Below are 261,183 nucleotides of genomic sequence, written 5' to 3' on the forward strand. Positions count from 1 at the left end.
TTTGGGAGAAAGACTTAAAATGGATGGGGCGGTGAATGACTTTGTAAATGCAAATAGATGTTTTTTTAGTGGCTGATATGGTATATCATCAGCCTGACACCGGCTATGCCCCATCTGCCCCTGACATGGATATTGCCCTGTTAGATTCTGTTTCTTTCAATCAGGATGTTTAATAGCCAGGATGTTTATCTGACTAAAGTAATCGCATAGCTGTCCATTGATACAATTTACCAAAAAAAAAAAAAAAAAAAAAAAAATCAATAGAAGTATGAGATGAATGAACATCTAAAGAATCCATCTCCCAGCCTGTGTACCCAAGATAAACCTCTCACCATCAGACTGTCTGGCAGAGTTCAGCCAAACACTCAACAGCTGGTATAGTGCATAGTGTGGATTTTTACTGCAAAGACCCCAGGGCAAGAAATCTTTGCTTGAACAGTCAGGTGTATATGCATTCCACCTGAAAAAGATAAAACATGTCCAAGTGGTGGATGAAGCAATTAAGGTTCTGGGTTGTTGATTGAAGGATTAGGGTTCAAGTCCCAGCACGGCCAAGCTGCCACTGTTGGGCCCTTGAGCAAGGCCCTTAACCCTCTCTGCACCTCCAGTGGTGCTGTATAATAACTGACCCTGTGCTCTAACCTCAACTTCCAAAGTTGGGATATGTAAAGAAAGGATTTCACTTTGCTGTAATGGATATTTGACAGAATAAAGGCATGTATCAATACTGTGTTTATTCAAGTCTGGTCTTTCTTTCCTTATACAACAGGTATAGATTACTCTGTATCTTGACTTCCTACCTACAGCAATAACGACTTCTGGTTCTTTGACATTTTTTTTTATTAAAAAAAGAATTTCTTTGACAATTGTTTATAAAAAAAATTAAGAAATGCACTGTTTTTCAGAGAACTAAAATTTGATTTTAATGGATTTGAAAACTCGACTGCAAAACTCTGTGGTTTGCAAATGAATTGTGCTTGAAGAAAAAAAAAAAAAAAAAAGGACAGACAAGATAGGCTGTTCTACTTGCAGTGTTTGTTGCATTGTGTCTTTTTAATTATTAGCATTAAGGCCAAAACCAGATATTTGGGTCACTATTATTACACCGTCAAGATTAATAAACAAATCTTTGTATTTCACCCCGGTCCTTTTAATTCCACGTAGTAACCATGGTCTGCCGGAGTTGACCGACACATCAGACTCTGAACATAAAGTGCAGCAGCGTACAAGATTAAGCATTGTAAGAGGATTTGGGGAGGTACAAAACAAAATCAAGAAGAAAAAAAACATACATACATATAAGGTGTATCCATACCAAAATTGTTAATTATTAAAAAAAAATGGATTGTGCGGTGGTCTCATACATGTACCACAGGATCATTTGGAAAGTGTGCATGCACTCATGACTTAAATGCGACTCAGAATTCAAATAAGTTTTAAAAAAAAAAATCCCTCTAAAACAATCCCATTTACAGCATATTAAAAGGCACAAAAGGATAAAAGATACATCAGAAATACATCAGTAATACCACTGAAAGTGACCCAGTCAGGGCCTTTGGCTCACAGCAGAGTGCAACAGCAGGTCTCAAATAAATGTCCATGGACCTTTTCCTTGTTTCTGATTCTCGATGCGAGAGCAAGGCTGTGATCTGACAAACACCATTGCAGGAGTGAAAGAGTTGTGTGTGAATGTCCGAATGCACTCCCTGAGAATAAAAGTGCCGTGAAAATCTCCAGCCTGATCGTATGTTAGATGGAAACGTGTGATTGTCATCACCGAAACTCTGTAGGTAAGCTGTGGTACGAGCGCCTCGTCCGCCTCAGACACCGTGCCTTTCTCGAGTCAATGTTTGTAACAAACATGTGAGCGTATTATACAACACTGGATATGAGTCTGTGATATTCATCGCCGTTATATCAGCCGCTCATCATTAATGATTCAACGGACGTCACTGGTGTCAAAGTTCAGATACGGAACACATGTGCAAATATACTGGAGGTTCACTTCTATAGGATGAACCTGGGAATAAACAGATATACAATGGATTTTGAAAAGTCTACACACCCCTGTGAAAATGTCTGGAATTTGTGATGTAAAGAAACAAGTCAGAACTTTTTTCACCATCAGTATGAATGTACAAAATAAGCTGTCATCAGTGAGATGATTCTGTTTAAAAACATAAAGATTAGTGTAGGTGTTGATGGGAGAGGAGAGGGGTAAAAAAATGAGATGTACCTTGGAAGCACTGCAAAGCCCATCCTGAACAAATAAAGACAAATGTCTCACAACAGAGACATCACTAAGAACAGGATGTCCTGAGGACAAGACTAAAATAAACCAGAGAGGCTACCAAGAGACCTACAGCAACATTAAAGGAGCTGCAGGAATATCAGACATATGCTGATTACTCTCAACAATCTCTCCTTTTCTTCATGACTGGGCCATGGTGTAGGACAGTTAGAGGAAAAAACATCCAGGCTTAACTAGGTTACTCCAGTCCATGTGGCAAAGTGTGTTACGGTCTGATGAGACCAATTCCAAAAGGTATGTTTGTGGGGGAAAAAAAAAACAAACCCAAAAAAAACCACCCTACCCACAGTGAAGTATGGTGGTGGTGGTAGCATTATGCTTCACTGCTGCTTTTCTTCAACCAGAACTGGGACTATTATGAAGGTAGAAACAATCATAACAGTCGATTTTAGTCCAAACGTTTCAGGTGTTTGCTAGTAAGCTGAAAAGGAATTTCGCCTTTCTGCACCACAACGACCTGAAGCATCTAAATCAACAAAGGAACAGCTTAATCAAGAGAAGATCCAGATTAGTCAGAGCTCAGACATGAAGCTGTCTGTACAATTGAAAGGTTCTTAAATATTTGTGCAGAAAGTGTGGGAAAATATTTGCCAAGTTGCAATGTGCCGTGCTGATAGCCTCTTACACAAAAACCCTGAGTAGTGTAATAAAATCAGAAGGTGCTTCAATAGAGTATTGGTTAAGAGACAGCAATACTTATGCAACCACATTATAGTCCCCTAGTTTGTTTCCTAAAATGTTCCTGGATGGTTTCCCCTTTATTTTGTAATTCCACAGTGCGGGTGGAAAAAGTTCTGACATCATTTATCTTGGTTTCATCTTTTTTTTTTTTGGATGTAGAATTTTTACTTCAACTGTACTGGAGAATACAGATGTGCCTTCAGATGTTCGCCGTGTGAACATCAGGCCTCGTTTACACTTCATATTAACTTGCGATTTTATGATCACTGGAAAAACATACAGTACATCATGACCTAGATTTAGTGGGTTTGTGGCATCCTTTGGGTGTGAAGCCCCAGGTATGGATATTTACATGTATTCACACCAATACAGTGCTTTTTTTTTTTTTTTTTAACTTATCACCAGATCTGATTAAAGGTGCCAGTATTTTCAGTTCAGCTTTCAGAACGCTTTGTGTGGCATTTTAGGAAAACCCTACATTTTTTTAATCAAATTTATATATAAATATATATTTACTTACACACACACACACACACACACACACATATATATATACACGTATATACATGCATATATATGTATATACGTATATATATTAGTTCTGAAAGCTCTCTCCTTTGCATGTAATGCTGTTTTTTTTCTTAAATCAAAATTTTTAAGAATTAAATCAAACGCCATTGCAACACATATACGACAAACTGATTTGCTCTCATTTACATGAAAAATGTAAAATATAAATATTAAATATAATGGCTATCCTTATACCCACATTTGTCTACACACTACAGCAATTTTTCCAATCGTATCTACCTGATGTGATAAACAAGCATTGAACGAAGTGGCAACTGTTTACTGCAGAACTGCATCACAGGCATTTTAAAATGCTAAAAATGAAAATGCAGCGTGACGACAGATGGGGTGGCTCAATGTCAACAGCATAAACGATAAACAGCACTTATGCTTTTACTGATCAGAGACTACAAACCTCGCCCTCTTGTTTCGAGGTCATGGATTTTCCACATCCTGTGTCCTTTCCCCTTCAGTGAACTGTCTGTTTAACCTGATAACTAGTTTAGCTCAAAAAAAAAAAAAGCAGAAAACCAAACTTTTCATGTATCCCCTGCAAACATGCAACTAAACCATAAATATTGGCACCCCTGCTGGCTAAAGAAAAGCGAGTATAACGTCACCTCTAACTGCCTCCCAATTACACCTCGCACCTCCAACACTGAATACATATAAATACCAAGTGTAATAGCACAGGCAAGTTTGGATATGGATCTGCAGATACATGGTGCATGTTGTGAGGGGTAAACAAGGCATCAGGACTGATACAAATGGCATGGTGATAATCTCCCTGGCATTAAGTCTGCTCAGCATCCGAATTTGGCATAGATCCCTGGCTAATCTGCAGCGGCTGTTGTCTTCAGTGCGGGAACGAACGAATAAATGCACACACACACACACACACACACACACACACACACACACACACACACACACACACACACACACACACACACACACACACACACACACACACACACACACACACACACACACACACACTTACTTTTGATGAGGGTGCAAAATTCCAGTAGAGATGCAGTGCAACATGCTGGGTCAGGGTGTGTGTGTATGAACTGAATACCCATTGACATATCCATCACCCTCATTGCCCCTAAATAATCACTTGAAACATCCAGATAAAAGCATTCTATGTGGTAAAAAGAACAAACGACTCGCACATGAAGCGCCAATTCCGTCTACAGGAAAGTGTGTAAACTGGATGAACTCTCACATACGCTGTTGTGCTGTGAAAATCCTTGATGGAGAAGCCAACCATGTTGGAGGTAAAGGAAAACAACAGAGCATTCACTTGACCATCATCCATATCAGTGTGTAGTGCGCATGTGAGTGTGTGTGAGAGAAGCGCAGTCTTAGCACAGCCAGCGTCCCATGCCATTAGGGTGTTTATTCTTCTTACAGATGTAGTAAATGGGGAATGCGACCAGACCTGAGAAGAGAGACGATAAACAATAAAGGGATATTTCAAGAAGCAAGAACGAGACTTTATGTCTATCTTTGGTTTAGATATGGACAGATATCATGATTATGAACCACTTCGAATAAATGAAGATAAGTGACTGAAATTCTTACCTATAACCAGAGCCAAGGCTCCGATCACCACCACAAGCACAATGAGCACCGGTGCCACCAGCACTTTACCTGCTGCAGAATGAGCCACACACAAGTTTGTTAGTTTTCAAATATCAAAGAAAAAAATTTATATACAGCAAAAGTAATGGCACCCTGTAAAAAGTGTCAGCATTTGCATTTTTGTGTGTGTGTGTGTGTGTGTGTGTGTGTAGAGCTGACAAGCTGCATTCATCAGACTACATTACTGGCAGACTGACTGAGGTCTTTCATGATTAGTCATCATTTAGTCTTCTACAGCTCTCTGTGAACTTTACCTTTTATGGAGTTTTGTAGGTGACTAAATATAAACCAGCTTTGCTGAGAATGTGATTGAAGTTTTTCAAAAGACACGCGAGTCGAAATAAATTTCACTTTTGTTAATCAGCCTAAAACAATCACTTTTTATTTACAATGAAAAAAAAAAAAAAGATTATTCACAATTATATTTACACTTATGGCATTTGGCCATAAATTTGGCCCTTATCCAGACTATTGTACAGCATAAAGTCTGACTCAACATGACACGTATCCACACGTGGACAAAGCCATGTGATCATATTGAATCAAATGAATATTACTAAAAAAAAAAAAAGAGGAACAAATGTCCTTTCTTGCTACTTCACCGATATGTCCTTATGTAACCCAAAAACGTCTAGTCATTAACTTAATGTGTGTTTTCCGAGAGCTTGATTTGTTTTTCTTATGTTTAATGATTAATGGCCCTTGCTTGAAGCTCAAAATTTCTGACAGCTCATGAACGGTGACTTGCCGATGAAGTTTCTCATTATAGCACATTTTGTGCTTCATGCTAACATGCTAAGTATATTTATAGTGTCATTGCTTAATACTTTACCAACAGATCTAAGGTAAATGTTAAAATTTCTGATCTGTTGCATTAATATCATCATTTAACCTTCATTGATTACTCACAGACGTCAGTACACCCCACATGTCTTTGTAAATATTTATTATATCTATGACGACACTGAAGAAATGACACTTTGCTACATAGACCATACGCTGCACACTGCATCAATTTGGTCTGCATGGCTGTCATCCTAGAAGGAAGCCTCTTCTAAAGATTATACACAAGAAAGCACGCAAGCAGTTTGCTGAAGACAAGCAGACATGGACATGGATTACTGGAACCAAGTCCTGTGGTCTGATGAGACAAAGATAAACTTTTTTGGTTAAGATAATATCAAGCGTGTGTGGCGGCAAGCAGGTGAGGAGTACAAAGACAAGTGTGTGTTGCCTACAGTCAAGCATGGTGGTGAGAGTGTCATGGTGCTGCCGGCACTGGGGAGCTTCGGTTCTTTGAGGGAACCATGAATGCCAACATGTACTGTGATATACTGAAGCAGAGCATGATCCCCTCACTTCGGAGACTGGGCCTCAGGGTTTTTTTTCCAACATGACAACGACCCCAAACACACCTCCAAGGCGAACACTGCCTTGCTAAAGAAGCTGAGGTTAAAGGTGATGGACTGGCCAAGCATGTCTCCAGACCTAAACCCTACTGAGCATCTGTGGGGCATCCTCAAACGGATGGTGGAGGAGCTCCAGGTCTCTAACATCCACCAGCTCTGTGATGTCATCATGGAGGAGTGGAAGAGGACTCCAGTGGCAACCTGTGACGCTCGGATGAACTGCATGCCCAAGAGGGTTAAAGCAGTGCTAGAAAATAATGGTGGTCACACAAAATATTGACACTTTGGGCCCAATTTGGACATTTTCACTTAAGAGGTGTACTCACTTTTGTGGCCAGTGATTTAGACATTAATGGCTGTGTGTTGAGTTATTTTGAGGGAACAGCAAATTTACACTGTTATACAAGCTGTACACTCACTACTTTACATTGTAGGAAAGTGTTAATTCTTCAGTGTTGTCATGAAAAAAATATAATAAAATATTTACAAAAATGTGAGTGGTGTACTCACTTCTGTGAGATACTGTATCTGTATACAGGTATAATGCTATAAAAGTGAAGCGTCTCAGTCACACTGTCCGGCTGAACTGAATTGGAGCTGAATTGTACAGTCCTTCATGCTACAACAGGACAATGATCTGAAACACACATCTAAGCTTTGCCAGAACTATATGAAGAAAAAAGAACAAGAAGGAAAGCTGAAAATGATGACATGGCCCCCACAGTCACTGACCTTAACCCTATCGAGTTAGTATGAAACGAACTTGACAGAAAGGTTAAGGCCAGACAACCAGCCAGTGTTGATCATCTGTGGACAATTCTTCAACCGTTCTGGAGTGAACTTTCAGAATAATATTTAGAATTCCTACTTGATATAATGAATAGTATTTGTTCATCTGCAAAAGGTGGTCTAGGATCTATAGTTTTAGTTAGACAAAATATGTATTTTTGTTCTTTAATTTTTATTTTCTGTATATTATTGTTGATATAAACGCATATCCAGTGAATGTTATGGTATTATGTTGTTTCTTTAAAAATAGAACAAAAATTTAACGGTGTCTGCCATCGGTTAGCTAGTCATGCTAGCTAGTTTTTATATACTGCCCATGTTTCCCTATTGCCTAGCAACAATATTCTCACCCGACTCCTATAAACACTGTGGTGTATCATGATTTTTAGCTTGATCATTAATAAAAACATATGTATAGCTGTGAAATCAAGCGGATTTTTAGATTTTTACAAGAAAGGTGTTGTGTTTCATAACAGTGCTGATAAGTATGCAGCTAAACACGCTCACCGCACACCGATCCACGGATGAAGCGACGCAGATGCGGTTTCTCGGGCAGATAGCGGTACTTGCAGCCGAACACGCTCAGGTTGGAGGTGTGATCTCCGAAAAAGCGCAGCTGCCGATATTTCTCACCACAGCGGTAACAGAAGTTGGTGTTGCACTGCCTGCAAGTCATGTGATCGCACCCATCCACTCTCTGGATATGGACCTGCATGAAGATGCATAACAGGGTTAGGCTTATCAACTGCTTATACCAAGTAACACTAATGTCATCAAAAGGTGTAGCTAGGATCATTATTTAGTTTAGTTTAGAACAGCAGGAAAGGCTATCATTAGCTTTTAATGGGTTAAATTTGGCTTTCTTTTTCATCTGTTGTGTATCTGTTTGCACTCGTTATTACCTCTGTGAGGTAAAGAGTATTTTTACTATCACTATATTTCCTGCATTCAATGCTGAACATGGACACTGTTTGAAACAGAGATTAAAACTCTCAACAATGTTGCTAGACATAAACCACTATAATGTTTTCACTGAAATATCATTGTGCGCGTGTGTGTGTGTGTGTGTGTGTTCTCTATCAGTTGCTGCCTGAATCAAAGCTTGTGACATTGCTGATTCACATCCTTTCCTGTCTTTGTTTTGAAAGGATCTTTCCCGAACCTCAGACATTGAGAATGTCATGAACAATCCAAGAAAAAAAAACAAAAAAACAACAACTCAGCAGATGAGACAAAATCTAAACCATGAACAGGAGCAGAACAGCTGTGATTAATGAGAACAGACGCTTTCCAGTAAACCTGGCTCTAAAACTGGTTTGTCGCTGAGGGAAAACGTGTTGCTTCTTCAGTCCAGCTCAGTTGTGTTGCCAATTCAAAATACACTAAAGCTGTTTGATTCAATTCTACTTTATTTGTGTGGTAATTTTTAACTAGACAAGGTTATACATGTAGATTTAGATGCAGAGGAAAGGAAATCTTTCCTGAGACGGCGAGGAAGGTAAATTGAGAGGATCTCAAATGGGTAGAAACTGGATAGTCAGATTATAAAGAATTACACCTCTAGAATTGTCTACTGTAATGTCAAACTCTAAAGAATATGCAGTGTAAGAATCATGACCCTCATGATTACATCTGCAGTTTTTAGGTAAAAATCTACAGCACCCAGATGTACTGTATGCATTTATTTATTGAATTATTTATAAGCAGGAACTATAGAGTATTCACCTGGGATCATCGATCGATTTGTTCAAGTTTTTAAAGTATATAAAACCTTTTCCTGACCAGACATGGGGCATATTTGCTGTGGTGTAGCCAAGTATAATGCAGGTCTCTGCCTGTTCATGCTGATCATCACAAAGCTATAGGCACTAATTTTCCCCTCCTGGAATGATTTACTTCTGTAGCACTAAATCAATGGAAAGAATTTGAGAAAAGGGTATGTGACACTTTAAACTTTCTAGACATCAAAGTGGAAGTATAAATGGTTTATAAACCTAACTTAGCTACTTAGATATTAGCTATTTAAGCTAATACTGTCCTGCAATCTAATAGACCATAAACCATAGAAAGAAAATGAGCTAGCTGGCTAGTTAACTAGCTTATATTTGCCAAATAGTATTGTCTCCATCTGTCTCTTCACATAAACATTAGTTTATTAAACTGCAGTAAATATATCATAGGTAATATTTGCCAAGTTAGCCACCATGCTAATCTCAGTTAGCTTCTATAGCTAAACGTGTGTTTGTGTAATAAACACCTGTATGTTTGTGTAATAATTACCTCAAACATTATTTGGTTTAACGGTAACACAAAACCTTAATCAGAGGAATATACGTTTTTCATACTTCACTGAGTACTACTTCAATTACAAAAAGAGAATCTTGTTTTCTTTCGTTCATTCATAAAAGTCATTTGGCTATTCCCTAAAATTCTACTCAGTTAACAAATTGTGACTATACTCATGTTTCATGATGGCAGAACCCATGGACGTTCAGTATGTGGCTGATGCTAACATGCTAAGTGTAATTACAGTGCAATTTGAGCCATACACAACCTTTTCTTAGTTATTTATCAACACATCTGAGGTAAATGTTGATATTTCTGACAACTATATTGTGTTTTTATAATCATTTAAGCTTTACTGTATAAACAAATAGCTGAATAGTTGTAGTCTTGCTAGCTAGTGTCTTCTGTGACTTCAGTAATACATTTATGGCAACAAATCTGACCCAAACACCAGTCTATGTTATTTATGAAATAGAAAATAAAAATAAATCACATCATATGCTAGTAGCCTGATCATTATGGATTAAAATTCAAATACAAAAAAGCTCTGAAATTCATGTACATATTTCTAAGATTCTGCTTTTTCACTCATGTTGTTGCAGATTTGTAAATGTTTGTGTAAAACTGAATAAGAATGCCAAACAGCAGCATTTTCACTAGTGGTCTCAGACTGTTGAAGTTTCAATGCTGTATGATCACAGGATATGTAAAAATCACAGTGTGTTCATCACGACATCACAAGATCTTCATCACAAGGTGTTCACACAGTGGTAACACCATATGATGTAGAAGGTCAACAAGCCAATACTTGTTTTCGGTTTTTCTAACTAACCTTTCAATTAAAGCAGGAGATACTGTATATAAAAAGAGCTGCAATCTTTCCAGACGAATGCATGTGTAATCTGTACAATAACCCTAATTTACAGACATAGCCGATTAGGATGAGACTATAATCCCAGAGATGCTCTGGTAATAATGACATTACACCACCTCCTCATGTAACACTAATTCGATCTGAATAGTGTTTAATAAAAATGTTGCTGATTCTGTATAAGTTAGACCCAAGCAAAGCTTTTGTGCAGAGCTGCAACTTCCTGAAATGGAACATTTCCACTTATTGTTAGGACGGAGACAAAAAGACAGACAGAGAGAGCAAGATGGAAAGAAAAAGAGAGAAGGAGGAGGAAGTGAGAAAGAAAACAAACATCCTCATTTCACACTATTATTAGAAAAAACGATCTGACACAGAAGCAAACATGGTGTTACGCTTCTCTCCCTAACCGACACAAATCATAACCCATCTCCTCTAAATCCCTCAAGAAAAAAAGAGCTGAATTTTCCCAAAAGTTCCAAGTTGAATGCTCTCTGTATCTGTTATTCTGATCGAAAAACCTTTTGGTCTGGTTTGGGGGTCATTGTGTTACCAGAACAGCAACTGAACTGAATTGTGGAATGTTGGCCACTTCATTCACTCAACACTTAAAGATTTGCTCACAGATCTGACAAAGAGCCAGGCTACCAGGCATTGAGGTTGAATGAAAATGATCCATTATCTATGATTGCATACTTATGCTGTGTATTGATGGTGATATAGGAGACTTTAAATGATATAGTATGTTATTAAAGTCAGAGGTATGCCAACTCAATAGAAGTTAGATCAAGATAAATATTATACTATGTAAACTAGTGCTGTAATAAAGGTGTGTGTGTGTGTGTGTGTGTGTGTGTGTGTGTGTGTGTGTGTGTGAGAGAGTGTGTTGTACCTTGCAGCGTGGGCATTTCTGGGCGTTCCTCTGTCCGTGCTCGATAATGCTGGCCCAGTTATGCAGCAGCTTGTCTCCCTTCCTGTACTCGCGGCACTTCAAACCCTCATGCCAAGGTGCATGGCATCTAAAACACCACACCAACTCGCACTTACTGCACTGGATCTGTGGGCAAACACTGAATTAGAACACAAAATCCTGACAGCACAAATATGACCATAAAAACCACAATCAGAATCAAAATAATGGAAACTAAGCAGCACGTTGTTTAATAAAGCTTTGGTTTGTGAATAAAAACATATTTATGAACAAATTAAGGTATGTTAGTTCTTATATAAATATTAGCATGTACATTGACCCTTCCTAGGGCTGGGCGATATGGCCCTAAATAAAAATCCCCAATTTTTTCACAAAAAACTTAAATCGATTTCCCCCCCCTCCTACTGAAAAATTGTTCAAAAACAAGAAAAAAGAAATTGTTCAAAACAAGTTTTAACTTTATTTTGTTTTGATTTTCCCTTCTGGGAAAGGCAAAATGACAAGATAGCAGGCCCTGCCATTGTAAACAGTGAAAATATAACATAACGTAACATAACGTAAAATGTTACCCAACACAAAATTATGTGACCCTTTTTTCATTAAACACAAGTGTGTGGTCGTTGGGAAAATAAGCCGTTTGTAGGCAGACGCTTCGCAGAGTCCAGTCGTCGTTAATAAAATGCACCATTAAACTCATATAAAAGGCTGCATCGTTCGGCTGGACCATAAATCTGTTGTGGCAGAGTAAAACGACACCCCTTCCAGCTCCCTAGCGATCCTTTGGCACGTATGGTTATATCATCAGTTATATAGGCAAAGCAACTTCAGAAAAATATTTGCGGTTTGGTAGCATATACCTGGGGTCCAAAACTTTCAGCATGTGAATAAACTCCGGCTTTTCCACAGTATATATTGGCACCATATCTTTAGCAATATACATTGTGACTGCACCCGTGATCGCTTTCCAACGGACCCCAATTCTTATCATACTGGTTACAGTTTGTAAATGTTTCTAAGACGGTAGGTTGTTTTTTGGTGGGTGTGCATGTGCATGTGCTGCTGCGGTCTGAGCACAACATCTCTCCCACTCAACAGCATGCTTCTGTATAAGGTGCTGCAGTAAATTAGTTGTACTGCTACCTTTGCTAGCAACAGACGTTAAACACACTTTGCAGCGGGGTGTTGTGTGTTCTGCGTCTGACGAACCAATTCCATATGACAGATGACACTGTGCCTTTCTTGGGAACGAGTTCTTCCGTGCTCGCTGCCATGTTGTTTGTGTATCTCCATGGCAAACGCACGGGGGGAGGGATGAGCCCATTCGAAACCACGGGAGCTCAGAGGGGAACGTCAGCGGATGTTAAAGAGAAAACCGATTTTCATTCAAACAAGTTGACGTAAACTACATATTCGAGTAAATCGATAAAATCGATTTATCGCCCAGCCCTAACCCTTCCTATTATTAATCAGAAAAAGGGGGTATATGTTAAATGTTAATCACTACCATCCCACAACAGTAAAATAAAATGAACAAATAAAATAATTATATAAATAAATAAATAAATAAATAAATAATAAATAAAAGTCTAGCTTATATTAAAAATTAGCATTCCCTGATTAGACCCTCTGAAATTGTGATTATAGCTAGTGATTTTAGTGACTGTTGTAGATTTTATTTATTTGTTTGTTTGTTTATTTATTTATGCATTTACTTTTAAATATAGATTTCTAAAAAGTGCTGTAATGTAACTAGCTGTACAGTTCAATGAGAATCTCCACTCTACCTTGAACTTGGGCTCAACTTTGCTGTGCGTTGGCTCTCCGCGTCCCTTCAGCGAAGTGAACAAGCTACACTTTGGACAGGTCTTAGTTCCCGAGTCCAGTCTGCCAAGTTCCAGGAAGTACTTGTACTTCGCCACATTCTCAGAGGCCAGGTGGGCCAGCACCACGCTCTCGGCCAGGTACCCGCTGCACTCAGGGATCGGACACACTATCTCCGCAAGGCCTGAGACAACCTGAGGATGGAGACACGTACAGCATTAAACACATGGAGCTGTAAGGAACTTGTAAACATGAGTACAAAGAACTGGTTTGAAAAAAGTCTCATTAAAAACTAAATATATATATTCACACACACACACACACACACACACACACACACACACACACACACACACACACACACACACACACATTTTAATAATATCCCCCAATAATTCTAACACAAGTACAATAATAATAATAATAATAATAATAATAAATGGTTATTTAATTATTTATTCATTTATTTCTTTATACAATAATTAGATTAAAAGTTATGTTGATTTTATATATAATATATAAAATATATATATATATATTGCATCGTACTACAATGGTGTTATATTCAGCCAGAGGTTTGAGACATTTTAAATCAATATAAACAAAATAATTAATTTATGTTTGCAAATCTGATATAAAATGAATCCCAACATCGCTGGCTTTCTGTATGAGACGTTTTGACCTTTGTTGTGATAACCTTCCACTGAGTTTTAGATGCTTATGAAGCGCTTGGGGTGTCTCAGACACAAATAGGTTTGTTATCACCATTTACTTTGAAGATAGAAACCTTTTTTTGGAAATATTCGACAAAAATTTCACTCCTAGTAGGCTAGGTTAAAAACAGAAATACTTAAAAGTCCCGAGTGTTTACCATCACACGAGTCTTTAATCGTCACTATGCAGTGTAACATGACCAAGACATTCAATCCTGAACATGGACACAACAAACCAGGCACAAATTCCCAGAGTACCTCAGAATATTTGAAGTGATGACAGAAGCACAACACAGTAATACCTGAGTGTCTGCTGAATGACTAAATATAAAATGTACTGTAGTAGACAATACAGTGACCGATGGGACTCAAAGATCGGCGTTTCAGTTAGAAAGTGGTTCATGAGTACAGTTTATACAGATGTCTAGAAAAGCACCTGAGGGAATCTGCTCTGACTAAATTTAACAGCTGAATGAAGTTTAATGTGAAGGCGTGCGGCTCGGTGCACACTGACCTTTACAAGTCTGCAGCGAAAGCCTTAAGCATTCCATTTGGATATCTTACATACCAGAGGAACAGATTTTGGGTTCATGCCCAGGAATCAGACGCTTCCAGCAACTAGCTTGGATTTTCCATAAGCCTGTTCGACTTTACTTATACTGTACAACTCGGGGAAACAGCTCGTTCGAGTTCCCATACTACACTAAAACAAAAAAGGTTTCTTATAAAGAGCTGCACAAGACAACATACTGTCACAATTTCATTCAGTCTCTGGAATAAAGACAGCAAAGGACCATTTCCAAAAGGAAATTTACCACTAGAATGTCTGGACAGGGGTGGAGGGTGGAGTGTTAGTGGTGGTGGTGGGTCTGTTGACATGGGTCCTTGCTCATAGCATACATGATTAAATGTTCGAGCCTAAACCCAGCCTGTTGACTCACAAAACTGAAGTTTATGAATTCCCAGATTGGTTGTGTGTACTACTCTGGTACAGTCTACTCTAGTGATATCTGGTGTTCTAATGTTAGCCAAAATTGCTAAACATGACGACATCCATTCATCCTCTGTACCTACTTTTCCTGCACAAGGTGGCAAGAAACCTTGAGACTATCGTAGGCCCTGGTAAGGTACAATCTCTCACACACTGTATGTTCATACACTATGGACATATTGACCGGTCTACAGTGCATGTCTGGACTGGAGGAGGAAACTGGAGAACCCACAGAAAACCCTTGAAGCACAACAGAGCACACAGGAAGGAGCTGGGAATCAAACCATCAACCTTTTAGCTGTGAGGCAACTGCGCTCACCACTAAGCCATCATGCTCTATAAATCATTTGTGCTATTTCCAAAGCTATTGAGAAAATTACCTCAAAATCTGACCGATTAGAATTCAAGAACTGAACAACGCTATGGTAACATTTTTGATAAAAACATGAAACTTGGTTAATCATTAAACATTTGCTGATCATATATAATGTTCTCATTCTAACTAATGTTAATTCTGTCTGTGTGTTTAGTCTGTAAGCATTTCAGTCATTTTTTGTTTGTTTTTGTAACTTTAACATTTCAGGTCAACGTTTTCCAGAAGACAAAAAGCACAACATTTCCAAAACTTCTTTCCCAACCTGCTGCCAAAATATTGGAGGCAGATGATTGCCTACAATCTACTCACAGTGAAATTAAGAGGCCCAAATTGTTCTTGACAATTAACCTATGCACAGAGTAAAACCCATGAAGATATAGTTTGCCAAAGCTGGACTGAAATAACTTGAGTGTCCTGCACAGAGCCCTGACTCATTGTACTGTACATCTTTTTGGGATGAGCAGGAATACTGACTGAATCTATCCCAGGTCATTACTCCATGTATAAAATGTTGAAGTAGAGTTTTTATGGTAAAGAAGGAGCAAAATTGTGTTGTGTTGCACTGTACTGTACCATGCAGATGAATCGCAATCATGCCTTTGCCAAAAACTACATGTTCGCAGAAAATCCCAAACCCATTCTGTAAACGAGTGCTACAATAAAGAGCCGTGACACAAATGGTGTACTGACAATCTATTAAATACAGCAGTACTTGGTTTGGGATGTGGGCCAAGTACACGCACCTGTCAATACGTAATGATCTGCTTACATTTCCTCAGGATTAAGTGTTATTAGAAGAATAATCCTAAACACTGGGTGAAAGAGATATCCTTTTCACCTCTCGCTGGATCTGCCACCAGCTGACACAAGACGGGTAGTGTTAGCAGGGTAGCTAAGTAAAAAAAGCATACACCAAGGTGAGAAGATAGCAACGATAACCCAGTAACTTACCACAGAATTGAGCATGACAAAAAAGTGAAAATCCATCTAGTCCTAATTCTCTAATAGAACCAGACTTTTCATTCTCACAGCCCTGTTTACCCTCTTTGACTCTTAAGGTGCTTTTCACACTTGAAACAGTTGCCCCAGGGTCAATTTAACCTCAGGGTAAAAAAAATAAAAATAAATAATAAAAATAAATAAATAAATAAATAAATAAAATAAAATATATCCTGGGTTATCTAATTTGACGTTTCACACCACTCATATTTTACCCAGGATTAACAATTCATCCTAATCTGACGTTTCACACTGTACATTTACATAACTGTGACAATGATTGGATAAACACAGCATGCAGTGCGACTGCTTTATATAACGGCCATGTAAATTCTCAGTGGCTGAAAGTTATGTTAACAGAAATCGTACGATATTTATTGACATTTAAAAAAAAATCTGCAACATAGTTTATTAACAAATACACAAAACGTCTTTAGTGACTGTTTCAGTTTCAGCCAAAATTGCTAAAAATAACATCCATCCATCTATTCATCCATCCATCCATCCATCCATCCTCTGTACCTGCTTTTCCTGCCCAGGTTGGCACGGAACCTTCAAATTATCATAGGACATACCCCGGACCTTATGCCAACCCATCGTGAGGTACAATCTCTCACACACTCTATGTTTATACATTACAAACATACTGTCAGAGGAAACCCCTGAAGCACAACAATATTCATTCTGTCTGTGTGTTTGGCATTTCTGGTATCTTTTGCTCCACCCATGTCACCTTCTTCCAATCAGAGAGCTTCCAGAGTATAAATGTTGCCACACTTTCTCAAAGATGTGAGCCGGCACTTGAAAGAAAATATACAGTCTGCTGTAATCAGATCCGTTTAACAGAACGACGTCTTACGAAAGAACCTTTCCTGTGATTTCACTTTCCTCCTCATATGCTTTGGGTTATTAGCCCAGGTCCTGCTAATGTGCACGAGCAGAGCACTCTTATCCTAGGGCTCATAACTTAGTGTTCTCGCTCTTACATAGACATGCAGAAAGGAACCTGTGGAACCAGTTTGGAGAATATCAGAGACACCGGAGCTGACGTGGTGAGCTAGCAGTGAAACGCTAAAACCTAGCAATATTAACACGATCAGATAAAGCAAACGAAACCAGTTTAACGGTATTAAAGAAATAAGAAAAGTCTTTAATACTCATGGTTGAAGATAACCGTATTACGGTTAGGTGTAATGGAACGGTTCCGGTTCTAAAGGTTAACCAAACAAACAGTGACAAAACATGTTTCCATTCGGTACTTCTACACGCTTACAAAAACGCTAGCACTGTCAACACTCTCGGCATGGACGCTTCACAGCGGTTCTTTATTTATAGCAAAAAAAACAAAACCTAAGTACAAGTGCTTAGGGAATCATTTCCTTGAGCCTGAATCAATCCCTCTTCATCTCGTCAGTTCACGTGTTCGGCTCGTGGTTTGGAAGGAGCAGTCACGCTCGATTGGCAAGACTGTAAAGTCACCGTGTCCTTGTTTTTACATCCTCAGAGCAAGAGAAAAAAAACAAACAAACAAGGAAGTGATCAAGCACTTCAACTAGCCACTCAGGATTGATTAGGTTACGCCTTCTGTGGTAATCTTTTCCCCCTTTTTATTTATTTTAAAGCTTATTGTATGTGTGTGATACAAACGTATTTTTTTTTATCTAACTGCAGTTTTAGGGAAGTGTGTCATTCTGCTCAGACCACAGCAATTTGAAACAATCTAATTTGACTTAGCACTGAATGTCATATCAAGCTTATTAACGCTTTTCTAACCAGCTCCTAATTTTATCTCTCTGGAAAAGATTCACCTTAGAAAACTCCTGTGCTAAGAAACGTTATAAAGCACACGGACTGTTACACAGCACCGAGACTCAAACATCACCAGATCAATAATTCGACATTTGATCAACAGCAGCTCTGTAAACTAAACCAAATCTATTTGTTATAATAATAATAATAATAATAATAATAATAATAATAATAATTATTATTATTATTATTATTGTTCTTTCCCTCTTTATCTCTCTTACTCCATCTTTCTCTCTGTTTGTCTGACTCTCTCTTTCATTCTGTCTCTCTCTCTCTTTTACTCCCTGTCTGTCTGCCTCTCTCACTCTGTGTGTGTATCTGTCGCTCAACTTCTGTCGGTCTGTCTCACTCTCACTGTTTGTGTGTGTCTCTCTCTCTCATTCTGTCTGTCTCTCTCTCTCATTCTGTCTGTCTCTCTCTCTCATTCTGTCTGTCTCGCTCTCACTGTTTGTGTGTCTGTCTGTCTCTCTCTCATTCTGTCTGTCTCTCTCTTTCACTGCTTGTGTGTCTGTCTGTCTCTCATTCTGTCTGTCTCTCGCGTTCACTCCCTGTCTATCTGTCTCTCTCGGTCTCTCTCTCTTTCACTCCCTCTGTCTGTCTGTCTCAGTGTTTGAGTTGTTACTATAGAAACAATATCCTATTAGAACATTGTTCATGTTATAAAAGTTGATCCACACTCTCGGACCAATCAGATTTGGGAATTCAACCTAGCTGTAGTGTAACACGATCTAACACCTAAAAGCCTTCATTTCACATAAATACAACATTCAGTGCATGATATGATGGGATATGAATCATCAGGGAGGTGGTGTTATTTGGCATGTGATTACTTTTACCACCCAGAAGTGGACTGTTTTCCTATTACAGCCTTTCCTAAAGTTTTATTCCTCTTAAACTACAGCAATGTGCTGACATTTAAATTTGTTGAATTATTTTTCATCTTTTTAAAAATGTTTTGTTCATCTGTAAAACAAATGTACAGCAAAGTCCTGCTTTGTTTTCTAGCTCTTAAAGTTAAAAAAAACCCCAAAAAGGTCCCCAAGGAACCGAGAACATCAACAACATCTATTAACCTTAAAATAATTAGCTTCTTAAATTTCGCCATAGCAACTTTGATCTATTTTTTTACTACACGTCTTTAATCCGTATATTATTAGCCTTAGACGATGTGTTGTGTCTGCTATACAACTCCCTGGTTAAGCTGTTACTATAGAAACGCATTATGATGAGCGGCTTGTGGGCGGAGTCTAACTGTAGAATTCTTCCTGAATGAACAGGTCGACAATGCTGTACTTTATCATGCAGCACAACGCAATGCTCACAAATAATGACATCTTTCAGACACACGGTTTATGACGAACATTGTTTTAACAGGTCTGACTTGCTGAGCCTCACACATACAGTCACATGACACAAATCCTGACAAAAAAGTACACAACGCCAGAACTCAGAAATACACAGTGGTGGGCCTAATCGCAGTGTGATCATTTGATGGATGTTATCTTCAGCCATGTAACTTTAGGTTATTTCATGAAATAAAAATAATGCCACAAAAACAGTGCTCATGAATCCTGATTGGCCACGAAAAGACAGATGGATGGATGGACTGTTGAATGGACAAATGGATGAAAAGACAGATGGATGGATAGATAACCTGACAAACAAACTGAAAAGCACTCGGTTTTCAAAAGAAACAAACATAATAACCCCCACTAAAGATATTGCAAAATATATGGCAGAATGTGTAGCAGTGAATCAATTTACACAACCATCAACATGACACAGTCGCTACTGTCTGACCGTCATTTATATCCCCCATGTACCACCAAGTACCGAGCAAAACTCGCCCGGACAATTGGAACTACAAAAAAGAGTCAAGAAAACATCAGACGGAAAGATCGTCCTCATCAGATCAGCCTCTCTCTGACCCCTGAACGATTGTTCATACGAGTGCAAATGAGATTAGGGAAGAAAAGCAGCAACAGGCGAGCCGGTGTTACTCGATTACGCCAATGCCATCTCTGAAGCCTGCGGCCTGCACACAGCCCTTCCACTGAACTGCACGCTAATGTAATTAGTGCTTCCAGAGGCTGTGCTCTGTGATTAAGCAATCAATTTCAGTACAGCACGACTTCCGGCCTCCTCCCCTGTGCCTCCACGCACACAAACACTCAGGAAGGGACCTTTCATTGTTTCTCGTCAAGACAGAATTGCATTATAGCGGTCATCCGACAAGCAAATACGCAACACAAATATTTCTGGTCAGTTTATACGGCCTTTTTCTTTGGAGCCTTTTCATGTATGCTGTAATACTGTATGTTATCATTTCATGTTCACATTTCCCGCACTAGGCTTTGCTGATGATGACGAAGCAGGATGTTTATAACAGGAGCCTAAAGTAAAAATGACTGAGCTCAGGCAGCCATTAATATAGTAGAAGAATAGACCAAAAAAAGAAATTGTTTTTTTAGCTTTTAGGTTCATAAACCACCCACAAACGGATGGATCACGTCCGAGCTACACTGAAAACTTAGCATCAACAATACTTGAATACTGTTTCTATAGCAAAAGCTAATCCACTGGGACTTAACAAAGACTTTTATTCAACATGGAAGGAGCCTAGACTGGCAGTGCAACGTACCTGAATGATTTTGTGTCATTTTATATGTAGTTACTTAATTATAAGCCTTAGGCCCTGAAATTATATTGTATTGTATTTTCCTCTCAATTTTTTTTTTTTTTTGTAAAACTACAGATATAAAATCTGCACCAAATGGAAGGCAGCTGCGTTTAAAAGTTCCTTATTCTGGCCCTATCACGAGAGCGAGTTTCTTAGTAAAGGAACTTTAAAGGTTAAGGTTTGAGGTGGAGCGTTATACCTTTTCAAAACATAACGACAGATAAATTCAAGATTCTAGTGGAAACCGTTTTGAAATCGAAAGACAGGTCCGAAAACTCCCCAAATTCTTGAGTTACGAGAGCTAGACATTTAATACAGCGATCGATTCTGAAACAGCGGAGATCAGCAAACTGGTAAAAATTCTATATTGGTAAATAATAGTACACTGATTCTTTACACAAGTCACACAAACCATGGGTCTTTTTTGACAAAGATAATGCTATGTGGTAAGGAAATAGTACAAAACTTATGTTAGGTTTTGAGATGAAGTTACTGTTTGTAGCTTTTCTAAAAATCTAAACATAATAAATGGTAAGATATGAGGCAGGGTTGAAGTTTACTATTTCAAAACATAGACTAATGAAAGCTGAGGTTAAGTTTAGCGTTTACTCCTTTTTTTTTAACATCAAAATGGTATGAAAGTCCTTGATGCCCGATGACGCCTGAGATAGGCAAAGGCTGCCCGTGACCCGAGGTAGTTCGGATAAGTGGTAGAAAATGAGTGAGTGAGTGAGTGAGTGAGTGAGTGGTATGAAAGTGAAGTTCGGTCGAAAAGCAGGATTAGTTTATCTTTTTCGAAGACCAGAATGTTTCTGAAAGTTAATATCGAAGGGAAAAAAAATGGTGAACATACAGGTTTAGTGTTTATACCTATTAGAAATTAAAACTGAATGAAATTGTTGTAAATCGGTCAGCTTGATCAATCCCAGTGAGAGTTCTGTTTACACCCTACACAAACATAAGCTCTCTTGGTAAAACAAAAAAACAAACAAACTTGACTTTAAAAGGAAGTTTCTATATAAAATAAGGTAAAATGAAGAAATAATGGCATCCAAGCCAAGGTGGTACCTGAGAAGTGATGTATGTTTTCATACACTCTTCACACACTGGCTTTTTGCAACAGTGCAGGGAAGTGATGGATCTGACAACAAGACACACGCGACACTGTAAGGGGACGTTACCCACGTAGAGAACATTGTTCAACATTGGAGGTTCTACAAGGTCACTCAACGTGTACATCTCTGGAAAATGATCAAGTTCTGGATCTGGATCTGAATTTGAGGAGTCCGTATGAGGTAAAACATACACATCCGACTGAGACGGACTCCCATGTTCCGATGACAGTGTGGTTTCTGAAGGTTTCCTGTAGTTGTCATTGGCTATACAGTATACGGTGCAGTAGACGTGCTCTTTGGATCGGTGATGTTCATCTGCGCTTATGGAATCACGGTTTCCTCCAGAAACATGAAGTTCTGGATCTTCTAATTCCAAGGATGTTAAGAGATCTGGGACTTCTGATCTGGGATTTTCCTCTTCGTCGTGTAGAGAGTTGCTATATAGTCGTGTCCTTCGGTTCCTTCTCTGGTCCAAGTTCTCCAGCATGGAGTCGACTTTGTCCGACTCTCTCGGGGTTTCCACGTTACCGTCACCACCAGTTACAGATGTTTTACGTATTCCAAAATTTCTCTTCAGGATTTCTACCGGTGACGTTGTTCTACACGTGTCTTTATCCCTGCTTTCGTTTTTGTAGTACTGCGAGTCCAAGACATTGTCCACACTCGGCTCCTTGGTCTCTTCGTCTTTCTCTCCAAAATCAGAGCTTTGTGTCCCAACTTCAACAGCCACGTCCGAGACATTATCGACGCTTTCTCCAGTAAAACTAAGCATATTATTCGAGGCCACATTCACGCAGCCGACATCATCTCCCATTCCCGACACACAGACAAGTCCACATTTGTGAAATTGCCTTGTTTTAAACTCCTAAACAAGCGCGCAACTGCCATGAAGCTTCCACTTCCGGCTCAAGAAACAAAAACAAATCCCTGTTCGCTTCATCCTGGCTCCCGTTAGCCATTGTAAACGACGTTTTTCTTTTAAAATGAACCAAACACACCTTACTGTCCAACTGGGATTCAAAACGCACCATAATAAGTCATGGTAAAGAAAGGTAAAGAGAGACAGAGAGAGAGAGTATATCAGTTTGTCAAGCGTCACGCTCCCTTATTATAGTTCTAGGTGACATTTACCGTAAAGCCGGTATAACGAGCGCGATTATAAAAGCGGATCAAATATTACCTCAGAACAATAATAGTAATTCCAGGAAATGTCGTCGTTTCAAATATCGCAATATTCACATGTTTTGTTACGTGTGTACGTGCTTGTTATGCCCAGATGTTTTGGTCTGCGTGTGTGTGTGTGTGTGTGTGTGTGTGTGTGTGTGTGTGTGTGTGTGTGTGTGTGTATACAATTACGTTTGATAAACGTTTTTGAAAGGAACAAAATAAAACACGAACTTTACGGGCGCTTGTATAAAAAATACTATGGTACGTGTGTTATGGATGAGATGATTATCATTATTAATGTTATAACCTTGTTGTTGTTGTAAGAAAGATGGTGGTTGTTGTAGCAGAAGTAAAATAATAATAATATTATTAATACTACTACTACTACTTCTACTACTACTACTACTACTACTACTACTACTACTACTAATAATAATAATAATAACAATAATAATAACAGTAGAAGTAAAATAATAATAATAGAAGAAGAAGATGATGATGATGATGATGATGAAGAAAAATAACAACAACAACAACAACAGTGTTCACATCACACAGGACCTGTCTTGGTCCTGTCACATCAACACCCTGGTGAAGAAGGCCCGGCAGTGTCTGTACCATCTGAGACACTTAAGGGACTTCAAACTACCCTCTCAAGACTTTCTACACCTGCACCAGTGAGAGCGTCTTGACAGTTAGCATCACTTCCTGGTTTGGGAACAGCACCATGCAGGACAGGCGAGCCCCCCAGAGGGTGGTGTGATCAGCTGAACGTACCATCCACACTGAGCTCCCTGACCTGCAGGACATCTACAGCACACGGTGCCGGACCCAGGATCTGGATCTAGATCTGGATCTAGTACTGGACCTCTCCCCTTCACTGTATTCTGCACACCGTCAACTTTACACTTTAACTCTGGACTTGCACAACACAGTGCCACTTTATACACCTTATACACACCATACTGCACATGGACACTTTAAGGACAATAATTAAAACCACACACATTTATGTATATTTATGTATATGTATATACAATATTTTTCACTTATATTTTCATATTTTCATATTTTATATAGTTTTATTTTATATAGTTTACACTTTTTAATTTATCTACCTCCTTTTGGATATATTTTTGATCCCAAATTGCATTCCTTAATTTTTTATCCAAATTGCATGTTTGAATACCGGACAGATGCAAAAAGCATTTCACTGCATGTTGTACTCTGTATGTATGTATATGTGACAAATAACATTTGATTTGATTTGATATGAGTAGTTATTATAAGTAATTTAAGTACATAAATACATTTGTATAAATGCATGTAACATAAACAAGAAGATAGATAGATAGATAGATAGATAGATAGATAGATAGATAGATAGATAGATAGATAGATAGATAGATAGATAGATAGATAGATAGATAGATAGATAGAATCAGAATCAGAATCAGGTTTATTGGCCAAGAGTGAGGACACACACAAGGAATTTGGTTCCAGCTGTTTGTGACTCTGCTACAGACATAAATAACACTATACTATAGAAACTATACAAGACAATGCAGATGATGAGATACAATATAGACAGAATGAGTATTAAATATGAATATAGAATATGACCGATCAGTTATGTACATAAAGTGTGGGAAGTGCAAATAACAATATTGTGCAATATTATGCTTTTTGTACAATATACAGCAGCAGTAGTGTGTGTAATATATACAGATGATGTGATGACTGACAGTCCTGATAATGCAGTACTTACAGATATGAAGCAGTGAATATAATTATGGTCAGTTGTTGATCAGGGTGATTTTCTGGGGAAAGAAACTGTTCCTGTGTCTGGCAGTTTTAGTAAGCAAAGTTCTGCAGCGCCTGCCAGAAGGGAGGAGCTGAAAGAGGTTGTGTGCAGGGTGTGAAGGGTCAGTGGTGATTTTTCCTGCCCGATCGATAGATAGATAGATAGATAGATAGATAGATAGATAGATAGATAGATAGATAGATAGATAGATAGATAGATAGATAGATAGATAGATAGATAAGTGGATTAATATCCACTTATAGTGGATGACCCCTGATCATTACACCCACATGTGGCTATTGTCAAACCATGGGCATCATATTCAAGCCTGTAGTTGAAATGTCCCTGTGCTTTGTGCACAGGGACATTGCCCACCCAGTCACAAGAACAGCCCACACAGTCAAAGGAACAGCCCAGACTTTGCTCAGCTTTGCTTAATGAGGATCTCATCAAATCATTCATAAGAGTGGCATAGTTCTAGAGGAGATAACTTGACTTATGGTCTCATCATACCATACATTTATAAAGCTTGTGTGTGTAACCAATCTGCATTGTTCAGTACAAAAAAATACCTACCCAGAAGGAGGAATTTAAAAAAGCTTCAATACAATCCACACATGTGAATAATTCCATGAAACTAAATCATGTTTTTCCAAAATTTCACAGTATGTTATGTGTTGTTTTTTTGTCCTCACATGATTTGTTTATTTTCCAATTCTTTTTTCTAGGTTTGATTTATCATATGCTCGACATTTGGTTGGATTTTTCCAAATATTGCATGATCACATTATTTGTATGATGTCACATGCTTACTAAAAATGGATATTCAGTTCAGACCATAATTGTACCAGACCACATATAGAGAACTGAAATAATCACATATGAAAAGCATATGATTGTTTTACACATGATTTATCTGAAAGGAAACTCATCCCTGGTTCATTTTGTTTTGACCCATTTTTTTTTAAATGAGCTATTAAAGCCATAAGACCAAGACAAATTTCACAACATTCTCAGAAATCAAACTACCAAAGTGTTGGAACATCAACAGCCTTTGTAGCTTTTGTAGCTTTTTTCTTTATGACTTAAAAAACAAAAAGTCTTTTCAGACCACTGATGTATCTTTAAAGCTTCGGGCTTAACGCTTTTATTAATTGTTAAAGTTCATGCAATTCTTGCAAAATTCCTTAAAAGCTTTATGTATCCTTGAAGGTATCACCTGACTGACAAGGTAAGATTTTATCAGAGGCTCTAGTGGACATCAGCAGATAAGTTCCTGAGAAAATTAATTGATGATTTATTTTGCTCGGGTTGTGAAGTAAAATCCCAGGTCTGTGTGTATCATGACTATGAACGAGACACTTGTCCAGTTCCGTACATGTCTTATAATCATTCTCCATATTAACAAATGTAAACCTGAACTGTCTTAAGTGAAAGACAATCTATAAAAACACAGACACCAGTAAACTGAAAACTGCTAGAATACCAGTCAGCAGGTGCTCGTTAAATTGTGCTGGACGTCACTCACACACTGCTGCTGGAGCATGACAGCTGTCTCACATAAAGTTGGGACAAGCCAGTAACTAATTAATGCTGCTGCTTGCCATCAGTCACATTCGAAGTGTAGGAGTGGTAAACTGAGATTCCTGGAGAGTGAATATATCCAATGAGAAACCATGGAGCCGTCACAAGCTGTTTATCCGTAAAGAGTGTGTTTAAAGCTTTAGGTCTTTATGTCTCGTCATTATTTCTGACGTCTGAGCCGTTCCATAATGTCACACAGAAAAAATCTGCCATCGTTTCTAGACACAAAGGTGAATCATTACACTACACTATACATTATCTTACACACGCTGCAGTTTTGAGCCATACACCAATTCAAATATTACGTGGGACATAAACACAGCTGTGTGTAGCAGCAGGACTGGAAGGAAAGTTTAATATGAACCAGAAAAGGCATATGAGAATATATGAGTGAATACTGTATGTCTTAAGTATCTTTGTCGAGGACTTTGCTAGACCTTAGACAACCAATATTATTTTTTTACAATAAAAGACAGGATTAGAAGGGCTAGAAATTAATTATATCTCAGAATGAAGTTCGGTAGCCCTTGAGTTCCTTCTTCTTCTTCTTCAAAAAAGTTAACTATACTAAATATTTATCACATTTTCAAACCATTTCTATATGATTCCTAGAGGATTTTATCGGAGGAAAATATGCTATAGAAGCACTTCTACAGGATTTTTTAAAGTGATCCATTGGGGTTTCTTTTCAGGTCTATTTGAGAATTTAATTTCTTGTGATATTTTTGTAGAATGTTTCTGAATCGATGTAATCATATAAATATGTTTACAACGTTTTATTGTAATTACCAACACAGTATATGTGAGCTTTGAAATGTTGTGTTCTATGAATTATTAACCATTAATAAAGACCAATACAGATTAAGATGCTTAGAGGATGCTTTCTTATGTTAAAATATAGAATACTTTTAAATGTAGGAACTGCTATTACGTTTTCCTTTAAGATTTTATACCTCCCAACACTTTCCAGAAACAAAACATGATATCCAGTTAAAATTTTAAAAATCAATATGAGATCATTGATCATCTGGACAAACTGACAGTCCATAAAAACATTTTTCAATATTCAATTAAATTTTCAAATCAATTCAAGATTATTTGTATAGCAATTTTAACAACGGGCATTGTCTCAAAGCAGCTTTACAGAATATAAGAAACATAATACAAAAAGATTATTATACAAAGATTAATATTAATCAAAAGTTCAAGATTACTGTGTTATATCATCGTAAATACAGCATGAGCCAACAAATGAAAATGGCTAGATACCTTACAGACATTGCACTATATAAACCTATATAATGTTTTATAGTGGAGTTTAACCTTAAGCGATAAGGCCCAATTCTCTGGAAGTCAGTGAACTTGGTATTGTAACCTTCCATCAGTAGCATACGACTGTAGAAATGAATGAAATGATTCGCAGCATTGATTCAGCTTGATTATCAGACAGGTGTCCCAGCTGACTGGATCATTCATAAAACAATAGCTGGACTGAGTTCTTGTCCATACATTTTTGCTGGCAGATGTGCTTTAGACACTGCTGAATAACTTTGCTTCTTTAACCTTTTGCTATATTTAGCAGCCAGTGGAATAACAGTTGTAAATAATAACCAGCCCGGTGTCAAGAACATGAAGCTTATTCAATCTTCACTATAAATCTTAATGCAAAAAAGAAAGATTGAATATTTGTAGCAGACACTGGTAGATCGTTGATTAAGGCTGAGCTGTATCATGATTAACCCTACGATCTGAAGCCAGCTTTCTATCAAGCCTAGATATGTAAAATACAAAATTTCTCTGTTCTGTAATGTAACAAATAAAGGCGTTTGGTTCTTCTTATATTTAGTCAACCAACTGATAAGTAAAAATTCCAACCATTTATGAATACAACTTTAAGATCCTGTCAGAAATCCTCTCAGGTTACCTTATGTTTGTTAACTGGCTAGCATTAGTAGTCAGGTTTACAAGCATGTAGCAATACAACTAGATATTTGACTCAACAATCAACTCAAAGTTAAATCATTATTAACATTTTTTTCTCATTAAACAACATTTACCATGTAGCATCTTATTTGATATTTAGGGTTCTATTTATTACTCATAATAACTCTCTGGTGTTTATAACAGTTTATAATCACATCCTCCAGTGTCACCCAAATGTAGATGAGGTTCCCTTTTGAGTCTGGTTCCTCTTAAGGTTTCTTCCTCTTCCACCTAAGGGAGTTTTTCCTCACCACAGTCACCACAGTCACCTGAGTCAACTCAGGCTTGTTCATTAGGGATAAACACAAACAACAAACAACAGCGTGTGCTACAGTACATCTGTCTTTGTAATTTGGCTTTGGATATGAAATATTAAAGCGACAAAGTGTAAGCAGTGTGCAATTGACTCGAAAAAACAGAACTCGCAAGACTAAATATAAGAAGAACAAAACACCTTTATTTGTTACATTACAGAACAGAGAAATTCTGTATTTTACATATCTAGGCTTGATAGAAAGCTGGCTTCAGATCGTAGGGTTAATCATGATACAGCTCAGCCTTAATCAACGATCTACCAGTGTCTGCTACAAATATTCAGTCTTTCTTTTTTGCATTAAGATTTATAGTGAAGATTGAATAAGCTTCATGTTCTTGACACCGGGTTGGTTATTATTTACAACTGGGATTCCACTGGCTGCTAAATATAGCAAAAGGTTAATGAAGCAAAGTTATTAAGCAGTGTCTAAAGCACATCTGCCAGCAAAAATGTATGGACAAGAACTCAGTCCAGCTGTTGTTTTATGAATGATCCAGTCAGCTGGGACACCTGTCTGATAATCAAGCTGAATCAATGCTGCGAATCATTTCATTCATTTCTACAGTCGTATGCTACTGATGGAAGGTTACAATACCAAGTTCACTGACTTCTAGAGAATTGGGGCCTTATCGCTTAAGGTAAAACTCCACTATAAAACATTATATAGGTTTATATAGTGCAATGTTTGTAAGGTATTTAGCCATTTTCATTTTTTGGCTCATGCTGTATTTACGATGATATAACAGTCACAGTAGGAGGAAATTTCAATCACTTAATATCTGCCAACTATTAACAGACAGTAGAATGACATTGTGGGTTATGTACAAAACCACTGGCCACAGTGAACTTAGAGCAAATTGTACAGTAGTTCATCATAAATATTATGTTGATGATAAATAGTCATATTTAAGTCAAGTGGGTTTTTATTCTCATTTCTATATATACACATTCTATATGTACACATTGGGATGAAATCATTTCCTCATGAACATGGTGCAACACTTCCAGTAAGAGTATGCAAGAGTATGCAGGACAAAAAATGCACAGAATCATTCAATTCTGTGTTCAGGGAATTGTCCTGAAAATGTTTATCTCTATGCTTGAAGCAAAGATGCACCGATGTCTAAAAAACATCCCAGTTATTTGAGGAGCTAGATCAATGTACAAATCAGTGAATGAATTTATATATTATTGTTCGAGCAAAACATTTTATTTTTCTGCTTACTAAACTGAACAATTTGTTGGCTGAAAACGTTTACATGATCCATTTTTACCTTTATTCAGTATGACCCTCGAGTGAGCCATAAATCAGATCCAAACATAGACATGAGCACGTAACATGGAAGAGTTTTGCTTAAGGTGGCTCTCTGACAGTCCTGAGATTTGATCTCTAAAAATTCACGTCACAAGCACAGTACAAACAAAAGTAGTGCAGTAGCTATGATTCTTACAAATGCATAGCATAACATTTGAAGAGAGAACAAACCTGAGATTGTTTTTAACCCTTCTTATGCAATCACATGAGTGTCGGAATCTTCCAAGAACAATATGTTCAGAAAGCAATGGATCATGACGGTTTGTCAATAACTCATCAGTCTTGGGCGTATGAGCAAACAGGAGCTGCCTGATACCATCAGTGGCTTTATATGAATCGATGTCATTACAAATGCCTTACAGACATCCACGAGTTCCATGGAACCCAAACTTTATGATTGCTTATTCTTTAGGTTAATGGTGTTGAGGGCACAAATATGCAGTACAAAGTATAAACTGTTGGTGACTTTTCTATGTCTGCATGCAGTAGTTTTATTCTCTTTTACTGGAAACTTGAAGGAAGCTTGTATATAACAAGTTTGATGGCATAGTGGCAAAGACAAATCTATGAACCAACAGCCCACGAGAAGCTTCGGAATATGCCAATAGTATGTTAGAATGTTCTAGAACAGTCTCTTAAAGTCTATGCAAGTGATCCTATCTGGCTCCTACTGTATAGGACTGCAGCTGTAATCCTACAGACTGTCCTGTGCTTATCCCAGGAATCACAACCTGCTCACATTGAAGATCTTGTAACACACCTTAAATGGGAATGGGAATGGGAATGGGCTGAAATGGGAATTTTTTATGAGGGTCCCATATAGGTATGAAAATATGGGATATTCATAGGATCTATGTGAGCAAAATGATCTCAAAGTTAAAATACATCTTTATTTCTTTAAACTTCTGTGATATGTATAAATTTGGTTGATCACATTTAAACCAAAAAGGTCATAGATTATTACATTATTCAGGCTCTGATCAGTATAACTATGAAATGAACTGAAAATGCATTCTCTTTTATTGTGATGTTTTATTTTGTTTGAATTGTCACTATTATAATTGCTTAATAATTTGAAGTCTTTAGTCCTCTCTACACGAAGGCAACAATCCCAACAGCTTTTTAAAAAAAAAATTTCAGAAAAAGTGGGGAAATTTCTGAAAATGTAAAAATATTCACAAATTTTATATTTGACTGTTAAAAATTGCATGTTTTTAATCACATGTATAATTATTTACCTAACAACAGGATTGTCGTTTAATTCTGGTATTTTGGAAATTTAAATATTAATATATCTTTAATTTTTATATCTGTATACTGTATTTGAGACATTGTCCCTTGCTGAAAGTGCAGTAGAAATAAAATTTTCATTGACCTGAATCATTTAAACCTTAAATTTTGCACTATTAACTTCTGTAGTATAGTGTATACATCATATATATGACCTAAGCAGCAGTCAGACATTCAAATCATTTCATAATTTCATTTACTAACAAATAAAAAAAAAAACAACAGGTTTGTTCCACTGTGGTTTATTACAGTATATTTACAGTCATTCTTTTAAAGGAACAGAATTAGAAAAAAATACAAGGTCTATTAAAAAAATTGAACACAGCACTGAACCCAATCATTCCAGCCTAAATCTGCAGAAATGAAAAATTCCAATCCAGACCTCTGGAACCTCCAAATAGTCCATGGGTTTGGTTTTTTCCAGGTGGAAAAACATTGGCGCCAAAAGATTAAGAGTGTAGAAACTGGAATAAATGACTTTGGACTGTCTGGTGGTTGATGAGGTCTAAACTGAGATACTAAGAAAACCTCTAGAATGTCTTAATAGAAATCGACAGAGCTAAATTTGATTGCACTAATTCTGAAGAACCTTCTAAACACTATTACAAGGCCATTCTTTTGAAGTGTAGACTCATTAAACACAGAATGTTTGGTACAGTATATAAAGCTCATCAGAATGGTGTCATATCTACTGTATGTATATAAAATAAAAACCAAGAAGTAGCATCATCATTCACAATGGTCTCCCAGTCTCGCATTTAAACCGGTGACATCAAATTGTACATCTAGACAATCCTGTAAACCTCTCACCAGCTGGCAGAGTGAGAGACGGCGTGATCGCCGTTGTTAGGGTTGATCAAGCACCATGTCTGGAATAGAGATGCAGTATATTTACACAGGTCTTTGAGTAGAAAGAACTGGTGTTGCAGTCAAGCTGATTTGATAAACACGGAGTAATAAACTATTGAATCTTGCGAGTTCTGTTTTTGCGAGTCAATTGCACACCGCTTACCCTTTGTCGCTCTAATATTTCATATCCAAAGCCAAATTACAAAGACAGATGTAGTACACGCTGTGTTCTCTTTTTATGGCGTAAATTCACAATATCGTCTGGCGTATTCATATTCATCCTGTGCGTCTATAACCAAAGAGCAATGACTGTAGGGAATTATTAGCCAATAAAGACTGAAAAATGGCTCTGTTGCAATATCTTGATTAATCATCAAAGCTTCAGTGCAATTCATGAGGGAAGTGATGAAAAAAGGCTCATTTCGGCTTGTCAGCAGGAGGCAAAGTGTTATTAATTGGAGTGGAGCGTTATGCACTTCTCAGTAAAAGACTTTATCCGTATCACGTTGAAAAGTTTTCTCTGACCACGGAGACGTCTGCTTTATAAGTTTAACAAAAGGTGTGTGATTACACGCAGAAAACACACATTATTTATAGGGGATGTGGTTTCATTCGTGAGACCTAAATGATGATCCTTACGTTCATGTATCATTCCAGACTCAATAAAAGATATTGAAATATAATTAGGGAGTGAAAGTGCAGTTTTAAATGAGGAACTTGGTTTCTTTTGTTTTCCCGTACAAGCATGGTTCAGAGTATTTCCACAAAAGGCCATTCAGGTCGCTCGGGAGGTAAAAGACGCGAATGGCTGCATGTTATAAATGATTTGTCTGTCGTGTGTGTGGTGTGTTAATGGACTACAACTAATGTTGTTAGCTCTGTGACATCAAAGGAACAATTCTGCAGAGAAAGCACATCTGCTTTTAGGGCTCCTCATGGGTTCCTGCGATGGTGAATCTACACACACACACACACACACACACACACACACACACACACACACACACACACACACACACACACACACACACACACACATATAAGCACATTTGGCCACAGCACAAACTCTACCACACACTCTTCTCACATCACACTACTAAATGCAGCTTCCTCGTTTTTTTTCTCTTTTACTCCCCTCTCCAAACGTCTATATACAGTTTATCAGAACGGCCCTCCCATAAAACAATTGATTAGTCTACTAGAAAAAGATTGAACACTGCCACACATGTTAGAAATAAAACAAAGAATAATAATAATAATAAAAAAAATAGAATAGGTAGGAAGAAGGTTTAGTTTTCGCTTTGTTTTCTTCTTCACGAGACTGAACAGCGTCTTAGAAAGCACAATATTCGTATTCACAGAATCTTTTTTGTTCTAAAAGAAAGCTCTGCTAGTTCCTGCCGTCGATCCAAATTAAATATGCTATTCAACATGACACTTCATGCAACAAACACAGCTGACCTGCGAACCACATCCAACCGATGAAATTACTAGGTGAATTATTATTATTATTATTATTATTATTATTATTATTATTATTATTACTCTTATTTTTGACTGCTGTTGAAAGTCTCTGGGCAGTTTTGGGTTTGTTGGAACTGTTCTTGGCACTTTCAAGATGAAAACATCCATAATACAGATTAAAAACATGTTCAGAGTACAGTAATCAGACATCAGGACAACCTAGTAATGGTATTCCAACAACTGGAATAACCATATGTAAACACGTATGTATAATTCTCCTTAAGTTACTCTATTAACCACTCAAGCACTACATCAGATATCTAGAGCCAATTCGGACCTGTTATGAAACATTCGGTAAGTGAGTTTTTTTTCTAATGGAGTCTATAAGAACGCAGCACTCTTTCGTCTTCTGGTTCCATCCCTCGTGTTGATGTCCACAGAGATGAATGCAGCCTTTTCTTTTCTTTTTTCTTTTCTTTTTTTATCTCGAACCCCACTGTGTTGTGTTTCTGCAGTTTCTGCCACATGGTGGCGCTCTTGCTCTTGCTTAATCCAGCCAGACACGATGCTTCAATCTGAGAAAATCCAATGCCTTGGCTCTAGTGTTCTAGATTTGTTGACTGGTTAAAGTGCCACATCTTGCGTTCCTCCAATGGTTCTTAAGACACTATCATATTAAGACATTTACGTAAAAAGACGAAAGGTTGAGACAGAAGTTCATCATTTCATAAGGCAGTTTGTCCTTGTTACTTTGACCTGGAGAGAAAAAAAATAATAAAATAAAGAATGTTAACAAGCTGGAAAGGTAAAGCGCTCAAATACCAGAACATTCCTAGATGACAAATGTTCATGTAACATCTAACACCATAAAGGGTTCTTATTCTCTGATGGAAAGCGTACAGGTTTCAAGGTAAAACAAAAGCTAAAACCATTAATCATCCAAATAACCTTTGAGAAGTGGCAATATTACTTGTCAAATATGATACAATTTACATTATTTATTTATCTAGCAGAATTGTTGTACAAAATGCATTGTAAGTGAAGCATAATCCATTGAATTTATTTGTCATGTCACATTCCACAGTGGTTGTTAATGTCTAATTAAAATAGATACCATATTTAAAAAGAAGACCAGGGTTTTAAGAATTTGTATTTTTCCCCCCCCATTTTTACAGAGTGTATAAGGAGCAATATATTCATAGAAAAGTTACAAAAAAGAAAAAAAAAAGTTAGTTAGAAAAGAAAGTTAAATCGAACCAATTTCTGTTCCCTGAGATACCCCAAGTGCTTGTTCACAATCATCTAAGTGTATGATAAGTCAATTTCCATCCTGGTGGAAGAATGGAACGCCAGTGTACTGGTAAAAAAGGTAAAGGAGTTTGCTCCAGGGCCCAACATTAGCTCTTTAAGGCATTCCTGGGATATAAATTTAAGAGCCAAATTGTTCCTTAAAGTTCAGCCAAAATGTGGCTCACGATCCGTGTGGCAGCTTTAACTCTAGGCTGTTTTCTCTCCCACAGGTATCACAGGGAATTTGTATTTATTTATTTATTTATTTATTTATTTATTTATTTATTTATTTATTTATTTATTTATTTATTTATTTTTTACAGCCTCATTTACATTCAGGTTTGCTCATCTGCCTGCCCTTTTCCCTCCTGGCTAATTACTGGACATGTGACCTTTTCTATTTAGCCACTTTTACACTATAGAATACATACTGCCATGAATGTTCACTGCAGAGACAGTAGAGTCCTCCATATATATATATATCAAAGTATAAAGTGCTATGTACACAAAAAATTATTGTGCAAAAGAGTAGTTCAGTCAAATTTGACATTTGTACAGATGACAAACCCTGTGACAGGAAAATTTGATTCGGTCTGCCAAAATACAAAGGAGGGACTGAATCTGGGATTGAATATGCAGCACATCTGAAATAACCGATTGCACACATGCAGAGATAAGCATTCGCTGGAGTGAGCTTGTGCACCTTATCTGTAATCCTCTTTTTACATATCCTGAATAGATATAATCCTCATTAATCCCAATTTTAAGGCAGATGTTTCCCACAGACACGGATGGATGAATCCAGGAATTGCATGAGCTGTTCTAATTTATTTCATAACCAAAGACCTGTTTATTTTAGCCGTTTGCAGCAACTGGGAAAGCTGGAAGTGAAGCACATGCACACATGTTTTTGCTTCTTTAGTTGCATCAAATCCTAAAGCTGGGTTTACGACATGCAATTATAAAAGGACCATAAGATTATTGCTTCTCTCACCTCCTGATAATGCTAATATAATCTTGGCCACATTATGACAGACTCTGTGATAATGGCTGTCATAACGATAGACCTGCGAGGTAACAAAATGCCTCCATTCTGCTTACTGTACATCGTGATCCGGGCTTGTGAAGAAAACAGGTTTGTGAAATATTCTTTAACCTCCTACGACCTGGTGTCCACATACGTGGACGTCATATTGCATCTAAAATGCAAGCCAAACCAAAGCTTGGGTCTTAGGAGGTTAAGTGAGCTATTATATTTTCTGTCAGTTAGCATGTTTTGTTTACATTTTGCTTTTGACATCAACCCAACAGCAGAATTTAATAAACTTATCAGACATTTTTAATGAGTATAAACCAATAAATAATTTGATCGCAGCAAGTCTCTGGACTTTGTTGCCTTTCAGTATGAGATGCTTGTTGTTCCTTCTGTGGATAACCGTACACAGATTTTTAATTTTTGAAGATAATGGCTTCAAATTTTAAAAGCTTACGAACAAGCGCTTGGGGCATCTCAGAGAGTAGAAATGGCTTCGATATCACCATTTACTTTGAAGATAAAAAACTTTACTTTTAAAAATATTTCCCCAAGTAGGCAAATTAAAAATAGAACTATTTAGAAAAAACTACAGGTTCTTAAAGCGCGGAGTGTCAAGTTTCATATGAGGCTTTAAGAACCACTGTGAAGTTTGATGTGAGAAAAAAATGTAATGTTGAACATAGACATTCTTATCCTGTCAGTTTCAATGAAAACAATAACATAAAACTTGTACCCTAAGTTGGCTTCAGGCATACTGTATCACTCAATCCCATAAATAATTGTTTTGCATTACAATTGGTTCAATTGAAGTTACTGAATAACAACTGATCGATTGACATCTTCCTCTTTCTGACTGCACAAAAAAAAAAAAATGACCTATTTCAACTCACTGTTGCTTAACGGAAGGAAAAAGTGATCATGCAGGCAAACATAATCTCCTAAGGTTTAATCCTATCTTTCCTAATGGTGTTTTTTATATGAGCAGTGTAGCAGCACTCATGCTATAAAAGATTAACAAAGTCATCAGTGGTCTTGGTGGTTATGATGGCTTGAATTTATGATGTGCAATTTTAGCTGTAATCTGGCAGAACGATCATATATTTTAAACTCAGGGTATGGTAGCTACGTAAATCACATACCTCTCCTGGTTGTGAAAACTTCAAGCCCGAAGACTTTAGAGATGAAGTGATAGCACTTATGAAATCATGATAATTACATTTTACACTTACTGTATGTCTAAGGCATTTGGTAGATGCCTTTATCCAGAGCGACTTACATTTATCTCAGTTATACAGCTTGGTGGACCTGGGATCCGAGCTCACAACCTTCCAATCGGTAGTGCAACACCTTAGACACTAGGCTACCACATTCCCCATTAAATTGCTTCAAGGTATAACAATTAGGAGGAAGTTGTATACTAGTGTAAGCATTTCAGAAACAGGAAAGTCTTTAGTTGTTGTCTGAAGACAGCAAGAGACTGAGCTGTTCGGACATCTACCACCCAGGTGTGTGAACAGAGAAGTGTCTTGATGCCTTGTATTTTGAGAAATTGTGGGATCAATCTAGCGGTGCCGGAGGATCGAAGGGAACATGGTGCAGTACAGGGTGTGATAAATGATCTACTGATGCTACTGTATACATCTGTACTAACTAATACTAATACTGATACTAAAGAGAACTGAGATTTTTTATTTACAGAATGAAATATATAAAAAAAAAAAACATGAACAAAAATATTTTCTGGCTTATTAACATTGCCCACACGTAACTCTAACCCTTAGCATGCTTTTCCACTCATCAGCCTACACGCTGTGCCTGTGGGAAAACAGACGCAGAGAGTTCCACGTGCGCTCTTCACCTTGCTCTTGTTACCTCACGCACAGTTCATAATGAGAGGCGGTTCAACTGGGAGTATCTGTTCGACCCTCACAGTGCCGGAAGGTGAGTCATGGCAGCCCCGCCTTTCTCCACAGCCATATGTGCCATCCCACCTTCCACCGACTTCCTGGCATGGCTCAATGCCAAGCGGGTCAAACTCAGTTGAGGGAGAGTACTGTCCGAGAATGGTGGACTGCTGTCAGAGTCATTCACACAGCAAGCGTGTTGTGAACACCTGCTCTGTGTTTTCATACCAGAGGGACTGTGCCAGGTGCTGGGTTCTTTCAGAGAGGTGACTTTGGGTAAAATCATTCATAAGCTTAATGCATCAATCTGTAACTTTGTCTGAGGGAATCAACCAGATCTCTCCATATACAGAACGTCTATATTAGGATAGGAAACTACAGCAAAAAATGTCATACTAACTGGTGTCTTCACAATTTGCAATATTTAATATATTTACATTTACCTTCAAAAGTGTTAAACCGTAAAAAAAATAGGAATATGTTATATGAAGACGTTGCAGTAAATAATACATACATTTCCAAGGAATTTTTTCCATTCTCATTGTATATGTTTTCGGGGCACGGTGGCTTAGTGGTTAGCACATTCGCCTCATACCTCCAGGGTTGGGGGTTCGATTCCCGCCTCTGCCTTGTGTGTGTGTGGAGTTTGCATGTTCTCCCCGTGCCTCGGGGGTTTCCTCCAGGTACTCCGGTTTCCTTCCCCCGGTCCAAAGACATGCATGGTAGGTTGATTGGCATCTCTGGAAAATTGTCTGTAGTGTGTGAGTGAATGAGAGTGTGTGTGTGTCCTGCGATGGGTTGGCACTCCGTCCAGGTTGTATCCTGCCTTGATGCCCGATGACGCCTGAGATAGGCACAGGCTCCCCGTGACCCGAGAAGTTCGGATAAGCGATAGAAAATTAATGAAATGAATGCATATGTTTTCTTCAAAACACATTCTTCAAAACACATACATTTCCGATGAATTTCCAATCCCACGCTCGCCCATGCAGCCCGGGTTTGATTCCCGAGCAGGCCGCTAACCCAGTCACTAAAGAGTTAACTCTCAGTGCCGGTCCCAAACCAGGATAAAAATGGGAGGGTTGTGTCAGAAAGGGAATTCGTAAAAGTTGTGCCAAATCTTGTATGCAGACCACGTGATCTCCTGTGGTAATTCAAATTAAATTCACTTAGTAATTCAAATCTAATTCACATTTTTGAGGATAATTCTCAAGATCCTCACAGAAAATGGTGGTGCTCAGGATGTGAATATCTAACAGAAGTAAAAAACATAACAAAAGCACAACAATAAAAGACAACCATAGTCCGTTGTTTAAATTGCTTTACAAATAAAACGGAATGGAATTGAATCGAATAGTTAATGTACAAGGCCACTTTACATTCAGTCATCAGGGCTTTTATTATGATCCGTGACAGGACATTTGTGAGTAAAGCGAAGAGCACACATGGAGCTTGTCTGCCTCAGGCACGATGTGTTAGCTGAAGGAATGAAGAAGCATGCCGTGAGTAATAGACGTGATGCGATAATGCAGAGAAGGAACAGACCATTCCTATAACAAAAGTGACATTTCGACATCATTCATTATGTGTAACAAAATCAAACACAATCCCTCCCTGAGAAGTGACACTCAGTCCTGTATAGATCTGATTATTGACCATCATTGTAGATTGGAGGCTAAATCATTCTACTGTAATTTCAGTGTTCAGCCTAATTTACACAATGCAAAGCGGTTCGAAGATCATTATATCATATATAAATATAATATCAAATATAAAGCTTTTGGGTGGGTGCGGGGGCACGGTGGCTCAGTGGTTAGCACGTTTGCCTCACACCTCCAGGGTTGGGGGTTCGATTCCCACCTCCGCCTTGTGTGTGTGGAGTTTGCATGTTCTCCCTGTGCCTCGGGGGTTTCCTCCGGGTACTCCGGTTTCCTCCCCCGGTCCAAAGACATGCATGGTAGGTTGATTGGCATCTCTGGAAAATTGTCCGTAGTGTGTGAGTGTGTGAGTGAATGAAAGTGTGTGTGCCCTGCGATTGGGTTGGCACTCCGTCCAGGGTGTATCCTGCCTCGATGCCCGATGACGCCTGAAATAGGCACAGGCTCCCCGTGACCCGAGGTAGTTCGGATAAGCGGTAGAAGATGAATGAATGAATGAAAGCTTTGGTATTTTGCACACCAGCTTTATTTCCTCAGACTGTGTGTCTACAGTTTGGCTTAAACTGACACAATAGAATAACATGTATATAAATATATAAAGATTGAATGATTGTGGGGTTTAATGCAATAGGTTTCTATGTAATTCTGTGTAAACCAGAGGTGTAACAAGGGGCTTGGCATTTTGGGTTTCAAGCCCCTTTTGACCTTTATATTAATGTTTCTTTGTGAATGGTTAACATAATACACACTGTGCAGCTGATTATATACGTGTCTAATAATATGTTCTGCACAGCAATTGAGCGTTAATGAGGGTCTTTACAATGATTACAACAACCTTCAAGAAAGTTTAACAGAGCCAACATTATGATTCCGAACTACTCGGGATGTCAAACGGATTCGTCGGGTATTTATTTCATCTGATTTTATAGGGAACGTATCTCTTAGTTACAGGATTATCTTTTTTTTCCCTGAGGCCAAAAAAAATATTTTGCTCCTATTTTGTTGTGTCCAGGTTCATCATTGTATGTCTTTGTCATGTCCCACTACACAGTTAACAGGTTAATATGAAGCTTATTTGAAAGCAAACACTCAGAGGCTTAAGAATTTGTAGCTTTTTTTTGCGGCCCTCGTTGCCATGGCCAGTGTTCGATTTCCAGTGCCGGTCCTCAGCCCAGATAAAAATGGGAGGGTTGTATCAGGAAGGGCATCCGGCATAAAACCTGTGCCAAATGTAATATGTGGACCACGTGATCTGCTGTGAAGACCCTGAACAGGGAGCAGCCGAAGGAAGAAAAAAAACGATTGATGTCTAACAAAGTCGACAGGAATGGAACACCAGTGTACTGGTTAAAATGGCTGGAATAATGTTTCCGTTTATAAGCTATTAGCCTGCTATAGGTACAATATATAAAGTATTGGGATATCAAAGTGACAGCTGATGAAATACTAGAGCGTTAAAAGACTAGCACAGAAAGGAAGATCTGCCTTTGAGAGTTTATATGTTTTAAGGTATACTTTCCTTGGCGAATTGTCATGAATGAACTATTTCCTACCCAGATAAAAGTTACTAATATGGCAGGATCGATCGAATTAAACTTAAAACACCTAAAAATAATCGTAGCCTTCAAATAAAATCCCTGTTACACCACTGACAGCTCACTAAGTACAGAGACTTATCCTGAGTGTATATAAAACTATCCATGTTGTATCTGTGTCAATAAACCAAATCCCTTCAAATCTCCCAGGGCTAACCAAAAGCACCTCAGTGCATCCAGCCACATCCTCATAAACTTTTAAGCTGTCAACAGACACTGAGCAAACAATCCCAGCTCTCTTCATGTTGACTCAGACTATTATCAGAGCCGGGCTAAGAGTGATATTATTTCTTATTGATCATACAGTGAACTCCTGCAGGTTTCTCTTTATCACCTGTCCACTGTGTTGTCCAAAAGGAGTTGATATGGCTAATCTGGTGCACAATCTATGATTCATGGCATAACAGTGCAACTTTTTTCTACAAACATCAATTTCAAGTAAATATGGGAGCTGGAAACGGGTGAATATGGTACTGAATCTTCATGAACTTGAGCTCTCGATAGAAGGATTTTTACACCATGGGCAAAAGCAGAACCCAGGAAGCATTGTAGGCATTATTATTTCCGTACCGATGGATAATAAAAGTGAAGAGTAGCAACACAGGGACGTTTTAGGACTCGTAGCTGCTAATTTGCATTTCCATTACTTACATATACATTGGTTGCAGTTGCAAATGAGATGTCTTCTGTGGTCCTTGGTACCCGTAGGAGTCGAAGCCACCTATAAAGTCAACTAGAAAAATAGATACAAGAAAAAAAGAGAGCAGGTTATTAACTATAAACATGATTACACCAGAGTGCTGTTGAATTCTCCAAGCTGACTGTCCGAAGGTGTTGAGGAATTATCAGTTCTACCAGATGACACTTTGCTTAAATGTTTCGATAGCAACAGCTCATAAACTGGGACTTACGTTACCACAATATACTGTATAAGGATTTTTTAGCACTTAAAACAGATGCCGCTGGGTCATACACAACTCGGGATAACAGAATACTGGGTAGTTGACCAGGCATTTGTCGATTTTCAGTGTCTTGTATTTCATCCACTAATTTTTTTTAATGGCATGTAACTCGCTTCCGTACTTCCGCAATGTTCAGTATTTCAATGCATCGTGCTACCGAGCTACTTTTGTGAAGTGTTTGTGAAGGGTTTTCATGTAAACTTTCTGATTGGGTGTCTGTTGCTAAGCCTCGAGTCGTAACAAAGCTTCAGAGGTTTAGATCGGTGCCGTGTGAATCCCGCTACGAAATTACTAACGTGAAACATTTCTTAAACCAGGATGAAAAGTGGTGTTTAGAATGATAATAACCCAGGGTTAAGCTCAGTGTGAAAACCTTTAAGACAACTAGTAAAATAGATTAAAAATGTATTATTTAGCAAGTGTAAAATTGTTGAGATGGTGAGGCTAACTGTATTTATTTATACAGAACTATGGAAGGAGACTCTAGTAGCAATGATTTTTATCATAATTACTTAAAATAGAGAGGCTGGTGATGGAACTAGTGTTTATTGCTATCGAGTGATTTCAGGAACTAACCTGATTCACAGATGTTCCATTTTAATATAAAATGGGACTGTAAACCGATAAAAAAGTATGAGGTGTCATTATTTTATGTATAAACAATTGCCGGCAATTTGCGCTTGTCTAAGCGAATTAAAGAGCTTGGTGATGCATTTACAGGAAAATAATAAACTTCAGAGTGGTAAAAGTATCTCTGCATCACAGCGACCGGTCGTCGAATATGTTCGTATAAAAGCACACGGCATGGTGTTTTATTATTTATTTTATTTCATCTTTTATTACTCTGGCTCTGCGTGTGCCTGAGTGAGTCAATGAGTTACAGTGTGTGTTTGTGTCTGTGTGTATCCATGTGTGAAATAATCCTGGTCAGTGTCTGAAGCCTGTGCAGGCCTGTGAGGGTGTGATATCCGTGGCAGCTCCTGTCTCTGGAGTAGCAGACGGCCTAAAATAGCACAGACTGACAGCTAAAGCCATGGACTGCCATAGCAGCAGCAGCTGGCCAGCTGTTTCAAAGACACAGAGGTAGTAATGAGTGATAAAGATCCATTGTGGTTCTGGCAAAGGCAGCTTTTCAAATGAACACAGAAGATAAGACGGACAATTAGCTGAGCTGATCTCTTGAGCATCACTAACAGAAGAAGAGGAAGCACAGATTGAGGATTATTAGTGTTCTGATGGCTGCGTTTGAGAAGACACACAAACCCACAAAGCCCATGATCCACACCATAATGGTCTCATTATGAAATTAGACCTAATGGTCTTATTGGTGTTCGTAACAAGAGCTGCAAAGATCCAACCATAATGGTGCAGGTTTTTTTTTTTTTTTAACAGAAACAGTGCACTCTTAAACACAGGGCTTTTTCACAAGAGTTCTCTGCATGGTTCTTTTCCTTACACTCTAGGACCAAAAAAGGCTTTTTGGAGTGATGCCACAAAAAAAAAGTCTTTCTTAAGAGAACGCCTATTTTCATTGTTATAATCGAAAGAACCTTTTTACCGCTACAAAGACGCTTTTGTGCAGTGGAAATGTTCCATGGATGTTAAAGATTCTTCGGAGAACTATACACTCTGCCAGAAGAACCGTTTAAGAACAATTATTTTTAAGAGTGTAGTCTTCCTGTGGGGTCAATCGAGGAATTGTTTCTCAATTGTAATGGCACTGTTTTAATGTTTATTCAAAAGATATATTCAGAAATCAAGTTAAAAGTTTTCTATTGGGATCCAAAAACCATTTTTCTATCCAAAAGCATTTCAGGAACTCTTTAAGAATTGGTGAGGCCTGTATAGTGATCTGGGATCATTCCGTACTGTTCCTGCGCAAAATAGTTTTTGTTGTGGTAAATTAGTTTAGGTTCCTGTACTGAAATGCTAAAACTAAGAACCACTGCCATAATCATCATCATCATCATCATGAACATCAGCATAAGGGCTGGAAGGTAGCATCAGTTTTCATCCACAAACTCAAAATATTTCAATGACCACTGTGAAAAAAATTAGCCTTATTGATACCTAAATAGTATTCTACAGGTTCTTCTTCTGTCTTGAATCGGTTTCCTCAGGGTTATCCAGGGAACTGGGTGCACTAAAATGCCCAAAGGTGTAATATAAGCATGTGCACTGGACTAGATTTGCATCCCAGTCAGAGTGTAATCCCATTTCACATGTTTCTGAGACAAGCTTCGTTAAAACCCTTTCTGAAAATCTAATGAACGTACTGTTGATTAATCGATTGATTATTTGGTGGCAAATATAACCAACAGAATAGATTTAAAGCATTTGGCAGACACTCTTATCCAGAGCGACTTACATTTATCTTTTTTCCTTAAGTCCTTGCTCAAGGCCCCAACAGTGGCAGCTTGGTGGTGCTGGGATTTGAACTCATAACCTTCCAATCATATGGAAGTGGCGGCTCAAATGGTTAAGGCATCGGGTTGGTTATTGGAAAGTTGGGATTCAGGCCCCTACCCATACAAGTTTCCACTGTTTGGCCCTTAAGCAAGACCATTAACCAGTTCTGCTCTGGCGAGGGAGCTCTTACCCAAATTTCCTAACAAGCCGGGATATGTGAAAAATAATTTCACACTGCTGTAATGTAAATGTGACAAAAATAAATTCTTCATTAGTCTAACACCACTGAGCTACCACCAAAATAGGAGCCCCAATGCTAATCTTAACAATGCTACACCATAAAAACTCATCACACATGCACAAAGATGTGACTTTGGATACGCTCTATAAATAATACTTGTTAAGTAAAAACCCAAATTCAGAATTATATTACTTTATGGTTTGCTAATGTACGGATTTGGTAGCAACACGGCTCGACTCTTTAAAAGGTTTGCCGGTTCGCTGAACAGCAGTGATTGAAAAAAAAAAAAAAGAGCTAGAAGAGAGCACCTAACTACGTAAATTGGACAGGCAGCTCCACAACGGCTGCATTATCGCACCAATTGAAATTAGTGCTAATATATTTAATGAGCCTGAAGAAAAAGCAGAGCGAATTGAATAACATGACATAATGTTCGGTTCAATTGAAGTCGAAATGAGGTGTGAAAATAAGTGTAGAGGAAAGCCTCTTTTGTATGTTCTTATCGTATAGTGTATTACGTCTGGAAGGGTAAGTACTAATATGCTCTTACAACACCTTCTTTCATTTCCGACCCAGCTAAATGGCTAAATGCCTCCTGGCTAGCTGATCTATTGACTGGTTCTAAAGCGGAGGATCATGGGTTTGGAGGCAGAGTTTGGGAAAATAGATGGAAACTGAAGCACATGTCGCTTCCCCAATCCTTTATGAGCCTTGTTGGTTTGTCTCACCCTGTGCTGGATTTGTAAACTGTGCACAATGCTAATCATTAGTTCAATTCTAGCTCAATGATACCAGAAAGCTGATTGCGTATTCCCAACTGAAGCGTGCAACCTAATTCCTTTTGTTACACATGCAAGGACTGTGTGTGAAACAAGCCGAGAGCCGTCGCCTAATTATCTTTTGCCTCGGTTTCACAGGTTTTTTAATTTTTTTTTGGAGGCTGAATTATTTTAATTTATTTCATAATCTTTTCTTTAATTGGACCTCGGAACGTTATTCTTGGCGGTTGCCGGAATTACATGGTTAGCAAGGGTGCATTGTTATGCTGTATTAATTAGGCACCTAATAGCCAATACGGTTGCCTGATTAGCCACCGATATCTTTCACATTCGCAGGAGAATCTACTACAATAATGTTTCATAGGGAAAACTGAAGAGGTACAGACAGACCCGACAGTCCTTAGCAGAGGAAATCAAACCTCCCAATATGCCCTGGACATTTCTAATCACTCCACAGCACACACAGTGCTCGCTCTACTGGCAGTGATTGGGAGGAGAGATTTTCAATTATGGACATTTCCCCAGAATGTCTCTGCGTCGCTGATGAAGACATTCCAGCCGTTATTCAGCAGCGGGCTTAATGTGCGCTGATTGAATTACAGTCTATTTGTACAAGAGGGAAAGATTTTATTTACAGCTCAGGGTAAATAAACTTGTAGAATTTATATTAATAACACAGAAGTTCATAAGAGCAAATTATTTTCTTTTTGAACAATCTGTGTTTCCTCTGTGGTAAAGTTTTAATAAAGTGTTTTAAAGGTTTCATTTATATATATATATATATATATATATATATATATATATATATATATATATATATATATATATATATATATATCAGTAGATGAAAAAAGTTTTCTACAATTTTATTAGGATTTCTGACTACAATTAAAATCAAACACATTTGTTTTTTTTTTTGTTTTTTTTTTATGTTGACTGCTTTTGCTACGGTCAGATTTGCGCTCAAGTCTCCATCATGAAACATGTGATAACTTTAACAGAAAATATGCTAAAAAAGATGCTAAGTTATTAAAATGAAAAAGTTGCTCAAAAGCTCATGATCACACAATTATATTTGACTGTGTAGTGTTCAGTTATAGAACTCAGATGAGGATGGGGTCAGGTTTGAATCTGGTTCTTTTCAATGTTCCTCCTCAAATGAGAAATTTTTCCACCTCTGGCTTAATCATTAGTAATAAATCTAATTAAATGTAAAATTTGATCCGTTCAATCCTGAATTTTACTAAATGTTAAAATAAATAAACTAAATAAACTAAATAAACAAATAAACTAACTAACTAACTAAATAAATAAATAAATAAACAAACAAATAAAAATGCCTTGCTCTTTTGTCAGATACGTTATATGCAGAAAAATAAAAAAAAAGGAAGCCAAATTTAAGCCTGAGGTAAATTTGTGCTAATAATTCAAATAAATCATTTACATTTAGATACATGACGTGTTTGCAGTGTCTGTACAACCTGTATCCCATCGACACAGTGATGTATTCAAAATCTGAATATACACTGTCTATTTTTATCCTAGCACAACGGATATGACTGCAGGAGTGTTTCCAGAGCGTGAAGCGCAAGAGTAGCACTCTAAATACGGATGTGTTTAATTGCACTCTGGTTTAATGGTTCTGATGATGAAACAAAGCAACGGGGGGAAAATGCATGGACATGGCACAAAGAAGCTAGTCAGGATGCTAAATGGAGCCTATGCTTCTTTTTCTCTCTCTGTGTGTGTGTTGCTTGTTGATGTGTGAAAGACAAGACCAGACAAGACCCGGAGCTGGACTTGAGAATGATTGATCTAACACGCTTGCGTTGCTAGCTCCCTTTCCAGCATGACAAAAAAAAAAAGAGTTACAAAGCCATGTCTCAGAGCCATAAACATTAATTAGAAATCAGGGGAACACCAAACAAACCTCTGTCCTAATTATTGTGCTCGCTCGACTGAGTGAAATGGGACGGCGGCTAAAGAGAATAATTCATGTCTCTTAAAGGCACTGCGAGTGCAGCACAGCGTTGGAATATAACAAATGGGATTGTTTCCCATGCACACCCTTTAAAGCACGCGCCCATGAGCCGGGAGTATACAATCGATAAAAGCAATCTTTTAAACCGTCCAATGTCTAAATCCAAATGCACGCTGGGTCACTGAAACTAGGCTAAAGATCCTGCGCTAAGAGAAATAGCGGTGCTTGGGTGCACTCGTGCTCCTCGACGGAAAAATGGGACTATGCTTCTTTTATCTGTGATGCATGCTGGGAGAGACGTCGTCTGGCTACTACACAGGGGATTTACTTCAAAAGCAACTCAATACTGCATCTACTGAATCACATTATCCTAAAAAACCCACCAACAACAACAACAAAAAAAATAATAAACGGCAGGACAAAAGATATGCAAAAGCATATAACTCTGCTTCAAACTTATACTTACAGCTGTCTTCCTCTTCTGAAATGAGTTTCACCACGTAACAGGCGTAGATGAACCCAGCCAGCTGAAAACACACACACACACACACACACACACACACACACACACACACACACACACACACACAATCATCAGTTAGAACAGCACCTGCTTTCCAAAGAAAGCTACTGAATCTTATTAACCCTAAGGCAATAAGCTGCGATTTCAGCATTACGGATGTGACCCTTGACCTCGTGGAAAGCATCACACCGCCTGCACCAGCTTATACCTGATCATGTGACCTCTTACATAGTATAGAAATGATATCCACATGTGAAGCGGTTTATCAGGGTTGTGGATCAGACTTGGTTTTGGATCAGATAGACATTTTTTATTTATCAATTCATTTGCATTTCATTCATTCAATTTGTGTGAAAATGTTAATTATTGACGAATGCTGCTTAAATAACGTGTATGAGAGCAAGGCCTGAAAAAGCGAAATTATTTTGATTCATGATTAAAGTGAAAAAAAAAAAAAAAGAGACAAAGACAAAACAAATCATGGCAAAAACAAATCTGTGATTTTTACAGAAAAAAAGAACATTTCTTTAGATTACTGCTTTAGTTTACTGTGCTAATTAAAAAAACAACAACAAAAACAAAACGGTATAATTTCAAAGCAGACACATGTACCGAAATCTTCTACCGTAAACATGAACTGCATCACAGAAAACCATCAGAGAAGTAGTCTAAGATTTGATGTCGATTAAAGTTTACATTAGTTAGTCTATTCATGTATGACGCCTCCTGAAGCAGGAACCGAACCTGGATCTCTGCGGTAACGTCGATCTCCAGCATGTAGCTAAATGCAGGGTCTCAGTGCGTGCACTACTTTTATTGACATAAATGAAGACTAAAATAACCTAGATAAAAAAAAACAAAATAAAATAAAATAACTATTCATAAAAACCTGAATAAGATGGTGTCCGACGTTTTCGGCTCACATATAACTTTACATCAAAAGACAAAATACTCGTTTCATTTGAATCAGTGACAATGACAAGGGCAGACTTATATAAAGCAGTGCATCAAGGGAAAACAAGGGACAGGTGAGAAAGAGGGAAAACAATAGGAAAAGGGCGTGGCAGTGAACAATGAATAAACCACTTTCTAGCCCCCCGGTGGTCTAGCAAGGAACTGTCAGAGAAACTCCTGACAACACGCAGGAAGCACGAGTAGGATAAGTACGTTATCTAAATTTACACGATTTTCATGAATACCAAATTTCGACACAGATCTGTTCATATCCAACATGATAAATGAGGCTCATTGCTGTTAACCCCAATGCAACTGATCTGAAAGTATTGCACCACCCCTAGAAAATGACTAATTAATATTGAGCATACAGCTTTATTACAGTATATTCCACTCTCACATCACATACTGTACTGATGCTTACAAGATAAATGATTTTCGAAAGAAATTAAGATTTCTAATTCAAATGATGTTTCTGTTATGCAAAATTTTTATTCCTCAGATATGTATTTAGAAAATGTGTTATAATGTAATAAAGTAATATAATAATCTAAGAATTATGCATTCATTCAGACGTCTCAAATGAGCGCCGCATTAAACCGCTTAGAGAGGAATTCAAAAAAGCTCCAAGTGAATAACGTCACCCTGAATACTGACTTCTAAGTGGCTTTGTTGCTCTCCTGGCGGCTTTATTTATCCATGCTAAGGGGGAAGATTAATGCTGAACTGTTTTATTAAGATGGTATAACGCATCAAAGAAGTGTTTGTGTACAGCAAGGTATTTAGGGATCAGAGGAAGGTGTTGAAAAGCAGAGTTGGATAAAGAGATCAGAGGTGATGGAGAGAACAGAGCATGTTTTTTTCAGTGAGAAGAATATACAGTAGGTGGTGATGCAGCCAGAGCTTTGCATCAAAACATAGTAACTGCTGGTGACAGTCAGACAGAGTGAAAGAGAGAGAGAGAGAGAGAGAGAGAGAGAGAGAGAGAGAGAGACAAACAGGCAGAGAGACAGTGAGAGTGAAAGAGAGAGACAGAAAGACGGAATGAGAGAGACAGACATACACAGAGTGAAAAAGATAAAGACAGAAAGTGAATAAATGTGGAAAAAGACACAGACAGATAGACAGACAGAGTGAAAGAGAGACAAACAGACAGACAGAGTGAAAGAGACAGGCAGACAAACAGAATGGGGGAAATAGAGACAGACAGTGAAATAGAGAGGCAGACAGATAGAGTGAAAGAGAGAGACAGACAGTGAATGAAAGAGAGATTTGGGGTGTCTTATATCTGTATAATTTATGATCTATTGAATTTAGCAAGGGGGACACGGTGGCTTAGTGGTTAGCACGTTTGCCTCACACCTCCAGGGCTGGGGGTTCGGATGATGGGAAACCTGGCTTATAGTCTGTTACACCATACAGTCAATTCTTACTCTGTGAATCCTCCCAACAGCCTTTAACAACCACTGAAATACTGCAGAACTTTAAATCATCTGGACAAACACGGCATGTATCAATGAGCACTATTGGTAACAGTAAGCAGAGTATAAGGGGTAACACATGTAGCGATGCTGCTAATCTGAAGCTTCTGTGCAGTTTACATATTTACTTTCATCTGGGGAAATGGGACTGTGTCTCCAAACCTCCAACCCCTTATCGTCTGAGTGCTTCAATTAACTACACATATGGCCGACACTTTGGGACTCCATTTCCAACACGGCTGTTAGATAAATGCGGGGTGGCAGGAAATCGGAGCGAGCGCAGATTTAAGATTCCTGCAATACCTCAAGGTCTCGGCCTCATTTACACAAAATAATGTGCCGGCTTCTCTTTCTCTCTCTCTCTCTCTCTCTTATTCTCTCTCTCGTTTTTTCCCCTCTGTGCCACTCTGCCTGGCAGCACAGCACTAACAACACACGCGCAAGGAAAACAGACAGGTTGTTCACACAGGACTATAGACTGGGCACAGTATACACACACACACACACACACACACACACACACACACACACACACACACACACACACAAACACACACACACAAACACACACACACACACCAGTTAGAGCTAGATTATCATCTTCTCATTGTTTCGTATGAGTATGAACCCAATTTGTGGACCGGAAATGGACCCAAGCAGGTCATCATAAAGGTAACGCACACACACACACACACACACACACACACACACACACACACACACACACACACACACACACACACACCACACACACACACACACACAAAACGCAGAGCACACTTCCATATAGTTGTTCCCCCAGCTGCTCTATTCCCTAATGGAAAACTAAAATTAGATTTCATGGGTGTGAATAATGCATGTAGAGGAGATGCTAAATAATGGAGGTTAAGTCCAGGAGCAATGATTGATCTCAATGCGAGTATCTTAAGCTTGCATCACACGCTTAAACCTGTCCATTCTTTACTGTCTGCAGTCCAGATTACTGGCTTAAATCTTTAATATGTTTATCTTCAAAATGCCAACCTACTTTGGAAAAGAGGCAGCGTGTTAAAGCAGTGAATCCAGGTGAATCCCAGACCAGATCTCCAAGAGTGCAGCAGAAACTGATAAAACTGTACATGTAAGTGTGTGTGGGCGTGGGGCTCGTGTCAGGGTCGCGGTAATCAAAGTACAGAGTTAGTCGTACAGTGAAGGTGAAATAACACATGAGGTTTAACCTTGAAGCATCTGTATTATGTTACTGTAATGTTTCACTTTGTTAGGATTCTTAGGATCTCTAACGGTGTTTAAAGCTGTACCATTTTCTATAACTGTATATAAAGCTACACCTTTGTCTATAGCTGTATATATAGATGTACTTTAATCTATAGCTGTATATAAAACTATACCTTTGTCTAGAGCTGTATATATAGATGTATTTTATCTATAGATGTACTTTTATCTATAGCCGTATCATCTATAGCTGTATATAAAACTATACCTCTGTCTATAGCTGTATATATAGATGTACTTTAATCTATAGCTGTACCTTTATCTATAGCTGTATCATCTATAGCTGTATATAAAACTATACCTTTGTCTATAGCTGTATATATAGATGTACTTTTATCTATAACTGTATCATTATCTATAGCTTTATCTAAAGCTATGCATTTGTCTGTAGCTGTATATATAGATGTATTTTATCTATACTGTAGCTGTACTTTTATCTATAGCTGTATCATCTATAGCTGTATATAAAACCATACGTTTGTCTATAGCTGTATATAAAACCATACGTTTGTCTATAGCTGTATCATTATCTATTGCTGTATATAAAACCATACGTTTGTCTATAGCTGTATATAAAACTATACCTCTGTCTATAGCTGTATCATTATCTATAGCTGTATATAAAACCATACGTTTGTCTATAGCTGTATATATAGATGTACCTTAATCTTTAGTTGTATCCATAATCAGACCCAGCAAATGCAGCAAAACTTACACAGCATAAATACAACATAAAACAAAGATGTAACTATGACTTGGGAACCTGAAAACCAAAATAGCATCAGCCTGTAAAGCTCAAACAGCGATGAGTGGCAAAAACAAGACAGGCATATATAGGGCAGAACATCAAGGTGAGCAGGAAACTGGAGAAACATCAGGAAAGTAAAACAATAAGAAGGGCATAACAACACACATGGGGACAATAATGACAAACAAAGCAGGCTATGATGAAACACATGGAACTGTCCCAGTTGCTCCTGACACATACTGTACATACTGTACAGTATATAACTACTGTATATCTATAGCTGTATCTTTATCCGAACATCTATAATATGTACTGGGAAATAAATCTGCCTAATAAAAAGCATTCTGCCATCAATTAGAAGGCACCTTGGTTGATGTGTGTAGTGCAGCAGATGGTGGAATTAGCAATGGGCTTTGTCTGAAAAATGGCAGAAAGATTTATTTTAGTCTATTAGTTACCACTCAACTACAAAAAAAAAACCCTAATGATGAAATCTGCTTCTAGTGGAAGCCAGGGCTCATAATTTGTCCATCTTTGTATACATATACTGTATATTGTATATATAAGCAAATCTGATTTTGCTTAATTGTGGACCCAGAACATACAACAAAAAGGTGTACGTTATATATTGGGAATGTGAGAATCTTGGTACTCACCTGCATTAAGCATGAATACCCACTAAATAAAAGCTGTTAATACTAATATTTATCTTTAAGCAGTCAGGGAGCTCAGACATACAATACCGCCTGGTTTATCACTAAGGGTAAAGCTTCACTGAACATGGTTGAGACTTAAATGAGAATGAGCACGCATAAAATGCATCTAGTGAGAAAGTTATTTTGTTGAATGGAAGAATAGTGTAGATGTTGGAATGTGAAACAGGAAATAGATTTGATTGCGTTTGCTTTAAATAGAACAACGTTTAGAGATTCTATTTCAGGAAGTGAAGCACTACGGCTCTAATAAACAGACAGAATATAATCGAATGCATTTAAGGACTAAATTGCAAATACACTGTACTGTACATATCTGGGTCGTTCTCACAGATTGAACACTTGACATTCAAAACGCAAGCACGTACGTAAATGCTCAGGATTGTATAAAACCTGTTCTGTTGACAAAACTTCTTAAACAGCATCTGTTTAAGTCTCTTTTTGTGCCTTATCTGTATATCATAGCCTGTGTTGTCTGGCTTGCATCTTTTTTCTTGTTAACACATTTAACTACAATAACAGAATTAAAAGCACATTAGAAGTAACAGTGGCATGTTATAGTCTAGAAATGGCCTCGAAACAGTCACGAGCGCATTAAGCTCATTTTGCCGAACTAATTAAACGTATTTGATTGCATGCAGCGGTGATGCATCCTTCTAGTAAACTGATGGGCCACACATACATCTCCATGTTGTGTTTACTCGCTCATGATGAGCGCTGCAGAAAAGAATCTCCACTCTCAATTAATAAAATTGATGCACAGTGGAAATTGAAAAGCTAAGACTGCATAATAAATACAATTGAAGCCACCGTTTCTGAAAGGATTTTCCTTTTAATATCAGTGGCTATGAATACCAGACAAATACCAAAGTCGTGGCCACGGATTATGTAACTTGAGCCCACGACTTAATGCAGTGGGGGCGGCAGAATTAATATGCATCATCCAGTTATTTTTATTTATTTATTTATTTATTTATTTTTTCTGAGAGATTTTTGAAGCAGAGCAATCAGATTTTGATGTTTTGACAGTTTGTCAGATTTATTTTTGTCCTTAATTCACAGTGATGTACATGTCATATAATGTTGCAGAGCAAGTATTAATATAAATAACACACAAGTAAAGGCAAATAAATACAGTGGATTGAAAAAGTGTTGGCCCCCTTCCTGATTTTTTTTTTTTGCATGTTTGTCACACGCATGTTTGTTTCAGACCATCACACAAATTTAAATATTAGTCAAAGATTAAGGTTTTTTATTATTAAGGGAAAACAAAATCCAAACCTACATGGCCCTGTGTGAAAAAAGTGCTTGCCCCTAAACCTGGTTGTGTTGTAGCCTAGTGGTTAAGGTGTTGGGCTACAAATCGGAAGGTTGCGAGCTCACTCCCAGGTCCACTATGCTGGCACTGTTGGGCCCCTCAGCAAGGCCCTTAACCGTCAATTGCTCAGTTGTATTTAAAAAAAAAGAAAAGAAAAAAGAGAGATAATGTAAGTCGCTCTGGATAAGGGCATCTGCCAAATGCTGGAAATGTAAATGTAAACCTAATAACTGGTTGGGCCACCCCTTAGCAGCAAGAACTGCAATCAAGCATTTGCGATAAGTTACAATGAGTCTGTTACAGCGCTGTGGAGGAATTTTGGTTCACTTCTCTTTGCAGAATTGTTGTAATTCAGCCACATTGGAGGGTTTTCGAGCATGAATGGTCTTTTTAAGGATTCAGGTCAGGACTTTGACTAGGCCCCTATAAAGTCTTCATATTGTTTTTCTTCAGCCACTCAGAGGTGGACTTGCTGGTGTGTTTTGGATCATTGTCCTGCTGCAGAACCCAAGTTCTCTTCAGTTTGAGGTCACGAACAGAGCCACACATTGTCCTTCAGGATTTTTTGGTAGACAGCAGAATTCATGGTTCCATTAATCACAGCAAGTCTTCCAGGTCCTGAGGCAGCAAAACAGCCCCAGTCCATCACACTACCACCACCATATTTTACTGTTGGGATGATGTTCTTTTTCTGAAATGCGGTGTTACTTTTACACCAGATGTAATGGGACACACACCTTCCAAAAAGTTCCAGTTTTGTCTCGTCAGTCCACAGAGTATTTCCCCAAAAGTCTTTAGGATCATCAAAATGTTTTCATGTTGGCAAATCTGAGGGCTTTCTTTTTGCTCAGCAGCGGTTTTTGTCTTAGAACTCTGCCATTCAGCCCATTTTTGCCCAGTCTCTTTCTTATGGTGGAGGCATGAACACTTTAAAACAAAGTGTCATGTGGGTTTGGATTTTGTTTTCGTTTTATAATAAAAAACTTGATTAAAATGCATGTTGTGTTTACTTGTTTTATCTTTGACTAATATTTAAATTTGTTTGATGATCTGAAACATTAATGTGTCATAAATGTGCAAAAAAAATTAAAAGGGGCCAACACTTTTTCACACCACTGTATATAAAATAAAAATATAATAATAATAATAATAATAATAATAATAATAATAATAATAATAATAATAAAATATATTCTTCTTATTTTTTATTTTTATTTTATATACAGTGTTGTATATAACAATAAACATTTACAGTATTTTCCGCACTATAAGGCGCTCCTAAAAGCCTTACATTTTCTCAAAAATCGGCCAACATCAACATTCAACAATCAACATATGTTTCTTCCAAACGATTATGCGCTCCACACTCCAGTCCAGTAGGTGGCGGTAAATGCACCTTAAGTTGGTTTGCCATCCGCCAATAAAAATCAGATGCTTACGAGGCACAATTACAAACTACAGGCTATCAGTTACACAGTTGTAAATGGGAATAGAGCAGCTGAAAGTATTCAACATCAATGTAGCTATGTGTAATGAGTCTGTCTGTGTTTTCCTTTGTTTCTGTTTGCTGTCATTCCCTGCTGTTAATTGTTGGCCCCGCCCACCTTTTGGTTACCATAGATATTAATTGCACTCAATCTCTTCCCAAGGTGTTTTGTCCTAGTCTTTGACCCCCCCCCCCCCCCCCGCCTTGTGATTGGTTCTTGTTCACTATATCTACTCTGTTTGTCCACTTCCCTGGTGTTAGTCGTTATTGGTATGTAGTAGGTTGTCTGTTTATGTCTCTGTTCCCTGTTTTTGCCTGCTTATCTGTTGCCCGTTTCTTGTTTTGGCGTAATAAAAAGTTAAACTGCAATTGGATCCTCACTCGCCTGTGACTCATCATGACACTATGGTTCGGATGTGGAGGAAGCAAGAAAATGTACTGCACCAAGTTAAGAAAACACAGTAGATGAGGACTTTGATGGATTTGTAGGACAAGATGAATTAAAAAATAATGTGTGTTGTTAAACAGTAGAATAAAGTTCAATTAAACTCACTGTTTTACTGTTTTAGCATGCGCCTTATAATACGGTGCGCCTTACAGTATGTATGGGTTAAGTACAGAAATAGACCCTTAATTGAGACTGCGCCTTATAATACGGTGCCTTATGGTGCAGAAAATACTGTAAATAATGCAATTTTATAGATTTTTTTAATTAATAATTTGTTATATTTTACATTTTAAAAAAATACCTGGTTTTCAGTCATTTAAAATACTTTAGGGTTAAATTCAGGATTCTTCCATTCCCTTTTTGTATGTTTGCTCTTAAAATATCCTACAACTAATCTAGTATGCTGACTTTTTGACATTATTGTCACACGCTGACGTCACTGTAAAAACACAAGCTGCTTGACAGAAGTTAGATCTGAACACAAGTTGAAATGATGTCTAATGATGATACATTTGAAACATATCTATAAATCCCTGCAGATGATTTCCCATATGGCTGCACTTATCCTCCAACATAATCTCTTGTTTCAATGACTTTTTAGAAAACTAAAGAAAAAGGACAAACAAATGGCTTTCCCTAGGCTCTGAGCACGAATGGCTCACAGGTGGTGACCGACCACTTAAGGATTGGCTGTGTCCCATATCACTAATGGGAATGCCTCCTACCGGGATTTCAGACAAATATAGACAGTGAAGTCTGTACTATGTTGGAAAATATCTCCAGTTTGCTGAGCTTTTAAATGATCACCAGGAGATTTTATTTATTTTTATACCTATTTATTGAAACTCATTAAGTAAATAATAAAGCTTATACTTTTTTCTCCTGCTGTTTCTCTTTCTTTAAACATGTCTGACTGTCTGAGTCATCTTCTATGTCCTTGACTGTTTGGTCAGATCAGTCTGGGCTTCCTGGCGTTCATGCACTCCTCTGCTGTACTGATTTACATGCCACCTGCTGTAAAGTCCACACAGTTCACAAGCTCCAGAGTACAGGTGACTGTTCTTGTTATTAGACTACGTGACCCATGGTATTGATTATGAAAGTGACTGCCACTCTGTAAAAATTTAACATTTTAGCAAGACAACCTAAGTTTGCCTCAGGGGTTTCCTCCGGGTACTCCGGTTTCCTCCCCCGGTCCAAAGACATGCATGGTAGGTTCATTGGCATCTCTGGAAAATTGTCCATAGTTTGTGAGTGAATGAGAGTGTGTGTGTGCCCTGCGCTGGGTTGGCACTCCGTCCAGGGTGTATCCTGCCTTGATGCCCGATGACGCCTGAGATAGGCACAGGCTCCCCGTGACCCGAGAAGTTCGGATAAGCGGTAGAAAATGAATGAATGAATGAAAACTGGTGACAACTGACACACACATCAAAATAAGAGCTGCACTCAAACAAGCCCTAAGGTATCCGTGAGGTTTAAATATAAAGAAATAGCCCACATTTTGAACTTGCCACAGAGCATTGTTCTATGTATTATTGAAAAATGTAAGAAAAACAACACAAGTGACATCCACCAGTGAACGGATAAGAAGAGCATTAGCCAGAAAAGCAATTGCGAGGCCTGAACTCTAAAGAAGCTGGAAAGATCTATATCTCATATGGGAGAAGCTTTTCACTGGATAATCACTGCCCCGATATTCTCTAATACTGGGATTTATGGATGTGGTGAGTCATATGAAATCCTCTTTGGAGTTTTCCAAAAGGCAAAAAAAAAGTCAGATGGCCTTGGCCCCAAGTCCAATATACTGTAAGGCAGGAATTCAACACTGCTCAGAGAACCATTCTTAAAGTGAAGCATAGTGGTGGGAGCATGCTGTTGGGGAAGAGTTACCCTCGTGGTTGGGGTACTATCTTGAAAGAGGAAACCACAAAAAGCAAGTAACATCAAATGAGCACTGACTGACGAAAGACAGAGTTAACCAAATAAAGAAACTGAAGCCGGATCAGTTTAGACATTTCCACTGACTGTTTGAACGTTTCATCAGTGATACCTGCAGAGACGTTATTGCTAAATGACTCGAGCGCAGTTGTTGCAAAGAGCCCTTTTCCGGACTAATTGAAATTAACCTGTGCTTGTCTCGACCCTCCTAACGAAAACCAATTTTCTGCAGCGGAGCTCCCCGAGCCAGCTCTTCATCTGAATTAGAGGAAGTGCAGTAGAGCAAGCAAGGCCATTCAGGGCTCAGAGCAAAACCCATTCTTTTTTTTACCTGGTTCACTTTTTTAATCACAGTAACAGGCCATCTTTTACTATATTATCAGATCCTAAGGTCCTGTTGTCATGTAGTCAAAGAGGCACAACACTGCATTTGTAGATATTCCTGTGCATGTGGTGATGCAACGATTTGAAAATGGTGCAAACAGATTCACGTTTAGATCGGTTTTAATTTCATACACGGACCGGTCTCAGTTTTAAATAAGGTATTTCTGAATAACAAATGGTTTTATATCTGATGAAATATCACAGGATAAAAAGTTTCCACTTTTGAAACTTATTGCACATGTTCAAGCTGATTTGATTACTTTTTTTGATTATTTTCTTTTCTTATTTGATTACTTTTCAAATGTGTACCTTTAGTGCTATTTAAAGAAAACATTCGGTGCAAAATCCAGTTGTATCTAGTTTTTCCTTTTCACATCAAATTTAGTTTATTTACTTGTTTTTTTTCCCCTGATGTTTCCTTCTTTAATTTTGCACCGGGGCAAGACTGAAATGGAAGTTATTTGCCACCCAAAATGTTATGTTCTCATTTCTAACAACATTGATAAACATCTTTTTATTTATTTATTTATTTATTTATTTATTTATTTATTTATTTATTTATTTATTGTAAATAACTAATTTTGCAATTAGAAATCTAATTTCAGAAAAGACATTTATACATCATATTACTTCCTGGTTTAATTGGGGGTGATGCCTGGGGGCAGGATGATCCAAAATGGTGTCCACGATGCTACATCATTCAGCTACTTGAGACATGCTAGTTCACTTCTGCAAGTCTGGTACATATTTACAGAAGGGATTTTAGGTGAAATAGACTTCCATTACTTGTCAGCTACATTAACAATATCTTCATGACATCTGCTTCAAAAAAAGCGTAAAGAAATACAAAAAACAACAACAACATATGTCAGACGTTAGCATCTTAATTTATTTGAATTTCTTTAATTCAATTCTGCAAGTTAAAGGCTATGCAAGTGCTGATAGAATACATTGATATCTGACAAATTAAACTATTTAGCAAAAAGTAAATATAGTTTTTGAGAATGAAATTGTCAAAGGGATATCAGCAGTGTGAGGACAAAAGATGACGCAGTTTCATTTTTTTTTTAGATTTTTAGGATTTTTGTAAAAAGGCTCCTTTTCCTTAAATGTGACTCTTTCTAACTAGTGACTTCTTTCATGCGCTAGTTGCTGCCAGTGTAAACTTTTAGCATTGCTTTTCTGTGTTTTTTAAATAGGGAGGATTCGCACTTTGGTGTGGTGAAAGGTGTAAGAATTGGTGTGATCTACTGTATAATAAAAAATAATGAAGCCTATACTCCCATTTTTTTAGCTAGGAAAGAGAAAATGTTTGCAAAAGAAATTTTTCCAGTGATGTGTGATTGATTAGTGCTCAAACTTTCCAACACATCACCTTAAGCATGAATAGAAATTATATTCATACATAGAATTTTATCAATAACTGTTTTAATACAAACAACGATCTTTAGCACGGTCTGAAGCCCCGGTTGTGTTTCTAAAAGGACGCGATCTATAAATCAATGCTCTGTTGCGAGAGCACTTTGGCTGACAAACGGCAGAATTCCCACAGAGCAAAAAAGCGGGTAAAGGACCTCGCTTTCATCGCCACTACTTTGATTTCCAAACAGCACATCAAGCCCAATTTTCCACTTTCACATTCGAGCGGACACTTAGCCGTCAGGGGAAAATAGGCTTCTCTGTGTCACGGCCGTAACGACACTCACACACAAAGCGGAGGTCTTTGTTTGGCTCTCCTACAAACACACACCAATCTGCCCGGGCTCAGAGCTCCTTTATCTAACGCACTCGTTCAATTGAGGAGTCGCACTGAGATAAATCTGAAGACCGCCTTAAACTTTACACAGACAGAAAGTGGAAAAAATAGAACACTTCGCAGATCACAGATTTCGATTGGCTCTGCCCTCCCTTGTAGTAAAAATAAATAAATAAAAGAGAGATTCACGGGAAACGTAGTCAGTTCAGATCAATACAATAGGAATTTAGCATGAAAATGGACTTAAAACTAAACACCAACAGCAGAAACCACGTAACACTCGTCTCTCTCCTTTAATCTATACGAACTAAGCAGTTTGTATCATAAGTCTTGTTTGTAAGACAGATAACATTTGTCTGGATTTACTGTAGGGCCAAAAAAAAACAAAAAACTGATGTGATAAGGACTGACAGAAGTGCAATGACTGATCCAAGATATAAGAGCCCTGAATGATGCCAGGAGGCTTCCAGGAGAAGTCCATTGATGTCCATTGTTCTTAAACTAATTAAGTTTAATCAGTGCCTCATTTACTAAGACTGAACTCTGCTCAACCGTCATTCAGTTGCTAACACCTTTTTAACTAGGACTGAAATGTCCTCCTTTACTGATGACTGAGAGGTCCAGAAGACCTCAACATCTTAACTGGGACTGTAACACAAGCCACACCTCCATTACTGGTACTGTAATGGAGGTCACACATCCTTCAATTGGACTTCAAAAGATGCCACACCTAATTTCAAAAATTACTTGACATCTCCATCCAAAATATGAAAATTAATATAGATCAGGGGGGCACGGTATCTTAGTGGTTAGCACGTTTGACTCACACCTCCAGGGTTGGGGGTTCGATTCCCACCTCCGCCTTGTGTGTGCGGAGTTTGCATGTTCTCCCCGTGCCTCGGGGGTTTCCTCCGGGTACTCCGGTTTCCTCCCCCAGTCCAAAGACATGCATGGTAGGTTGATTGGCATCTCTGGAAAAATTGTCCGTAGTGTGTGAGTGTGTGAGTGTATGAGTGTGTGTGCCCTGCAATGGGTTGGCACTCCGTCCAGGGTGTATCCTGCCTCGATGCCCGATGACGCCTGAGATGGGCACAGGCTCCCCGTGACCCGAGAAGTTCGGATAAGCGGTAGACAATGAATTAATGAATGAATGAATATAGATCAGAAATTTCTAAAGCCCATGTACAGACATACACACACAAACACACACACACACACACACACACACACCCTTAACTGAGTACACAGCTTAGAAATTCTTACAATGGCCCATGTTGAGTGATATTGCTGTCTCCTGCTGAAGCACTTACAAGTTTGAGTTTAATTCAGCAGCAGCTAATCTGTATTGGCTTGTGTGGCGACGCTTTTCCTTCACTTGATAATAATTCATTATGCGGCCCTTAGCTCTCGCCTCTGGATTGATCGGCCACGGGAAAAGCCGAGTCATCCAGCTAATAGCATAATTGCTCTTTGTTTGCTGTAATGCATTCAGGCACTACATTGATCTGCCCCAAAAATACAGGTCAAATCACTACTTTGCATGTAGGACTGTGTTGAAGTGAATAAAAACAGTCACAGAAAATACTTATTTCTTATCGGCTGAGATTGGGATATCTGTAATGTAGATCTATCACTGATACAAAAACATGTAACTGTTACAGATTAAAATTGTAATATTAATACCACTAAAAGGAATAAGGTGCCAGAGTGGGTACTGTAGCATTGTCCCTAAAAGCTCCAATACTGATACTCTAACTCAGATCTCTAGTTTCCTTCTATTTCACAAAAACATGTCAGTAAGTGAATTGGCTATGATAACTTGCCCACGGGTGTGAATACATGCGGTGCATGTTGTCAGGAATCCCATATGATACCCGAAAAGAGGCTTCAGAGTGAGTCCTTGGAAATATATAAATATTTAAAAAGCAACATACACAGGGAAGACGCCATAAAATCAGTAGCTCAGAAAGTACTGTATACATGCTCTATGGTGAAAAGTTACAAATACAGGATTCCCAGCCTTCATGAACACAGCATGATCCCATTACAGTATATAAGCTATTTTTAGGCTCAATAATCATTATCGTTGAGAAGATATAAGACAGGTTAGCTCTATTTGATACACATCTCACTACGTTCTAATGATTAAATGGTTTCCTAACGTCCTGTTTCTCATTAGTTATTAAATATATATATATATATATATATATATATATATATATATATATATATATATATATATATATATATATATAAAGTGATGAACATAAAAATAGATCAGGCTGAAGCAGAAGTTGGGGTCAAAATTTGGTTGGAGCAGAACTTGGGTGATAATTGCTTCCATGACCTCCTCCAGACCTCGGCGCAGTGAAGGCCATTTCAGAACACGTCAGGGAGCTCTTCTCCCACAGCGCAGGTCAGCTTGAGAAATACAGCAACATACAAGCAGATTTGAAGGTGGCAGCTGTGGGAGATGAAGAGGACGACATGAGACGAGTGCTATAATACAGGAGAATAGCACGTTAAAGTGACTCTTGCTGCTGGTATAAGCAAAGTGTATTTACTCTCTGTGTCAGTGTGAATATCCTTTATCTAATGCCTTTCTGAACCAGGGCTAGCAGTGAGCAAAGCAATATTATGACACACACACACACACACACACACACACACACACACACACACACACACACACACACACACACACACACACACACACACACACACTCGTGCTGCTTGCAAATATTTTATACACTGTAAGGGCTCATTGTTTTGCAAAGCAGAGATCTGGATTAATATCCGGTTTATCATAATACACAGAGGAAAATTGAAGCCTCTCGTCCTATAACCATAACAGACTGGTGTTTGGTCTCAGTGTGACAGCAGGAGGCTTTAAAGATTCATCAACCCGAATCAATATTTACAGTGTGCCTGCACTAATTCACTACAGGGTGTTTGGCAATTGTGACTGAAAGGATCGGGACTCTGTGTATTGATGAATACTACATTTACATATCCTGCATCACTGGGACTACCAATTACAGAGGCCACTCCTCCTTCTTGGGATTGAGACACAGAGGCAATGCCTTCTTCATGGGATTGAGACACAGAGGCAATGCCTTCTTCATGGGATTGAGAGGCAGAGGCAATGCCTTCTTCAATGGATTGAGAGACAGAGGCAATGCCTTCTTCAATGGATTGAGAGACAGAGGCAATGCCTTCTTCAATGGATTGAGAGACAGAGGCAATGCCTTCTTCAATGGATTGAGAGACAGAGGCAATGACTTCTTCATGGGATTGAGACACAGACGCAATGCCTTCTTCAATGGATTGAGACACAGAGGCAACGCATTCTTCATTGAAATGAGACACAATGGCGTGAGGGACAAAGATCATGTCTTTTTCTCTGGGGTTGAGGCAACAGATGTCATGTCTACCTTGTTTACTGGAGTGCATTCCTGAGATAGAGAGGTTGAGCATTATTCACTGGGATTAAGGCACAGATGCCATTCGATCTTTATAGAATTAAGTCACAGAGGCCACGGCATCATCACTGGCACTGAGGCACAGAGACCACGCCTTCGGATTGAGGAACATAGGACATTTTATCTTAATAGGATTGAGGCACAGAAGACAGAGGTACAGAGGCCATGACTTTGCCAATAGTATTGAGGCACACAACGCCACGCCTTCTACATGGGAATGAGGCACAGAATCCATTCCATGTTCATAGGCTTGATGCACAGAGGACACATGGTCATGTGATTGAGGCTTATAGGCCACTCCTTCTTCACTAGCATTGCTCCACAGAAACCACTCCTTTGATATTACCAGTTTAAACACGAAGGCCACACCTCAAGTACCGAAATAGACATATTCCATCAAAATGGCTCCATTTTGTGCTTTAAATGTCTTTTTTTTTAACACAGAGATAGTCAACCAAAAACACAGAAGGTCACATGCAATGCAGTAGGGTTTGAGTCCAGACAGACTGTGTGTGTGTGTGTGTGTGTGTGTGTGTGTGTGTGTGTGTGTGTGTGTGTGTGTGTGCACACATACATGTGAGTATACGGAACGAAGCATGGTCTGCCATGCTACAATATTTACCCATTCATGCAGAAAATAAAGGATGAAAGATAGTACTGAATCTCTCTCTCTCTCTCTCTCTCTCTCACTTGTGTGGCATCTCTGTGTATCTTTTACCCGCCTCATGCTCTTTGTCTCTCGCTCAAACTGTCACCTCCTCTGTCTCGTTCTCCCTTTTTCTCTTTCTCCTCAAACCCCCTCTCTCCACCTCATTCACTCTCCTCTTTGTATGTATATCCATCTCACTCATCCATGCCCCCTCCATTTAGCTCACTGTATTATGCACTCTCTTTTTTCCTGAGCCCCGCTTAGAGCTGCCTCAGCAGTCCGGCAGCACTGATTACTCCAGCGGCTCGAGTGATTAAAGCCTGGAAAGAATAAGCCGCTCCCGTCTGATGGCGCTTGCGAAATAGAGACTGCTGTGCTCCCTGATCCCCTCCCCAGTCTGATAATATCAACCTTACTGCCAATCACTTTTTTCTCCTATCCTTTTTTTACTGCCCACTAGAAATCAGAGACATCTACCAACAGATGCATGATACCAAAAGAAACTAAACAGAATGATGTTTGTGGATGACAACTCTCCTGTTGGACTGAAATCCGCTGTGCATGACTCATCTTCGTGCTTGCTCCTGTGCAATTAGTGTAGGACTGTAATTGGCTCTGACCATGGCTCTACATGCTCAGCTGTAGGGAATGACTTGTAATGAGGCAAGTGGACTCTCTTTCCCGTTGTCAAAACAGAACCTTTTCCTTTTTCTCGTGTTTGGCACATGCTAGTCAGTGAGTGACGGCATGAGAAATTGTATCTCATACACACCACTGACATTTATTTATTTATTTATTTATTAGAGAATGATAAACAAAGCACAGGAGTGGTAGCATAGTTAAAATTAAATATCGATAGCAAATGAACACTTTTTGCCATGACAAACTATATTTTGGTCTAAAAAGCTGATAATTGTGCTCAGGAAACTCCTTCGCAATGAGAGTAAACGAGAAACTTGTAATAAGTAATTTACTGTAGTTAATAATTAATTTTCTTTACAAAATTGTTTCCCCGTTCAAAAATAATTACATTTAGAAGCTTTTCTAAATGGAGCAGAACATTTTAGTGGTCTAATTAGAAACTTTTAAAAGCACTTTCTAACCTATTCGGCTATTTGCTGTGAGTGAAGCTGAGAGTAGGATAGATGGTTTTGGATCATTTGCTATGTATTCTGTGTACTTTGGCCTTACAGTATATGTAATTTAAAGCAAAGTATAGTTTCACTCATGGGTGAGAAATCATGGTTAGGGATAATTATAAATAAAATATATCCAATTGGCAATACCCGAGTACAGACACCATTAAATCTAAATATATGCTTAAATAATTACAGAACTGGCTTCTCTTTAATGCCAATAGTGTGCTTTATTCCTGGGGTGGTGGTAGCGTAGTGGTTAAGTGGTTAATTGTCAAATACAAAAAAACACAAACAAGTTTGAGGTGTATATTTGTAGTAAGAAAGTGTCTGGAGAAAATGGGCCATGTGCAGAAGTGTACCAGGGGAATGTCTGGGGATGTAACCTCTTCGTGATCAGAACCGGCCATAGATGGAAAAAGGTACCGAAGCATTCGGGCCCTCACAACCAGACTGTGTAACAGTTTCTTCCCACAAGCCATCAGACTCCTTAATAACTGAACTGAACTGTACTGAGCACAACATACACACGCACATCATCTGTATGGAGTGCACAGACCTACACCACATACACACACTTCTAATATACAACTATCAACTTGTTTACATGCTGCTTACATTCATCAAACTGTTTACATGCTTACTGTTTACATGCTGTTTTTCACACTTTTTTTTACTTTTTTGCTCTTTGCGCACACTGTCTAACATTTCAGTCATTTTGCTCATACTGTACAATATTTCAGTTGTTGCTTTATTTTTGCACAATCTTATACATGATCTCAGGGACCTGCTGCTAAGAAACTGTGTTCATTCTAGTATTACTGCATGCAATATTGTCTGAACTTACAGTATTTACTGTACATACAGTATTGACACTGGCCGGTCGGCGCTTTTTTTTGTTTACTGTCTTTTGTGTACTGTCTTTTTTGTACTTTGTGTATTTTGTCTTGTAACCTTTTGTCCTGCACTGTCTTGTCTGTCTTGTCCTACACTGTTTGCACCAGGTTCCACAGTTGCACTTTATGTGGCTAAGACTACTTACTAAGTCCTTGGCTCTGTCTTTGTTTTATGTAACACCTTGATCCTGGAGAAACGTCGTGTCATTTCACTGTGTACTGCAACAGCTATATATGGTTGAAATGACAATAAAAGCTTCTTGACTTGACTTGAGATGGATAGATGGATGGATGAATGGGCAGATAGACAGAAAGTTACACAAGCAAAGGAAAAGTATGTCTATACTGCTGATATAATAAAGCTGTTTTTTCCCATTGGTCATCTGACAGGTCTGGAGGTGAGCGTGTTACATGCTATAGGGTTCTATGAAATAAAGTTCATATTTCAAGACAATGAGAGACATGAGACATGAGAATCACCAACATACAGTGAGCTTAATATAAGCTGTAGCTAAAAATGTGAGGTCCTAAAATAATTTGTATGTCTTATGTTATGTGATATAATTATAAAAATGCCGTGGTTTGTGGGATCGTGAGCTGTAAAATATTTTTATTTTTTTTGCTGTTTTAACTGAAAACATATTTTGCAGCATATTAACAAAGTTAGATGGATGAGCTGATGGATGGATGGATGGATGGATGCATGGAGAGTGTTATATGGCTGTGTTTTATAGTAATAAATTGTGTAATGGAGATACAACCATTAAAATTGTTTTAGTTAATAGATATTTGTAACATTTCTTCTTTTCGCTGAAAGACTCTCTCTCTCTCTCTCTCTCTCTCTCTCTCTCTCTCTCTCTCTCTCTCTCTCTCTCCTGCTCTTTTAATGTTCAGCCTTGCTGTGATTATTTCATACAAATTGGCTTAGTATTTGTCTTTTCCCTTCAACAGAGTAACCATTTTTCCTCAGAGATCTCTTTGTAGATGTCCATCTCTTCATTTTCTTATCGCTGCTGCACATAGCCCTGAAATAAATGACGACTGCCTGGATTGGGGAGGTGATGAAATAAATGTGGTCTCTGAACCAATTGCGAGATGTACGCTGGAAAAAGCATGAAAGGAGCACAGTGGAGGAAATGAAGCGAGGGGAGCGAGGCGCTGTTTACATGCTGCAGATGAGGCAAATCCGGTCACTCGATAAGCACTACACATCTGAGTAAAAACCAGCAAAGCGGGGCGATTAGTAAAGTAAATATGATACAAGATGCATTTTGGCATGGTGGGGGGGTAAAGAGAAAAGGCTCTTACTGAACACGACCCAGACTTTCATCTGCCGCCTAATGGACCCCGAACTAAGCTTTCCTCCAAACAATTACATCAGCACAATCAAGGCACACTACGACATACTGTAATTAAACAAGGCCTGATGGATTACGAGTGTCATTTAAAACGCACTCAGAAGCTCATCAGTAGAGCCGGACTATAATAGGCTCATTCATTAGGGTGCTCTCGGCCAACTGTGTCTCATGGCAGCCTATCGAGAGCATCTCACGCTGGAGAGGTTGTGTGTCTGTGTGTGTGTCTGTGTGTGTGTGTAATGCCTGGCAGAACTGAGGCATTAAGGTGGGCATGCTGGAAGCCAGCATACGAACACGAAAGATATGCTCTGACAGTATTTGTAACTAGGTGAGGTTTCAACTTAGCATACAGCATGCTAAGCAGCTGTGGCAGCTCACAGATGCCATACGCAACAAGGATAACCATGAAAAAAATGCCAGTGCTCATGTGGCTGAGAATATTTCTACTTTAATGACATACTGCATGATATAGCTATGCTTTTGGAATCAAGATTGGCGAAGTTTCTCTTAAGAGGTAGGTTTCCAAAACCCTGGTCTTGAAGTACTCAGTGTTTTACCTCTCAGTTACCCTGATTCAACTAACCAACTGATTAACAATCCTTTCTGAGTTTGAATCAAGTAAACACATTAAATGTGTGGTAAAACACATGCTGAACATGGGATACTCTGGTTAGCGGGTCGGGAACCTGATTAATATGGTATTAAATGATAAAAAGATTATTTGACTTGGCCTTTAAATGAAACTTCAATGGTTTTTAAGTTCTGCACATATTCTCTTATCCCTGTTAAATAAAATGTCTGCTCACAAAAGGTCTCTGACAGATCCTGGACAAAACGTTAAACTGGAGACAAAGGAAGTGATGCAAAGGTCCAACCTATCAGGACAAGCAAGGGTTCTTACTTGCTTGTCAGTTATAAAAGATTTCAATTTAACGCCAGCATTCAAGCTCTATAGTTTGGCTTTGGGGCGTTAAGTTAAGTTTAGGACTCTGTTTGTCCAGATGTGCATTTGAGCCACTTAAAACCAGCTAATATCTGGGCATTCTCTGATAGCCAGGATCTTAATGGATGCTTTTGTCTGAGTATGATGGACACAGCTCATTTGATGGTGCATCCGGGCATGCTAAGCTTTCCTCACCCCCCCGTAGAGATGTGACAGTGCATGTCTGCCAAAGCATTCTCCTTTCCTCTCAGTGTGAAGGAGAAATCTGCCCAAGGAGAGGTCTTGGTGTCTGAGGACTAGATCTGAGCTGGCAACTTGGCAAAACATAAACAATGCTTCTCTCATGGGCGCATCGATTGTACCCAAAATGTGCAGTATTACAGTCCATTTGGGCTTTGATTTCAACAGCCCAAATTCTACTCAAGGACAGTGGACTACCTTCTGCTTTCTGCAAAATTACATCAATATAATAGGTTCAGGATGTGGACACTGGTGCGTAGCAACACACTGGACCTCACAAGCTCATGGGGCAAGAGGTGAGAGAAAGAGAGAGCACATTAATCACTGAGCAGCAGCATTAACTTGTCATCTCACCATCTCCTGGGCGGATTTCTCTGGGCAATCTTACAATGCCCTACTCAGACAGCCTGAACATGAGCTTTGTATTCTTCTGAAATAAATTAACACATTTTCCTTGGCTAATGACTGTTGAAGCTGGCAGGAAGAACGCTGAGTGCACATGGGTTAATGCAGACAGGAATGGCTCGGGATTTCATCACTCTGCGCTTTTCAGAAAAAACCCCAGTGAATACCGAGGCATCTGCTCCTTTAACAGAATGCCACACATTTTCAGCCAGAATGATACAAATGGCATACAACATTTGGCATAAAAAAAATAAAAAATAAAAAATGACAATCCATCCGGATAGGCAGACCGGAATCTGAATCCCTTTCAAAAGTAAGACAGTATTGAAACCTGGCCTCTTGGGTATTAATCATGAAGGTGAGTGTTAAGTGGAAGAGATCATCATCTTCCTCTCACTGCATAAGTGGTACTACTGTAGTGACACAGTAGGCACAAACAACAAATAAGGGAGCCTGGTGTCAGCATAAGAATTACCTTGTTATTAGATTAATCAAAAAATCTTCATAAAAAGAGAAAAGAGAATGGCGGGCAAGCTTATTGCAAAAATCATCAGATCATCCTCAGATTCATATATCAGCTCAGTCTGTGAGCTCGCCATTATCGTGCGGCTCTATTTAATTACTTTCAGACCGATGCTTCCTTACGGCGTAATGATGCATGCAGTCTTACTAATGTCTGAGCAGCGTGGAAATGAATGGCTTAGGACTGAGCATCCATTTCTGGTCCGGAAGAAACCTCATTAAGCAAAAGGTGCTACTCAGGCTGGGAAAAAAAACAACAAAAAAAACATGGCCTCCACCTTGGCTGACTAGCAGCTAACTGAAGCACTGCAAACAGGAAAATGGCTAACTGTGATTCCCGCATGTCTTTTCTGTAAATTTCTTAATTATCCGTCTGTGTTTTAGCAGCAGGGGAGGAAAAGTTTAAGCTGCATTGCTTTGTTTCACGTAAAAAAAAAAAAAAAGGACGCGATACTTCCGTCTCTTTATCACCGCATCGAATTAACCTTGAAGGTCAGATTCATTAATAAAAATGAGATAAGAAATTACATCTTGGGCACTTTGCATGCTGTGACATGCCTGGTGCTTAGCAAAAAGAGATGACAAGCAAAAATGCAGATAAATTGAGGGCTTGGAGCAGAGATCAAGAAAGATAGATAAATTGCCTCAGCAGTTTACCAATCAAACAGTCAGTCATTCATTGTGTGGAAAAGATCACAAACGGATTCTTTGTTTCAGTGCCATTTCTGGTAAAAAAAACAAAACAAAGAAAATCCATGCCTGTGTGAGCTCGAGGGTGGAGAGTGACAGCACTGCCTGTGCATCCAGACAGCGATGAAGCTCTTACCGTTCCTTCCCATTTAATCAGGAAGTGACTGAAATAGGGAAGAGATGCATCACAAGGCATGGAGATTGGGACACCACATGTACCTCTGTCCAATTATAGGACTGCTCTTCAACTTTTGTCGTAGAACAAACTGCTTCCAGGCAAGCTCGTTTTAATGGGTTTAGGAAGACACTAGGAAAATTCTTTCGGAAATCTTCTTACATCCTCAGCCAGACAAGCTAAAGTGAAGACACATGCTGGATCAAGAGTGCTGAAAATTGGAGCACTCAAGGTGAAAGTGTCACCAGGGAGCAGACGCTGGATGGATAAATGTCCATTTTGTCTTGGCTGATTCGTTTGATCCGAGTCTAGACCTCTCTATACCACATGGATTTTGCGGCTTAAAAACCCACCTGATTCCACGTACCACGTAATTATTAACCTTTATGCAATCGAAGTCCCCAAATTCCCAGGATTTTTAATCACAACTATTATATTTATATTTTGCTAGATTTGTTAGCCTTTATTCAGAATTCCTCAAGAAGTCAACAGCAAATGTGTTTAAATGTGATATTGAAAGCAAAATCAAACTGAACATGTGATTAAAAACATATATGGACATATATGGAGATAAATGCAGATGACTCACTCACTCATTTTCTACCGCTTATCCGAACTTCATGTTTATCTCAGGCGTCATCGAGCATCGAGGCAGGATACACCCTGGATGGAGTGCCAACCCATCGCAGGGCACACACACACTCTCATTCACTCATACACTCACACACTACAGACAATTTTCCAGAGATGCCAATCAACCTACCATGCATGTCTTTGGACCGGGGGAGGAAACCCCCGAGGCGCATGGAGAACATGCAAACTCCACACACACAAGGCGGAGGCGGGAATCGAACCCCCAACCCTGGAGGTATGAGGCGAACGTGCTAACCACTAAGCCACCGTGCCCCCTAAATGCAGATGGATGTAAAGTAAAATCTGTTAAATTCAAAATGTCGGTCAGACGTCAGGAAAACAGAGCAAAATAAAGGGCAGGTACAGAAAGTAAATAATCAGGAAAAACTCCGGGTTGTTGACTGGACGATCGGGGTTCAAGCCGCAGCACTGCCAAGCTGACAATATTGGAAGAAAGTTTTATCACAAAATAAAGGCTTCTTCTTCTAACTTCCAGGTCACAAATTGGATAATTGGATAATTGGATACTTTGGTCACTTTTAAAAATTTTTTTTTATATTTGTTATTCTTATACCGGACAGTTGCATAAAGCATTTCACTGCATATCGTACCCTGTATGTACGTGTATGTGACAAATAAAATTTGTTTTGATTTGATGTATAGCCTTCTCAAGTATCATGGTCTTTCTACCTTTAAATAAGTTAATACCATTACTGACTGTAAATAATCGTTAGTATAATCAGTACATAGTACTAAACCTGACCAGACTAATCACTATCGTTAGTTTGGTGAATGTTTCAATTCCGCTACAATCGATCAGAACCAGTGGCCACTCAGGCCTTTCAGTATGAATGTGAGGTTAAAATAGCTTTCTGTAAGATTCACAAGCCATTCTGTGTACATGTTAGAGAGCTCTGTGCGTGAAAATCCCAAGGAATCAGCATTTTCGAAAAGTACTCAAAAAAGCCCATCTGGCACCACAGTCAAAGTCACAGAGATCAGACTTTATCTTCATGTTCTTCATGTTCATGTTTGATGTGAGCATTTTTTAATGCATTGAGCTGCTGCCATTTGATTGCCTGATTAGTGAACTGCATAAAGTGTACAGTACAGGTGTTCCTAATAAAGTGGACGGTCATTTTAGACACAAATACAGATCTTTTGTGCATGCATTTAAATACAGATACAAATAGTGGCACATTGCAGCCATAACATCCCGACATCTGAAAACATCTTGAATACTAAGATGCTCTGAGTTCGTTTTGAAAATTGAGATCTGGAGGCTTCCGAAGACGTGCATAAATAATGCAGTGTTTCTACATGAATGTGCTCTCATCATGAAATGGTTGTTTGTGATTAAATGAGATCAACACACACACACACACACACACACACACACACACACACACACACACACACACACACACACACACACACACACACACACACACACACACACACACAAAGAAAATGAGCTTCATCAAGATGTGTTGCAAGTGCATATTAAAATAATTTCCCAAACTGTAATCAGAAAATAATCCCAACACAAAAAACTTGCACCACAGACAGAGAGAAAAACCTTGACGACATTGTTCATGTCCTTGAAACACGATCAAACATCTTTTCTTTTAAAACCGTGAAAGAAATCATGAAATTATTTCCACACGGTCTACATTTTCACTGGTGATCTGCTGGACCAAAAGAGCAAGAATCAAATATTGTTTTTTTAACCTTAGCGTTATCTGTAAAGTGTAACTGTAATAGTGTTTGTGTATTTCACCTTGGACTGTTTGACTATGATTTCAGAATATTCCTTTGGACTGTTTGCTGAGTTTTTTCCTCTCTGTGCTTGTTCCAGTATTTTTGAACTGTGGGTTTGGTGTGGGGTTTGGTGTGGGTTCAATTTTGTGACCGAACACTTTGCGATTATTTGAATGTTGTGTACCTACAGTATGGTCATGAGCTTTGGGTCATGACCGAAAGGACAAGATCCCGGATACGGGCGGCTGAACTGATTTTCCTCCGAAGGGTGGCTGGGCGCTCCCTTAGAGATAGGGTGTGGAGCTCAGAGTAGAGCCGCTGCTCCTCCACATCGAGAGGAGTCAGCCGAGGTGGCTTGAGCATCCGGATGCCTCCTGGACGTCTCCCTGAGGAGGTTTTCTGGGCATGTCCAACCGGAAGGAGGCCCCAGGGAAGACCTAGGATACGCTGGAGGTACTATGTCTCTCGGCTGGACTGGGAACGCCTCTGTATTCCCCCGGAAGAGCTGGAGGAAGTGTCTGGGGAGAGGGAAGTCTGGGCGTCCCTGCTTAGACTGCTGCCCCCACGACCCGGCCCCAGATAAGCGGTAGAAAATGGATGGATGGATGGATGTTATGTGCAGGTATTGTGCAGAAAAATGTGTAATATCTATATGTGCTATGCCAAAAAAAAAAAGATGAAGTCTGGTAGCATTGAATAGTCATGTCTGGAAAAATTCCAGACTCATATGTTGATTGGTTCATCTCCTGATTTTACTTAGTGGCAAATATAAGACCGCTCCTTCTGGCATATGCTTTGAGTGATAACTCGCACTGCAGTATCGGGCTGTTAAAATGCAGAGCGTCTCAGTAAAATCCATGAAGCTTGTCAGGTCTGTATTTCAAAGCAAACTTAATTCAATCATTGTATTATCGATCCCGCACATGGGTGTACGAATGCTCACGCTGAGGAGACTAAACTTTATTGAAGGTACAATAACTCCAGCCATTACCGCCATGATGTTCTGCCTTATTACCAATTTGAAACGCACTCAGCACACCTTTGATCTGCAAGCAGGTGCTTAAGCATTTGATGCCCAAGGTCTATGTATGGAACAGAACCTCAAATGTGGACAGCTGGGGATTTTTTTCGCACCATCTGGCACATATTTAATGCTGTTAAAATCCATCTTTGAGCCTAGATATCTGGACTGTAGTAAACGTCAAGCAATCGTCTAGTGTTCTTAAGTATATTTAAAGAATTATTACAGAACAAATGTAATCACGTTCATCTTATTCAAGCCACTGCAAGTTATTTTGGCTCATATGTTGGAAAGTGAACGTCATTGAAAAGAAATGAAGTTACTTTAGAATTATTCTGTTAGTGGCTTGAAATTGAGTTAAGCAACCGGAGAAAAATATCCATACAGAAAATGGCAATAATGAGAGATTTATTTTTAATTTTATGAATGTCACAAAGGGCAGCGTATTACTTGTGTTTCTTTGCTACTTTTTTGCCATTTTATTTGTGTATTCTTTGCATTATTGGCTTCATTGTCTAGAGAGATTTATACCTGCATTGCAATTCCCTTAACATTACTTCCTTCGAATATGTGAACCCGAGTGTGACCGAATTCACGTCTAGTCTCAGTAAAGCTTCAGATCTTCATGGCATGGATTCTGAAATGTTTAGCTCCATGTTGACATGATTGCATTGCAGCTTGACATGACACTTGTGACATGGCACATTATCATGCTAGAATTAGTCATGTGGTTATCAACAGTCATCAGATAAGATAAGCTGTGGCATTCCAGCGATGCTTGAATGGTGCCTCAATAAGAACTATAAGAAAACACTATTGCCCACACTATTACACCATTACGCCACCAGTATGAACTCTTCCCGAACATGCTTCTGAACTCGAGGTGGGTTTGAAGATTTGTTCCAATCAGCTGCAGTAGAAAGAAAGATTCTTCAGATCAGGTGACGTTTTTTCAAATCTTCAGCTCTCAGTGAGCCTCAGATTGCTTTTCTTGGCTGACCGGACTTGAACCTGATGTGTTCTTCTGCGTTGTAGTTCACTCTCCTCGAGGTCTGACATGTTATACATTACGAGATGCTTTTCTGCTCACCACGTTTATTTGAGTAGTTATTTGAATTACCGTAGCCTTTCTGTCAGCTCGAACCAGTCTTGTTTCCATTCTTATTTCTACCTAAACAATACCTCAAGCTCTTGGTCTGTATCTGCATGAATCTACTGTATGCACGGGGTAAGTGGATTTACTAACCTACTGGATTGAAGACTAAAAAGTTTAGTCTGCCATTTTGTTTGAACTGTTTCTTAGAAGGTGTTTTTTAAGTGTCCACAAAAAGCATAACAAAATCTAATGAGAAAAATATACTTTAATTGATAGATAAAATGCTGCACTCAAGGTGTGACCTTCCTATTGGTGCACTACATTAGCAAAAAAAAAAAAAAAAAAAAAAAGTAATCAGAAAATTAAAATTCACAAGTGTTAGTTGTTTATACACCACAATGTTTAACACTATTTGTGTTAGCAGCTGGATAAACACTGTGTCACAATATCCTGACAAATGCTTAGCGTAGACGGTAGCATCTTTTCTCACATTCAGCACCGGAGGAGTGAACACGCAAGCTTCAGCATGATCATTTGCACAGTGCAAATACACAGATCTGTTTTATAAACACATTCCCTAATTACATGGCATACATTAAACCGTTCTGAAAGATCTCGGCACTGGCGTACGCACACATACACACACACACAGCCAACTGGGAGCCCCAGGTTAGTAATTACAAGGAAAGGCTGAGAGTTAAAGATGCACTGGGGATACTGCATCGTCTTTCACCTGAGAGTATAAGCCCACACACACACATACATACAATGCTGCAGGAGAACACAGGCTGTGAATACTCTACGAGGAAAGAGCGGCACTTCCTGCATTCCCAGGAGTGGAGCGCTGCAAAGCCACTAAAAGCTCCCAACAGGCTCCTAGTCAGAATGCTGCCATTGTTTTTCTCCGCCAATGTTTTCTGATATAAAATCTCTGCAGGACCATTAGCTGTCAGAGCGCAGACGGCTATAAATACAGCATGAACACAACTCTAGTTTGGTCGAGTTGAGGACGAGAGCGGCTATTTTCAGAACGTCTCGGCCCACTGTTAAAATTATCTAGGCTTTGACATAATGTCAGACTTGATTACAAACTGTCTGAATATTTAATGCAAGCCCTTGTTTCCCACTTACTACACAGACTGCTGCTTAGGCTGAAATGTAAAAATAGCTTTACTAAAGCCTTGATGGTGTTTTTACCAATAAAATCAGACTGATGATTTGCACTTGCACTGGAATAAACTACAAAGGTGAATACAAAGTGGAATAAACTACAAAGTGAAGCTTATGCACTATATGGGCAAAAGTTTGCAAGCACATGATACTCACACTCATGTAGTGTGTGCGCTTCTTGAATGAACTTTAAAGGGCATTAATGTTCAGTTGGTCCCCCATTTTTTCAGCATGTCTCATTTCACTAAAAGAGCATTAGACTGGTCAGACACTCATGTTGGACAAGAAGGCTTGGTACGCAATATGGATTTAAATTAATCAGTGGTGTTCAATGGGGTTGAGGTCAGGGCTCTGTGAAGGTTACTTGAGTTCATCTGTTTAAACCTTGCTACATAAGAGCTACAGTATATAGCTCACCTTGTGCAACAGTGCATTGGTGGTTTGGGCCTTAGTTCCAGTGAAGAGAAATATTAGACAATAGGCAAACCACATAAATGTGAACGTCAGGTGTCCACATACTTTCAGCTATATAGCATATGTTTTGCATAAAATTAATTAACTCTCCAACTCTCCATACCACAAGGTGGCAATCTAATCAGATTGTCTCTATTTTTTATTATTTTTTTTTGTTAATTTATTGTTAACATTTCTGGATCTTGAATAAAGTCAACAATCCATAATGTAAACATTATACAGTTTCAATAGATACACTATATTTCTTAAAATCAAGCAAACGATGCCATAAATAGTCCACTTCCTTGGGGGCCTTAATTCAGAATGCAAAACAAACGCGTTTATATTTCATTCTCTTCAAAGCATGCTCAGCTTATTCGAATATCCCATTAGTAGGCCAATTTGTGCAACGCTGACATCGAGATGCGACATCAAAACCTGTTTCCCGCTGTCCTGAGCTATCTGTTATACAACTATACAGTATATCATGATATATAATCCTCACCTCGATTCTAAGCAGATGCATGTGTATTTTATTTATATTGTACATGGGTGAATTGTGATGATTGAGTAGGCGTGAACGCTAAGGGGTCGAGGGAAACACTTACAGCCAGGATGATCTGCAGGGAACTGTGCGCCACCTCCACATACTGGTACTCCAGCACGCAGCCGGCTATGCTGATGTAGCGGTGGTCTTCAGGAGCCCAGGAGGGTGGGGGAGTCACGGGGGTCACCCTACACCCAGGACCGTTCTCCATCCACCAGGAGCGATGCATGGAAATATTAAAGGTCATGATCAAGTCTGTGTCCTGTGGGTTAAAAACACACACACAAAATAAATAAATAAATAAATAAATAAATAAATAAATAAATAAATAATTACAGGCATGAGAAACAGCTCATAAAATATGATATGACATATCATGTGATGACATGACATATCATGAGATATGTCAAAGGATGCCTGGTTTATGTGGATAAAAATGGCATCTCAAATTCAGTAAAAAAGAGTAAATGAAATGTCCTTACAGGTTTATATTGTGGTATAAACTTGTGCAAGATTTTTAATACAAGTGACATCATTACTTCTTTATCATTAGTTTCTTTGTTCCTACTTTTTTCCGTCTTTCATTTTTTCAATGTTCCTTCTTCCTTGCTTTTCTGAATTTTCCTTCCATCCTTCCTTCCTTCCTTCCTTCCTTCCTTCCTTCCTTCCTTCCTTCCTTCCTTCCTCCCTCCATCCGTTTCTTCCTCCCTTCCTTGCTTACTTACATTGATTATTCATCTAGCATGCGTGCACATAAATATTGGTTGCATCTTTTTTTAAAATATTGTTAAAACAGAAGTAAATTGTGTCATAATTTTGTCTATTTTATACTATTTTTAGGCCTTCTTGTGTCCTTCTGTGCATGTGTACATTAGATTTTCAACACAAAGTAACATGGTGGATGTATAGTACTATAAAATGCTGTTAGTAGAAGCCAGAATTCCTTCTAGCAAGTTTCTGAGTGACAGGATACCCCTGTGGATATCCAATGTTCAAAGAACAACAAAGTCACAATGTCAGTCATATGTTGTCAAAAGAAATGGGTTCACTTGAAATTTTGTCAGTAAACTGACAAATGTCTGTGATTTAAAAAAAATAAATAAAAATGAGCTCTCATTGATTCATCTTAAGTAACTGCTTTATGCCGGTCATGGTTGAGGGGGGTACTTAGTCAATCCAGGGAACGCTGGGCATGAGACACCATAGTCTGGATTCTAGTCCATTGTAGGGCACCATACACACACACACACACACACACACACACACACACACACACACACACACACACACACACACACACACACTAGGGGGCAGCTTAGTGTGGCCAGTCCACATACTGCCATGTTATTGGGGAGACTGAAGAACCCAGAGGAAACCCACATGGACATGTATGTGAAACACAGAGAATACCGAAGCTCAGGACTGAATGGAGGATAAAGCATTGCATCTCTATGTACTACATAACCGTACTACACCTTTTTATTTAACTGAAACTAAACTCTACCTTGAAATACAAAATCAATCCCATTAGCACACAACAGAGCAGTATTGTATAGTAACTTACAGTCTTACAGTGACAGCTTCTGTAAATAAGTGAACTCGCCTTTAACAAAGCACTCATTTAGAGTCCCGTTAGAATTAGAGCGGATGATTAAGAAGCACTTAAACACAAAGATTTGATGGTTAAATTTACTTTCCTTATTTAATTACCAATAATATGTCATACCATTGACTGGGAGTGTGTGTACAACAAGAGATGTTATCAAAACCACAATACAAGTCAAAGTCAGAAGTTTCTTCTTATCAAGAGCATCACCACCATTGTAGAAGAAACCCTCACACAAACTCTACACCCTCCTGCCATTTAGAAAAAGACATCCTGACCCACAGCCAGACTGTTTAAGAGTTTCTTCTCCCAAGCCATCAGACTCCTCAATACCCAGAGACCGGACTGAATTCAATTCAAATCAATTTATATGTATTGCGATTTTAACAATTGACATTGTTTTAAAGCAGGTTTACATAAGTATAAAAACAGAATACAAAATTTTAATTCAGCAACTATATATCTCTTAGAAATTCCCTTAATGAGCAAGCCAGAGGCGAAGACGGCAAGGAAAACTGATGATATGAAGAAAAAACCTTGAGAGGAACAAGACTCAGTAAGGAACCTCATCATCATTTGGGTGATACTGAACAGGAAATAATGTAAATGTATATTATGTCCTTTCTACAACAGTTTGCAGAACTCGTGACATAACTGTGTACTAGCTGGTGCTGCACTATCCTATTTGAATTATTTTACCATATTGTCTTGCAAAATTTATTACTGTTCTTATTTCTGTGTTCTCTGTTGCAGTTCCGTGTTTTTATTTTGTAGCACCAAGGACCTGGAGAAACGATATTTTATTTTGCTGTGTACATTTTTATTTTTAAATGGCAATTAAAGCTTCTTGACTTGATTTGACTTGACTTTACTCTCACATATATCCCTTCTGGGGGCTTATTGGTTAGTACGTTCGCCTCACACCTCCAGGGTCGGGGGTTCGATTCCCGCCTCCGCCTTGTGTGTGTGGAGTTTGCATGTTCTCCCGGTGCCTCGGGGGTTTCCTCCCCCAGTCCAAAGACATGCATGTTCGTAGTGTGTGAGTGAATGAGAGTGTGTGTGCCCTGCGATGGGTTGGTCTCTCCAGGGTGCATCCTGCCTTGATGCCCGATGACGCCTGAGATAATTTGTAGATTGGATGAACAGTTCATATCATTTGTAATTTCTCTCAGATTCTTCCAGACTGAATTTCTTTTCCTAATGTGCAGTTATTATATACAACAGCTGGAAAGTGAGAAAATCTTTGCTATATATGACAAAAATTCCATGCCATTGTGTTTATTTCCACTCAAATAACTTTTTTAAAAAGAAAAGAAAAGAAAGCTTCTGCCTTAGCATTCATTCTAACACAAGCAAGGCTGAAGAAAAATAAATCTGATGCTGCACAATGGGCCATAGCTCAATGAAGTTGCTCTAAAAAGCTATGAGTTGACATTTCAACTGCGTGCCTTTAAACAATCTTTTCATGAAGCAAGCTGCCTGCACTTTCTGAGGTTTTATATAGTGTGCAGTGTATTATAAAAAAAGCCAGACTGAACCTATTTTCCATAAAAAGGAAACATTTTCCATCAAGAAGCAACACAAAGTCACTATGTTTGCATAAAGGATCCATATAGAGATCATATATACAGTATATATATATATATACAGTACAGACCAAAGGTTTGGACACACCACCTTTTCAACAGGACAATGACCCCAAACACACCTCCAGGCTGTGTAAGGGCTATTTGACCATGAAGGAGAGTGATGGGGTGCTGCACCAGATGACCTGGCCTCCACAGTCACCGGACCTGAACCCAATCGAGATGGTTTGGGGTGAGTTGGACCGCAGAGTGAAGGCAAAAGGTCCAACAAGTGCTAAGCATCTCTGGGAACTCCTTCAAGATTGTTGGAAGACCATTTCAGGTGACGACCTATTGAAGCTCATCAAGAGAATGCCAAGAGTGTGCAAAGCAGTAATCAAAGCAAAAGGTGGCGACTTTGAAGAACCTAGAATATGACATATTTTCAGTCGTTTCACACTTTTTTGTTATGTACGTTTATAATTCCACACGTGTTAATTCATAGTTTTGATGCCTTCAGTGTGAATCTACAATTTTCATAGTCATGAAAATAAAGAAAACTCTTTGAATGAGAAGGGGTGTCCAAACTTTTGGTATATATATATATGTATGTGTGTGTGTATGTGTGTGTGTGTGTGTGTCCTTTCTGTTGTTTGCAATGAATCTGTTTTTATTTAAATCTACTATTTATTTAGTCTACTAGTGGCAATACATTCATAGAAAAGTTTAACCAAAATGGTTAGTTTATTTTTACACACAGTTTCTATCCTTAAAGTAAATGGTGATATCAAAATCAAACCAAATTGACGTTTTTATCTTCAACCACTAAAATTCTGTGTAAGGTTCTTTAACAGAGGAAAAAACGCAGGTCTCACACTGAGTCCTGACTCATTTTATATCAGACTCAAAGCCAGAAAATCATTCATTTGTTTATACTGAAAACGTCCCATACCGTACCGTAAGTCGATTCATTAAAAAAGAAAAGGAAAATTAAGGTAACTATAACACATTGTTTAGTTGGTTGCTAATAGAATCTTGCTCTAGTGGCACTAATCATAGTTTTTAATTTTACAATTGAGATCTGAAAAGCTAAAAGTATTTTTATAGGTATCGAAATCTCACATTTGTTGCCTTCTTGTTCATTGATTTATGACTATCTTGGGCCCACAGAAATGGAAACAATCCATTCATATTTTTTTACTTTTCAAAATAAATGACATCAAATCAGTTTTAAATAATGTGTCAACAACACACATTACAATGTAAAGCTATTAGGAACTACTGCTTTAATAAAAAAATTCCTGCGCTAATCCCAGAACTTCTTATCACAATCTTAATATCCTTGTAATGATTAAGAATCCCACTGTTTACTGTCACCTACAGTAAATGAACGGTTCTAATAAGCTCATGAGATAACATTTTTTCCTTGTCAATATCACCGCTGGCTTACCCAGATTACTGAAAAGCAGACAATGTAATTGTTAAGTATTATATCAATATAATTAGAATTGTATGTCTACTTTTATACCAAACAAATTTCAAGCAGAATACAAAGAACCGTGAATGGAAAGCATGTTTACGCCTTTCTAGCCGGTGAGCTGAACATCAGCCAAGTGAACAAACACAATCCATCAGCAGCCAAACAGCATGACTGGCTGTTCTACACAACAGCCTTTCTATGTGAGACCCTGCAGGAAGTCAATGCTGTTCATTGGTATGGCCGAGCTATTGTAAGGGCATTCAAGATTCCTATCCACAGTTTGTTGCCTGACATGCGTGATGGAGATGGATGAAGCCGTTTTCCTTCAACTGTGTCGCACTTCACCAATCATGGTCAAAACTAATGATGGTGCAGAGGGTGGTGTGGAAAGCTCAGTCTGTGCTGAAATCTACAGAGTTAAATTTGAAGTTTTTATTTGACACTGCTGCTTCTGTAGGGGAGGGATTCAAGCAGTGTGAACGTGCAGCATTAATTGAAAAAAGTTGCAATAAGTAATAAGTGAATGAATGAGATGTTGTGAAGGATATCCACTAGTTTGCTCAGCTTCTCACCCTTTTTAATTAAGCACCATTCCTGCCTTCTCCACACTAAAAAGCTCTTCCTTCCTTCCTGGCTTTACTTCTTCCTTCCTTCTTTCTTGGCTTTACTTCTTTCTTCCTTCCTTCCTTCCTTCCTTCCTTCCTTCCTTCCTTCCTTCCTTAATTCTGTATTTTTCTGATTCTTCCTTCCTTCCTTCCTTCCTTCCTTCCTTCCTTCCTTCCTACCGTCCTTCCTTCCTTCCTTCGTTCCTTCCTTCCTTCCTACCGTCCTTCCTTCCTTCCTTCCTTCCTTCCTTCCTTCCTTCCTTCCTTCCGAGAACAACTGAAGTCTGCCTTTAAAAAAGTATAGCTTTCTTAAATGTACTCAGAAGTAAAAAAAAAACAAAAAACAACAAATTGGAATTTCCAGTACATTCCAAAGTCCAGATATTCTTATGCGTACAGGTTAAATATTTTAAAATTGAAATATGACACTGTGTTCACATACACATTCAACCACCTGGTAGATGTTTTTATTCAAAAATACTTCTAAAGAGATTTCCAAATGTTATCCTTATAAAGAATTGATAAAGAATTATGGGTCATATTCAAGGGTCCAGTTGTAAAAAAAAAACAAAAACAAAACAAAAAAAAAACACGGTAAAACCTGATCTTTTTTGCCACCAAAACATATTTTTACTTATTTTTCATCTCAAAACCTAGCTGCAAAAACTCAAGCAAAAAGAAAAAAAAATCTATTTGTAGCTTCCAACAAAAGAATCTCAAGTGATACTTCACTTGTCCTCCACTTTTGAATTTTGTTCCTCTTGACAGAGGCTGTGAAAAAATTTAGATCAAATCCAGTTTACTGTAGTCAAAGATAAAATTCAAGAAATCTTTGATGTAGTGCAAACATCTATAAAGGTGCAGTGCTTCCGTACATTTTAAAGGAATACACTGAAAATAAAGCACAACCTTTTTTCCAAACCTGTTGCATCTTCTAGACTGAAGTGAGACAGCTCACATGGGGTTTTATTGTTCTTGATTAATGAGTCCAGTGGTGGTGTCAAACAATTCCCCACCATATCAAAGAACAGTGTTTTTCTCTAATAGGTAATAAAAGGGCATTTGGAGGGGATCAAAACAGAAAGAGACCAAAACTTTGGTACAGTTATGGGTCATCAATATCAATCAGTAATCTATTGATTCGCAGCTGTATTTCCCTGAGGCTAGCACTTTGGCACACAGAAAGGGAGAAAATAGAAGATTATGATGGTGACAGGAAAAGATTTTTTCAACCTGTAGTTGAAACCCTTCAGACTTTTAAAGTCCTTCAAAACAAGCCAGGTATGTTTGAAACACTGAGATTAAAAAAAAAGGTAGATCATTATTTCAATCGTTATCCAAAACTTTGCTACATGTTAGGTAGCAAACTGTTAATCTTCTAGTAAACATTATTGCACTGAAAATATCCCTAAATAAAGACTTTAGTTTCACTTTCATTTTAATAAAATTATTACTTTTCTCATTTTCCTTCCTTCCTTCCTTCCTTCCTTCCTTCCTTCCTTCCTTCCTTCCTTCCTTCCTTCCTTCCTTCCTTCCTTTCCTTAATTCCTTTCTTCCTTTCCTTAATTCCTTTCTTCCTTCTTTTACTGAATCTTCCTCAGTGTTGTATAAAGTACTAGAAAGCAATACTCGAGTAAAAGTAAAAGTATCGTACTAGAAAAAAAGCCTTTGGTAGAAGTGAAAGTCACCTTTTAGAATATTAATCAAGTAAAAGTCTTAAAGTATCTGATATTTACTGTACTTAAGTATTAAAAGTAATTTTCTGATATTTAATGTACTTAAGTATTTGAAGTAAAAGTAAAAAGTAAAATTTCAGTGATTTTCGGTAGGCATAAGAGCAGGGACGGTTCTAGGGTTTCATCTTTAGGCGGTTTTAGCCCTCAGTGAGAATTTAAAACAAGACGAGTTTTATATTATATATTATATGACTACATAGTAAGCCAAAAGTTATGGTATTATTTAAAATGGCAAAAGTGGACACCAAAATTTTATGCATGATGTAATGATGCCAGTCTTGAATCAAATCAGTTCATGTATGTGTGCATTCTCTACAAACAGTGTGTCCAATGAATGCAGGCATTAATAAACTAATATTCATAAGACAAAGACCAAATCAATAAATGTTATTTTTATTTAGTGTTGAATGGACTGTTTGCATTAATATTTTGTTTGTGCTACAACTCTGGTAATAAGAATAGTGAAATTTCATCGCTTTTGAATAAATGCCTCCAGCTCTGACTGCGCGTGCACGCTGCGCGTACCTGTGCTTCTCCGTAGAGCGTGCGTACATGCGTAATACAATCTAGGAGCAGTGATTGGCCAAACCTCCCTCATTACAGTCGCACACATTTCTTTTGATTTCATTTTGTAGTAACGAGTAACGAAGATGCTTAGTGGAAATATAGCGGAGTAAAAGTATACATTTTGTCTAGGAAATGTAGTGTAGTAAAAGTGAAAGTTGACATAAATTTAAATAGCGAAGTAAAGCACAGATACGTGAAATTTCTACTTAAGTACAGTAACGAAGTATTTGTACTTCGTTACATTACAACACTGATCTTCCTTCCTTCTTTCATTCCTTGTTTCCTTCCTCCCTCCCTCCCTCCTTCCCTTCCTTCCTTTTTTGAATTTTCTTTCCTCCATCTCTTCTTTTTGCTCTTTCTATGTTACAGAACAGTGTTAAATAACCTCTTTATTTAAGGCTATTTTAATTTTTTCTCTATAATATGACAAGACAAAAGTCTTCATTCACCATATCAACAATTAAATCTTTTTACTACATGCATTTTTGAGTGTATAGCAAAAAAACGAATTAAAACAAGCATGTTAATAGATCTGCTGTTTTCTGCCCAATCAGAATCCAGAATTGAAGGTCACATTGATCTAAGATATACTATGCATACCGTATATGTAATCTAGAACTCAAATGTGAAAAAGGCACTGCTGTTTTCAGATGGAGACATTGACTGGGTCAATAAGACATCATTATATCTAAAGCCCACAGCTAAGGCTAAAAGGAATTCAGGTGCTAAAATGAGAGCTCTGTGCCAGGTGCTTGGGGGCGCTCTTTGGTTTGGGGCACTGATTGCTGTCCCAAACTCTAACGGTCTGTTATAGATCTAAAATATATCAAGCCAGACATTTAGGGTTTTTTCTGTGGCACACAGTGCTCATTGCGGTCTTGCTCATTGTCAGGGATGATTACAGCGAGACGGGGCAGGTGCTGGAGTCTCAGCTCACCATGCGACCTCTAATTACCTGTCTACTGAGATATGTTCACTCTCATCACACTGACACAGCATGGGGTCAGCAATAAATATCATGGTGCAGAGACAGGTGCGCAAGCCACACTATCAACACTAATGAAAGAAAACAGTATGGCAAGTAAACAGCGGCTTAGAGACAGCTCAGAGTTTAGGACTTTTAGGCAGTATATATTTTCATTCAAATCTATGAATGTTGGACAAAAAAGTACAGTACATGGAGAGTTATTGTCCAGAGTTATTGTCCAAGATGATGACAGAGCAGAGCTGATTGTAGATACTGAAGGGTATGGAGTCCACCACTTTGTTATTCCATTATGAGCTGAACATGGATCTCTACGTCAATGGACCTCTGTTCCATTTAGTTTGTATAGCGCTGGTCTCTTTTTGCTCTGTCACAAAGCAACTTCACAGATATTCTGATTTAAATCGTTAATGAGCAAGTCAGACTTGCATAAATCCCCTGAAAATTTTCTCATCACCCATTGTTTCAGTTCTCTATCAACATCTCTCACCAACTTCATTATCAAATAAGTTATATTAAGTTGTAAATATGAATATTAAATTATATTCAATTCATTTTTATAGCAATAGGAATTAATAATAAATATTTACTTAATAATCAGGATAGAAATTTTATATCTATAAATATATCAGTGTATCCTTCATGAGCAAGGTGGAGGCGATGGTGGTGAGGAAACCTCTGAGACGATATGAGGAAGAAACCTCAATCCTCATCTGGGTGACACAAGATGGCGTGATTATAAATTATTTCCCTCTATAACTCTGTACATGTTATAAAGATCTTTTTCTTTTTTTTATGTTTATGTATAAATGTGGATGCCTAATGGTTAAGGTGTTGGACTACTAATTAAAAGGTTGTGGGTTCAAATTCCCGGTTCTCCAAGATGCCACTGCTTGGTCCCTGAACACGGCCCTTAACCCTCAAATTTTCAGTTGTATAAAATATAAAAAAAAAAAAAATAAAAAAAAAAAAAATAAATAAGTGTGTGGAAAAGTCAAAACCATCCCAGCAAGAATCCTCAAAGCGGCATCAAAGTCTTGTAGATGGTAACCTTTAAACCTTAAAACCATTGGAATTATAAACACAATTCACTCTTCCCCTTTAGCAGGCTATTATTTGAAAGCGATTTGAATTGTTGAATATGATTTTGACTTATGATTATGAGGAGATCTTCTTCTCTCTTCCCAACAACATGTGTCAATGTACTGTATGTATCCTGATTAACAAGAGTCATAGAAAAAGCTGTTAAACCTTCTGAGTAAAAGTAAACATTCAACGTTCAAATGGCTTCTGCTTTGATTCCTGTACACTGTGTACATGGTATACTGTGTTGTGTCTGGTTGTCTGTTTATTTTTGTCTGATGTGACTATAAATAGCTCTCAGGTGAGATGTTTCATACTTTGATGATGCTTCAGTAACTAATACTTAACCTTTTACTCCAATGCATATGACAAATGCGTTAAGGGAAACTTTAACCTGATTTTATTTTTATTACAGGGATTTTGGTTCCAGTGCTAATTTCTAGTTCATTGCTGCATTTCCATTTTTTCCCTGTAAGATATTGGCAGGTTTGTATTCCTCTCTGAAGACGCAGGACGACTTACAATGCTCTTTAATAGTAGAAGAACAATTTCAACTATCCTAAACATAAGATAATAATCAGGTTTCGATGTTAGCACCATTCAAGCAAAAGTTTTTTACTCACTTATTTTCCAGCTATGTTTGATATCATATTAATGAGAAATCTGATGTAGAAGTAGTGAAGGCAGCAAACATTGGGCTTGAAGCTCCAGAATGCAGTTGCGACAGGGATTCTCTGAACTGTGTTCAATGCTGCTAGATATTTGCTCATTAATTTCCCCTGCTGTACTTTATTTTAATATATGGTTCATTAACTGTTACAGTTTTGAGATAGAGACAGAAGCAACACCACAGATGAGCTCTTTTTTGCTGGAATTAGTTGGCAAGTTCAGTCTGCTTCTGTGGTAAATAATGGGATGAGTTATGCTGGATCTACTGTATGATAGTCTGCCTGATTTTGCGGTTACAGGCACAATTACAAATTGTAAAGGATAATCTTTGGTCGTGAGTTTAGCTCAGTGGTCCTAGATTGTATAAGGTATAATGGGACTGTCAAGGAATAGAGGTTTTCAGACCTCAGTGAAAACATGGAGGACGATGCACACTGCAGATGGAAAGGTTTTTAACAAACACGGTGGCATGCAATCTGAAACATGAGGCAAAATCAAATTCCATGAAACAATCAGAGGTCAGGTTCTCAGCACAGAAATCTGCTAACAAAATATTAGAGTTTAACACCAATTGAGATATGACTGAACAAGACGAACAAGAACCAGGAAACAGGATGCAAGGTTTTGTATACCAGGTTCACAAAGACACAACACTGATACTCTGTGCTGAGAGCATAATACATGAGGATTTAAATACACAGACAAATCAAAATTTAAACTGAGAACAGGTGAGATTAATCACAATCACAATTGGGAACCCACCTGTAACAAGGCATGGGCAGAGAAAAGACACGAATGAAAACAAGCAAAGTAAACAGAACAATGCAGCACATACTGTACAGAACACAAGTGGCGAAGAGTTTTCGTTGCCGGTTGCCAAGCACAAAGTGTTCAGCAGCGGAGCACGAGGCAGGGGATTGTTGCAGTGACATGCTCACTGGTGGCCATTTTGTTTAAAATCTCAGCTGCTACTGCACTCATGTAAAATTCACCATTAGCATATGGACAGCATATGATTATGCAAAACTCACAGGATGGACACAAACACCTAACCTAAACACAACATACGGTGTTTAAACAAGAGCGGTTTGTTGAATTGGTGCAGCACATCTCTATGACGTCTCTTTACAGTTACATACTGTAGTATCAAGACTGGATAAATAGGGACATGAGGTGCAAAGAAACACAGCTACAAAGTTTGTACAGAAAAGCTCTGTTTATACAGAATAATGACTATTATGTTTTTAATGACAACATATAGTATTAATTTGTTTTTTTTTTATTTGCATGGGTGGTTTAGAGGTCAGAGGATTTCCTTGCACCTCTGAGGTTGGGGTTTCGATTCCCAATTTTACCATGTTTTGTGGAGTTGCATGTTATCCCCATTCTTCAGGGGTGTGTGTGTGAGTGTGTATGTGTGTGTGTTTGTGATTGTGGCCTAAGATGAGTTTTCACCCTATCCAGTGTCCCCTGGCTTGTACCCTGTGCCCTGAGTACCCTAGAGAAGACTCTATCCCAGGATAAGCAATGGATCCATAACATCAACGTATTATATAACATATATATGAAACTATATCTATGTCTTCCAGTAAAAGGGCTCCAAACATTGTACTGTGAACATAGTAGCTATTTAATCAAATGTGTACATGTTATGGCACAAAATGTCACTTCACACTTCACTTGAATTTCACATCTACTGTATGTTTTATATTTAAGTTCTTGCAAGTTCAACACTGAATCTAGCATTTAACCTTCAAGTAATATTATCTCATTTTTACAAGGTTTCTTCTTCAGATAACTCTTCTCTTAAACTGAACAACAAGGTCAAATGGAACGGGAGAGAGTTTTATTCTTTTTAAATATAATTATGAAATAGGCGAAATCAATGGTAATGGCATGAGGACATTATTGAGTTTGAGTTAGATCTTTAATTTTTGTAACAGGGTTATATTTTCAATATGCCAGTCAATATCACCTTATCATTGAAAACTTTAGATGATTCAACTTCCTGTTGAACAATCTGCATATTTTAGAGAGTGAATGTGTTTAAGTTACAGTGTTGAGTAAATGTTGGTGAGATAAAATGTAAATTTTTCAAAAGCTACCATATTATGGATTTACACATTAATTCAAAAAGGGTTTTTGTGCTTATCTATCAGGGCAAACTGTAATTATAATTTTTTTGGGACAATCCAATATACTGGTTTTATTAACTGGTTTTACAGAATGGGATAAGAAATGAATTGGCACACAACTTCTTCCACTTAGTCTCTTTACCAAATTAGACATCATCAAGGACTCCCTCCAACCTAGTCACAAAGTGTTCAACTTCCTTCCATCCAGGAAGAGATACATTATCATTCACACCAGAACCAGCATGTTCAGTGCTAATTATTTCCCCACAACCGCAAACCTACTGAACTGTCTCACTAATCACTGTCTGTAATCACATGGCAGTTCTGCTCCACCCTGTACTGTACATCCCTTTACATCTGTTTCTACCTATTACAACTGCATATCCTATTTCAAACCTTTCGTTTATGTCTAAAATACTAGAAAAGTTTGTATCTGCTAAACTGTGCTCATTCTTAGAGGAGAAGAATATCTTTGAAGAGTTTCAATCAGGTTTCGGGCCCCATCATAGCTCAGAAACTGCACTTGTTAAAGTTATAAATGACTTGCTCTTGCAGTAGCTTTGGACCAAGACTGCATGTCACTATTAGTTCTACTTGACCTTAGTGCTGCATTCGACACTATAGATCACACCATTCTCCTAGATCGCTTACAAAATTACAAAGGTATTGAGGGACAGATCCTACCTGTCTGATTGATATCATTTTGTAGAATTAAATAGTGAATCCTCCAGTTTATTGCCAGTCAATTATGAGGTCCTTCAATGATCAGTTCTAGGACCTCTGCTTTTCTCAATATACATACTTCCCTTTAGGAACATCATTAGAAGGCATAGCATTAGTTTCCATTGTTATGCTGATGATATATCTCATCAAAACATGATGAAATAGCTAAATTGTCTAAATTAACTGAATGTGTTAAAGAGATAAAAGATTGGGTGACCTGTAATTTTGTTAAACACTGATAAAACAGAAATGATACTTATCGGTCCAAAAACCAGTACACAGAAGCTTTCACACTTCAACTTCCATTTAGAGGGATGTACTCTATCTATCTATCTATCTATCTATCTATCTATCTATCTATCTATCTATCTATCTATCTATCTATCTATCTATCTATCTATCTATCTATCTATCTATCTATCTATCTATCTATCTGCAACTACCTATACAAACAATACATAATGGATAGCACTGGATAGCTTTCAAAATGTACATTTATCTTCCTTATCAAAGGCATAATAATTAGAAACACTGATCATTTCATCTCAACTCGTTTTGCCTCATTGTCCATCCATTTCTCTTTTAATCTCACTGTGATAGTATAGTAGTACATGCTGTGGGTGAAGCACTGGGGCACAAGGTCCGTGGTGTTTGCTACTTCAAACACAGGGGTGAAACGAATCCAGTAACATTTATTCATTTATACTGTTAAAATCTAAATAATTTATCTAAATCATCTAATTCATTCATTCATTCATTTTCTACCGCTTATCCGAACTACCTTGATGCCAATCAACCATGCATGTCTTTGGACCGGGGGAGGAAACTGGAGTACCCGGAGGAAACCCCCAAGGCACTGGGAGAACATGCAAAGTCCACACACACAATCGGGAATCGAACTACCAACCCTGGAGGTGTGAGGCGAACGTGCTAACCACTAAGCCACCGTGCTCCCCCATCTAATTCATTAATCTATAAAAATATTTTCTAAAAATATATAAAATATCTAAAATTAATATATTAACTAATAAACATGTACTGTCATGTAATTTTGTTTTTTGTTATTGACGCATGAATTAATAAATATCACATCGTAGTTAAAGTTAGCTCTTCATTAGTCTGTGATTAGTACATGCTTTATTCACTCATCATAAGTTCATACTGAATTCATATTCATATTTTGATATCTCATTGCTAAACTTGTTTACCTTGTGAACTTAATGTCTGTTGTTAAGACATAACAAATTAACCATTAATACAGCATTTTGCATTTCAGTCACAAATTAACTGTAGCTGCAGTGCAATTATTTGTTTATTGTGTGAAAACATTATATAATTTTTTTTCTGCTTTGTTTATCGGCAAAACCTCAAATGAGAGGCATGTTTAGTGGTTTAGGATATTTATTTTTCTTTTTATGGCTTGATTAGAAATCTCTATATGTATATAGTACATATGCTATATGTTATATTTATATATAAGTATATATGTTGTAGCTAGTAATTCGTTGTATTTGGTCTGACAGACTGATAAAGTCCCGTTTATTTTCCACCTAGATGCACATTTTTATATGACCTTCCTAGACGCAACAAGACATGCAGTGTTCCTGTGCTGTTGCTCTAATAGCTGTAACTAACCTGCTTGATGCGCAGACCAAGCACGATTGTCATGCTCTGTAACTAACAAAGAGTAAAAGACAAGAGTTATACATCCATCCAGGGCATAATATGAGGTCCCTTGTAAACAAGGTCACATCATCACCATGCGCTGTGTTCTCTTTCCAGCAGCTGCGCAGGAGACGATCCTCAGCAGTGAAGGAGTTTCGTCTGTTCACAAGAGCATGAAATTAGCTCATTTGGTAGAACTGAATTAACCCACAGTGAATAAAACAAAAGCAGGTGCAAGAGCTGTTGCCGCAATAAAGTTTCTATTTCTGTCTCTTTTTAAGTGCTATGTGTCTGTCCCAGGGCGAAAGGAGATATTTCAGATATATCCAATAACAGATGGAGGATTGTTTACATTTATGAATATTGCAGTATGCGCAGTACATCTTTAGCAGTAGGAGGGAGAATGTGTCTGCTCAGTACGCTGAAATGGTACCATGACACGCTCGTAAGAATAGCATCTGTGTACCGATGATGTTGCCACGGGGGCATCTTATATCAATTCAAGCAGGGGAAAAAAAAGCTTGAGTTTTTTCCAAGTGTTTTAAACTGTTTAGAGAGAGAGAGAGAGAGAGAGAGAGAGAGAGAGAGAGAGACAGAGAGACAGAGAGAGATACACATAGAGCCTGTTATGCCAAAATGAATCAAAGCCTTCTTTGAAATCAATGATTATGGCACTTTCGTTTGGTAAACAAATTTTCTGCTCACTGTAATGCCTCCTTTAAAAAATTGTATTATATATTTTTCCATTCAATTCTCAGGACAGTATCCTGATTTAAATAATAAATTAAAACAATAATATTTTAAGAATGGTATCTCTTAATTTGACAGTATATCTTTATTGTTGTATTGTGTTAGTTTGTTTAGAGACATACTGATTGCGAAAGAATAACAAAGTGTGAGGGAGAGAAAGAGACTGATATACAAAGAGAGACAGCGAGAGAGAGACAGACAGAGTGAAGCAGACAGAGACTGAGAGACAGACAGGATAGATAGAGAAAAAAGACAGACAGGACAGAGAGAGAGAGAGAGAAAAAGAGAGGGAAAGAGAGGACAGAGAGAAATAGACTGAGACAGAATAAGGGAAACAGACAGTGAGAGAAAAATGGAGAGAGAATAAATGAGAGTTTTTGAGTAGGATGTACTGGTGTGTATTTAAGCACATACTTGAACACATACTATTTTAGTAAAAAAAATATTTGCTAAATTTGATATCACCATGTGACCCAAAGTGTTATATTATTGTGTCTCATGTTGCTACACAGTTAGCTCAGAGTAAGGCCCAGACTGCAAAAACATGACCAAGACCAAAAATGTTTGTTCATGAAACTAAATCTTTTAACATTCTTATCTTATTAAATAATTATATTTGAATCCTGAAGCTTTAGATCACTCCTCAATCAACAGCTCCATGAATGCAATTAGATAAATTAATTTCCATTTTCAAATGTCAACTTGCATCCTTCCTTACAGTACATTTCCTTATCTTACATATTTGACCACATCTGTATGCACATCTGCATTAGTAAGAAGAACTCTTTTACATTATTCTACAACAGCACGGCTCAGATGTTGGTAGTTCATCAGCTGCGTCGTCATTATTATCTCAGGAAAATTAACCATATTAATCTTTTGCTTCGCTGTCAAGTAACTTATCTAATAAGCTGGAATCGCTGGCCTAAGCTGATAATACGTTTTCATCCTTTACCTGCCAGTCTCTCACTGCAAATAAATGAAGGATGAGCACTTTGTCTGGACAAAAAGCCTTTTTTTAAAAAGTTTAATCAGCTTAAATTTAAAAACCAATCAAAGATATAGTAAAAAAAAGTACTTGAGTGCTTGATCTAGCCCGTAGGCTGCAAATTAAATCCGGTTTCTAAATTCAAAGACACTCTTCAAATGTTTCTGAGTAGATGATTATAATTGCACTAAAATAAAATAGGCATATATATATATATATATATATATATATATATATATATATATAAACCGCAAATCATGTCATGTTAGCGTGTGTTAGCTCACTGGATATTATTGATACTGGTACTTGTTAGCTAATGTTATCAATTTGTCACGGTTAGGCACAGTGAGACAAAGGCGAGCGAGGATCCAAATGCAGTTTAAAGTTTTAATCCAAAACACAAATGAACAGGCAGGCAACACAAGGCAGAACACGGAACGGGACGAAACGGGGACGGGGACATGGACATGGACACACCACATACCAACAATGACTAACACCAGGGAAGTGAACAAACAGAGTAGATGTAGGAAACAGGAACCAATCACAAAGCGGAGACAATCAGAGACAAAGACAAAACACCTGGGGAACAGATTGAGTGCAATTAGTGTCCATGGTAACAAATGAGCGGGCGGGGCCAACAATTAACAGCAGGACAAGACAGCAGACAGAAACAGGGCAAAAACACAGACAGACTTATTACACAATTAAATGAAACTAATGTAATAGACAATTAAATAACTACTACAATATTTTTGTAGGTGGCTAAACAATAACAATAATCTGACTGGAGTTCACCCATGTTAGCTTGCCGGCAATACAAGTAAAGAATTACAAAATATTTAGGAACAGGACTGAGAAACATTGGCAGTGACATCTCATCTCAAAGTATTTGTACGTACAGCTCATTAACTAGCTAGCAAGCTAGCATTAATAGTGACATTTCTAAACATATCCAAATATAGCTTATTTTAGCTAGCTAGCAAGCTAAAAATAGTAGTGAGTTTTATGAACATTTCTAAATACAGCTCATGTTAGCTAGCTAGCAAGCTAGCCTTAATAGTGAGATTTAAAAACATTTCTATATTAAATTTCTAGTTAACAAGCTAGTCAACTAAAGAAATATTGTAGTTAGCAAACATAGCTCAGACCTACAGTTATTTAGTTGCTTTCTATTTTATTAGCTTCTTTCAGTTATTATTATTATTATTATTATTATTATTATTATTATTATTTTTTTTTTAAACTTTATTAATTCTTTTTATCCTTGGAAATACACAGCATGTAACAGTTGGTGCTTTTATTTCATTTTTCTGATAAACAACCAACCAACATACCAAACAAACAAATAAATAAAAATATTCGTCATGGTTTAAAATAGAGAATTTGGTCAGTCAGATTTAAGATACCTTTTTTAAAAGATATACACTGACGGTCCACTTTATTAGGAACACCTTCACACCTGAATATTTTTGCAGAACTCAAGAATGCCAAAAAATTGTGATCTCTCTGACTTTAACTGTGACATGGAGGTTTGTACCTGACAGGGCTGGTTGCAGTATTTCAGAAACTGCTGATCTCTTGGGAATTTCAGACACAACAGTCTCTAGTCACTGAGATCACATTTTAACGTTTTCTGATGTTTGACATGAACAAGACAAAGCTCTTGATCTGAACCTGCATGTGATTATTGCCAAGTAATTGGATGATTGGTTAACTCCATAAAAAATGCAGGTGTACCGGTATTCCTAATAAGGAAAATATTGTTTCGCATCAAAAAAGTAATTTCATTGCATATAGGAAAAATGAATTTAAACAAATTTTCAATGACTAGATCACATTATATAGAGTTATAGTATTAAATTTATGATTTAATTATTAAACCACTGCAGTAGAATAGTATAGCGGTATCGTGGCTGTTCCAGTACACCAGCGTCCTGGGGTTGATCCTCACCTCTATAAGATTAGTGTAATTTTATTTAGGGCTTTGAAATTACACACTCAAATCATCTCAAATGTACAAAAACAAATTGCATTAATTTAATTCAATTTAATCATGTGGAACATTTATGTTACATGAATTCAATATCATTTCTTTTCAGTGCATCCTGTGCAAGTCCAACTCATGTATCTTGGTTCTATTTGTTTTATTCAGAGTGATTTTAAACGTTTATCCAAAGTCAAAATGATACTTCATGTGGCATGTGTTTCACACAAGACAGTTAGAAGAGACACTGTCTATATATGCAGTGTTTTGAAAGAGAGAGAGAGAGAGAGAGAGAGAGAGAGAGAGAGAGAGAGAGAGTGAGTGTAATCGTTCAGACAGCCCTTCTCATCTGTACCTCTGGCTGCCGTATTGATCCTTTGGTCGTCTGATATTAGAGCGCTAATTCACCTTTTTCACAGTGGATATTGTGGATTCGCCCCATTTATTACCCAGACGGAGAAACCACTAAAACCAGTCATCTTGGGGTAGGCGGGGGTGGGTGGGATTGCTAACACCTTCCTGTTCTCCACCTCAGCTAACCGCTAAAGCTATGACATTTAAACCTGGAGCCTCAGATGGCCTTACATTTACTGAATTTACCCAGCTGCAGTCTTAAGGGTTATAATTGCTATAAACAGAGTGTAAGCCTTCAATCTCACTGGTGGTTTTAGATTAAATAAGAAGAGGATGAGGTCAAGGTGTTCTCTGCAGCCATTATGGACGTTCAGCAACTCCAAAAGGACATGGAATTCTTCATGTCCTTTCTTTATGTCCTGATATATTGATGTTTAAAGGTGACAAAGTACAGAAAAAACCAAAGACACTCATATCTCCAGAAATCTATGAAGCAGATAGAAGCTTTGCAATTTGTCTTCTTCTGTGTTCCAGGTAAAAGGAAAAAGATGAATTTTGAATCAACACTGAATTCATTTCTCCATTTCATGTAAATGTAATTAAACATTTGACCTTTAGGGAAATGCAAACATAAAAACAGCCAAGGGTGGAATATTATTACAGAGAATTCTGTATTAATGAACACTTGTGAAAACTTGTTTTAATCGTGTTTAATAGAGGGAAAGAGCTAGCGAGAGAAACGCCAACAAAGCGGAAATAATTCCGAGAGTTGAATTTAGTTCAGTTGAGAGGGAATCACATGACATTTGTGAATTATGTGGGCGAGGTGGTGGCGTGCTTTATGTAGAACAAGCTCTCGCTTTTATATTTCTATTACCAACAGCCAATGCAGGATCAAAAAACAAAAGGCACAGAGAGAAGATCAAAGCCGAAAGAGACAAAAAGCAGACGTGTGAACGGCACTCAGAGAAAAATAGGACAAAAATAAAATTGCAGCAAACTTTTCATCTGTATGACATTCAGCCATTGTATGAGATTAAGAGTGTGAGAGAATAAGAGACAGGAACAGTGTGAAGAAATTGACAAGTAAGAAAAAGAAAAGAGGATAAAGAAAGATGGATATAGTGAAGGGAAGGATGGAATCTAGAGAGGAGAAGGAGGAGAAAGAAAATAGAGACTCAAACTGGAATGAATCTATAGTCTGGGCTGGAAAGAAATCAGTCCCAGATTTACTTCTTCATATCATAATATTTTATTTTTATGACTATCTGTGTTGCTGCAATTCAATCTGGTTCAAGACATTTGTTAACAATAATTAATCTGGAGTGGAGCTTAAGGTTGTGGGTTCGAGTCTCGGGCCGGCCACGACTGAGGTGCCCTTGAGCAAGGCACCGAACCCCCCAACTGCTCCCCGGGCGCCGCAGCATAAATGGCTGCCCACTGCTCCGGGTGTGTGTTCACGGTGTGTGTGTGTTCACTGTTGTGCGTGTGCACTTTGGATGGGTCAAATGCAGAGAATGAATTCTGAGTATGGGTCACCGTACTTAGCCGTATGTCACATCACTTATTATAACATTATAATATTAATGGTTTTCCATATGAAAGAGATGTTTTGTACACTAATGTCACATCATAAATTTCTTTTACATTCCCAGCATTTGGCAGACCCCCTTATTCAGAGCGACTTAAGTTTGATCTCATTTTATATAAATGAGAGTTAAGGGCCTTGCTCAGGGGCCCAGCAGTGCCAGCATAGTAAACCTGAGACCTTAACCACAATGCTACCACATCCCAATTTAACCCTCAAGTCCGATTTTGTTAGCTTGGCAGAACCTGGTTACTTGTAAGCGAGTTAACTTACCAACCACACACAAGGACCAGATTAGAGATACAAAGATGCTCAAAATGAGCACTGCTTGCACGTATGATGTCAGCCGCTGAGCTCATGCTCCCCTGGTGAACTGATGATATCTTTATTATCAATGATGAAAAGAAAAGGTGGATCTTAGATAAGACGAAATTAGATTTCAGAGAACAATTTTGCACTGAGGCCATTGAACACACACGAATAATTAAATTCCACGCTTCCATTAACAGACCCACAGCTCCTCCCTAACAGTCCATATGGTTAAACCGAGGCAGTGCTAATCGCTAAGACACACTCCATATGCAGTCGGTGTTCTAGCACTGAGGCTTTTGCTACTGAGTCTAATAGTTTCATGACAGCTGCTGGAGAAAGTAATATTAGACTCATGAAGGCTGAATACAGCTTAAATTAAATCAACTATTTTCCATGTGATCTCTCAAACACTTCCCAAAAACTGCCCCCTAAAAAAAAAAGAGCTATTTATTGCATCTACACTCATAAAACTGTGGTGTAGGGTAAATCTGGTTGTGGATTTGGGTGAGCAAGATCTCATCACACCCCATCCAGCTGTGCATGTCACTAACATTAGCTTTCTTGTTAGCTATCATGTGGCTGCAGCACACATCTTGCAAAATAATCTGGCAAAAGAAACAAAAGCTTCTTTGTGTTGTTTTATTTTTTTTTTATACTTCCATCCCAAAGATGGAAGTATATCCAGTATTGATGTATTGAAGAACAACAACAAGAACAGCAGCGTTGTGTGGATATTTGTGGCTGGGATTCTTTTATTTTTTACAATTATATATATATATATATATATATATATATATATATATATATTTATATATATATATATAGATAGATAGATATATAGATAGATAGATAGATAGATAGATAGATAGATAGATAGATAATATAGATAAAATCCATAACATTACATGAGATAATATAAGATGGATATGAGATACATAAATGTTATAGATATTAAGAGATAATATTATGAGATATTATGAGATAATATCTATCAAATTCATATTTATCCCTAATGAGCAAGCCAGAGGCAACAGTAGCAAGGAAAAACTCTGAGACAATATTTTTAATTAGCTTTTAATTAGTCCCATTAGGAAATGTAGATAGAAGCAATATTACATAACATCTCATAACATTACATGAGATAATATGAGATGAATATGAGATACATGAATATGAAATATATTACAGATATCATGAGTATTATGAAATAATATTATGAGATAATGTCTGAGATAATATATATCATATCATAGAATATGGGATAATATCTCTCAAATTTATATTGATCCCTAATGAGCAAGCCAGTGGCAAGAGTGGAAAGGAAAGGAAAAACTTCTGTCCCTTAGACAATGACAGGGGTCATTGCAGCCTGGGAAAATTTTCTGTACAGAACATTTAATGGGTTCATTCTTTCATAAATTGTTGAGTAATTTCTTGTTGTACTAAAAGAAATAATATTCATCATGAAAAATAAATAAATAATTTGAATGCAATATACTGAATGCAAAAAAATATTATTAAAATGCTACTTTACAATTATAAAAATATATTACAATGTTTAAAAAAATATGTACAATTAAATAATATAGCAAAATAATGCCAATACGTGTTGAAGAAAGAACTCATTAAATAACTCTTTGTGCCATCAGGGTTTTTTGTCATGATGTGACTTGATTTTGACATGAAGGTTTCATTGGAGATAAGTATTTTATTTTTCTTTGCCTGGAAGGCGTTTTTTTGGTTGTTCTGCTCATTTTATTATATAAGCAGAGTCCCAAATGATGTATTATAAACTATGCACTTACACTATGCACCACTATATACTGTCTATGTTTTTTTCTAACAGTCATTTGCCAGTCGACAGCAAATAACAAAGAGCAATGCACGTCATGCAATGCCGCTAGCTTCTATGGAATCATTTTTAAAGTGTTGAATAATAAATCACACAATGTGAGCTAATTTAAAAGCTATTTCCAGGATGTCTTTTACACCGGAGTGTCATTAGCCATCTTGAAAATGCTTTCTCATCCAATGTCCATGCCTGGTAGCTCTTCTAGTATTTATTTATTTATTTATTTTATTTGTATAGCGCTTTTAACAATTGACTTTGTCTGAAAGCAGTTTCACGGAAGTATAGAAGGATAATAATAATTGGAAAGTTTAAAATGAAGTTACTATTTATCTCTAACATTTATCAAGCCTGAGGCGACAATGGTGAGAAAAATCTTCCTGAGATGATACAAGGAAGAAACCTTGAGAGGAACCAGACTCAGAAGTGAACCTCCTCCTCATTTGGTTGACACTGGACAGGAAATAATGTAAATCTGAATAATGTCTTTTCTACCACAGTTTGTAGTTGAAAAGAATTGTTCAACCAAAAGCTTCTGAGGAACTAGAAAGTCAGGGTCATTTCTGAGTTCATTACAGACAACACTAATTCTTCTTGGAAATTTCAGTGTGAAAATATCCTGTATAGTATATAATTATACAAAAATCAAAAACAAAAAAGCACCTAATAATAAGAATAATTCTGATGAGATAAGATAAAGGCATATGCAGTTAGCTGTATACTAAAGTATGCTAGCTGAAGCTGAAGAAATTGCTCCACTCTTTGTGTAGTGCAACTGCAACACAATAACTGAAATATACTGTACAACTTGTCCGTTCCCTCAACCAGAACCATTTTTTAACAAAACAGATTCTATTGTCAGTAATTTTTCCCAAACAAATCCAGCCTGGCTAGTAACCAGCTACTAGTAACCCTACATCACTAGTCGTTTTCTCTGCTTTGGTTTGCTTGTAGTTTTGCCTTGGAAACCTAGGGTGTCAGCAAGAAGCTTTAGTGAGAGTAATGTACCTTCAGATTCTGCCAGCAATCTGGGGCTAGAAAACAAATAATTGGGCCAGTATAACGAGTGGATGTATCCACATACACACATAAAAATGACCACTGGAGATTCATGGAGTGCACAGCTTTTATATTCGACTTGGATTAAATAAGTATCAAGTGGCTTTTATTTCTTCTGGGCCATCATAGTCTAAACAAATACAAACAGAGGAGCAAAATACAGTAATTACAGAAATTGCTGACATATTGTCTTATAAAGTACCTTAAAGCCTTAAAGGGTTTTATCATATATATATATATATATATATATATATATATATATATATATATATATATATATATATATATATATATATATATACTGTAGATAAGGAATCCCTAAAATCTTCTTTACATAATTTAATTCATTTCTTTCTTTAGTATTTTTAGTAATATACTGTTGGAAAAAAATCTTAGTAGAAATAATTAAAATATTATTCCTTACAATACTATAACCAAAGTAAAGTATTAGGCCTTGCAAAATATTACAATTGCTGTCATAAGACATATGTAGGTGATGTGGTAGGCCAAAGCTGTTTATTGCAACTAGATTCGGGGCTGTCAGGCCTAGTCAGTCTGAGCACATTTGTAATAACAACTTGTTATGTAGAAGGGAAAATACCATTGTTCCCAGACCTTAGCTCATAAATTGTTATGGAAAATGAAGAACATCATGGTTCTCAGACCTTGGTCCATAGCAATAACATGTTATGTAGAATGAAAAAAAACAGTGGTCCACAGACCTAGGCCCTGAAAAATAAGGGGAGGAAAATCCATAAATGGGCATGTGGTGCTCATAAACTTGTTGTGCAGACTGAAGAAGGCCCAGGTGTTTAGTCTGAGGTCATGAAAAATAAGGGAAGGAAAATCCATAAATGGGCATATGGGTGAAAGGTAATGGGAAATAAGGGGAAATTGGGTCAGTGTATTTAGAAAACATAGGAGATGATTCCGGTAAATAAGGTGATATGGCACCTGGGCTCCTAGGAGTGCCAGGGTATATATTGAGAAGATATCTGAGGTTTTTTTTTTTGGTTCTTCGGGGGTGAAGGTGTGTGTGTGTGTGGGGGCGCGTGCGCGCGCACGCGGGCGCGTGCCCGTGTCCGCGGGTCAAGGTGGGTGGTTTTTATTTTTGCAAGGACGTCGCGAGAGTTCTTGTTTTTCTTGATTGATTTTGCATGACATGCTCTTTTTGGGGGTTTTCATTTGTTACTTTGAATTTGGCAATTTGTTACTTTTAATTTGGCAATTTGATACTTTGAATTTGGCAATTTGTTACTTTGAATTTGGCAAATTATAATTTGTTGGCTGATTGACCATAATAAAGAAGTTTGCTCATTCTCATCCAGGTCTGAGGAGTTTTCTCAGTATTTTTGTAGTAATTATAGAGTTAACAGTGAAATTTAACTAAAGGCCTAAGAGAAGAGATCACCCTGTGATGTGTCGACTTGGAGACCGGCTCTGAGTTCCGACAATACCTTGTCGCAAAGCTGCTTTAAAGGAATATAACAATTCTAAATATTAAATGGTTACATTTTAAATTAAAATGTATATTTATCCCTAATGAAAAGAAACCTACAGGGGTCTTTCTGTGCAGAACATTTAATGGGTTCATTCTTTCATCATTTGTTGAGAAATTTCTTGTTATAATAATAGAAATAATAATCTTGCAATAAATAAATAAATAAATAATTTGAATGCAATATACTGAATTCAAAAATATTATTAAAATGCTACTTTAAAATTATACAAAATATTTTAAAATATTTAAAAAGGTATTTTACAATTGAAAAATATAACAAAATAATGCCAATACATGATGCCAAGAAAAGTTTAGTTTAAAGAACTTTTTGTGCTAACTGGGTTTTTTGTCACGTTAGAACCTTTTTGACATAAAGGTTTCATTGAAGATAAGTATTTTTTTCCTAACCGTGCAGTATAAATTTGTGCAAAGCTTTCTGTCATGGCTGCTGGATCCTGAATCTGTGAAGCCATCTTGACATCAGATGCAGTTGTTGAAGCCTGAGAAGTGAAGGGTGTTGATTAAAGCTGTGCACTTCCTCTTCCTATCTCACCATGCTGCTGTGTAAAGCATAACATAAAACTGCAGAACAGCTCGACTTCGTATCAGAAATTTCAATAACGTAAAACATACAGTGGTGGGTGCCACAGTGGTAGAAATTAAAATGTTGAAAGTATGGGATATTTTTAAAATGCCTTTTATCGATGTAAAATTCAACACTATTTCCATTCATTATTAATATTAGCAAACCAACCTTGCAATCAAAAGTAGCAACTGTGCTTCCCAGACAGAAAAGTTGTGACTAGCATCGTTTAAAATTGCGTATTCTATGCTAGTTAGCTAATTTACTACATGAATATAGTCACAGGAAGACATTTGGGTCAGTTTTGCCAAATATCTTCATGCTCCTGATTTTAAGTTTATTATCTGTATAACCATTGACCATCAGCAAAGTATGCTTCTACTAGAGTTAAACCTAAACATAGCTACATCCAAAATGAAAACATTGCCTCAAAGGGGTTTTCTGGTTGTTCTGGTTATTCGAATGAGATAAGAACTTAAAGAACAAACAGAGACTAGAAAATAATACACAAAAGAACACAAGGTCTAAGCTAGACTAGGCTAGGCTAAGCAAAACAATGCAAGGTTAGGCAAGGGCAGGGCAGGGCAAGCGAGGCAAGGCAAGCAAGGCAACTTGAATGTGGAAACCAAAGCTATTCGGTCTAAACAGGAAAAAACACTGACTTCATAGGGCAAAAAATTAGTCTATACAAAAATTATAAGCATAATCAAAGGATAAAATGGCATAAACAACAGAAGAAAAAGTTCAAACAATGGGTAAGGTGTCCTTTGGTTGTCTGAAGGGCAGGGGGATGTCTGTGGTGTCTGTGACACTGTGGAACTGCTAATAACAGACTAAAAGCCCTGACATGATATTTGGGTATTTGCACTATTGATTCATCCAAGCCTTGCTACTGTGATTTAATATTACTGTAAAAAATTTAGAAGGAATCATTTTGAAGATATCACCCAATCTAACAGTGATGAATCAGGAGAATTATGATTTATGACCTTGCGAATCAGTAGCGCTTTACAGATTTGCACCATCATGCTAGCAAAGACAATGAGGGCAGAAGTGGATGGTAATGCCAGGGGAGAAACAAACCCTATAAATGAAAATGTCTTGGCAGTAGTTCAATTACTTCTACATCTTCATATTTTCCCGCTGACATTGTAGAAAGAGTGTAATATAAACTTGCCCAGAGCTTTTATCTTCTCCTCTATTAAAAAAAAAAAAAAACAGGTGCAGGAAAGATTAACGGCAGGACGGTATGTGCGGAAATCATTTACAGATGCCGGCACATTTCATTTTACACTACGGAAATTAAACTGAAACACCGAAACCTGACTACGGATGCATCCAACAAATCTGCCTGGAAGAGGCAATGGTCCATGGAAGAGAAGATATGTCCTCCTTCCAGAACTAATGCAAATATGGGCTACAGCCATAGGGTACCAAACGAGAAAGCGTTAATGTAACTCATACACACAGCTGGGACCGTTTGGGGCAGATGTATTAAGATGTTATAATGTGCTGATGGGATGCATGCATAGTGAGGATATTAAAGTTCTCAGAGGACAATAAGGCATTAAAATAAAGGGTGGGTCATGAGGTCAAAAGCAGGTCAGCGTTCTGATCAACGGTGAAGCCAGTCTATTAAGCACACAAAGAAATCAAACAAAGCAGACGAGTGAGGGGGCAGCAACAAAGAAGGGGGGCTAATCTGGAAACGATGGTGCAAATTAGATTGAAACCATGGATCAGGATGAAAGGGTTAGCTGTGGGACTGACTCGTGCCAAGGACGTGATCCAATACTCTCCCCAAATCCTGTTTTTTTCAGCTCTCTGTAGCTTCAAGTACTTGGAGAAGGAAAAAGTGGGTCATGCAGTGGAGGGTTCCTCTCTGGAGGAGATCTGTTCCCATTCTTCCACATCTCATTCCATGTATCATTAATGCTTTAAAATGTAACTCAAGTGTAAATCAAATGATTCATAATATGCTGTATATATATATATATATATATATATATATATATATATATATATATATATATATATATATATATCCATAGAGCAATGTGTAGGGACCTGGATATTAGTATCAAATCAAGTAACAAATATCTCTGGCACCTGTAAGTGTTACATGCTGTTCCTTGTGGTTAGATTGTACTTGCTTAACAACAGATGTGTAAACTGTATGTGTAAATTTTGATGAGATGGTGGACGTAGTATATAGGGATCGTATTCATAACGTTACATATACTGATCAGAACCTACTATATAAATGGCCAAGCAGTAGGAGTCGAAAACAGTAGGTAATGAATCAAGTACAGTATGCACTGAATCAAATGTAGTAGATACTGAATCAAACACAGTAAGCATACTGAATCTGAATCGAATCGAATGCAGTACTGTAGGTACTGAATCAAGTACAATATGCACTGTATCAAATGTAGTAGATACTGAATCAAGTACAGTATGCACTGAATCAAATGTAGTAGATACTGACTCAAACACAGTATGCACTGAATCGAATGCAGTAGGTACTGAATCAAACACAGTATGCACTGAATCGAATGCAGTAGGTACTGAATCAAACACAGTATGCACTGAATCGAATGCAGTAGGTACTGAATCAAGTACAGTATGCACTGAATCAAATGTAGTAGATACTGAATCAAATACAGTATGCACTGAATCAAATGCAGTAGGTACTGAATCAAATGCAGTGGCTTTCAGACCCACAATAAAAAAAACAAACTAAAAAACAAACAAACATGTTGGTTATATTACATAAGATGGGTAGAATAGTATGTGAAATAATATAATTTTAAAATCATGATTTAAAAACCCAATGACATAAATTATGTAAAAATATATAAATATTATACAATAATATACATATATGAATGAATTTTAAATCTTAATTTGGGTTAAAGGGTTTGCAAAAATACTTGCTGCCAAGCAGAAGAATAAATGAACAAACAAACAAATGAATGAGGTAATATTCTTAAGTAGGTAATTATTGCCATTAATTTCTTAATTATTGTCATAGAGAGGCACAATGATTCATTTTTAGAAAACAAGGTTGTTGGTGGGTCAAAATCTGTGTATTACTGCACACGCACACACACACACACACACACACACACACACACACACACACACACACACACACACACACACACACACACACACAACAAACAGGATTAATGATTACAGATGTTGATGCGTCCTGCTGGATTATGCCTGTGGAGAGAAAAAAGTAACAAAAAAAGTAAAAAAATAAATAAAATAAGATAACACCATAGGATCGTCCCTGGCTCGTGTTTTAGAATCTGCCCTCTGACACCATATGACTGCCAATCTGGCGTTTTCACCCACCTGGCATTACAACTCACTGGCACCAAACACTGTGGATCAGAACCTAAAACATGATCTCAGACACCCCAGTGAAGATGATCTACATTATCTTTCTCATATATTCAGGTTCTCAAATACTAATCGATGCACATGTAAGCAATAATATTATAGTCCATGACCTCTGGATGCTTTATCCACTCATATTTATTCCTTTAAAGCTTATATTTCCCTTCACCTAACCCATAATCCTTTAGTTCGCATGTTCTGACACACAGCTTGAACCCTACCTTGTGCACTGCATGTTAAGTGCTCCATTGTGAGCCACTAGATATTTTCACACCATAAATGTATATATAAGCCATTAGTAAAGCTCCATCATTAAATTCCACCCTGCAGCTACATGTTTATGGAGTATGCAAATAAAGCCCCTATTAAATACACTCAAATGGATTTTCTGACAATAAAGAAAACAATGAAAGTTAAATAAATCAATTAATGATTTACAAATTGCACCCCAAAAAAAAAAGGCAAAGCTGCAATAACCATTTCCGTGCTATGTCATATTACAAGAAATAAGTTGTTTACAAAGGCTATTGCAGTCACCAGCGTTCGAAAGTAAAAGCCGAAGTCTCTGGAGAAAATAATGCACGTCTTATCGCAAGCCAAAGTACCAGCATCGAGTCTCATTATCAGTTTCATTTCATAGCCACAGCTCACACACACCGCACCCTGCCACACTTACATGAGATTGATTTATGCTTCTCGCTCACACAAGGACTTGTGTGTGAATGTGTGTGGAAGTGAGTGAGAGAAGGAGAACAGACGACAGGTTTGTCACTCTTGACTATACTTCGTATGCAGGATGACAGCTCTAAACTCAAGAAGACTGAAGCGTAGTATGAGCGAAGTCAAAGTGGAAATTATTACAGTACAATGAATCTGAACAGAGAGCTCACTGTCAGTGTGTAAACAGCTACTGTACACAGATCACTATGTATAATCATTCTCCTTATTAGTGATGTGTGTGAGTTTATTGTTAGTTTACTCAGTCTTATCCTGCTCTTGTTTTAAGAGCGATTCCTTTCTGATGCTCTAGTGTGACTGAATTTCCCCATCAAGATTAATAAAGTTTACACTAATAAAATCTTCCCTTCCCTTCTATTCTATTCCCTTCTCTTCTTGACTATTCTCTTCTCTTCTAATCACTTCTCTTCTCTTCTGTTCACTTCTCTTCTAATCACTCCACTTTTCTTGACTCTTCTCTTCTCTTCTAATCACTTCTTTTCTCTTCTCCTTTCTTCTCTTCTAATCACTTCTCTTCTCTTCTCCTCTCTTCTCTTCTATTCACTTTTCATCTTTACTATTCTCTTCTCTTTCGTTATAAAATATCTTCTTCTCTGTAGCAGCAGTGGCAGCAGTGGTGGCTCATGCAGATAAGGAACTGGGTTGTTGATTGGAGGATTAAGGTGCAAGCTGCCAATGTACCTTCAAAGTTGGGATATGAATATAATATCATGTTTGTCGATAATGTATATGTGACAAAATTAAGGTTTTTGTTTTCTTCTTTATTTTTTGTTTATCTTCTCTGTTCTACACTTCTTTACTCTATTCTACTCTTCACTTTGCTTCTCTTCTCTTCTGGGAGAATTGGGAGAATGAACCAAAACAGCAAAACATACAGAAGGCTATTGATTTTGATGTATTGTGACAGATAAAGTAGAATTTAAGTTAATTCAGCAAGAAACTGTATGTGAGGAGAACGTTTCAACAAGATGATGACCTCAAACATGCAGCCAAAATAACTCAAGAACTCAAGAAGGCCTCGCATCTCTGGACCTGAAATTGAAATTGAGAAGACAGAAAAGGGATTTCGATAATGTTGGGGAAATGAAGATGATTTGCCATGTGGAAAGAGCCAAAATTGTACCACAATATTGCAGAAAGCTAATTACTTCTTACTAGAAATAATTCCAAGCTGTAACTGCCAGCAACAACTTTGTAAACAAGCACTAAGGTTGTTAATTTGTGGTTGGAAACATTTTAACCTAAAAGTTTAAAAATTTTTTTTAAATATGCCTGCGTAAAAGCTTAAGAACTAATATTATGGTTAATAAATTCAAGATATTTGCTGATAAACTGATATTTGCACTGAAAATATAATAAATACCCCCCTCCCCCCCAATTGGAGAGTTTTTCCCCCTTTACAGTATTTTCATATTTTTTTTCACAAAAGGATTTTATTCAGTGTTGTATAAATGTTTTATAAAAGAGATTAACCCACATTTTTTATTATTTTTTTTATTCTAAAAAAGGTTTTTACAGGAGTTAATACAAAAGTGTGACATTCAGCTTTATAGAAATTTGAAATTGGAGAATTGATTAAGTCACGGGTTCCTCCATGGGATACGAAATCCAGACCCAAATGCAGGTATAACAGGGAGACAGGGGTTTTATTAAAAGAAATGAGGTTGGGTGTTTACAAGAGAACTAAAAAGAAGGGCATTAGACAGAAAACAAAACAAAGAACGCACACAGCAAAAAAAGATAAATAAATAATAACAGGTGCAAGACCACAGGAATAAATAGGGGAAGTAACTGGGGAGACATGAGGAACAGGTTTAAAGAGGGAGGAATGGGGTAAGAATCATTCCGGGGCAAACACAAGTGAACAAACAAAGACATGTAAAACAGGATATAATCAAAGCCTGCCAGAACTGTAAAAACCCCCCTGATGTTTAGACAAAGAACTGTCCAAACCATCCTGACAACAGGTGATGGTACAGAGGAAAAACTCCATGAGGCATGAGGAAAAAACCTTAAGAGGAAGCAATCTCATAAGAGAACCCATCCTCAAGATTCAGCGAGATTCTGAATGCCATGTCTTGTATAACTACTGTAAATAGTCAACAACTGCTCATTGTGTAAACAGGAACTTTAAATCTATGATAGTAACTGTAAATAAATCGCTTTTAATATTGTGAATTGTAGTAATAATTGTAACCTGCAGCATTCAAAGGCTTAATGTCATGTATATATACCAAACCCATGCAAAAAGTGTGGACATGTGGTACATATCCAATATTGATGATGCATGCTGAATTATTTAGATTTCTATTATCTCCTTTGATAAGGAATAACATCAGTCAGCAGCGGGTCATTCTCAAGTACGAAGCAAGTACGTAGAAGTGACTAATCCATACATAAAGCTAATAGATAAAAAACTGATAGAAAGGAAGCTCTAATTAAAACATGATGCAAGTTTTACTTCAAGTCAAAGTGTGATGATAAATTTAAAGACGTATCAAGTCGAGCTCTGCTAAATAATCTGCTCAATAGCTTACCTGTGTGCAGGAAGCTTTATTATTATTATTATTATTATTATTATTATTATTATTATTATTTTGCACCTGCAACACAATAAGCTGTAGCTTTATCATGTCCGCAGCGACCGATCGGTCTAACACGATTTATGTGCCATTTTATAATTGACCTTTGGCTGCATTTTAATTTGACTAATGCCACTAATTATTGTCCTGAACTAATGAAGTTGTTTGTGCCTAAACTAAATAACTCTGGGAAAAAAATCCAGTTCGAGCCTGTTATTGTAATTTGTTGAGCCGTATTAATCAGACTGGACCATATTCAATCGAGGTAAAAGCTTTCTCCATCACTGTTTGGTCTCAAGCCCAATTTATGAGTGCTGCTAGAGGAAAAGGATGGATGAACAGATGGCTGTGTACCAGCAAGGACCTCTGCAAGCAAAACGCAGCACTTTACCTTGAGAAAAAATACACACACCGTGACCAATTACAGCAGGAAGCCCTTCATTGCCTCCGCCATGCAGCGAGCATATTTTCTTAAAGCAGCTCGTCACAATCACAGACAGTTTATAAATTAGAGCCATACTGGAAATAAATGGATGACCATGTTTGTGTGTGTGTCAAGGTGGGCTTTGGGTAGACAGAGAAATAAACATGGACACAGCTCATCAATCAGAAAATGGAAGGACATCTGTTTCCCTGACTTCATTCTGCTTAAAGAAATGTTATGACATCACTACACCAAACAATTTCTTTTCTTTTTTTTTTTATTTACTGAAGCGTGGAATATATTTCTTGTCATTTTAGTTGTAGAAGTGTAGATTTCTTCAAAAAATACCAAAGAAACATTTATCGGGTTTATCAACAATTATGTAATGTAGGTAATGTTAGCAACTCAACCATAACCAAATCTAGCCGAAAATGAAATGTACAAAATTCGCCACACGTGCATATTTAAAAATGGCTTCTTCTAGTTATGTTACATGTTCTTTGATTTGTCCCACTGGAACTCAACTAAAAGTTTCCCATTCAAGAATTGCAGAAACCAATATGTTTTGTAAAACCTTTCAGCCAAGGCATGTTTGATAAATATTTTTGCATTAAGAGGGAATGGTGGCTTAGAGGTTAGCGGGCTTGAGAGTTTCGAATGAATAAATGAATGAATGAATGAAAAAAAGCATTTGGCAGATGCCCTTATCCAGAGCGACATAGATAAATGCTTAAATCTCTAACATTGAATACATGAATGCTGGCTCACTAGGTTATATACTTAAGATACCATGAGTTTAAAACATTTGTTCAAAGTTACAATGAAAAATTGTTAAAAGATGTGTTTTTGTTTTTAAATGCAAAAGATAAGGAAAGAAGTGCTAGTTGAAGTGTTTCCTGAATAAGTACAGTAGGTCTTCAACCGCCGCTTGAAAATAGCCAGTGACTCAGCTGACCTTGGTGCCAGAACAGAGAAGAGTCTTGTAGAATACTTGCCTCTTACCCTGAGAGATGGTGGAAGTAGTCGTGCAGTGCTGGTAGATCGGAGGGTGCGAGGTGCAATGCAAGGAGTGATGAGGTCTTTGAGGTAAGAGGGATTATACACTGGTCCATTTTTGGCTTTGTAGGCCAGCATCAGTGTTTTCAATCTGATGCTAGCAGCTACCGGAAGCCAGTGGAGGGATCGCAGCAGCGGGGTGATATGCGAGAACTTTGGAAGGTTGAAAACAGGCCGGGCAGCTGCTTTGGGGGTTTCCTCTGGGTACTTTGGTTTCCTCCCTAGGTCCTAAGACATGAATTGGAATAGTCCAAATTTCGTCTCTAATTCTGAGTCTAGTGCTGCGATGGAATGGCACCCTGTCCAGGAAGTTCCCCACCTTGTGCCCTGATTAACCTGGGATAGACTACAGGTTCCCTGTGACCTTGTGTAGTATACATGCTACTGAAAATGGATGGATAGATGGATGGATGAGTGGATGGATGGATAAATATAAAACTAAAGCAATGAAACTAATGTACCTATCAAGATATGCTAGCTTCCTGTTAGCGTCACGAATATCTAAATCATCACACATTCACCTCATAAGACACCTCAGCGCTACTATTTGCACATAAACTGTTTCATAAAAAAGCAGAATTGATCTGTATGAATTAAACATATAACCCGTCTTTAGCTCCAGTACAGTGCAGAGCGACAACAAACCACACGGTAAAGGAGAAAGCGATTCAAATTCACCACGGATGCTACTGTTTTTACAAGATAAAAAATTCTGTTTAAGATTTAAACAACTCCATGCTGTCTGAGGAGAAAGTGTGTGATTTCTTTTAATGCCAAACTTTGCTAGGCTTTCCGTGCCTGTTAGCTGCATTAGCCTCACTCGAGCTCAAAACACCAGAGATATTTTGTCTAAGCACATTTCAGGGTGGGGGAGGGGATTTCTTTTTTTCACATTTGAGGCATTAAAAAAAGAAAAATGTTCACTTGTTCACTAATGACTACAACTCACAGCTCCAGCTCCATTTAGGAAGTGCTGATCATTTCACATTGGTCATTATTATTCTCTGCCACAGCTCTGGAGCTTAGTTTTATCATTTACTCACCAAATAGAGTGTGTGGATGAAGATAGTCACCCTTATGCAGCCCTGACTTCACGTTCATTATAACAAATGAATTATTTCAAATGGAAATAAACTGATGGTTGGTTCTCAGTTCTTTCATTATTTATCAGAAGCATAACCAGGACCTGAATTTAATTCACGCTGTTTTTGTCAGCCATGTTCATTTTTGATAAAGTGTTACGTTAAAGGAACATCTGCTCCCTCCAGGAAAAAAAGGCATTTCATGCTCATCAAGCTTGTGTGTTTGCACACAGAGTCATATGTGACAAATCTAATAAAATGGGCCTGAACTCCTCCCTGCACCCTCCTTCACACAATGAGATGCCAATAATGGAGACCTTTAGAGAGGAGTTGTGAAATAGCTCGACCATCACTGTAATAACACTAGTGACCTGCTCCTAATTGCAAAATGAGAAAGTCGGGTGCCTGGGGTGGTTTTAGGGGGTAGGGGGTGTATGTGAAAGTGTGAGGGTGGATATATGTGTGTGTGTGTGTGTGTGTGTGTGTGTGTGTGTGTGTGTGTGTGTGTGTGTGTGTGTGTGTGTGTGTGTGTGTTTGTGTGTGTGTGTGAAGGTGGGGAGGTTTCAATGGTGTGGCGTGCCTAAGGCAAGAATAGTTTCCATCTACTCCAATCACCTTGTGAGGAGCAGGTGCAGAATGGGAGAAAGAAGACTTCCCTCATCGACATAAGGTCCCCCCTACACACACACACACCCCCCCCACACACACACACATATCCCATTCCCAAACCTATGACAAGCCAAGTGAAACGGCTCCAGCAGGAGCAGATGAAGAAAGCCCGTTTGGATCAGGACAGACAGAGGGAGGGAGCAGGGGAGGTCGGAGCTCCAGCGATGGTGGATGCAGCCCAGCCTGCTGGGACCATTTGCGCCTCAGACAAAAGTGACAGAGGCCGAGCACATCAAGCAGGCCCAACCGGCCGGAAATAACACAAAGACAAACAATTTGGGTTGGCTCTGCCTGAGAGGCACTGACCGCCCAATACACACTCACACATGCACCCAAACACACACACACACACTTTTAATGGAATCATAGCTCACACAAAGAGACAGAGAGAGAGTGAGAGAGAGGCTCAAGCGAGACGTCTCCGCTTCATCTGCTTTATGAAGGCTCTACAGAAAATAACGTCGTATAAAGCATCACTACATGCAGAAGAAAATAAACAAATAAAAACAGGGACACCGTGTTCTGACGATTCAAAAGCCTCTGCTTTCAAACGGAGGTTTTAAATGGATAGCTTTACTAGCAATTAAATATTTTGTAAAACTTTTTGTACGTACAAATATCTACTCCGTCGCTAAAAGGAACACGACAAAAGGTATAATGAAAACGAAACATTTGCTGATTAAAAAGCATTTCTAAAAGGATATCGAATAAATCTCATGTTAGTGGTTTGTGCTGTATTCATTCTGATTTGGACACATTTACATGGTTTGGTCTTAGGTACACTGTATTCAATTCAGTTCAATTCAACTTCAGTGTAGTGAGTAAAAATGTGTACAGTAAGCTATAGCTAGCCTCAGTTGAACACTTACTGTATATTGCATGTTAATGTAATATAACATAAGGTGGAGCACATTAGGTGAGTAGCACAAACATATCTATTGATTTTGATTTATTATCTAGAACAGTAATTCTAACAGTACTGTAGTTTCAGATGCAGGACAAATCACAGGTTTACGCTAATGCTCTCGCTCGAATGTGATATTTTATCTGTCATAGCGATTTCTCTTAATGGAGCTAGACTCAGTTATTTGCACTATGTAACACTGGAAATCATTATTTCAAGAAAAAAAAAGAAGAAAGAGATCATGGTCATATTGTTCAAGATTAATTAATTCTGACAATCTCACCACTAAGCACTGGGCCCGAGGAGGGAATTCACCACGGATAGGACGTCATTTCTTCAAATATACTAAACAAACCCTACAGGTGCCTGCCTACAAGCACCTACAAAAACAAATTTACAGAGGCAACAAGATCGGTCAAAATAGTCATTTTGAATTGAATCCAGACGCTATTTTTCTTTGCACAGGCAAGTAGGTTTATTGATGAACAGCTTCCTGAATGTTCGAAAAGAAACATCTGCTATCCCTGTGTGTGTTACCCTGTGTGTGAGAGAGTGTGCATGAGAGCGTGTTTAGCTGGAGGTGTGGCGCCCCCTGGTCCGGATCATCAGTCTGAGAATTTGGCGTCTCGCTCTGCTCCTTTTAATCTCCTCTACACCTCCAAGCCTTCTGCAAAGCCGCAAGGATCCTTTGGTCTAACGTGACAAAAGCCACTTACAAGGAGAGAAATAACATCAGGTCGATCAGCTGCCTTCTCTGAGGAGAAGAAAAAAGTCATATTTTACATCCGGCAGAACATAAAAGTTCATCAGACTGATTTCTGACCTAGCGAGGAGGTCATTTACATTCAGTTAGAATGCCAAATCCGTCACGCCCGTGCTCCTGTGCTGCTCCTGCTGCCCTCCTGTGCGGCCCGAGCCCTCCAAATCCGGTATGAAATGTCATTATGGCAGGATCAAGACGGAAATGAAAAAAGAATATGAATTTCAGGCGTCACTGTCTGTTCTGCGCTTGTTTATTTTCGCTCTTGTCATCATCGGGCTGCTGAGGGAATGAAAAAGGGAAATGGATGACAAAAATCCAGGCAAGAAGTGTCGATCAAAGGATGTTCACACGCTTAGAGAGGATGAAAAGCAAAAACCTAGCACGTTGTTACTAAATTGGTTGACGCCTGATGCTTAGAATGACATCAGGCAAAGAAATAAAGGTCAAATATGTTCCTATGGTCCTCCAGAACATTACTACTTGATTACAACAGAACCAGGTAAAGACCGAATGGTGGTCCTAATGTGTTCCCTTTCACACTCGTGATGGATGAGATGGAGAAGGCCTGACAAATTGTGCATAGCAACACACTTACAGTCAGTAACTGCACACCTACACACTTACTGACCTGAAAAAATTCCCATTCTGTTCAGCAAGGTTAGGGCTAACTAATAAACTGGTGTCATGCTAGATAACCGAAGCCTAGTCTAATCAGCATTCTAAGTTTTGTATAGAATAATTGAGCTAAGTAGAAAGAAAATACTTTAAAAGCCTCTGCTCTCAAGTAGATGTTTTAAATGGGTGGCTTTACTAGCAATGAAGAATTTTGTAAAACTTTTCATATGTGCAAATATCTATTCTGGTGCTAAAGGTAAGCGGGAAGAAACGAGAACATGGCGAAAAGTATAACGAAACTGATTCGATCTCATTTTAGTGTTTTGTGCTTAATTCATTCTGATTTTGACATATTTACATGGTTTGGTCTTGATTATTCAATTCAGTTCAGTTCAACATCAATGTAGTTAATTAATGGTGCTTGCAAAGACACTTTTTCGGCGTGTAACTTGTCCCGCAGCTTTTGTCCTAGACCCATGAATGAGGTGTCAAATTGACCGGCTCATTGTGGAGAGATGTGCTATGACTTTTATAAGCGATCGGAATTCCGGAATTCCCGGTAGCTCAAAGTGACCTTTTTCTCCCCATAGACTTCCATTATAAATTTTGGAGGTTTATAACTCGTCAATTTTTTTTCGAGCGATTTACACCAAACTCGACCAGCTCCTTTAGGACCTTACTCCGGACAAAGTTTTATTTCAGTAGCAACTTTTGTCCAAAAGTATTGGCACCCCACTGGGTATTCACGTGACGTCACGTGTAGCCCCGCCCCCAAAATAAGCGAAATCAAAAAGTTAGCACAACATGGACATGTCATGTATCAAAACACTCAGCACGATGAGGGGACTTGCCACATGCAAGCACCATTCACATTTTCTTCAGAAAATATACATTCTAGTTATACTTATACTGTTGTATAAACCTTAGCTATCCTCAGTTGAAACTTATAAAACTTATATTACGTATTATTAGTTTAATATAACTCAAGACCGAGGATATTGGGTGAGTAGCACAAATACATCAACAGAAGTATTAGATATTTTTATACTATTTTATACAGCTACACTGCTGAAGTTTTCAATTTATTGGTTTTAATTCATTTTCTGGAGCAGCAGTTCTAATAGTATTGTAGTTTTGGATGAAGAACAAATCCCAGGTCTATATTAATGCTCTCGCTCGAATGTGATATCGTATCGTGATGATTTCCTTTAATGGAAGGAGTCTCGATTGTTGGTGCTTTGTAACATTAGACAAAAATCTTTCAGTCTCATTCATTACAAGGAAGAGAACAAAGACAACATGACATCAATAGATTGTAGTGTTGTGTTTATTTGTGTCAATGGTCATATTGTTCAAGATTTATTACTATTAATCCCTGGGCAATAAATTAGAGACATGGTGACATTTTCCATCTCTCTCATTTTTAATATTTCACTACCCAACCTATCTTCAACAGAAAGGATTTAGACATTGTTAAGCAGACTGACTGTTTTCACCATTGCATCTGATTAACTGGATCTTCACCCAAATATTCACAAATATTATATATACACAAATATTTACACATTGTTTTGATGAATTATGTTTTTATGTTTTTTTAATACAGTTTCTTATTTGCAGTAGCTTTGTCCCTGGAACATCTGATGGATTTTTTTTAACCCTATTGAACACCTACAAGGTTATCAATATGGTATTAAACTCTCAACAAACTCAGATATTTTTTAGTATATCCCATCTTCATCTGAAAACAACACCATCTTTATTTTAATAATAGTGTTGGAGGATTTACGCAAATGTAAACAGTGTGGGCATTGTGCAAAACGGTTTGACACATAAATGGTTTGAACTCTCATTAACTCTCCTAAGAGTGGGAGTGGAATGTCAGGTCTAACGCTTGTAGGACAAAATATAAAGACAATACATTTCCGATAACTGGACATTAAGTCAGTTTTACAACAGAAGCGGTGCTGCATGCATTACGTCCTAACTGTTGAGTGACATTTTACACCGGCCACTGCTCTTATGTGACGCATTCAATTCTGGTTTCATTCAAAGGTTTAGAAATGACATCATGGAAATCTGCACCGACCATCGGTATACTGTACACCTGTATTGTCACAGTGATAGCGATATTGATGACATAACATCGGGATTTTCACAAAACCATAGCAGAACAGCGCTTCCTACAACAGGCTGAAAGGTTGCTACATCTAGCATGATCATGTTAGATTTATTCTTCAAGCAGTTAATATCTGTTCTAGTCAAATATCCGCTCATTAACTCCCAAGTATATTTAAATATAAAAATGAGACACGTCTTTAATAGATGCAGATGAATTGTTTGACAGTGATGGATGATAATATGACTGTGAGGAACACTCTTGAAAGCGATCACTTCATAGTCTAACCGTCTAACAACGGTTTGGTGTGATTCTGTGGGTCACTGTGCCGTTTACACAGTAAAGTCAATGAGAAATGCACTGAGTAATGATGCTTCTAAAAAATTAAGTTGGAACATCAAACCAATTACACATTTTACACTAAAGACTTAAAAAAACCCTCCATGTCAGCAAATATGTCTACTTCAGTAAATGCCAGAGCTAATTGTGGAAAGCGCTGCTTTATTTTATTGCTGCACTCATGAACTTTGTAGAAAAACAAAGTCCATTATTGATTTCTGCAAAATTGAGAAATTATGTGTGGAACATTTAGATATTTATGGCACGTAACACTGATTCCATGATCTTCAATAGCCGACATATAGTCGGAGCAAAAGCGAGCGTTTGATTCCACAACAATATTATGACAAAGGCAATCAATCAGCACTCTGCTCTATTGACAGTCTGCTGCTGAGTGGGGGAAGTGTCCACAGATAACGAATGAGGGGTGAAGAATGAGCGCCACAGCCTTTAGGGGGAAGGACTTTAGCACGCTGGATGAGAAGGATGATCACACTTCAGCGAATGCGTCTCTGACAGATGAGGACAACGGCCTCCCACCAGATCTGACAAAGAAAGTGATAAACGTAGGAGGCTGGGTTGGTTGGATGGATGGATGGATACGTGGGCACAAGACAGGACACGCTAAATTTAAGGTCGAAAGGCACATTTTCCCAAACAACAGCCTTTCCTTACTACTTTAATAAAGCAAGAGTGAGGCTACATGGGTGGCAGCTGCCATGACTGGAACATGATTGCCAAACTGATTCCCACCCACATTTATTAGTCCTGTGGAAATTTTACTACATATCCAGCTCAAGTTGATTTAAATTAGTTACTACATTCAAAAATCTTTGAAAGTCAATACTGTGAATTCTACAGTTTTGCAATTAATAATAAAGAACAAATCCGACATTTAGCAAAACCTTGTCTGTGGTGGACAAATGATAAATTCAAGTCAAGAAGCTTTTATTTTTTTTTAAAAAAAAAGCTTTTTTAAGCTTTTTAAATTAGCTAGCATTTCAGGCTAGAGGATGTGCAATGCTGCTAAAGAACTTATTTCAGTTGCCTAGAAACCATAAAAAGGGGCTGGTATCATGATGCTGCAATACATGGTAGGCTAGTTAGCTAATTAAGTGCTTGAATACAGGCTGTTGCATAGCGTTCTACTCAACCTTAAATCATCGCACAAAAAGCAAGCATCTTGTCTCCACGAGATGCTCTGCACTCAGCATTCCCGGCCTATGTGTAGAATTTGTGTGCAGCCAACAATTCGAACACAATAATGTATTCTGACAGAAGTGCTTTAGACAAACATGAGGCACATCAATAGAGAAGAATCAATTTTCCAGAAATTGTTTAATAGTTAACCCTAGTAACTTGCGTAGTTTGCATAGCCTTGCGACAACTTCAATTGCATAAATTACAAGCTCAGGATTCCATCAAGCTGCCATTTCTGGGCCCCTGAACAAGGCCCTTAATCCTCAATTGTATAAAATGACAATTAAATAAAGTTGCACTGGATAAAGGCATCTGCCATGTGCTGTAAATGTAAAATACATACAGTATGTACTTACTTTATATGATAACTGTACTTACAGTGACAATGCCCATTGTTAAAAGCGCTATACAAATAAATTTTAATTGAATTGAATTGTTGGATCTTTCTCATACACAAAACAACTGTGCAACCAGAAAAAACATTACAAAAAGAAAAGGCACATATTTTAGCTGGCATTTGCTGTTTAAACCTTGTACCAAAACTGTAAATGCTAACAATCTACCGCACCATTACACGGTTCATGATCCCGAATGAAACAAACAATAGAAAAGGCTGTGAAACAGACAAGGCTTTAGTTTGGCAGCTCTAAAGTTTTTGTCAGGTGGGTATTAACTAATCACTATGCCTACGATGGGAGTTTGCATCGCTGACCCCTAGAATGCCACCCTCATTTGCATCTCTAATAAGTCTGCCATAAGAAATTACTAAAGCACCGCCATCAGTCACAAATGCCTCTAATGGCACCTCTAAGGACAAAGGACGCTATAGGAATGAAAACTCCCTCGGTTGAATATCCACTGATCCTGACTAAATAATAGTATAAATAGTATAATAGTATATATAGTGGAGATACAGAGGACATCCTGAGTAATAAAAAAATCTTTCATAACCCAAATACAAAAAAATACTTACAATCTTCCAGAAAAATGAATATCTACTGATAACAATCAGTCACAAATGACTCTAATGGTACCTCTAAGCACGAGGAACTCTATAGGAGTGAAAACAATCGAACAAATGAATATCCGCTGATACTGACTGGAAATATGGAGATACGGAGGACGTCCTGAGGGGAAAAAAATCATACAACAATAAAAAAAAATAAAAATAAAACAATTCTTCCAGAAAAATGGATATCTACTGGTCTTCATCGGTCAGAAATGACTCTGATGATTCCTCTATAGACGATCAACGCTATAGGATTGAAATCAAATGAAATAAAATGGTGAACACCCTAAAAAAGAAAAATCTGCAATACATAAAACAAAAAAAAATCTTCTGGAAATATGAAAATCCACTGAGCTAGCAGTAAAATTTAGCACTACAGACATAAAAACATCCTGTAATTAACCATTACAGAGCACTAAATCTTATTTATTACCCTGGGTTCTTCTATTACTTACACTACACACTTAACTCTATGTGGGTTCATGTTGACTGTGTCTGTTTTAGCGTTGGTACGGAAGCTGGACCGCCCCTGATCATTTCCACATGATATGCACCCTGCCTCACAATTACACTTTCTCTTCATTAGCCGCCTCATTTGCACAAGCGCATTATTAAACTCCTTGGGAATTATTATTATTTTCTGGTACCAACGCATGAAATGCACAAACAAGGCAGTAACACGAGGCTGCAAACACAGACACACACATACACATACACACAATGAGGATCTTATGCTAATGTGTGGCACAATCGTTTAGCCCAAGCGCGCTACTCTCATTTCTGCCAAAATGTATGCACACAATCAGGAGATAACTGGGGCAGAGAGACTCAGCTACAACTGCACAGCAAACAATAAAACACATATTGGAAAAATCAGCATGTTTTAGACTTAGGGATTTATTGTGTAAGATAAGATAAGATAAGATAAGATAAGATAAGATAAGATAAGATATCTTTATTCGTCCCACAATGTGAAAATTTCTCTGTTACAGCAAAGAGAAAGAAATGCAAATATGTATAAAAAAATAAAGACATAATATAGTATACAGTACATACACAACACAATGTATAAATACAAAGAAGAAAAAAGAGACCACGAGTAAGTAGGTTACGCTAGGTTGATATGCTAACAGACATATTGCACACAAGTAATACTGCACGTTTTTTAAATTTCTGTTATTGCACATGTGTTGTTTAAAATACTTTGTTATTGTTATTATTGCAGTTAAACAGTAATCCGGTGTGTAATTATGGTGACTGGTTCACTGGGAGCAGCTTTGATTGTAAAGTCTAATAGCAGCAGGGAGAAAGCTGAATTCTGGAGTAGCTGGAGGATTCTGTGTAGCTGGACTCTGGAGTTTGATTCTGGAGTTTAAAGTCAGTGGCAGGATTTAAGTTAGCAACTTGGCATTAGCGTGCTAACACATTGAAGAACCTTGATTTGCTAGGTGGCTAACACATTTTCAGGTAGCATCTAGTTGTGCTGTACAATCTTATATTAAACAAGGGACATAGATAATCATTCATTCATTTATTTTCTACCGCTTATCCGAACTACCTTGGGTCACGGGGAGCCTGTGCGTCTCAGGCGTCATCGGGCATCAAGGCAGGATACACCCTGGACGGAGTGCCAACATATCGCAGGGCACACACACTCTCATTCACTCACACACTACGGACAATTTTCCAGAGATGCCAATCAACCTACCATGCATGTCTTTGGACCAGGGGAGGAAACCGGAGTACCCGGAGGAAACCCCCGAGGCACGGGGAGAACATGCAAACTCCACACACACAAGGTGGAGGCTGGAATCGAACCCCAACCCTGAAGGTGTGAGGCGAACGTGGTAACCACTAAACCACCGTGCCCCCACACAGTTAATCAGTTTTTTCGAAATTCACTTGAATCCCATTTACTCGTTTGTTTTTGCTTAAGTCATCATTCTGGACAATCCGAGTGTTAGGACTAACCTAAAAACTTTATATGATGAAGAAAAGTGTACAGGTTTTCAGCTGTGTATGGTGGTCATATTAGATAGTTATTAGATAATTCTAAGAATAATTGGAAATTATAACAAAAAAGTAAACAATACAATAAATATATGTAATATTTAATATTCTAAATTATGCATTAATTCGGTAATATTTTTATGTTTTCATAATTTGTCAAGTCCGTACCTTCTCGACTAAACACTGCAATTAAAGCAAAAAAAATTAGTAGATTCACTCAAGTTGTTGATAATCTGTAATAATAAAAAAAAGATTCACTCTGTAATCTGTAATAAAAAAGATTCACTCAAGTAAGATAATCTGTAATAAAAATTGTTGTATTTGTTGTTGTGTAGAAAAGAATGCACATTAGAAGTATTTTCACGAGTGTGTTCAGATTATTGGAGCCTACTAAGTGAAAAAGTACTGATTTAAAACAATCACTTATTAAAATGCAAAAAATGTTATATTTGTCTCATCTTATGCCCTTCTCCTATTAGTGATCTGTTGAAGCAGCCACAAATTCAAATGTTCTCACACTTCTACACTTCTCCAGTGCAATTGTCTGTTACTGAGTTTGAAAAGTTGTCCAATGCAAACCTCACTTCATTTGTTAACACATCACATTGACTAAGCTAATTTATCACATGGCAGCAAGCAATGACAGCGAAGGATAATGTAGGGTTCCTCCAAGACACCAAAGGACCATGAGACATTTGCCTGAAGGCTTACTGGTATGCAGGTTATTGAATTTGGACACTGTCTTGCACATCCTGTGTATGAGGGTAGAGAAATGGCTGGCAGCTCACCAGCTTCCTCGGTTTGCTCGATCGACTGGATCGTGGCAGCAGCCCCATAGGAGATGTGTCGGGTTCGCCGTGGAAACGGACTTGAAGCGCAGTCTCAGCTGGATATGCTCCCACATGGGTGATCTTTAACTGCTGTCATCTCCATGACCTCACCTGCTCATGGGCCCTCAGGGAGACAGAGCTCCCAGAAATACACCTTCTATTTCTGGGTCAACCCATGCCAGGATGAATATCTACAGCTCTTTGCCAGAGGGATCATCCAGAAATGAGGAAGGCAGCGAAAGGAAAGGGGTAATGATATAGGCTGTGAGTGTGTATACTTGGAAGCATCAGAAAAAGGAACAAAGAGATGGAAATGAGAGGAATGTTGAGTGAATAAAATTCATATTGTGCTCTGGTACACTTGTTGGAAAGAGGAGTGCACTAAGCTTTAGTTAAGTTGCTCATGCTGTGTTAAGCCACAAGTGTCACTAAAATTAGAAACGGAAAGAAATGGAAAGCTAAAAAGATGAAAGGAAACGAAAAACTAGAAAACGAAAAGGAAGGTGGGGAAGAAAAGAGCCCCAGCTGAGTTAGTAGTGCCATGGATTACTTCCACAAAGGCTCTGCTGGATTTATGTGATTAGATGGCAGTCGGTCAAAGATGGCCCAGTTTTTCCATGAGAACTCAGATGCCAGAAGGATCTGGGAGAGCATGACATGTTCACAACATTGTCCTTGACCTTCAGGTTCACAACACAAATCATCAGCCGCAGAGAACGCAGATGTTAATGCTCTCTTTATAACATATGCTGAGAGCGGGTGACCCGGAGAGCTCCGACGTGCTCCCCTCACCATGGGAGAGTGTCATTAAGTCTTCAGTCTTTCATTAAAGCCTAGAAAGACACAAAGCTGGACCTGACAAAGAAGGAGGACAATACCCATCCGAAGCAAACAAAGGAGGCTTTGTGTGGAGACTTTGAAAGTGGGAAAGATTACAAGTGAATATGGCAGCTCGGGTGATTGTATTGATTGTATCTCATTACAAAAATGAAAAAAGATTCACAATGGCTGTGGTTTAAATTAAGACTAATGAGAGAGAATGAGAGAGTTATAGAACGACAGACAAAGAAACTGTTTGGAGTTATGTTTCCTTTGGGTCTGTTGAAATTTGTTATCTTCATGCAAGTTTGAATCCTTCGCCTCACACCTCCAGGGTCGGGGTTCGATTCCCGCCTCCGCCTTGTGTGTGCGGATTTTGCATGTTCTCCCCGTGCCTCGGGGGTTTCCTCCGGGTACTTCGGTTTCCTCCATATGCCGGTCCAAAGACATGCATTGTCAGGTTGATTGGCATCTCTGGAAAAAATTGTCCGTAGTGTGTGTGTGTGTGTGTGTGTGTGTGTGTGTGTGTGTGTGTGTGTGTGTGTGTGTGTGTGTGAGTGAATGAGAGAGTGTGTGTGCCCTGTGATGGGTTGGCACTCCATCCAGGGTGTATCCTGCCATGACGCCTGAGACGCCAGGCACAGGCTTCCCGTTACCCGGATAAAGCGGTAGAAAATGAGTGAGTGAGAGAAAGTTTGAATCCTCAAAAAAGATGTTTCTGCCTGAATAATGTGCAGCAACAGGTATGTATATATCATATAAATTGAAGACATGGAGGGGGCACGTCTTAGTGGTTAGCACGTTCGCCTCACACCTCCAGGGTTGGGGGTTCGATTCCCGCCTCCTTGTGTGTGTGGAGTTTGCATGTTCTCCCCGAGCCTCGGGGGTTTCTTCCGGGTACTCAGGTTTCCTCCCCGGTCCAAAGACATGCATGGTAGGTTGATTGGCATCTCTGGAATATTGTCTGTAGTGAGTGAGTGTGTGAGTGAATAAAGACATGGATATTTCAGGGCTGCAGTATCATTCTCCTCCTTCAATTTTTTTTAATATTTAAGAATATCTATAATATTTAATTTAGATTCAAGATTCTGCACTATTTCTAGTTCCTTTAAATGTAAGCAAATGAATGATATTGATCATATTAACTGCTCCATACAAAAGCTCAGATTTATCTCATGCCTTATCTCTTCTATTGACGCGTGTTCAGACGTCACTCAGAAAGATTCAGTCTAAAATGGATCATAAGATTTTTGCACAAACATGTTGAGTCTAAACTAAAAATGCCAAACACAAAAATTAAGTCAGTAACATAAATCTGATACAACATAAGAGAAATAGACGATACGTCTGCCTTCCTACTGCTTCTGGATGACCTACTTTCTGGATTTTGGATCAAATAAGCAGAGAAATATCAGCCGATACATAGCGGGAGTTACAGCTAAAACTTCCAAGTGGCTTGTGTTTATGCAGCATGGTTTAGACCTTGGTGTGATAGATCAATGTATAATGTGTCATGCCGTGCCTTGTAGCATGAACTTCTCTTCAAAACACGCACACTTGCCCGTGGTAGTTTTATTGACTGAGCGTCTTGATTTCACACTTGCAAATTCAAAACAGCCTCCATCATGACTCGTGAGAAGTTATACAGCTTATGCTTAATATTCTACCTTGTCTGATGATTTTGTTATTAATAAATAAAACAGCAGAGAAATACACCAAGGTAACTGAGATCACGTTTGTTTTCTATTCTGATGTTCAATGTGGATGTAATTTGAAGTTCTTCTCCTGTTTTAGCATGATTAAATGCATTGTGCTGCTACCACATGGCTGGATAATTGGCTAACTGAATGAATCAGCAGGATTATAGAAGAATTCCTATTAAAGTGGCCATTGTATGTATATTATTGTTACGTTACTGTAAAACAGGCTTTTGCTTCCTTTCTGGCAGTCTGTTTGGACACAGCCTGTGCAACAGATTTATACCAAAATGTGAACAGCTGCTGAGGGTTTCACTTTTTTCTTTTTTACATCCTGTATTCTGCTTGTTTGCTTTCTTTTCTTATGGAATCCTAAGCAGTCCACTGTACAACTAGCAAGTTCTCCATCCAGTTCCCCATCAATCTATAAATCATCCACCCATCCAAACACCTTTCCATTCATCCAATCCATCCATCCATCCATCCATCTGCCATTCCACTCACATATTTATCTATTCATCCATCTATCAACTCATTCATCCATCTGCCATTTCACTCACATATCTATCTATCCATTCATATATCAACTCATTTTCCATCTAGCCCTTCATTGATTTATCAATCATCCATTCATCCATCAATTTATCCATCCATCTATCTACCCATCCATTCCTTCACTAATCTATCAAACATCCATCCATCCATCCATCCATCCATCCATCCAACATTCCACATACCTCACTATCTTTCCTGTGACTGTTTTTTTTTTCTTTCTGGAATCCCAAGCAATCCATTTTCCAAACTATACAACTCTGGCTAATGGTTAGTCTTTGCCTTGAATGTATGTTTTCAGAACTTTGATTACTGTGTTATATAAAAGATATGCAGTGGAAGAAGTTCTCAACGTTTTCCTGTTCTAACATATCCGATGTTGTTCATTCCTGAGCTGTTCCTTTTTTCACTTTTATATTCCTGTCCAGAAGAAATTGTTTTATAGTAGATTTTATTGCACTTCCAAAATCAAAACAGCTCCCAATGACAAATACCCTAATGTGCAAGCAAGTGTGTCTGAGTGTCTAATAAAAATCTGCATTCACTGTACTGTATTTACCATGGCTCAACTTGGAAAAAAGAAGCTAGAGACAGAAATGAAAGCATGGCTTTAATTAAGTTGATTTTAATATTTAAAATGTCTCAAGCAGCAACCATTTTCCTCCAGGCAATTAGCAGTTAAGCTTTCCCTTTAGATTTAGGCGTTGTGTTGTCTAAACAAAAATGTTAAAAACAAGGAGTACACTTTGATTAGGTTAAGCCAGCTTCTTGTATAGAATGAGATATTAAATACAAAACTGCTCACTGTGCACACTGTGGAGAATGAACTATCGATTCACCCCTCCACCTGTCTATGACTCATCCATTCATCTACCCTGAAATCCATCCATCCATCCATCCATCCATACATACATACATACATACTGTACCTACATACATACATACATACATACATACTGTACCTACATACATACATACATACATACATACATACATACATACTTATTGTACCTACATACATAGATACTGTACCTACCCACATACATACCTACATACATACATACTGTACCTACATACATACTGTACCTACATACATACATACATATTGTACCTACATACCTACATACATACATACATACATACATACATACATACATACATACATACATACATACATACATATTGTACCTACATACCTACATACATACTGTACCTACATACATAGATTATTTTTATTTTTATTTACTTTTATTTTACCAGGAAGTCTCATTGAGATCAAAAATCTCTTTTACAAGAGCGACCTGGTCAAAGCAGCAGCCATACATAAACACAACATAGTAAAAACATACATACATACAATCATACAATACAAGGACTTCTTCAAGAAAAAGACTACATGTCTCCTTTACCACATCTTGAATGCTTCCACAAGTTTTTTTTTTTTTTGGCATTAAATGTAAAACTAGATTTATTTCTAAAATAAAAGCCTTTAATCTTTATTTTGAGCTTCTTAACTAAATCAGCATTATGTACATTAAATAAAAGTTTGTCGTCTATCCATATACCCAAGTACTTGTATGTGGGTACCCTTTCAATGGAATTACCATCAGACGTAAAAATGCTAAGATCATCAAGCAGCTGTGGGCGAGTTTTTGAAAAGACTGTGTACTGTACTTAGTTTTCTGAGGATTTAAAACCAATTTTAAATAGAGCAGAGCAGTTTGTAATGACTGAAATGTAGTCTGAAGCTCTTGCACAGCCTGTGCTATAGAAGGGGCATATATATAAATGACAGTGTCATCAGCATAAAAGTGTACTTTTGCTTGAACGTCCTTACCTAAATCATTTATAAAAATAGAGAACACAATAGGTCCCAAAATGGACCCCTGAGGGACACCTGAGGGCAGAAATAGTACTGTGGCCAGTTCTAAAACCAGATTGAAAATTGTTTAAAATATTATTATCAAGTAAGAACTGTTTGACATGTAAATTTACCTGCGATTCAAAGATCTCAGCCAGGATTGAAAGTTTGGAAATCGGACGGTAATTATTTAGCTCTGAGGAGTCCCCACCTTTAAATAAGGGGAGAACATAAGCAGCTTTCCAGATTTGGGGTATTGAATTGGATATAAGTAACACATAAGTGACACATAAATAGGCTCAGCAATAACATCTACTGCTACTTTTAGGAGATAAGGATCCAGATTGTCAGGACCTGCAGATTTTTTGTGGTCAATGCCTTTCAGAGCTTCACTAACTTGCACAACTGAAATAGTTTTAAAATCAAACAAATCCAGATTACTATCAGTTGCAGTGGTGACAGAACATGGGACAGGTGCATTTACATTTGAACTGTCAAATGCAGACAGCACAGATAAAGTGTTTGTTTAACTGACTGATCATAGCAACTTTATCCCTCATTTCATCTGAGCCAACCAGAATGTGTTCAGGGAGGCTTGAAGCAGCATGTGTACCTGACATAGATTTAATTACTTTCCAACATACACCGTGTACATACATCTATGAATCATCTCCTCCATTCACCTTTACATCCACCAATCCATTTAGTCTTCCATCCATCCATTCAGCCATCCATCTACCTATTCATCTATCCACTCAGCCATCTATCTACTCAATCATCTCCCATCTACCCCTTTATGCACATTTCTGTCCATCTATCCATCTACAATTCTGTCCATCCATCCATCTACACAACAATCTATCCAGTCAGCCATCCATCCAACAATGCACATGATCTATCTATCTATCTATCTATCTATCTATCTATCTATCTATCTATCTATCTATCTATCTATCTATCTATCTATCTATCTATCTATCTATCTATCTATCTATCTATATATCTATTCCTTCCAAACAACTAATTAGTCATCTATTATTTAATTATCCACCAATCCATCCAATTTTGTTTCACAGTTCTTTGTGACAGGAGAAAAATTATTATAAATGTATTTACATGAAAATATAGATTTGTGAGAAAGAAAACAAGCCCATGTTACACAAGCTCTCAAATCTATATGGAGAAATCTATTCAATTATCGGCTTATACCTCCACGCTGCTAGTAAAACAGCTGCTATTCAGCTACACAACTGCCGTTGGTGGACTGAACTGGATCCATTCTAGACTTAAGATTGAATAAAACCTCAATTCACATCTGTCTGTCTACACATTTATAAATTACCTCTAAAGTACTTTCACTTGCAGTTGCAAGCAGAATGAGTCAAGTATCTCTTCCTAAAACCTCTCTTCATAACACATTACTGAGTAAGTACAGCATTGCATTATGACTTAAAATAGCTGTTTCTGGAGGTCAGAGGGCTGGATGTTACATCTGATTTTAAACATTTCAGCAGAAAGATAAATAGCAGTCTCTCAGCACAGGTTAAACCTGTGGACTCTGTAATTCCCATCCGATCAAACTAACAGCAATTAAACACTTCTGTACCTGTGAGGTAAAGTGGGATCTAGGCACTATGACCTGCTCTGAAAATGTGTTGCAGAATAATGGCTATTAAATCCATTTTCTTGCCATTACACTGTGACTCAAGCAATGAAACAGTACACAAACTGAAATGCTACCAGGTTTCTAAATGGATTTACTTTGAGATCTTTAAAGATTTGAGGAATGGTGAAGCTTATACCAGCACAAAAGATAAACAACAAGACAATATATCAATTTGTTATTAATTTGGTCGTATGTGACAAGACACACAAGAAAAAGAGGAAAGAGAACATACCATACATGAATAATAAATCTGACCACATACAGTTTAATAGACCTTTATGATTTTCTACCTAGCCTTTCATTGAGATTAAATTAATACAGTAGACTTGCCTTTTTTGTAGCAATATTCAGCAGTTAAGTGGACAGAGATGTTTAAATCCCATTGTATTCCCACAGTGGTTTCTGGCTATAGCAATATGGCTTTTTAAATATTATAGGCTTTGGATTTTAGCAGCAAAAAAAGACTGAAATTCATGGAAAGAGGAAGAAAAAAATACCAGCATTCTGTTCTCCTTAGCCACTGTGAGTTGGGTCTTGTTTTATTGTCATTCTGCTGATGTGTCACCCTTAAGATGAGGAGGCCATGTTGGAAATGACAAGGTCTGCTCCAGATGACTGACTCCTCCAACTCTGCCAATCACAGTGCTCTGGACAAATCACCATGGTTGCATTTCTGTCAAGTTGCAGCTTTGTCAGATTTAGAGATCGCAGCTCTTCACTCAAATAGAGAACCAGTCGACACGCATTGCAGGCAAACCTGGAATTATTACATCTCATCTTAGCTGGCTACTTCAACTGTAATATTGTACCAAGGCACTGAGTAAGTATGTTGAATTCAAGTATATTGGTAGAAAACCTTTCAATTGTTCCAGGGTTGTTTGAAATCATAGATACATAACAGGAAATCATTCCCTATATCACAGATTTGTTGATTTATTTTCATTTATTTATAGCACTCAATTGTGTAAATCATTACCTTAATTATTTTTTTTCCATGGATTAACATGAAAAGTGAAATACTTGCACATGAAAAGCAAGTAGCGAGGACTCAAATGGAGGCCTTGTAAGGCTCCATGAATAAAGGTCATAAATTACAGGCTAATGTGACAAAATAAGCATTATTTAAACTGTATAAAACCCCAATAATATTGCTAATTGGGTCAATGGTTAATGACACATCTGACAGTAAATGTATAGAAAATGAATGCACCTCCACCATACAGGTGTACAGCTCCTAAAAGCTTGCTCTTTGTCTGGCCAGCACATTAATGTCACTCTGATCTTAATGGTGTGCTGGAATAGGAACTCTTTTTGTCATCTCTAATGACAGCAAAAGCCCTCTACACAGCTTCATATTCATCTGAGATGAAGTGCCTTGGTTCCCTGGAGTTCAGCCCACTCCTAACTTTGATACACCCCCTATAGCATCCAATACACACTGTAAAATGAACTATGTGGGGAGTTCTACATTTCATTAAGACCTTCTGTAAAGATAATGGTTATGCCTGGGGGAAAAAAAACCCTTGATAAATCCTCAGGAAATAAAAATGCCCACAGTTAACATATAGCTGATATACTGCATGTACTGAAGAAAGAGCCATTCTTTTTTTCAGGTTCAGGAGATAGTTATGAATGGCAATAAATTGCTTTACAAAACCTGAAAAGCAGTACATCTATGTAAAGCTTCCAATAATCTCTACAATAAAACATGCCAAAAATCCCCAGTTCATTAAAGCATTTGTGCTAGCACACTTCAAAACGAGTCTCTTCTGAATGTATTACTGTTCTGGTGTTGTCATGCAAATACTTTTTAAAGAATTGCCATGCAACTGTTATAAAACTGGAATAATTGGTCAGTTTAAATAATTCCTACAAAGAAACATAATATGTGATCACAGTCCCCAGTAGGAAATATGATAAACACTTTGTGCTGGACAATATATGATTCCATTGCACAAGCCAGCAGTAATGAGTTCCCTCAAATAACAAAAGACCAAAACAGGTTTAATCAGGTGATCATTCAAAACCAATAGAAGATTATTAGCCCAAATTAAGTTCCAAACAAGAAACTCAATTATTCTTTCATCCACCTTGATCTTCTTTAAGCTCTGGTATATTCAGGATTTATCAGGAGAACACTGTGTGGGATGCTAGTCTATCAGTGGGCACTGTGCACACACATGTCTATACACACTCACATGTAAAGGGTCTCTTATTGTAATGCAATGCATTATTTTACAAGTTATATATATATATATATATATATATATATATATATATATATATATATATATATATATATATATATATATAATATCTTTTCTTAGCTACATTAGTGACATAAAGTGAAAGTAGTTAGCTAATTATTTTTGTCTACGATTGTTTTTGGTTAATAAAGACCCATTTTTATTTAGAATAACAAACTAAATGATACTCGCTTTCCGCTTGTTTCATAGATTGTTATTGTCTTAGCATCACAAATATTTAGCTTAGCTGTTTTTCTAAGGATTTTTAGGATAATTAAACCTCAATATGTAAATGCTTTAAATAAAATACACTCCTTTCCAACTACATGGATAATTTCATTGATCTTATTTTTAGTAAGGAACAAACAGGACAGTTGACCCCTTGTGACATAACCCCTAGTAAGTAGTCTCTGCTTCCACGCTCATCCTCTTTTCCATTCTTGTCTTTCAGAGGAGTTGAAGACGTAGTCAGTAATGCTGGCATTTGACTTGTTATGTTTCTCTTTAGAACAGAAACATGTCCAGATTATGATGGCCATCCTGGTAATTATTGAAACTTCAGAACATCTTGTATACCAGAGCAGGATGGTATGTTGTTGGATGTATGTGCAGGATGTATGTGTGTTTGTGCTATAAGATAATTTACAACGATCAGTGATCAATGGTCAATCTGGTCAAACACTAAAAGAGCCCTACCCTAGCTGCAGCAAAAAGCTGATGATCAGGTGATGAACCAGACAAAGCTCCTGATCTTGCATGGAAAGTCAATCAGTGGAAAAAAGTTATTGACCCTTTCGCAGACTGTTCAGTACAATAAGGCTTGACTAACAATTCTGCTCGCAGAATGCAGAGCCACCTACATGATGATAGTGAATGAGGGCACAAAATCTGCCCCTATGCTGACATTCTAAGCTTGACTGAGGTATTTGTAATAGTGACCTCAGTACTGAAATCTGGAAATGTTTCACTGTAGGCTGTTTGTGTTGCCTGAACTCAACACATGTCAGGAATATCACACGGGCAGGTCTCAGTGGTAGAAAAAAGGAATTGCGGCATTGGTTAAGTCCAACTTGTTTAGGCAAGTGAATGATACAGTAAGATCCTCATTATAGTGAAACTGGACATGAAACTAGCTAGAAATCATTCAATTATATATCACTATATAACCTTGGCACACCATGTTTCATGGACCTTGTTAGTAGTAAAGTGGTTCATGCTCTATCATGCTGAAGTAGGTTCAGGCCTCTTAGTTCCATTCATTCATTTTCTATCGCTTATCAGAACTACCTCGGGTTAAGGGAAGCCTGTGCCTATCTCAGACGTCATCGGGCATCAAGGCAGGATACACCCTGGACGGAGTGCCAACCCATCGCAGGGCACACACACACACACACACTCTCATTCACTCACAAACACACTACGGATAATTTTCCAGAGATGCCAATCAACCTACCATGCATGTCAGTTTGGGGAGGAACCACATATAGGTGTGATGGTCAGTTGTCCCCATAGTGTATATTGATGGTAACTTTGGCCTAGGTAACTTTGACACTCTGTAAAGTTTGCACTTTAATTTGCTGTTGGCAAGTGCCCTCCTGAGGTTAGTAATAGGCCAATAAAACCTGGTATCAGGAAGTTTTAATTACTTATTTAACACAGGGTTAGATCCATTTAAATAATTGGAAATCAGATATATAGATTTCCTCCTAAAGGCTAGAAGGCTCAAGGTTGTGAGTCTGAGATAGTCACTAATTACACCACAGTGATAAAAATCACTATCACTTTATTAAAGAAACCTCATTATCCTCAGGTTTGTGTACTTGAATGTCTATACTATGGTTCTGACACAACAGACTATTATCGCAGTTCTTGAATAATTGGACAAGATAATTCATGAGAATTCAAAAGAACAGTCTAACAGGTTAATGTTCCCTAATATGTACTGTAATGGATAAATGGTCAGAGGTCTAATGGAGGGTCGCCAGATTTCTAGACATTAGAACTTCTGGGATGCCAAGAAATTGAAACCATAGTTTGTAGTTCTCATAGAAACCTCCATTTTGAGAGTCTACACCAGGTTACGTATGTAACCCGGTTCCCTGAGAAGGGAACGAGACGCTGCGTTGCTGGCCACGCCCCAGGCATCTGTTCGCGCTTCCTTCAGACAAAGAGAGCTGGAGCAGCGTGATGTAGATGCCCTTATATGGACTTACTGGCGAGTAATTACTCCGTCACGTGTCCTTTCCGAGCCATTAAATGGCGTGTGTGCACACAGAGCTTCAGACACAACTTCCTCAAAGAAGCATTCCCATAGCGTCAGCACTGACGCAGCGTCGAGTTCCCTCGAAAGGGAACTATATAGCAAGAATAGCTTTGATACAAGCTGTATATTTCAACTTTTTTCAATTTGTCCTAATGACAGCTATAAACCTTTAAGGATAGATCTAGCACCACGAAAGATTATTTCTTAAACTGTATGTCCTGTATTAAAATGTAACTGTATTAAAATGTAAATCCTTACAACAAAGAAGTAAATTCCCTGTGAAAAGCCAGAACAGCAAAACATCTGATGATGTAACCAATTGAACTTTTTACCAGAGGCCAAAAAATGGCTTGGGAAATTTCTTTATGATGTCATTCCATCATGTCATTATTAATAGCTTATATGAAAGGAGACATGGTGAGCTTTAAAAATCTTTCGTTTTTCATTGGTATTTTTGTTTTTACGAAGTCTATACATGGCAATATATTCATTAAAAAAATATAAAAGACAAAGACAATTAGTTTTTTCCCCACACAAATGCTTATACCTTTAAGATAAAAGGTGCTATAAAACTCATTAATGCCCCAAGTGCTTGTTCATAAGCATCTAAAATCTTCAGGTGTTATCTTCAAACACTATTCTGTAGTGTTTTCACAGCAGGGGTAAAAATGGCTCACGCTGAAAGCCAACAGTGTTCTGATTCATTTTAAATCAGATTTGTAAAAGAATTAATTTGTTTATACTGATTGAACATGTCCGATAAGTCGATTTTGCCACTGTAGTGGTAAAAAGGTTCAAATGATTGTAACACATCACTGGATTACTGTGTGTGAGGAAGGAATACGTGCTGGATGAAATAACAGTCCATTGCACTATTCATGTCAGTTTATACATGGCATGAAGAAGACTGGAAAAAACAAGCTCAGGATCAAACCTAGAGCTTTGGAGCTGTGAGGCAGCCATGCTACCTGCTGTTTCACCATGCCACTAACCAAATAGGTGATAGCAGATAAAATAAGAACATTTCAAGTCAGTGGACCTTTGCACCCTTTTGTAACTGACTAACAGATAGAAATAGATACATCACAAACTATGTTGAAATAGGCAGACACATCTGGCAGACTTCTTTTCTGCTAGACTACTATCTCCGTTTTCTCGTTTCCCTCCATGCCCCAGTGGCATTGATGGGTGCTGATGGGAAATGATGGTCTTATTGAGCTAGTGCATGGACTCTAACTCATTTGTTCAGATGGGCCTGGAGCTGACAGACTCAGCCTTTTCCCCACCACTTCCCAGTGAAATTTACTAGAAATCACCTTATCACATTTTTTTTATCCCCTTGACAGTTTATCAGAATCTCTCCATTTTACTGTATATGAGCACTTGGAGTGTGCTGACAGAGCGTGGGCGAGATGCATTTTAAGCCTCCTTCATAGTAAAGGGCAAAGATAAACCTCGAGCAAGTGACTTTTATAGATTGAGTTTCTGGCTTTAACAGCAATATCACTTTCTGCACCCACACAGAAATATCCATATGACAAATGGCAACTCATAAGGGCAGACAAACTTGTTAAAAGTTTTTAAGGACGGGTGCACAAGAAAAGGTTGGCCGAAAAACATGTATTTACTGAGAACAACCTGAAGGAATGTGATGTATCCACAGTGCAGAATGTGGGAAGATCATAAATAAAGCTAAATGGATCTCATATTTATTGTCAGTATTATGTTCAAACAAATCTAAAATAATGATGCATTTTTTGAGACTTTTCCTAATTGAAATGAATGATTGAAATGCTTGATATTTCATATAAATGTCCAGTATTATTATTCATTCATTCATTCATTCATTCATTTTCTATCGCTTATCCGAACTTCTCGGGTCACGGTGAGCCTGTGCCTATCTCAGGCGTCATCGGGCATCAAGGCAGGATACAATCTGGACGGAGTGCCAACCCATCGCAGGGCACACACACACACACACTCTCATTCACTCACACACTATGGACAATTTTCCAGAGATGCCAATCAACCTACCATGCATGTCTTTGGACCGGGGGAGGAAACCGGAGTACCCGGAGGAAACCCCCGAGGCACGAGGAGAACATGCAAACTCCACACACACACACAAGGCAGAGGCGGGAATCGAACCCCCAACCCTGGAGGTGTGAGGCGAACGTGCTAACCACTAAGGCACCGTGCCTTGTCCCCCCCCCCCCCACACACACACACACACACCCGGGATTACTATAAATAATCTTATATCTACTGTATTGTTATAACAAAATAGAAAATCTAAAAAGATTACAAAATAATTGTCATTTTTACAAAACATCTTGTAATTTCTGTGATTAAGTCCATGTTTTCCAAATTTCAGAAATCATAGCACGCTAATATTTTGAAACTGCCCACTGACCCTGTTTGTAAAATTGGACCGTTTCCGAGAATACATTGGAAACTAGCCAAGCCTTGTTTAGCTAGAGAAACTCGGAGTAAAAATATCCTTCTGAGCATCGTGAGCACTGGATAGTGTTTTAGTTTGACATTTGCTAGATTAAAAAGATTGTTTTTTTTTCTCTCACATAACGCAAGATCTTCAGGGAAATGTCACCACTGGAAAGTCCGATGTTTAAACCCATCACTCTCTGCAGCTCTTTGGAAGTTTTAGGACTTCAAGTCAGAAATTTCCAGGCAGGAGCTAATCCCCTTAAAAAAAGCTGTTCTTAAAATTTCACCTTAACTAGCTTTAAGCTGTAGCAATTGAATTTGTACATTTTTGAAGGTTGATGTCTTTTCATTGCATATTTACTATTGCAATTATTTTAAACTATGACATCCATTTCACGGAGCCCTGGAGATCAGGAATTACAGCAATTACAGTAACAGCAAATAATTTGAAGCAAATCGAATCTATCAAACTAATTATACGCTCAAAAGGGATGTACAAAAAAACAAAGATGGCACAAAAACAGAAAAACACAAAAGCCACACCAAACGTGTCAGATGTAGCGTCCGTTCATTCTGAGCAGCAGCACAAGGGACTGTGGTTCATCAGCAAACAATGAAATAAAACAGCGCAGGTGTGAGTCAGTGGCACTTCACTCAAGCACTTCACTGTCCTACAATGTTTTTTGGAAAGAATACAATAATGACAATGTCATGAAATAAAATGAAACAGAGCAGAAACATTCAAAAACCCAAATCAGATCATTGTAACAGGAATAGATGTTGGTCATTAGAGTAAATGAGATGATGTGTCGAAATCACATCACCAGCTCGGCTTCACAAAATTCACAAAAACAGTTGGGTGGAGTTTAGTCTATTGAAGCAGTTGTACTGTAACTCTGTTCTGGTTGCATGGATTTGTATGAAACATGAAAGGCATGTAGTGTGTGTGCCCTGCGATGGGTTGGCACTCCGTCCAGGGTGTATCCTGGCTTGATGCCCGATGACGCCTGAGATTCCCCCTGACCCGAGAAGTTCAGATAAGCGGTAGAAAATAAATGAATGAATGAATGAATGAATGAATGAAAGGCATGTTTACTCCAAGGCAAAGTGGAGGCCTGAGAAGAAAGTTTGGGACATTAATAAGGGGTGGAGTTAAGTTTCAAAAGCTGTAAAGTCCGATCAAGCTAAAATTGTGTGAACAACAAAAGTGTGCTCACCAGTAAGTGAATTTCATGAAAATGATGATGATTTATGGTTATTCCAAAAACATAGCTGCCATCAGCCAATCAGATTCGTTCAGGCGTTTTACATAATTAACACTGAACTATCGTCAGAGAACTTGATTGTCAGGGTTGCTTGGACATTTTTCTGCTTGTGCTCTAGGGAGCGTTCCAGCAGTGTGTTTTTAATGTTCACGAGTCTTTGCCCTGCCCTATCCTTAATTCTTAAAAACCTGCCTCTTATGTTTCTTAAGTGTTTACTCTGTTTAAACCTGCATAATTGAGAAATATAATAATAATTTAAATCTTGGCGTAATCGAGAATCAAAGGACAGGCCAGTAGCTTTTGTTGTGTACTTTCAGGATTTGGGGGTTCAATTCCCACCTCCAAAGTGTGTGTGTGTGTGTGTGTGTGTGTGTGTGTGTGTGTGTGTGTGTGTGTGTGTGTGTGTGTGTGTGTGTTCTTCACATGCTTCAGGGATTTCCTCCTGGTATTCCAGTTTCCTCCCCTAGTCCAAAAATTGGCATCTCTGAACTGTCTGTAATGTGTTAAAATGTGTGTGAGTGTCTGTGTGGCCTATGAAGGAGTGGCACCCTGGCCAAGGATAGACATTTAAATTTGTACCAGTGAAACCCCATCCCATCCTTCAACCTAATGAAGATGTAAATAACATTAACAGATTGGTTAAAAACTATCTAAAACTTCTACTTCATTAAAAATTATGACTTTGTTTTTAAGGAAAGGTTCAAGTTTTCTCAACTGGTTAAGGCTCTGGGTTGTTGATTGGAGGATCGGGGTTCAAGGCCCAGCACAGCCAAGCTGCCACTGCTGGGCCCTTGAGCAAGGCCCTCAACCCTCTCTGCTCCAGGGGCGCTGTATCATAGCTGCCCCTGCACTCTGACCCCAACCTCCTCAGTTGGGGTATGTGAAGAAAAGAATTCCACTGTGCTGTAATGTATATGTGGCGATTATAAAGGCTTCTATGCCCCCATTCTATTCTATTCTGTTCTATTCTAATAAGGGTAAGCAGCGGTAATGATTATTTCACAGACGTAGCATAAAAGTGTAAATATATCATCTTGTAAATCATCTTCTGCAACAAGACCCAACTGCATGTTAACCTATAAAATGGAAACCTTCTTAAAAGAAAGAATTATTTCAAATTAAACAAAGCTTTGCCATGGCCTTAAATATGTCAGAAATTGAGTGAATATTATAACTGAGTGAATTCAAAAGAGCAGCTCAAGGGATAAAAATGATTGCAGACAGATATAAAGGCAATTAAAATGTCTTCAGAGTATATTTATATCATGTTTCGAAAATGAAGTGCAAACCTAAAAACTGATATACTGTAATTTAATTGATTTTCTTCTTTTCAGCATGCACTGACTATTTTAGTCACATTTCACTTGAGCTACTGGAGGATCATCTGTGAAACCTAATACACTGACTGTTTTCTTGCAAAATATTAGTTTCCTTTTTGTCCTATTTATTTTGTCAGTCAAACCATCACACTCGTGCACAATGCAAGTGCCCATCTTTTATTTTTCTTTTACCTTTTGTACATTTATCTTTTTATATACAGTAAATCCTATTAGATTTAGATCCCTAATAAGCAAGCCAGAGGCAACGGTGTAAACAAAATCTGCCTGAGACAGGGGAGAGAAACCTGAGAGGGAGCAGAGTGAAAAGGAGATCTGTCTTATTCTGGGTTAAAGAATAATGGGATTCTACATCATTACAGTATATAGGTGTAAAAGTGTACAGAAAAACATGTACTGAGTATGCCGACATTATATTCAGTATGAGCAGTTCATAAGTAAGGCCAAGTTCACACTGCAGGTAAAAGTGGCCTAAATATGATTCTTTTTTGGGGTCAAGTGACCAGGTCACACTTCTTCAGGAGTAGTATGAACACTCAAATCTTGCCCAGATCTGATTTTTTCCAATGTGGCCGCAGCGCGAACAACCAAGGCGTATCTGATGGGACTTTTACGTCAATCTACATCGACATTCGTCACAACTATGCACCGGCGAGTAACAAACGTGACTACGCCTAAAAAATGGAGAACAATGATGGAGCAAGCCATTGGAGGGAGAGTGAGGTGTTAGACCCAATTAGTATATGGGGAGATACTTTCAATTCAGGCAAAACTACAAGGATCATACCGTACGTTTCGTCCTCAGTGCCTGCTCATTAATGTTACGGCTGCCGTTACACAAACATTTAGAAAGAAAAGCGAAATTGCTTACTTCCTCCATAACCTCGCCAACGTTTTAGCACAACGGCGTGCTGCGTGTGACGTCATTGTTGTTTGCGCACGCGGGTCAGTTCGAAACAGCAAACAGTTCACACTGGTATCTGATATAGGCCACATTTTAAAAGGTAATGTGAACAGCCAAACAAAAAAATCAGATCTGAGCAAAATATCTGAATTGAGCATTAAGACTTGCAGTGTGAACGTGGCCAAAGAGTCCAAGGGTGAACGTCTTGATGATTACAGCAGCGAGTGTTAGAATGTACTGTATATATTTATGAACTAAATTCATCTCTTTTACCCTTTAAAAACTTTTTCATTTTTTCATTTTTCTTTTTTTACTCTAAGTAACTCTGTTTGTTTAATAATCTCACACATTAAGTATTTATTCACATATCAAATTCTATAAGAATCCGGATATGTGTATTTTGGATTTGCTGTTTTTCAAGTAGTAACAATAGTACAACAATAGTAATATTCAACTCTCTCTCTCTCTCTCTCTCTCTTTCTCTCTCTCTCTCTCTATCTCTCTCTCTCTCTCTCTCTCTCTCTCTCTCTCTCTCTCTCTCTCTCTCTCTCTCTCTCTCTCTCTCTCTCTCTCTCTCTCTCTCTCTCTCTCTCTCTCTCTCTCTCTCTCTCTTTATCATCTCCTAACATATGAATAAAGGATAAATAAGTGTATAAGCAACATTTGTAGTTTGTAAACAAAAATATTTTTTTTTATTCAAAGTAACATTCTCTTTACATTCATATCTGAAGAAAAAAATGTTTTATTGGTTGGTCTGCAGAAAATCTGCCTGAGTTAAAATACGGAACTAAGCACAGGAGTAGAGAAAGGAAGAGAAGTTCACATATTCACATATCCTTGAGGAAAAGCAGTTGGGTTCTTAGGCACAGCTAAGCTGCTGGTTAATGTCTCGTGTTCTGGCCACAACGAACAGCTACAATTTCTGCCAAATTGCCTAAATATACACACAGACTAGAAGACGTTGCTGTGTTATTTACTTGCTCTTCCTTTCTATCTCTCTCTCTCTCTCTTGTCTACTTCTGCCACAACTGCTCAGAGTCTATCCCTATAAAGCCTATTGTATCCTGTTCCAAACATAAAAACACAACCCATGGCCAGGTACTGACAGTAACCTCTTGAATATTTAAGCCCAAAGATAAGATGTCATTTTTTCTGCATCAGGCGGATCTGTGTGTGCTGTATGAGGACATCATGGTTGGAGACTCATCATCCGTGTTGTGAGGAAGACAGACGATATTACCTTTCTCTGCAAGTGCAAATTAGATTGACCTGCAATGGCAAATGGCAGATTGGATTTTTTTTCCCAAGGAGCAAAACTGTATTTGTGTCACTCCGGTCACTTTTTCTACTTTCTGCTTCCAGCCTTTCGGCACAAAGAGGTTGCAGGTTGCTTTCACATGAGAGATGGAGTGCACAAAGCAAGATTGGGGATTCCTCACCTACTGTATTAATCTTCATTTGTTTATGCTGCTGATCTAAACCAATTACATTTGCCACCACAGAGTGCCAAATTCATTTCTGGTTAAATGCATTACAGTGAGATGCAACCAGGACATGAGATAAATCACAATAACTAATACGCCATTGCTAGCTCGTTAAAATAGAACTGAATAATCTTGTATTGCCGTAATCATTATGCCAGTTTAACACGAGATGAAATGCTGCCAATCGCTTTTCATTTCTGCCAACTGACAAGATCACTTGGGGGACGTAAAGATGCCGAAGATGCAAGGAGCCTCTAAAAGCAGCGGAAGAGCTCTTGAGCAGTACAGGCTGAAGCTTTTGGATTTTTTTTTTTTGTTTGTTTTTTTGTTTTTCACTCCTCTGTGCCACAGCACTGACAGCCTGCCAGGAGGAAAAGCTTCAAAGCTTTCAAAAATCTAACAGGACCACAGCAAATGGCCGGTGTGAGCCTAGGGGGGAAAGAACCGCGTCGGCTAGGTCTGGCTTCTTAAAGAGCACCGTGCTACAAGTGGAAGAGAAAAATGTAAATGCTTGATAAGAAGCTAATCACACAATGATTTTATGCAATAATGGCTGCAAGATAGTATTAACACAATCTTTATCTCAGCAGCTCAGCATCAGTTCAGAAGCTACCAGAGCGTACGTGTTCAGATTAAAAAAAAGGAAGAATTTTAGATCTCTCTCTCTCTCTCTCTCTCTATATATATATATATATATATATATATATATATATATATATATATATATATATATATATATATATATATATATATATATCCAAATGGACAGATTAGCATCCAACCCTGAAGTCTGTTTCTGCATCACAATCAATTTCTATGAGTAGAACATGCAGCTGTAATGCCCTGATTCTTTGCTTCTGTATCTCTACAATTTCATAATATTTTGTAGACTGTAGCAGAGTATCAGCATGTCATGACTACTCTCAAGAAAAAAGAGGTTCTTCATAAACACGACTCATTATTGTTGTCCTGGCTGGCTCGCCAGTTGCTCCTTCATTATACTGGCGAACATGAACAAATCGTTAACTCCTTTTATCAGGACACTGGCTTAAAGATCGAACTATCAAGACATTTATAATATTTAAGAAAATATTATAATATAAGGGAATTTCACTTGAAATTTTAGATTAGCACTTGGGTTTGATATCACCATTTCCTCTGAAGATAGAAACGTGAGTGTGAAAATTAAATTGACTTTTTTTTTAATTGCGTCTATAAATATTTTACCCTAGTAGGCAAGATAAAAAGAGAAATATGAAAAGTAAAAAATACAATTTCTTAAAGTGCCTCATCTGTAGTGTGCCATTTGGGATGCTACAGCAAGTTCCACTATTTACAAAAATGATGTACGTTTATGTTGTTCTGTTGTTATGTAAGATTTTATTTTGTGCTGGATTGAATAAACCTTTAATGCGAGTATGATTCATGAACATTCACACAAACATCAGTTAATAAGCTGCTTTATTGCATATTTAGAAAATTTAAGTAGAAAATTAAAACAGAGGAAATGAACCACAAACCCATAATAGTGTGCTGTACAATCAAAAGGCTTAGTAAAGTGTGTGTGTGTGTGTGTGTGTGTGTGTGTGTGTGTGTGTGTGTGTGTGTGTGTGTGTGTGTGTGTGTGTGTGTGTGTGTGTGTGTGTGTGTGTGTGTGTGTGTGTGTGTGTGTGTGTTACAACACCGGAGACTGTGAACCATGGTGTGTGAAGCTGAGATTTGTAGTTTCAGTGTGGCCATGTTTGTAGGCGTTGCTGTGTCAGACAGAGTTGACCTGGCAAAAGCTTATTAATACCAGAGCTTCTCATTTGTTATTCTTAACTAACACCGTTACTAACCAGAGTCAGTTAAGGGAACCTCAAATTAAACATTTCTTTTCAAATGTGTCACGTTTTCTTTGGTGAATTTACCAAATCATGTAATTTTCTTGTCAGAATACTGTATGTAAGAATTTGTTGCTATATAAATTATGACTCGACTATAAATCATAAGCCAGACACGCTGTTTCCAACATGCGTCTGATTGTATAGCTTTTCATGTGAAGTAAAAAACAGACAGTAAAGCAAAGTCGTGAAGATTTTAAAAAATCAACAAAGCTGAAAACATCTTCGATACAACAGATGGATGGTTTCACTCAAAAAAAAAAAAAGCATGGAATATTTTCTTTCTTCTCTTTCTTAGATAATCATGTTTTATCTGTCTTTAAACTTAGTGAGAATTATATCACAGGAAGCTGAGATGACCTGAAAATAGATCTGAAAGGTTTTCTGGAGATCTATAAATAACCAGATCGGTGTGAAGAAAGACGCATTGAAAAGATATTAGTCTGTTGTAAGTTTTTTTTGTGAAATACGAGATCAGTGATAAGATTATACAGTCGTGACAGACCGATGTGGAGCTCTGATTGACTCGCAACCGACGGTGTGATTTAATGATCCAGTAATCAATCTCCAGTGAAGATCTGTAGCTGAGGAACCAACAAAACAATCCCATTACTGTAGCTACGGGCCATTTCTCATCATTAAGAATAGAGTGCTGTTCTGTCGGGTAATCCAGCATTACCAGACCTGGTATTATTATTCAATTCTAACAATTCTATTTCATGATCTGCTGCATGACTGACAGAAACTCATAAATGACCCAACAGCCGTCTGGCGTTCTATCCGATGCCGTTGTCCCAGACTACCATCTAACATCATACGCTAGTCGGGATGAAGTGTGTAACACATTTGAACTCGGAAGCGACGACAGCAGCAGCAGCAATGATATTTGGCCTGGATTAATGAAGGTGTGAGAGGGAGGCACTCATGTAGTTGAAGTCGAGTTCTGTTCAACGGTTGTCATTTGCACAGATGATAAGGAGCAAGCTTTAAAAACGAGAAATCAAAATAAGATCCGGTGGTGTCTCGTTTGCTTGAGGGGAAGCGGCGCTACTTGGAAAATGAAAATGCGGTACGTGGAGTGCTTGACGAATCTGAAAATCAACTTACATGCCTGGTTTGGCATTTAATTGGGCACAATATCTGACATCTTGACATTTTAATTATACTCGTTTTTTTCTACATACTGTATATAACAGATGGAGGTGAATCATTTTTCCTTTAAAATAAAAACAGAGGCAAAGAAAATAGTGAAAAAAAAGCAATAAAATGCATTTCTTACATATTTGCATGTATATGAAAGTATTATAGAAGAAAGGCTACAATAAACCAGGAACTAGTGCTTTAGCTCGCTGTTGCTGTCGACAGGAAGGATTTTGCTCTCGGCAGTGACCTCGCATGCAGAACATCTCTTTGAGAGTGAAAGACGTTACAGCGAACAATTTATGAGATATGTGACGAAAACGAACCCGCAAACAACTGGCAAGATTGTTCTGTGCTATCTAGAAAACAGATCTACGCCTTGGAAATAAATTGCAGCCCTGTATTACAAACCAAGTGAAGATCCATTACCTTGGAAAGGTCACCCACTTCCAGGTAGAAGCAGATGACAAAGATGTTCCAGGTGACCCAGAGCACCAGCCAGACTGCATACTGGGGGAAAAAAAACAAACAAAAAAAAAAAACAGAAAAGATATTAATGTATTATATGGACAAGTTAAGATTTCCAAACAATGTTGTCTGAAGAAAGCTTGTGTTAAAATTTAGAATCAATTTTCAAATATATAAATCACAGACATGGGGTTGGCTTTGTGATGTAAGAATTCCACATGCATGTTTTTTAATTAATGTTTTTGCAAAAATAAAGAACAAATTGCAAAAAAAAAAAAAAAAAAGAACATAATTAAAATTTTCAAGATGTCTAATATTGTGGAAAAACTCCCTGAGATGATATGAGAAAGAACCTTAAGAACATTTAGCTTTTGCATAATTCTTTCTGGGTTTTTTTTTTGTTTGTTTTTTTTTTTGTTTCTTTTTTACCTAGCCTACTAGGGGCAATAAATTCATAGAAAAAAATGTTGGTTTTCTTTCCTCTATCTGTTTCTATCTTCAAAGTAAACCATATAATATCATACTCATTTCTGAAATCTCTAAACATTGGAAATTTAAAGGCATTATATTCAAATATTAAAATTCTTCACACACAAAACACTTTCTGAATTTGTACTTTTTATTTAAAGTATTTCTGTTTTATCCAGCCCTCTGGGGGCAAAATATTCATTAAAAAAATGGCAGAAAAAAAACAAAAATATTAGTCCATTTTTTCACAATTGTTTTTATCTTCAAAGTTAATGGTGATAGCAAACTCATTTCTTCTCTCTGAAATGCCCAAAATCTTTCTTCAAAAACATCTAAAGTTTATCTTCAACCACAAAAATCTTCGTCCTGACCTATTTTATATTAAATTTTATTTGTATAGCACTTTTACATATCATGGGATGTGGTAGCTCAGTGGTTAAGGTGTTGGGCTACTGATCGGAAGGTCGTGGGTTCGAACACAAGGTCCACCAAGCTGCCACTGCTGGGCCCCTGAACAAGGACCTTAACCCTCAATTGTAACTCACTCTGGATAAGGATGTAAATATCATTAATATATATATTATATATTAATTATATATATACTGTGTGTATAATACAAAGATTAATAGAATTCAAAAGTTTGAGATTAATAGCAGACATATTTATGTGTTTGTATTTATACCTAATGAACAAGCTTGAGGTGACTGTGGTGAAGAAACCTTCCCTTAGATGGAAGAGGAAGAAACCTTAAAAGGAACCAGACTCAAAAGTGAACCTCATCCTTATTTGGGGAACCAAATGTAGACTTATCCCTTAACCATGTACTGGTAAAAAGGATTAATAATATGAATGCTCTTAATATGAATGACCTTTATTATAAGTGCATGTTATAGGGCTTATAGCTTGCTTCCTGTCATTGTTCCACAAAAAAGTGTTTTGTCTCTGATACATTCTTCTAAACACAGTAAAACTATAAACATCTTCTTGTACTGTGCTCCAATACTCGGTTCATGTTTTTAGGAGAGGTAAGAAAAAGAGTGCTTCCTGGAGTGTCTGGAGAGTTTATACTGAAGAAATATAACAAGACTCCTTGTTCACCAGGATTTTAAAGGAATTTTTTACCACCATTTCGATTTCAATATGATCTAGTAAATTGCCTGGGGTTATTTCTTCATGTGCTTTTTTTAGAAGGCAAAATACGGCATAATCTTAACAAAAGTGAGCAGTTTGTAAAAATGACTCACATGATAGTTTCAGTCATGACTAAAAGCCTAGAGATATTTTGTTAATAATGGTGTTACTTCACTTCCTTGTGTGAAGTGCTAGCTCTGGGGTTAAGATGTTGGACTACTGAAAGTTCAGAAGGTTGTGAATTTAAATTGCAGCAGTGCCAAGCTGCCACTGCTGGCCTTTTGAGCACGGCCCTTAATCCTCAAGTGCTCAGTTGTATAAATAAGATAAATGTAAGTCGCTCTGGATAAAAGTGTCTGCCAAACGAGGAAATTATTTACAATTGCATTAATTACTATTCGATATCACCAGGAAAAGTCTGGTTCCTCTCAAGGTTTCTTCCTCATATAATCTCATGGAGTTTTTCCTTGCCAACTTCAAAAGAATTCTAATTTTACTTGTCCAAAAAAAAAAATTAATAAATAATAATATATAAAATGACATGCAAGATGACAAGTAAAATGCTATTTATGATTATCTGGGTTATAAAAATGAATTCAAAATAAAATAAAATTCAAATAAAAGTAAAATAATGGAAATAAAATAAGCTGTACTACGATAAAATGGAATTTGCTGTATATTGCATATATATATATATATATATATATATATATATATATATATATATATATATATATATATATATATAATAGTGATCTAAATATACAAAAAAATGACATTTAAATATGTACATAAATTTAAAAATTGTATAATTATACTCAGATTTTTTTCTATTCCTCTAAAGCTGCTTTGCGATAAGTTCATTGTTAAAAGCGCTTAAAAAATCATTGTTAAAAGCGCTTAAAAAATAAAAGTGAACTGAACTAAAGTGAAATGCCATAAGTGCATTTTGTAAAAAAAAAAAAAAAAAAAAAAAACCCAGTCCAAATAGGGCTTAATCTTGAACCGTGAATGTTAACAGGCAAGATAAACCTGACATTTTTCCCATACAAGTGACTCGTTGTTTAGCAAAAATATGAGTAGGTTTTTTCCATAATTAATCGTGTCATCCGTGCACCTCAACCCCGTCCTCCACAAAACTGAGACCTGCTTTTGCCCACTAAAGAGAGATGCCGTGTAGGAGTGTGTGTAGGAGTGTGTTTAGCACACGTGCTCCCCGCTGTGCGTGCTGAAGCTTTCAAAACAGCATGATAGATATCAGAATCAATGTGCATGCAAGATCATGGAGTTTTAAAAAAAAATTATTAAATAAAAAGATTTTCAGTCTGTTAAACACATGCTCTGCTTGTCCTTGAGGAGGAAATGAGAATCATAAAAGTGCTGAGTAAAGCTGTAAAAAATAGTTACTATTAGTAACCTTTTTTTTATGTTGTTGTCATGTTGGCTCTATAATGTTAAGCTGGCTGTGCTTTTAGATCAAATCATACATAGCTGATGTGACTGAAATGAAAAATAAGTATACCGTCAGCCAGAAATGGAAAATCAATTCCGGTTACCTGTGAGAAGCTGAGCCAGAATCTGTGTTCATTTTAGCAGGCAAGAACGTATCAATGCTGATTGACTCAGAGGGCTCAGAGCTCAAGACGAGTGTTGTTCTGTAGACTGGCACATGTCGTACTGTAGGTATTTTTTGTTGCTTTGTGTGAAGGCCTTAGAAGGCCAATTTGGCTCAGTGGAAAAACAGACATCAAGAGAATTAGAAACCTGCACCGATGTCTTTCCGTCAACAAAGTCGGCGCAACAGCAAATCAATCCTAGCAAACCTTGAGAACATGACTAAGATGGATGCCGTGTAGCTTTATAGCACCGTAATGCACCAGACTAAGCTGGGATTTTATTGACGATGGCCTTGGAAAGGTCTCAGGTGCAGAAAAGTGTTTTCTCATTTACACATCGCCTGGGGCGTGGGATGGGATGGGACTAAGATACCGACACAAGAGGCTTTAACAAAGGACCAGTTTATAAAGAGCCTCCCACTGATCTTAAAATTAGGAGAAAAACTGATCATTGACTCCAATTAGGACTGCTTGAAATTTCACATTCCTGTGAAGAGGATTCAGATGGAGAAGGTCCATATTTTATATTTTATTCCGTGACTTTTCTCGTGTTTCTATTTCAATCTCAGAGTTAAAAAAAAGAGGTAAAGTCTGATAAAAAAAAAAAAAAAAAAAAAACTCGTTTAATTTTTGTCTTTTCAAAACTGAGTTGCTGTCTGGACTGTAAGTGAAGAAGAAGAAGAAGAAGAAGAAGAAGAAGAAGAAGAAGAAGAAGAAGAAGAAGAAGAAGAAGAAGAAGAAGAAGAAATAATAATACACACGATGGTAACTGTCCAGGTATTGAATAATTTGGTTCCTAAGGACTCTTAATGTGCATATTATTGCAAACATTTATTGTGTAATGAGAATTTCATGACTTTCATGACTTTGGTTAATGTGTTCCTGCATATCTTGCAATGGTGATGTGATCATTTATGTTTAAGACACTGGACAACTGATTGGAAGGATGTAAGTTTGAACCCCAGGTCCACCAAGCTGCCATTGCTGGGCCCCTGAGTAAGGCCCCTATGCCTCAATTGTTCAGTTGTATTACATAGCTTTAAATAAGTGTACGTTATGCACAATTTCCTTCAGCTGCCTACAGTTATACTGGGCTTTAGTCTGCCAAGCTCTCACATCACTTTCACACTAATTTCAATAGAGGAGGTTGACGTCTCCAACATAGGAGTAGGGACCGTCCTGTCCCAGCGGACAGAAGCAAAGATAGCGCTGCACCCCTGCAAATATTTGTCTTGTCGGCTGATGGCACCAGAGAAGAATTATGACATAGGGGATTGCAAGCTCCTGGCCATTAAGTCAGCCATGGAAGAGTGGAGGCATTGGCTGGACGGGGCCAAGCAGCCATTCCTTATCCAAACAGACCACAAAAACCTGACATACATCCAGAAGGCCAAGAGACTGAACCCACGACAAGCCAGGTGGTCCCTGTTCTTCGCCTGACCTCCAAGAACCCAAGCCCCACACTTGTCCTGGTCGACTTGTCAACGTAGAGCTTGTTGCAACCCCAGTCTGACCAAAGGTTCTCGCCGAGGGCCAGGCCTCACCTTTCGCAGGGCACCCAGGAGTCATGAGAACCTTGCGGCACTATTTCTGGTGGCTCTCTATGGATCAGGATGTCCGGGCTTTTATGGCTGCTTGCCAGACACGCACCTAAAACAAAGAGCCCCAGACACATCCACAGGGGTTGTTCTGGCCCTTGCCTATACTGTCCCAACTGTGGTCACACCTCTACCTGGAATTCATAACCAGCCTGCCTCACTCAAATGGAATGAGTGTGATCCTGGTGGTAGTGGACCGGATCACTAAGGCAGGCAAATTTGTCCCACTGCCCAAACCCCTCTTAGCCAAGAAGATGGCAGAACTCATGTTACAGCACAACTTACGGACACACGGCTTCATGACTTAGTCCGACTTAGTCTTAGATCTGGGGCCCCCAATTCACTAGCTTGTTTTGGAGGGCTTTCTATCACCTAATAGGTGCCACCTCCAGCCTCTCATCAAGCTTCCACCCTGAGTCAAATGGTCAGAGAGAGAGGATAAACCAGGACTTGCCCACAACACCCTTTGGCACTCCACCGTGGGCATGTCACCTTTCAAATGCCAGTTCGGCTACCCCTCTATGTTTACCAAGCAGTGTCCCGAGTCAGTGGTCCTGTTTGCAGAACAAATGGTGGTCCGGTGCAAAAGGGCCTGGGGAAAGGCAAAGAGGAGCTCAGAGGAGCGCCTGCACAGCCAACCGCAAGAGACAGGAATCACCCACGTTCTGCCAAGGTCAGGGGGTCTGGCTGGGGACCAAAGACCTGCCCATGCATGTTGAGTCTAAAAAGCTGGCCCCACGCTACATCAGGCCATTAAAGATAATGCGGCAGATAATCCCATGGCTTACCGCCTGCAGCTCTCTTGGTCCATAAAGATCATCTCTACATTCCATGTCTCCAGACTGAAGTCGGTCCTCTGTAGCCCTAAAGCTCCCCTGTTGACCGAGCCCAACCACCACCCAGTCACATTGACAGTGCCACGGCCTTTACTGTCCAGCCAATTCTAGGCGTGGGAGAGGTATCCAATACCTGGTTGATTGGGAGGGCTCTGGGTCCAAGGAAACCTCTTGGACCCAGAGCTGGTTAGGACTTTACGGAGAGGCCGAGCAGTGAGCCTGGGAACCTAAAGGGTGATTCCTATAGGCGGGGGTACTGTATCAGCACCAGCCTCTTTATAGGCTCTCGGTCACGTACCTACAATTAGCGCAATTCGTGACACCTGCCCACAATGCTATTTTAGACCCCAAGTTTTGGCCGTCAGTGTGCAGACATAGTCTGTGCCAGAGTTCAGGGTGGTAATATGTATCGCATGGCACTTTGAGAGGTAATAGATACATCCTTAGGAGGTAGAAAAAAGCTTTTCGATTGAGACTCAGAGTGATAACATGCATCAGAGTGCATAGCATTAATACATACAACCCGGACTACATACATAGGTCTCATTTTATCCCAATTTAAACACTAGAGCTTTTGACTTGTAGAAGTGTGTGATTTTCAGAACTAGATGAAACTAGTGAAAATCCCATCATGTTCAGGTATTTTTTCTGTGAGTATGTTTATGCAGCACATTCTCTAATTGGAGACAGGAAAGACTACAAATCTAACTATTTTAAAGTAGCAAAGTTTTCTGAATGAAACCAGTAGCAAGAAATGAACCAGGTGTTTGGATTTATTTTTCCCACATAAGTTATATAAATGTTAAAATGACACTGAAGAAACATTTTAGGGTTATTATCAGAAAGTTAACATACGTTTTCCAAAAAGTTCTTGTGAAGCCAGAACTCATTATAGCTGAGGTTTAGAGAACAGCTGGGAATTTCTGCTCAAATATATATATTTTTTAAATAACAAAGAGGGAAGTCATAACTACAATATCAAATGCGTTCTTTGGTCAGCGTAAAGCATATAAGTGCCTTCTCTTGAAAATACGTTTCGAATAAAAAGGTTTTGTGAGTCCACTTCTAGAAAATTAAAAGTAAAAAATGCTCATTAGGTGTGTTTCACTTTTTTAATGTTTCTAATTAATTTAAGACACATTTATGTAAAGTATTATACCATAACTGAACACTGTACATTGTACTTATCTTGCTTTATTGTAATTTTGTCTGAAAAATAAAATCAGCTTCTAAAAAAGTTATTTTTTCACTAACACACTCCCAAATCCGAACGTTTTCCACTCAGCAAAAATTCCCAATTCTGACTTTATTATGCTGTTTATGTGAGTTATCTAACAAATACAATATTCCTGACATGATTTGAACGCACCATTATAGCAATTTATGATATACGTTATGTGTGATATTTTTTTCATTTAAAAGTTAACTGATTATTATTATCTTAGTTAACAAACATTTCAAGCTAGCAGACGTATGTGTCTTGGAAACATCATGACAATTACTTATGGGAAATCCACCATCTTGTTTGGACATGCTTGATGTAATAATAAAAATATATAACACACCAGGATTTTATAGTTTCCTGCATGGAAATAAAAATAGAGAAGCAAGGTCTCTGAGATATCCCATCTAGCATGACATTATGACACTGATTCCCAAACCCAATAACAGTAAAAGTAATTCCTATTTCCTTATCACAAAACTTCTTCATACTAGTTTATGATCACACCAAAGTCAGGATGTTTGATAGAGAAAATAAAAAGAAGTCGTTGCTTCTGAACTGATCCCCGAGGCAGAAAAAGAAATCTGCTATATATTGGTAAGCTGACACAACCTGAGTGTGATAGCCTTGTCCTTCAGAACATCCATATCTCACAGCACTACACAGGCTGGGGAATTATTTTTTTTCAAAGATTGTACCTGATTTTACTGACATACTGTCATAACTGGGGCCTTAATTTCAGTCAGACACCACATGACACACATTATCGGAACGATGATTTGAAAATGAATGATTGTCTTCGACGCTGCGCGATCGGATTCAGTTAGAGAATCAGCAGCGTCTTGGATCAACAGAAATGTAGGACATGTTTTTTTTAAAGAGCATTTAATACGGGTTCTGAAAGTACAGAGTTTTATATCTTTAGTAGACTTTTAAGTTTTAAAGGAAACGTTCACACTGCAAGTCTTAATGCTCAATTTGGATATTTTGCTCAGATCTGATTTTTTTGTTTGGCTGTTCACATTACCTTTTAAAATGTGGCCTATATCAGATACCAGTGTGAACTGTTTGCTGTTTCGAACTGACCCGCATGCGCAAATGAACAATAACAATGACGTCACACGCAGCACGCCGTTGCGCTAAAAAGTTGGCGAGGTTATGGAGGAAGTATTGTATCATCTGGTGCAAGCAAACATATCATGTAATGCTATAATGTGATGTATTCAATGCAAACATTATGAGCTGGTTCATATAACCACTTTATATAACACATCTTAACACACACACATTACCAGTCACGTTTCTGTCACTTTTCCACCGGCGCAAAAAAAAAAAAAAAGGGTTTGTGCCGGCGAAAACATATATATATATATATATATATATATATATATATATATAATTGCGCCGGCGAAAACGTGACACAAACACGGTGACTAGTAACGTGTGTGTTAAGCAAAAAAAAAAAGTCTTTGCCGGTGCATAATTGTGGCGAATGTCGATGTAGATTGACGTAAAAGTCGCATCAAATACACCTTGGTTGTTCACACTGCGGCCACATTGGAAAGAATCAGATTTTGGTCTGATTCAGGACCACATATGGAAGTGGCCCAAATCTGATTTGAAAAAATCAGATCTTGGCTAGATTTGAGTGTTCACACTACTCCTGAAGAAGTCTGACCTGGTCACTTGACCCCAAAAAAATCGGATTTGGGCCACTTTCACCTGCAGTGTGAACAGGGCCTAAATGTTCTATAACAGAACATTGTTCATTATCAGTGAGTTTCAGGCCCAATCCTTTTAGAAAGTTAAAAAGCCTTAATTACACATCCTTTTAAGAACCACAATTTGAAAAAAACATTCTCTAAAAGGTAATAATAATAATAATAATAATAATAATAATAATAATAATAATAATAATAATAATAATAATAATAATAAAACAACAATAATAGTTAGTAACAACAACTGTTATTTTATTATTATTATTATTATTATTATTATTATTATTATTATTATTATTATTATTATTATTATTATTATTATTATTATTATAATTTTTTATTGTTGTTGTTGTTTTAGAAGTATCAGAAAATAATGTAGAATTTTACCGAAATTACACTCATTTAACCCTTTCATACATTCACACTTTTCTATATCTTTATATAGATCTATTAAATCTATATTTTTATAGATCTTATTATTTAAAATTGCATGATATATGAATTTTGACAAAACAGGTATTAAGAGTATCCCCTGTTTTTGTTTATTAAGAATATTAATGTCTCTACAGTGTCTAAACTCACCCCGGTGACGTATCTTGGCCTGAACTGCACCGTCCCGAACAGGCCCAGAATCACTGTGATGATGTGGATGAAGTTTGTGAGGATCGGCGCCCACTGGTAACCAAGAAAGTCAAATATTTGCCGTTCCAAAATGCTAATCTGTAACAGAAACAGATTAAATCCGATCAAATATTAGACCAGGTCATAAACCAACCTGAAGGATAAAGAACAAAGCAGTCATAAATCCTATAGCAAGAAATCAATGCAATGCTGTCATGCTTTTATTGAAATGACCCATGTGTAGCTGCAGTCAAGTTCTATTTGCTTTTACGTTCATTTGGTGGTGCACTGCTCATAAACCGCTGATGATGAATTGTCCAGTTTGTGCTAGAAGCCACGTTTAATATATCTGCCAAATGTGAAACTGTCATGTTCGTCCCAATCAAACCATCATATTTTGCATCTCGGTCTATCACTGTCCTTCATTTGTGACCGCTTGACCTTATATGGTCATACGTTCCTGTCCCTGTTAGCTCACTTCCACAATCATTTCCCATTCCTGCTCTTAAAGTTAAAATTGGGTTAAAATTAAACCCAACGTAGAAAACTCTGGCAAAACCCGAAATAATCGGTCTGAAGTGTGAATTTGGACTCTGACAGTTCATCAACCTTTTCAATCCTTCTTGCACAGTTACTTCCCTGTAATACACACCTCTAGACTCTGTTAAGCTTCCTTAGACCGAGAAGCCAAATGGAATTTGAAGTTTTGTTGTGTCCATGTTCGTCATTGGATTTCTTTGTCATGTCACACTGCACAGTGGGGTTTAATTGTTCTTAAGAAAGTAGACATGCAGTGCTTTCCGAATTTGTAGTTTATAAGTATTTTTGTTTGTATCTAACGTAGTGCGTCAAAATTCTTAGAAAAGTTCCAAAAAGACAAAAAATGTTAGTTATCTTCATCCAAATGTTTCTGTTTTCAAAATAAATGGTGATATCAAACCCTTTTCTGCTCTCTGAGATGCCCCAAGTGCTTGATCATAAACCTAAAATTTGCTATCTTCTGTATAAGATTATCAACAGAGGGGAAAACATGTCTCAAACTGAAAACCAAAGTCCTGAATTTTTTATTTTATATCAGAATTGTGGTGGTAAAATAATTTATTTCTTTATACTGATTGAAAATATCCCAGAAGTCTTTTTTCTATTCCACTAGCACAAAGTAACACCAGTGTACTGGTTAAAAGGATACAAAAAGTAGTTCTTATTTATAGGACCCTAAATGCCTGTCTGAATTTTGCCAAAAAAAAAAGAGAAAAAACTTTAAGCTATTTAGAAAGTATCAAGTATGAAGAATTGTGAAGGAAATATACATTGAATGGACACAAAATTATAATTCTAATGACTTGCTTTAAAAAAAAAAAAACACTTTATTTTGCCCTTGCCTTCGCCGCCTCACACCTACACATACAGCATCTTACAGTCATGGAAGTTCATGTTCTCGCTTCAGTTTCTTTTACGAGCATGAAAAATCATATTCAATGCTGTATTTATGCTACAGTCCATTTAGACATTCACCTCAGGTCAACGATACATCTATTTCTAAGTAGTGACCAGAACATGAAGGTTAATTGGGGCTGAAATGAGGGACTTGCCACCGTTCCGCAATAGCACAGATAGCTTGCAAATTAAAAGTGACAAGGCCAGCTTCTGGGTTCAACAAGCAATAGTACTTCAGAGGCAAGGAGAAGAAAAATGTCAGGTCTTATTCCCAGTGAAGGTTTACCCAGTGCCATTGGGAATAGCAGAGCTAATGCTAATGGCTTCTGAGACCTTGCTTGCTTTCTATAGCCTGCAATGTATCTCTTCACAAAAAACTGGCCTGGAGTACCAATACTATGATAAATAGATGACTTTCAAGTGTAATATTAAAAAATACATCAAGAGAATTATTTTCCTATTTTTATGTAGCAGTAACAATCTTTCGTAAACTCTCCTCTCAATCACATAAGATGTCTCTCATATCAAGTTGTTATTTTTTCCTTCCTAACTTTTCTCTTCAAGTTTGATCAAGCAAGCAAGTTGAATATAGCCTAATGTGATTATTTTTACTGTAGTAAAAGGTTATATAAGGGAAATGACATAATCACACTAACCAGTGACACACAGATCCGGTTCCTATCAAAGTTTTTTTTCCTCGTAAAATAATAAACTTTTATTTTGTCACACAATACAGCACAGTGAAATTCTTTCTTTGTATATCCCAACTTTTAAGGTCGGTGTAAGAATGAGTCAGACATGACACAGCACCACTGGAGCAGACAGAGTTAAGGGCCTTGTTCAATGGCCACAGTGGAAGCTCGGCAGTGCTGCAGCTTGAACCACGATTAACAACCCAGAGTTTTAACTGCTTGAGCTACCACTGCCCCAAGCAGTGCATATCATCTCAGGGAGTTTGTCCTCCACACTGTCACCTGTGGTTTGCTCATTATGGCTCAATTCAAATTGAAAATTTATCATTTATATCCTGAACTTATATATTCGTGTAAAATGCTGTTTTATGACAATGTATATTGTTAAAAAAAGAAAGAAAGAAATTATATATATATACATACACACCACACACACATATATAGGCACAGGCTCCCCGTGACCCGAGGTAATGAATGAATGAATGAATGAATGAATGAATGAATGAATGAATATATATTTGAATTGAATTGTTTAAATGAGATCAACACTCAGCTATTTTATTTTTTAATTTAAAGTTGCAGGGAAGTTCTTTCTTTCTTTCTTTCTTTCTTTCTTTCTTTCTTTCTTTCTTTCTTTCTTTCTTTCTTTCTTTCTTTCTTTGTTTTTTAAAGCCTGTTTTTATTTCACTTAATTTAATATTTGTGACATCACTCTTCACTGTAATGGTAATGAAAGCAGACACACAGGGGTTAAAGAATTTGCAGGTTTTTATGTTTATTAGTAATTTTTTTACCTAGCATACTAAAGATTTCAATGGAAACCTTTTATTGTGGCAGTCGTACACAATGTTTTACTATCTAAAACACTTCAGTTGTCCCGTCTGTTTTATCTCTGTACCAGTGTTATCGTAGAGAGGTGTGAATTGTTTGAACAGCTGGGAGCTCACATCCCTACCCTTTCCCTTCGCCCTGCTCACCAGCAGCTAAACACACAGAGTCATGGTACTCTACACACACGAACCCAACAGGAAGCGATAAATTTATTTATTAGTCCTGATTGGAAGTGTCGGAGACAATAGAATCGAAGACCAGTGTATTCATAGAAAGGGTTAATGTAAGAGTAAAGCTTGGTCCCAAAAAAAAAGGATATATATCATATGTTCTCCCATGTTATTGCACCCATAAAGACGTGACATATGGCTAAGGATGGTGACCCATATTCAGAATTTGTTCTCCGCATTTAACCCATCCAAAGTGCACACACACACACCATGAACACACACCCAGAGCAGTGGGCAGCCATTTATGACTTCTTCTGCACAGTGTTGGTCATTTTGTTTTGTTGAGCTTTGCTGATCTGTCCTTGTATTGTAAGTAAAATATATTACACAAATCTGGCTAGCAGCATTTTTTTTTACCTCAGTATGTTTAACTGAGGTGATTGTGTGTTGTACTTAAAGATTATGATTACCTTAGTTAAGTCAGTTTTCATCATATGGTCAGTCTTGCCACACCATGTCTGTTGTGTGTAGTGCAGAAGGTTGTGGGATCCATAAGTATTTATATAGATGCTAGGTTTAAACATACCTAGTGAAAACAATAAAAATCAGTGTTAATATTCTTTCTATGGTTGTCGAACTACTGATTTTCTCTTGATATTGGCTTTATATTAAATGTTGAAAACCCATAATGTCATAATATTAGACAATGTTTAACCTGAGCATGTGTTTTTGATTTTTTTTTTCAAAAAGCTGTGAGTTGGCTTCAGTGTCAAACACATTGTGTGAGTCATGTTAAGATGTCAGTATGACTATGTTCACACACTTAGTGAGAGAAAAACAAATCTACAGATAATCGTGACATAACTGGACATCACTTCATGCCACGGATTCATCATCCGCCTGTACTGGAGCATCTGTTAACAATTACAATCTGTTCAAAATGAATGATTCAGGAAACTTTTCTTATTATTCTAAGTACTTAAGTAACTCATTTTACCCGAGGCCAAGAAATGGACTTTCTGCCTATTTTGTTGTTTTTGCTTTCATCATTGAGCTGCTTTGTATATACAGTATATACTGTGGTGGTTTGTGGATCACATGAAAGTAGAAACCTAGAATTTGGAGTTTCATAACTATCTTACCTAGTCTACTAATTCCAAATATATATATATATATATATATGGTGCTTAATAATTTATATGAAACTAGACACTCGCAGCTTTAAGAAGCCTGCACGGGGACAATAAAATCATACTCCAATGTTCCAAAAAACATGTTCCAAAAAACAAAAATGTTCATTGTTTTTCCAAACAAATGTTGCTATTTTCAAAGTAAATGTTGATATCAAACCCATTTCTGCTCTCTGAGATGCCCCAAGTTATGTTTGTTCATAATGAACAAATGGGGCAGTTTTGGCTCAACTGGTTAAGGCTCTGGGTTGTTGATTGAGGGTTCAAGGATCGGGGTTCAAGGCCCATCACAGGCTGCCCCTGCACTCTGACCCCAACCTCCTCAGATGGGTTATGTAAAGAAAGGAATTCCACTGTGCTGTAATGTAAATGTGGCGATAAAAAAGGCTTCTATGCCCCCCGTTCTCTCTCTCTATAATCTTTTAAAATTTGAAGATGCTTATCTTCAGCCATTAAAATTCAATGTAATGTTATCAACAGAGTGGAAAACAAGCATCTCACACTGAAACCAACAGAGTTCTGACTCGTTTTTGATCGGACTTACAGCTAGAAAATCATTCATTTGTTTATACTGATTGAAAATGTCTGATAACTCGATTACCATTCTGCTGGCAGACGGATATACTTGTAAAAAGTAAAAAAAAATGAAAATTCAATTGAAAATTGTAGAAATAGTTAAAAACATGTAAAAAAAACTTAGTAACAATTTCCTCACCAAACCAGCTAAGAATGAATGAAAGAACAAATGAAAGAATGAATGAATGAATGAATGAATGAATGAATGAATCCCATCTTGTTGGTATCATTAATTAAATGACAACGTGCCATCAACTCTCCATGGTGTGAAGCACATTATACAACATACTGCTGTAAAACAGTAGAAGATGGTCTAGGTCAATGTGCCATCTATTACTAGCTAGTGAGCAGAACAGAGTTAATCAGCGCCTGCTGTCATGGGTGCAGCGCTGACCAGCTGGTGACCACCCCCTCGAGACTCGTCTCCTCTTGTCTCTCCCAAACTACAAGCCACGGCTAGCGTACATCTGGCAAGCGTGTGTATCCTGCACACACTCTCTGCATCATCCATCATAATAAACACGGCTCTGCTGACACGGAACACCGCTGGCACGCCTCACTTGGGCAAAGTTATTAAGAAGGATATGGTTAATTAAGACATTTCAGTGCTCTTGTCATGCAGCATAGGTGGGCATGGTTTGTATTTTGGTGGAAAGTCTTTACTTCGACGGTAAACCCCCAGAACCCTCTGCGCACTACGTTGTAATGTTTTGCAGAGGCTCACAGCACTTGATGACACCTCTGGAGCAGGCTTTATTTTTTTCACCATAATTGCAGAGCACATTTTTTTTACTCCACATACCTAAATCCTGTGCATTCTTTCCGGTTGCTTTGGCACCTCTCCACGCTGCCTCACTAATCATTTCATAAAGCAGACGGCTTAAAAGATGGCTGATGTTTTACCATCTGTTTCCTTAACAGATTCAACAGAAACCAACTAAAGCTGAGAATCCAGGCTGTGAAATATTGACACTTAAGCTCTTCATGATGCTATGAAAACATTTATTGGGGGAAAGTTTTCTGCTGGTGTGAGGGTACATTAAACCAGGGGTTCCCAACCTTTTTTGTGCCAGGGACCAGCTTATTCATAAAAAAATTCCAGGGACCAGTCTCAATTTTAAGATGCATCTTTTGGAACATATCACTGTGTAAAACAGTAACAGACTATCATTTAATTGCATATAATGAACATGGTGGCAACACAGCTGCTTTTCCCCCCAAAAGTTCCTGGCAAATATCTTTTGCAGCCGGCAAAATTAGCTCTTCTCCGATTGTAAAGTTTTTTTTTAGCTTTAGCTATTCGGTGAGCAACCAGATATGACGCCTTTGTTGCAGCTATGTTTACTGATGTTGAGGATATCAAAACTTGCCGCTGAGCATCCAACTCACGTTTCTTTCTTTCGAAAAACTCCTCAGTTTTGTCTTTGAGAGTTGGGTGTTTGGTGGTTTAGTGCCGCTGAAGTTTTGGCGGCTTCATTGCAGAGTTTTTCACCACAAATAACACACAACGGATTTGGCGCCACGGAATCGCCTATTGTCGTAAATCCATACCTAATGTATGAGGTGTCGTATTTACAATTGAAGCTTGACTTTTTTTTCTCTCGCTATTTTCGAGTTGCTCATCACCTTTCCTTTTACCAGAACTGCCCGCAATGAAATTAGCCATTGAAGTTTGCTGAGGCCCGCTCATCTCTCCACATACTTCAGTCACTTCAGGTGCACCGCGCTTTTTTGCAGTCCGTTCAGATACGACACGTTGCTAAGCAATTGCAAGGCGCTCAAAGAAACACATTTTAATTTATTTATTGTTTATGTTTTGGATTAAATAACATGACATGTCATAGCATGTCATAAAAAAGACAATTATTATTATTGTTATAAAAAAAAATTCTGGGAATATTTCAAGGCCCGGTACTAACAGGTCCACGGACCGGCCGGGGGTTGGGAATCACTGCATTAGACCACTTTCAGAAGCATTCAGAGGTGTAGAACAGAAAGAAAGCAAAACAAACAGAGCATAAACTTATGCACTTCTGAATTTCCGTGATAGTTGAGAAGCGTAGTGAAAAAACAGCCGCGAAAATAAACCGTATCTTCATATTATAGATAGATGCTTTATGGAGAAAAGTCAAATGTTTCACTAGCAGCTCCTAAAAGAAACAATTAATAACAAATATAAATATATGCTCTCCATTATAGTCTTGTTACAAAAAAGTATAAAAAAATTCGAATAAATAAATGTTTGCTTTTCATCTTTTCATTATATTCTCATTAAAAAGGGGAAAATACAAAATGACAGAAAAATAATTAATCATTACAGACTCATTAAAAAATGGAAAAAGGACACATATGCTCAGAAACGATTTAATCAAAGGGTCGTTATTTTAATTTTTAATTTTATTATTTTTCCTACAATGTTTTCCACATTTTATGTGATATTTCTTCTTTCATATTGCAATTTGCCCGTTCCAAATCGGGTGACATTAAATATAATGGGGCTCATTTAAATAGTATATAAACTTATTTTAAACTGGTTTGTTGTGTCCATGTTTACCACTGGATTTCTTTGTCATGTCACACTTCACAGTGGCTTAATACTTTATATGACAGAAGACTATCAGAAGGTCAAGGATCTGATAGTTTTCGTATTTATTTATTTATTTCCCCTGAGTCTGCTAGGGGCAATATATCCATAAAAAAGTTCCAAAAAAACTAAAATGTTCCATTTTTTCCCCACACAGTTTCTATCTTCTATCTATGAAATTAAATAGAGATACCAAACCCATTTCTGCTCTCTGAGATGCCCAAAGTGTTTGTTAATAAACATCTGAAACTTGAAGGTGTTTTATCTTCAACCACTAAAATTTGGTGTAAATTTATCTAAATAATTCATTTGTTTATACTGATCGATTGGGGCATCAGTGTACTGGTAAAAAGGGTTAAAACTTTGAGATATTTCAGTGAAATGGACAGTAAAGGGTGAGCAGCCGTTTGGATAGATTGCCACTGAGTGCCCTGGTTGAAGACAGGACGTCCCCATTATCACTAATACGGCCCCCGAGGCTCTGTTCATCCTGGTTTGGTGTGACAGGTTCACACAATGTGACAGCTTCTCCAGATAACACTCCAGCAATTAGAGGCAACAATATGGTTGGAAATAGCAGGTGTGACGGCTTCAACTTGAAACAATGCGAATAATAATGAGAAATATTACAATATTCAAGATTTGCTTGTTATTTGTTTCTGATACAAAGTTATCTGGATATAGACACATATCGTAATATTTCTGTCTTTTTGATCATGGGCAGCATTATACAGAGCACTGACACACCCAAAATGGATGTTTTTATTTATTTATTTGTAATATTGAGTCATAAGCAAGTCAGGATTTACTAATGATGTACCAATACATGACTTCAAGAAGGTAAATACACATCGGTATTATCTTCAGCTTGTAATCATTGTTCCTGATAGATAGATAGATAGATAGATAGATAGATAGATAGATAGATAGATAGATAGATAGATAGATAGATAGATAGATAGATAGATAGATAGATAGATAGATGATTTTTAGATAAGAAAACTTCTTTCTGTCTGTCTATCTTTTATAAAAATGATAAACTTTTGCACATTTTATAGCCCACTTTTAGTAAATCAGATTGTGAATGTTAACCAGAGAGAACCAAAATGTCTGAGACTGCACTGCCATATTTAGAACTAAACACAGTTTTAGTATTTTAAAAGATTTAAAACAATTAAAAGAAATTTTCAATATTTTGAATATTCAGTATGCTTCTTCTAGGTCACTATTTATTATATTGTTTAAAAAAAAAAGAAGAAAAAAGTCCTTGAGTCTTATCCCTTTTGTCAAAGCACATATTTAAATAACACTGATAGAGTCCCAATCATGGTCTCAGGCTTATGGACCCCACTGTGTATAAAAAGTAATCAAATTTTAAAGGTGACATGCAGATTATTCTGGATTATCCATCTGTTTCAATCGGATTTTTATATTTGATTGTTTTATTAAAAGATTAATGGATTATACTTGATATTTTTTTGGTTGTATGTAAACACAGTATTTTATCAACACTTCTGTGTTCTGGGAGTATTCATGAAATTTCTTGGTGTAAATTGTTTCACCTAGTAACAAAATTCGAAGAAAATTCTTAGAAATATGGGAAAATTCTTAAATTTTCCCCTTAAAATTTAAGAGATGATCCTAGTAAAGACACAAGTTATTCATAACGCATCTTAACCCTTAAAAGGGCTCATAAGGTCAAAAAACTTTTGAATTTTAAGATGTTTAAGAGTTTCTTTAGCAGAGGAGAAAAATGAGGAAGAAGATATGTGTTGTATACAATATTTAATGATTGTGAGTTAATAAAATGATACACATTAGATTGTGTAGGGATTATTTTTGTGACCAATCATATTAGGGATAACATCTTTGACAAATCATAGAAATATATATATTTAAATGTAGATTCTGCCGCTGTGTCATTTAGAGATACGCTAACATCTCCCAAACAAAGCTTAAATGCCACAGTGGCAGAAAAGATATAATTTGTCTCTATGACATTTCTGCACTGTAGTCGGAGATGTTTACATTTACAATTACATTAAATTTATTACATTCATAACATACAGACTTTAGAACATGTCTAATATGATCGGTCACGAACGTAATCCCTACACGATATAGGCTCAAATATCTTAACATAGAGACAAAGTGAAGGTTTATTATAAACCAGATTTAAACAGCACGGCTTATTTTATTGGACAACCAATCACGGTCTTCCAAAGAATGTGTCATACCTAGTAACGGGTTTAGCTCCGCCTACTCTTTAAGATAAAAGTTGTTGTCTTTTCCTTGCTCAGAGTCGCTCTGTGGTCGGTCCTGAATCACTCTTAAGATAAGATTCATAGTTAGAAAGGTTTAAGCATAATTAAGAGTTCTCTGAGATCATTCTTAAACTCTTTATGAATACCGACCCTGGTGTTCCGCTTTCAATATGCTTTCTACATATGTGTATATTTAAAAAGCATTTCATGGAGGTTTGCATCTTTTACTGTTCATAAATAGAAGCAAGTCCTATGTGCTACAATTAAGCTTTTCTCTACTAGAGATGCAGTATGTGGTAAAGAGGGCTGATTTGAGTAAAGTGCTCACTTCAGCAATTCTAATTGAAATTATTTTTTGTTTGTTTTTTTAAAGAAAGGTTTGTCACTGTCTTTCTTTCTTTCTCTTTCATTCGTTTTTTGTGTGTTGTATTTCTTCTGGTGTGTAAGGACAAGAGCCTGTTCTAATCAGCGAGACAAAAGCCAATCAATCAAGTCTGGTAGGCTGAACAGAGTGTACGCTCAATTCAGACACTAGTGAGTGAGCGAGCTTTAGGGTACACAGGCTACAGAGAGAACACTAATCAGGAAAATCCTTTAAAAACCCTGGACACTTCTCCTAAAAAGCTTCATCTTGAGCACAGGATCTTTATCATGGTTAATGTGAAAAAAATTTCTATGACAGTGATGAACAAATCAGTAGGATTTTATTCACGTCGGGTGACATGCTACATAATTTACATAGAAACTAATGTGAAAAAATAAAAGATATAAAAGACACATGACAGGAAAATGTATAAATAGAGTGAATGGTGGTAAATATGTGTTAAAAGCCGCACGTGCCGCACGTGTATACAGTTATATGTGCAATATTTCATTTGATATGTAGCTTTAAATGTAATGCTGTGGTGTGACAAACAAGGAATTTCCATAGAGACCAACAAAGTATCTATCTATCTATCTATCTATCTATCTATCTATCTATCTATCTATCTATCTATCTATCTATCTATCTATCTATAGTATTTTACTATAGTTATAGTTTTTTAACAGTTTCATTACTCTGCATGGATGACTGATGACATGTGGGCATATGAATCACTAATGATAGTATTGTTCAGTACAAGGTTGTCCTGTCACACTCCTACTTATGACACATAGTGAACTCCTGTACATAGTGAAGTTAAACAAATTGAAGACACTAACCAGGCTTTTATCTTTTACATCACAAGTAAAACCAGAAATTCTGTCCAACTAAATGATGTGTTACTTTAGATACCCGTTATTGTTATTAGCCATCGATAACACTATAATCCTGCAGTAATATCTGAATTTATTCTTACTTAGAAAGAAATAATTAATAAGGTATGTACTAATCACAGACTAATGAACCTTAACTACAATGTTAATCTTATTAATTCATGCCTGAATAAGGACCACCATAAATACACGTTAGTACATGTTTGTTAGTTAATGTATCAATTAACATGTACCAAAGGTGTAAATTACATCAAACATCCTCTAGGAGAAAGAATATGAATTAAACATGCATCGTTTTAAACTGTTTCTATAATTTGCCATATACAGATGCTTATACAGATATCATTGGTTGGATGGTGTTGATTACTTTCATAATCTACTGTTATTCTTTAGCAAACGCTGACAGCTTGTTTTGCGTCATTCTCCATTCATTTCTCATTAAAGTACTAGTATACTTTATGCTCTAAGTGGCTGAGGCTTAGGGAAATTCTGCACTTCTGATGAAAAAGAATACAGCGTACTGACACACACAAAATGTCTGTTTTTATTTATTTATTTATTTGTAATATTAAGTCATGATGAGGTACTAATACATGATTTTAAGAAAGGTATCTATGGGATAAATAAAATCTGTCTGTCTGTCTGTCTGTCTGTCTGTCTGTCTGTTTGTCTATCAACAATAAAGTTTACAATAATAATTATAAAGCATCCTCCCTCTTCAATTTCCTTTCATGATCAATGGTCTATCTATCTATCTATCTATCTATCTATCTATCTATCTATCTATCTATCTATCTATCTATCTATCTATCTATCTATCTATCTATCTATCTATCTATCTATCTATCTATCTATCTATCTATCTATCTATCTACCTACTTATTTAGCTACCTACAAATATGCTGTAATTATAATGCGTCATTCCTATTGAATTTCCTATGTGATCAATAAAATGTCTGTCTGTCTGTCTGTCTGTCTGTCTATCTATCTATCTATCTATCTATCTATCTATCTATCTATCTATCTATCTATCTATCTATCTATCTATCTATCTATCTATCTATCTATCTATCTATCTATCTGTAACTGCATATACAAACATAATCTATCTAATCACTTGTCCATGCCTGATTATTAAGTGAATTGTTTGAGAGAACATTCTCAGCTCCAACAGTTTTGTTTAATGTTTACCAGATCTCTGAGCCAGTGTTATGTCTACGTCTACATACTCAGTGAGCTGCCGCACAAAAAAATCTCAAAGAACAAAGGCTCTGTTTGTCGGATTTGCACCGCACCGCCTTTGACTGTTGTGTCTTTTTCAATCAAACATTAGTGCAACCTCTGAGAAGCCAGCCATCTCAGGCACCACAGTTTCCCACAGGCGATTTCAGAAAGCTCTTGATGGTGAGTATCTTCCACACGTTTTTTTTTTTCTTACTTCACACATTGTTTTGGCAATTTACCAAGAAGACAAGACCGTTCCAGCTGGCACGCTTTTCCAAAAATCAATGTGTATATTTAGATTTATCACTTTTGTGACTAACAAAATGGTATCTTTTTACATCCCTAACTAAAACTTTAAGTAATAATCTACCATTTCAGAACGTTTCAGAGACGCAAACACACTACATTTTTATCATAATCTTTACTGCATGCTGACAAACTTCAGGCTGCGTCCTTTCCTGAGCTATGAAACTTCTATAAACCCACATAAGAGAAATGATTAGACAGGAGAAAGGACAGTACATTATAAAATCATCAAAGAAGCAGCCGAAACAGAGCAAAACATCACAGAGAAAAATTCTGAACAAAAGCAGCGAAAGAGGATTGCTAGGGAGGATGAAAGAGAAAAAAAATGCAGCCAGGTCGATGAAAGAACAGAAAGATGTAGGCAGTTTAGATCCGCCGGGATCCTTCACTGCCATAAGAGCCAGCCAGCAGTGTGAGATATGCACATAATAATGCCCTTCCTTTTGTTTCTTACAGGCCCCTGGCTGTAAAAGGTTCAAGAAGCCCTGCTGTAGGTAACAAAGGAACCCGAATCATTAAAGCTCATGATAAACTTACAATATTAGGAAGCCTTTTTTTAACCTAATAGATAGTTTTCTGATACTTAACGCACACACACACCGCTGCTAAAATTCGGGTCAGACAGCATGACTTTAGATATGCATTTATATTTCAGTGTATTTTAAAAAATTTAAACCTAGTGCAAAGAATTCCACTTCATTTCCATGTTATTATACAGATTATTATGCTTTATTTCTATTTCCATTTATTTTTGTCATTTTAAATTTCATTTTTTGACTATTTTTATTCTGTCTCTATTTTCATATGTGTAAGTGACATCTTCTTCTTTCGGCTTTTCCCTTCAGGGGTCGCCACAGCCAATCATCTCTTTCCCTCTAATCCTATCTTCTGCATCCTCAACACTTACACCCAGTAGCTTCATATCCTCATTAATTACATCCATATACTGTACCTCCTCTTTGGCCTTCCTCTTTGCCTCCTGCCTGACAGCTCCATGTCCAACATTCTCCTACCGATATACTCACTCTCCCTCCTCTGAACATGTCCAAACAATCTTAATCTGGTCTCCCTAACTTTGTCCCCCAAACGTCCAACATGAGCTGTCCCTCGGATGTACTCGTTACTAAACCTGTCCAATCTTGTCGTTCCCAAAGAGAACCTCAACATCTTCAGCTCGGCTACTGTACCTCTAGCTCAGACTCATGTCTCTTCTTCAGTGACACTGTCTCTCTATGTGTAAGTGACATAAAATTGGAATTGGAAAAGCGATAAAATGCTGATTCGCTTTTGTTTATTTTCTGTAACAGAAGTCTGACCGCAGTTCGGTGTCGTTAATAAAAGGTTAATAGGTTAATATGCTATTTTTAGAATCTAATTTTTACTCAAGTTATTTGCTGGCTGATGCTACAATAAGTAATGAGAATTGTCCGATTTTATTTTAAGTTCGAAAAGAATGCAGAATAGGAAGCATTTTCAGTGATGGTCTCAGATTTATGGGGCCCACCATATACACAATTGATAAGTCCCTATAGTAGATCTCTAGTGTCGGAATGGAGGAGAAATCCGGAGAAGGTGAGGGGTAAGGAGTGCAAACCTACAGGAAATAAATCTAACAAATGTTCTGTGATGTTGTGACGAGGATAGTCATAGGTCATAGGTCACATGACCAAGCCAATGTGGCGGATGTAGTATGACTAGATTATAGTATTATTCACACAGTGAATACACTGATCAGTGTGTACTTTAACTTTTACACACATCCAGACACACGCAGTGATCAAATTCTAAATGTGACATTCAGATTTTTCCTTATTATCCATCTGTTTCATTATGATTTTTATTTCTAATTGTTTAGGGATTAGAAAATAAGGGATTATACTTTTTTAGGTCGTATGTAAACACTGTTTTTCATCGACACTTAAAAATCATTCGGTTTGTTATTTTGGTGTCTTCGTCTCAATATGCTATCTACATCTTAATATTGTGTGTATGTTTTTTTAAAGCATTTAATGGATGTCCACATCTTTTACTGGTCGTACATAAAAACAAGACCTATGTGTTAAAAAAATTAAGCTTTTCTGTACTAGAGATGCAGTACGTGGTAAAGAGGACAGATTTCAGTAAAGATTTTTTTTTTACACTAAAGTTTTATTGTCACTGACACTAAGTTCTACTGTCAATAGCGTTGTGTGTTTATTCCATAGAATAATGACTAAAATGCATTATACAGATTTCTTCAGTTATCCTGGGTACTATCATGTAAGTAATAACATAAACTTAGCTATTAACTGAAGAATAGAACATTTCAGGATGTGCAGTTCTTAAAAATTCCATTCATTCTCACATTCCATTTTGTTTTATTCTATACTCGACAGTGCCTTTTTTCAGCCATAGATGACATTTTTAAGCTTAAAAGCATCTATTTTCAGGAAAATGTATTTCAAAAATCTTAACCTTTAAAAAAAATGTCCTAACTTGTTCTGGCAGAAATATTTTTCTGATTACCCAGAAGGAAAGAAATGATTTCAAACGTCCCGAGCAAATACTTTCAGCCGCTCGCTTGTGATGCTGACATTGTTGGAATCTCTTTAAGGACACCGTTTAAGCAAAAGTGACAAAAACCATGCACTTATTCCAAAAAAAAAAAGAAGTATCATCTAGGTAGACAGCTTAAATAAAAAAAGACATGACTCTGTGTACTCTGCACAACCTGCCACTGGAGCATATATTGAGGACGCGCATTTGCATGCGGCCAATTAGAGGCTGCGGTAAAAAATGCACACGACTCCAAAGCTGTCACAGTGATTTGGCCTGCGCTCGGCATTGACGCTCTGCTGCGGATGACGCATGTCTGACATTCGAGGCTACACACGCCATTTGTCACGCACCATGCTCATGATTTCCAACGTCTGTCTCCTTGTGTTGTGATAGAAACTATGTGTTTAAGTGCAGGGACTTTTTTTTCTTTTTCTTTTTTTTTTTTATTCCATGGAGAGCTTCCGTAGCTGCTGTCAGAGCACACAGCTGAACATGAAAAATGTTGTTCATTATCTGCTAGGCACAACTGTCCTTCCGACCGCTCGCTCTTTGACCTGTATCCACAGCGAGGCTTCAGCAACACTAATGTAGAAAAAAAAACCTTTCCATGTTAGTACAAAAAGATTTTTATTAGCTTCGAAGTCATTTCAGCAAACGATATAAAGAATTCTTCGTTTCGGTCTTGTTGCAATGTAAAAATGTGAAGATATACACAGGAAATAGGAAAACAACCTTTAGTTCTCCTTGACTTCTTTCAGGTGACTTGAACACTTTATTGCCTCGAGTGAAGGTGAGCACATGAGGGATTTCTTTCCTGAGTAAACATGAGCAATAAACTGAGGTGTGTTTTGAAAAATCATTTATGGAGCTTCATCTGCACAATTTACATTTCTGTCATTTAGCAGACAACTTTATCCAGAGTGATTTACAATTTTATTTCATTTTATACAATTGAGGGCCTCTGCTCAGGGGCCCAGCAGTGGCAGTTTAGCGTACCTGCGATTACCCCAAGCTAACCCAACACTTTAAACACTAAACTGCCACATCCCCACTTGTTAGAGTCTTGGCTGAATGAAGGTGAGCTCATGCACCAAATTCATACAGTGGATTTCATACTTCATATTTAACTTCAATATTTTGTTGAATAGCTAACTAGCTAGCAACTAAATCTGCTGTTCCTCTTGTGCTTCACAGGTTTCTTCTGGGTACTCTGATTTGCTCTCCCAGGTCCAAAGACATGTTTTCTAGGCTAGAGTTTCCATCCTCATGAGATTTTACAATGTTATTACAATATTGATTTACCTAACTAATTTCTCACTCACTCATCTTCTACCGCTTATCCGAACTTCTTGGGTCACGGGAAGCCTGTGCCTATCTCAGGCGTCATCGGGCATCAAGGCAGGATACACCCTGGATGAAATGCCAACCCATCACAGGGCACACACACACTCTCATTCACTCACACACTCACACACTACGGACAATTTTCCAGAGATGCCAATCAACCTACCATGCATGTCTTTGGACCGGAGGAGGAAACCGGAGTACCCGGAGGAAACCCCCGAAGCATGGGAAGAACATGCAAACTCCACACACACAAAGCGGAGGCGGGAATCGAACCCCCAACCCTGGAGGTGTGAGGCGAACGTGCTAACCACTAAGCCACCATGCCCCCCATTAATTTAATTTAATTTAATTTAATTTAATTTAATTTAATTTAATTTAATTTAATTTAATTTAATTTAATTTAATTTAATTTAATTTAGTAATTAGCAACTTGTTTGAATTACATTTAGTTCAAGCAATGAAACTATATTTTGCCTTCAGTCTATAATCTTTTAGTCACTTGATTCCAGTTGATATCAGTGCGAAATAATCATGAATCTCTAGCTATGAATTAAATAATATTAGATTATTTATTGTATCTTTAGATATACAATTCAATTAAAATTTATTTGTTTAGTGCTTTTAACAATGGACATTGTCTCAAAGCAGCTTAACAGAACATGAGAAATATAGAATTGAAATTTTAAGGTTTAATATTAGACATATATTGAAATTTAGATTTGTATGCAACCCTAATAATCAATCCTGAGGTGACTACAGCAAGGAAAAATTCCTTAAGATTCCTAAAACTGGGTGTAAAAATTACAACAAGGTTGTGCTATATGTGCTGTACAAAACCAAATAAAAGCTCATAAAAGCACCAGATCTCTAAGATATCATACGAAATAAACCTCTGAGATTCACAGATGGCAGGGGAATGCTTCTCCAGAAATACTGCAGTCATTTTTGCAATGATGTACCCATTTTTGCAATAATACCTCAATTTAGTATTTCAACGGTCATTTGCTGCCAAAAGGGGCCGTTAGCTGTGCAGGTTTAGCACTCAGAATTAAGTGTCAGTGACAACATCCGAAAGTGGATAGCACCAAAAACCATTTTAAGGCACATATAAGGTCTCCTGCCTAATTGTTTGGATTACACATTTAATTTCATTTACACTTATATATACACATTTTCTACCGCTTATCCGAAGGATACACCCTGGATGGAGTGCCAACCCATCACAGGGCACACACACACTCTCATTCACTCACACACTCACACATGATAGACAATTTTCCAGAGATGCCAATCAACCTACCATGCATGTCTTTGGACCGGAGAAGGAAACCAGAGTACCCGGAGGTGTAAGGACTCAGCCATGTGCATTATGTTTATGTTCCTCGTCACGTGTCTACACCACCCTTGTCTGCTCCTCCTGTTTCCACACACCTGTTTCTCATTGCGATTACCCTGTCTATTTAACTGTGCCGCGTTGCCTTGTGCAGCACGGAATCTACTGTGGTTTTGTCCTGTCTCTAGTCCGTGTTATGTTTCGTGTCTTTTTGTTAATAAACCCTGTTTATTTTGCTATCCTGCATTTGGAACTGTTTTATTCCAGCGTTCGTGACTGGAGGAAACCCCCGTGGCACGGGGAGAACATGCAAACTCCACACACACAAGGCGGAGGCAGGAATTGAACCCCCAACCCTGTAGGTGTGAGGCGAACGTGCTAACCACTAAGCCACCGTGCCCCCTTATACTGTATATATAATAACATTATTAATTATATTATTAATTATATATATATATATATATATATATATATTTTTTTTTTTTTAATGCCTGAGATTTTTCTTTTAGAGATTACGACCACCCATAGCATCATCCTCACAGTGCTTATAAGTGCTTAAAAAATTAATCAAGGAGAAAAAAAGACTGTACTCTGAAACCACACTGGGAGTTTCTATGATTTCACCCAGAGAAGTCCCCGAGGCACAAAGACTTGTTTGCTACAAATGTCGATATTGTTAATGGCTCCAGGACAAAGGGGGCAGCAACTGAATAAAACTCATCATGATGGGCTTCAGAGTTAATGAGCACAATTCATTTCAATATTCGTTTGAATTTCAATGAGGCAGCAAAAAAAATAAATAGATAAAAAATGGGCTTGCCTGAAGAACCGAAATAATGATTGGCCCTAATCCGGCGGCTGAAACGTCGCTAAACTGAAATGTCACGTTATTGAATAGGAAGGTAGCTGCCAACATGTGGAGAGAGACCTCTATGAGACGTGCCACTATAAATCAGTGCTCAGGAGGATTAATAAGAGTTTTGATGGCAGGATCCAGAACAGACATGAACAGCTTTGTATCTAAAAGTCATATCCCGTCAAAATTCAGGCAGACATCTGAAAATTTTTCCACTTGATCTAAATATTCGGTTCTGCACGTCTGCAAGACAGGATCATTGCCGGCATGATTTCGTTCCAAACCACAAATCAATCATGTATCAAAAAATAATACAGTTTATAGCTGTGAGTAAAACCATTCTGCATGTTCATGCTCAGCTGATGGTTCCTTTGTGTCCCTTGTGGATTTAACTTCATTGTGTTTGTTTTGTCTGCATCACCACGTGTTTTGTTTTGGTTTATGTTTCCGTATTGTCTGTATTACCACTTGTCTGTTGTTCCTATGTGTCATGATTAATGTTCAGTTTGCAGATTAATTTGTGTATGTATTTAAACTCGTGTGTCTTTTTTCCGCTTCTTTACAAAGCACATGTTCAGTTTCTACTGTGGTCTGTCTTATTAGGTTCTCTGATATCCCGTGACCTGTTGCTGATCACGTGACCTGTGCCTGATACCAGATTTGAGACTGACTATTGTTCTGGATCTCTAATACGTGATACCTTGTTACCTTAACCTCCTGAGACCCGTATGCTACTGTTGTGTACATGACAATTTCTATTGACTGTTTCTCTTAATTCATAGCTGATAACTATAAATGTACTCAGTGTTTTCAAGGAAGCAGTTTCGCAAAAGAATTATAACAGTCCTCATATAAGTTTGGTACAATAAATATATAGACAATAAAGTCTAAAGTGAGAAAATGTTATGTCCTCATATGAGGACATTCGGGTCCCAAGAGGTTAAACAGGAAAATACCTTAAAAAGGCTTTCAGAACAACAACAACAAAAAATAATAATAATAATGAAATTCAGTTGATTGTTGATCTCTTTGTTTTTCCTATCATCAGGAAAAATACAGACCACAATTTTGTGAAAGCTCCATACAGGAAATATGAAACCATTTTTTTTTTTTTTTACAATTCAAATACAGTATGAATAGTTATTAAGGATAAGAATAGCTTCAGGGACTACAGATTTATTCATATCTTATACATTTTCTTTCAAATTGGTATGAAATAAACAAAAACGAACCATGCTGCCCTCATTCAGTCAAATTTATATACATTTTTAATAAAATTAGGTTGCCCTTTAATAATAATAAAAAAACATTGCAAAAGTGACTATTTTTAGAAGATTAATTTCCCAGTAGAATTCAAATATGCATTGGACTCTCAGTCTGTGTATGTGTGTGTGTGTGTGTGTGTGTGTGTGTGTGTGTGTGTGTGTGTGTGTGTGTGTGTGTGTGTGTGTGTGTGTGTGTGTGTGTGTAGAACTATCTACCTTGTACCTTTCAAGGTGATCAATGGCTTTTGTTGCTCACAGTGTCAACCACTGCTCTGTTATTACTGCCATTATTGTGCATCACTATTATTATAGCAAGTTAGCCTTCTTCAACTTGCAGGATTATGCTGTTTGCAGTCTGACTGACTGTATTATGACTCCAAAGCACTATAAAACATTTTGCGTGGCGTTATTGCTCACTTTGTTCTTCCTAAAACTGTTCGCTTGTTCATCTGGATAATGATTTATCCACTGGCAAATTAGTATTTTCAGCACTTGGATACTCAGGTCAACTCTAACCTGAATGCTGATACAGATTAAGGCTGACTGATATGGATCTCATTTTAGTATGTTATAATAGTGGTTTATCATTTGTACAATGGATGGTTTTTGGTTCAGGAGCAGAACATCACTGAATCTGGATGTGTATCTTATTATACAGTATATCAAATATGTATTCAGTATGGATTGAATAGGAAAAAAATATATATCCCCAAATTATTAATTGCCACCCCGGGAACTGAAACTTCATATGATCTTTTTTATAAATTGTCTTTAAATTGTATTTATACTGTACATGTCCATAGACAAAAAAATGGACTGAAGCTACTGTATGCGGAAATAAATCAGAATTCAATCAGAATATAATCCATATATACTGTAAGATTGATACATCATGTTATTGTAGATATACATATAAAGTATATGCATAAAGATTTTCTTAATGGCAAACTAAATAGGGCTGGTGAGTTCACTGCTTGGTCCAAATATGTTTTAAAATGAATGAAAAGCCTTACCTGTAAATAGTGGTCATGTATACAAAAAAAAAAATTATCTTAACAATAGTGTGTTTTAAATATTTTCAAACATTAAAAAGAATGTAAAATTAAAATTTGTACAACATGTTTACTTCATATGGACAAAACTGTTTGGACATCTGAAACCAGTTGGATGGATGGATGGATGGATGCATGGATACTTTATTGATCTCAAGGGAGAATCATGCATCCAGTAGCAAAATACAGAGAATACAGTTTTTTTAATCCCTGCTCTTACAACTGCCCCATTCCTTTGGAAAAGATTTCCACTGTTTATCCAAAAAAAAAAAAAAAAAAGCATTACTAAGGGCAGGTATGAAAGCCTGGTGCACAGTTTCTGTTCATCAACTGAGGGTTAAGGGCCTTGCTCAGGGGCCCAGCAGTGGCAGCGTGGTGGACCTGGGGTTCAAACCCATGACCTTCTGATCAGTAGCCCATCACCTTAACCACTGAGCTACCACTACTACTACAACTTTTGGCCATATAACGTGTCCTACCTTAGCCACTTCACTAAAAATGTTCTAGATCTGGACTGTACTTGTATACATACCCAGTTGCCAAGGGCAGCTTCGTAAGTATCAGCCAGCCAAAGAATTGCCTTTGGTCAACAATATCCTGGTGTATCCAGTATAAAGGTTTACTCAATGAGCCATTATTTACTCTTTCCACAAACGCATTAAAAAACTACAGTACAAAACAGCATTTGATTTGATTTGATTTTCCACAACACAACACAAACAAAGACTGTCCATAAACTGCAGACGATGCCAACTCCACTGCTGTTCCAGCCACCAGTGTATTCCTGAGCTACTCCTGATAATCATTCCCGCACCTTTCATCTATTCATGATGGTTGTACAATGAACACTTCTGCCTGAGGGAACAAATGCTGCATGTGGAGGCATTTTACTCTTTTGCCTCAAGCTATAGTATTACTTCCAGAGAAGCTCTTAAAGGAAAATTCCCTAACACGGCTTTAGCGGTGCTTAGTGTTGTCATCTCGGTGTGAGCAAATTCGCAGAGATTTATTTATTTATCGTCAGTAAATGCTTCATTACGTTCAGGGTCACAGTCCATCACTAGACACCATGCAAACATATTTACACACTCTTTCACCTCGAGGGCAGATTTAGAGTTATAATCCTGCTACCAGCATATTTATGGGAGGTGAACCCATGTGGAACCCGGTAACTCTGTGTGACTAATTGTTACTATAAATAATTAGTAGTAAGTAACTCTAAATATTTATCTTTAATGTGCTGATATTTTTCTGTCCATGGAAATTATACATACAGTAAGTACATTAGATTCATTATAAGTTGAAAATGAAACCATTCTCATTTAATCAAATGACGTTCTTTATTCCTCACATCCTCCACTAATTATATATACAGTCACCGTCTACTTTATATGAACAGCTGTACACCTGCTCAATCATGCAATTATCCAATCAGCCAATCATGTGGCAACGACACAGTGCGGAAAATCATGAAGATACACATCAGAATTGGGAACAAAATGTGATATTGCATTTTAAGAAGCTGAATTAACACACAATGGCACGAAAACGACAGTAGGATGAATGCCGATAGCACCAAGAATCACAGACAGATTTAAAACGTCTGTGTGAGAAATCTGTGTCTACGGCTTTAGGATTGACAAATAAAATGTGGTATATTTGCTAAAATGTTTCTGTTTCAGCTTTTGTGTAATCCTAACGAACCGTAATAGCCTGTTTTGTGACTGAAGAGCAACGCAACAAAACATTTTTCTCCACGCTAACCAGATAAATCTATAAATATTACAGCTCCTACAGCACCAACAAAGACATAAACCTGAAAAATGACATGCTGTGTGGTTTATTAGGAAGACTTCATGATACAAGAATTTAGTTATTTCCACTGCTGTTCAACAGAGCCTACATGCATGTGGAGTTAATATGATTTTAGATCTTTATAACGTTACAAGAATAACTTTATTTAATTTTAATAATTTATTTACAGGGGGGCACGGTGGCTTAGTGGTTACACGTTTGCCTCACACCTCCAGGTTTGGGGGTTCGATTCCCGCTTCCACCTGTGTGTGGAGTTTGCATGTTCTCCCCGTGCCTCGGGGGTTTCCTCCGGGTACTCCGGTTTCCTCCCCCGGTCCAAAGACATGCATGGTAGGTTGATTAGCATCGCTAAATTGTCCGTAGTGTGTGAGTGAATGAGAGTGTGTGTGTGCCCTGTGATGGGTTGGCACTCCGTCCGGAGTGTATCCTGCCTTGATGCCCAATGACGCCTGAGATCTCCCCGTGACCCAAGGATAGTTCGGATAAGCGGTAAAAAATGAATGAATGAATGAACTTATTTACATTACAAGTTCCTGACATTGTTCATTCCTGACATTGTTGATAAATCATTAGCATCTAAGCAGGCTTTTAGCAAATTTATAATATTGTTGTAACTACATGTATTGCAGATCTCAGGCCACGCCCACTTTTTAAAAAAATTCTATTTATCGCTGTCTTATGGCAATAGTTAGGAGGGACAAGTGGACACTGGCATATTACACACAATATCATACTCCTTTATAAACCTATGGTGAGTAGAGAAGCATCACACTTTGAGGTTGACTGTCCACAATAGCAGAAGATTAGACCAGTTTCCAGTCCTGTTAGCCAAGGACAGGTTTCTGAGCATACGGTAGGCTCTCGCTTACCAAAACTGAGATTTTAAAGATTGAATGCTTATTTTTTTCCAGTGTTCAACTCTGTTTTAATGAGTAACTTGCTCATATTTGGTGAAACAGAACCAAATCTTGGACGTTCATCAGAAAAGCTCACGGACGAGTGCAAACAATAACATCTAGTAGAGCAGAAGTGTGTAGATGCATGGTCAGAGGCAGGATTGGTCAAAATTCCTTTGTGATCAGGCAGGAATTGGATTAAATCCCAGTCCCATGCACACGTCTACTCAGAGTGCTGAAAATGTGCAGTCGTTTTCACATTTATTGTCCGACGATAAATGTTGCGATCGCACTTGATTGGATCAAACATCTAAAAATGTCTAAAGAGCTCTGCGATGTTTAGAGGTCAAAGTGAATGCTCTCAGACTGTCATTATCCCACATGAGTCAGAGAGCTCAACACAGCTGATATCGACCCAAGAGCTGCTAATTGGCTGACCTTAAACTCACATTTTCTTTTCAACCGTTTTGATTTTTCTGTTTATTCCTTTTCATAGTGCAGGTTTTTCTGTGCCACTTCTAAGCTCCTTGAAGTCAATCTGCTTCAGAAGTGCACTTCATAAGAAACTAGTATGACTAGGGTGGTTTTGAATTTGGATAAAGCTTTTGAATTTGTTAGTTTTATGACTGAAACCTACACTGGGAAAGTCACAGACTTGGGAAAAAAAACCTATTCAGCAGAGCTTAACCACTATGAAATACCAATGTGAGAATAAACAGACATATTGAGATGATTCTTACTCACACATCTGCGCTTTTCAGGGAAAAAACTAAATATGCAGATGCAAATATTCATCTCTGGATTTCTATTCTAATATTCTCTCCGAATCATAAATGATTCATAGATTCGGTTTTCTATCTCACTCTCTCTGTTTTATTAGAGTCTCGAAAACACATGCACTATTCAAGATAGCTTAATCTCTGCAGTGTTCGGAGAGAGTTCTAGAAATATCTGAAAGTAGACTGTGTATCGATTGCGTATATAAAAGAGGCCAGGCACAAAAGCCTTAAGAACATGGATACTAATTTATACATAAATACACTATTACATGCCAGGAGGCAGAAACATAACAGACACTCTTGTAATTCCAGATCAGTGTTTCTCAGATTATGGATTTATAGAAATCATAAAATACTCTGTGAAAGATTCCATGCGACAGCAAAAAAAACGATCACACCGATGAAAACACCCGAAAGACGCCAGACTATCAGGACTGCTTTTATGGGTCACTATTTAACATTGTTAGTAATGTACAGAATGCTGATATGTCGATGCTTATACAGGTATGTCTCTGGTATGAAAAAAACAGTGAGTCAAAGTGTTTATGATGGAGTGAGTGGAGGTGGAGAAGCTCAGGGGAAACATAACTGGGTATTTTTATTTCACAAGATTTAGCAAAAAAAAAAAAAAAAAAGACTATAAAGTCAGCTGTCTTTTTCATTCTCCTTCATCTATTACCTCCTTCGTAGTTCAATTTGGAATGACTTTCCTAATACTGAACCCAGTAACTAATACTATAATGCAGTAATAATAAATTTGCTTTATGATCGCCTTGTTGGCATGTTGTCACTCAAAGTGATGTTGCTTTTCAGTTTACAATACACAGATTGGCCCACAAATATGGGCTGTGTCTCATTCAGCTTTCTAGCTCCCTAGCTGGTGAATAAGTATAGCGTAAAACACAAGTTCGGGGACTGCTAAGATCTATATATCTTAGGAATTTGATAGCTTGATCATGTTACTTTCATGGTATTTTATGCAGGATCGTAGGCTAGCTAGTGTCATACAACAATAACAGAGCTACATCGACAATAACACGCTATTTGGCTGAGAGTTCGGTTCATTTTCAGAAAGGAAAAATAGTGAGCATCATGGACTCCATTTCAACAGAGCCAACAACATAACAGCCACAGACTCCAATACCCAGCAATCAACAGCACTTTCACGCTCCCAGTCACCAGCCTGCTGATTATGTTCAATAACGTATGTTCAGTAACGTTTCTGCACTTTATAATATAGTACAGTATATATGGTTTCAGCTTCATGTTACTAGGTATACGCTCTGTTCCTTCGGTCTGTGACATTACAGAGACTAATTATATCTATGATTTTGCCTGAGAGATTTTTTGCAGTTTCCATTTTTGTCAGTTCCAATATTTTTTGGCATGTACCAAAGTCTCCGCCTGTTGGAATATTTTTTTCCCCTGATTTTGTTCTGCAATTGGCACTAACATTAGATTTTATGCATTTAAGCATTTTTAAACATTATAAATGTTCATGTATCTTCTCTAAAACATGTTCCCTTTCTTTAGGGCAGAATAGTTTAATTTTTTTTTTACTTAGATCAATCATGACCTTTGTTTCCAATTAATGCATATTGCTTTAGGCACAAAGCAGATGCTCTACTAGACAGCCAGCCTTACTGTAATCAGCTTTATTACTCTCTGTATAGATTGTGAATCAGACACACAACTGTACAACCCTGATCTCTTTCTTGCTTTGTGGAATTAAGACTTAGAGAGAGATCGACTTGCCATGAACTGCTTTTTGATAGTGCACATATTGTGGAAAGGAGGAAATAAAGATATAATTATTATACACCTACATATGCTTTATTAATGCCTTCGATTTAAGTAAACTGAATAGTATACAGGAACAATTCTGTTATTCAGCCGTCCATACATCCATAAATCCATCCATCCATTTATAACCATCCATCCATCTATCCTTCCATCTATTATTTATCCTCAGTGTTGTGCTAGTTACTAAGAAATAGTAACTAGTTACAGTTACTAGTTATTTCATTCAAAAAGTAACTCAATTACTTTGTTGATTACTTACACCAAAAATTAACAAACTTTTTATTTACTTTTTTAAAGAACGTTCTTTAATGTTCCCATTAATGCCCTTTTATGCTTTATGGTCTATACAAACACAAATCTGTCCCTGGCTAACAGTCCGGTTAAAATCTAGTCGCTGTTGTTTGGCTGGAGAGGCTTGACTCACTGCGAGTGTGTCCACCGACACCGGGTTAGATTCTAGCTTCGTCGAGGCATGTAGTTTCTACCTCCAGATTGGAGTTGCTGTTTATCGCAGTAGATAGAACCTTTGAACCAGAAAGACACAGATTACATTTGACTAAAAGCTTTTTGTCTTTATGCTCAACTAAAGTGAAATAATAAGACATATTTCCACTTCGAGAAACTCGTCTTGCTCTCGCCTCGACTTGCCATTACTGCTGCACATGAATAAACGGAAACACGCTCACAGTGCGGCGTCTTCTTCGTGTTTACAGTGGTTGGCATCCACCAATCCTACAATGCGTCGCTGCTGTAAACAGGTTACTCTGTAGGCTACACTTCAGCCAAAATGAACTAATTTAAAAAAGTAACAGACAAACGCACCGTATGGTAACGATAACGGGGTTACTTTATTTAAAAGTAATGCGTTACAGTATTAGTTACTGTCAGATGTAACTGCGTTACAATAATGCGTTACTGCCCAACACTGCTTATCCTACACATGTCTATGGAGTGCATGAAGTCTGTCCCTTCTTGTCTATGTGTGTGTAGGAAGTAGCAGTAGTTCCCATCATGCACATAAATATTACACTTGAAAAAAAAAAAGGAAATTACAGTTTCAATATTTGTAGATGATGCTCTTAAAAGAAATGTTAGGATAAAAATCGGTATTTCGGTGTCCCTAAGCCCATCTAACTTACTAAATAAATCTGTATGCCCCACGCATTCATTCCACTGCATGAGACTCAAACTCTCGGCGGTACAACACTCAGGAGTAGGGACGCTGAACCGTACTTCCACACTTATAAGCTAATGTCTGCACACATCAATATCACAATGGATTGCAGCAAAGTGTGCTGTTCCTTCGAGTGGAACTCTAATGCTGAATAACTTCTGGGTCAAGGAGATGAGTGTGTGGGTCAGAGAGCATGAATATGCATAAGGCAGCTCTGTACTTCTTATGTAAATCTTTCCACAGGACTCAGGAATGTTCAACAGCCAAGGCTTTAGTGAGGTCATACTGCCACAAGCATACACTTTCTAGTGTCTGGCCCCCTTTGGAGAGGAACATATGTTGATTGTGAAGGTCTGATCTATTCAACAGGGATGTGACTGTGTTTATGCTGACATATTGGTGTACACATGTCCTATAGAATCATGTTGGGCAAATGATTTCTAATTACAAAGGTCGTAATTATGGGTGGAATTATTTTATGGCCATTTCCTGTTTGTTCCTGAGGCTCAAAGTGAAATGGGAGGAATTCTATAAATTCAGTTTGCTCATTGACTCCACCTCATCCACACCCGTGTATATGAAGCCTGCCTTTATGCATCTACAACAGCCAACAGTCTTTTTTAATGCTGAAATCATTCATTCATTCATTCATTCATTTTCTACTGCTTATCCAAACTTCTCGGGTCACGTGGATCTCAGGCGTCATCGGGCATCAAGGCAGGATACACCCTGGACGGAGTGCCAACCCGTCGCAGGGCACACACACACTCTCATTCACTCACACACTCACACACTACGGACAATTTTCCAGAGATGCCAATCAACCTACCATGCATGTCTTTGGACAGGGGGAGGAGTACCCGGAGGAAACCCCCGAGGCACGGGGAGAACATGCAAACTCCACACACACAAGGTGGAAATCATGATTTGGCAAAATTCTTCTTTAAAACTCATATCACAGAAAACACTTATGTTATTACTTTCTATGATAGCTGTACTGATGTTAGACATGTGAATCGAAGAAGGTTTTGACTGTTGTGATGATGTCACAAGCATCATGGCCTCAATCTGCAGTAACTTCGCATATTGTCGGAGTTTTCTTTGAGGTTGCATTTTGCAATTTTGATCAAAAACAAGTACTTGTATAGTAGCAAACATCACACTTTTATAAATGTGAAATTCTACTTTAGTTTCATGCTGTTGCAGTACATCACTATGTTGTGAATTGTTGTCGCTCTCTAAATTTTACAAGGTTCCATTGAGGAGGCATTTTTAATAGTTTATCCAAGATGAATTTAGGAAATATGTGTTATTCACCAAACGATGCAGCATACTATTCTTTCAGCTTATTCTGCCTGATCATATATTGTACACAAAAAAAGGATTAATTCCATGTCTCTCACTAACACATTTTGTTTGGGCTACCAATTCAAATTCAAATCAATTCCTTCTCTCGGTACCTCGTGCACATTTTAAAACTAAGGGCGATGGGGCTTTAGCTATGGCAGCTCCATAGTTGTGGAGCAATCTCCCTCTTCATGTTCTTGCTTCTTGATCTGCTACCACTGTCTCATTGTCTCACTGTCTCATTGTTTAAATCTGCTTTAAAAACCCACTTTTATTCTGTATGTTTTAACTCTGTTTGAAGGTGTAGAATTTTATGTGTTTTCTTTTTGTTTGTTCTGGATTGTGTTTCTACTTTCGCACTGTTCTTGTTTGTTTTTACTTGATGTACAGCACTTTGGCTGCAACGGCTGTTGTTTTTAAATGTGCTTTATAAATTAATAAACTAAACTAAACTAAACTAATCCAATTGGAAGGTTGTGAGTTCGATCCCAGGTCCACCAAGCTGCCACTGTTGGGCCCCTGAGCAAGGCCCTTAACCTTCAATTGTTCAGCTGTATGAAAAGGAGATAATGTAAGTCACTCTGGATAAGGTTGTCTGCCAAATGCTGTAAATGTAAATGTTTAAACAGCTCATTTCATCAATCTTTTGAATTCGTGCACATAATACATACTATAGTATCATGCACCAGTACATCAGACCTGCACATTTTTATGAACAGCAGATATGTTAATCCCTTTCCACTGCTTCTCTCTTTGTACCCATCCCGAGGCATCCAGACACTGTACCAGCTCCCAACGTCCTCTGTGGGACGAAGTCTTTGGACGTCCACTGAGCCGAAGCCGACTCTAAGAATCCTGAGACATCTCCAGTTAGACTCTGTGATACTATGGAGATCCGAAGTCCATGATCCTTACACCAATACAACATTTAAATGACTGTATATTACAATCACACCCCCAGTGTCACCCATATGAGGATGGGTTCTCCCTTGAGTCCGGTTCCTCTCAAGGTTTCTTCCTTTACCAATTTAAGGGAGTTTTTCCTTGCCACTGCTGCCTGAGTCATCTCAGACTTGCTCATAGGGGAATAAATACATACACACTGTGAACTATATACATCTAATAATAACCTAGAATTTTTATTCTGTTAATTCTTATTTCTTTTATTATTCGTTATTTCCTTTATCATTAATTATGTCTACCTTCTTCTCTATGTTTATGTTCTGTGAAGCTGCTTTGAGACAATGTCTATTGTAAAAAGCGCTATACAAATAAACTTGAATTGAATTGAATCAATCTTATTGGTGTCTTTGGATTTCCTGGAACTTCACCAAGCCTGGACCTGGTCAACTTGTCTAGTGCCTCTACTTGTGATTCTGTGAGTCTCTGCTCTAGAACATGATCTCTGTTGCAAGGATTTGCATATTATAAACTTGTTAGACTTTCTGGGCTTTTTAAAAGGTGTGGCTTAAGGGAATAAAGTACCAACTGGTGTGTCAGGAAGTATCACTATTACTGTATGTCTTCCTATTTAGGAAGAAGTACAGCATTCACACAAACGTCTTGATTCACACCACTTGCTTCTTGAACACCCATCAACACTTCCACCACCCTCACCTTCACTAAAATTCATATTTCAACCCAAGTGAAAAAAAAAAACAATTCCCAAATCTTTCATCAGTTTCATGACTGGTGTTTTGCACTCATGTCTGTTTTATGCTCTACTAAAAGTTAAAATGCTTCCAATAAAGGAGATAAAATTCAATAGATTCAAGAGATACTGCATTATTACAAAAGACTGTATTGTTACACAAAGCCGGATTTTGATTTAATGATTAATAAGAAATCCAGCAGTAACAGAAGTTTTGGCTCCAATAGTTACAGTATGGTGCTTGTTTGTTGATTGGAAGGTTAGGGGTTCAAGCTCCAGCACTTCCAACATGCCACTCTTGGTTCTTTGATCAAGGTCGTTAACCCTCTCTGTTCTAGGACAATGTTGGATGATCCTGTGCTTTGGTCCAAACTTCCTAAGATGGTATGATATGCAAAGAAAAGAATTTCCTAGTGTTTAAGAAGAACTTACTGAGACAACATGATAAAGGTGGAGAAGTCTGATTAAAAATATATCTCCATTCTCTTTTGTGGGCCCAATCCCCCAATCCTGGGCCCTTGAGAAAGGCCCTCAACCCTTTCTAGCTCCAGAGGAACTATATCATTACCAACCCTGCGCTCTAATACTAACTTCCTAACGAGCTGTGTGAAGACATTTTATTTACTGTGCTGCAATGTATATTTGACCAAAAAGATCTTCTTTTAACCAAAGTGCAATTGCAATCTTATTTGAAAAGACCTGAATTTAGTAAAGCATGATGAACTGATTAAACTGGAATCAGGAATTGGTTCTGCTTGATTAAAATGAAAACCTGCACCCACTCCAGTCCGTTGCACTGATATGATTGGACAAATATGAGTGTCTAAGTGTGTTGAAAGGATATTCAGTATGAGTACATTGTGAATAACAGTCACACTATGTGGGATGAGGACATGATTAAGGCAGTAGCTCTTGGGTACAAATCTACAGTCTCCACATGAGATTATTCACTGAAGCAAGAGGTTGTCCAGGGCACAGATGGATCATATGGGACCATCCACAAAATGTGTACAAAAGCTCCAAGTAATAGAGAAATAGAACATCAGGTTGGATCAAGCCTGTCTGGCAGATGAGATGTGATCAGGCACTGGTAAAAGATGTGCTTTAAGAGTAACTGAATCATTGGTGGTATCATAGGTTTTTTTTTACACCTGGTCACTTCATGTGTTTTCTGTGATCGGATAGCTACCCGATGGTGTAAAAGACCAGGTCTAAATGCCCTCCGAAACGTTTTCAAGACGGATATAAATCCGATCGTTCAAACCCCTTCAGGATGAGGTCTGGGACACATTTCAGATGAAACTGGACAGGTGTAAATGAATGTGGTTGTTCAAGCCACATACGTCTGTGCTACAGTATACTCCTCCCAAACGGAAGTACGTACGTCACTCGTAGGTGATCTTGCATCCAGGTGACTTAAAATGCACTGCCCGCTCCAGCGAAAATGCAGCAAACAGTAAATGCTGTTTTTTGTAGCATAACCGTCATAACAAGTTTTTTCATCTTCTTTTTGATTGCATTCTGAAAACCGCATACACCAAAGTGTGTTCCATTTCAATTACCCCAGAAATGAGGTCAAATTTTGGGGCGGGAGTAGAATGATCGGATTGATATCTGATTCACCAAGACGCATTTATGAAGTGACCAGGTTTAAAAAGGCCCATAAAGTCAACATCGATCCCATAATGAGTCAAAACCATCTTTGGGATACAAGAGTGCAGACACGGGTCTATTTTTTAACTCTGAACCTTAAACATTTACAGATATTTTTTGCAGGTTTACAGATACCGTACATTTACAGGTTTTAATGACTGACCTTTTTTAAATAAAAAATTCAATAAGCAGGATCTGGTATGGAGGAGATCCCTGGAATTGGGTTCCACTTTCCTGGAAACAAGAAAAAAAAAATACTCATAGAGTGTGTGTGTGAGCTGCTTAAGTAATTCTACACCCTGTGGCACTTGGTGTTTATGTCTTGACTTTGGCAAAGTCAACAGCCTGTTCTTGAGTCGAATATATACCAGATCCCAGAACATAATAGCCCCTGCTGTTCCTGAAACTTCCTGAGCATTAATGGTATGGCTCTGCTGGGAGCGGAATTGATTTATGGTGTTGTTCTAAAGCCATGTGAAAGAGAGAGATGTTGATTGCTTGACCCATCAATCAATTACCTGCGTGTCATCGATCATGTGATCGATCGGTAAATGTCACCACTACGTCACGAAAAAAGCTAAAGAACTGTCACACGACAAGTGAGACAACATCTGGGTGAAGCACTGACAAAAAAAACAAGACGATTTGGGTTAAAGTCACTGTTCCAAAAAACTCGATCAAAAGCTTCAGCTTCTTTTAGAGTAGTACTGATCAGTTCTATTTGAACACCTAGAGTAATTTCTTTTTTTTGGTTAAATAATATTGTACAAGTATACAGACAGCACTCTGGTAGAGTTATGACTAAGGTAATGTTAAACAGTATTAAAAAAGTAAATGTGTATTATAACATATAAAATTACACATTATTCGCGTCTGCTGAATCATATTCGTGTACGAATTGGTTACAGCTACTGTAAATAGAAATAAAGCACCTTAGACATGAAAGAGATGAAATTGAGTATTTAACAAATTTTTCAATTCCATATTTCCTAATAATTTATCTCTAAAAATTTGGCTTATGCTCGATCATTTTAGCTGTTAAGAACTTCTCACTCTCACTCATTCATTTTCTACAGCTTACCTAAGAATTTTGTGGATTTGGGGTTAGAGTTTCTCCTCACTTTGTTTCTTTTTCTACTTCTCCCTCGATATTTGTTTGGACGTTTGTTTGTGCATGTCACAACTCGAAAAATCTCACTCAATAACTGCGTCTCTGCAGAGTTCTGCTCTCCCTCACAGCCAATTAGCGTTTGGAATCGCTCCTAGACAACCAATCAAATCATGCAAATTGCGCGTATACTGGACTCATGGGAGGCGTGAAAACAGATGTGTGCTGGAGCTTGTCAACCAGGTGAGGAAAAAGAAGTAAAGAAGTAGTAGTGAAAGAAGAAGACTTTATTAATCACATATACATTAACCTTCTAAGACCCGAGCTTTGGTTTGGCCTTGCATTTTAGATGCAATGTCATGTCCACGTATGTAGGAGGTTAAAGTACAGTAAAATTATTTTCTTCACATATCACAGCTTAGGAAGTTGGGATCAGGGGTACAGGGTTAAGGTTAACCATGATACAGCACCCTGGAGCATAGAGGGTTAAGGCCTTGCTCAAGGGCCCAATAGGAGCTTGAACCACCAACCTGTCAATCAACAACATACTGTAGGGCCTTGGTGCAGATGTGATATATGTACAATTGTGAAATAATAATAATAATAATAATAATAATAATAATAATAATAATAATAATAATAATAATAATAATAATAATCATTTCAGATCTTTAAGGGCCCCTTACATTCCAGGGCCCTGTGTACTCACTCACCCTTCGACCGCCTAACCACCCACTCCCTTCTACCCCATTGACGTGATTCCTGCCATTGCCATAGGATACTTCAACAGGATAAAGGTGCCAGATCAATCAGCCCAATATCTTCCTCATTCCATTAGGATAAAACGTGGAAGTTAAGACTGGAGGAAGGAAGTGAGCTCTAAACAGCGATGTTGATTTTAAAAACGTAGCCGATCAAAGGCAGGAATCCAAAGAACAGCTCCAGTTGCACCTTAATTACAGCCAAGTGGTATTCTTAACATGCCACTCGCGCTTCTAATGCTAATCATTGTGTAAATCGAGCCAGCCATTGTGCATGCAAACACCTTCCTTTTCATTTCTGCCTCAATGAGCATTGTTGAGGAGCTGATTAGCTGACATTAGGCGTTGTGTTATTTAGAGCCCTTGACCTTCACAATGCTAATTCTGACTTTAATGCTTGGCGAATGGAGAATGGAGGGCTATACTGAAAAGGGACACTTGCACGTTCTATTCTCTATATGATAATAATGACATAACAAAATCAGAAATTTTTGCCTGTCCTCAATGAAATAAGGAATTCTTCGATTTGAAAAGGGGTGTGTTGTAATTTTCGAACCCGAAGGCACTTCAAAAGGACCTTTAGAAGAAATAAGGGCCTAAGGCAGGCTTGGGAAAATCCACCTCTTCCTTATTATGCGTCTGGATTATAATTAATTGCCCTTTTGTGCCAACATAAAGACTACAACATTCACTGGGGCTTTAATTTCATCCATTATACCACAATGTCAGCCATTTCAATGCTAATCGTAGACTGAATGAGCACAATGCATTGAATTAGGTGACCAAGTACATTGTGCAACTTCTGGTGTTTTACTGAAATAGAGCCATTAATCAAGCACACGCACTTGTTTGCCATCATGAAAACTTTGCTTTGGAGAATTTGCCAAGAACTGATTAAAAATAAAGAAATGACATTTAAAAGTCACACAAGTTTTTTTTTTAAGCTATATTATTATCCAAGTTTAATTAAGAAATATTCAGTGAGGAAGTTCAAGGGCGATAGGGACCTCTACATTTACTGTAACATAAAAAAAAAATTAAGCTTCATAATTTTTTATTGTAATATAAAATAAAATGCTGGTTTGCTTTTTTTTTTTTTTTTTCCAAACGCAGGGGCATAAAAATAAAGAAAAATAGGACATAGCACAAGTGCAACAGCTGATTATTATAGCATGATGAAGAGACTAGCTGTGATGTTACACACTCACACACACACACACACACACACCCACACCCACACCCACATACACACACACACACCTTTGCGCTGGCTTTGTCCCAAGATTCTACGGCTGTAGGGCAGGTATTGAACCGAGCCGTCACTGACGAAACTCTACTAAACAATGAACATGTCTAACCCACCCTTTTTCCCCTCCCTCTTGCAACCTCTACACAAACCTTCCTTCCTTTCACATCATCTTGTTATAATTTCATCACAGACTTTTGAGAAGCAAAAGCACAGAACCAAAAGATCAGAAAAAAATGAGGCAGCAAATGAGATTTGAAACAGAGAGATAAAAATGTTCTAGAAAATAGAGCCAATAATAATGCATCCCGAGGGAATGACTATAAAGATGCGACAGGCAGACTGCCAAGAGCACGCTGTAGCATAAATACCAAAGGCGGATCTGAGACGATAAGATTAAAATAATACGCTACATAGCCTTTGAGATAAACTTGCAGCACAGATGCTGTAAACACTTCCCTTTGTCTTTGTAAAAGCACGTTCCTTCTTCTTATAAGAGCTACAGTACACGACTAGCCTTATCTGCTTCAGGGAACATTATCCTTAATCACTGTACATCCAATGATCCAGCTAGATGGCCATCAGGAAATGTGTAACAATGTGTTGCCTTTAGATTATGATCGGTTCATCATTTACACAGGATTCCTTCATATTTATGCAGAGCATGGCGTGTTGATGAATCAATTTAATCCTAAAGAGCTCATGTGTATGCTTGACATGACCAACATGGCAATCTATGCTTCGAACAAATGATAGATGGATGGAGGGATGGCTGGACCGACGGACAGACAAACAGATGGATGGACTTTATTGATCCCTAAGGGATAAGGAATAAGGTCACTGAGTGTTATGTAAATATTGTGCAAAAATCCAAGGTGCAGTATCGGAAAAACAAAATAAGTGACCTACGTAGTCTTGAAAGTGTAGTAGATACAGATAGAGCAGTTTCAGGAAGAAATACTGCTATTCCTCTAAATATTATTAAAATATATTAAATCTCTCTTTTTTTCATAGTATGTTGGAGCATGAGATAAAAATAAATAAATAAATAAATAAACGAACAAACAAACAAATAAATAATATTTAAATTAAATTTTGATTTAATTTAATTATATTAAGGATATGCCAAATGCTTTTGATCTGGCATGTAAAAAGTTATAAATATAGTAAAAATAGATTTTGTAAAATTGAAAAAATAAATGTAAAAAAGATATGTATTAATTTATTCCTTTATTTATTTTAGAACATCTATACATACGTATTTATTTATTGTTTGCTTTTGTTTAGATTATTTTTATTCATTTAGTCATTTAAATTGCAACAATATTTTCCCAGTAGACTCATCTTAGAATTTTACCATTGTTACCATTTTCTCATAGCTTTACAAATGTTATTTAATTCATTCATTCATTTCTTATCAGAACTACCTCGGGTCACGGGGAGCCTGTGCCTATCTCAGGCGTCATCGGGCATCGAGGCAGGATACACCCTGGACGGAGTGCCAACCCATCGCAGGGCACACACACACTCTCATTCACTCACAAACTCACACACTATGGACAATTTTCCAGAGATGCCAATCAACCTACCATGCATGTCTTTGGACCGGGGGAGGAAACCGGAGTACCCGGAGGAAACCCCCGAGGCACGGGGAGAACATACAAACTCCACACACACAAGGCGGAGGTGGGAATCGAACCCCCAACCGTGGAGGTGTGAGGCAAACGTGCTAACCACTAATACACCGTGCCCCCGTTATAGCTAAGGATTTTTTTTTCAGATTTAAATGCAATTGCTTACGGTTAAAGTTAGACAAAAAAATCAAACTCTGAGACACGCAAAATCGAAAATTGTCTTGTGTAACCCATCCCTACATACACATAATTTCTCAGTGACGATGACCATAACAGTGTTTGACAAGCTAGAACCTGACATACAGGCACAAAATACTGTACATCTATTTTCAGTTTAGTAAAGTCTTTAGGATTCTAGTATATAATGTCAATATTTAAGCATGTAAAGATTTCCCCAGTTCACCACACTGTCAGGACTCAGCTCGGACTTTGGCCATGTGCGTTTTGTTTATGTTCCTCGTCACGTGTCTGACCCGCCTTTGTCTGCTCCTCCCGTCTCTACACACCTGTTTCCTATTGTGATCACCGTGTCTATTTAACTGTGCCATGTTGCCTTGTGCAGCGCAGAATCTACTGTTGTCTTGTCCTGTCTTTAGTTCGTGTCATGTTTAGTGTTCCTTTGTTATTAAACCCCGTTTATTTCGCCATCCTGCGTTTGGGTCTGGTTGGTCCCGCGTTCGTGACACACACATTGTGCCAAGATATGCTAATTTTGCCATATGGACTAAATGTTATATGCTAAATATAACCTAATGTTTATGCTGTCCAAAAGTCCCTCAGAGTGTTGAGTGAGTGTTGGCTGATTTCACATAAGTAGGTCATTTTAAAATGCAGAGGGAATAAGATCTAATAGAGTGAAGAGATTTCTCCCTCCCACACAGAGCCTTATATCTCACTGTAAGTGTCTACTATTAATGTACTCGTATGTTAGATGACGGTTTATTCGTCTAGCGATAGTGTGTGCATCACCTAAACTAAGAGTGACAATGAAATGAGAAAAATATCTTCTGTTGAGCAAATGCTCCTCAAACAACATTAGAGCTGCCAGACAGAGGATATTAAATGCTGGACTCAACTACCATGATAGGTGTCACTCACAGGCAAAAAAAGCTTCCTCTGTGTCGTTCCTATTGTGAAGCAGACAGGAGAAATTACCTTTACAACACATGCACCATTAGAAGTCATGAGAAAATATCTTAGCTGTCATTTCATTAAAGTATTAAAGGAGACAAAACAATAGCAAGATGAAGAATAGCATCAGTATAGTGTGTTGTACTGTAGTTTATTAGCCTTGTTGGCATGTTACGAAAGCTGAGACTTTCTGAAAGTCAGCGGCCTCTGTGGAAATTTTCACGAAGCAGAGAATGGCTCAATTAATTACTGTCACACGATCCAAACAGACGACCTTGACCAGAACACACACTGAGCACTAGCAGCTGGAGTCTCCTGAACGCACATGGTACGGCGTGCTCTGTGATACGGATACACACTAAGAGGCACACAAAGACCAGACAGCACACCCACGAGGATGATCAAGAAGAGTTGGTGGCTATTAACAGTGGCAGAGCTTCATCACAGGAATTCTAGGTGCAGGTTCTTTTTGATCTTTCAGGGTCATGTTCTCGCTAATCGTCTAACCGTGAGCCTGGAGGTCAGGCTGATCAGTGGAGAGGTGGTGAGTGGAAACCGAGATGCTCATTAGGAAAGCAAGTGCATGGTGGAGGATGGAACCAGGGAAAGGACTGAATTTGACGAATAAATATGGGCCTTACATATCAATCTTTTAGCAAAGGTGTAAATGCGTAACGGTCAGGAGACACCGCCTGAGGCGGGGAGCGAACACGGATTTCCGTGGTAATTGCAATCACCTGTTTGCAGGGATTTACAGTATCAGACCCAAATAAAGATTGAGCAAAAGCACAGTTTTAATTAACAAAAGTAAAATAAAAATAGACTTATACGGAATACAGAATACGGGACAAATACAACATGAGTAACAAAACCTACGTACTTGGAAACACAACATCTGACTGTACCGTGCAAATACAAATCAATGACTGATGAAGACAGATGTAAAAGGGCTGAAATATATATAGGGCAAAACATTAGGGTAAAGGTGGAATTGGTGACATGGACAAAAGGAATGGTGTGGCACAACTCATGTGTGGGGAATAACAAACAGAAAAGCTGGCTATGATGAAACGCTTGCCAACACCGTCTGGTGGTCTGGCAGGGGACTGTCCCAGTAGCTCCTGACAAAATGTTGATTAAGCCAAACTGGGGAAAAAAAATTACAGATAAATGCAAATCGCTTAAAATTTATGGCAGGTGATAAGCATTTAGTGACACCTACAAAATCAGAAGTAAACAGTAAAAGAGTTTCTAAGGATGTTTCCAGTAGCTAGCCTTCTCTGTCCTAATTTATGGATTTGTTTTGGATTGCTTTGTTTTGTGTCATTAACATGAAACGATCCGGTTTCACCCAAAGTTCACTAAATAGTGGAACAATTCAAACAAATAAATAAATAATTTAGAAATACCTGCTTAATCAGTACATAACATTACATCAGCTCTTCGTCAATTATTGCAATTCTTTGGATCGATCGAGTTTAGTGATTAGTGATAAAAGTTCTTATAATACAGAGCAACTACATCTTCATAGATATCACATTGCTTGTTGAAATTTTACTGAAAAAATAAATGTTTTCAGAGAAATGAGGCCCAACACTCGCTGTGTCATGTGTAGTTTTAATGATATTATACTGTTACTTTTTGACGTAGAGACTGAGAAGCGCAACATCAGCTGTGATCCAATAACCTGATATTCTGAGATAATAAATAATTCACAATGATTGCTAGTTTCATTCTTTTCATCCTTTTCGCAGCGGTTATATTTGAGCTAAAAGGACAAGGTTGTTATTAAAACACATTTAAATGTGGATCTGGACACCCTTGACATTCAGGCAAGCTATGAAAAGAATGCTAATAGGTTATGGCCACTAACTGGACTGCAGTAGGGAGAGAAGAGATGGAAGAGAGATTGTAGACTTCCTTTCTCGCTCCTGCCTTCGCAGCTAATCGTCTGCAGTACTATTTTTCTCTCTGAACCCTAAGGCGCTCAGCCCCCTCCCGCTACTACTCCCAGCACGATAAATAAATAAAATGCATACAAATGATTTCCCGCTCATGAAAACAGACAACTAAATGGTTGATATATGGATTGGAAACTCTTTTACGAGGGAAATCTTAGGCCTGAAATTGAATTCCTCTATGACAAATAGCCAGCATTATCTCTCCTCTGCCTGAAGAAGCCATTGTAGCTACTTAAACAGACCGGTGATGACACTGGAGAAATGCTCACAGATGGACACCCAGAAGGCTAAAAACATTAGACCCGTCCACTCCATCAATACAACGCACCCATTGCGAGAAGGAAATTGGCCGCTCTTGGCTGATCCGTTCTTTTAAAAGCACGGCATGGCGGCAGAATTAAGCGATCGCTGCCTTACTGCCGCGTATTTCAGGGCCAATGCAGCTGGAGACGATCAGTCAGTTCCATCAGGAGGGTCATTAATATAAACCACAGCGAGGGAACAGAGGGTTAGTTTACTTGAAATGGCTTGAACTTTCTGGCTCTTGTTCATATCTGTCTATTGGAAGTGAAACAAGTCCAAAAAGCTACTGAACCAACACATCGGCTATCGAAAGTGAACTTAAGCTGTGACAGAATCCAATGCTAGCACACGGCTGAGCCAACAGCTAGCCGTTTAGATTTTTCTATATTTTTTCAAACAGTGCTCAGACCAAACATCAATAAAATTCTCACGGTGGAAAAAGGGAAAAGCCCGCAGGGCATAAAAGACGCATTTGCATTTGCTAGAGGTTACTTTTGCTTGTGCCAACTTTATCCAAGTTAACTTTGTGATATTTGAATCTGCAAACCCTTTGTCTTGTAGACCAGTTCGAAAGCAACAGAGCAGGAAGGTGCCGTGTAAACATACAGGTTAGGAGTACAGTAGTCATGTAAATTCTTTTCAGTGACTCATATCATATAGCTTAGCTCAACATTAAGCCCTGAGCCTCTTACCTCCAAAATGGCTGGCTCATTGACATTTTTTTCTCAAAATGTTAGGTTTTAACTAATGAGAATTATTTCCCAACAAACGATTATACTGTATAAGAAGATACGCCCTGTTTTAGTGCTACATCTTAACATAAAGCAGACACAGAAAGGACATTTCTGCACTGAAACAAAAGCAACAAAAATATCACAAGGACCATGACACTGTATCGAAGATGAAGTAGTTCATACTGTAGCAATAAAGAACTCAGATACTGGGGAAAAAAAATCATTTCCATGGAATCAATTTGATTAAATTCAATTACCTATTTGCGCTATGGAGTGTGTTTGCCTACAACTGCCAAAAAAAAAGAAAAGAGAAAAACTTTTTCTCTCAGCTCTGAAGATCCCTCTCAAAGACCTGATTAGTTCATAAACTACATGTTGCTAATGTGCTAATTATTATTTATGATAGTAGAATGTGGCTGCCCTGTCTACTGACATATGCTAGCTTTGACTACCATCATATGTTAGTCTTGTCCACATACGCTAGCTTCATCACACACACACTCGTCTCATCAACATATACTAGCATATTCCTCCAAAATACAATAGTCCCATCCCAGCATACGCTAACTTCATCCAACAACATACGCTAGTCTCGTTCAGTCTTATTTAGACATATGTTATCACATTCTTTATCCACCTCACATATGCTAGTCTCATCTGCTGTTATATGCTGGCTTCATCATAAAGAAGAAAGAAACTTCAAGATGTTACTTTCCCTGAACAAATATAATTACTGTAAGCAAATCTGTACATGCTAAGCAGTTCATACTGAAATGTTCTGAAAACACTGAGGCATTCTAATATTCAGTACTTTCTCTCCTACTTCTTGTACCATGTGTAGCCTAATTAGGAATTCTCTGACATGCGCTCACCCACCCACTCGTCCTGTCACACTGAAAGAGCAGCAACAGCAAACAAACACCAACAACAACAGATACAGGCCCATTTCAGACTTATAAAACAGATACACTTGTAAAACTATCATGCTTGTTCTATCCATTTAGCAGGTATGCTAGTTCACAGTAATCACATTTATGATGCTAACTGTGTAAAGTCTAGCATACAAGTCGTGGCCTAATGGTTAGAGAGTCTGACTCGTAATCCTAAGGTTGTGGGTTCGAGCCTTGGGCCGCCCACGACTGAGGTGCCCTTCAGCAAGGCACCGAACCCCCCAACTGCTCCCCGAGCACCGCAGCATAAATGGCTGCCCACTGCTCCGGGTGTGTGTTCACGGTGTGTGTGTGCACTTTGGATGGGTCAAATGCAGAGAACGAATTCTGAGTATGGGTCACCGTACTTAGCCGTATGTCACTTTCACACTTTTTTTGGTTTAAAAAACCTCATTACATACAGGACAGTATATCAGCTACACTATTGCTATTGTTATGAACTACTCTGGACTTTGTACAAAAATGGCTAGTTAACTTTGAAATAGAGGTCTTCACCCGAGGTCCGACCCAAGACCCGAGCGGGTTCGGGTCTAAAAGGTATAATAATAGCGGCATCGGGTCTCGGGTAATTTAAAATGAATATGTTTTTACCGAACGAAACCGGGAAGACCCGGACTACTGTATCTCGTGTGTGTGCATCGACTCGAGTCCTTTTCCAACCTCTCCTCTGTTTGCCAAGACCGCTTGCGACGTGTGGCTGGCGGTAAGATAATTTTCGTTGAAACAGACCTGTCAATCAATTTTGAATCCACTCTGTAGCGGTTACTTTAGTGTAGAGTTATGCAACATCCGGGTCCAGTCGGGTTAAAAAAAAATTGAAATCGGGTCGGACTCTATACACTGTATAGACCAAAAAAATGATGATGTATTACTAAACAGGTATTGCATCTGATATAATCTATTTGTAAGTATTATTGTTTATTTATTATAGCATTATTATGTATTTGTGAGTATAACTGTAATAACAATGATATGAATATGTATTAAAATATTGTAATGTGACTTGGTCCAATTTAGTCACATTACAACCGTTAACTAGTTGTAGTGTGAGTAAAAAAAAACAAACAAACAAAAAAAAAACAATGAAAAAACAAAAATAAGCAACGCTCAAGTGTTAATGTAATTGTACTTGTACTTTTCTAAATCTTCTACATGCCCTAGGAGACTAGTCTAAAGAGACTGTACCTCCTTTTCCCAACAAAAGCAATTATTGCAATAAAGAGTTTCACTTTTCCTTCTCAGTGAAAGCAAATCAAACATGAACATCAATACCTGGCACGCAGACTCCTGAGATTCAACCCTGGGTTTGACATCTAAAATCACTGCTTTTATGATTGTATATCAATTTAGCAAACACGTTCATTTGGATTAGTATCGGCCTTTATCACCAAGCACATGACTGCTGTGACTGTGATCGTGTGGCAGTCAAACATTAGCGTTTGTTTGCAGAATTCTCAACTTTGATAAAAGTCTGAATAAATCAGGGGGCTAAAAACGATCTTCTTTTAATGGCGAACCTCAATCAGTCTTTAGCGAGCACCTTTTCCTGTCCAGCACAATTTGCTGCTTTGAATCATCCCACAGATTGAAGAGGGAAATGGGATTTTATTTCCCCGTATGCTGAATATAATCAGAGTAATTTCTCACTGATTGGTGGAGTCACAACAGCCTAGGAGAAATAAAAAGCGCTAATAAAAAATCAAACTGTCTCATTCTTGGCATAGAATGCAAGGCAATAAGAGGGTCCTGATTGCCTGCGTGTTGCTTAAGGCCTTCCAGTGACCTTGGTCTTATATGATTGGAACGGTTCAAGTCACAAGCGGCAATGATGACGATGATTATTGTGAAGATGACTTTAAGGAATCAAGCGAGGTATGAAATATGATTAAAGGCTCCACACTGGACAAGAATTATTAGAGCATGCAAATTAAATCAGTGGATGATATGATCAGAAAATGATCATATTTTTAGCATTTTATCAAGTACATGCAAGGCAGTGGGTTGTAGCAGCATTACGAACAGCCAGGAATGGGAAAGTGGTCTGGGGATATGGTAGCCTGGTGGATAAGGTGTTGGACTAATGTGTGCGAGTTTATCCACAAGCTCAACAATATGCCACTGCTGGGCCCCTGAGCAAGGCCCTTAATCCTTAATTGCTGTTGTATAAAAATGAGATAAAATGTAAGTCACTCTGGATAAATGGCATCTGCCAAATGGCATAAATGTAATCTAAAAGAGCAATGAAGATGCTGGCGAATATAACCATATGATATCATATCCATCCAATGCTCTCAACTCTGACTGCATTGGCAGCATCCCCTCAATCCTTTCTAACTAATGCAGTTTATCAGCTTTTTCCACCCATGTTCAAATCTGGCAGTTTAAGGCGCATAGTCTCGTGCTACTTAAGATATTGGTCCCATACAGGCTTCTTTCACAGACACACAGCATGAAGGCTTCTGATGAGAGAATAAAAGATTCTATCATTTTCTTTATGCTGAGGAAAACAAATAATGGGTAATAAATAACAAGAGGAAATTGGGATTCATTTAAAGCATTTCATTACATTTGTCACGAACGCGGGAGTAAAAACGGACCCAAGTGCAGGACAGCGTAAATAAAAAAAGGATTTATTAACAAAAAAACACAGAACAGGAACACGGACTCACGACCGGACGACAACAAAAGACAACAGACAAAACAAAGGATTCTGCGCTGCACAAGGCAACACGGCTTAACTAAATACTAATAATAATCAAGACACATGAGGGACAGGTGTGCAGAGGCGGGGAGGAAAAGACAAGAGCAGGGCAGACACGTGAACACAGAACGTACACAAAAGCACATGGCCAAAGTCTGGGCTGAGCCCTGACAACATTAATAGCAAACTCAACACTGAGACCATCTAAAATTTTTAATTTAGAATCTACTTTTGCTGCTAAATTTTTCCCTGCGTTGAACTAAGAAATCTGATTAATCAAAAAGTGTTGATTAATTGTCTATAAGAACAGTTCTGACAGTATGCCAAAGCTAACTAAAAGCTTTCTACTCGAATGGCAGACATTCTTTATATTATTTTTTAAAAAGTGTTATTTAGCCACTTTTACCAGTAGACTGACATTAAATAGACTTTTAGGAGATTTTTTTTATCTGTATAAATAAATTAATTACTTTATTTGTCACAGTGGCTTTCAGTGTTAGACATTTTTCCCCCTCTGTTCAAATAACCTTATATTCAATTTCAGTGGAAAGAAAATGCCTTCGAATTTTAGAAATGTCTGTGTGGAAAAAATAACAGATGTTTCTATGAATTTATTGGCCCTAGTAGGCTAGTTAAAACAAAAATATTTACAAAAATAAAACTACAAGTTTGACAAAGTCCACCATTACTACCACTGTGAAGTGTGATGTGACGATGAAAATCAGTGCTGAACATTTTGAAAAATAAAAAAAAAGAGTGTTCAGTATAATTGCTGATAAGGAATTGATAAAGAAGACAATTGATAAGGAGTCTCCAGTAAAAAGGTTTAAAGGTAACATTGCATCTTTCTGTTTGTTGTCTGCATTGTGTTTGTTGTCTTATTAACTAATGCGAAAACGAAATGCGGAGAACTAAACAGAAAGTTAGTGAACTTCCATTTACAGCTGCTAGATTGTAAGTGTTAACAGAAACTAACTTCTTCCACAAACATTCCGTATTAAATGTATCAATAAACTGATAAACTGTACTATTAAATAGTTAAATTAAATGATTCTGGATATGCTGTAACATATTATTACTATCCATATGAAGATGCATAATTAGTCTGAGTTTGGCAACATATTAGAAATTATAAATTTGATGTTGAGGTCTCATTACATTGGCGATCATCCAGGCACACCTTTCCTTGAAAAATACTGTTTCTGCCAGACATGCTTGCTGTCTGTGTCTTCCAATGCACACATGCACAGATTGGCAAACACCTACACACAGGCTTGGTGCAATAAAGCTGATAAATTGTAAGGACAGATAAGCAATCAATCAAAGCTGAAGGCCTGACAGCCAGGGACAGTTTGTCTTCCAGCCACCCCTCCAGGTGCCATCAACAACCACGATGCACTTCTCTTATCTACTCTGTAGCCTCTGCTTCACCACAAGCCTCAACTTTTCACTCTGTTCCTCACAGTTGTCAGACACGGAAGATAAATTTTATTGTCAGTCCAACCATTGCATACAAGATGGAGAAACTAAATATTACTCACAGTCCCAAGCTTTACCACATACAGTATACAATCCACAACTCAACCACAATGCTCAGATTTCTGCTTAACACTATCCCCAAATCCCCTGTCTCCAAACACTTCTCTGAAATCCAAATACCTGCCTTCCTATACATTTTCTCCCATTCTCAATCTGTTTCCCTATCACAACTTTCTTCCTTTCATTATCCAAATTCATACATGTATATCAAGCAGTGTTTGACCACAAAGTCTCAGTTTTCCCCACAACACAACTTCACAATCATCAGAATTTCATCTAAACAATTTGCCACAATGCTCAATTTATTCTAACCACTCAAACATTCACTGACCCTCAGTTGCTAATTCACTAATATCCAGCATTCTGGGGGAAGTCGTGGCCTAATGGTTAGAGAGTCTGACTCGTAACCATAAGGTTGTGGGTTCAAGTCTTGGGCCGGCCACGACTGAGATGCCCTTGAGCAAGGCCCTGAACCCCACCAACTGCTCCCTGGGCGCCACAGCATAAATGGCTGCCCACTGCTCCGGGTGTGTGTTCACGGTGTGTGTGTGTGTGTTCACTGCTGTGTGTGTGCACTTTGGATGGGTTAAACACAGAGAACAAATTCTGAGTATGGGTCACCGTAGTTAGCCGTATGTCACGTCACATTCTGAAATAAAACCCTCATGATCCTACTTTATGCCATCTATCTACACTGCCTTAGAACCTTTAGTATTTCCAGCAACCAGGGTCTCAATTCTCATTGATTTATAACAATATATATATCCATAAAATCCTCATATTTCCTTATAACACTCTCCCCAAATCTTTAGCATTTCTCTGAACATAAACTCATATTCCTATACGATTCTCTCAATGTTTTTATCAAACCATTATTTCCGCAACTTTTTACTGCAACACTTAAAATTGACAGCCCCAATATAATTCTCATGCTCATCATTCATAACATTTAGCCTAATATTTTCTTTCATTCCTCAGCTATCTCAATCTCAATATTAACCCAAACACATTTCCACAACTCTATTCAATTGATAATCCCCAAACCCAACATAACAATAGTTTTTTCCAAAACTCAACCCGAACAATCCTAAGTCTTAGCCCAAAAACATCCCTACAATTCTCTTAGTGCACAAATATATTCCAACAATCCAAAGCTATTGCAGAAACACATCCCAATGGTCAAAAACCCAGCAATACACTTCTTATTCTTAAACACGTCCACAAAATAAAACGTCCTCAGATAAAACCCAATTCCATCACCACAGTCCTCATGATATTCCAAGACACATCCCTGCAATCCAAAGCTTCTACCCAAACACAAGCCCAACACTTCCTCACAATCCTCAGATTTTTCCCTTACACCCTTACAGTTCTTAAATTATTCCTCAGTATTCTCCGAAATCCTCAGCATTTAGCCACAACCTTACCCTGAGACCCTCAGATTCTTGCCCAACAATCCCCTAAAATCTTCAACAAGCCCTCCCACAGACCCGATCAATCCTCTCTCAAACATTCCCTTACGATCCTTTAGTATAGCCAAAAAAATCTTTTCCACAATCCTTGAGCACTTTCCCAACATCTTTTGTACACTCAGAGTCAAGCCTACAGTATACCTCCTGACACACTCATAACCTCAGTTTCCTTCCAAGACACTCTCATTAATATGCTTTCTCTTCTTGCTCTTTCTTTGCACTAGTTCTTCCACCATCTCTTACAATCTCGTTTTACCCTCGCACCCTACCCCGTCTCTTCATCTTTCTCTTGCTCTCTCTGTGTCAGCCAATATCTTTAGCTGCCCATCACTCTTCAGGCTTTCATTTCCAGCCTGCTGGTGTGTCTTGTTTACTTGCCAGCGAGTGTGAGAGCTATCTGAGCAGCATCAAGCCTGGCCAAGGATTGGACCGCTGTTAAGGGGTACTACTCAAGCCATGTCAGTTCAGAGGGCTCTGTGTTCAGCATGTTTATTTTAAATCAACACATGTCACAGAGTAACAGCAGTGCTGCTCTTCTGCAATCTGGTGTCTTCATCTCCAGCCATCATTAGTCAGATGGGAAAAAACACCTACGTATTGTTAACGTAGGGTCAAAACTGTGACATATTACTCATGAAAAAAGTGATGGCTCCAGATGGTAGGTGTGTATACCAGTCCATCAATGCCTTTAGCCCAGGCTGCAAAATAAAATGTAAAATGTACCTAACTTGGGTTGCCATGTTTGTAATAGAAAACTTCATCAACTTGTATGCAGTTTAGAACATTTCCCATTACAGGTAGTTGATAACTTTTTGTAAAATCTTTGCTTCAAATTTGGTACAGTAGACACACCAGAAACTGCATAAACATCTCTTTGACTACTACAATGATGACATGACCACAGTATTGAACACTGGGATGGCCTTTACATAAAAAGTTTAGTCAGAAATGAACATAAAAAAGGAAAGAAAAGTAAAAAAAAAAAAAAAAAAAAGGGATTAATCATGTCCGATGGAAACATTTGACCGATCATGTTCTTGAATTCTAAAATGTCTTGTGAAGCCCCCTGTAGAATACTGTTCAAAATGCAACCAGCATTCATTCACTCCCAAGTGTCCATGCTCCTTTAATTATGCTCTCTAAATGCATGATAATTTCCCTCCATCAACAGTTTTCTGACAGCACTGACACTAGTTATGACCCATAAAGTGCCGTGAACGCTGCTGTTGGTACGCTTTGCTGTAATGAATACATCAAAATTTCAGCACTTAATTACCAGTCACGGAAGAGTGAAGAATGAGCCGTAGTGTGTGAACCTATGTTTTAAGGGCTGCTTAGCATAGGACGTGTACGGCTTTATAAGTAGGCCTTTAATAATTCCCAAAGTGAATGTGGGTTTGTGTAAATGTGTAAAGGTGATGTTTCATCCAAAATGACTAATGAGTCAATGCACAATCCAGGCTATAGAGGTCTTTAGATATGCTGAGGTTTTGCAGAACCCAATACAGCAGCTATGACCTTTCATTTCACAGGCCAGCTAATAAGAATGAATTAAACACCAGGGGCCATACTGACCTGTTTCTCCTCAACCTCCCTATAGGAAATAACTCTCAATTACCGTCCTATACTTCGGTCACTTCTCTTTAATATCGATAATGTGAATGGAACTTTTCAGGACGTGTTCGAAATTTGAACTTCCCTTTTAGCATCCCTTCAATATCACATAAATTTATTGGTATTGACATTCAGAATTAAATATCATTTTACAGATTTGTAGCAAAATGAACATCTCATAACATAAACGATTAACATTAATGCCTCGTAACATCGGAATCCTCTTCAAGTGTTTTTCCTCACCACCATCCTAACTGGCTTGATCATTTAGCATCGATTTATAACTTTATAAATCTCTATGGCTGCTTTGTGATAATGTCCATTATTAAAAGTGTTGTACAGTACAATTAAAATTTCACTGAATTGAGATTAATTGTAAACACTTTTACCAACACTAATGGTATTTCAGTTAGTATCTGTTATGACTCAGCCTGGACTTTGGCCACGTGCAGTTTACGTTTCTCGTCATGTGTCTGCCCCGCCTTCGTCTGCTCCTCCCTGTCACCACACCTGCTCCTCATTGTGTCATCATTGTCCTTTGTATTTAAGGATCTAATAATCTACTTTTGTCTTTGTCCTGTCTCTAGTCCGTGTCGTGCTTCGTGTTCTTCTGTTATTAAACCCTGTTTTGTTTGCTACGTATCCTGCGTTTGGGTCCACTTCCTGCCCCGCGTCATGACAGTATCTTAGTATTTTAGGTGTATTTTAGTGCCTCTGTTAGCTAAAGTACTGATAGCAATTACTCTGTTCATTAAAACACCATACACCAAGCCCTATTTTGTGCCTTCTTTTGAAAAACCAAAATATTAGATAATAAATGATTTTTGTATCAAAATAAAACCACAACATTGCCCGTTCTAAATTAAAAAAATGACAAAAATTAAGGTTATACCCTGCAAATATATTTACTTTTAAACCGGTCAAATGATAAGCAAGCTAGTTTTTGTCTACATAACTATGTACGTAAAACTATGTCCAACACATTTTGCAAAATCATATTATTTTTCATTCTTATAAATTTCAGAAACTTCCTAAATTTCATACAGCCTCATACAGTTGACACTGCAAAATATAATGTACTTACAAATAGTAAAAACTGCTGTTTCCTTCATATTTTAATGCAGTTACTTAAAAAAATGAGGTTGGATTCTTTTGGATATGAATAAAGTAGTTGATCCCGATCCTCTACTTCTGCTATCTTCCTCTACTCCAGCTTCTATTTACATAATAACGAAGACTTTCCTAAAACCGGTTCATACTAAAAACTCACATTCCTGCTTTAGTTAATTATCTTTTGCATTATCTAATGACAATAATGATGCCTGCCTTATGCTTCTAACTGGATTCTTCTTTACCCTTACGACACATATAGAAATGTTTCCCTTTCCTGTGTAGGACTGACTGCTGTAATGATCGATAACTCACAATCTGGTATCATCCTGTACAAGATGGGTTCACTTCTAGTTTGAGGTTTCTTCCTCATGTTGTAAGTCTTACATTTACCTTTGTGGCATTTGGCAGACACCATTATCCAGAGAGACTTATTTTTATGTCTCTGAGCAACTGAGGGTTAATTGAGAGTTGATTGCCTTGCTCCGGGGGCCAGCATTGTCAGCCTGGGATTCAAACTCTCAACCTTCTGATAGTATTAAATGGCTGTAACTTGCCTTTCATCCAAATAGAATAGAACAGAATAAACTTCAATAACTTCATAAGTCATTTCCTGAGGTAAATGAAGTGAAATAGGGATGTACCGATCCGATATTTTGGATCGGTATCGGTGCCGATACAAGCATTTTGAGTGGATCGGGTATCGGTGATGCGTGACCGATCCAAATCCGATACCAGTGGTCATGGGTATCCCACTATTCAGAGCGCCGCCAGTCGAATCCATTCTGCTTGAGGAATGCCCTAATAAATTAAACTATATTCCACGTTTTACCTACAGCATTGACCACACTCCTGCTTCCTGAAATACATGTGTGTGGGACAGGACACCTATGCCCGTGTTGGTTGAATAATGTCAATTAACTAACTATTGCTTGAACTTATAAGAAAAATACACTTATATATTAAATTACATTAATGAAAATAAATATAATAAATTTTATGGGAAATATGTTGCACAGCCGACTGCGACAGACAGGCAAGTTTAGCAGGCGTCCTTTCCATCTACCACAGTGCGTTAAAACATGTCGCTCATTTGGGTGCAAGGTTTACTGTTTAATACATTTTACATTGTGTTTTAAGAGTTCTAATATAAGATTCACTTTAAAATATTACCTTTTCTTCAGAAAACAATTTCATTAAATAATTGCAGTATTTATGGTTTAGATTGTTATACCACTAACTGTTAAAAGTACTGTTTGCCACTGCATTAATACTTTTTTTTTAAGGTTTCTTGTATTTTCACAAGAAAATGTCATTTTGGAATGGGCATTTTTGTATTTCTTTGCCAGAAACAAATAAATCTTAATAAGTAAGCGAGTTGTATATAATCTTTAGTTCTAAAGGTAGAAACCGAGCACCAAAATTTTTTTAACCGAGCACCAAACATTTATTCTACGTTACTGTTATCAGTCATCAGATTTATGATCTTTTTTTTCCAAATTACACTACAAGAGTTTTCAGATGTGCAAATACAGAGAATGAAGACAGGTGAAATATTCATCATGTTGTACGCTAATCAGCTTATTAAAATTAGACTTAATCCATAATTCATATCATTCATAATCCAAACTTAAAACCCTATAAGTAATTTATAGTCATGTTGGACTATTAGCATCTGCCATTTTATTATGGAGTATAATTCAAAACTGTCTGTATTTGCTGATGCTAACATCCAAAGAATCACTGACCTAAAAAGTCAGTGTGTCCTGAAGCATATACACATACAGTGCCAAGGTTGTTAAAGCATCTACAGTGATGCCTGATTCTTCATTCATTTACAGTGTGTATGAGGTGCCAGCTAATTACTAAATCATTAAGGACCTCGAACAACCCCAACACGACAGTCAATTAAACTTTTCACAACTGAAATGACTGCTGTGTAGGTCATGTAAGCCCTCTGACTGGAGACTGAATGAATGTGTGCGTGAGGTGATGTGTGTGAGCAGCACTAGTGAGACCCAGGCAATTAACCACACACACACACACACACACACACACACACACACACACACACACACACACACACACACACACACACACACAAACCAAAATACAGTCACTAAAATGGCTGCTGATGAAGACCAGAGCGATGCTCCAGTTTCTCCAGCTAATTGTGTTGACCAAAATAAATAAATAAATAAATAAATAAACAAACAAACAAACAAATGTATAAATAAAATGAATATGTGATGAATAAATGAGCTGCATATGAGCTGTTCAAATTTCCACATTTTAAAATAGTTAATTAAACAGTTTACAGAATAATTGTAATTGGAAAGAATGTGGGACATAAAAAGTTATATTCCGTGTATATATTCTATGTACTTTTTAGCCTGTTACTGTAAATAGCTAGATGTATATTAGCCAAGTTGATGTTCATAATATTTACTACTTTCACTAGCTAACAAGCTAATATTATCTAACCTGACTGGATTGCTGACTGAAATTCAAAGCTATTTTTATGAATGCAAATATTATTTACTACTAATGCTTGTTGACTGGCCAACACCTACTAACCTGACTGGATTTGAAACATATTTGCATAAATATTTATTGCTAATTTATTGCATAATCCATAGAACTTATTGCTAATTCTGACTAACCAAACAGGCTAAAGCTACAGAAATTGACAGATTATTTAATAAACAAACAAACAAACAAACAAACAAACAAACAAACAAAACTCCTTTTGAGTGAATTCATATTCAGTTTTTTTTTTGTTTTTTTTTTACAATTATTAAAAAAAATCAAATCATAACTCTTATGTTCCCTACAAAACCTCTCTACTAGAACAGAAGTATCCGGTAGCCTAAGTATCTCTATATATAGCACTTCCAGAAGGATATTACTTCATTTTATGTGAGCAAAAATGAATAAGCAAAAAAAAAAATTCTTTACTCGGTACAAAATTAAAAATGTTCTTTCTTTCTATCTTTCTACAAAACCTCTCTACTAGAACAGAAGTATCCGGTAGCCTAAGTATTTCTATATATAGCACTTCCAGAAGGTTATTACTTCATTTTATGTGAGCAAAAATGAACAAGGAAAGACAATTCTTTACTCAGTACAAAATTAAAAATATTCTTTCTTTCTACCACGACTGAGATGCCCTTGAGCAAGTCACCGAACCCCCCAACTGCTCCTCGCAGCATAAATGGCTGCCCACTGCTCCGGGTGTGTGTTCACGGTGTGTGTGTTCACTGCTGTGTGTGCACTTTGGATGGGTTAAACGCAGAGAACAAATTCTGAGTATGGGTCACCGTACTTAGCCGTATGTCACGTCACTTCTTTCTAAAGTATCATTTGAATACCTAATTAGGTATATAAATAATAAGATGAGTTTTACTATTCAGATATGTATAATTGCTATGTATTAACATCCCTTTTCAAATCAAGTCTGTATGTGATCTATTCCCAGGCTATATATTGAATTAATCTAAAAGAAAAAGAAAGGATGTGACATTAGCTCTTGTTTTTGTACTGGAGCATCATTTGTTCTCTTCATGTAGGCCACAGTGCTGTTGTTTTGCCACAAACGCTGATACAATTCACTCGTCAGGTAAAGGCAGGAGGAAGTTTTGGACAGTTTAACAACAACCCGAGTAAAGTGTACACTATTAGCATGTTGAGATCATTGTTCTTTCAGACTGGCAGACGAACAATAATGGTAGCTGACATCCATGACCTTTCCTATTAAACGAGCTGGAGCTGCTTTAACCAGGCTGCCCCCACATCTCATTATCCAGCTAAACACTTTGTGCGCCAACAAGCTCTGGGCCTGAACCTCAGAATTCAACCAGTGCTCACTAATTAATTTCTGCCCATTATGCAGTTTGTGGCCTCTGTATGTGTGTCTGTATGTGTATGTGTACTTGTGTGTACAAAAAGATTTATACAACAAGACAGTAGTGCTCGGCTATGCTAGAGATTAGAAAAGCTCAAGCTGATTTGGTGACAGTGAAGTGTGAAATGTGGCACACAGGAATATGCAAATACGTGGTACGCGTCGGAAAGTCGCACAGAAAAAGAATAACCACACAGTGTCATTTAAACTACTGTAATATCGCCTCCAGTCTATGATTCACACCAATCTCTGTTTTCCTACCAAGTGACAGTGTTTTGTTTTTCTTTGGAGAAGTGTGACTTACAGTATAGTGTATAAATAGTGCATCTAAAGTAGACTACACACAGGCATTGAAAAGACAATATATGAAGTTCAGAGCTCAAAATAACTCAATACATAGAAGAGCACTCAATATAGAAGGATCCTGTGGCATCTGGAGATGTAGCAGCTACAGTTAAATTTTGCTTCATGAAGTTTTCGGACATTTGAGTAGAATGACTTTGAGGAGAATAACCTCATAGTCAATACACAAAATAACATTCTGCATTTGCTGTATCTCCTTCTCGAGCATTCGAGACTTCGGTACAGAGGAGTTGGTGTTGAATCTCTGAATTCAGCTAATTTGTGACTTGCTCCGGAGCTCCTGGTTACACAATTCTAATTGATTGTATGAAAGGACAATTTTTTATAATCACACTCTGTGGTGTTTATAATAATTTATATTCACACTTCCCTTTTGAGTCTGGTTCCTATCAAGCTTATTTCCTTATACCGTCTAAGGGAGATTTTTCTTGCCACAGCTGCCTCAGGCTTGGTCATTAGGGATAAATTTGGATAAATGCAAACAAATTTACATAAATATTTTATGTTCTATTAAGCAGTTTTGAGACAATGTCCATTGTTAAATAAACAAATACAATACAAATAAATTTGAATTCAATTTAATTGGATAAAATTTAATTGAATAAATAAATTTTTTGTGGAAGGGGATTTTTTTTAATGGCAACCCCAAAAATTCTGTTGTTCAGTGTTCTTGATCGAGAAGAGGCTTTCCCAATGGAACCGCAAAAGACATTATTAGCTCAAGGAACTCTATCATTCCTGAGCCCACTCACAAGGTCAGAAATGTGAAACGCCACCACCTCGGCCTCCAGCACAATCAAGACATCATGGCTCAGGGGTTTCGAGGAAATTGTATTTATGAGTCACAGGCGGCAATCACCTCATCACTATCTACACTGACATCCAAACCAGTGCCACCGATTGCCAGAGAAGACGAGCATGATGACTCACGGGACCCGCTCAGTGTTTGTTTGAGTTATTTGTGCCATTAAGGTTTTGAGAGGTTTGTAAGCGAAAGTCCCCAAATGACCCACATGCTGTCAGGTGTAGTGTGAGATGGTGACCTGCATTCTGGTCTAAAGTTTCTTAAGGAAGTGCATTGAAGAAGGCATTCAGCAACTGAAAGGTGTAAAGGTATGCAGGAATATTGGGAATAAAAGGTACCAGTGAACAGCCCGTGTTAGTAACATCATGTGCATGGACATTTGTAGCTTTAAAAGCTGTGTGAATGTACTGTAGTAAATCTTAAAATCATGTATAATTGTGTATACACATTAACCTTTGCAGTCTGTTTGGGTCAAATGACCTGTTTTAAGTTTTCACCTTAGAACAAATAAACTGATTTAAATAAAACTTAAAAAACCAAATAAACAAATAAATAAATTCTGCCTTTGCATTCCATTTAATTCAGTTTTATTCACACAGTGTCTTTAAAAATTTTTTTAATTTATTTGTTGAAAATGGAAATTGTCACAAAACAGCATAAGGAATCCAAATATAAAAGTAAACATATGCCTAATGAGCAATGCTAGAGGCGACAGTGGCAAAAATAAAATACAATGAGCAAAAAAATAAATGAAAGAATCGCAGCCAGGATCCAGAGTCAAACTGGAACTCGTCCAAATCTGGGTGTTGAAGAATAGTCATGTGTCTTTACTATTCCCTAAAAATATAGAGTACATCTATATTAAGGTTGGTCAGTTTAGGTTATATTGCATGTTAATTCATAGAGGAACAAGAGACACTTTGGTAGTACTGTACTAATCAAGACACAAACTAATTCAACTCTAGTACTTGAAAAGGGAGTTTTCTGTTTGTTTAGATAAAGTACAGCCTTCAAATGGTCCAACAAACATATATGTGCAATGTCTGCCAATCCAGACTATTTGTATCTTCTTTCCTCAACTGGCAAATTCAAGTTTTTTATGAGTTTTGCATCCATGAGACATTGTTGGCAAGATATTGAGGTTTGAAAATAAAGCTCCGGTACCCTAGGGGTCGCCTGTGCATTTGTGCATGCAATAATATCACCCGCCTGGCACAGAGGCAGTCACCAGTACTGCAAACAATAATTAATAAAACAGACCACAAATGAAAAGTGAGCTACACTGCCTGGCCATGCTTGACGGTATTTCCTGTCAGACCATCCCAGTTCTCAGATGATCTCACAGAGACTTAAAATCCTTATCCAGGATAGCATAACAATCAATTTGTCATGGCTAGCACTCTATTGAAACCCCAAACATATGGGCTGAGAGGAACCCTGGTTTAATTTGCCTCACACGATGTGTATATAGCGTTGTTAATGTATTCAGCAGAGGCGTCTTTCCGTGTGCTCGGGAAACATTATCACAATTTATCCTGTGCACAGAGGATTCTTCCTGGAAGTGGCTTGAAGCAAATTTACCATATGATCAATTCAGCAGAACTAACAAATCCTTCAATCAAAAAGAAAAGAAAAGAAAAGAAAAAGTCTGAGCCAAATCCCTGTCACTCAAAATTGTGTTGATAAAGCCTGCTAGTTTTTTTTTTCAGATCACACATACTGTATAAGGGAAAATAGCTTTGTTTCAAAACATACATCTTAGCTGGAGTTTTTTCATGCTTCATAATAACACCACATTAAACAGACATGCAAAGAATACTGATACAGTGAGGTGCTAAAAACTATCTAAATTACTGAACATTCATGCTTTAAATGATTGAACATTGAGTGACATTCTAATCTTGGTCAATTTCTTTGGCCATACAGTGAAGCCTTTAGCTGAACAGCATGCAAGCATATGCAGCTTCTGTAATCAAGGTAAGTGCTATGCAGAAGTCCAAATCCCTGCGTAATGCCACTGCAGCCATTAATTAAAGGTTATATAGAGTGTAAGTGTGGTTTGGAAATAACTGTAAGGCTGCCAGCGGTTAGCAGAAGGACATTTCACATAAGAGATGACAAATTCATGGCAGGACAAACCAGTACTAGCTAATTTGTTAACTCGGCACAGAGTTATATATTCCACATTTTGATCTATAAAAAAAAAAAACATAGTTAAATCACTGACTGAGTTTAAAATATGCCTCTCAAACAATGTGTAGCAACAAAATGCTACTGCTAGCTAACCTTGCTAATGCTAGCGATTAAGTATTTTGGTTTTGGCTGCTATATTTTGTCAAATATCGCTGCTGTTAAATAAAATGCTCTGAATCTCGTGATAGAAATTATGATACTGAAATCACACATGTATACATGAGATCTATTCATGCTAGAATACTAGCAATTAACTAGCCAGCTAGCTATATTAGCTATGTAATATTTTGTTTGTGCTGACAAGAGGACTTTTTAGAGTTTCCAAAGATCATGTTGATGAACATCCCGTCATGTTTCCTGAGGTTAAAGATTATTATTTTTTTATTTTATTTTTTAGAAGAAAAGTGAAAGCTTATTTTTTCAGCGATACAATACCAATGTTAGCATCACTGTGATCTGTGACCCAATATTAGCTTGCCAAGATGCTACTCAACTGGATTAGCATTTACAACCTGATTAACACGCCATGAATCTGCAGAAAGCTAAAGAGAAGCTTTTCTTCAGTGAGTCAAACCATATTAACTAGTGAGTCCTTGAGCTCCTTCCATGCTTCTGGCTCCTTTCTGTTTCTCAAAGAGTCTTATTTAGCGCTAAAGACATCCAGCTTCATGCCGCGTGCTACAAAAGTGGAAACACACCGGAGGCGGATTCCACTTCTTTTTTTTTTACTGCTGGTAGATAAGACGAAATCTCCTGCACAAACTACAAACAACTAGGGAGTGGAAGCTCAACCTGCTGCTTATACTGAAAACATCGAAACCCCCATACCCAACAAGAGCCTACACACTCCATACAGACTTCAGGTTGTGCCGGAGAAAGCAATTTGCCGCCCACTGTGTGATTATTATATCTTGATACGAGGTGAAAAATTCCTATGGATACAGGAAGGAGATGACTAAAGCTTCAGCGAGACTGCACACACACACACCAGCCAGGCCTCCTCGGCTCTGTCGCTATTTGTGGGAAGATTCACCAAGCTCGCATTTGAAATCCTACACACACACGCTACTCCAGAGGAATATATAAAGTTAAAAGTCAGGCTGATTCCCAGCCTCGGTCTGTTCATCTGCTTCATTTCATTCAGTCAAAGCGCATAAGCGCCTTTTGTCTCGGCTCTCGGGGGACCGAATCCTCCCACTTTCCCGCTGCAGGCAGAGCCAAACAACCGCTGCAGAGACAAAGAAATAAAATATCCTGTAGGATTTATCAGAGACAGGTAGTGCTGAGGAATTATGGGCATTCATATTTCTTGACAGCGCCATTGGAAGTGTTTATTATTAGATCTTAAACAATGGGCAGAGGCACTTGGGAGAAGATGCTCTTACACCATGTGCTGAAATGTAGCCAAAAAGAAAATAGATGGCTTCCTTCTCAGACACGCGGTGTGGTAACTTTTCCTCAAACGCTAAACTGCCACACCGCGTTACAAGGCCCATCAATAGATCTGTAAACACTGAATAAACCACAATCATCACGATATTAAATTAATAGCTGAAAACAATATTTGTGCATGCACATGACAGGAACATGCCGCACTTTGTTATTTATAAGCTCGCAATTAAAGAAGCAGCCAGTTTAATAGCTCCGACATAATGAACGTAACATGATGAACGATGATTACAACGGTGGCGTTCTGTTTACACTCAGAGCTACACGCTCAAAAAGGATTTCCAGCCTGTGCTAGGGCGCTGTTTACATATGTCATCAGGCTCATCCTATCTTTCATCAGATAACGGCGAGGAGACGCGTTTACAACGCTAATGAGACACAACGTTTAAGTTCTTTAACATTTCACATGAGCGCTGACAGAGTGAATTTCAGATTTCACTGTTTGAAGATTTTCTAAACGCTTTAAATCCTCACTAAATGAGCAAAATCATCAATTAAGAAATGATATAAGACTTTTAACACCTGTTGTTAAAATGTTTCTGGAACATCATCCAGGAAGAACATGAGATCATTGATCATCCAGAAAGTTTGACAACAACCCTTTATGCATTTTTATATGATATCGATACCATAATGGAGAAAACATACAAAACTCCCAACAAATAGAAAATGCATAGATGTAAATATATTTCATATCTCATTCATTCGAATTTACTAAATACAGTATTGTTTAAATGCATTTAGACAGCAATTCTGAAGAAATTCTAAATAGAATGCAGGTTTATTAAAGACTGTCTGTTACATTCATTCATTCATTCATTCATTCATTCATTCATTCATTCTACCGCTTATCCAAACTTCTCGGGTCATGGGGAGCTTCTCAGGCGTCATCGGGCATCAAGGCAGGCACACACACTCTCATTCACTCACACACTCGCACACTACGGACAATTTTCCAGAGATGCCAATCAACCTACCATGCATGTCTTTGGACCGGGGGAGGAAACCGGAGTACCCGGAGGAAACCCCCGAGGCACTTGGAGAACATGCAAACTCCACACACACAAGGCGGAGGTGGGAATCGAACCCCCAGCCCTGGAGGTGTGAAGCGAACGTGCTAACCACTAAGCCACCGTGCCCCCCTGTCTGTTACACCGTACTGGAAAACAATGTATGGTGCATTAGCGAATCTAAAACACACCTCTGTAAAAATGCCACGCAGCATGCCAGACAATTTAGACAGATAGTAAAGATGTACGTGAGGCACTTTTCTGTTAAAGGGTAAGCGGTTTTTATTTTCAAAGGCTCTTTTTATCTCTAAGCACATAATCGTCAAATGCGGATAAAAAAACGGCTCAGGTAGAAACAGTCCATTAGGCCTAAATACAGCAGAGGCTTTTTACTCATGTTCCACATTAATGCAGTTTTTCTCTATTAGTGTCTTTTTGCCTGGAGGTGCATTAAAACTAGCAAACAGACATCGCTTTTAATACGCAGATATCTGTTTAGTCTGCTAATCCAGATGTTTCCTCCTCTGAATCATTTCTGAGGTGTTTCTAGTTTAGTCAAATAATTAATCTGGTTCCTGTTACAAATTTAAAACACACTGTCCTTTAATTCAGGCTTCATACAGATAGCTGAAAAAACATCTCTTTTAAACAGATCACAATGACAGTATCTTGTAGTGTAGTTCTTTCCTTTATTAAGTGTAACAGCAATATAGCAACTAATGGAGGGGTTTTACTCCAGGCACGATGTAATAGGAAAATAATCAGTGATGAGATGTTGCCCCAAAACCTACTGTTTTTAAACCAATACTAATTTCTTTCTAACATCCTAAAGTGTTCATCATTGAATTCTTTTGTCACATCACACTTCACAGATTAACGGCTCGTATTAAGTAGACACTCGAAATTTATAAAGATTTCTATTTTTTTTTGTTTTTTTTAAATAAAATCTAGTTTACTAGGCACAATTTAATTCAACTCAATTTATTTATTTATATGGAAACAGAATTAAATTAAAAAATAAAAATTAAGTTACTATAGATCTCTAATAGTTCTCCCTAATGAGCAAGCCTGAGCTGACGACGGTGAGGAAAATCTTCCTGAGAGGAACCAGACTCGGAAGTGAACATCATTCTCAATTGGGTGACAGGAAATAATGTCAATGTAAATAATGTCCTTTCTACAACAATTTGTAGTAGAGTGAAATTAAGCAACCAAGAGCTCCTGAGGAACTAACAGGTCAGTGCAATTTAAAAGCTCACCACAAACCCAACTGTAATTTCTTCCTGCCTTCAGGAAGTCTTCAAATGTTCGCTGATAATGGCCCGAGCACAAAGCTGACCGACGCAGCGGTGTGACAATCTCCAAGCTGCCCTATCCACGGCAATCTCATGAACCCCATGAGTCCCATTATTCAAAAGACCGTTATTTTCATTTTGCATTTTATTTTCCCTCTAATCTTTGCATATTTTGTGCTGCATTGCTCCTTTCTTATTCACAATAGTGTGACCTTTAATATGGGCATCATGGCACTCATTTAATGGTATACAAACTGTTGAGAAAATTAGGTTATTTTAAACTGTCGGGTCCATGTTCAGCATTGCAGTAGATTTCTTGGTCTTGTCACACTTCCCAGTGGTGCCTAATACTTTCTATGATAGTAGATACTTTCAGAATTTTGTAGTTTTCTCTTTTCAAGTATTTCACTTTTTAACCTGGCCAATATATTTATATATTAAAAAAAAAAATCATACAAATGTTTGTATCTGTATGTCACAACCAGGATGGAAGGAGACAGACCCGTACGCAGGATAGCTTCAAATGAAAGGGGTTTAATAAATAATAAAGACAAACAGTAAAAGATGATAACTAAAACAATACAAATGGCGACACTTAACAGGGACTAAAGGTAACTAATGATTCCGCCCTGCCATCGGCAACACGGCTCACTTCAATATAAAAGACAATGAGACACGATTAGAAACAGGTGTGGAGACAGGGAGGAGCAGACGAAGGCGGGGCAGACACGTGACGAGGAAGGTAAACAAAGGCACGTGGCCAAATGTCCGGGCTGAGTCCTGACACTTTAAAGTAAATGGTGATATCAAATCTATTTCTGCTCTCTGAGATGCTCCAAAAATCCTGTATAATCAACAGAAGGAAAAACACACGTCTCTCACCGAGTAAGACGAAATGAGTCCTGACACATTTTTTTGATAAAATAATTCATTTGTTTATACTGATTAAAAATGTCTGCTTTACGTTTGTTTCTGAAAAAGCTTAAATTTTGTGTAAAGCGTGAATCCCTGTGAATCGGTAGTTTAGCACAGAAATGTTAACGCCTTAGAATCCAATCAAAATGAAGAATTAACGGCGCTGTGGTAAAAACCAAAATCGTAGAAATCTAAAGAGCTGCATGAATCTTTTAGGACCAGTTTGATTCAGTGACGGTTTGGTTCACTGAATCACACCTGAAATGTTTTGGTTAAAGAGTAAATTTGTGGCAGGTTAGAGCCGCCCGCAGCGACACCTCCTGTAGCCTGTATTTCATTTCAATACAAATGCGAGCGCATTCATATCACAGAGCAGAGTGTGACTAAAAAAACTTATTGATTTCCCTCTATCTTTGACATCCATGACTACGCCAAGACTGTTTTTCCAGTTCTCCTTAAGGCGATGTGCTTATTTATCGATATAAAGGAATGCATTTCAATATGGAGGGGAACAATGGCTGCTGTCACAACAAAATTGATTTGGTGTTTTCACATCATGGGTTGCGACACCGTAGTAGATCGGCAGCAGCTTCACGATAAACCCAATATATCTTCTGTACGTCATACAGATATGGTAAACACAGAGAATGAATTAACCAGGAATCCAAAATTCTGATTTTTTTATTTGTCATTTGTATAGAAAACTGCACACTGAATTTCTTGTAGTAGCTCCACTAACAAGCCCTGGACACATCTCAAAATACAAGACAGAAAAAGACAAACAGACAAAAAACTAAAACTAGTGTTGAATGAATCATTTACAGTTTTTCTCGGTCGCTTCGGAACGTTTCTCAGACCAGAAAAGAAATTCTCAAAACTACTTGTTCAACCTCCACATCATTTAGTCATTTGTGCTCATACATTTCTCTTTGCTTTGATCAAATTGCGAAAGCTTTGGTACATCATTTAACGGATTGTGTACAAGTGTCTGCTGTTTCCTACATTATCAGTTGTTTATGTCATGTTGATCAAAATGAATTATACTGGTTTCACCTAAATGGTCTGAACACCCAAAACATTTAGGCATCAGTTCATTGCACAAGTCATTGTGTGTAAAATGGTTAAACCAGTTGTCAAAATTTGTCAAGCTCTTCTTCTTCACAGTTCTATTAAACTTTTCTTGTAAATGTGTCTTGAATGGATTTACAATTGTTGAAAATGGATGAATAACTAGGAAACGAACATGGTCGAGAGCCAAGAATAAGGATGCATGCTGGAAGGGTAAGGAGGCAAAGTAGAGGAAGAGGACGAAGATGCCAGAGACATAGACACATTTCAGATGAAATCAGAGCCACTATTGTGGACCATGTTATCAATCATGGCCTCACAATGGCTGAGGCGGGTCGGAGGGTACAGCTGAAGCTGAGATCAATTGTGTCTTCAATAATTCAAACATTTCGTAAAGAGAACAGGTACAATACAGACCAAAAGTTTGGACACACCTTCCAAAAGATTGGACACACCACCTTTTCAACAGGACAATGACCCCAAACACACCTCCAAGGTTGGGTAAGGGCTATTTGACCATGAAGGAGAGTGATGGGGTGCTGCACCAGATGACCTGGCCTCCACAGTCACTGGACCTGAACCCGATCGAGATGGTTTGGGGTGAGCTGGACCGCAGAGTGAAGGCAAAAGGTCCAACAAGTGCTAAGCATCTCTGGGAACTCCTTCAAGACTGTTGGAAGACCATTTCAGGTGACGACCTCTTGAAGCTCATCAAGAGAATGCCAAGAGTGTGCAAAGCAGTAATCAAAGCAAAAGGTGGCGACTTTGAAGAACCTAGAATATGACATATTTTCAGTCGTTTCACACTTTTTTGTTATGTACGTATATAATTCCACACGTGTTAATTCATAGTTTTGATGCCTTCAGTGTGAATCTACAATTTTCATAGTCATGGAAATAAAGAAAACTCTTTGAATGAGAAGGTGTGTCCAAACTTTTGGGCTGTACTGTATGTAATCCACCAGTGTGGACTGTGCTGTGTACGTATACATTCTCTAACGCATCTAAGTATAAACGCATTGCATTAGTGTATTTTTTCCACACAGGACTGAAGAATTACTTCATAGGGGTGGCAGATGACCCCTTTTCACACCCCAACAAGAGGAGGCTATTTGCACCATTGTCCGAGCAAACAATGCCATTGGGTTAATGGAAATACAAAAGGCTGTTGTAGAAGATAATAACGTATTTGAAAAAAATCCAGTCTGTATAGCATCTCAACTATCGATAGGGTGTTGAAGAGACACCACATGAGCAAGAAACAGCTGTACCGTGTACCATTTCAAATGAATGGTGACAAAGTGAAAGAGCAACGGTACCAGTATGTAGAGGTAAAAACATCTATGTATGTAACCTAGTGAACCAGCATTAATGTATTCAGTGTTAGAGATTTAAGCACTTATGTACGTCGCTCTGGATAAGGGCGTCTGCCAAATGCTGTAAATGTAAATGTAAATGTAAATCTATGGGCATACTTTATCTAATTTACATAAACTTCTTATAGTGACTTATATACTGTATAATATAGCATGTGTGACCTACTGTATGTACATTTGCTATAGCTGTAGGAAAAGAAAAAACATGCAATATGTGTACATTTGATATAACTGTAACTTGTGAAATAAAACGAACGTCCATAACTAATTGGGTATCTTCTGGGTTGTAGCGTATAATGTATAATGGATTTGGAGTCAAGTGAACCACATTACAGCTTTATATATGTGGATGAGGCTGGCTCCAATTTGAGCAAAAGCAGAAGACGTGGTCGAGATGTCATCAGCCACAGAGCTACTGTTGATTTGCCAGGCCAGCGGGGAGGAAATATCACTATATGTGCTGCTATGTCAGAGCAGGGTGTGCTATCTCATATTCCCCTTATAGGCCCATACAACACACAGCATCTCCTTACATTCTTAGAGACCCTCTCTATAGGGCTCTCATCCCTGATGATGAGAGGGGACAATTTTGAGATGATTTACCAAAGTATGTGATACTTTGGAATAATGTAAGTTTCCATCACTCAAACACCATCAGGGAATGGTTTCAGACCCATAACAGGATGCTGATGCAATTTCTCCCACCCTATTCCCCGTTTGATTGCCAGCCACATACTCAGAGGACCCTGCTGGATGCAGCATGTGAGGACATCCCACCGGAAGCCTGAAGAGGCTGGATAAGACATTCCAGAAGATATTTTCCACGCTGGTTTGCAAGGGATCACATCTGTTGTAGATGTGGATGAAAACGTCAGGGGGTAGAGACAGATTGCACTGTATAGTGCGACAATGTGCAGTTCTGCCTAAGTTTATGTTTACCTTTTGGAATTTTAATTTGTGTCTTTTTACAATGACATTATATTGTCATTTTTTGTCAGCCCACTAGTAAAGAAAATACAGTAATGTGTAAATCTGTGCTGTTGAAATTCATAGTTGTCATATTGAAAAAAATGACTAAACATTTTGACTATCTTGTTCGTAAACAATGATAAAAGGACTTGTTATTTTGATGGCAATGATATGTCGGGGGGGGGGGGGGGGGGCACAGTGGCTTAGTGGTTAGCACGTTTGCTTCACACCTCCAGGGTTGGGGGTTCGATTCCCGCCTTGGCCTTGTGTGTATGGAGTTTGCATGTTCTCCCTCTCCCTCGGGGGTTTCCTCCGGGTACTCCGGTTTCCTCCCCCGGTCCAAAGACATGCATGGTAGGTTGATTGGTATCTCTGGAAAATTGTCCGTAGTGTGTGAGTGTGTGTGTGTGTGAGTGAATGAATGTGTGTGTGCCCTGTGATGGGTTGGAACTCCGTCCAGGGTGTATCCTGCCTCGATGCCCGATGACGCCTGATATAGGCACAAGCTCTGCGTGACCCGAGAAGTTCGTATAAGCGGTAGAAAATGAATGAATGATATGTTCATTGACACAAATACATACTTTTGAGAGAAGTACTAAGAATTTTGAGCAAAAAACAGGCTTTTGCAAGAAATCCAATGTATTGTGCTGTTTGTACACATTGTTTTGAGAATGCACTTACCGATTTGCAAATCTTAAGGATGATTCGAGAAATGCTCCAAAGCAACTGAGAAAAACTGTAATATTAATTATGTGTGGGTGTGTTCGGGGTCGTGCTTAGAGACTTTTACTTTTACTGCTTATAGAAAATGGTGTGAAATGTGTGTTCATAGATAGCAATATAAACTACAAGTAAATACTAGACTGGTTTCTGGTGATAATCAGATTAACAGACCCCTTTTGTCAGGACTGATGCAAATGGGTTTATTTATAAATTGTTCATGTGCGTGACATTTTACATGAAAATCGAGTAATCGTGAAAAAGTACTAATAAGTGATAAGTAATTACACCTCACTCTTCAAACCATATCATTTACATGGAAATTTTAAATAGTATATTTATTATAAATGGAGTTTAGATAGATAGATAGATAGATAGATAGATAGATAGATAGATAGATAGATAGATAGATAGATAGATAGATAGATAGATAGATAGATAGATAGATAGATAGATAAGAAATTCAAGCATTCAGTAGCAACCTACAGAGAAATAAGATTATAACAGTACCCCCCCCCACAAAAAAAAAAACATGTGAAAATGAGTTCTTTCTTTTTTTTAGTATTTATTTTTTTAGAGTCCAGTAGCAGCGAATAAATTTTAATTTATTATGGCAATTAGTTATAATTTAAAGCAATTAATTTAAAGTCCAGTAGCAGCAAGTAAGACAAATACATAGAGATGAAAAACTAAGATACTGAGTCACTCCTCAGTATGTGTTTCCACCCTGTCTTACCTGAGAGATGTTGTAAAGTCTAATTTACCCAGGGGGACAAAAGAGTTCCTCAGTCTTGTAGTGGAGTCTGACAGAGACAGCAGTGTGCCACTGAACACACTCCTCTACCTGGTGAATATGCTGTACAGAGGGTGGTGTGTGTTGTCCAGGACGGAAAGCAATCTGTCAACGGTCCTTCTCTCTGCAACTGCCACTAGTGAGTCCAGCTCAGTCTTAACCACAGTGCCTGACCTCCTCAAAATACCTTATTTCCTTACGTTTACATGGTTATAAGACACGCTTATCCGGTGTTCATTTCATTTATTCATTTACTGCATTTCGGAGCTACCCTTATCCAGAGCGACCCTCACCCTTACCCTTAACCTATCCCTTACCCTTATCTCTCTGTGCAGTTGTATAAATCTTAAAACTGCTCTGGCTGCTTTGAGAGTTGCTTTGGAGTCTCTATCAAAAACACATCCTCAGGTTAATTCATTAAAAAGAGTTTTATCAAGGACAATTTTGCAAAAAAAAATAAATAAATCTATCTATCTCTCTCTCTAAAGTAATGGTGTATCTATGTGTAGCTGTAAGTTGTACACAAATGCCTCAGCTGTAGAAAGATTCAGTCCTGAATTATTATTAGTATTAATATTACATATTCATTCATTCATTCTCTACCGCTTATCCAAACTTCTCGGGTCACGGGGAGCCTGTGCCTATCTCAGGTGTCATTGGGCATCAAGGCAGGATACACCCTGGACGGAGTGCCAACCCATCACAGGACACACACACACACTCTCATTCACTCACACACTACGGTCAATTTTCCAGAGATGCCAATCAACCTACCATGCATGTCTTTGGACCGGGGGAGGAAACCGGAGTACCCAGAGGAAACCCCCGAGGCACGGGGAGAACATGCAAACTCCACACACACGGCGGAGGTGGGAATCGAACCCCGACCCTGGAGGCGTGAGGCAAACATGCTAACCACTAAGCCACCGTGCCCCCGTAATATTACATATTACTAACCATTATTATATTCACAATAATGAATCAGTGAATAATTGTTCAGTCCTTGCTGCTAGCACTCAGGATACATGAACTTTTATGGAGTTTTGTAAGCATCACAACATACTAACGAGATGTGTCAGGAACACCTTTACAGGTCATAAACATATAAACGTTTGTGTGATGAACATCGACGTCGTAGTTCCGTTCAGATTAGGCAAACATTTATATATTCATCCAAGAAAAGGAGAGAGAAAGCATTATTTTAAATATCTCAATATCTCAAATTTCTTGCTGGTTGGTCAAAGTGCAATTAACTCGACAGGGATGGTTTCTAAAAAAGAAAAACAATAGTATATATAAGACAAACATTATGCATGTGCTGTCTAACTTGATTGTTGTTCTAAAGCTTTTTTAAAAATCTGAAAATCAGCTTAACGTGATTACAGCAGGGGTGTAAAAAGAAAAGCGGAGTAAAGAAGTAAGAAAAAAATGATACATTGAAGAATGATCATTGAAATTGATGCGTAGCTCCTTGTCATACAGTATGTGTATGACGAGAGAGAGAGAGAGAGAGAGAGAGAGAGAGAGAGAGATTGAAATCTCCAAGATCCTTGACAACCCTCAAGATATTCACGTTTTCTTGTGTGGATTTTTTGGTATTAACAAACTCTCAGTTTTTCTCTATTTAAGTTAATAAGCCAAAAAAATGCAGTTTGTCATGTTACAAGACACCAAAAATAACAAAATCCCCTGTTTGTGTATCATATCACACAGTGCACACATACCAAGATGTTTATTACGTTTATTACGTGGTCTAAAACAGTGATCTGGATTTCAGATAACAAATTTTACACGAGCATTCGAGTAATCTGATAATCTGCTTATTAAAGAGCAGGTAAAGGTATTGTCTGTTGTCAGGATTAACACCTCACACAAAAGTGAATGTACCAAGAACCTGGATGTAAAATAAAAAATACTGTAAGAGTAATCCAACATCACCGAACCCTCCGGTCCAATATGCTGACTGTAAGACTTGAGAGAAAAGGTTAATGTGTTCTTACAGCCAGAAAGCAAGGTGTACAAGCATACAAAAGCAAAGTCACCCTTCAAAGCGCCTTTACTGCACTTGTATTTATTGGTCTTGTTAAGCCAGGAGTGATTTATAATGTGTGAAGAGGTATTAAATCTCTCTGTCTTTTCAGGTCTGGGTGGCCGTGTATGAAAGGTGATTCATTTTGCTTGCCAAATGTCAAGGACTTGTGCTGGCTGACAGGCAGCTCTCTGTCATCCTCCCTCAGTCACGCAGCTATTTACCGTCATCTCCCAGCATGCATTAAGTGCAGTCTTTGCTCAACCTTGAAGACGCACACTCTTTCACATGCACACCATTAACACCATTCAAACTTTGACTTCAATAGGAAAAAAGCCTTTTATTATCACCACATTTTCATTACAGCACAGTGAAATTCTTTCTTCACACCATTTTTGGTGTTTGGGGTCAGAACGCAGGGTCAGCCATGATGCAGCACCCCTGGAGCACAGAGGGTAAAGGACCTCACTCAAGGAGCCAAGAGTGGCAGGTTGGAAGTGCTGGAACTTGAACTAGAGGTCTTCTCGGTTCTAAAGAAATGTTCCTGAACCAAAGTGACCCGAATCACTTTTTACCCGAACCCGACGTGCATAATTTTTTTTTTTTAAGAAAGACCCGACCCGAGACAAACCCGAAAAAATTAGACCCAAGTCCGACCCAACCGTTTTTGTAACCCGACTGGACCCGGATTTCCAGGTCTGTTTCAACAAAAATTATCTTACCGCCAGCCACACAATGTCGCAAGCGGTCTTGGCAAACAGAGGAGAGGTTGGAAAAGGACTCGAGTCAATGCACACACACGAGATACAGTAGTTCGGGTCTTCTCGGGTCCGTTCTGTAAAAACACATTCATTTTAAATTACCCGAGACCCGATGTCGCTATTATTATACCCGACCCATGTCTGAGGCACACGTGAAACTCTTAGACCCAAACCCGCTCGGGTCTCGGTTCGGACCTCGAGCTTTTGGATCTAAGTGGACCCGTGAAGACCTCTAGCTTAAACCCTCAAAACTCCAATCAACAAACACGCACCATAAATGTTGGAGCCAACACTTCTGTCACTGCTGGTTTTCGTATTAATAATTAAATCAACATCTAGATTTGCGTAACACTACAAATACTTTGTGACAATACAGCATCTATTGTACATGTTTATAAATGCAACTGAATTGAATTTTATCTCCTGTATTGTAAGCAGCTTAAGTTCTAGTAAAGCATAAAATAGACACAAGTGCAAAATATCGGTCATGACTCTGATGAAAGATTTTTGGAGGTTTGGGTAATGTGCTGAAGGTGAGGGAGAGGGTGGTGGGGGTGTTGATGGGTGAACCACAATTCTCAGAACAACAACTCAGAGCCTTAACCACTCTAACCACCAGTGCTAATTTTTTAATAAAAAAAAAATACTGTGTATATATATATATATATATATATATATATATATATATATATATATATATATATATATAATTAAAAAATTAGCTGGTGGTTATATATATATATATACTGTGTGTGTGTGTATATATATATTTGTTTATTTATTTATTTTTCGAAGACAAGTCAACAAATTCCACATGAGGATAGAATAGTGCAAACAAATAAGTATTTAAATGATTTCTAGCTATGGGTACATTAAAACCTTGGCACAAATTCAGAGCAATTTCAAACGGATTTAAATTAAATGCACTGTGCTGTAACCTTTTCCAGGAGACTGGTATGATGGTTAAAGCCATCAGCAAAAAATAAAAAATAAAAAATCATGTTTACTTTCAAAACTTTCTCAAATTTAATTGAGTTCTTTTGTACCAAGGGGCCAGATTTTGATAAAAAGAAAAAGAATAATTGCATCTGTGACCTTGAAAAAACCTGCTGTATGGCAGACCTCAGGCAAAGTCATGCTAGCTGTTATAGTGCAATATGTGTGAAAATACAGAAATAAAATTCATATCTTTCACTAGATTTTCCATCTAGGATTTTGAAAGATTTTACCGAAACAGGTTTCTAGCCAATGTTTCAATGTTCAAGCTCAAACAAGCCCTAAACTTTTTGTTTTCTCATATGTACAAAGCAAACTCGTGGAATCTAGTGACTACATGGAAAAGAATTCACAATGAATAATAGTAATTGATCATTTTTTTTTATAGAAGGGGAAGCTGTTAAAATGAAAATGATCAGCGATGGATTAGCAGTGATGTGAATCAGCCTGAAACAAATCTGATTATTTTCCATTAGCAACATTGGGTTTATAGTTACGTTTAATGTTGTGAAATGTTAACAAAAACAAGATAGTAAGAAAAAAAATATATAAATTAAAATACAATAAGTTAAATTAAACATTTGGCAGAAACCCTTATCCAGAGCAGCTCCATTATACAGCGGAGCAATCGAGGGTTAAGGACCTTAAGGTGAATATATGGGCATATACAGATATACGTACATTTGTATTTTTACGTCACAGTACACGTACAACCTGCCAGTAGATAATGAACATGAAGAACTTTGGGAATCTAGAATATAATGATGTTAATTGTTGTAGCAGTACAACGTGTTCAGACATGTAACCCACAGGTGAGCCGTTCTATAATGTTATTGCGAATGGAAAGAATGACTCCTTGTAACCTTCTCTGGGACAATGAATCTGAATGTGTCTTTTGGAATATGAGCTCCACTGCCTCCATATTGTGTTGTAGTGTGGGTGAGATAGATTGTCCATGATAGACAGCAGATTATTCAGTGACCTCCGGTTCCTCACTGACTCAAATATCTGCAGTTTGTATCCATTACTGCCAGACATGCTTGTTCTCACTTTTTGTGTTGAAGGCTTTAAAAGAAAAAAGAAACAAGAAGACTTTCCCAAAATGACCAGCACTACCTCAGATACCTCATTTAATTTTTTAAGATGTTGGACTACTAATCAGAAGGTTGTGAGCTCAAATCCCAGGTCCACCAAGCTGACACTGCTGGGCCATTAAGCAAAGTCCTTAATCCTAACATGATGAGTTGTGTCATTAGTTAACATTTAAAGACTTTAGTAGGAAGGAACCCTGACCTATTAGTTCTTCAGGAGCTCTTGGTTGCACAATTCCTTTATTTATTGTCCACTGTCACCCAAATGAGGATGAGGTTCCCTTCTGAGTCTGGTTCCTCTCACAGTTTCTTCCTCGTATCATCTCAGGGAGTTTTTCCTTGCCACCGTCACCTCAAGCGTGTTTATATGAGATAGATTTTAGAGATATACAGTATAGTAAGTTCATTTAAAACTTAATTTTTCATTTTTATTCTGTTTCTATGCTTCTTTAAAATTGCTTTAAGACAATGGCAATTGTTAAAAGCACTATACAAATAAATTAAATTCAACTGTATTATATGAGATAAAAATATATGCCCCTTTGTGCATATTAATATTAAATTCAGCTTATAAAACATGACGGCTTCTTGTGTTGTTCCTTAAACAAAGCTGTTTTCTACAAAATATATTTACTGTGACGAATTGTAAATTTCACAGAATTTCCAATTATTATTATTATTATTATTATTATTATTATTATTATTATTATTAGCAGGCAAGGTGCCTTAGTGGTTAGCACGTTTGCCTCACACCTCCAGGGTTGGGGGCTCGATTCCCGCCTCCGCCTTGTGTGTGTGGAGTTTGCATGTTCTCCCCGTGCCTCGGGGGTTTCCTCCGGGTACTCCGGTTTCCTCCCCCGGTCCAAAGACATGCATGGTAGGTTGATTGAGATCTCTGGAAAATTGTCCGTTGTGTGTGTGTGTGTGTGTGTGTGTGTGTGTGTGTGTGTGTGTGTGTGTGTGTGTGTGTGTGTGACTGAGTGAGTAAGAGTGTGTGTGTGTGTGCCCTGCGATGGGTTGGCACTCCATCCAGGGTGTATCCTGCCTTGATGCCCGATGACACCTGAGATAGGCACAGGCTCCCCGTGACCCGAGAAGTTCGGATAAGCGGTAGAAAATGAATGAATGATTGAATGAATTAACGAATGAAGTATTTTTATAACATGCACTTTAAAATCTGTATAACATCTCATAAGAAACTGATTAATCATTCTAAAATGTTTTAAAAGCATCTTCATGCATTTGTATCTATATTTTCACTTCCTGTTAACCTGCAAACCTTCTAATCAAGACACAAAATAACCAGTGTAAACAGAACCTTTGTGTTTTATTTGATCTGTAAAGCAAATTAACACACTAAGGGACTTGACTACAGTATAAAATACACTAATATGTGATGCTAGTTTGTTGCTGGTGTGTTCATGGCAACTTGCCCCAAATCATTTATGATTGGTTGATGATAGGTTGAGCCAGAAGTCAATAGCTTATGACTAAAGTTCAAACTTCAAAGCAATTTCCTAAAAAATGATAACGTTCAGCGCTAAAGACAACATTAATTAAACATAAGAATACGTTCATCTTTAAATAACAAATAACACTCAAGTGAGGCTATAATACACGTCTTGCGGCATCTCGGTTTTCTAGCAAGGGCATTTCATATTTCGTAATCAAGACTTAGAGACTGTCGCCTCTGTTCAGGGATTTAAGTAATCAAGAGTTACAGGAGTTATATAAAGGCATGGCTGATTTTCTCTCGGTTATGAAAGGGCAAGAATAATTTGATTTTGCAGACTGCTCTAAGTTGACTGAGCCTGAAAAAAACAAACAAACAAACAAAAACCCACAATAATACATTATACCATTATAAATAAGTATATGGTTTTACTTAGTTAGCTTCCACGAAAAATGTTATACTCTCATAATTTATCATTTCTGACATTTAGCAATATCTTTTCTGTCCTATGTGGTCAATAATTCAATTCATACCATTTCTACCACAAAATAAATGATCAAATGAGACATGTTCTGTTCCTAAGGCTTACTGCTTTAGTCTTACATTAAAGCTAAAAGGTCTGCTACAGTAGTAGCTAAAAAGGAAAGGAGTCCTGCTAGCTAGCTAAAGGCTTAGAATCATACAAACTGAAAGACAAACTTGCTTATTTGGATGTGGCACTCTATGATACACTATTATTCATGAAAATTATACCAAATTTTGGTGCATAGCATAGCAGAGAAGAAGCAGAGTATAAAGAGTACTGTATAGTGGCCATCTTAAAGCTAAATCACTTTCTCCTCAGCACTTAGCTATGAAGGAGATATTTTTCCCAACTGTATTAGATACTTTCTTTACAGTACAAGTATTTCACACGTGTCATTTTATTTCTTTTAAGGCAAGTGTGTGATGTTTTACACATGCTTTTTTACTTTATGCTAAATGTTAGCTACGTTAAACAAGTCTCAACTATCAAGCATCGCGTCAGTTCTGGCAGGCCATGTCGTCAAGCGTGCATCAGCTGTTAATCAGCTGTCCATGATGCGTACCAATCCGGTTACGACATCCATATTACTCGAATTATTTAAATTCCCATTCGTTGAGCCGCTTTCTAGCGCTTAAACTCCCTCCACCAACCCGTTTCGTTGTACCAGTTTACGTCATAAATCTTTATATAAATATTTTTTTCTTTCTCTTCCCCTCTCTATCTAATTATTTAATTATCCATTTATTCATTTATTATTAAAAAAAACAACAAACAAACAAAAAAAAACAACTCTATGCATGACTAATGGTTCTGTTATACGGGGGGTCTATTCTATTTTCTAGTTGCTGTTCTCCCCACTCTGTCCCTGCATGCGCACGGACGGGCACGTGGATTCTTGCCCAGAACAGAACCATACCGCCAACACTAACTGTATGCTATCATCTAATAAATTCTCATTTGACAAAGTGGTCCTGACAGAAATAAACTTTATTTGAATAAGGACAAAATAATGCATTTTTTTTTAGCTGAGTTATATTATAAAAAGGAGAGAGGTAAGCGGACACATGCTAATGAGATGTATTTGATAATGAGTCCCAGATCCTTTGGGTTCTTCATGCTAAACACTCAATCCGTGTGTATTTTAGACTAAACAAGGGTAAGGATTATTCAGACCCTGCTAGAGGAGAAAAGGTATTATCCACTGTACTGTACACTTTGCTAAATGCCAATTCAATTAAGTGAGGACTGCACAGTGGTCTTCATTAAAGGGGAAGCAGCATCGGATTTCAAAGTCTAATTAGCTTAAAGCTGCAAAATGATCAAATGTGCTATAGATCTGTGACAAATCTATAAGCCTGGGACTGCAGACTGAATTCAACTTGGAGGCAAACAGATCTTGGTCTGTAACTTATATTATTATAAAAAAGTCTCTAGAATAATCTCAGAGACATTCTCTAGAACAATCTCAGAGAATTTCTAGAATAGACAGAGGCACCAATTCTGGAATCCCTGACAGATTCATGTACTTTCTCACAATATAAGTCATGAGAAATGCTATGAATTAAAGAAGCATAGGGCCATGTCGGTCCTCAATGCACTATGCCATGAAGCCTTTTAGAGATGGGGTAGCTATACTATTTGTAAGAGAGACTTTGGTTTGCAATTAGGTAGATTTATTGTATACTACACCAAGAAGCTGTTGGACATCTCTGGTTTCATCCCTCTTCCAAAAAACATGCCAGGATGTTGACCGGTAATTCTGAAATTCCATGTAAAGAGTATTGTTGTGAGTAATGCCCTGCAACGGACTGACATCTCTTCCTTGTATCCCATGATGCTAGTGCCTTGTGCCATCCCTACTGCCCATGAACCATCAATTTTATCCCTTAAGGTACAGGTAACCTTTTTCCCCAAAGGTATATCTCCTTTTCTACTGTATATCTCTGGCCATAAACCTCTGTCATCTACTCATGATGCCTGGAACTGTCTCTATCTTCCTTATCTTTATGGCACTCCTGAACCTCGAGAAATAAATCTGATTGAGCTATAAACCTTGACTGATCTCTCTGTCTGTCTATGATGATGAAAAGCTCAAAACACAAAGCATTCATCGCCATTGAGAACAAAATGTGCTTTTTCTCATCTCAACTCAGTCAAAGCAAGTCTTTCTAGTTGTTTGTTCCAACTTTAGAAATGATCACATTGTTCCTGCCTGCCAAAAAAATGCAGTCTGAACTGATATAAATATCCATGCTTGAATTTCCTGCATGTGTTTGTGTAGGTTTCCTCTGGGTCCTACAGGACAGGGTTCTCTGACTTCTCAAATATTTTTACCCCTAAATTACTATCCATCCGAGATGTAGTCCTGCCTCACTCCCAGTATTCTGGGGGTAGGGTGTCAATACCCAACTAGTCTGGCCAAGTGGTTATTGAAGATGACTGAACAAGAAAGTACATGAATGCTCTCTAACACGTTTGTACAACACTTCTTCCCACCCACAATCTCGCAATAATGGGTCCGAAACAAAACCCCGCCAATTAAACAGCTGCAGCACTTTTAGTTTAGTTTGATCATGTTAGTTCCTATCAGGGATCACAGGGATGGAGCAGGTAGTGTTGATACCTCAAAGCTCAGAGTCTGGGGTTTGATCCCGAGCTCAGGTTACTGGCTGAAATTCCTTCATACAGTAAGTATGTAGACTGGTTACCTTAAAATGGACTGGATTTCTATCTAAGGTGTATTCTCATTTCACACCTAGGATAGATTCAGGAGCCCTGACTTAAAAGAAAGCCGGTTACTCAAAATGAATGCCATTGGCAATATAATAAAGCTGGCATTTTTATCTGAGTCTTGTGTGTTCAGCTCAGTTCATCATCAAGTCACCAGTTGGATAATGCATTATCCCTCAATTTGCCATAAAAAATCAAGAACACACACTCACGCGTAAATCAGCCAGTGAGTGTGCAATGCTGAGCTTTTTTCATTATCCCTTAGAAATATTAAAAGTCATATAGTGTATCCAAGGTTTTATGGTCTCTTTAGCTTCCTCCCAGGCAGATGTTTTTTTTTTTTATACGCACATACACATCAATTTTCCTCACACAAACACCTCTCATATTTTTGTTATCATAGACACAGGCCTCCGGTGGTACGTCCAAAGTGCTATACACTATCGTTAGGTGAGCTTTTCTTAGCATTGCAATCATTTGGCTGGTTTTCTGAAATGCCTAAGTTGGTGTTGATAATTTTCCACATTATTTAGTCTACTTATACAGTATAAGTCACTACTTCTTGAGCTCATTTGTAACTTGTCTCTATGCTAGAAATGCAGCATTCGGATATGCTGGAACAATGATTTATTTGGCATTTTAAATTATAGCATGTTTGCACTATCTGTGCACCTACTGTATTAAGTATCCAGCACAATATAATTCTTCTGCTTTAATTACAGAAAGAGCATTTAAATATAGTGTCTAGGTTTTTGTATCGATTCTTTTAAGGGTGAGGTCATTACTTATTTTCATGCAGCTTGTGAATTTAAGCAACATCACACTTCTGTAGTATGCGGTCATGCTGAATTTCAGAGTATTGCTATTATACAGTACATGTCGGGTAAGTGACATTTTAGACCGAAGGTTTTGTTGATTTTTGCTCCCGAAGAAGCTTTACTCACTTTACAGCACATCGGCTAGCTGGCTAGCTAACCCACACTTCATTGTACATTCCTGTTAAAGAGGCTTCTGGTGAAATTGGTAAAAATCCCACAGTGTAACATCCCAGTGCAGTTATACTAACTAATAATACTAAGTAACCTTGGAATGCCACTCGACCAATCAAATTATTTAGAGTATAATTTATAATATTGGCTCTTACAGGAATGACCTCATCATATTTTCTCACTTTTCATATCAAAGCCCTGACTATCCACTAATATTTGATACTTGTGATTTTGCAAATATATTATAATTTAAAAAATTTAGAATTGTAGTATGGACAACAGGGTTGTCAAAAGTGTCACGCATTGAGAGTGACAGTCACGCATTTCTGTCTTTTGTCATGCTCTCCCGACACACATTGCATTTCTCACGCAGAAAAACTTTTTGACTATTTATCATATATTTAATAAGCCGCAGCGCCCAAAACGTATCAGTCCGCACCGCTGTCTCTATGGAACCGGGCAGGAATCAAGCGCGTCTCCCCCGGAGCTCTTAGTCCAGCCGGACACTTATCAGCCAATCAAAAAAAGAGGCTACACAATAGCCAATCAGAAAATAGCACTATTGTATCTGGGTAAGATTTAATGCAACAACCAATGAAAAAAAATATATATATTCATTAGAGAGGGTATTTACGATGGTCGGTTTGAACAAAACCTCAACACGAAACAGCTTGTCTCTGGATGGGACATTGTCCTCAATCATGACTCTAAAAATGTCTGGGCTTCAGCCGGACTGTTTTAAATGGGAGCCAACATTACAAATGATAAAGAAGTCCAAAAAGGTAACAAACACTTACAATAAACACCATCAGTCATAATCTCTCTCTCTCTCTCTCTCTCTCTCTCTCTCTCTCTCTCTCTCTGGAAATTAAACCAAACACAACAACACCCCCATTATTGGAAATTTTTCCCCCCATTATGTTAAAATCTATCAAATTTGTTAAAATCAGTAAAAAAAGTCCAGTAACCAGGTACCTGCAAAGACTAGACTAGGTAATACGATGCCGTATTAATAACTGCACTAATGCATTTTTATATATAGATACGTTTAAATAATACACAAAATACATCTATATACTGTACATCACGGTAAGTGTGTGTGTTTGTGTGAGATTTAAATATAATTAATATATTTATTCTTTATATATTTATTTGTATTTATGGCCTCTCCAAAGACCTTCAAGTATCTAATATATCCTTAGAAATACAAGCCTGACCTAAACCAGAGGAAGCTACGATTAGCATCAGATAACAGTAGCCTCTGCACTAATGCTGCAGAGCCGTATACATTAGCTCAGCGAATTCATTTCTATAGCTGCTCTTACTGAAACAACGGTAACTAACTTTTCATTAAACTCAATCAATAAGGTGGAAAGTTCATGCGCTGCTTTATATTTCAGTTCAGTGAGTCTGATGAGCTGCTAATGCACTGCAGGGAATAACTTCAGTGTATTTTCCTTTCTCGGCTCGACTCGGCCGTGTTCAAGCTTAGCTCATTTGGCAAAGAGAAAGTGCAGTATGTGTACGAACACGCAACATGACAAACCGGACCGTGAACACATGCGCTGTTGTGGCATAACACAACAATGGGGAAAAAATGGCTGACCTGAGAACAGATGATGTACAAAAGAACAGGAAGTAGTAATCAGGAGCAATAAAATGCTAGTCTTAAAGCAGACCATGATTAACACACCTTCCATGGATGAAACGATTTGGAATTAAGATTTACTATAATAATAATAATAATAATAATAATAATAATAATAATAATAATAATAATAATAATAATACATTAAAATAAGTAGCATACAATATTTTAATGTATTATTATTATTATTATTATTATTATTATTATTATTATTATTATTATAGCAAGCTTCTTGACAAATAGCAAGTCAAGAAGAAAGTGCAGTGAGGTTAGTAAGGATTCCTATTAAATTATTTTCCCAAAAAACATAGATTTCAAAAATGCAAGAAGAATAAGATGTCTGGCCACACATTTAAAGCCCTCTGCTGTCCATAAGAAAATTTTGAATTGTTATATTAGAGACTATCTCTGGAAAATTGTCCGTAGTGTGTGAGTGTGTGAGTGAATGAGAGTGAGTGTGCCCTGCGATGGGTTGGCACTCCGTCCAGGGTGTATCCTGCCTCGATGCCCGATGACGCTTGAGATAGGCACAGGCTCCCCGTGACCCGAGGTAGTTCGGATAAGTGGTAGAAAATGAATGAATGAGTGAATGAATATTAAAGACTGAAAAGCAACCCTTTGTCCTCATCTGACCCTGTTTCTTCTGCTGAACCTAAGTTGCTGTCGAGTAAGAGATATAAAACTGACCAGCTTTATTCTAGCAGAGGTGGTGCTCATATCATCATGCTTTAACCTGGTCAAGGTCACAGCTGATCCACAGCCTATCCCAGGGTCACTGAGTAATGGGCAGGAATAACTGCTGAATGGAAAACCAGTCCATACAACGGCACCGTCTGCACGCACAAGGGCAATTCATCTACAGCCAAGATGCTTACACCTACGCCTGGTAGCATGTTTTGGGAGGAGAAACCGGAAAACCTGGAGAAAACCCAGATGGACATTTCTGAGATACGTTCATTCATTCATTCATTCATTTTCTACCTCTTATTCCGAACTACTCAGGTCATGGGGAGCCTGTGCCTATCTCAGGCGTCATCGGGCATCAAGGCAGGATATTTCTGAGATACATAAAATATCAAATCATATTAAGTGCTATGAAGTATATAATAATTTGATAAAGCAGGTACAGTTATATAATAGATATCAAACTTTATATGGACCAGAAGGACCTTTTTTTGGATGTATTTGTGTACATTGCTTTATTGACTTATACAGTATAAACATTTATTTGAACATTTTTAGCTATTTATAAGCGTCTTAAAGGAGCTTTTTCACACGTTCATCGGATTCAAGGTTTTGATGTTTCAGCCTCTGATAAACCATATTGAAGGGATCGGACAAACCACCTAATAACTAAGGACTCAGTTATGATTACTCAATTATGATTACATTGATAATTATTGGTTGTCATTTCTAAAAGATGTGTGTGTGTGTGTGTACTGTGTTCGTACATTAACAGTGATGCAGATTACAGCACTTTTAGATTCGCTTTTAGCTTTGCACCCAGCAAAGATGACTAGCGCTAATTTCTTGGCAGCTCGCTGCTAACGAGCAGCAAAGGCACTGTAAGCTTTACTGAACCTCTTCCAGGTGATGAGATCACCTTGCACAATCTGAATAAATTAAAGGGCAAAAGAGTCAGCTCGTTAGCTTAAACGAGCTTTGTTTAATGTCAAATGACCCATCACATCACATAGACCTGATTCAGCATGCCAGCTGGGCACAGCCAGGCCATCAGTGCCCACTCTGGTGAGTCAGCATACAGGAGGCCAGACAGTGTGTTATGTAATGGGGGAAAAAAAAACCCACAACAGAACCTACTGTTACAGGAATATAATCAACAGCACCAGTGCCAGTTCTGCTGAGTTATTATTAAACAATTTGTAAAAAAAAAAACATCATATCATACTTTTTATGAACGTATAATTACACTGAATGTAATGTATAGCAGCGATTATCAGTTGTTCCCTTAAAAATATCTCTCTTTTTCTCAATCATTAAGTTAATAAGACAAAAATCTCTTCATCCTGAAGATCATTAATATAGAAATTTCTGACCAATCAGAACTAAGATCTCAGCAGCATTATGGTACAAGATGCTGAACAAGATGCTCTATTTATCCATCAAATTTGAATAGAAATACACTTAAAGGTGCAGTCTGCAATGTTGTATAGTATTAGATATAGGCCTGTGATGATGATCATCATAGGTTAAATATACCTACAATCTTTTTTTCGATATTACCAAGCAACTACGTAGTAACAGATATTTTTAATAACATAACAGATATTCCTGAAAATCAGTCCACCCCAGATGGAAAGGGCTTAGTCTATCCATCTATCCATTTGCTATACCGTTTATCCTAAACAGGGTCACAAGGAGCCTGTAGTCTCTCCCAGAGGACACAAAGGTGTGAGGAAATGTGTTAAAAACTAAGCCAGTGTGTCTTGTATTACATATAGTTTCCTTAAAAAATATTAAGCTGCTCATATAAAGGTGATTTCACAGCACCTTCAGATTTTGGTGTTTGATGCCAGCCTCCACCTTGTACATGTTAACTCTGCATGTGTTCAACCTTGGCTAGACTCAAGGCTCCATCTGAGCCTGTGTATGATAAGTGGTACAGAAAATAGATGGATGGATGGATGGATGGATGGATGGATGGACAGACAACCAAACGGACGGACAGATGACGGCTGAACAGTCGGGCAGACAGAGAGATGGATGGACGGACAGACGGACGCCTGGAAGGAAGGATAGATGGAAGGAGAGATGGAATGATCGACGGATGTATGGATGGACGTACAAAAGGACGGACGGTTGGAAGGATGGTACCGCTTGGAACCGGTTGGAAGGATTCTACCGCTTATCCGAACTTCTCGGGTCACGGGGAGCCTGTGCCTATCTCAGGCATCATCGGGCATCAAGGCAGGATACACCCTGGACGAAGTGCCAACCCATCGCAGGGCACACACACACTCTCATTCACTCACACACACAATCACACACTACAAACAATTTTCCAGAAATGCCAATCAACCTACCATGCATGGGAGGAAACCGGAGTACCCGGAGGTAACCCCCGAGGCACGTGGAGAACATGCAAACTCCGCACACACAAGGCGGAGGCGGGAATCGAACCCCCAACTCTGGAGGTGTGAGGCAAACGTGCTAACCACTAAGCCACCGTGCCCCCATAATTACTAATTTGAATAATGTAAATTGATGACGAGTAATAACTATAGAATAAAATATGAACCTGATTACATGTGCAGTGAAACAACAGGCTTTGATTTTATTCAGGGCTTCAACAGACACGATGTGACCACAATGAACATACTGTACAAGAATACATTGTGTTTATTTAACTCATTTTTTTTCTCAACTTGGAAAAAAGACATATTGCTCCTTTAAACCAGAGAAAATTGTTAAAAGGAAAAAAACATAAATTCAAAGCAAAATGAATTGGTTTTCCACAGCATGTTGCTAACCAACCCAGTGCTTCAAATATCTTCTTCATCGGAGTTTAGTGGTTGTTCACACACATATCAGACACAATGTTAGGCTACTCAATTATTGATGCACCACTAACGTGCAGTACATTTTGTATTACACTCAAACTGTTCTGATTAGAATTTTGATATTTAGGTATTCCGATATTTAGTTCTGCTGAGGATTTGCTAACAAATTACCAACAATGCAGCTTTACTAGGAGAAATATCTGAAATGCGAAAACAGTTTAGAGCTTTAGACAGACTTTGAAATCTGTTCAGTTACATATAACACAAATTAAAAGGTGAGTTATAAAAAGCGCTGGACCCGGTGAGTCCAACAAAAAGTGCAGACAGCTGAATGTCCACAGAGAATGTGTACAGATTTATAGCTTAAAGACTAGAGACTACTACGAGTCCCAGGACAAATTTAAAACATGATTTAACAGTTTTCAGTATGAAGAACGTCAGAAAATGTACAAGGTAAAACGGGTCATTTCTCAGGTTTAAAGGAGAAATATGTCATTTTAGAAAAAAACAAAAACAAACCCTTAACATGATTTGTTAACGTCTTTTCGTTCGAGCCCTGTATAAATTCGAGTAAACGCGTAGATAAGTATCTGGTAATAAGTTTGTCACTGTACATTCTGTACATTATATACTAGTTAACAACATTAATGTAAATAATGCAGAGCCCAAAATAAGAAAAAACTGCAAAAAATGCAAAAATAAAGTGCAGATATATTACAAAGGACCAGACGCTCACGACGCTTCAAACCACCAAAAAATGCTGATGTCAGGAATATATATATATACGTTACCTTGTGCATTCATATAAGGCAAAGCAAATGAGTCTGCTAAAGAAGTAATCAGGTACAGCTTAATGTACTGACTCTTGCAGCTCATAAACGATCCTGCAGCAGGCTGCAAGCAGAACCGAGCTCATGGGGGGTAAACACAACGCATATTTTAGTGCGGCGCCGTAATATTCATCGCACTACGATTGCTTAAGCTTTATTTTCTTTCCACACTGGCAGTGAAAAAAAAAAAACAGGAACCAGAAATGTTAAAAAAAAAAAACGCATTCTTAGTATAGACAACATTTACTCAGGCACAGTATGGAGTACAATTCAGGACAGTAGAGTAGAGTACAGTATGCGTCATCACCGTAGGACTTTTCTTAACCTCTTTTCAGCGGACAGACTGCTAATTGCCTGTTTCAAAGCCAATCAAGATGAGCATAAATAATAGTCACCTCAGGCTAACAGCTTAACCCAGACGCCTTTTCACTAGCAGCACGCTTCAGCTTACGAGACAGAAACAGACCTCCTGGTGTTAGACTAGATTTGGCTAAGATTGCTCTCTTATTGCCTGTTATACGTCTCCTTGGCCTTGCATGACCCACATTTTACACGGCAAGGTTAACACCTGCAGCAGTGAAGTAACCTGCATAGCTGAAATTAACTCCGTGTGCATTTGGATTCGTACCTGAGTGTTAATTCATCCTTGTAAGAGTCTATTTAACACTTTAATTCACATACGAACGTGTAGTGATGTTTGTCTTTCATGTATTTCTAACAAATTTCCACGTACACTATAAAATGAGCCCGTATTAAATCAGATTAAAGCTTAAAGCATAGAAATAACTTTGATCCAGTTTCGATATTGAGAAAAAAAAATTCTTTTTTTTTCTTATAGAAAAATAAATATAGAAATGAATGGATTAAGGAATGAAACTCTATGCAGCTTCACAGGCTTTAAATTGTTTGCTATGGAAAATCATATACTGTACAGATACATATACGATCATATACATAAAGAGCTGTGGAAAACTCCAAAATGACTGAGAAAGATGTTGAGCACACAGAAAAAATCTTATTAGTGCAAATGCATCGTATTTTGAATAAAAGGCGTGATCACATCCTTAGGTGTGAGAAAGAAGAAATGACTATATATTGCTTAATTATGTCTTATGTAATATTTTAATAGCTCTGGCTTGTATGCTTAAATTCCACATTGTATAATATTTAACAGATAATATATTGAGATTTAAATACAATATGACAAGTGATCCAAAAATTGGTGTTGAGATGTAAAAGTGTTAGATTATTCGCTGTGTGGGTTTAAACATATTTATGCCTGTGAAAAAAAAAGAAAAGAAAAAAGAACAAAACTATAAACTAAATCATTCATTCAACTTTTTTTAGGCTTTAATATGGTTTTTGAAATGTTTAAGATTTAAAAGCAAAATTTTCCTTGGGAATATTTTTCAGCTATTACTTTCTTTTTCCCTTTGAGAGCTAAAGGTGGCTGTACTGTATCTTCTCGGAAATATTGAGACGAACACCATATCGTATGATATTTGTCGATTTTTCCTGCTCGTGTGCATTGAATCACCTTTTAAACCTTTCATTCGAGTGTATTTGTTTGTTTATTGTCACAAAGTTTGATTCTGGAATGGATTATAGATCATTAAAGTTTCTTTTACTCAACACTGCTGTAGAAGGTAAAGAAGGTACAAATGTCTCCTTGATGGTACCACCAACCCAGAGCAGAGAAGTAAAAGTCGATTTTGATACCAAATGGTCCGTACACGATTCCTAAACCCAGCCTACTTTCTGAAAACAGGTCCATGAGAGTGTTGTGTTGAATTAACAAGCTGTGTTTGTGTGTTGATTTAAAGCCTGGCTGGTGCTCATTTATTGATTCACTAATTAAAGGCTGTAAGAGTTAATTGTGTTGGTTCATTGCATCCTTGTGGAATGTCTGGAAGGTTGCTTAGTGTGAGAAATAAACTCACCAGCTGCATGCCGCAGATGAAGGCCAGTGTACAGCGACCACTGCAGCAGCCCATGATGCTCCGGAACTCCGGGCTGCTCCACTGGACTTGCGCCACACACCAAAACTCCTACCAAAATCACCAGGCTGACTTGAATAATTTAATCTCTCACTCCTGTTGATGTCATGCCTTAATATCTATCACTCACCACACGTTCCTGCGTTTGCTCTCAACAATAATATCCAGCCGGTGGAGTTAAACAGCTCGTGCGCCCTTTTTACACCTTTCCAAAGTCTGTTTGTTCACGAGCCCTGAAATGTCAGTGTTATTCTCCCACACGGGATGACAGGTTAGATCTGTAAAAATGCCCAAGACTTGTTTTCGAGTTGGTCAAATTGTTTTGTGCGGCAAAATAGCATACGTGCGTGTGGAAAAGAGGCAACGTAACGCTCGCGCCGTTTCGCCTACTCCACGAGACAAAGCACTCCGGTGGGGAGGTCACGCAGACCGAGCAACGTTCATCGCTCCTCCTAGAGAATAGAACAGGACGCATAGGCACGCGATGTTTCCTTGCCGTGTTCAAAAGCTTCAAGAGAACGGAGTGTTCAACTTGTCAGGTTTTATATCCCGGAGCACGACACGGTAACCGGAGGGAATTCATTTATCCGTACGGAATGAGATGAAGCTGGACGGAGTGGAAGAGTGCGCGTCTCTAACACGATGTGCATCCTCGGGAGACCAGGAATCGGTGCTTTATAAAGCTGAAGGGATTTACAAAAGAATAACAAAGGAAGAAAGAAAAAAAGAAAGAAAAGTCGCGCGCTCACACCGGTTAGAAAAATCCTAGGGACGAAAGATGCAGCGCTGCCATCTGATGCTCCAGATTGAAGAAACCCGGGCGCGCGACGGGGGTGTCTCTCTCTCTCTCTCTCTCTCTCTCTCTCCCTCTCTCTCTCTCTCTCTCTCTCTCTCTCTCTCTCTTTCTCACTTGCGCGCGCGCTGATGCTGATGCTGATGCGCTACGGGGCGCAGTGGAGGATCAGGGCAGAGGAGCTGAGCGCGCGCAGGGTTGGGTTACCGCTTGATCTCTCACATGGTTGCCAGATTGGCTGGAATGTTCACGGTCCATCCCGTGTGTATCCATAACCAGGGGTTAAACTGGTATTTAAGTACTTGCCAACAAACACTGTGATTTTTGAAATGGTATTAAAACGGTCATCTGTTTCTTCCTTAAGGGCTTAATAGTGTCTTTAGTGTTTATGGTGCAGAACAGAATGGCTGCTGTATTAATTGTAATGTAGTCACATTTGTGTTTAATGGAAGAAAAAAAAACTACAACAATCTTAATCACAAGGACCAAAGGAAGAGCTTCTCTTCTTCTTCTTTTTCTTCTTATTTATTATGACTGACATGACATTCTAAAACTATATTTTCTTTCAGCTGTGTCTCACTTGAATGATAAAAAGCATCTTCAGTCATGCACTTTTGTGTTATAGAATAGTTTTTTTTTTTTTTTGTCTTTGTATGTCTGGGTCCTAATTCATACAGTCCATATGGTTCCCCACATGGAGCCAGACTCATTGCTTACAACTGACACACGCTGAAAACTATAGAAATGGTTGCACATTCGTGTGATGTTATTATCCCTCAGATGTGTTTAAAATACTTCTCATTCAATTACAACAGGCTAATTAGCTAATTTGCATAATAATTACACACTTCATTATCTGGGGAAATCAGTTCATTAGTAAAATTGTTCATTTCCTCATAACACAGATGAAATAATCGTATACTTCTGATATATGTTTAAAAAAATGTCAGCTGACGAGATGCAAATAAAGAAAACGCTGAAGACTTTGTGGGACTCTTGTGGATGAATGTGATGTTTATTCTGCTATGACATTTTGTAATTAACTGAGATGTATTTTGCTCGTGTTCAGTTCCTTACATTCCTACAGTATGAAAGCATTTGAAAATGATACAAAGATGATCCATCTCAATCCATCTCAATTTAGGTGAACTACAGTATGCACTGCTACTGATATCAGAGGCCCAGAAAAGTGTGTGTGTGTGTGTGTGTGTGTGTGTGTGTGTGTGTGTGTGTGTGTGTGTGTGTGTGTGTGTGTGTGTGTGTGTGTGAGAGAGAGAGAGAGAGAGAGAGAGAGAGAGAGAGAAAGGGAGAGAAAGAGAGAGAAAAATAGAGAGAGAGAGAGAGAGAAAGAGAGAGAGAGAGAGATAGAAACTTTTTTCTTTTATTTTTACAATCCTTTATTTGCACAAGTTATGTAAAACAATAATCAGCGTGACTCACTAACTATATAAATAAATAAATAAGAGTATTAAAATTATTCAAATAAATTAGGTTAACTGATAATAATAATCATCATTAGCTTAGCTCTGGTGCAAAGCTTAGTTCTCCTTCAATGACAGCGCATAGAACATTTTTACAACACCACACTGAGAGAGAGAGAGAGAGAGAGAGAGAGAGAGAGAGAGAGAGAGAGAGAGAGAGAGAGAGAGAGAGAGAGAGAGAGAGAGAGAGAGAGAGAACTGTATGCTAGTTTCTTATAAAATCAAAGCATGTCAAGGCTCAATAACTTAAAACTTAAAAGTCTCTAAGTTACATGGCTACATTTCTAGAATATGAGTAAACAAATGTCTAGACTGATAAAATAAACTTACAATAAACAATCAAACTTACACAATCAAAACTGTAGCACTATAAATAGCTTACATTTGAAAAATGTCTCTGGATTATTTATCTAGTTAGCCAACTTAGCTTATGTTTCTTCAAACATTGGATAATTCTCTTATAACTTTTACACATGACATATTTACACATGACATGTCAGGATTCAACCCATAAACTAGGCATTGAAGAAGGCCAAGTTTATGAAGGATATTTATTATATCTGAGATCATTCCGGAAAATGTACATTCTGTCCACCTGTACATGTTAAAGGAGATGAAAAAAACAAGTATGATGGCCAATGTTTTATGTCTCACATTGTTATGCTACTCGACAGATTATCAATCTATTTTTGCATACAGTAAGTCTTCACTACCTCTCAGTAGGACAACACTAAGACACGTTTTATCTGTTAAGACACTAAACAGGGGTGTCTTAACAGATAAAAAGACCCAAATGCAGGGATAAAATAAAGGGGGAAACAAAGGAACAGAAGTAAACAAAGACAACAAACAAGAGACAAGGACTCAGCAAAAAGACAATACACAAGACAAGTGGTATAAATAAGTAGAACAATAATTGAAACACAAGGAATAGGTGTGCGGAGGTAGGAACGGATTAAGGATAGGTTGGGGCAAATACACAAAACAATAACAAGGCACAAGACAAAAACTGCCAGAATGCCCCCTAGAGTAAAGGTAGGGAATAGTCCCAGCCTTTCATGACAGACGTGGTTAAAACCCAAGGCATCTCACCTCTTCTGTGTCCAACAGTGTCCCCCTGCATCACCTGGTACTGGTGTGTTGCATAACGTAAAGATGTCATCATTGGCTAAAACATAACACAGGCTACTTTGCTTAGTGAACAATAGCAGACCAGAGTACGGGTTCTGGTTCATGGGAATTTTGGCACAATTCCATTTCAACCAAACTCAGATTGGTAACGAGGTGAGCTTCTTGGTCCACATGACAGCTTTCATATTACGAATTCTTTATGTCAACCCATGCTCTGTTTCAGACTAGTGTGGAAACCTCCAGAATCAAAACCCCAAACCTCAATCCTATAGAGGATCTGTGGTAAAGACTGTGGTAACGTCTCCATTCAATCTGCCACAACTTGAGCAAATTTACTAAGAAGAAAGGACAAAAATATAATTCACCCTATTCCCAAAGATTGACAGAGCCTGACAGAAACCGATTTCACTGTCCAGTGTCACACAAATGAGGATGAGGTTCCATTCTGAGTCTGGTTCCTCTCAAGGTTTCTTCCTCATATCATCTCAGGGAGTTTTTCCTTGCCGCTGTCGCCTCAGGATTGATCATTAGGGATAGATGTTAAAGATAAATAGTAACTTAATTTTAAAAATTACAATCTTCAGCTAGCTTTGTACAATTCGCAGCTTCATGCTTCTATCTAATTGGCTCAATTGACCCAGGGGTTGCCTTTTTTTAATTTAATTATCCTTTGTGTCACACTAAATGTCAGGCATATGGTGTAAATTAATTAGTAAACACCCCAGTTAAGTTCATTTCATGGCCCAGATTGTAACCTGGGAACTGAAATGGTCCTGATTTTTTTTTCCCCACGTTAATGAACAGATTATTTTGTGTGTTGATTTTGTTGGAATAATAGCAGAGTTCTGCAGCGTATCAGTTCTTCCTGGCTCATGTTGCACTTGCTTGTGTTCCAGGCCGAGGGCCTGGTCCAAAAGCATGGCATATGGGCCATGGGGTGACTTCATACAACACTACACACACACACACACACAAACACACAAACACACACAAACACACACAAACGCACATGCAGGACATGCCGGACATGTGAGTAAAGAGATAGGGAAAGAAAGAGTGGCTGATTATCTCCATAATGAGGACCAGCCTGTCCATTAAGGGCACACCGGTGACAGCCTGGGGTTCGGTACAAACCGTTATCTTTGCTGCGGTTGTCCACATGCAACTGAAAGATGTGCACGTTGGAGAGCAATACTAAGTGTGGACAATCTGAACAGTTTAGATTCACCGGAGTAAATAAATAGAATAGTACAGAACAGTAGAAAATCTAACTGTAAAGACTTCGTTTCTTTTCAGACAAAGACTGAAATAATACATGAAAGTAATATATTTATTATCAAATAAGCAATAAAACTGTGATAGAAAATAGTGATAGTGATAGAAATGTGTGCTGTTGCCCAGGATGAAGTGGAGTTACCGTTACCACGAAGACCCTTACTTTAGAGTTCCTGAGAAGCTTGGTGAAGTCTCAGGAAAGTCTTCAGCAGAGATGAATAGATTCTTTCAGGTTTCTTTGTAAAATGCTATTATTATTATTATTATTATTATTATTATTATTATTATTATTATTATTATTATTATTATTATTTATTTATTTGTTTGTTTGTTTGTTTGTGTTTGTTTGTTTGTTTGTTTGTTTGTTTGTTTGTGTTTGTTTGTTTGTTTGTTTGTTTGTTTGTTTGTTTGTTTGTTTTAAAATCAGGAACTAAATGATCTCTCTGGTATTTCACATGACTAAATCTAGATCAAATGTGTTAAGAAATTAAATGTAATGGTTGGCAGATCTGTGTGATTTAAGCAGCATAACATGCTCCAGACTGTACTATTATATAAAAAAAAAGTGTAGTGTTTTCTAGCTTCTAGCTTCTGTTTTACAATATCTTCTGTTATGATTTAACACCCAAGAAGAGCTGATCCCACTTCTGCAGCATTTCACCTTTTTTTAAGGTCATTAAGACAAATGAAACACAGCCTGTAGTGTTACTGTTATGTAGCTAGTGTTGACACTGGAAAATTAATCAACTTCAGCATAGCAAAGAATATATTTTTATGTGTTGAATAACAATATTCTTTAAAAATGAGTTGCCAGTGATTGAGCAGTTACTGTACACAACAATGATGTATAAGAACTAGTGCATTAAATTAAAACTTTTAGTTGCCATGTAACTGTCAAAGCTATATATATATATATATATATATGAAGCTTTGAAAAAAAAAGTTTCAAGGAAAAAATACAATTCTAGTTAAACTACTGTAGTTCTGAAGTTCTTCCCTTGTCTCAATTCAAGTCCCTTGCTCCAAACTTAGCTGTATAGTTTTGCATTTAAAGTACAAAGTGTTCCTCCATTTATCATCCAGAGATGCACTGAAACTTGTTTGTGTGTGCTGACAGCATTGGGTGCTGGCGTAAGTGGCCTTGCTGATACTCTAACATTATCGATCAAACATTTTGACTTTGTCTAGCATCGAGATAAAGATGAGATAAAGCTATCTGCCTTGCGGTGTATGATTTTCTCTGCATCTGAGATAACTCTGTCCACATACAGCCTCGATTGTCACTCAAAAAGTTAATGGCCTGGTGGACAGTCAGATGCGCTGAAATGCTTGTCAGTGGAGAGTTAGAGAGTCTGCGGTGCATATAGCGTGAAAGTACTGGAAGAGTTTACACCGAAACAGACTAAAATGCTATACTCAGCATTTACGTCAGACTACAACAAGATAAGATACAGTAGAACTTCATTAATCCTGAACGGAATTCTTTTGCCAGAGATTGCATCAGATTACAAGAGAAATAAATAAAAAATATAAATGAAATATACTCTATATACAAAATGTATAGAAAAGTACAAAAGAAAGTACAAAGGTGCTAGGGAACTAAGAACATACTAGGATATTGCACATGATGTGATATTGCACATGGTATGATATTAAGGTACATATTGTAATTATTGTGAAAGTGGATAGTGAATATAACGGCACAGTGATGCTGTCAGTGTGTCAGCTCTGTTCCCTACTGAAGGGGAAGGATTTATACAGTAGAGTTTGATGGCCACTGGTAGGACACCAGCACACCACAGCGTAGTACAGTAGGTGAACCTGGATAACACAGAGTGGTAGAACATCTGCAGCATAGTTCTGGAGAGGAAGTACAGGTGATCCAGACGTTTCTTATACAGTGCAATGCAGTGTTTTTGGTCCATTTCAGCTTGTTGTCTGTGCGGACACCCAAATACATATAGCTGATTGGGCTTGGTGAAATCCTCTGCATGGTGTCAATCAAGAATGTAGAGAGATAGAGGGATTAATCCATTTCCTTAGCCAGAAAATATAAAAAGAGACTGTTTTATGATAGCATGTTTTGTGCACAGTTAGTATAGTTTAATGTATCTTTATCAAGTTCAAATGCTATCATCTACACAAAAAACAACAGCGGAAGTTCAGCAAAAAGAACTTGGTATTTAAGAATGTGGTGTACTTTTGTTTTGTGAGTTTTCAGTCTATCTGAAATGGAACCTAATCTGATTCTGACAGATTTGTAGAAGGGATCACAGTTTGTTCAATTTTATACAAATAATAATAATAATAAAAAGCCCAAGTGCTGACACTACTCCAATCCTTACCCTTCCATTATTCTTATGTATAAAGTCAAAAAGTCTTTCAGTATGAATACAATATGTTCTGAGTAACTCTTAGCACTTTTCTAGCACTAGCTTGCTAATTGGTTAGCTTGCTAACTAGCTAAACGCATAAAACAACAAAGTCCAGTTACACTAAAATTACATTTCAGCAAAGGTAAGCAGATGTATTTGTAAAAGTACGTAATTTCAAATGTTTTCATTTATCAAACTGAAAACAATGTACTGAATGCAATAGCAGATTCCTCAAGCCTCTAGCTTGTGCTAATTAAGTCTTTGTACAACCATTAAGATGGTGATGAAGATCCCCTGAGGGGAAGTGGTGAGGGCGAGGGCGAGTCGACAAGGCATTTAAAAAAAAAAAAAAAAAAAAAGCTTTGCAACACAATCATTAGATTGCATTATGGAAACAGGGCTTAAACTTGAGCGATGCCGAAATAGCTCCTGCCATAATTTAACCATTCCATATTGGCTCCAATTTCTATTTCCTTGGAGTTTTTTTTCCAGCTCACTTCCAGTTTCACATATTCAGATTTTAACAATGAATATACCATCAGATTTGGTTCACTGACTGGAAATGTTATTCATTTTTAACTCATAAAATCCTCAAAGAGTGCAATAACGTAGGCTTGTCACACCCGGTACACATATATATATTTATATTTCAGCTTCCGTAAATTAGCGTAAACTATTTAAACTTGAGAATTTAACAAGGACCAGGGCTTTGTAACTGCTCTACTGAGAAATATTGATCCGTTAAAGATTCATGAGCTACTACAAAGCTCTTGAGTTCCATCACTTTAAATTGGACACCAGATGAATGCACTTCCCTTTTTAATGCTTTAGTGAGGTTGAACTTTGGGCTCTTCTGGATGTTCCAATTCAATTTCCTTCTTCTTTCTCCTGTACCCCGATCGACTAGGACTTTGAAAAAGTTTTGGTTTTATCAAAAACACAGAGAAGATGAAGGTGAAGAGTGATATTCTTTGTTTAACAGCATCTCTTTTTCAAATGTTTTTCTACATTTACTTACTTGACTATAGCTCTAATGATAGAAAGGGTTTATTCTAGCCATTACATAACACCTAATAATGAATAGTGGTCAAAGACATTAAAAAAGATTTCTCTTGGTTTCATAGATGCTAATAAATGTGCGTAGGCTTTGTTTTTCTGTACAGTATACGTTTCCTGTGAGGAATGTGACTACATAATGATAGCTAATTAATCTGAGGAGACATTTCACAATTGTATTGCTTTTTTTTTCTTCACATGAACTCATGCTGAGGCTTGAACATCATTCATCATTGTCAGTGCATCTGAAGGTCATTGTCTAAGATATACAGGAAAAGTTTCAGAAGCTGATATGAAAGTTCTGAAACAAAAATTTATTATTATTAGTATTGTTATTATTATTATTATTATTATTATTATTATTATTATTATTATTATTATTATTATTATTGTTATTATTATTATTATTATTATTATTATTATTATATGGGGGGGCTAATATGAAATAAATCAGAATAATCAAAACTAACAATTACAAGTCCCACAATATTTATACCACGATCAACTGAAACATATGTAGAAGCAATTTATTTTGTGGCATTATTGGTATTCAGAATTGATTGAAAAAGTATTTGTTAAAAATACAGGTCACCGCTTGCTGGTCACCGAGGACACAAAAAAGCTTGTTGAATTTAGATCATTCAAAAACATACATATATACTGCTAAGGATCGATCGAGCTCATGCCATACATACACACACACACACACACACACACACACACACACACACACACACACACACACACACACACACACATGCCAGAATTTAATACTATACAGTTCCCCATTCTACTTCCTTGTGAAATTTCACTTATTGACTCGCGTCATAAAGTGTCATAAAGATCGAGACCATCGTTTGTTGTTTCCAGTATTTCCAGTTATTATAAACTATTACATACTTAACATGGTGAGTACAAAAAGAACCTCTTTAGTGTTTAAGAAGCTGAAATCATTACATTTTTTCCCCTTCAATTAAACGCCACTGTAACCTCAGCGCTACATTGCACCTCCTTCAATGTTACCCACTGGCAATTTTCAGTCTCATTCCTACTGCCCTCTTATGTAACTCTATAAACCTTCATTGCTGCTGTACTGTACATAAAAGCCAGTTCTTGATTGGTTTTAATGCTGTAGTGCAATTATGCGTCGATCAGCAATTCAGTAATTGGTGCATGGAGACGGCGCTCACTCGCAGTGTCGTCTGTTTACATCCTACCTGTGTGAGAGACTCTAATGTCTGCATGAGGGCTAGTTATATAAGCTCATTTAATTGGCCGATTAAATTCAATAACAATACCCAGGAGGTTGTTTTAATGATGAATGTTTTAATAAGGGACTTGGTGTAACCAGTTGGGTGCCTTAGTGCCCCCTTGTGGTTTTGTACTTAAATTAGGGCCATTGTATTGAAAGGTTTCTTTACAAGCCTTCTGAGTGGCGTCCAGGCTCAGCATTTAATGTATTATTCATGTTTTGTGTCAGATCAGCATTATGTAACGCACAGATAGCAAGCTCTGAGGTGATTTGTGGGGTGTTAAAGGATCTTCTTGTGATACAAACATACAAGCGCATGAACAAAAACATCATGGCTTGGGATTGCATGTCTGTTTCTGGAATATTCAAACAAATTTTTATTGTATAATGCAACTCTTGATGGACAGACTTTCTGAGAATTTACAGAGAAATCCGTTCACCTCATTGGAAGGAATTTTATCATACAGTAAGACAACGTTCCAAAACACACTGCCAACACAAACAAGGACTTCATCAGAGGAAAACAATGGAAGGTTCAATGGACTGGTCAAGTCATTCCCCAAAGCTTAACCCGATTGAGCAGGCATGTCGTTGAATAAAGCAGTATTACAAGACTAGAAAGACATCAAAAAGGAGTATGCACCGGTATGTTGATGTCACTGGATTACTGTCTTTATCCATTTACTACTAGTAAAAGATATGCAACCAAATATTAAGTGTTATATACTTTATCGGTTCCAATAATTTTGCTCACCTAAAATTAGCCGATCTGTCAGTGCCATATTCTTGTTTAACTTGTTTAACAAATTTAGATGTACATATCAGGAAATACTGTATAATCTAGCACCTCATATCCATCTTCCTATCTCAAACCCTAATATCTTCATTGTAAAGCAAAAACAAAATAATCGACCTTGTCGTTACAATACACTTAGAGGCAACTGTACGGTATGTTTATTTTCATATCCACATTTTTATAGCCATTTGACAGGCTCCTTATATACCTAACATGATTGTTATAAAAAGCCAAGGCATCTGTGGAAAGTTAATAGGAGTTAATGTATATAGTAGCCAAGCCACAGGGCATGCAGTCTCGAATCCTGTTTTGAAAGGTTTACCTTAAAGTGTCTTTGATGCACAATTTCACAGTTATTGAAGGTTGTAATTTTGCAATAATTTTTTTTTTGTCTAGACTTTTCCTTCATACTAGATTTTTGGATTTTCAATTCTTTATGGCAAACCACAGGAGAGAGCAGCTGATCAGTGTTACTATCAAGAATGATCAAACAACTCAGCTTGTGAAGCCTTGTTCATGATTAAATCCAAATTTCCACCGGTTTTAGCAATCAGATGCTGAACGTTCTGCCATGTGTTGAGATTTGGCTGTGAGCTAGAAAGGAAACAGCGGTTTGTGCATTGTGATGTTCTATATTTCATCTTTATCCTTTGTTCTGTATTGTCATGTCTTCACTGACCCTGCGTTATGCTTACCTCAAGTGACTCCATTTAGCTCTCATTATATTGGGAACTTACATGCATTAAGGTTGGGGCTATGGTGATCATGGAAGTGCTGCCAGAACAGTTGCTGAATAGAGTTTTTTTCTTTCTATTTTGTTTTGAAGACTTCAGCATGATGGAGTTCTTGTGATTTAGCCAGCAGAGCCCCAGGACTTTTTGGGTGAATTCCCAGTTGGGCCTTTATTGATGTTGCTGTGGTTTTTGATGAAGGGAATTTTATGAGCAGATCTGAGCTACTGAGAACTGTGACTGGATGTTGAAAAAAAAATGTAAAAACACACTTTTGTGGTAATTATCTAATCACAATTAACATGTTTTTTTTCCAATAAAAATATTCCAGATTTTGTATACAGTAGGGTGAATTTGAGATCAGGGTGAACAGAGTTGAATGAATCGTCAAGGACCCGTTCAGTTCAATTCAATGCAGTTTATTTTTATTTGAATAGCACTTTTATTAATGGACATTGCAAAGCAGCTGTAGAAATATATATAAAAAATAATAATAGAAATAGTATATAGAGATATAAAAAACTAAAATAGAACTAGTTGTTTCCATAACCTGTAATGAACCTGTAATAAACTCATGAAAACTTAGGTAATTTTGCAGGAATTTAATGTTAAAAGGATTTACATGAGTATTTTTAGAATTATATTTCATGGTAAAGTGTGGTGGGGGGGGCAAAGGTGGCTTAGTGGTTAGCACATTAGCCTCACACCTCCAGGGTAGGGGGTTCGATGCCCACCTCCGCTTTGTGTGTGGAGTTTGCATGTTCTCCCCGTGCCTCGGGGGTTTCCTCCGGGTACTCCGGTTTCCTCCCCCGGTCCAAAGACATGCATGGTAGGTTGATTGGCATCTCTGGAAAATTATCCGTAGTGTGTGAGTGTGTGAGTGAATGAGAGTGTGTGTGCCCTGCGATGGGTTGGCACTCCGTCCAGGGTGTATCCTGCCTCGATGCCCGATGACGCCTGAGATAGGCACAGGCTCCCCGTGACCCGAGAAGTTCGGATAAGCGGTAGAAAGTGAGTGAGTGAGCGAGTGGTAAAGTGTGGTTATAGTGAAACAACGGTTGTCTAAATAAAAGTTTTATTTAAGTTTTAAGTTATTTATCTTAAACACTTTACCTGTGTTGAAAGATTTTTCATTCAATATCAGTGGGACACAAGTGGGACCCCAAAAGTCATCACTCTAACCATTTTGGGAGAACTCAAAAACAGAAGATGATGCAAACTGACAAGGACTAAGAACTTGGGGAAAAAAAGGAAAACATGGATATGAGATGGAAACTAGGACACAGGAACACATCAAACTTAGAAAAATAGTAAACTTGACTTAGAAATGCCATGGTAACACACGCAAGAGTTTGCAAATACATGATACAAGCATAGAAGTGCATATATAGAAGAAGCGCTCGTACAGATATGACAAAATACACAGCAACATTTGGTATCAACAACAATCAGGAGCATGGACAAAATAGAAACCAAGACATGAAATGAATCAGTGTGCTGTGAAGGAAGTGAAGAACAAACAAATAAAATCCAATATAGGGAAAACAAATAAAAACCCAATAAAATAAAGGGAAAGCGAGAGAAATATTAAGTTTGAAGGAAAATGGCTGGGTCATTGGATCACCTTTAATTGATGTTTAAAGACCTGTCCCTTTCAGAATACTTAAAAATTAAGTACTTAAAATTCAGGATTTATTTATTGACTTCATCAGACTTTAAAGTTCTTCAGTAACCAAACGCTATCAATGTTAATGTAAATGTTTAGCCTGGGGTAGAAAGAAATCAGCCCCAGCCTCACTTCCTCATAGTATTGTGTGTAGTTTTCTTCTTGACCATCAGTTGTGTTATTGGATACAGTTCCATAGGAAATTGCTTCAAAATATTTAATCCGATGTGGATTGTAAAAAGAAAAACTTATCAGTGTCTTGAAAATCATATTTGTAAGATGGGACGCTTAGCCGCTCGTGACCACGTGCAAGTCATTGGTAACATATGTGGCAATTTATAGGTGTTAATAAACAAAGAACAAACACTGGTTTTAGGATTAGAGGTTTTTTGCGTTGAACCAATCTGGCCAATCAAGACCACAGGAGATCATGCCCAAGTCTAAGGGAAGATGATGTATGAGTTGAGTCACTGTTTGCCATCATTTTGTGAACTGAGTGATTCATTGGCTTTAGTGTTGTCTCATCGTACATCGTTTGGTATTTCTCATTTTACCTTGTGCTTGCAGATTTACACACATACACATACACACACACACTCTTTCACCCCTCCCCATGCATATCCATGTTGTTGCTAAGCACAGCGGGTGTCCAGATGGCTGTTTAGAGCCAAGAGAAAATAAATTCTGATCAAGTGTGACGCAGCATAACTCGGGCCCAGTGCACTCGGAGGGAGGCCGTAGTTCGGCCCGGACTCCTGTACGGCAGCGCCATTAAACTTTATTTCTGGCGTCCTGCACTCTAAAAGCTCCTCGGGATTAGGTCCTGACTCTTCTGCCCATTATGGTCTTTTAGAATCGGTGCTTATTGCACTGCAGACAGGCTGTCTTTAAGTATTAATGGACACATCAGCAGTTCTTTGAAATTAGCCGTGTAGTGAAAACGCTGTTGCAGTTTTGCCCCAACCCATTCTGTCCACATCTTTCCACCACTCTGCTTCTGCCTTCCACTCACAACTCGAGCGTGGAGTGGACATGACCTGGAGAAAAACTCCAGGACAACAACTCCTTGACTCCTATACTGCAGCTTTAAACCACACATGATGTTTTACAGCTGAAGGATTCATTACTGCTTAACCATGTGACATGCCAGGTTAGTGCTGATGAGTTTTTTTCAGCATCTATGTCAGTATAGCTTGCAGGAGTTTCTAGTTTAGTTGTTTTTTAGACCTCAGACAGCTTTGCCGGTAAATACAGTATTCATTCTCTCTTCAGGCACTGTGGATATGATATGATGCTCCTAATAAATGATGATTCATGACCATTTTCGTGTTAGCAATCATGCTCTAAACCACCAATTTTTAATTTTCTTCGTTCTGGTGATGGGTCAGTCAGCTGAGCACAAATGTTAGAAGCTGATTGCGAAGCCTCTGTGATTGAGAATTGGATCATCAGTGTGATTTGATTATAAACTGGTTTCATAGAGTAAAGTACTTTGTGAACGTACAGTATGAAAAAAAAATATAGATATGGCTGATTAATAGAACATCATAATTGTGACATATTCTATCTTAATCAAGAAGCTGGATAGCATGGTAGCTTGGTGGATTGTGCCTCATAGCTCCAAGGTTACAGGTTTAATCCTGTCTAGGTTTAGTTTCTGTGCATGTTTTCCCCAGTGTCTTCATTATTTTCCTTGGGGTTCTGCACTATCCTCCCACTTACCAGTACACACCACTTTGCCAGTATGAGGATAAGATAAATTGCTGCTAATGTGAGTGTGTGTGCATGGTACACTGCTTTGGTATGACTTTGCAACCATTGTGTATTCTCCTCTTATAAACAGTGATGCCGGTACATGTTATTGTACCCACAGCATTGGTCTGGTTTCATACTTGCTTGATTCTATCAATCTCAGATGCATTTACATTTATCTTACATAATCAAAAATGCGTATGGAGAACAAAACCAGGTTGACTCACCATATGTGTTCTTCTTTTGGCTGTTCTTTGTTCAGGGTCGCCACAGCAGATCATTCGGTCCACATATATGATTTGGCACAAGTTTTTTATTTGAATACCATTCCTGATGGAACCCATCCATTTTATCATGGCTTGGGACCAGCACTGATAGTTAACCCCACAGTGGCTGGGTCAGATCCCTGCCTGGGAACCAAACCCAGGCTGCAGCAGTGAGAGCATGGGATACTTGACCACCAGGGGACTAACTCACCCTTAACATGTATTCTTCTTCTTCTTCTTTTTCTTCTTCTTCTTCTTCTTCTTATTATTATTATTATTATTACATTTACATTATTTGGTAGATGCTCCTATCCAGAGCGACTTACACTTATCTCAATTATACAGCTGAGCAATTGAGGGTTAAAAGCCTTGCTCAGGGCCCAGCAGTGACAGGTTGGTGGACCTGGGATTTGAACTCACGACCTTTCAATCAGTAGTCCACCACTTTAACCACTTAGCTACCACATCCCACATTATACCACCACCATTATTATTATTATTATTATTATTATTATTATTATTATTATTATTATTATTATTATTATTATTATTATTATTATTATTATATTGGAGCTATTATGTGCAATAAGGTGTCTTACCTCTTTTTTGTCCCTCAACGTTCCCCTGCCAATCTTGGTACACATGTTTTGGGCTAATGGCATTATCAGTTACTTTATTTCCTGAGCATGAGTTGTGTTCACAGTGACAAGAACTGCTGCACAATACCAATGCAGCCAAATTCACCCCATCTTCTACAGGTAGTCTCGGTTTGGTACCACTATGTGTTTCCTGGTCTACGTGACAGCGCTTATATTACAAATGTATCAAGCAAACCATGCTCTATTTCAGACTAAACTGCCAGTATGACTGCCAATGTGATAGGAACCTGAATTATGTTTAACAAATAATTGTACAGTTGCAGTCTTGGTAGATAAATTGCAGATTGGTCTATAATCTGTACAAAATGCATAACAAAATTGTGAATATACAGAGACACAATGTCAAGAAACGTACTCAGTGAACAATTCACAACTTTACACAATTAAATTTATTATTATTTTACCAAAATGATGATTTTATAAAGAGTCATCATTGAACATTTCCAGAATTATGCATCATATCCCCATGTAAGATTCACAGGCAGGGAACCAACTCAGCCACTGAGGGCTAAAATGTGATGTTCCATAAGAAAGTGCATCAGGTGCCAAACCAAATATGAGATTTAGATGGGCTGCTGTGGCGACCCTGAACAGGGGTCAACAATAGCATCTGTATGTATGGATCTTTATGCCATACATTAAAACAGCTCAGGCTTGGTCGACTGAGTCTGTGTTGAGGTTTGAAGATTATTTTATAAGAAATATGCAAGCTGACTCTGAATCCAAGTAATTTATGGTCCTCATTCTACTCCACTCCATGCTGTTCTTCTACAGCTTGAACACCAGCTTGTCCCTGGATCTGTCTTTTTATCTCAAGGTGTTGCATCTTAAGCTCTATCATCAAAACTAGAGCATAAAGTTGTTAAGATAGTGTAGATCTACTGTAAATGCTGAGACAAAGGCAGTAATCCATGTCTACCTAAAGCTTTTATACACACTCACACACATTAGGAGTGAAAAGCAACAACCCTATTTGTATCTAGAATTTCATATGAGATTTGTACCCGAAACAGACTTATATTTTTTTGTTTACGTTGGAGTTTTTTCTTTTGTTTTTGACCACTGATTTCTCTAGCAAGTCTAAAAAAACCCACCAGAAGTAAAAATGCCAGAGTTGTCTGCTTTCTCTGTGAATTCTAACTTTGACCGTTCCATGACCCCAGCTACATCGATCAAAAGCTCATACTTGGTCTCAACCAGAGGTGTGTGCAGAACTGCACAGCTCTTATTTTTGGTTTTATTTCTCAAAATATGGGAAAATTAATAAAACATGGGTGAGCTCGATGGGTAAGAGCAAGTTAATAATGTGTTTATTAGGTTTTCTGCAGGAGGGTCAAGTCAAACTACAGCACACAAGTGGCAGGAGATGAGAGATGCTCTCTCAGCTCATGCTGCCTTATTTATAACATGCACACATGTTTTCAGAGCTCACACCAGGACGTGATACACGACAGTTTCCACTTTCTTCACCTTCCATGCAGACAGTTTTACCTCTGACTATCTTACTGCTGACACAGCTGGAACTGAAGGCTCAAGTTTAATATTGTGTACTGCTGATAGCAGATACACACACAGAGTGGTTTCTTACAAACGTCAGTAAAAGTATCAAACACAATCATAATCTTATACCATACACAAAAGGAAAAAGAACTACACAGGAGTAAAATGCACACTTTCCATCACAGCAGCGTAATTTAAACCACCACAGCTTTGACCAGGCAGTAAAGCTAAGAATGCAGTAAATACATCAGAGTGCCACACATTTAAAAAAAAATAAATAAATAAATAATTTAAAATTTAAAAAAAATTAAAATTTAAAATTTAAAATTTAAAAATAAAAAAAAAATTCAATTAAAAAAAAAAAAAAAAAAAAAACCTTTGACACTTTTTCATTGTAACTTTGAACAAATGTGTTAAACTCATGGTATCTTAAGTATGTAACCTAGTGAACCAGCATTAATGTATTCAATGTTAAAGATTTAAGCACTTATGTACATCGCTCTGGATAAGGGCGTCTGCCAAATGCTGTAAATGTAAATGTACATTTTTCTTTATGCCAAAAGCTTTATTTTTGGCTTCATGGGAGTAAAAACCTTCTCCTTGTATGATTTTCTGGTTGTCTAGTCTCGTTTAGGTTTAGATTTTGTTTCAGAACTTGACAGTTGACAGATGTATTTAGTTAGGTCTACATTAGCTTCTAAAATATAATTTAGCAGCTTAATTTAAACCTCTAACATATACCAGGTAGTTGCTAAGTGCTGCATGAAACTAAGGACGTAAAGAAAGGACACACAGCATTCTGCAATGCATTTACAGTATCCTTGACCTGGTGGTTACTAGGAATGCGGTAAATGCGTCAAAGAGTGCTGCATGAAGCTAGGGAAAAAACAGAAAGGGCTTATTGCACTGCATCCTTGACCTGGTACTGTAGTTACTAAGGATGCAATAAATGGACATTGTCTCAATGCAGCTTTACATTACATAAGAAACATAATACAAGCAATTTAATATTAAACAAAGAATTAATAGAATACAAAAATTAATATTAGACTTCTATTTAAATGTTTTTGTATTTATCCCTATTGAACAAGACTGAGGTGACTGAGGGGTCTTTGATGAAGAAAAACTCCCTTAGATGGAAGAGGAAGAAACCTTGAGAGGAACCAGACTCAAAAGTTAACCTCATCCTTATCTGGGTGACACTGAAGGGTGTGATTATACATATGCAGTCCGGCAATTGTGTATTGATTAGGAGGTTGCTGTTGGAGTTGGTCCATGGTTGGTCCTTTGAGAATGTCTGAATACTTCATGAAGCGGAATCCAACTGGAGATGGTACTGTACATCTTTAGATGCTTCAGCATTCTCACATGGTTAGCCTCATCTTACTGAAGGGCCAAATTCGTCATGACACGTAACACAACTGGAGCTGGTACAATCTCTGGATGCCTCTGGATGGGTAGAAAAAGAGAAGCAGTAAATGCATTGAAGAGTGCTGCACATATCTTCTGCTCATGCAAATTTCTAGCCGTCTAGCGTCATTTAGTTGTAAATTAATCTTAACCAGCCTTTCTGGTTATTTTTTTTTATTGTAAGATAAAATACAAACAAACAAACAAATAAAAGAACAACGTATTTGCATGTCTTTAAAACACATTCACTTTTTATATTCATATTTGGTTTCATCCCTAATTCACACAAGCATCCTGAATGGCACTCATTATCCCCCGGTGCCTTCTGATTGCACATGATTTCATCAGCCTCATGTCTTTTTGACCCATGAAAAGGTCTGCCTGACTGTTATTAAAATGATGCAAAAAATAAAACTAAGTACAGGTGAATTTTTTTTTATATTTTCATTCAGAAAGTTTCGCAAATGCAAATCATTGTGTACTTCAACCCACTTGTTAAAGCTGATTATGCTGAAGAAGAGCCAAAAGACAACATAATCAAACGTCGGCTTAAAAACAGGTGGTTAAAATCCACTGGAGAGACTATGTAGATCTCTCTCTCTCTCTCTCTCTCTCTCTCTCTCTCTCTCTCTCTCTCTCTCTCTCTCTCTCTCTCTCTCTCTCTCATACACACACATTTCAGAAGACGTGAACATTAAAAATGCAAGATTAGCTCTGCAATGCCTACAGGATACAAGCACAGTAACAGTTCCACACAGTTTAAGACATGGAGAACTAGGGTTCTGAGGGACACACTTGTCTTCAGTGGTTAACGATTATCTTTCCATCTGTTATTTTACTGATTATGACGATCGGATAAATTCCTCATTCAAATACTTCACTTCCTGCACCCCAAAGCCTCAGGTAGCTTTTTTTCTGCTGGTAATGTCAAACTCTGACAGAGTAAGCGATGCTGTAGAGATGAAATGCAATTTGCTCTTTAAAGTTCAAGTGTATTAAATATTCTATTTGCGTAATTTAGCAGAGAAAGGTTTTGCTTGTTTTTGCCTGAATATTTAATAAGCCACAGTAAACAGCTACTCCTGAGCTGATCTGGAGATCCATGCTTCTGTTTGTGCTTGTTGAGGAACTGAGGAAAATTTAAATCTCACAGTGGTGTCTCGAGACAAGTAGAGGATTATTGTATTGCAGACATGATGCTGTTGGTACTATGATGCTATTACAGCTCATACTGTGCTTTTCTGATTGGCTGATGTGCCTCAGGTGCGATGCCGTCATGATGCACATTTTTCCTTTTGAAGACCAAAATTAGAAGCTGAATGCTATGAATTTTGCATTGCACAAAGTCAAGGTAAAATCTGTCATGAAGATCAACATGTCAGGCTGTGACCTCTTAAAAAATGGCAAAATGGGGTAAGCACTGATTATAGAATATAGATTTATACGACAAGATCAACCTGTCTGGTTTGCTGTGTCACTGCATCAGTTCATAGCAGTGTTTACTTGACATTTATGACATTTGGCAGATGCCCTTACTCAGAGCAACTCATATATTATCTCATTTTTATACAACTGAGCAATTGAGGGTTAAGGCACTTACTCAGGAGCTCAGCAATGGTAGCTTGGTGGACCTGGCATTTAAACTCACAATCTTCCGATCAGTAGTCCAACACCTTAACCTCTAGGCTACCCCACACACTTTAGAGCTTTAGCTTTCACACTTCTGATCCATCAGCCCAGACAAAATACTTGGTTAAATATCTAAGCCTGAGCAAGCAAATGTCACTGAAGCATGATCACTAACTAAGCTGGCTAGCTTGTTGCTAACTAGGATAAAGTTAATTTAAAAAACATTATGTGATAATGTGCAGTAAGCCATCTTACTTCTTCTATGTCCCAAAATGTTGCACTGATACTCTTGGTATGTCATCATCAACTGAAGCACACCTGCAGGTTGTTGTTCAAGTGTGGAACAGAGTATGACGTGACGTGACATAAGTATGGTGACTCAGTCTGGGGTGGGGGTGGTGGGGCTTGGTGCCTTGCTCAAGGGCACCTCAGTTGTGAGACTCGAACCCACAACCTTAGGGTTAGGAGTCAAACTCTCTAACCATTAGGCCACGACTTCCCCCCACATTAGTATGAACTGACTTCACGTTCATTGGAATGGTGGCACAGTTCCAGTGCAACCAAATCTTCATGACAGCTTTCATATTATTAATGTTTTATCTAAACTGTGCTCTGTATCTGACTAAAGTGCCAATGTGAAAGCCTCCGAATCTCAGCACTGCTTTGCTAAGTGGCATATGTAGCATAATGTGTCCAGAATAGGAGCCAGGCAGTGGGAGGAAATTTGGCATGAAGCTGAAACCGGAATTAAACTGGCCAATGACGAGCACAGGAGGACTTGTAGATATTCCCAGAGAAATGATACCTGTGATGTGATTGGAAATACCATCATAAAAAAAAAAAATCCCTTCACTAAATCACTATGGATAAGGGCATCTGCCGTAAATGCACTACCTGAACTGCCTTGAGTAGATCCAATAGTTGTGGAAAATAAATAAATATTTAAATAAACCCATTTTTAAACCTCACATTCCTTTCTTAAAGGTTTAAGAAGTTGCTTTGTGGTCCCTGAATAATTCATAATGGATACCAAATACTAAGCTTTATAATGACAGAATACTGTACCTT

At 37.8% G+C, this 261,183-nt stretch overlaps 2 protein-coding genes across 4 annotated transcripts; both read right to left on the minus strand.

Annotated features, from left to right (window-relative positions):
- Positions 1-1,018: 1,018 nt before the first annotated feature.
- rnf217 (ring finger protein 217) lies at positions 1,019-23,155 on the minus strand. 3 transcript variants are annotated; one of them, XR_003441871.2, is made up of 7 exons: positions 21,956-23,155; positions 13,283-13,513; positions 11,460-11,624; positions 7,918-8,119; positions 5,153-5,224; positions 4,798-5,009; positions 1,019-2,020 (listed from the first exon to the last, which is right to left on the minus strand). XR_003441871.2 is itself a non-coding variant. In XM_027155404.2 (6 exons), the coding sequence occupies exons 1-6, from the start codon at positions 22,814-22,816 to the stop codon at positions 4,933-4,935; spliced, it is 1,608 nt and encodes a 535-aa protein (XP_027011205.1). In that variant the 5' UTR covers positions 22,817-23,155; the 3' UTR covers positions 1,019-4,932. The 3 variants fall into 3 exon arrangements, 1 of the variants encoding a protein (XP_027011205.1); XR_003441870.2 differs by having other exon boundaries at positions 3,978-5,009; XM_027155404.2 differs by having other exon boundaries at positions 1,019-5,009.
- Positions 23,156-32,114: 8,959 nt separating this feature from the next.
- On the minus strand, positions 32,115-241,324 carry nkain2 (sodium/potassium transporting ATPase interacting 2). The gene is made up of 7 exons (XM_027155323.2): positions 240,287-241,324; positions 154,570-154,707; positions 145,357-145,437; positions 77,889-78,089; positions 48,096-48,156; positions 41,909-41,990; positions 32,115-34,530 (listed from the first exon to the last, which is right to left on the minus strand). The coding sequence occupies exons 1-7, from the start codon at positions 240,338-240,340 to the stop codon at positions 34,521-34,523; spliced, it is 627 nt and encodes a 208-aa protein (XP_027011124.1). The 5' UTR covers positions 240,341-241,324; the 3' UTR covers positions 32,115-34,520.
- Between the last annotated feature and the right edge of the window lie 19,859 nt (positions 241,325-261,183).

This window comes from Tachysurus fulvidraco, chromosome 16, assembly GCF_022655615.1.
Source record: "Tachysurus fulvidraco isolate hzauxx_2018 chromosome 16, HZAU_PFXX_2.0, whole genome shotgun sequence".
Taxonomy (NCBI): domain Eukaryota; kingdom Metazoa; phylum Chordata; class Actinopteri; order Siluriformes; family Bagridae; genus Tachysurus; species Tachysurus fulvidraco.

Coding starts and splice junctions, on each gene's coding strand:
- rnf217 (XM_027155404.2), bottom strand. CDS start 22,816: ATGGGAGATGATGTCGGCTGCGTGAATGTGGCCTCGAATAATATGCTT. Junction 11,625..13,282: donor AAGTTGAGCCCAAGTTCAAG/GTAGAGTGGAGA, acceptor GTTTGCCCACAG/ATCCAGTGCAGTAAGTGCGA. Junction 5,010..5,152: donor AGCCTTGGCTCTGGTTATAG/GTAAGAATTTCA, acceptor CTCTCTTCTCAG/GTCTGGTCGCATTCCCCATT.
- nkain2 (XM_027155323.2), bottom strand. CDS start 240,340: ATGGGCTGCTGCAGTGGTCGCTGTACACTGGCCTTCATCTGCGGCATG. Junction 154,708..240,286: donor TCATCTGCGGCATGCAGCTG/GTGAGTTTATTT, acceptor TTTCTGTTACAG/ATTAGCATTTTGGAACGGCA. Junction 41,991..48,095: donor TTCAGAAGAGGAAGACAGCT/GTAAGTATAAGT, acceptor CTATTTTTCTAG/TTGACTTTATAGGTGGCTTC.